Genomic DNA, 288,358 nt, shown 5'->3' with positions numbered 1-288,358 from the left:
AAACCATCAAGGACTGGAACTGGCTGAAATGGAAGAATAGATCTATTGCAAATATGAAGGGTGCCTCCCAATGGGGAGGGGATGAATATTGCGAATTGGTTATTGAGTTATTGCAAATGGGCTTTTGGCAACAGGTTTTGGTTTAGTTTATAATTACCGGATTCTGCCCTTGGAAAGGAAAAATCCAGATTAAGCAGAGAGAAAATACAGGTTGCCATTTTGAGCCCACATCATCTGAGAGTACAGTGGTACCTCGGGTTAAGTACTTAATTCGTTCCGGAGGTCCGTACTTAACCTGAAACTGTTCTTAACCTGAAGCACCACTTTAGCTAATGGGGCCTCCTGCTGCTGCTGCCGCGCCACCAGAGCACGATTTCTGTTCTCATCCTGAAGCAAAGTTCTTAACCTGAAGCACTATTTCTGGGTTAGCGGAGTCTGTAACCTGAAGCGTATGTAACCTGAAGCGTATGTAACCTGAGGTACCACTGTACATTGAAACAGCTGCTGAGGAAGCAATGTTCAGCTATGGGAATACACTCACCGTTAATACATATAGAACTTAGAGTGCATTCAGATGGGGGGCCATTGTGTTGGTTTTCATTATTATAATGCTAGTGCTTCTGTCCCACTGCCTAATGTTCTTTCCACACTGCAGTACCTGTTCGGTTATGGAACTGTGGCTTTCTGACATATATACCAGCAGGTCACACTCAATTTCATTCACGCCAATGAACGTAGTGTAACAGAACAACAAATGTCATTGAAAAATGCCACTACTCCTCCACCCTTTCCACAAAGGCATGTTTCTGTTCCCCCATGAAAACAGCAGGATAGAACTGTCCCCAAATTCCATCACTTCTACTTCACTCCCACAATTTTCCATGTAAGGGGGCTGCAAAGAGATTTTTTCCTGGAATCAAAGAACACAGAAATGAGTGGTAAACATGCCCTGTATTCCAGTAGTGGGTTTTACAATGGGTGAATGCTGAACTATAATGTGGAAGTTAACAATTAGAGAAATGTTGGGAAATGGAATAAACTGCTGTGTGGATGCAGCCATGCTGTTCCAACTGTTTCACATAATAATATATAATTCTGCCTACAAGTAAAGTGGACAGACTGGAGGAACAAATGGATCAAGAGAGAAGGCCAAAGCGTGTCCCTGCAGCCTGAGAGGAACTCAAGACTCAACTCTGTGAGGTAGTTTAGGCTAAAAGACAGTGACTGGCCCAAGGTCACACAGTGAGTTTCACAGCTAGTCTCCCAAGTCCTAATCCACTTAATATCCCTCTACCTTATTCCACATTCTGGAAAAAAGATGTAGAAATGATTAAGCTGGAGGAGGGAAAATAATCCTTTCCCACAGGTGTAGAAATTTGTGAGTTCTCTTGTTAACAGTCCTGGGTGACACCTTTAACCAATTTAGGCTGCAGTCCTGTACATACTTAGGGAGCAATCCCCATGGAATTCTGTGGGGCTTACTTCTGAGTAACGTACAGCTTCTTGGGCATTAACCCACACAAACAATTGTGACAAGAGGGCTTTGAAAGGGGGGATGGGGAGAAAACCAAAGCAACGTGGCCACGCCCCTTTCACCTTTCATTGGCCACGCCCTCGTGACCTCCGAGCTGTCCAGCCAGGTCTGGTGGACACGAGTCACCACCGGTGCCATCTTCTTTTTCAATTGCATTTTCTCCTTATGTCCTACTTCCCCATTCCGGGCACAGTTTGCGTTTCACATAGCCTTTGGGTATTCATCAAACTTATTTCTCTCTCTCCCTGTCTTTTGAACTACAAACTGTTCCCATCAACGTATCTGCTGGTGTCAATGTAATTTGTGTTAAATTAACATCAGGTATTTCTGAAATTCAAATGAAGCTCTTTCAGCCAGGCTTAAAAATTCAATAAGAAATGCATCACGTGCCGACTGAAGCAGAAATCACGGGTCACCAAGAAGGGAAAGCGAGACTTGTCTCCCCTGCATCTGAAAATTCATTACACATGCTAGAACAGGAAGAGGTCAAGGAATTAAAACTTTCTAATTTGCTTTAATAGTTAGACGTGGCAGTATGCTTTTTTATATATATGGGGGGAGGGAGTTTCTCCTTCAACAGTTTAATCATCATAGCTCTGAAAACCTGAGAGGTTTATTAATACATCAGGCAGCTTCTGATGTTCTAGTGCTTTATAGGTACAAATCAAATGGGAACAACTGCGATCAATTCAAAAGTTTGGTGAAATATTATTTGAAAATGGGCCTCTGTATCTTTGACACGCTGTCCTTTTAGGCAGCTGCTACCAGTTCAAAATTACCTTTATTTCTGATGCTCTTGCCACAGGAGGCTTTATGCAGTAGGCTGACTCCTAAAGGAAGGCTAACAGTTGTGGTATGAAGCCGGATGCTTGTGCAGTCAAGCGTTTGAGGGAACTCTTCCCTCTCCTTCAACCCACTGACTGAGACTTGTGGACCAGAAAGCCCTTGATTCAGTTCCTGGTCTCCCCACCTGGAGAAATAAGCATGAGTCCTGGGGAGGCCTACTGAGATAATGTGAACTGGCTTTGAGCATTCCAAAATGGAGACTTGGGCCCAGGCTACCTAAAGGACCATTGCCTCCTATGTCACCATGTCCACTCCCTAAGATCTGTGTGTTTTGACTATGGCAGAAGCTCAATTGGTTGGGACATATGAGATAAGCTTCTTGGCAACATGACCCATACTGGAGAACTTCCTTCCAGAGGAGGCCCATTTAACTCCCTCATTACTTATCCTTCACTGCTAAATTTATTATTAGTTTATTCATCACCATCATCATTATCATCATCATCATCATCATCATCTAGTTAAGTTTCAGATTGCATAGTTTGGTTTTAATGATAGGCCCTGATAGTTTAGTTCAGGGGTAGCCAATGTGGTGCCTTCTAGATGTTTTTGGGCTCCCATCATCCCTGACCAAGGGCCATCCTGGCTGAGGCTGAATAGTCATCCAGCATCTGAAGACATTGTCCACATTGACTAGCCATGATTTAGCTGGCTTTAATCTTCTGCTATTGTTTATTACTTGGGTGGTTGTGTGTGTGTGTGTGTGTGTGTGTGTGTGTGTTTGACGTTTTTAAATAATGCAAGCTACTCTGAGCACCATCGTTAGAAAATTCCAGGGTAGTAGGGTTTTATTTTTACATACTACTTTGAACTAATCTTTGACTACATATTCTTACTAAATATTTATGGTACAGCAGTAAAGAATTAGCACCTGGGTCACTCTGCTTCAACTTTCTTTGCAGGAAAGAAAAAGTAGCATCAATACATTTCTAACTGCTGCAATAAGCAGGTATGAGTCAAAGAAAACACAGAGCAACAGATCTCATGAATACTTAACAACATTTTACTATCATGACATTGTGCAGCAGTAATTTCCTTTAAGGAAGTACCATCTCCCTGTTAAACTAAATGTTCGGCTTCCCAACAGAGCACACAACTGGGGCATTGGCACTAAATGTGGAAATTAATTGACGCCAGAGCGAGCTTTAAAATATTTAAAACCAGCATGCAACTGTAGGACAAAATAGAATTCAGGAGTTCAAATGTGGAGGGTTGCTGTTACGGTTATCGTTTTTTTAGCCTTTCAAATTATATAGTCTACTTACTGCACTGGTGAAGCACAGTAAATACTACATCAAGGCACTAGTCATGAGCAAGTGTAGTCTTTTAACAGTTGTTTCTCCATCACTTGTCTCTGTCGTCTCCAAAATGCTCCCTGCCTTACACAGCTGTGTTACGTAGACGAGGTGGGGAAGTCCCGGGAGAGCATTGCCAATAGCTGCTATTACAAAAATAGTTGGGGCTTGGGTTGCATCCATGCACTGGAGTGGGAAGGGGGACGCCCTCCTCCTTTCCACCAGTGTTACAGCTTCTTGTGCACCTGATCCTTTGCAGAGCTCTATGTATTTTGCAAGTTGATCCTATACAGCCAGGGAAGTCAACAGACCTTTCTCCTAGGAAACTACTACGCATAGGATGATAAGTCATGCCGATCTTAATAAACTGGATATTACGATTATATAGAGTAAGCGCTGGGCTTTGGGAAGAAGAAGGGAGGGCTCTGAAAGGATCCTAGAGTCCTCCTCCTTCCCAAAACCTTGTTAGCACTTGCTCAACTTTGGGAAGGAGATGGAAGGAGCCTGGGACCCTGCCAGAGTCTCATGCTTTCTTCCCAACACCCAGCATAATTTTTATTATTATTATTATTATTATTATTATTATTTATTTATTTATTTATTTACCCTCCCCATCCGGCTGGGCTTCCCCAGCCACTCTGAGCTGCTTCCAACAAAATATTAAATTACATTAAATTAAATTGCATCAAACATTAAAAGCTTCCCTAAACAGGGCTGCCTTCAGATGTCTTCTAAAAGTCTGGTACAATGGTACCTCGGGTTACATACGCTTCAGGTTACAGACACTTCAGGTTACAGACTCCGCTAACCCAGAAATAGCGGCGGCAGCGGGAGGCCCCATTAGCTAAAGTGGTCTTCAGGTTAAGAACAGTTTCAGGTTAAGAACGGACCTCCGGAATGAATTAACCTGAGGTACCACTGTAGTTGTTGTTCTCTTTGACATCTAGTGGGAGGGTGTTCCAAAGGGCGGGTGCCACTACCAAGAAGGCCCTCTGCCTGGTTCCTGTAACTTGGCTTCTCGTAGTGAGGGAACCGCCAGAAGGCCCTCAGCGCTGGACCTCAGTGTCCAGGCAGAACGATGGGGATGGAGACGCTCCTTCAAGTATACAGGACCGAGGCCGTTTAGGACTTTAAAGGTCAGCACCAACACTTTTGAATTGTGCTCATATCATACTGCAATCATGCTACAGAAATAGATTTCAAAGCTAACTAAAGGGCTCCTGTGTGCACAAAGTGGTAGGTGGGTCTGAGACTTTTGTACATTAGATGAGGTACCAGATTAAAACCTCATTGTCTCATAACTAGGTAACAGGAACAGGAAAGACCATGGATATCTGCAACCAATCAAAACAGGCAGTACTGGATTGGAAGGATCAGTGATCTGAGTCCATATAAGGCAGATTCATTTGTACATCTCCGACCTCATTTTGTATGATCATACTACTGTTGAGGCAAAGTGTTCACGTAACTACCCAGTGCCAAACAATTACTCAGCATTATTTGCAGAAACCCAAGTAGCAGTGGACCCAGAGAAGCTAGTTCAAAAACAAAACTCTTGGGGGTATAAGAGAGTGGAGTGTGTCCAATTTTAATCCAGAAGACAGGTGCGCTTCACTCAGTCATAAATTTGTGTTTGTTATGTTCAAAGTAGTTCACTGGTTTTGTACTACTGCTGAAACAAAAAACAACAGTAAATCTTATTCCATATTACCCATAAAACAGACACATCAGATAGAAGTGCAGCATTTGTACTGCTGTATTTATTCCAAGGTTAAAACAAATAGAATTTTATTTTAGAGAGATGGGGGAGTGGGAGGGTGGAACCATGGTGGAGTCAAGTGTTTCTACACAGAACCTGTCTTTGAACGCAACACTCCGCTTCCAAGAGATGGCTCACAGAAATGGAATGAAGTTTGCAGATCATCAGAACAACATGTCAGGAGCTAATCAAAACAACATAGCCCTGCTGAAACAACTCCACAGAAATCACAGTCAGGCTCGTAACATAATTTGAGAAGGGGCCTAAATGGTAGATTCTAGTGAGAATTATCAAGCCAAATCATTTCAGGTTGCCATTTTGAATCAGCCTAGTAGTTCAGTCCATAATCTTTTCTTCAGCAAGTCAAATGCACTTTCAACAAGATTTCCAAATGCCCTTGTCCCTAAAACGAGGTCATCAATCAACGTAACAACTTCATTTCTAGTTTGCACTGTCAACTTAGCCTGCCCTACTGTCAGGAATGCCTGCTGCATGACCCCTCTTCTTTTCAAGTCAAGGGTGTGAAGACTAATTTGCAAAACTACACAGGAGATAATGGCTTTCTTCTCAACTTCTGGTATTAATTTTGCTCTTCTTCTCCTAAACGTTAGGTCACCATTTTCCGAACTTTTCTTAAACCCCAAATTGAATCTCTAGAATTTGCAACATACAATCACATGATTGAAGTGTAACGGCAGAAGGTTAAGTGCAAGTCTTCCTTCCAGTGGATAGTCATTAGTCTCTATTAATCAGGGATCATTCATTTCATCTTTTTTGGGTTGGCCGCCATGTAGAGCGCTACGAGACAGTAGATGGTCCCTCCTATTGTTAGTGCCATCGTGGTCCGGTAAAGAAGCTGATCAGGAAGGCCCCGTTTCAGGTGCACTGGCAAACCATCGGGCTTCTGTTATCAATAAAATAAATACATAAGAATTAATAAAAGCATGTACATTACCATCCCCCAAGCTAAAGTCTATTTGTACAAAATGTGAATGAAAGCTAAACCAAGATAGCAACTAGCAGCAAGCACAGACTATGGCTTCGGTGACCTGCGTACGTTCCTGACCTTTCTCATGACAGCAATGAGAGATTACTCAAAGCAAATATGCACATTTGTATTATTTATACAAGTTCTCGATAATTAAGTGTAGCCCACCCAACTCCATCCAGTTTAAGGGCAGAACACACCCACACACAGCCCAGCAAATGTGTTCCATGATAACTTCTAAAGCCCTGGGAACCTTTAGCGGAGGTCCATGCACGTTAACTACGTATATTAGCCTGTGTCACAGGGCAGGTACATGCAGCTCAGTGGTGGCATGAATGGCAGGTGGAGGGAAACAGATCTGACTTCTATGGGCTGTGCTCAATATTTAAGCAGCTGCATATGCAGGTCCTTCCTCTCCTTTCTTAACACTTGGTCCTTCTGTCTTGACATCAGAGAGGGACCACAGCTCAGCCACAGAGCAAACAGCTGCAGGCAGGAAACTCCGGGTTCAGTAACTGGCATCTCTAGCCAAAAGGATCAAGTAACGGATGATGGGAAAGACCTCTGCCTGAAACTCTGGAAAGCCTCTGCCCACTGCAGAAGGTGATGCTGGAACAGATGGACGCAGAGTCTGAGTTGTTAAATGGCAACTTCTTAGGTTTCTGACACTGTGACATTTCATGTTTCCTGTCATTGGTAGCCTATCAGGGAGCACAGCGTTGTGAAATCACAAGGAAGTTCACCACATCCAGACTTTATGGGAGAGGAAAGGGAAACTAAGGGAGGAACTCAATGTCACGCTACTACAAACATTCCATCTGAGCAGACATATCAGATTGCCAGATGGAACGACCCCCCTCTCCCGGAGGATTGTTCTAGGGATTCTCCCAACCTCCACCTAGAGCCAATTTTGGGGGCGCACAGAGGGAGGAGATGGGGAAAAGAAAAGCCACATGGCACAAACAGAAGCCCGCACATAGGGCTTGCACTGATGAGGATCGTTACATGACTCCCACATCACATCTGCACTATTCACTTACACGCAGTATAAAAGAATACGACAGAATATTCCTTTAAGTGGCTAATCACACCAGATGCTTCCTGGCAAAGCATCGCTAACTTGTGAGTCGTGAGGTTTCAAGGGAAAAGGAAATAACACCAATTAAGAGCAGGAGTGTTTTCCGAATAAAAACAGAATGCGAGAAAAAGTGAGCTTCTTAAAGATCTGTTATTCCATCAGAACAAGGGAGTTTTGCATATTCCATGCAAGGTGCTCCAGTGGTTTACTCTGATCTCAACTGCTAAACCCACTGCATTTATTAGTAGTTGCATAACGTTAATAGCAATGTTTAACTGTTGGGTTTTAACCTGACTATGCAACTGCCCATGGGCAAGACTGACCTGAATATGGCAAGCATCTGCAATGGACTGGAGAAGCAAAAAAAGGATTAGTGCTGAGTTTATTTGTATCAGCAAATGTTGTCCAAAATGCTGCTGTTATAGACGTGGAACACGTAACTTGCAAGCAGAACTCTGCATGTACAGTGCTCTTTCTTAAAAGTAGAAACCGGAATCTGGTCCAGAATTTTGAGAACTGCCACCATAGATGCATGAATAGTGCTGAGAGAAATATATTGTGCAGCAACATACTGACATTGCCAAGAGAGGACTCAAAAGCAAAAAATGGGCTGCCAAGTTTTGGAGGGTGATTCTTAAATGTTCTGAACAGCTCCTTTTCTCCATAATCTCCACAGTTATCACTACTTGTGTACAATCCTGTGTGCCCCTTTCAGATCTTCATGTCTTTTCCCAGGTTCCACTCTTTGCCCTCTCAGAGAGTAATTCAACGTTGCACCAAGGTGGCTGTTCTGTCACAGCAAGCATTTTGGCCTGCCAGACAGAACAATTCCCACTCTCCTCCTCCCATATGCTGTTCTGGGGTCTCTCCCAAGCCAGTTTTTTGGGGGAGGCATGCAAAGGAGAAGAGAAGGAACCAAAGCCCCGATACATAAGCGGAAGCCCTCACTCAGGGCTTCCACGGACAGAAATCATTAGTTGAATCCCATACTTGGTCTTCGTCCCTGCCAAAGACCTTCCATTTCATTGAAAGCTTCAACCTTGTAAGAATAATCAAGCAAAGGACAAACAGAATAATTTTCAGATACGGCATGGTTGAAGATTGGGCAGGGGGAAAGAGAACAGGAGAGGGAGAGAGAGAGGTGAGGAGGCAAAAATCATGCAAAGTGCACCTAGCGCTGAACTTACATTTAGCCTGCTGTAAAATTTGTTTCAAGTTCTTTTTAAAATACTGTTGACCTCTAATGAAAACACAGAAACATAGATATGAGCAGCACTTTATCTACACTTCTGCAAGCCTCAAGCATTCAGCATCTCCAGCAATCAGACATAAATTCAACTAAGATTATTGACTGAATATTGTTTCTTCCCACCTGAAAAAACTTCTGCAGCTCCGGTACCCGGTTTTTACCAAGATACTCGACGGTGGGCGGTCCTTCTGAGGCAATTTTAGTTGGCGTTGCAAATATTAGAGTTGGCGACTCTGTAGATACAACTGGCTTGAATCCCTGCATAAAATGAGACGATTAAAACTTTGTTTGCAGAGAGCACAGTTACCAGATACATTATCATCTATATAAACAAGTGACCAGGCAGTAAGAGACTACAAAGCAAGAGCGTCTCTGGCTTAACCTTGAACACTGTACTCCACAGGACCATCCAGAAGAGACACTTACGAGAATTACGGTCAAGAGCATATTTACAGTCTGGAAGTTTGCCTGCAAATGGCAAGTCATGTGCCTGTTATAAAGGGAAAGAGGAGAAAACAAAATCTCCATCAGCTCAGTTGGGTTCAAGTACCACTGACTTCTCTACCCTCAGAATTAAATGGTGAGAACCTGAATTTGCTTGTTCCATCCCTCCCTCCCTTGATACTTCTTTTGAATTGCATTAACTGTAGGCTGTTGCAGCATGGACCTGTGTATTTCAGAAATATACAGTGGTACCTCGGGTTACATTCGCTTCAGGTTACATACGTTTCAGGTTACAGACTCTGCTAACCCAGAAATACTGCTTCAGGTTAAGAAAATTGCTTCAGGATGAGAACAGAAATCGTGCTCCGGCGGCGCGGCAGCAGCAGGAAGCCCCATTAGCTAAAGTGGTGCTTCAGGTTAAGAACAGTTTCAGGTTAAGTACGGACCTCCGGAACGAATTAAGTACTTAACCCGAGGTACCACTGTATTCCATTTTGCAACCGTTTTACAATGGTGGCCAATTCATTTCTTGGACCAAGTGCTGGATTTTACCTTTAAGCATTTCTTCCAAGGTCTGGTAGGAACCCATAAACTCAGAGACAGCCTTTCCCACACAAGCTCCCCTGTTTATATTCTGCAGAGTGGGGGTAGTTCACTGTGTGCCCAATATCACATGAGGGGAGGACACGTGGGATAGGAGACTGCCCCGCAGTTGTGGAAGAATTGTCACAAAATAGTCTGCAGCTCTAATGTTTTGCCGCAATCCAGGGAGGAGGCAAAACCTTCCTCTGCTGCAAGACGTTTAAGTGGGCATTTCCGCTTGTAAAATACTACCGCCATAGGATGCACAGTTTAGTGACTTTATGGGACTTTGGTTTTATTGCTATTGCATTAGTGGACGCTTTGTTAGAAGCATCTTCGCACATAGAAAAGGCAAGTTATAAATGTTTTAAATCAATAAATTGCCCTTTCTGCTTCACAATACAAGCTGAATCAAGTCTTTTTTCTTCAAATTTTCCATACGAAGTCACCAGCACATATTGAAAAGAATCTGTCAAGAAGCCAACCCAAAGCAGCGAGAAAACAAAATTAGACTGGCAAAGTCTGCCTCTTCCAGATGCAGAAGCAAATGTTTCTCGACCCAGGGTAGCCAATGAGGTGCTCTCCATATGTCGCTACTAGCCATGGGGGGCTATGTTCTCCCTCCGCTGTCAGGAGGCAATGTGCCTCTGAATACCAGTTACTGGAATCACAAGTAAGGGAGAGTGCTATTGCAGTCAGGTCCTGCTTGCAGGCTTCCCCTGGGCATCTGGCAGGCCACTGCAAGAACAGCATGCTGGAGTAGATGGGACTTTGGCTTGATCCAACAAGGCTCTTACATTCCAACTCTCATCAGCCCCAGACAGCATGTGATCCTGGCTCAAATCTCCAGCAAACCATGAAGCTTAGCGAGTGACTTTGGGACAGCCACACTCTCCTGCCATAACCTAGCTCAGAGGTAATCCCTACCAGAGAGAAAGGACAAATCAAGCTGTTATCGACTATGCTGAAATGGCAAAACTCAGAGACCAAGAATACAAGAAATTCAAAAAAGAATGGGGAAAGTTTACAATTTATTTAGGAGACCACTGTGAGCAGATGAAAACATTAGCAGGATTTTAATCTTACTTGTGATGTAACAAATACTACGGACAATATGGATAGACACAAAACATAATTATGAAATGATATGCAGTCGGAAATGTTGACAATAGGACCCATGGGGGAAGTCTCGGGGTTCAGAGTTATCTCATTCTATGGATATGTATTTGGTGTTGTAACTAATTTACATTTGTAAAACCAAATTAAAAATAAATAAATAACCTAGCTCAGAGGGCTGTTGTCAGATGGAGCTGGGTGAACTGCCCGGAGCTTTTTCCAGAAAGAGTAGTGTATAAATGAAATAAAATTTGGTAAATGACCCAAATCATCTTCTTTTAGGAATGGGCTCTGGAAATTCATAACTATTTTAATTCACTTAAAAAAAACAACTACTCTCAAATTAATGGCAAAAAATATATGCTATTGGAAATGTATTGCTTTCTCAAAACAACAACATTCCAACACCATGACCTCAGGCCAGCCTTCCTCAGGGTGTCTACCAATGTCCATGAATAGGGGAGGGCAAACAGCCATTGCTTACTGCTTCTGTACACATTTTCTGGGTTCTTACAACAAGAAGAAATGAGGCAGCAACAAGTGAGCAAAAGTTGGGTAGCTTCACAGTGGGGCACACTGCAAAGCTGGAGGGTGGCTGGATGCTACTCTTGTCCCACTGTCCTTCCCTGGTCTTTCCAGTATAACCCCTGGATCAGGCAAGTGGCTGACCTAGTCTAGCATCCTGTTCCCAAGGGGAGCCAACTAGATACCAACCGGGAAGCCCACAAACAAGACCTGAGTGCAGCAGTATTGTCCCCTCTTGTGATTCCTTGCAACTGGTATTTAGAGGCATACCGCCTCTAACAATGGAGCCATCATGGATAAGAGCCATTGTTCAATCAGGCTTAGTTTCAGGATGTGAGTGTACAGGATTGCAGCCTCAGTCTAGTCAGCTGAACAGATGTGGGAGCTGACCCCTCAATACCAACAGGAATAGGGGTTACATTCATAACAAGTCATTCGTTTAGTCTTTCTTCCCCTTGAGTTTTGAATGCATTCGTGAACATCCATTTAAAAAGAAAGTCAATTAAGAGATGAGCATGCCACCTTCACATTGCAGTTTGTGTTCATTTAGGCATTCAAGCATTGCTGATGAAGAACCAAAATGCAACTAATTCTGGAATGCTTTACTTCTTACATGCAGGCATTTAACAGAGCTACACTCAAGTAAAAAAGGCTGTGCAGCACAGCCAACAATTACCTACATACAGATTCCCTACTTTATTATTCCAGACGGTGAGTGTGAACACAATATGCTTGACATTAAATTTGCATTTTAACAAGGCTAATAAGTACATGATTGAAATGAATGTCTACTAATTAGTTTTTGTTTGTTCATCTATCAAGCTGTCTGCCAATCACATACATTTTCGGAAAATAATGTTCACTTGTCAGGTTAACTTTATGTAAAACTATTTATATTTGCTTTTAAAAAAACATGCAGTAGGGAACTCACTCAGCTCTATGGAATGCATCAGCAATCTATCCAAAGACAGACCCCACTGCTATTCTGCATACTGTATCTGTGAATGTACAGTGGTGCCTCGCAAGACGAAATTAATTCGTTCCGCAAGTTTTTTTTTCTTGCGAGTTTTTCGTCTTGCGAAGCACGGTTTCCCATAGGAATGCATTGAAAATCAATTAATGCGTTCCTAGGGAAACCGCTTGCCAGGCTGGCGGTGCGGAGAAGGGCTTTTCTCCCCACCGCAAGCCTTCAGGACAGGTACGGGAACAGAGGGGAAGGCGCGCAGCGTCCCCGCCCCGCCGCCCGGCTTCGGAGCTTCGTTCTGATGCCGGGCGGCGGGAGAAGGCGTCCCCGCCCGCCGCCCGGCTTCGGAGCATCGTTCCGAAGCCGGGCGGCGGGAGGAGGTCCGAGGACAGTGGGGAAGACGCGCTGCGCTTCCCCGCTGTCCCGGAGATTTCCCTATCTGGCCATTTTGAAATATGACATGGTATCAAGGAATGACCATAAATATTCTGTTTGGTGAGGAAGAACAGAACATTGATGAACAATGGTTTTTCTACAAGGGAAGTTAGCAGCCATTTTGGATGGGAGAAAACCCATGGCTTAGCAAAAGGGATGTGCTGTGTTGGCAGCAACAGGTAGGGAGAGTGCAGAGGATATAGGGCAAGAAAGAGGACAAGTAGGAAGTGAGTCCAGGAGATAAGAGTAACTAGAAGGCTGGGATACCCGAGAAACAAGATATTTAAAATAAGAGGAGCACAATCGCTGTCGGTGGAAAGGAAAGAAAGGAGAAAGGGTAACAGAGGCATGTGGACTGCTAGCAAGGAGACGAGAGAAAGGGGTTAGAGGTTAGTGTACTGTAGTATAGAGGTTAGTGTACTGTAGTCTAGGAAATCAAGGGGGGTGAATGTCACTTTGTAATATGAACTATTCGTCTAAAATATTTCAGGCTGCATTAATTAATTGATGGGTTAAAGTATTTACAGGCCTCCCCCCTACAAAAGAATGAATAAATCGTGCTGTCAACACATAAAACATCATAAAAGGAACACCAAAAAAAAATCATAAAAACGACTGGCTCATCTAATAAGTTTGAGCAGCGGAACAGGCCTGTCGGCATAAAAAAGACCCAGGAGATGCCTGAAATGCCAACATTAAATGCCATACTTCTAGTTGAAGCTACTCAGGCTTCTGAGACACAGGCATTAAATAATAGCGCTCCACAACATGTTTTCTAAATGTATGAAGTAGTGAGCCCCATTTTATTTTAAAAGATAAAGTTGTAAAACAAAAAGCAAGTTAAACCAATTATTAGAAAAGTGGACAAAAGACAAATAAAAATGCCTGCTGAATCGACTAGTGCAGCAGCCTTTAGGGGGAAACAGCGGAGGTAAGTGGCTTCTCACATCTAAAGACAGGTTGTTCCAAAGCAGAGGAACCACCCAAGAAAGAGCCACATGTCCCCCTATCATTCTTCCAGCCTCTCCCTGTGAGGGTAGGCAGAGAAGAGCCTGATTGTGTGACTGCAGCAAGTTCACTGTCTGATTTCTGGTCGAGCAGGTTCCTTAGGAATCCAGGACCCAGGCCATAAAAGGCTGTATAGGTCAAAAACAGCCCAGACAAACATCAGTGGACACTGCAATTTAAATCGAGGCTATAAATTGCTTGATGCATTCCCCAACCTCCCTGCCCCTTGCATTTAAAGTTCTGTACTGTACTTGACTTCCTCCCAAGAATCCTGGGAAATACTACAGAATCATAGAACAGTAGAGTTGGAAGAGACCCCAAGGTCATATAATCCAACTTCCTGTAATGCATGAATCTCAACAACAGCACCCACGACAGGCGGCCATCCAACCTCTGCTTAAAAGCCTCCCGTAGTTCACTAAAGGGCGCTGGGAACTGCAGCTCTGTGGAGAGTAAACTACAGCTTCTACAATTATTTAGAGCTGTCCAGGTGGTGCAAACGTGCTTCCAAAGGTGTGGTGTGGATGCAACCTCTGCTTTTGTTGCAATAGGTCATGCCCCACCCCCAACTAATTTCTCCTGATTTTTATTGCTCACTGTTCGTTTCATTTACCATATACTACATTCTCTGTACAGGGAAGCCTTTGAATGTGTAATGTTTTATTATGATTTTATGTATCTTGGAAGCCACGCAGAACCTAGTCACATGGGTACAAAGAACAACAACAACTATTATATTTCAAATACTCTGCAACAACGCTTATTGACAACAGCTTTTATACATATTTCAAATACTCTGCTGTGACGCTTATTGACGACAACTATATTTCAAATACTCTCTGCCACAACGCTTATTGACAACAACTCTTGTATTTCAAATATTCTGCTGCAACGCTTATTGACAACTACTATTATATTTCAAATACTCTGCTGCAACGCTTATTGGCAACTACTATTATATTTCAAATATTCTGCTGCAACGCTTATTGACAACTACTATTATATTTCAAATACTCTGCTGCAACGCTTATTGACAACTACTATTATATTTCAAATACTCTGCTGCAACGCTTATTGACAACTACTATTATATTTCAAATATTCTGCTGCAACGCTTATTGGCAACTACTATTATATTTCAAATACTCTGCTGCAACGCTTATTGACAGCAACTATTATAAATACTCTGCTACGCTTATTGCCAACAACTATTATATTTCAAATACTCTCCCCAGGGAAGTTTGCCTGGCACCTTCATTATGTACCTGTAGGCGCCAGGCAAAAATGTTCCTCTTTAACCAGGCATTTGGTTGATCCGATATACAACCTATGCCCTTTTAAAATGTGTGTGGGTTTTTTTTTGGGGGGGGTAATTGAGTTGCTGTTTTTATTTTTATTAGGTATTTTGTGGTTTTATATCTTGATTTTATTCTATGAACCACCCTGAGACCCCCAGGTATAGGGCAGTATAGAAATTCAATAAATTATCTTTCAAATCAGAACCAGTGAAGGCGGTGAAGGTCCTGTGTGAGTGTCTGGAGGCGGTTGGAGGATGGATGGCAGCTAGTAGATTGAGGCTGAATCCTGACAAGACAGAAGTACTGTTTTGGGGGGACAGGAGGCGGGCAGGTGTGGAGGACACCCTGGTCCTGAATGGGGTAACTGTGCCCCTGAAGGACCAGGTGCACAGCCTGGGAGTCATTCTGGACTCACAGCTGTCCATGGAGGTGCAGGTCAATTCTGTGTCCAGGGCAGCTGTTTACCAGCTCCATCTGGTATGCAGGCTGAGACCCTATCTGCCTGCAGACTGTCTCGCCAGAGTGGTGCATGCTCTAGTTATCTCTCGCTTGGACTACTGCAATGCGCTCTATGTGAGGCTACCTTTGAAGGTGACCCGGAAAGTACAACTAATCCAGAATGCGGCAGCTAGACTAGTGACTGGAAGCAGCCGCCGAGACCAGCCTTGAAAGATCTACACTGGCTCCCAGTACATTTCCGAGCACAAGTCAAAGAGTTGGTGCAGACCTTTAAAGCCCTAAACGGCCTCGGCCCAGTATACCTGACTGAGTGTATCCACCCCCATTGTTCTGCCCAGACACTGAGGTCCAGCGCCGAGGGCCTTCTGGCAGTTCCCTCACTGCAAGAAGCAAGGTTACAGGGAACCAGGCAGAGGGCCTTCTCAGTACTGGCACCCGCCCTGTGGAACTCCCTCCCACCAGGTGTCAAAGAGAAAAACAACTACCAGACTTTTAGAAGACATCTGAAGGCAGCCCTGTTTAGGGAAGCTTTTAATGTTTAACTGACTATTGTATTTTAATATTATATTGGAAGCCACCAGACTGGCTGGGGAGACCCAGCCAATGGGCAGGGTATAAATAAATTATTATCTATTTATTTATTTATTTATTTTTGACACCAACCCTATTATATTTCAAATATTCTCTGCTGCAAGGCTTCCTTGCAAGCCGCCCCAGGGAACACCTAATGGGCAGCCACAGAAGCGCGTGGAATACATGAAGCCCGCTTCTCCATTCCGCTTCTCAATGAATAATAATAATAATAGTAATAATAATAATAATAATAATTTATTATTTATACCCCGCCCATCTGGCTGGGCTTCCCCACTGTGGAGGGTTAGAGAGAGTTCTCTCTTTAGGTCATTGAGAGAACTGGACTTCATGGGGCCCCGTAGGGAAGTCTCTCCTCTACGTGAAGCGCAGCTGTGAAGGTCAAGCTCCCGGCGGCCCGAGAGCGCGGCTGCCTCCGTTACCTGCGGGGCGTAGGCGGCGGAAGCGCCGGCCCCCACCAGCCTCTGCGTGAAGCCGCTGAACTTGTAATACATCCCGGCGCCCTGGGACGGCTGCCTCGCTCCGCCACGCGCGCAGCTCCGCTTCCCCAGCCTTACGAGCCGGCAGCTGCCCGCAGTGCTGCCCGCCAAGAGGAAGGGGTGGGCGAGAAAGGACCTCCTGTGCGACCGGGTCGTTCTTGGACCTCTTCCCCGAGAGGGGTGTCCTGCGCAAGTGCCTGAGGAAATCGGTCCGAACGACGAAAGCGCAAGCGCCATTTAAGCGCCACTGAAGACCCTAAGGCGACCCCGCCCTGGAGTAGGTATTTTACTATTGTCGCGCTCTGGTTTCGTTTGGCCGGCTTCGGAAGAAAGTCGATTTCTAATCGGGCAGTAAGATAGACAACCTCAAAGGCTACCTCGGTGTACTTCTTGGTCTTCACTGCCAAAGAGATGGGAAAGGGGTAGAGCCGCACTGCAGTTATCCGGAGGCGAAACTTCCTGGTTCCTTTCTGTAGTTTCCCCATCCACGCACCTTTTCCTCCCCTGGGACAAGTGTGAGAGTGGAAGAAACCCGCCATCTGAGCAGCAAAACTCGAAAGGTAGAGTTTAAGTATTCTAGACGGAAATATTCTGCACAATTTCCTGGAAGCGAGCCCCATTGGCAGGCAGTTCTGAGTCAATAAAATAAATCCGTAATAAATTCAGATGTCATCTCAAAGCAGTAAATGCTGGTTTGTGTTTTTCTTTTTAAGTTTTCACCTTAAGACCTGGTGTAAAAATAGCAAAATTCCTGTATTTAGTGGAGTAATAGGGGAACTGTGGCCTTCCAGATGTTACTGGACTCCAAATCCCATCATCCCAGACCACTGGCCATGCTGACTGCAGCAGATGGGAGCTGGAGTCCCCGTTCTTTCTCCTTTTGCTTTAGTGTGGATGTGCTGATGCCCAATTTTGTGCATCTATGCTAAAATGCTGGTCTCTTCCATTGCTTCCTAGGAGCATAAGAATATACTTAAGACTCTACCAAAAAATACATAGCAATCATGCAGTCTTCTTCATATTTCTCTATATCATGATGGGATCCACATCCCTCCTAAGAACATAAAACGAAACTGCTGAATCAAGGCAACAGGTTACTGTATACATAACACAAGAGCCCTGTGGGATCATTCTAGCTCAGCTTCTAGCCGTGCCTGCCTTTTGGAGAGTACCAAAAATTGCAGCTAAAATCAACCCGGAAGCTGAAGTCGAAGTGTGTGTCTAACCTTAAAAAAAAGGAAGTCTGTATGTTTATAGGTTGTTGGTTTTTTAAAAAAGAAAGCCAAGAGCCCGAAATCGACCAATCTGCGGTAGGGAGGAGCATCACGTGTAGGACAGTCGCCGAGCAACTGTTGTTAGGGAGAGAAGCCTTTTGATGCTCCTCTGCATCCAAGAGAAAGACGGTCAATAGCTGGAGGAAGGTGATGTGCGAGAGGATGGCATGCTGAAGAGGAGAGAGGCGGAGCAACAACAAAATAAACAAAAATAGCCAGTGCTTGGAAACTTAGCCTTCAAAAAAGTAATTAGTTCCAGTTCATAATTTAAAAACTCACACTTAATAGTTTTGCTTTGTTTAATTTGTTTCATAAAAAATATACACGTCTTGATTGAAGCCTCAAAGCAGTTTACAAAAGAAGAAGATGAAGCAATAAAAATCCAACAAAATTCACAGCCATTCTTTAAAACATACAAAATATATATCCCCTCCTAGCATCTATACACTGGGCTCTGGGAAAACTCTCAAATGGAGCAATTTGGTTTGGGACACTGGGAGCTTTGGATCTGGAGGTGCTGCAGCCAAAAAGGAAAGAAAAACAACAACTGCCACATGCAGCTTCCACCTTGGCTGGCATCAGGAGCGATGCTTGGGATGTGCTCATTGCTTTGTTCCTCTGGATTATTCTGGCTGTTTGGAAAGTGCCATAAGACTCTCTTGCCCTCCCAAGCCTGACATTTTAGGTAACACCTTATGGCATAAGTGTTAAACAGTCACACCACTGTACTTTTAATCAGCCTGCAAAGTTTTAATCAGCCTGCAAAGACAAAAATGTGTGGTAAAGGGCACACTTTGTACTGACAGATTAGATTAGCCCTCAAATGGCTTGAGGAAACAAACATCGCAAACGGTGATGCTATGTCATTAACATAACCGTGATTTTGAAAACTCTACAAGTTGAAATGAAACCATATGTTTAAAACAGCAGTTCATATGGTGGAGAGGAAATTAGCAATAGTTATTTAAAGCAGGAACCGGAAGGACTCTGCTTGCAAAGTGGCATCTTGATAAATCACCAGCTCGAGTGGGTGATGACAGAATTAACGCCTCATTCCTAAACATTTAGCATTCACCACATCAGTCTGATGTATTCTTGCTATGTTATACTACAATATGCCAGAATACCAGAGGTTGTTAACATTGCATTGACACAATTGTATAGGCAGCGAATCCTAACTTTTTATTTGTTGCTCAATGGGCTGTTGGGGATGGGGATAAATGTAAGAATGCGACAGAATCGTATTCAGTCTAGATAATAGAATTCTAGACATAGAAGCATAGCCCTATGTATAGATACTCCAACTACTTTCAAGGGGCTTTACTCCCTACGAAGTGTCCAGACGGTTCCACTAGTTAGCTATAACCCATCTCCAGTTCTCCCATGGCAGGGTATCTATCCAGATGTCCTTTTTATTGCACATTCATGATGATTTGTGCTCATGATGCTATTGGGGCAGTCACACACAATCCTGCTATCAAGGCTTGTTTGTACCTACAAAAGATTTGGAGTGTTCACATTGCCTCATTTCTGATCTGTACATATTGTTGCATGTCATTCCAGTCTCCAAGCAGTGCGAGGTTCTAGGCGCTTACCCAGAGCTTGTGTTTCCTTTTGGAAATGAGGCACAATGGAGACTGCGGTGTCTTTATGATACATGGTTTGTGTGTGTGTGTGTGTGTGTGTGTGTGTGTGTGTGTGTGTGTGTGTACACACACACACACACACACACACACACACACACACAAACTGAGCCCACAATGGGGGGCTTCACAGCACTGAAGAGGGTCTCTTGCTTCTCCCATAGGCACAGCCTTGGGTTACAGCATAAATCAGCCATAAAACACACACACACACACACACACACACACACACACACACACACACACACAGGCTTTCTAGCCTACAGCTTTTCTTCCAACTTCTAGCTCATATAACTCCTAAACCCTGACTTTTGTTCTTCTCACTATCTGTGAGTTGAGGGAGAGGCCTCACCCATTTTTAATCTGGCACAGAGCCCCCTTTCCTTTGTTCTCTTAATGGTCCATCACTCAGGTGATCAACTGAACACAGGAAGCTAGTCTGGCTTGATTTTAAACACTTGCTGGATGCAGGGATTAAAGTGACTGGCACCCAGTTTAATACTCCAAGCCTTGATTAAATTTGAACCCGTACTGGATCCTGCTGTCTGACACCCCCAAACTCATAACAATATAATGTTGAAATCAAGGGTTAGGGAGACATCAGGGAAACGGAATAAACTGCCACGTGAATGCAGCCTTTGTTTATTTTGCGATGCTCCCCCAGTGCCACTACATGATTGCTACAGTGCAACAAAAGCGAGACAAAAATAAGCCAGATCACCTGTGACATTAAAAGTTGCAGGCTTTCAGCATGAAGAAAGTTGGTCCGCATCCCCTTTCTAACCCAGCAATTCCAAAGCCGTCACTCTCTCTAGGTTGGTTGATGTTAATTGCAGGTAAGTCACAAGAAAACATGCCATTCAACCCTTTGCTCTGGCTTCCGGGGATCTGCAAAGCCTCATTAGAGCCAAGGAAAGTAGCAAATGGGCTTGAGAGAGTGATGAAAAGTTCAAGGAGCAAGCAGCATGATGTGAGGAGCAGACTGGTGGTGCTTCCCCCGGAGGGTACAGAGAAATGCAAACTGGAGCCCTGGATTTGCATCCACCAATAACCTTGCCTCATAAATATATGAATAAGTAAACACACAAGAGACATTTCCCGGGGCCCATCTAAATGCAAACTACTCTTTGTTCTTTTGGGTGTACCATTGAGGCATGTTCAGGAGGAATAGGTGAGAGATGGTTCTATGTTCGCGCTCATTAGGCAAAAATGACATTGAAACATCAGCAGTAGCAGCCTTCCAGGGCTCTGTGGCTTGTTCTTTCAGAAGAGCTTCATGTTCAGATTGTTTTTAATGAAAGAAAAAGTACAGAATTCCTCTCCTCACACACACACACACACACACAGTCTGCACAGCTGACAGCTCAAACGCCTTTGTATTTTCTTGAGGGGAATAATTTCTCAGTGCACCAAAACTTGCCTCGCAGGATCTTTTGTGCAGGACAGATGTCTGCTCCTCGAGCCCTGCGAATGTACCCAAGATGCAGTTCCATTCCCTCAGTCACAGAGAACAAGTGAGTGGGTGGATTTTGAATATGAAAATTGCTGTGTGTGTTCGTGGCTTGTTTATGCAGCAATCATTGGTAAAGAGCTTGAAATTGAAAGATGGGGTAGGAGGACGGGAGGGAACCCACATACCTGTGTTTGCTATTAATACGCGCAGCAAACCAATGGGGAGACACTGCTAACCTCGCTTCTGAAGCCTAAAGGAAGACTTTAGCAGCAAGGTGACACAATAAGTACAGTGGTACCTCGGGTTAAGTACTTAATTTGTTCCGGAGGTCCGTTCTTATCCTGAAACTGTTCTTAACCTGAAGCACCACTTTAGCTAATGGGGCCTCCTGCTGCTGCCGCGCTGCCTGAGTACGATTTCTGTTTTCATCCTGAAGCAAAGTTCTTAACCTGGGTACTATTTCTGGGTTAGCGGAGTCTGTAATCTGAAGCGTATGTAACCTGGAACGTATGTAACCCAAGGTACCACTGTAGTTTGAAACCTTGTGGAAATTCCTTTAAAAGTGAGTTTTGTTGTTGGCATGCATCTGTCTCAACTGACAATGGAGTGCGACTCCGGGAGTGTAGTCAAACCGCCGCATTAGCAGCACTGAAGTGATCTCCCCAGGGCGCAAGCCTGGGCAGTGTGTATGAAGCTCCCAGGCTACTCAGACGGCAAGACACACACACACACACTGCCTCACTGATGTGGTCCAAAGGAAAGCAGAGCAATGTGTTTGGCATCAGCTTCGCTGCAGGAGTTGCCAGAAGGAAGCGTACAACTGTCTTAGGGACTCCAGTCGGGATTTGTGTAGGGTTTACTCCTTAGCCTTTTCTTCCCCCAAATATATCCCGCAAGGCAGCCAAGGTTTAGTACAGTGGTACCTCTGGTTGCGAACGGGATCCGTTCCAGAGCCCTGTTCGCAACATGAGCAGAATGCAAACCCACGTCTGCGCGGGTCGTGATTCGCTGCTTCTGCGCATGTGCGTGACGTCATTTTGCATGTCTGCGCATGCGTGAGTGCCAAAACCCAGAAGTAACCCTTTCCGGTACTTCCGGGTCGCCACGGGACGTATCCTGAAAGAACGTAACATGAAGCGGACGTAACAAGAGGTATGACTGTACCAGAGTTTTCCTTCTCCTAGATCAAGCATCCCTAAACTCAGCCCCCCAGATGTTTTGGGACTACAATTCCCATCATCCCTGACCACTGGTCCTGTGAGCTAGGGATGATGGGAGTTGTAGTCCCAAAACATCTGGAGGGCCGGGTTTGGGGATGCCTGTCCTAGATGGACTACCTTCCCAGGTTCATAAGCTCCATATGCCCCTCGCTTCCCTCTACAGCACGTGCAGAAACCACCTCCTTGACTATTGGACCCACTATTGGTCTCACCCAGAACCTGTCTTCACATGCAGAGGAAGTCCCTAACTCACCAAAGGTTTGAGACCCATCAGCTACCCTCACCTGGATTAGCCTGCCAATCTTAGCCGTTTTCCGGTGCGTGGCCGCTGTCACATGCTGACAGCTTCTAGGAACCACAGATGAGAGCTGAGTACAGGACAGGGACCAAACATGGACAAAATAGCCCAGAAGGAGCATGACATGTCTCCCACCAGAGGTATTGTTCCATCCTTAACAACTCATACCTCCTCTTCCCAAATGAGTGTTTTTCTGGCATTTTAGGGCAAATTTGGTTTGTAGGTTGTTTGGCACCAGTTGTGATGGAAAAGCAAACTGAGCAGAGGTGATCTTCCTTGGGTTCGTGGGTTCAAGTCCCACGTTGGGCAAAAGATTTCTGCACTGCAGGAGGTGGAAAAGATGGCCCTTGTGGCCCTTTATGATTCTACAATTCACTGTCCTACATACTCCATTTCCCAATATTCAGTTCTTTCCATCTCAGGCTTCACCAATAGGATTTTGTGTAGGAATCACCTTAACTGACTGGCAGAAGCATGTACAGTGTTCCATTGTTTTCCTTCACGACAGAGTAACCAGAAGCTTAGCTTTTGTGTTAATTGTTTCTGGACAGGCTTGAACCTAGCACCTCTCATTTTCAAATAAATCACTGGTTGAAATAAATCCATTTGTGTTTATTTTTAATCAGATTTGTGCTCCTCTAAGCAGTGCAAACCAGCACACAGGGAGCCCTCTCACGTTTACCATCGTAAAAATCCCAAGAGGTAGGTTAAGCTGGGAATTAGTGACTAGCTCAAGGCCAGCCTGGGAAATTCATCCTCAACTGAGGAAATGAAATGCACACATTCAGAGGAAATAACACACTGTGCTCCCACAAATATTTTCTTACCCAGGGATTGTTGTTAATCATTTCCTACAAATGATTGTTGTTAATCATTTCCTACAGATTTCAATAGTAAAGAATTATGCAAAGAGGAAATATAATTTTATATTCACAATAAAGTTACACAAGGTTAAATGCACGCATCTCTGTAATCAACTGCCCACCTGATGTTTACTTTAGAGAGAAACTAGCAGGGAATGTGTTTGGCAGGCTTTGCACTCCAACACAGACAAATGAAAAGAAACCCTAGAATATGGGTGAGACCCTTTTTGTTGGTTATGGGGAAATAAAAGGGACAGGAGAGCCATAGCTCAGCAGTAGCGCACATGCAAAAGACATGTTGTTGTTGTTGTTGTTTAGTCATTTAGTCGTGTCCGACTCTTTGTGACCCCATGGACCAGAGCACGCCAGGCACTCCTGTCTTCCACTGCCTCCCGCAGTTTGGTCAAACTCATGCTGGTAGCTTCGAGAACACTGTCCAACCATCTCGTCCTCTGTCGTCCCTTTCTCCTTGTGCCCTCCATCTTTCCCAACATCAGGGTCTTTTCCAGGGAGTCTTCTCTTCTCATGAGGTGGCCAAAGTATTGGAGCCTCAGCTTCAGGATCTATTGTTTATTTATTATATAAATTCGTATGTCACCATCCCATATACGGTAGATGTGCTTAAAGCAGCTCACAACAGCACAATCAAAATGCAAAGGTAAAGGTAAAGGTACCCCTGCCCGTACGGGCTAGTCTTGACAGACTCTAGGGTTGTGCGCCCATCTCACTTAAGAGGCCGGGGGCCAGCGCTGTCCGGAGACACTTCCGGGTCACGTGGCCAGCGTGACATCGCTGTTCTGGCAAGCCAGAGCAGCACACGGAAACGCCGTTTACCTTCCCGCTAGTAAGCGGTCCCTATTTATCTACTTGCACCCGGGGGTGCTTTCGAACTGCTAGGTTGGCAGGCGCTGGGACCGAGCAGCGGGAGCGCACCCCGCCGCGGGGATTCGAACCGCCGACCTTTCGATCGGCAAGCCCTAGGCGCTGAGGCTTTAACCCACAGCGCCACCCGGGTCCCGTAGTAAATGCAAACTGATACATAATTCCAGTAACAATCAGATACTAAATCACTTCAAAATATAACATGACAATCCAGTTTGATTATATGAACATTGTAACATTTTAAAGTCACAGCCTTCTGAATAGCTCAGTTGGTTAGAGCGTGGTGCTGATAATGCCAAGGTTGCAGGTTCGACCCTGTATGGTGGCAGCTGCATATTCCTGCATTGCAGGGGGTTGGACTAGATGATCCTCAGGGTCCCTTCCAACTCCTCAATTCAGTGATAAAAAACACACTATTAAATACCTAGGTCATGTGCGCAACAACAGAATCGCTAGGCGTGCTTTTTTATAATAAGAATACAAAGCTGAAAATGAATGAACTGCAGCTAAAATATTATGTTCATTTTTCACATGGTCTAGTTCTTCCCCTGCCCACGTCCCTAATATTCTTAAGAGGGTCTCTTCTCCAGTCTTTGGAGAGTAGCTGGAAATGGGGAGGCAGAAAAAGGTCCTCCTTCCACTCTGCAGTTTTTTTAAAATAATAATAATTTTTTTTATTAATTTATTTACAGCATTAATCCACAACAACTCATACATACAAACAAACCTACCACCATTGACAATTAACATAAATATCAAAATTAAACTCTTATCCACTTACACAAAGAAAACATAACATAAAAATAAAAGACTTCCTTTATCCTGTAATTGGCCTCCTTATTTACTTCTTGTATGCTGTTTCTTTTATATGTGATTATTACAATTTTTCCTAATTGTGACTTATAAAACCGCAAAATCTCCTGTAGAAATTAATTGAAACAAGTCCAGGTGTATATTTTGGAGCACTGTTTGATAAAGTATTATCTGCATTTTTCCCATTCTTTTTGAAATTCTTCTCTAGGTTGTCCCCTAATTGTCTCTGTTAATCTGGCCAATTCAGTATAATCTAATAATTTATCCTGCCACTCCTTTTTTGTTGGCACTAATTCTTTTTTCCAATTTCTGGCAATTAAGGTCCTGTGGCATAAAGGAATATTTTCCGATCCTCTTTTGCTATACCTGTGTCTGCTATTCCTAATAGGAAAGCTTCTGTATTCCACTCTGCAGTTTTAATCTGAAATCTTAGGCGCAGTAGTGCTCCCAGAGCTCAGAAACTGCTTGCGCTAACAAAATTCCCTGTAGCAAAATGCACCTAGAACACTGGGAGTTTTGAAAACTGGCATGTGCCAGTTGAATGCTGAATCTTGCCTGGCCACCTGTAAGGGAGCTAGATCATTCTAGCTCTCAGGCAGGGTCAGGAGAGCAGAATGGCCCTGAATGTATGGTGGTGGCCTATTCTTGTTGTAGATTATCTTGTCACAACCCAATCAAGTTAGTCGTCACCTGCGAGTCGCTCACCTATCTAGTGCTTGCCTATGAAATTACCGTAGTCTCCAAGGAAGCATGACTGTGACTGCCTCCTGATTGTACCAACAATATTTGCTTACCTACTTGAAGCATTTTTACCCTGCTCTATAGCTGAAATAGCTCTCGGGGCTGCTTTAAGAAGTCTGTGGTCTGACAATCCCTACCCTTAGGCTTTAGAATCCACAAGGTAGGACACACAAGGAAATGGGTCTAGGGAGGGCGGAGGAAAAGGAAAGCTCACTCACCAGTTCTTAAAATGGCAATGGGAGGAATTTCTGGCCTCAGGGCCAAACATTTTGGGGGAAGACATACTCACCTGCTCTACAACTAGCATCATACAGGGCATCAGGTGTGGGACAGGAAAGGGCTTCAAGCAAGCTCCATGTTGTTCCCTCACTGGTGTGGGGCATGCTCCCAACCACCCATCAGCTCAAGGGCCACAGGAGCACACCTTGCTCAAGGTGGGGGAAGACGTTTTCATGTGTGAGTGAGGCTGAGAGGGGAGTGAGGCTGAGAGACTTCAGAGAAGTGTGACTAGCCCAAGGTCACCCAGCAGCTGCATGTGGAGGAGCAGGGAAGCGAACCCAGTTCACCAGACTATGAGTCCACCGCTCTTAACCACTAAACCACACTGGCATCCCAGCAAATATTGTTGGTATTTCAGGAGGCAGTCACAGTCACCTCCAACATCATTATAATATTTGGCTGAGACATGGGTAGCCCTGCTTGCCTGTCTAAGTGGACCTATGAGATGGAGCCAGATAAAGATCTGGTCACTAGAGCCAGGAAGCTTCCCCCTCCTGTCTTAAAGTAGCAGTGCTCAACTTTGGTGACCAGCTGGGATGGAAATGGTCCAGGCAGCTGGTGTCTCAGTAGACCTGATAGAATAAGCCTGCTTCTCTTCCCTGTTCTGCAACCTGAAGATATGACTGCTGCTAAGTGACAGTTTGGGGGGAAGCCCAAGTCTTTTTCTGCTGCAGTCTTGTGTTTTATTTTTATTTTATTTTTTTTGCTCCAAGCTGCCTGAAGAGCTATGATTTCTTTTCTAGGCACTCGCCAAACATTTGTGTCTGGTATGAAAGCCTGAAAAGGGCGGCTGGGGGTGGATAGGTGGGAGGAATGGGAATATAAATCCCCTTCATATCCACTTGTACATTCAGAACCTTTTCTTCTGTTTGTCTTTTATTCAAGGTACTTTTTCAAATTGTAGGTGCTCATTCCTCCCCATTTGCTTATGCCCATAGCAACACCCCCGTTAGACATAATGCAGAAGCATTATCATTCTTCTCAAGAACGGCAAAGTGCTGAGAAGCAAGAGAGAGCCAGGGATCCAACATGTTTTAAGGGAGGAAATATTGTGCCAGCGTTTTGCTTTGGGGGAATCCAGAACTTTTTCAAATTAGCTAAGATGAATCTAGGGAGGAAAATTAATGAAAGAAGGTGATCTTTTCATTTCATTAGTCTGTGTTCTAACAATCCAATAAAAGTCTGTTGAATAATAAAGAATACGCTTTCAGAAATTTCATTTTTCCGTAATTACATTGGCAAGGAATAAATAGTCTGTAATTGCACTGGATGAGTTATAAATTATAGCAAGTTTGCAGCAGAAAGTACTTTTGAAGTTCCACTTGTCTTTCTATACAGTGGCTTCCATGTGAGTTCAAGGAAGTGCCTACTGGTTCAATTAAAATTACCTCGTGCAAAAATGGAAGGGAAAGAGAACATGACCATGAATGCACACACTGACCATCCATCCCAACACCAAAACCTCCTTGAGGAGGGAGACATTGATCCAACAGAAAACTGGGAAACACAGGCACACAAGTAATCTATATTTCTTCCTATATACATAAAAATGTAAGGTGTCATCATGCTGCAGTTCATATGGCCATCAGTATATGGCGACAACAACTCCAGTGTGACTAGAAAATGGCAGGCAGGCAAGCAAATAGTGTGGATGGCAGGAGTCCCAGACAAGCTGGTTAACCAAGAGGGGGAGACACTTCAGAGAGCAGTTTGGCAAACAATATTGTAGACATTATTGTACATAATAATATCCACATCATATTGTGATGAAGAGCAGGCTTAAAATGAATAAAATTAAACAGAAATGGCATGGAATCCACATACCCTCAGAAAACTCCTATGCATGATTACAAATTACTTGTGCCCACCAGCAGAACCCCAGTGGTTCAATTTAGGGTTCGAAACACTTTTAGGCAGGGCAAATTTGGAATTTTGAGGAAGTATCACAAAACAGCTGCTGTAGAGGGGATTGCATTAACATAAAATGGTTGCTGTTATGTACTGAGTTGAATAGGATCCAAAAGGCAGCAATCTGATTGGTCCTAGAACAATAGGATTCAGAATGCAGCAGTCTGATTGGTCCTAGAACAATAGGGTCCAGAATGCAGCAGTCTGATTGGTCCACAGGAGCCACCCAATCCAGCTCCAGGTGGAAGTGACTCCGCAACCTGATTGGCCTACAGGTGAATTAGCCAATCACGTGGGGCCCATTGTGTAAATAATGTATATAAAGCAGACATTCTGGGGGAACTTCCATTCCTCCTCACCACTATGAGCTGAATAAAGAGCATGAAATCCACTCTTGACTCCGAGTATATTTCAATTGCCACATCTGAAAGAAGAGGAAAACAGAAAGGACCACAAAACAGCCCAAGCATTCACTCACCCACCCTCAATCAATGCTGGGAAAGACCCTGCCAAGCTAACTCACAGAGAGATCTTTGCACATTTCCATTTGCAGAAAGGAACTGGGGGTGGGGGTGCAGTCGTGGCATCCAATGAAATGTGGCCATGTTGAAGGGGAGACATTCAATGAAGAAGCAACTGAACCAGTGCAATGAGGAACAGAGCAGGAAAGCAAACAGTCTTTCTCATGCATTCTGGTTTCTTGAGGGGATTTTGCCAGCATCGTAGGACGGACTGGTGGTCACCATGTTGGTGACCCCTGCTGTAAGGTCCAGAAGTCCACTGTAAGTATCCTCATACCACATAGAATACTACAACTGTGTGAAAAGCAAAGGTGTATATTTTTCAACTAGAAAATGCTTTGCAGGCAAGGGAAGCAAGCCAGAGGAAATTGCCTCCAAGCAAATTAAGGCTCCCAAACATTGCAGATGACCTTTGTGTTTAGAAGTCACGCACAAGTGTGCTTTCAGTATAACATCCTTTCACAGTCATGTTCAAAGTACCTTAGAATAGAATATAGAAATAAAAGAGTGTTTAGAGAAGGCAACACTTGAAACTGCATAGAGAAGATTTGAAAATGCTACTCGTCAGAAAGCTGGATAAATCCAACCTGTTCAAGCAGGGATTGTCAAGAGAAGGAGAAGAAAGTCTCAAATGCTACAGAGATGGAAGCGTTCTGCCTGAGCGCCTCAATAGTTCAGAAGGAAGAACAAAATTAATCCATTGCTGCCACATGCATTTATACCTCAGAACTCATAAATTACCCACAACCTCAAGCTTGTATTTCCTCCTCCAGATGGAAATTACATTTCTTGAATATAGATTTCCACATCAACTCTGGGCACTCATTAGAGCTCGAAGGCTGCAGTGCCCTTCTCGCGTTGATACATGCGCACAGTTGCACACACTTTCGGCCTGACAAATCCCTGATTCGTCTAGCTAAGCCTTTTGAACCACTGATTGATGAAGTCCATTCGGGTAAATTGAGTGAGCCATTACTTGTGTCAGGGAACTTTTGAGACCCGATTGATTCTGATGCCTTGATGGAATGCAGATGATGCGAAAGCAGGACTTCCTAGGAAAGTCATACCTGCTCAGGCCTGAGACGAGGAAAAATGAGGTTGATTCCAGGTGTGAGAAATTATTGAGATGGATGAAGACTTATGGACATGGCAGGAATGTTCTGAGGAGCAGCACTGTGCATTAGGGGAAGGGTTGTAGCTTTGCATGTAGAAATCCCATGCTTAGGAACAGGCATGCCTGTCTGTTGTACAGGAGGAGAGAGCTAGGTTGGCAGGCAGCATGGACCAGGACCCAAGGAGGCAGAAGTGGGATGAGGAAAACCCTTACACAGGACTTAGAGCAGCAATAAAACTGGCTATATGCTGTTAGCTGGATGGAGTTTACCATGAAAGGCTGAATGTGTCATATTGATCCAAAGCAACCAGCCATAATATCATAGCCTGAAGGTCTCTAATTAGAGCAGAACTCAAGAAATAATAACACCAGAATGTTCTCCATTGTTTATGGGTGATGCAAGACTATTAGGAAACTTGAAAGAATGTCTCAGCAATGTTAGGAACAGCTCCCCACACATACAGACCCTCCCTGCGAATGAGACCAGGGCTTTCCTGCGAGCGAAGCTTGCTGGCCTTTTTCCTAATTTACTTCTGCCTGAAGCTCTAGCAGCTTTATTCTATAATTTAGCATCTCTCAGAAAGGCACAGAGGAAAGAAATACATTAAAAGACTTGAACTTCCATCGCGTAGTGTAACTTTTGTGCCGCCGGGCAAATGCCACAGTAGGATGTATCGACAGAAGTATTAAGGTGCAAGATAAAATTGTTTTGCTCCGTCTAAGGCTCGGCAAGACTGTTCCGTCCTGTTCTGTAGCATTCATACGTCCACTAAAGCAGAGATGAACTAGGAAGGATTGAGGGGGCAGGTATAAATATGACAAAAAGCCTCCATCTTGTGAGGCTGTGTTTGTGTGAGAGAGGGCAAGAGGGAGAGAGAGAGAGAGAGAGAGAGAGAGAGAGAGAGAGAGAGAGAGAGAGAGAAGGGGGGGTACAGTCGATTATGTAAAGGCAGCACTAACCTGAGTGTAGCAGGCTCCTCTTATTTTACTATGTCCAATCCTGGCATCCTATGAAATGTGGCCATACTTAAAGGAGGTTATTCAATGCAGGGGAGGAACTGAGCAGAAAGAACAAGTAGTCTCTCACCTATTGTGGATTTTTGAAGGGATAATTATTGAAGTGTTGCTTAGCATACTGGCACCCATGAGTAATTGTGCATGAGCAGGATTCAACATAGTCTTCAGCAGATCACTCCCTCTCCTCTCCCATGAGTTCCCTAAATCGGTTACATGGGTTCTGTCAACCCTCAGGAACAGACTTGGGGATGGTGTGGGGCACGTGCAGGAGGATGGGGTAAGGGGTCACATTGTGCTGGTGCTAATCCTTACGCCACCATAATTATTTGCTTGAAAGCCGCCCTTTTTCAACATAAGAACTGCCGCAGGATCAAATCCATGAATGAGTTCAGATGGGATTCAAGTAGATGGCTGGGCACTTTGGGAGTAAACCCAAAGTCCATGTAATGTCAGTCTTCAGTTATCTGAGGGATGTTTGTCTTGCATTACAATATAATGTCTCCCTATAGGTTTGCTTATAAATGTCATGTGCCATTTCCCTGGTTCAAAGTGATGTACTGATAACATCCAGATGATCCTAGCCATTAATTTTTAAAGAAAAAAAGATGGGTTATTTTCTCCAAAACTCCTGAATTCATTGTACGATGTACAAAATTGCTCAAAACAATATACAAATCCTCTATCAACATTTGGAGGGGGAAGCAGGGGGCACACTTCTGTACATGCTCTTTACCAAATGTGTTATATCCCACATTTAAGAACATAAGATGGATGGATGGATCTGATGGATTCAATATAATTATTATTTTTGAAAAAATTGTCCAGTAGCACCTTAGAGACCAACTAAGTTTGTTCTGCATATAAGCTTTCTGAAGTATGTTATCTGAAGAAGTGTGCATGCACATGAAAGCTTATACCCAGAACAAACTTAGTTGGTCTCTAAGGTGCTACTGGACAGTGTGTGTGTGTGTGTGTGTATACTGCATCAGACCAACACGAGTACCTACCTGTATCTGATGGATGTGATATCTGATGGATGTGAGGGCGATCTGGCTGCAACATCTGCCACTCCATTGGTCCCCAGGGTTGATTCGGCTTCCTCGCTCACTGCTCCATGTGCATCCCTTCCGAAGTTGCGCATTCGATGGAAGAGGATGAGCATCCCAGATAGAAGGAATGTACCGTACTTCGGCCAAGGATAATGATCAATAATACATTTTATGGTGTCCAAAAATCACATTAAGGAAACATTACCCAGAGCTGCAGAAGAAAGTTAGAATAGAACTCAAAGCTTGGGCAGCAGAAGCAGCAAAAATTTGGGCAGTCCCTACTTGAAGAAGAAGAAGAGGAGGAGGAGGAGGAGGAGTTTGGACTTGATATCCCTCTTTATCACTCCCCTTAAGGAGTCTCAAAGTGGCTCACAATCTCCTTTCCCTTCCTCCCCCACAACAAACACTCTGTGAGGTGAGTGGGGCTGAGAGACTTTAAAGAAGTGTGACTAGCCCAAGGTCACCCAGCAGCTGCATGTGGAGGAGCAGGGAAGCGAACTCGGTTCACCAGATTACGAGTCCACCGCTCTTAACCACTACACCACGCTGAATACTTGAAGTATTCAATCTGTCCTCTGCTCTGTTTCTTTCACTTAAGCGTTGGGTGCTGCTTTCTTACTGAAGGCAAACATCTAGAGGGGCTATAAATGTAAACAGGAGTTACAGGGAGGCTCATAGTGGAGAAATCTTCTGTGATGACTGTGCCCTTAAAACTGAAGGACCCCTAAAAACTGACAGAAGAACTTATGAAGAACCTGCAGGTCAACAGTCCAGCTGGTCCAGCATCCTGTTCTCACATTGGCCAACCAGATGCCTGTGGGAACCTCGCAAGCAGGACCCCAAGGACAAGAACCTTCTCCTCTCCTGTGGCCTCCACAACTGGTAGAGTTCCCAGCATTTGGTGGCCCATCGAGCCAAGTACAGTCATGCTGGCCCATCAAAGGTTAACAAAACGCACCCAAAAACCTCCAGCTGGTTCTACCTGTCTGGAACGGCAAAACCAGGTGGGTCCTCAAGCACCTGGCAGGCAACAATACATGGCTGGTGGGCTGTGAATGGCTGCTTGATTGCTCACAAGCTGTACAAGCCTGATGCAGGCAGATTACACTGTCCTAATCATGTCTCATTTAGTATTTCTAGTTAATCATTCAAGGATTTTATTATTATTATTTAACTGCTGAATAAAATATTGAGGGGTTTGGGATTTCAACCCACTTCTTTTCCGAGCTCCAGAGTTGGTCTGTGCGCCATTATGCAGCTGACATCATTCACTTGCAATTCTTTTTATTATTATTATTTGATAGCCTATCAAACATAGCATGAAAGTTTAAAGAGATAACATTGCGATGCATCCATTATGCCTGCTTTGAAAATTGTTGCTGAAGTGCTGGTGCGCGATCATAGGGAATGCGAACTCTCCATCACTAGCAATAATTGGCAGAGTCGAGATGTGTTTCTGTGGTCTAGAACAGCCTTTGTCAACCTGGTACCTTCTGGAGGTTAGGACCGCAGCCAGTTTTTCCAGTGCTCAGAGATGATGGCAGCTGGACTTCAACAATAGCTGGAGGGCAACAGGCTGCGAGAGGCTGTTTCAGGGCAACCTATATAAGCAAGAGACCCAGATACAAACGGAAACTGCACAACCAAGCACCATGCACACAGTCACATTCATATTTTCATTTCAGGTCTGTATGTATTGCTCTCCGACAACTCCATTCTTCCCCAGTTGTAAAATATGTCTGATTCTAGCTGTGAAAACGTCTGTGTAAAAATAGCTGTGCGGAGTTCATGAGTTATTACTTCAGTGGCTTCCAGATCAAATTCCCTTGCAACATTTCATTTTGGCAATTCGGGTCGGCAAGCTCACCGTGGGACACAAAGCCGCAAGCAGCATCTAAAGATAATGACTTTTTTTCCTTCCTCCCCTTGGCTTTATTTTCACTGAGATTGTAAACCTCTGTCCACACTGGACCGTTTCAGACAAGGTGTAGGACTCAGTTACATTAGTAAAGAAGCAGTGATTTGAATGTGCTGTGAACATGCAGCACCAGATGGCGCCAGAGAGCAGGAAATTTTAAAAAGTGGTTTTCCATAAAGATTTTTTTCTTCTGTTAAAACAAACTAATTTCTGACATTTATAGCGTTTTTTCCTGTGTTTAGATCCACCCATAGTCTATAATAAGACAGTTTCTCTGTATGCAAAGTCCCCTCTGTATAGAGCCAGCGGTCAGGGAGAAGGATTCTAACTTAAATGTCTATCTTAAGCTACTTTTCCACCTGCAGGATTTTTGGGCTCTGCTTTTCTCTTGCATTTTAATTTGGAGAAAAGGTGAGTAAGAGGAAACACGATAGATGTGTATAAAACAAAGTGTGTCATTGGAAAAATGGGTAGAGAAAAGTTTTTTTCGCTCACAGCACTAGAATGCTAGAGGAAAGGATGAGGCATTTGGGACTTCTGAGTTTAAAGGTAAGAAGTGACTTGGCGGAAGTTTATAAAACTAGGCATGGCATAGAGGAAAGGGATAGAGAGTTTTTCAGTCTCTCTCAAGGTCCTAGAACTCGTGGACATCCAATGAATTAAATGAAGACTAGGCAAATTCATGAAGGAGAGGGCTCTTGGTGGCTTCTAGCCATGATGACTATGCTCTGCCTCCACAGTTGGAGGCTGCAATGATTCTGAATACCAGTTGCTGGAAACCACAGGAAGGGAGAGTGCTCTTGTGCAAATAGTAATAATAATAATAATAATAATAATAATAATAATAAAATTATTACTTATACCCCGCCCATCTAGCTGGGCCTCCCCAGCCACTCTGGGCAGCTTCCAACAGAATATTAAAAACACAATCAAACACAATAAAAACTTCCCTAAACAGAGCTGCCTTCAGATGTCTTCTAAAAGTCAGATAGTTGTTTATTTCCTTGCACTGGCGGAGGAAGAGGAGTGCGGGGGGGAGTGCAATGCCCCCGGCAGCGCAATCCTGGTGGGGTGCCATAGCAGCTGCTCCCCTGCTCGTGCTGGGTGCCACACCCCTCAGGCAGCACGCCATGCCCCTGGGACATGTGGGTGGTGTGCCACGCCCCCAGGACGCGCATCAGCCTCACCCCCACCTGCTCTCCACCCCCCGGGTGCCAGAGCATGAAGCTCCACCACTGTTTCCTTGACATCTGATGGGAGGGCATTCCACAGGGCAGGCGTCACTACCGAGAAGGCCCTCTGCCTGGTTCCCTGTAGCTTCACTTCTTGCAGTGTGGGAACAGCCAAAAGGCCCTTGGCGCTGGACATCAGTCTCTGGGCTGGACAATGGGGGTGGAGATGCTCCTTCAGGTATACTGGGCCAAGGCTGTTTAGGGTGATAAAGATCAGCACCAACACTCATATGCTGCTCCCAGGCAAAGACTGTTTTTGGTATTGTGCAAGTGGCCATCCTTGGAGCACTCTGTCTATCCTGCAAGCCCCCACCTGAAATCCAGACAGACAACTCAGGGGTGGAATTGGGTGATCTTTCATAATATGGCGCCCTGTGAGATTCCAAAATTTGGCGCCCCAAAATAGATAGTCTCAATTATGGCCCTTCTCAGTTTTGTGCCCCCTCAGCTCAGCACCCTGTGCAGAAGAACCACCTGCACCGCCCTAAAACCATCCCCTCAGCAAGAAGCAGGCCTGCTGTTTAAAGCCTGGCTGCCTTACAGATTAACATGGATCAATTGAGGACACAGCCTTTGACCTTTGCAGCCATGCTGCTAGGCCAAAATAAAATCCAGCTCATTCCTAGCCTGGTTGGGGCTTTTGGAGGTTAAAAGAATTAAATATTTGTTTCCCAGTAAAGGGGATGCCTAACAAATATCAGCAGAGAATACATCTGTTACATAAAGAGGATTAGGATCAGTGCAAGAGTTTACATTCAGAACAGGAGTGGCCTTTGAAATGTAGTATGAAGACGCATTTAGGAAAGTGCTATCTGTTTTGACTGACACAGCCTCTCTGGGCTCTTGAGTAGACTTACTTCCATGTACATGAGGCCCTTTGAGATGTTGGGGACTGGACCTGAGCTCTAAACTATTGCCCCTTCACAAGCAATGGCAGTGTTTGGTCTGGTAAAGACACCACATCATCAAATTTTACCTGAGTAATTTTACCTCGGAATCCTATTTCTCTTCAAAGCTCTGCTCCTTAAATCTAACTCTGTGTGAGCTGGATGAGTAGTGAGGTTATATTTTGCATCTGTCTTGAGAGACAATACAGTGCGTCTCCGCAGGTGAAATCAAACCGCTGCATTAGTAGTGCCAAAGTGACCTTCCTGGAGCGTAAGCCTGGGCAGTGTGTATGGCTGCCCAGATGACAAGTCCACCCCCTCGGCCTCATTCATGTGGTCCAAAGGAGAGCAGCGCAATATGTTGGGCACCAGTTTGGCTGCAGGAGTTGCCAGGAGGAGGCATACAAGACGCCATCCAGCCGTCTTAGGGACTCCACTCCAGATTTGTGTAGCCTTAGCCTTTTCTTCTCCTGAAGATATCCCATAAGGCAGCGGGAGCTGAAGATCAGTTTCTTCCTTCTCAATGGGCTGCCTTCCCATGTTGATGAGCCCCATCTGCCACTCACTTCCCTCTACAGCACATGCAGAAACTGCCTTACTGACCCTTGGACCCACTATTGGCCTCGTCCGCTCCATCAGCCCATCTTTGCATGCAGGGCAAGTCCCTAATTCATGGAGAGTTTGAGACCCATCAGCTATCCTCATCTGGTTTAATGCCGGCCAGGCAAACCCTTTCCTGGGGTGTGGCTACTGTCGCATGTTGACAGCTTCTAGGAGAGCCGAGTGCAAGCTGAGCACCAAAAGTGGAGCTCAGCTCCCAGAAGGAGCACATGTCTCTCATTATAGGTAGTATTCCTCCCCTAACACTCCATATACCCCAGGGGGATATGTATCTAAAGCAGTGAAGGGAACTCTTTACTTGCTCACAGGTTGTCTCTGGTGAAATTCCCCTGAAGGTTTTTGGGTTGTATACAGCTGTTTTATCGACCGGCTTCATAAGCAAAATTAAATCAAACTGATTGCTGAAGAATTGATGCTTTTGAATTATGGTGCTGGAGGAGACTCTTGAGAGTCCCATGGACTGCAAGATGATCAAACCTAGCCATTCTTAAGGAAATCAACCCTGAGTGCTCACTGGAAGGACAGATCGTGAAGCTGAGACTCTAATATTTTGACCACCTCATGAGAAGAGAAGACTCCCTGGAAAAGACCCTGATGTTGGGAAAGATCCCAAGGAGAAGGGGACGACAGAGGACGAGATGGTTGGACAGTGTTCTTGAAGCTACCAGCATGAGTTTGACCAAACTGCGGGAGGCAGTGGAAGACAGGAGTGCCTGGCGTGCTCTGGTCCATGGGGTCACGAAGAGTTGGACACGACTAAACGACTAAACAACAACAACATGGTTTAGTGCAAATGATCAAACATGCTGGCTTCAGGAGAGAAGACCAGCTGCTTTGCTTAGCGTTACTTGCAAAATGGACCAATGTTTTGTTGCATTGGCTTTTAATTGTTGAACAGCTGCTGTTGGTATAACTGTTTTAATGCTTTAGTAATTAATATTTTAAGTTAAATTATGGTTTTGTTGTCAGTCTGCTTGGGCTTTATAAAAGAAAGATGGCATATAATTATCTTGAATCGTCATTCTCATCAGCAATACAGCTGAACTCGTAACGCCATCCTCAAAAGAAGAGTCCTACCGGATCAGGTGAATGCAGAGGCATACCTAGGCTCCCTTGGCAAGATGTATTGGCGTGGGCAGGCATGATTTTTGCACCCTCCTAGGCCTGCACCCTTTGCAGGGGCCAACGTGGCCAATCCCCAAGTACGCCCCTGGGTGGATGATCCTCCTAGTTCAGCACTCTGGCCGACCAGATGCCTGTGGGAAACCTGAAAGCAGGACATGAGTGCAACAGCACTCTGCCCACCTAATTGCAAGTAACCAGTATTGAGAGACATACTGCTGCTGAGAGTATAGCAAGGTTATTGTTATTATTCTCCTCCTTGAATTTGTCTAACCCTCTTCGAAAGCCATTCAAGTTGGTGGCCATCACTTTCTTCAGTGGGAGCAAGTTCATATAGTCTCCCAACTCCCATCAGCCTCACCCACATGGGTAATAATTGGGGTCATAACTGGTTAGATTCCTGGTCTCTGTTATAAGGCATCGTGCTACCTCTAATATACAGCTCAGTTAAGTTTTTGTTTCCAGGTAAAAGAACCATGATTCCCGACAGAGATATAACCATGTTACACTGGCATCTGTAGCTGGCTTGTGTGTGGATGAGCATACTTTGGCTGAAAACCTCTGAATAGCCACTGAAAAGCATCCTCCGTATCCTATTCAAAATAATAATTTATTGTAATACAAAAATGAAATATACATAAATAAGCAATTTTACATTCTGCAATGCAACTAAAGCTGTAAAACATTTTTTTTTAAATGTAACTTAATATATACCGGTGTTTCATAAACATTCCCTTGAGTAAATAGGTAACGATGCTCTTTTGGATTTGTAGAAATGGTGATGCGTAATGATTGCTGCGCTGCTCTAATAGAAAAGGCGGGGCTTGTGCCAAAGGTACTCTTGTATGGATGCCGTTAATCTCAGTGGAGATTCCATTGTGTTCTCTGTTTCAAGTGTCCTTCTGGAGAAAGACAGACTTTCTCTGGCTCAAGCCCCCTTGCAATGATGGGGAGGGAAATCTGCTCCTTCGACCCTTTTCAGAGGACAAGAAAATCATGTCATTATTACCAGATTTTGTCAACCTGCTCTTAAGGTATAGTATTCCTATTTCAGAATAACAGAATCATAGAACTGTAGAGTTGGTCATCCAGTCCATTCCCCTGCAATGAAGGATTCTGCATGATCAATCTGTAAGCCTGCACAAGGACTTCTGTTAGTGCAATACAGCTTCCCCTTCTCCTGCCTCACCACCCAAAATTGGCTGGGGAGTAGGGCAGGAGAACCCTCAGGGTGGAGAAGAGAGGGATTGTGCCATCTGGCAAGCTGACGGAATGATTGTCAAATGCTGAATTCTTCCCAGATTGATCTAGGCTGGAATTCTAACATCAGCTACCTGGATGTAGGTCCCACTGAATTCACTGAATGTTTGATGTTTTATCCTGTTTTTACTATTCTGCTGGGAGCCGCCCAGAGTGGCTGGGAAAACCCAGCCAGATGGGTGGGGTATAAATAATAAAATAAATATTAATATTTATTACCAGGACTTACTTCCGAGCATGCATGGTTAGAATTATGTTATTACTTCTGAACTGGATCAACCAGTTGTGTGTTCTTGCACAATTTACTTTGGGGGGTGGTTCATACAAGAAAAATTTCCAATGGGTTATGAGCAACGTGTTCCATAAGATACATTTAGGACCCATCTTTTGAAGCTGAGTCAAGCTCATTCATTATAGAGTTTCCCTCATCAAATGATGTCCCAGTGCAAATCAGTACATATAGGCCATATTGTGTATCAGGCAACACCCAATTTTTCCTTTGATGCGCTAGATGTGAAATACATCAGTAATGCTACAATTATCATCAGATATCCCCTCCCAAATGCCAAGAATCAATACTATACTGAATGAGTTGTATTAAAAAAAAACGTGGGAGTAGATACACTGAAATTACTGGCCTTAAGTTAGCCATGTCTATTAATTTTTGTGGGTCTGCTCCAATTACAACTTATATCAGATGCAATCCAATTTTTATGTATGCATTTATAATGGTTGACAATGCACTTTTTATTTATTCTATTATTTTATGCATTCCATTTGCATTATAAACACATGGCATGAATTAGTAGACCCAAGGCACAATATTCCCTAAACTTCACATGGAACTAAGACTCCAAACATGTACGTAGTGTAAAAAATGCGAGATAGTGCGGGAGGGCAGTCGTTAGAATCAAACTACTGGTCACATCTTTGGCCAATTTATCCATTAACATGGCATGTTTCTGTATTATAAATGTCCCATTGTGCCTACGTCCATGGGGCTAGGTCACGTCAAGAAGGCTCTCATTATCAGGTGACCAACAATTTTGGGTTGGACTTGCTAGGCAAAGCACCATCTGTGGTCATTAGGACTCTTTCCATCCACTGGGCACTGACCTTGTGACTCTTGAGGTTCACAGGGCCCCAAAATAGTGACGATAGCTTGTCTTTCCGAACGGCTGGAGATATTCCTGTCAGTGTCATGAGTTGGCATGTGCTCTTCCTTTTTAAAAATGGCGGCAGTTTAGACGAAATTGTTGGCAGGGGGATACAAGCATATGACTACTCTAGCAGCCACTAGGCAGGCAAAAGGACCCCTGCCCTGAGATCATAGGAACAGAGGAAGCTGCTTTATACTGAGTCATTCATTCATCCATCTCAGCATTCTCTACAGCAAGGTTTCCCAAACTTGGGTCTCCAGCTGTTTTTGGACTACTCTCCCATTATCCATGACCACTGGTCCTGCCAGCTAGGGATGATGGGAGTTGTAGTCCAAAAACAGCTGGAAATCCAAGTTTGGGAAACTCTGCTCTACAGTGACTGGCAAAGGCTTTCCAACCTGCAGATGCCATGAATTAAACCTGGTACCGTCTGCATGCAAAACCAGTGCCCTCTCACTGAGTTATGGTCCTTCCCTTAGATCAGTTTCCTTGGTGCTTGCAAACTGCTCACCTCCTCCATGGGGAGGAAAGCAACTACCAGCTTGCTTACACACACACACACACACACACACACACACACACACACCTTCTCCTGGAGTTAATAGCATGGAGTATGCTGCTATGCTGAGGCTGGCACTATATCAAGATCGAAATTAAACAATAATTTGAAACTGGTTTTCTGTCAAATTCCTAACGCTGTTAAATGGGAACACATGGCAACAGCAAGAGATGTTCCAAAAACACACTCACAATAAGCATTTCACAATGGCGTTGTTTTTAGGTGAACACACCAATTCAGATAAAAGACAGATTCTGAGACTCTGAACGAAACAAAGAAGTTCCATGTTGACGTTTCTCAGCAAACAGTCCTGGCTTGACTGTGCCTATATTTAATGTTCAAACAGCGTAGGTCTATTATGGCAGCTTTCCTAAGTCGTATTAATAGCGCCATTAAGCAGCACTACAAAAGAACAAGAATTCCTTTATTTTGGTTCTACATTTACAAGAGAGTACATACTGCTTTTTACATAGCACAACTTATATTTAGCTCGAAAGCTTCTTTTCCGTATCAGCGGAGCTGCGTTTTATTTTTGACCTTTCAATCAATAAACCATATTGAAGTATATCAGGTCTGAATGGCTTCCTTCTGTAAGGATCGTTATCAAAGACGGGGATAACAAATTCCCATTTGACTGCAATATATTTATATATAAATGAAGTCTGCAAACCTGCCAATGAGGCACAGCTGATGCCATGGTTCAACATGATCCAAAGAATCTCTCCCTTAAAAGAAAATCGTTTTATTAGCCATGGTTGGCAAAGAAAACAAAGGAGGCATGGACGGTTTTGGACAAAGGATTACAAACTGGTGGGGGTGGTCTGAGGAGGTTTTTCCAGAGACTGGACTAGACCATGGACTAGGGATGGGGAACCTGTAAGCCTCCCAGGTGTTCTTGGACTCCAGCTCCCATCAGCCCCCGCCAGCACGGACAATGGTTGGGGATGATGGGAACTGAAGTCCAACCACATCTGGAAGCTCGTAGGTAAGAAGTTCCTGGGCCAGAACTCAGTATGTTGCATATCTGATTTCCCTTTGCCCTATTTCCCTGCCATTATAGTGTGGAGAAGTAGTCCTTATCTCGGGTATGAAACTTCCAATTATTTTCCTGGGAGATCTGTGTGTCTTACTTTATTGCCACATTTGTTTTCTATACTTCTTCCAAGGAACTCACAAATGGCTAGAGATGGGAAGGCCAGGGGAAAAACAGAAAAATTGGGGGGAAACCAGGGTTTTTTCCGGTTTTTTAAAAAGCCATTTTCCCCCAGAAAATTGAAAAAAGAGAGTTTGATATACCACACACTTTGTTTCATTTTTTCTGGGGAAAAATGGCATTGGGGGAAAACAGGGGGGAACCTGCCCCCCCCCATTTTTCCAGTTTTTTCCCCAGGCCTTCCTATCTATCTCTACATATGGCATTATTTTATTCTCCCGTCAACCTATGAATGACTTACCTGGAAGCAAGTCTAGGCTGAGAGACAGAAACGGTCCCAGAGCCACCAACTTACTTTCAGGGCTAGGCAGGGACTTTTACTACTTTGCCCTCTCTCTTTATCTCCTCCACCACTCTGGCTATTGTACTGCAATCATTAATAAAAAGAGGAGGGAGGGGAAGAACAACAAATTGAAGGCTTTCAAACAAAGGCTTTCATACTGATGGAACAGAGTTGGCAACATAACTCAGGCTCAGCAATATCTCACAGACGAGTCCCCTCTAAATACATCTATCACATTGTCAGCAACTGAATTTTTATAAAGTCCAATAGCAGCACTCTCCCGTTAATCACATTTGTCGCTGAACCCTAAAGACACTTACTTGCAATGAAGTGCTTTGTTTCTGAGCAGAGTTATTTAGGACTGGAATGCCAGAAAATCTTGCTTCACCAGAAAACATGTGGCACAACAGGGAGAAAAAAGGCCAGATTCTCATCTCAGTTTGTAAATCTGGAATCTGGTAATTTTGCCGACTCCACTTTCGCTAATACAGATTTGCTCGGCTTTAGTGGATATCGGATTATTTCCTCAACTGTATGGGGTGTGTGTGAGGCAAGGAGGTGGTGTACAACAGACAACAGACCTTCAATGTTCAAGGAATAATAGGGCTCCAAATAAATGATCTTTCTGTATAGGATTCCCTTTTCTTACCATGCAAATTGATGATTATTTTAGGTGATGATTCAAGCATTTGGAACACAATGGTTTCCAAACTTTTCATATTATGCAAACCCTTTCTACGTTGACTCATCTGCAGAGGAAGCCCTGTGTGAGAGACAAACATGTGTTCACTGACCCTTCTAAGGTGCTTTCTCACATCTGGGACTGACTAGGCCTGCTGAGCTTTGCCATCAACTCAGTTGAAACCTCAAAACGCACCAAAATAACATCTGTATGCATTGCAGCGGGAGACTATTAGTAATGTCCTGGCTTATCTTACCATTACGGAGCTCATCACTGGGGAAACCCTTGATAAGCTCTTAAGAGAACCCAAAGGTTCTTCTTAACACCGCCAGACAACCACTGTTCTAAGCAGAGCCAATGTTAAGAGGAGATTATCACTTAAGTTTTACAACTGGTTAACCAAGTCAAAACAAACACCTTTCCAGGGGAGAAGACGAGTTTGGATTTGATATCCCACTTTATCACTACCCTAAGGAGTCTCAAAGTGGCTAACATTCTCCTTTCCCTTCTTCCCCCACAACAAACACTCTGTGAGGTGAGAGAGGCTGAGAGACTTCAGAGAAGTGTGACTGCCCCAAGGTCACCCAGCAGCTGCATGTGGAGGAGTAGAGACACGAAACCGGTTCACCAGATTACAAGAGTACCGCTCTTAACCACTACACCACACTGGCTCCCACAGCAGGAAGCAGTAGGGCAGAGAAATAATTTCTCATATCAGCCTTCTTCAACCATTTGCCTTCCAGATGTCGTTGCATTACAATTCCCACCATCCTTCATTATTGCCCAAGCTAGCAAGAATTGCTGGGAATTAAGAGACTGACAGAATTTGGAAGGCACCAGATTGACATTCTCCATTTCTTTATCCACTATTGTCTCTGGTCAAAGAGGCTGCTGGAAAAACCTCCAATAAAGGGAGATGATGGCAGGATCCCAGTCATCACAACTTACAGCACAACATGGAAAGCTTCACTGAGATGCCCAGTGCGTTGTTCAGGAGAAACAAGACTGCTAACCTGCTCCCCCTGCAAAGAACCTTCTCACCCCAAACCGAATCACAAATGGCTTTTGCAGCACCCACAGCCAAGTTCAACAGCGGCTAGCCATATGATGCAAAAGGCTGTTTTTTTTAAAAAAATAAAGAAATACCACCCACCCACTCTGGGTGCACCGAGCTTGATCACTTGAGTCTCTGGACTGTGTGTGCTCCTGAAAACAGACCTTGAAATGAATGAGAACATCAAAATCAAAGACATATTTTAAATGCATGTGCTTCACTCTAAATAGTGCATACCGCCTGCAATGTCCAACAAGCTGGAGACACTCGTGTGCGATGAGACTAAGGAAATGAGTGCTTTGCTTTCATCCCTGCATTGAGAAAGTGGTCAACCTGCAGGTGGAGAGAGGGAAAGCATTCCTTTAAGGGCATAGGGCATTGCCCCTCCTGTCAGTCACCAGGAACAGGGAAGAAACAAGGAGGGTCCGGTCGATTCCTTCACCATAATAAGTGCTGCTACGAAATGCAGTTGTGCTATCCATTAATTTAGGAATTCGGCAGAGAGGCTCCTGCTGTACCTAGCAGACCGGAACTTGAGCTCATGGTAACACTGCACAAAGCTGTGGTAGATGAAAGTGATAGGCAGGGCCAGCAACACAATCCCGCTGACCACACAAATCCCTCCAAGAATCCTTCCGGGTACGGTGACGGGGCATACGTCGCCATAACCAACCGTGGTCATAGAGATGATCACCCACCAACAAGCAGCCGGGATGCTGGCATAGCCTTCGTTGGGCTTTCCTAATTTCAGCCCGTGTTCAAGGAGCTGGGCGAGTGCGCTGAAAATCGCCATAGCAACGCAGACGAAGACGAGCAGCATCACCATCTCCCTATAGCATCGCTTGAGGGTCAGGCCAAGAGTCTGAAGGCCAATGAAGTGGCGGGCGAGCTTAATCACCCAAAAAATCCTCATCATTCTCAGGACCCTCAAGGTGACTCCAGCCCTCTGGAGCTGAGAATTCTCCCCTGTAAAAACAGTCATCAGCACAGAGATGTAGTAGGGAGTTATTGCCAGCAAGTCGATGATGTTCAGGGGTCTCTTGACAAACTCACACTTGTTTTTGGAGACGATGAACCTCACAATGCACTCTGCAGTGAACCAGCCTATGCAGACTGCTTCAATTATCCTGTTGAAAGAAACACAAGCAAAACAATTCAATTCCTGTGAGTAACTTTGGTTGGTCGGTCAGTTGAACTTGGACGCTATTACACTGACACGGACTCAGACTTTTAGCAGACAAGCATGCCAAGTAAGAGTTTTTTACTGGATTTTGATTCAGCTCACAAATAACAGGTTTCTAGCGGCTATTAGTAAGATACTAATGGATTAGAGGCTGCCAGAAACACCTCTCACTTGAACTTTTTTCTCTTAAAGCCTGGTTTTTTACATACTGATGGCTTTTTTGGGGGGAGAATAATAGAAACATATTTTTCTTAGTAAATGCACTATGCCTGATTTTATGTTTTCTGATTCTATGAATTTATTTAAAATCTTAAGACATGTCAAAAAGGAACCTCTAATATCTAAGAAATTGAGGAACTGATGACATTAGGTCAAGTATTGGCAAACAGCTTGGGACCCAAGTACCTTAAGGGGCACCTCTTCCAGTATCAGCAAACTTAGGCCCTACTTTCAACAAGAGAGGCTCTGTTGGTGCTGCCTGGTTGGCACTGACCCACCACAGGGCCTTTGAGGTGGTGGCTCCCCATTTGTGGAATGCCCTCTCTGGTGAGGTATTTCTCCCTCTCTCATTCATTAACATTCAGGAGGCATTGGAACACATTCCTGTTCACATAGGCATTTGATAGCTGAAAGATACAGTTTCCGGCAACCTTGAAATTATTAGCCATGGGGCTGTTAGATACGTGGCTGTTTCTAAATGATTTTAGATGCCCTTAATGTTTGTTTTCCATTTTTTCCATTTTGTTTCTAATTGTTTAATTTAGCAGCTTTGTTGTTTGCTGTCCTGGGCTCCTTTGGGAGGAAGGGAAGGATGGAAAGCAAACCAATAATACTACCAAAAACTAATAGGTACCAGTAGTGCGCCATGCTGCAGTGGAGAAAAAGCTGACGAAATGTGCGCATGTGTGCACACGGGATCAGCACTCCTGCATTTAGATCAAATTAGTCAGCACTTTTATTCCCCTCCAGGACTCTATTCTAGGCCCTTTTAAAATGATTTCCCAGATGAATAATTACCAGTCAACTGTAAAACAGCCTAAGCATTTCTCCAAGGTGGTTGAAGTCACTGAACTGAACTGAACGCTGTGTTACCAACATCCTTAAATCAGAGCACCAGATACAGTTATTACCAGGTGACGGGAAAGCTGGAAAGGGGCCTTTAAAACAGCATAGACAGTTCTGATTGAAACTGAATGCCCTGTTCAAACACGGCGGAAACTTTCTAATAGTACGCAGTCAGCATTGCACAGGCAGTAAAGCCAATTCGGGGGCTGATGGCTTAAGTCGTTTTTAATGATGCTGCTAACGACATGGGCTTTTTTTTGTGTAGCTTCTGAAAATCATTTTAAGGTTTTGCTTCATGGGCTTTATATTGCTTTTCGTAATATAAATTACAAAAGCAATACAGAACAGATAACTTACAAAATAAACATATCACGCCACGAGAGCTTCAAAGCCTGCCGAACACTGGCTTGTGCACACAATTCTGTCTAACTTGTGGCAGTGCGGACTGTGAAGGTTGCTCATTCTGCAGTTTGTGTTGCAACCTCTGTTAGCTGAACCGGTGGATGTTCCAGAGATCGCTCACTCCCACTTTGGAGGAGGGGCCGCTGGAACATCCAAGGAGCAGTTGTGACCAACTGGCTGTCCACTCTGAGGATAAAGTCGCTCTGCTTTAGACTGACCTTGACTCTGCAGTTGCCGCAGTTACAGAAGAAGTACCCAATGCAATAGTCGCTGATGTGCTGCGGGACACGTTTCGGCTTCTGCAGTCAGCTGGTGTGGACAAAGTTGCTGGTGGCTATGCCCCTGACAATGCACGCTCTTGACTTCCTCTCAGCTTATGAAATCTAGCAGAGAGGGTTCGCCTGGCTGGGGTCCAGAGCATGGTTAACACTTCGTTGTGTGAGGATGCGGTCCCTGCTGCCTTGAAAGAGACTGTGGTACCACTCCTAAAGAAACCAGCCCCAGACTCCTTGGATTGAAATAATTGCTAGCGGAATCAGAGGCAGAGAGCATTGTGCTGGGGCATCTGCAAACATTTTTGGATGTCGAAGGTTATTTAAGGTAAAGGTAAAGGGACCCCTGACCATTAGGTCCAGCCGTGGCCGACTCTGGGGTTGTGGCGCTCATCTCGCTTTATTGGCCGAGGGAGCCGGTGTACAGCTTCTGGGTCATGTGGCCAGCATGACTAAGCCGCTTCTGGCAAACCAGAGTAGCACACCGTTTACCTTCCTGCCAGAGCGGTACCTATTTATCTACTTGCACTTTGACCTGCTTTTGAACTGCTAGGTTGGCAGGAGCAGGGACTGAGCAATGGGAGCTCACCCCATTGCGGGGATTCGAACCGCCAAGCTTCTGATCGGCAAGTCCTAGGCTCTGTGGTTTAACCCACAGCGCCACCCCCGTCCCGTCGAAGGTTATTTAGATCCATTCTACTCTGGGTTCAGGCCTGTCCTTGGCTACCCAGATGGATGACCTTTTCAGAGAGTGGGTCGGGGGGTTGCAACCTTGCTCCTTCTTCCTGATCTATGGGTTTCAATACCATTGCTCATGGCATTCCAGGACAGGCTTCAAGGAATGGAAATTTGGTGCATTCTGCTACAGTGGATCTGATCCTACCTACAGGACCAAGTCCTGAGAGCAGCACTGGAAGAGTGCTTTTTGCCCCCATGGCAATTGTGCTCTGCCCCAGAGCACTACTTTATCTATGTGAAGCTGCTAGGAGTTTGAGAGCAAGATGTCATCAGTATACTGGTGATACTCAGCTCTGTTTCTCCATAACATTTGAATTGGGAATGGCTGTGCGGGAGTTGGACTGGGACTGGGACGTGGTGGTGGGATGCAGGAGGGCAATAAGCTGAGCTTGAATCCTGGCAAGACAGAGGCAGTGTGTGAGAGTGGTCCAAAAAATAGTCAACTGTCTGTCCTGGATGGGGTTGCACTCCCCCTGAGGGAGCAGCTACACAGCCTGGCAGAATACAGCGTGAACTAGAGAGCTTGACAACAGGAATTCAGGCACTGGTGACTGACTGGATTACTGCGATGCACTCTGTGTGAGGCTTCCCTTGCACTTGATCCAGAAACTACAGTTAGTGCAGAATGCTGCAGCACAGTTGCTGGCAAGAGTGAGACCCTGCCAGCATGTAACTCAGCTCAGAGATCTATACCGGTTGCCAATTTGTTACTGGACTAAGTTCAAGGTGTTGCTATAAGAGCCCTCAACATCTTGAGACCAGTTTATCTGTGAGATATCTCCTTACTCAACCTATGTGCCCAATCAAGTGCTTCGGTGTTCAGCAAGGCCACATGCTGCATAGTATCTGTCCCAGAGTTTTAAGAAATCAATCTCTGAGTGCGGCAGCACCTGCATTTCGGCGTTCTGACTATTGACATCAGACGGGCACTTTCGCTATACTCTTTTCGCCATAAAATGTTTCTGTTCAGGCAAGCTTATCCAGACACAGAGATGTTTATGTGATTTAATCTTTTGCTGTTCTTTTTAATTATCTTTGTAATGTTTTTAATTACTTGGTTTTTAAAAACTTTTTGCATCAAGATATATCTATATCTATAAAATTCCTTGCAGAGAGATTTTATTACGATCAAACGGTGTTTAAATCTTGTTCAGTAACTAAACTATGAGCAGGCTTTGCTCAAAGGATGACCACTTACCTTAACAGCAACTCCTCTGCATCACCACCACATCCACTAGGCTATCATCACCCCGTTTTCACCAGGTAACAAGATTCAGAAATAGAAGCAGAACCCACTGCCTATAGAGAAGCTTGGTTGCACCAGTGGAAGTGCTGTTGCACGGTAAGAGAGATCTCCACTACAAGTTTGCAAAATGTTCATAGGCAGGATGTGGATGTGGGGCAACGAAAGAAGCAGCTCCTGAAGAGGAGGACCATGGGTGGGGTGTGCTGAAATCCTGAGGAGCTCTGGCCTGTGGCCAAGGTGGTTACTCCACCATCATGGATATAACATACAGTTGCCTGGGGATAAGCCTGCAGCCTTTGTTTTTGTCATCTTCCAGGCTAGCAAAAGCAACATTAGGAAACACAGCGTGCTCCTATTTCCGCACAATTTAGAGGCAAATATAGCCCCGTAGTTTCACTTTGATCACAGCAGTGTTCAGCAACCAGACTGGCCTGCAAGCCATTCGGAGACATAGCACAAGTGGGATGAGAGGTCAAATCTCTTCCCAATGCCACTTGTTCACTTTTTGTCATCCATGTCACATCTACTCTCACCTCAGGGGACTCAAAGGGAAATGTTTATATCATGTTATAGCATTTCCCAAGTGTTTTGCACAACTGGAATGCTTGCAAAAAGGAACCACATATTTTGTATTTTTAAAGGGAAAACAATTTTTTTACCACTTTTTTCTGGGTTCAGTAAAATATGTTGGCTTTGTAGCCTCCACAGACAAGAGTGCCTCGTGTGCTATTTTGCAACCTCACTCCGCCCACTCTCATTCCTCTTTTGCCTTAAGGATTCCAACGCTCTTCAAAAGCTCATGTTTCCCATTGTTGACTTGTATGAATCACTGGGAGAATATAGCAAGTGCTCGTGAATATATGAAGCAGAGAGCACCAAACTGGTGGTGTTGTGGGGAAGAGAGGCAATTGGCAACCGTGGCTCCATCAGGACTCTCTGCGGGACTGCAAAGAGAATCCATAGCTCTGAATCCAGAGGCAGAGATGCAACTGTGCTGAACAGTGTGATTGATACTGCTATGGTAATAAATGCCTTCAGATGGCAGGTGATTCCTACTCCTCCATGGCTGGTGCATCAGTGTAACCTGGACTTTGTGAACCTGCTGCCCTCCACCTGTTTTAGGCTACAAATCCGTCAGGCCAAGTTAGCATGACCAAAGGTCAAAGGTGATGGGAAGTGCAGTCCAAAACTTCAGGAAGGTCCAAGTTGGTTGAAGATGGCAGCATGAACATTTTACAGTGACGCAAGCACTACATGCACATTATCCTTCCCCCGCCCCCTCAAGAAACTCTGCAGTTTCCCCAAGGCCAATGTAGGATTGTGCTAATCTGCAAGCGGCTTGCAAAAAAATCAGAAGGAAGCCATGTGAAAAGGAGCTCTCGCCAGTTCTACCTTTCTCTGCCGCACACAATTCCGCTGCACTTAAAGCATTTTTTATTTCCCCAGGCATTCGGCGGTTAATTGCACACTGCTGGCGAGAGAATGTACCGTTTGCTGCTCCTGCTTTAAAAGTTGTTGCGGATTTGCTGTAGCCTTAATTGCTGTTTTGTGCTTCTGTACATTGGTGTGGTTTTGCTTTCAGCTGCCCTGGGCTCTGATTAGGAAGAGGGGCGGGGCATTAGAACAATTAATGGATGATAAATAAATAAGCTGCTATGGCCAAGCACCGTCCAGGTTCTGGTCCAAAACTACCAGTCGGTGCAGTGCTGTGCCTGGCTAATGAAGCAGGGCAAGAGGAGAAGCAAGCCTCACCCAGTTCTCAGTGCACCATTGTGACAACTGGCATTAACAGCACCTAATTTAAATTGAATATCATCCATTTTTTATGACAGCTTGCCCTGCCCAAATATGCGCTCCTTTAAAAATCCCGAATTCTCCTAAGCAAGTGGCAGGATGGTAGTTTCAAAATGCAGCTACATCATAAAATTAATCAGTAGTTCCTAAACTTTCTTCCTCGTGGACCACTTGCAAATTGCAAAGGGCCTCAGCAGATCGCTTAATGCTTTTTGTGCCCGTTGTTGTAACAGCGCTAGATGCTGTGAGATTTTCAATTGTGTTTTTATGGACATGCTGCAGAACTACCTAGGTGAAGCTAATGGACCTCAGGTTCTGGGAACTCCTGAAATAGATGAATGGTGCCAGAGAAAAATGCATTTTTTAAAAAAGGCATCCCTGTTGTTTTGATACCGGCTCAGCTATGTGTAATGATGAAAACTGTGAGTGTGTGATTTTGTTCTGATATTGGAAATATCGGTATTGTGTGGTGCTCTCCTATAGTCAGAAACAAATCCTATTGAGTTCAGTAGGGCTTATTCCCAGATAAGTGGGTACAGGAGCAAGGCCACACTGAATTCTGTAAATCCCATACCCAATTACCTGGGAGTAAACCCCACTGAGTCCGGTGAGGTTTCCTTCTGAATAGACATGATTGTGCTATAAGGCTACAATCCTGCACACTTTCCTAGAACTATGCTCCATTGGATGCTACTTATTTCTGAGTAGATGTGTGTAGGATTGTACTGTTAGTATCCTTAATTCCAGTGAATTTGTCTTTAAACAAAAAACTGTAATTCAGCATTTGTGAATGCTGTCATAGTTAAATTAAGAAAACCTGAGAAACTACATATTCCCAACATCTACATATTCCAACGCATATGGCCATTCAATTTTCTTTTGTATTGATTGCACTTGAGTTGAATGTTAATTTAGTCCTTGTCTAAAACTCTCTAATTTGGAGTATTTATCAGCCTTTTAATGAAAGTTATTTTAATGCAATTCTTTGTCTGTTGATTCGAAATCTAGGGTTCTTGCAGCTTTCTTCTTCGTCTTTACTATAAACCAATCATTTTGTTTAATTTTCTGCTCTGACTGATAAGACCCAAACAGAATAGCCTATTTTACATATAGACTGGTTCAGACAGCCTGAGAATTCTTTTAAAAATCACTAATAAGGCTAGTTTGTTGTACTCAAAAGTAATTACATTCCGAGCTGTCAAAGCATCTTTCAGTTGCAAATTGCACATTTTTCCCTTTGGAGGTTGTCTAAAATTCTCCAGTAAATTTGTTGAGCATTAAAACAGGGGGAAACAGAGGTTTGGCCTCATCGTCCACTAAATGTCTGAATAAAACACAGTATATGCAGGACAAGAAACACGAAGGGGGAAAAACAGAAGACAAGACAGCGCATGATTGAACTAGTCTACATCATTATTATTTTTTTGCAAGAACATGCTTGTATTCCAGAATCAAGGAAACCTTAGAAAACACCAGTAAATTCCCCTCCAGCCTCCAGTTGTTACCTAGGCAAAATCTCATGGAAGTTAGTAAATGGCATTTTTCCAGCTGCTTACAAGTTAATGTGAATTTGAGCTTCAGTCCATTTGTTTGGAAGGAAGATCCAATTAGCACTTAACTTCCGAAAAAGTATGCCTAAGATGCTCATACTATCTAGCACAGCGATGCATCTATAAAGAGGGGTCACTATCTCCCACAATCCATGACTGTTCCTCCTGCAATGAAGCTTGGGTAAGGATTCTTATGCAATATTAGGCCACTGGTTCATCTGCCTTAGTATCGTCCACTCTGCCTCCCAAGGCATCATCAGGAGATGTTTATTTTTCTCGTACCCCTACTATCTCAAATTATTTAGCTGGAGACGCAACCTGGAACCTTCTGCATGTGTTTTTGTGCTGAGCTATGGCCCCTTAACCCTACAAGAAACATAGTATTTAGGTTGCATGGTAACACTACAGAGAGGAGGGAGAATAACAGATCCACATAGCTATTCCCCCCTCCTGCATGGGACATTAGCCTGAAGGCCATCCGGACTCTGATCACAGTTAATCAGGCGAGTGGCTAACTGCAAATCCATGAATTGCTTTAATATCGGACTCCAATCCTGCCCACAAGCAGTGGATTGTTTGGGGCTCACAAACCAGAATATAAAGCCACAGCTTGAAGCTGGTTTGCAAACAGCAGTTTGTGCTAACTGTGGTTTGCAGTTATGGCTGAATTCACAGACCATTAACAAACCACAAGCGGAAATGGGAGCGATCTTACAAATTAAGCAGATGGGAAACAAAAGCATACAAAAAGAAGTTCCCAAGGCTCAAACCATTGTATAGGTTCCTAACTATGATTGGCACAAACCATGGTTTTGCACTGTGTCTGAATCCAGCTGTAGAATCAAAACTGGAATGAACTAAATGGTACTCACAATGCTCCACCGCTCATTCACTAGGTCTATCTCCAAAGCTGACAAGTCTGTACTGGGGTGGGTAATCTTTCTTGACCTGAGGGCTGCACTTGCTATTGGCCAGGCCTCTGAGGGCCACTTGCCAGCAGTGCGCATGACCAAAGTGAGAGAGGGTGTTGCCAATGGGAGCAATGGCACCCCATACTTACTCTCACACACAGCACACCCATACTTGCCACATACACAGCACACATGCAGACAAACACAGCAAACACCACAAAAAACTCTGTCTCGGCTCTTTGGAGAACTTTATTTTTATTATTCTAGCTTTCTTTGTGTGTCATCTTACACCCAAAAGTGTCTTAAATAGGAAACAGATAAATATTATTTTAAAAAGTAAATTAAAAGTGATCTCACTGGGCTGGGAGGAGAGGTTCCTCTCTTCCCAGCACAATACTGTGATTGTACTTACAGTCCAAAACATCTAGAAGACACTATGTTGGCCAAGGCTGTGTTAGAGGGACAGAAGACCCAAAGCCCCATGATTCCCTAGTTGCTGATCTCTAATATAAGTGCAAGGATGTTCTACTGGAGTCAGATAAAACAATGAGTAATATGGATTAAATTATGAACACAATTCGACCAAAACTGAAGCCCCAATCTGGTCAGTCTCTCGTTCGAACAGGCCTTGATAGTTCTTCACTTTCGCCGGATTGTTCTGGGACTTAATCACATAACTTACCACTTAAAACACACCAATTTGAATGTGGTGCAAGCCCAGTCTGCCTTTTTCTGGTCAGTATGCAGTGTAAATATAGGGGTAAATTACTCCGAGGAGCTTCTTCTAAAATACACAGAGCGTTGCAGAAGATAAGCTACAGTATAGCCATATGTTTAAAGTTATGCCTATAGTTTTCATTAGCCACCCACAATCCTCTATTTAAAGAAGTTTAGAATGGAAGCCAGAAATAAAAGGGAGCTATAGAATAGGACTTGCCAAACTGGATATACGCCTAGAACAGTTTTATCTCTTTTTAAATTCACGTTTAAATGTTCTGCAGTCCTACCGCCTTCTGACATATTTTACTGGTGCTCATAGGAATTCAATACCTTTGCAGAGATCAATTTTATAATGGGGGATAAATGTTCTCCACAAATGATAATGTGTTGTGTTTCCAGAAGCAGCTCTTTGGGCTTTAGTTGAGATTAAGAACCCAGGGGTTTTATGGTTAGTAAACTGTGCCTTCGGTAAAACACACACCCTTAAAAAATCACAATCCCAGCATACAGAGTGAGGTGTTGGGTGAGACAGTCTGTTCTTGCTGCACATGCACATCCTTGGGGAAAGTTTCCAAAAAAAACATGTACAAGACAGTTTTATTGGCATCACAGGACCAGTGTGTGTGTTTAAAGATGGCTTCATCGTGTTGAATTGCTCCAAATGACCTGTTATGGAAAAGCACTGGAAAAAGCTACCCTAAGATAGATTTTCCACAACATGCATTTCAGTAAGTCATGCCCTGGGTTAATTTATGGGAGAGAGCATAGATCAGAAAGGCTAAGGCACCCTCGTGAGCCATCTGCTATGTGGGAGCAAGAGGAATATGAACAGTGAATGTTAAATTTGCAAAAGCTAAAAGAAGGGAGAGGGCTCAAGTGAAACCAGTTGAGTACTACTCTTCAGAAAAGTTCTTCCTTGTGTTTGGTTGCAATCTCTTTTATTGCAAGGTTTGGCAAATGTTTGGTGTTCATCTGCTTGTTGTAGAGGGCAGTTTGCCCTATTAAATTATTTTACAGCAGAGGCTCCAGGAAATCACACAGGGATTATGGAGCAGTAAAGCTAGATATATGATAGAGATAGAGATAGAGATAGAGATAGAGATAGAGATAGAGATAGAGATAGAGATAGAGATAGATAGATAGATGATAGATAGATATAGATGATAGATAGATAGATAGATAGATAGATAGATAGATAGATAGATAGATGATAGATAGATGATAGATAGATAGATAGATAGATAGATAGATGATAGATAGATAGATGATAGATAGATAGATGATAGATCGATGAGAGAGAGAGAGAGAGAGAGAGAGAGAGAGAGAGAGAAATGATATAGATGATAGATAGATAAAGATAGATCATTTCACACTCGGGTAATGTATCAGAGCAAACCCACTGTAATTAATGGATTTGTTAGTTATGTCCATTCATTTCATTGAGTCTACTCTGAGTAGGACTATTATTGGCAATTGCCCACAGTCCCCCACTCCCTGCCCATTTATCCTACGCTGTGCTTCCCTCCTAACCTGGCACCATACCTTTTCCACTTTAAGTTCTCTGGGCACCTTGAACTCTCCACTTAACCCTTCCATTCTCTTACATGGGCACACAAGAGAGCAGAGTATGGTGACTGCCTTGGGAGGCGGGGATTGTACTGGTTCTAGCAAAGAGCTCAAGATGGGTACCCATTATAGCTGTTTCCATGCTCTCGCTCTCTATCTCTCTCTTACAGGGAGAGAGAAACTGCAGCTACTTCTTTTGAGAAGCCTGTCAGCTTTCCAGCTGGAAAGAACATCAGGTGGCTTTGGACTGGATACTGCCAGGTCTGCTTTACCAGCGACCTCTGAAAAGTGTGAAATGATCGGCTATTCTTATCTGTTCCTGCTGTAACCAAGTACTTATGGATATGCTTTGGTTGTGCTGGTGACATTGAGCTCTCTGGAGAAGGAGAAGGGGGACAGTTCATGGAAAGGGGCTGGTGTCTTCTGAATTCTGAATACATACAGTATAGTTTTATACTGTATATTTTTGGTGTTTGTTCTGAAACTCAATAATTTATTTATTTTACAAAGTTATCTACTCTTGTATTTGGTCCTATGTGGTTTTATGTTCTGCTCCATTTCTTGCCAAATATATGGCTTAACCATTCTGTTAACCTTCCAGTACCAAGAGTAATAAGCGAAATTTGGTAATAATTTCATTCAGTATCTCCACTTAAAAAAATAAAACAAAACTTCATACACATGCACACAGACTCTCCCACTCCCACAATTTTCTGTCTTCACCCTGCAAATGGAAACGTTTCAAAATCTCCCAAAGCCTGCCTGGAAGATTTATTTGTATGCATCAAAAACATATTTGCATGCATCACCGACAGAGAAGCTATGAGCATGGGAACCTGCCACATACAGAGTCAGACACCACTGGTCCATGAAGTTCAGTATTATCTACACTGACAAGCAGTGTCTCCAGAATTTCAGAAAAGGTTGTCCCCCAGCCCTACATGGAGATGCCGGGGACTGAACAAAAAACCTCAGGGTGGATATTTGTAGTCCAGTGCTAGGGGGTATGAGGACGGGGTTGTGCAAAGAACTTGATAAAACTAAACCTCAAGCAACAAAAGAAGGAAGACCAATGCTTGCTGGTTCATTATTATTTTTTAAAAAATGACTGAATAAGTAGTACTTGGGGAGGGTGTCACCTGGCCTCTGATGGAGTAAAACACTGATTTAATTACTCTGGCATCGACTCTTTAAAGGCCAGAAAATGGTGCAGAGGTCAAAACCAGTAGTGATGTCATGGAGACTAGCCAATAAGGGCCTGCGAGTATCTGGATAGGCAGCTGTTGTCGAGGTGCCCCAAGATGCCCACCCTGTGTCCTCTGAGCTTGGTGCAAATGTCTGACCCCAAAGGGGATGCAAGTCCTCACCTGGGGCCACTAGTCACCCACAAATCCAGCACGGCTGAAGTTGAATCAGCACCATGTTTTATGGGAGACAGGAATGACTGTGCAAAAATGGCCTCTTGTTAATTATCTGTCTGCATTCGTTTGACTCCTAGGAATTGGTTGAAATAAACTGATAATTCAGAAATGCCCTGTGTTAGAATCGAGTCACATTAGTAATCATTGTTAACTGACTTGTGGAAAGGCTGTTAACACCTTATAAATGAAATTTGCAGAACTGTATGAACAGATGAGCAGAGATATGTGTGATTTTGAAAAACTGACCTTGGCACTAAGCAAATTAAAAACAAATTATTAGTGAGAGAAAATTAGGTCTGAACAGGAAAAAAGGGTAATTAAAAGGTGGCCAAGTTTCACCCCCAGTTCCTTTTAAGCGTGACAACCTTCAATCAGCAAAGATTTGCTCAAGGTGAAGGCAAAGGACAGAAGAATATTAGTGGTTGTTGTTTTTAAAAACCCTTTGCTTTCTGGATGGTAGTCACGTAGGTGTTACCCAGAATAGACCCACTGAAATTAATGCACCTTAGTCTCCTGTATTGCAGGAGGTTAAACTAGAGGACTCTGGGGGTCCCATTCAACTCCATGGTTCTATGCACATTAATTTCAATGGGTCTATTCTGAGTAAAATATAGTTGAATGCTACCTTTTGTTTTGAAGTTCACTCTTAAAGATACCCATACACCTGTAGTCTCACTCAGCTAACAGTCACTTCACACCAGGCATATGTCCAAAATTGGCTGTGTCGCCGTCTATTTCTGCCCTGTCATCTCTGTGGCACCCACCATGTGGGTTGTTTTCAATTGAATGATTATAGTGGACGTGTCCCATATGTGGCTCTCTACAGCACGTTTCTGTGGTGCGCACACTCCATTAATAAAGAGACAGTTAGTTGCCCCATATTTCATGCTTGTAGAAGAAGCTATCGACAATTTAATGTGTACCCCACTCCTATGGGACTTGGCCCTAGTTAATAATTTTCAGCTGAAGTCAAAAGTTCCCAGTGTTCGGTTTTAAAGCTGCTTTCATTAATTCATGGCCAGAGTAAACCCATGGGATTTTTGAAGGTACAGCAAAAATGGGCTGCTTCACAAGTTCAGCCGAAATTAAGAGATATAGCTGAGGACACAGAGTCCGATAATGAGAACAGATATTAAGAAGATGCCAGCTCAGGATCTGAAGTGGAAAATCCTGCCTTTGAATAAAGGCCAAGTGTAAAGGATATCATTTGATCTCTCTCAGCCCAATTATTTCACCCCTAGTTTATCTTACTACCGCATATTATAATCATAATTCATTCTGATACGTTGTTTGTTGCATCTTTGTTATAAAAGACACCTGAAAATCATTCTCCCCTAAATCTGTCAATAGCACTGGTTTATATATCTATTTCAATTTCTACTAAGATTCTTCCAATCCGTGGGAAGGCCATATTATTTTTCCTCCTACAAAATATCTGGTTCAAATATAGAAATAAACTAAAAATGTGTAGTAACCAGGACTTTTTGTGATAGTACTCACTAGCATAGAGTACTGGCACTTCTTATTTTGCTGCTGTCAGCAGCCATTTTGTGCTGGCACCCACGACACTTTTATCAATATATGAGTACCACCAGAAGCTCTATTTTTTAAAAAAAAAACCAAAATCCCCTAGGATCCGATTGATATTAAATACTAAAGAGGCTGCCCAGGTCTAAGGATATGAAGTTGTGCTCAGTTTGAAGTACTGTACTTGGGTTTTTTTTGCAGCAGTTTCATTTGACTGTAGATTCATTCCAGTAATTCATACACCTTTAAAAATGACTACTTATCAAACCAGGACTATTTCTTGGAGGGGAAGCAACAAGTTCTAAAGAAAGAGTAACGTGTACATAAAGCACTGGAACAAAGTCAGATAGTGGCAGTTTTCTCAGAAATGTGACATCATGGACAGTTTTCTTCCAAACCCACATCGAAAACAAGTGTTCTCCCCACCCACCCAAACTGGCTTGCCAAAGTTTTGTTGTGAGAAAGTCATGCCTCTGTGAAGTTTTATCTAAAATGCCTAACTTCCCAGCTTACTAATTAGAGTGTATCTTTAGATGTGGGAGGATTATTTAAAATGAAAGACAGTTCTTTTATAAAGGTGCTTCGATGGCTCCCCGACTGTGAAGGAGGGAAGCAGCAGGAGACAAGTGAAATTAGCAATAAAGTCCCCATAAACTTCAAAGGGAGCAGATATCATCCATATGGCAATGAGACCAAACGTGCCACAATCCCTATTCAGTCTTGCTAGCGCCCAGCTTTTAAAACAGGACCTCAATGATGAGTGCAGCCGTGGTTGGAGCGCTGCGAGATCAAAAGCTCAAAAGTTAAGAGATGCTTCAGGGCTAGGTCATTATTTTCTATACAACAGCAACTTCCTGCAGCAGATGATAATTTGAAACAAGCAAACCTCGCATGCTTTCCTCTCTTATCTGGAACCAAAAATAATAATAATTTCAATAAGATTGTTATTGGATTAATGTAGGAGGAATGAAATTTCACAGAATTCTCCGTTTTATCAGCCAAACGAAGAATTCTGCATCACTCTAAAGAATGCATATTCTTCTACTGACAGAAACTGGTCTAATACTTTACTTGCTTGGTATAACATTACTTGGTACAAGCCCAGAAAAAAGTTTCTATATGCTAAATGAGAGGAAGAGGTTGTTGTCTAATAAGAGCTGGCACTGCTACAGGTGCCACATATACTTGCTCTGCATTTGTAAGGAATTGGTATTTCAGTTTGGCAGCACCCCTACTTTGGAACCCTCTCTGTATTGATGTCAAACAGGTGCCTTCCCTGTACTCTTTTCAGTGCCTGCTAAAAACTTCCTTTGTTTAGGCAAACCTACTCAGATACGTAGAATGCTGACATGCGTTTTGATCTGGTTCTTTAGTTTATCTTTGATTTTAATTATTCTTTCAATGTTTTAATAGCTGTTTTTAACTACTTTTGTTGATAATTTTACTGGGTTTTCTCCTCGTTGAAAACTGCTTTGAGGGTTTTTTTCCTTACACTCAAGTAGTATATAAATTTTACGAAATAAATAAATAAATGAAAGGAACATAATGCATTCTGTGGGTCAGGGGCGTTGGGAGAATCATTCCCCATTCCTGCAGAATTATTTATTTTTTTGTCATTCTTGGAGAACCTTTACATATAGGTCATCCTGTTTCATGTCCAAAGCATTTGCCCAGGGGCATGGATTAAGGCAGGGAGACATCTTCTAGCTACATCAGAATCACATAGTTTAACCTTTGAAGTATGGTTTTCAGGCTGCAACTTTAAATTCCCGTGGTGCAATGAGAAATCAGGTATCCATGGTATTTCCTGCCCATTCCTTCCCTGCTATTCTTCTGATAGCTGCCACAAGCAGGACTCCAGGTAGACAGGATGGATGAAAAGACAGGTGGAAGAATGGGCTAGAAAAGCTGTGGCTACGTGAGGCACCAGCAAAGTACCATACAGATCTCTGGGTTGCCACCAGGGAAAGCTTGTTAAGAGTTGATGAACTCATTCTAAACCCTGGAGAGCTACTGCCAACCAGTGTAGAGAATACTGAGCTTGATTGACCAATGGTCTGACTCAGGGCAAAGCAGTTTCCTACATATATTCCAAATCAAGACCCCCACTGTGAGGGAGAAAGGGATAGGCTCTAGGCTTGAGGAGACACTAGCCAAAGTGCCCTCTGGTGGGTGGAGCCGTCATTTTAATCTCCCACAAGCTGTCACTCCAGGGCATCGCGGGAAATTAAGATGGTAGCTCACAGGTTCGGTTAGCTAGCGGGAGGTGCGGAGGCAAGATGGGAGTCAGTGCTGGTGGGCTTTGCAAGGGGACAGGGGCCTGAGAATGTGCAAACAACCAAGGTTAAAATAATCCTTAACAGATTTCAAGCACTGTGTGTGTATGTGTTAGTTTTTTTAAATTTGCTCAGTGCATATATTTCAATGAAGAGGTTTATCCTCATGTGGGCAGTGATAAATTAAAAGTCAAAGCCTGTGGATGAGCTGGAATTTTATGCTTCCTCGCCCTATTTGTTTCTGTTTCCTTCATTAGTGCCAATATTTAATTGTTTGCCTTTATTATTTGCAATAAGCTTTCAAGTCCACTGAGGAAGATGAGTCTGAAAGACAGGTCTGACCTTTTTGTAATGTGTCTATGCTTAAAATTTTCTGATTCATTTACTTATTTGCAATAAATTTCTGTTGCATGTTTTACTTTAACCCCCTTTTCAGCTGCCTGTCTTAAGACACCAAGTGCCTGGAGGGAGAGTTCCTCAAGCACCGTTTTTCAAACTTTCCCCCTCAGTGAAAGTCCCCCACCCCCAAAAAAAGCTTTTTATTTGCTGCTAAGGACCCTTGCACTTCCTCTGCCATGGGACCTCAGCTGCATCTACAGAGGATTACAGAGTATGTTCTGGGCTAGAGCACACACGCAGTTCGTCCATTGCAATGGCCAGGCATTGGGTATCGGCATCGCCTCATATAAACTGAACCAGGAACACACCCCTATAACTGCACATGGCAGAGAAATATTAGCAGTGATGGGCAAGTTTATCTTTCAGGAAGCCTTGCCTGCCATTCCTGATTTTCACCCTGAATAATCCCTGATAAACTCTGAAGGAAATCACAGGTTCCTCAAGACACAGTTTGAAAGCAAGTGAACTGAAACATCCTGCAAGAGATGCTTATCTAGCCATTTTATGGGGAGGAGGAAAAACACCTTCCGTGGAAAGACAGAGCATATTTCTCCCTCTGTGACACTGAAGCGCTGCTTCTTACTTCAGAAGCTGCCTCTCAGGTCTATAAAACCCAGCCAGTTTAGTTTTCCAAAACTACTGATATACCATTTTCCCGATGTCTTGAGGAAGGGCCGTGCAAGACTCTTAATGAAGGCTTTGGGGTAGGAACTATGCTGCCCTGCCATATTTCCTGTGAAAGTGCAATTTATAAATATTTTAATGTTATTATTGTTATGATTAATAATAATAAATATAAATCCCAGATCACCCATTGGCACCCAGAAAGTTTGCTGCTGTAGTCTTGGAATGTTGACTCCCCCTTATCCAAAATGTTACGGTGAGGTCCTAAATCTAAAGGCGCATGAGAGCACCCTCTTGCTGAAGCTAAGCAGATCTGAGGAGGCAATACCATGGCAAGATCTGCCATGGCTCAGCCCAAAATATATGAGTGTAATGTGCTCATCCTGAATCAGCTGGCTGAGTTGAATCCACAGTAAGTCCCCCCCCCCAAAAAAAAGTGTGTGTGAAGGCTGGACCAGAATGGAGGGGAATTAGGCTGAATCCTAAGCCCGTTCAGTTCGGTCACATGACCAGGAAACCTATTTTAAAGGCTTGTTTCCCCTCTGCCAGCCCTGCTGCTGACCAGGGTTTGGTTCTGGCATAACTTTACATTCTCTGAACTTGCACCAGCTGGCATTATGCCAGTTTCTTGTGCATGGGATTGCTCCCTGGGTCTGGTTAGTGCTAGGATGGGGTAATCCTCCCCACAAGCAACGTTGCTGTCCCACGCAGCCTTGGGAACCCCACACACCTTGCCTTGGGACTTCCTGGCAGACGAAAAGGCAACACAGAACTGCAAGAAAGTAACTGAGCGGAGCAATCATTTCTACTCCGTAGGAGTTTCTGAGAAATAGCTACCCTTGGTTCAAAGGAGGTGCGCCCCTTTTCCTGCCCCATCCCCACCTTTTTCTTTCTTTCTTTCTTTTTGCAAAGGGGAAAGGTGAGGTGGACTTTGACCGATGGTTGTTTCCAGCGTGACACCAGCACTTGGCAGAAACTGGTGGCAAGGCAACCATCGCGGTGATGAAGATGGCGAGGAGGAAGAAGACAGGGAGCATTGCAGAGAGGAGGACAGAGACGGGACACACTCGGACGGGACACCGTCGAAGAAGGGGGGGGGTTAAGAATAAGATTTCCTCCTACCCTGAAGGCTCCCTGAGTGAGTCTGCTGTGTACCTGCTTTGCTCCTCCATGCTTCGGTTCTCGGCCGCCCGCCACTCGGGCATGGTGCTGGCGCAGAGCACCACCATGGAGACGATGACGAAGAGGATGGAGACGGTGGCCAGGATCTGCGCGGCCAAGGAAGAGGTGGGCTCCTCGAAAGTCCTCCTCATCCTCTCCAGCCACTTCTTCTCGGCGCCGGGCGGGGGCGCTGCGCGGTCGCTGCCCTCCTCGGCTTCGGCGCCGGCGCCGCCTCGGCTGCTGCTGGCGGTGGTGCTGCCGCTGCTGCCCCAGGCCGCCCCGGCGGCGGGCTCGGCGGCCTGCAGGTCGTCGGCCGAGTAGGAGGTGTAGGTGTCGGACATGCGGTCGTCGAGGCGGCGCTGGCAGCAGTAGTCGAGGTGCGACGCCTCGAGGCCCCAGTAGATCATCTCGTTGTAGAAGGAGAGCTCGCACATGTGGGGCACGAAGCGCAGGTGGCCGTAGCGCACGTAGAGCATGATGAAGCCGAAGGCTTCCGAGTGGCGGTCGAAGAAGTACTCGTTGCGCTCGCGGTCGTAGTCGTCGCAGACCTCCAGCACGTCCTGCTCCGACAGGCAGCCGTGCAGGCGGCTCAGGCGGCGCAGGGGGAAGTCCTTCAGCACCTCCCGGGAGAACGAGTAGCGGGTGCCCCCCACGTTCAACACCACCACCGACGGGCCCCCCCGGCCAAAGTTCATGGCTCGGGGGGCGGGCGCGGGGGAGGGCGGAGACGGCGAGCGGGGGAGGACGGGCGGCTCGCGCGGCACCTCAGCAGCCCCGAGGTGCGCGCCGGGGAAGGGCGGGGTCCTCCTCCTCCTCGCTCAGCCTCGAAGCGGCGCCGTCTAGAGCGCGCGCTTCAATGCCTCTGCCCTCCGGCTCTTTCTTTTCGCGCCTAGGCGTCGTCCTTTCGGAGGGGCGGCGTCCCGTTCCCAAGCGGAGCGCGCGCAGCCCGGCCCCCCTCGGAGGGGAAAGCGAGCGCGCGAGGTCCCTCGGAAGGGAAAGAGAGCGGGGCGCCCGAAGGAAGAGCGCAGCGGCAAGTGAGAGGGGGGCTTCACCGAGGGGCGGCGGGCGACTCTGTGCGCCCCCGTCGCGCGTCGCCCGGCGCTGGCTGTGGCGAGGCGCCGCTGCGCCGCGAGAGAGCCCAGGCGGGCTTCGCGAAGGGCATGGCAGGCAGGCGAGGCAAAGTCCCGCGAAGTTTGGACAGCTCCGGGCTGCGCCGCGCAGCCTTCGAGGCGCCGCTCCCTGCTTGTGTGGCGCGCGGCTCGCGAGGCTGAGAGACACGGCGGCGCGTCTCCTCGGAGTGAGGGCAGAGGCGGCGGGGAAGGGACACGCCTCCTCCCTCCCGCCTCCCCTCCCGGGCGGAGAGCGAGCCGAGCTGCCTCTCTTTCCCGCTCGGCGCCGCGCGGAGAGGAAGACCGAGGCATCTGAGCAGAGGCTGCTCTTTTACTTTCCTCGAGGAATCAAGGACCTGGAGCGCGAGAGGAGGGCAGGTTTCACCGCCCGCCTTAACCGTGTTCTAGAAGATACTTATTCCATACAATATTTACATTCGCATTCCCCCTGTCTGCTATTCCCAGATGGCTTTTATAGGAACTGCAACTTAAGAAACAAAACAACTGGTCCTCGAGTTCGCAGTTCTCCTTACCTGTCCCCCTTCCTTTCCCCTTTTGAGTCATGTCCGAAGGCAGTCACTCTTTATTGACCTGTTGTCGGCTGCTGTCTGTGGGCGCCCTTTGGGAGTGGGGCAACAGGACTTTCCATAAACATCTATTTCAAGTTCTTTTTCGGCAGCCCCCCCCCCCCCACCAATTATCTCCCTTAAGTGGCTTCACTATAATTGACTTAAAAGTTTCTCTTCTTCCCAGGCCGAGCTTGTTACAAAAGGCAAAGCAGGGCTGAGTGCCTGTAAGAATCGAGGGAACACTTAAGCTGGCATAGCAGCAGGGTGGTGGTTGTTGTTGTTGTTTTAGCACAATATGCCCGCTATAAGTGGTGATTACAGGGCTGAATACAATTTCCTCCTATTCCTGTCCATGATCATGGGACTGAGTGGAGAAGTGGAATTGCAAGTAGTCAAGAGAAGGCAGCCAATGATTCTTGCAAAAAGATGAAGCAGTCAGGTCCTTCCCACCGCTCCTGGCTGGAAAGGGAGGGGGAAAGCATCATAAACAAAACCGTTGTTTTCTCCTAGAGTGAGAGGATGTCAATGGGGAGGGGTGAAAAGCACACATTCATCTATCAAGGGCATGCTTGAAAAGTCCTGAAGCAGAAACATTTGATCACTACCTTTCCTGCTGCTTGTTTAAAGCACCTGGAAATCAAATGGGTTTGGATACACACACAGTTTTTCCATATTTGTATTAGATCTGCAGTGCATACAACCAAGTGAAAACAGAGACACTCTGCCCTTTCTCTCTGCTGCATGTAATCCCTTTGGTGTTTTATTATTTTCTAAGAGTCCCCCCCCCCCCATTTTAGGGCAACCCATGTCTACTCAGAAGTAAGCCCTATTGAATTCAGTGGGGCTTACTCCCAGGGGGGGGGTTAGGATTGCAGCCTTAGAAGACAGTATCTCCAGTATCTTTTAAAAGTGCACACAGTGGAGAAAGAATGGAGTTCAAAAGGCTTCTTTCTATCTCTGCTTTATATTTATAGCCCTTGCAGCATCATATCTCTGTGCTTTTTTGTCCTTGCTTTTTCTCGGCACCTACAGTGTTAGTTCTTGCCTGTCTTGTCTTCACAGCCCTTTTATAGCATTGCTTGTTGTAAATTATAACAGTACTTCTTTTGATGAAATTGGGGTTCCCTGTTGGCTAGAAAGAAAATCATCTTCTACTGAATATGAGCTGCTGTTTGAGGACCAGTATGGTAATAGGACAGCAATAGCATATTGGATAGGAGACCTGTGCTTAGATTTGACAGTCACTTAACTTTCAGCCTGACATGCCTGACAGAGTTGTTGCAGGAGAAAAAGAAGGGACCCTGGGCAGCTTGGAGGAAGGATTGGATAAAGATGGAATAAACTCTCCCCTGGTGTGATAACTGCCTCTTTAACAAGAAGGATGCCTCCTACAAACTGATGCCAGGCTTTTGTGGATGATTTCCTTGTAAGCTTTGCACCAACAGAAAACGAGGGGGAGAAATCTATGAACTGATTTATAAGATTTCTAAGTAGCTGTTTTTATATACGTGATGTGATCGTTTTGCCTCTGTTCTCTTTTGAGAAGCACATCATGCATGTGTAGGAGGAACAAATGAGGGGTGCAATGTTTTTATTTATTCATTTATGTATTTATTATTTGTTTATTAAGAAACAACACTGAAGAAAGCCAGCTGTCTGAGGAAAGAATAGGGTGCTAGAACCTGCCCTGTCCCTCCTGGCCTGGACATTGTCTCCTGCTCTGTTTCTGGATCTCATCTGGGGGGGGGGGGAGGGTAGTGATGGGAGAGAGCTTCCGGGGCAGGGGCTGCTGTATATCAAGGGTGAAACAGCAAGAATCTAGATGACTACATTCTAAGAACAGTTAACTTGGGCAAATTGTGCTTCAGCTTGCTTTTCCTTCGTCCTTCCATTCCATTTTCCTTGTGTGTCTTTGGTTTTCTTTAGATTTTGATCCTGAACGCAGGGACTGTCTTAGCAATGATTTTTTTTCTCAATGTGAGAGCCTTTTGTGAGAGCTGTATACATGCCATAAATAGATAATAAACTTGTATCCTGCCTTTCCACTCCAAGACACAGTAGCTAATAGCAATAATACAAATATAATTTGAAATGTATTGAAATACAATAAAGTGGCATTGCAATACAAAGTAACGCAGGGAGAGAGAACCAAAGGTAAAACATCAATAAAACCAATCAAAACCAGTTAAAAGAGCAATGGAAGATATTTGGAAGTCAAGCTTACAGGCTAAAGACCTGTCCAAATAAAAGCTGTTTTTGTCTGTTGGCGAAAGGTTACCAGAGATGGGGCTGGCCAGGCCTCCCTTGGCAATAGTACCTGAGAGAAGGCACCAACGCCTTCAGAATCAAAGCAATTGAAGAAGAAAGCAGCCTATTGAGACTGACTCAGAGTGAGATTCAGAGTTCTAATCAGGGATGGGAAATCTGCAGCCCTGCACTTGTTGCTGCACTCCAACTCCTATCATCCCTAGCTAGAGCCAGTGGGAGATGGGAGTCTAACAACACCTAGAAGACCACAACTCCATCCCTCTACTCAACAATTAAAGAGAGTACATGGAATTACAAGTTCAAAAGGAACAAAAAATCTAGCTTGGTCTGGAGAAAGGCATTCATATTTATCAAAGCAATGAAGGCATGATTCCTGCTCCAGGTGGGTACACTTAGCCTATTAATGGCTCTGGTCAAACAGTTTCCTCAAGTTTTTGTATTGTTTCAGAAACCTGTCATGGACTTATTCTGGGTCAGATCTTTGGTCCATGTAGTTCACCACTGGCTACAATGACTGGTTGCTTTCCAGCAGCCTTTCTCAACCTGTGGGTCCCCAGATGTTGTTGAACTACAACTCCCATCACCTCTAGCTAGCAAGGCTCAGGGATGATGGGAGTTGTAGTCCAACAACATCTGGGGACCCAGAGGTTGAGAACCACTGTGTGAGTTTCCAAGATTTCAGGCAGGAGTCTCAGCCTTACCTGGAGAAACTGGGGATTGATCCTGGGACCGCAGCTCACTCCCAAAGGAGAATCCAGAGTTGCTTTGCCAAAGGAGATAGTGAAAGAACAACAACAAACAAAAAGTTTCTATCATAGACAACTCTCTGAAACAACTTTATTCATTCATACCCCACCTTTCTCAATAGAACTCAGGGCAGTATGCATAGTGTTCCTGGAAAACACCCCATCCTGGAAGTAAGAAGACCCTGACCCAGCTTCCAGGGCTGGACCACGGGGTTTTCTTGCCTAAGGAAAATAGCAAGGTGATGCCCCCTTTCCAGTCCACAGGCAGAAGTTGGTTTGACTGATAGCAGAAGCTCATGTTGACACTGTGATGAGACACCACCCATCACCATCAGGTTGCAGGCTAATTTAGGGGGCACAGAGCAGGCTGCATGGTGCACACGTTTCTGTCTTCCAGCAGAGGGGGATGGCTGCTACGGCCAACCCTCAGCGTCTGTTGCCAGAGGTAGCCACTTCACCCTGACTAATGACAGAGCCAGTCTTGTTAGCTTCATCAGGGTTGCTGCAGCTTTTGTCTTCATACCACAGACCTGATCCCTTAAAAGCAGGTCTGTCTCCTGCTTTGATGAAGTAAGGCACTAGGCGGAGTCCAAAGGGTGCCTTTGCACTTGTAGAAGGGCATCCACTTATGGGAGAGGAGGGGGGGGGGCTTTTTTGCCAATCTACCCACCCCACTACAGTCCACAGTGATATCTTCCACACCCTGCTTGGGAACATCACCCAACTCTGCTGCAAGGAGGGGAAACTCAGGTTTGAGGGGGAAATGTGGCTCTCCATGGTTTCCTTTCTGGTCCTTGGGACCCTCTCCAAGTCATGTCCTTCACCAGCCCTGCTTTGCATTCTCCTTGAGTGTTTTTCTTGGGCTGGATTGTGCCCTTGAATGATGGTATTGCTTCATCCTTGTCCGGATGGAGGATAGAAATTGTGTGGGTGTGCAGAAAGTAGCCTACCGCTAGCTGAGCACCACTGACATGTGGCTCCAGAAGGGAAGGTGATCCTCAGGCTGTAAAAGGTTCCCATCCCTTACCCTTGTGGTGGCCACTGCTGGATCAAAAGCCATTCTTTGAGCCTAAGGACTCCAGTTGGAGCCCACACATGATCTGTTAATTCACAATGCACAATATGCCCCTCCCTGCTCCAAGAGTAGCCCATCTAATCCAGACCACAGCAAACATGGTGCAGTGTGCCAGATGATGTGACAGCCTTCTGGCAAAACTTGAGTACTCTCTTTCATGCCTCATTATGTTATGTCCACTAGAGGTCACAGTTAGAGCCATTTTCATCTGTTCATTTAAGAGTGGTGTGTGGTTTGTGTGTGTACTTTTGTGTGTGTGTGTGCCAATGGGACGGGGAACCCTGTGCTCAAGGTTTCCAATTTAATTTTATTTCCTGATCCAGATTCTGAGCAGATAGCAAGTCTTGCCCGCTGCATTCAGGAGATTGAAAAGCACATTTTAATGTTGTTGGTAGTTTAGCTCTGTGCATTATGGGGTGTTGATGCTTTCTTTCGTTCAAGGTTACGGCCGGCACAAGACATTTTGCTGCATTAATGCCTCAGGGTTCTGTAATCAGGCTGAAGAATGACAGATGGACAGTCACTGTGGAGTCGAACAAGCGTAACAGTATTATTATTTTTATCTCGTAAGATTCAAAACTGTTAAAACAGCCAGTTAATGAACAATTTCAAAAATTGACGAATGATTAAAACACCCCCTAATGACCCAATTCAGTTTTTTTTAGAAATATTTTTTATTTGATTTTACTTATACAAAGTTATAACAATACAACCATACAAATCAATAGCTAAGAGATTCCTCTGACTCTCTGGACTTCCCACCTCCCCCTCTGCATGGGTCTCATTATCAAACTTTTCCTGCTGCATCTTTTTCAATAATCCATGTTTTATATAACTCAATTGTCTCCATAGTTCTTGCTATGTTACAAGTGTTATTGCAATCCTGCTAGTGTTTTCATCTGCTTACAATGGTCTCCAAGATAAATTACAAATTCTTTGTTGAATTTTTGGTCTCCTTGGTTCCTGAGCTTTGCAGTCAGTTTTGCCATTTCAGCATAATCCAACAGTTTAACTTGCCATTCCTCTCTGGTAGGGGCTTTGTCTTCTTTCCATCTCTGGGCTAATAGCATCCTTGTGGTTGTCGTTGCATACATAAAAAGTCCTTTCTGCTCCCTTGGAATATCTGCACCTACAATTCCTAGTAAAAAAAGCCTCTGTTTTTTTTTTAAAAATAAAGGTTAATTTAAACATTTTTTTCCATTCATTATATATCATTTCCCAGAATGCTTTTATTACCTTACAAGACCACCACATGTGATAAAAGGTGCCTTCTTTTTCTTTGCATTTCCAGCAGGTAATTGAACCCATCTTATACATTTTCACTAACTTACTGGGAGTCAGATACACAATGACCAAATTCAAATCAGATCCAGCATGGTCTACTGACCAGCAATGATTTGAACTGGGTTGCCATGGGTTGTTTTAATTGTTCCTCAATTATTGTAAGTGCCTATTAATTAGTTGTGCTAACTGCTTTTTAAATCTTGAGATATATTGTTTGTTAGGCTCCAGAGTGATTGCCAATATACCCCTCATCCTGAGCCCAGAATATTGAGGCAAGGCCATAGCTTAGAGGTAGAACACATGCTTTCCATACAGAAGGTCCCAGGGCACCTATAATCTGTGTTCTGCTCTATGCATCACCCTGCGTGGCCTTGGAGACAAGGGGGAAGGGGAGCTTGTTGCAGTAGGAGAGACAGACTCTTGGGATTCTTCTGTAGTCTCTTGCCCTCCCCTCCTCTGCTTCAGCCTCTGAGTCTGACTACTCTCTGTCACAGGCTCTCCTTGCTCACTGAATCCCGTTGCCTCTTCAGCATCCAACAACTCCCACTACTCTTCTCACTCTGACCTCTCTTTGGTATCCCACCACCAATCCCCTGGCTCTGAGCCTTCCTCCCCTGGGGTGTCCCTCAGGGGTTCTCCAGCTGCTGCCTCCCATCCACTCCTTGTCATCCAACAAAGGGGAATTGGTGGGGGGGGGACACTCAGGAGGAACACCCAGAGCAGGGCTGCTGATCCTCTTACATGCCTTAGCTTCTGCCATCCAATTCTGCCAAAGGGTAGGGCCGGCCCTGTTCAAGGTAAATAGGTATGTGTACTTCACACATTCAGCAACAAACACCATGTGGGTTGAAGCTCATTTTCAAAAAGCTATAAATCGCACCTGCTGTCACTCATGACAGTTGATCATCCAGCTATCTCTAACTTGATGTTCGGCTATTTATCTTGATTTTTCCATTTGCTCCATCTCTACTGATTCATAAATCTCATAGATAGCACAGCAATCTTCCCATTCGGCTGCCTGTGCAGGGGGCCCTTGAGGAGAGCCTTGGCAGGACTTTTTGCACAGTCATTGCACTCACCGACCCTGTATGTTGTATATTTCAGGTACACGCTGTCTGGAGCTGCAGGTCTTAAAAATGTGATTCTGGCAATACCTTCATCAGTTTAGCCAAAATATCACAAAACAGCTTTTGAGGTCTCCAGAACTCCCCATGAGACAAGAAGGTAAACACTGTAATGCGGAGTAGGAAGGAAAAATGCTGGCTGACAATGATCCTTCCACTTCTGGGAACAGAACAATGATGAGAGGAAATGCTTAACACAGAGCTGAGGAGTCTCAGACCCAGGAGCCATATGCAGTTCTCCAGCCTTCTCCATATGGCCCTCGGAACCCTCTCTAGGCCACACCTCCTCCCTGTAGGCCACACCCACCACAAGCCCTACTTTGTGTTTTTGCCTGTCTGGAATGCATATTTGAACTCTGATAATGCCTATTACTTTTCTGCATGGAGGACACAGGGGTGTGCAGATGTGTGTAGAAGCCAGCCTACTGCATGAAGGTAAGATTTACATTAATTACAATAGCTCAGTTGGTAGGAGCATGGTGCTGATTACACCAAGGTTGCGGGTTCGATCCCCGGATGGGGCAGCTGCATATTCCTGCATTGCAGGGAATTGGACTAGATGATCCTCAGGGTCTCTTCCAATTCTGTTATTTTATTATTCTGCCCAATTTTGCCTCTTGCCCCCACGCAACTCTGGCTTGTGGCCCCTAGCCAGAAGAGAATGTGGCCATTGGGGTGGAAAAGGTTTCCGTGCTCCTGGCCTAATGGATATAGTGCTAATGGTGGATGGCATTTAGCATATGCTTTGATTTTCAGTGAATAAACCAAACAGTGGTTAATGACTCCCCTCCCATACTTCTAGGAAGGAAAGTACTGTATTAGAATGTGTGAATGAGAAGCACATTGCTTGCCAGGTAAATCAAGGGATGTGCTCGGGTCCCCTAAAATGGGGATCTTAAGATAGAACTGCAGCCCTTTTAGATTGCTCATTATTGTGCTGTTTAGCCTACACAAACAGTGGACGCTTGGGTTGCGAACATGATCCGTGTAGGAAGCACGTTCGCAACCCGCAGCATTCACAACCTGTGTCAGCGCTTCTGCGCATGCGTGACTGCCAAAACACGGAAGAAACTTCCGTGTTTCAGCGGTCCACAACCTGAAAAAATGCAACTGAAGCGGCTGTAACCCCAAAATAGGTGTCAGTATGCTGGGGGAACCCCAAAGTTTGCAGATGGACAAAAAAAATACATTAAAAGGGAACAAAGAACAGCCTAATGATGAATGAGCATGTTTGAACCACAGGATATAAGCTAAGGAAGAAAACCAGAGGTTGGAGGATGGAATGGAGTCTCCTGGAAAATGGAATGGTTGCCTGACTGACTGGAACCGTGAACTGGACGCTTCTGATAAGAAGCAAGGATACATTACATGTTGTTGTCCGTCTACTTCCAATATTTTTATATATTTCTCATTTAACAAGATTTATTTAATTTAAAAAGCAGAGAGAACTCCAAGCTGCTTATGTGAAACAATATAAAGTATTCACAAGAAAATAATGATAAAATGAGCAGACTTTAAAAATAAGGCATTAAAAATTATTTTAAAAATATTGTTAAAATCTAAAGTTTAAAAAAAAGCACACAATGAAATTACTGATCTTGGAAGGCTTGCCTGGACAAATAAGTTTTTAGCAAGCATCAAAATCAATAAAATGAAGATTCCTGCCTAATAGTGAGAGGCTTGCTGCCTAACAAGAGAAGTGCTAGAATGTTTGAGACTTTCAGAAAAATCTTTGCCTCTTGAGAAAATAAAAGTTTGGTTCAGTTTGTTCAGACAGGGATACATGCAATCATGTTATATGTTTGAGCACTCATAACCCACCCCCCCGAATCAGTAAAAGTTAGAACTAATAAAGGTTTGACTAAAACTGTGCCACATACTTCTGGATTAAGTTTAGGACAGGGGTCAGCAAACATTTTTCAGCAGGAGGCCAGTCCATTGTCCTTCAGACCTTGGGGGGGGGGGGTGGACTGTATTTTTTTGGGGGGGAGGAAATGAACGAATTCCCATGCCCCACAAATAACCCAGAGATGCATTTTAAATAAAAGCACACATTCTACTCATGTAAAAACATGCTGATTCCCAGACCATCCATGGGCCGGATTTAAAAGGCGATTGGGCCAGATCCGGTCCCCGGGCCTTAGTTTGCCTACCTATGGTTTAGGATAACAAGTCATTCCAGTTTGACATAGGTAGTCGGGGATAAGCCAGTTAACAGACAAAGGCTGAAATGGCCAGTCATTAACCCAACAGTGGAAGCCATCAGCCAGGCAGAAGACACAGAGGGGGGAAATTGCCAGGATTACAGTTGGTGAGGTTGTAACCAGAACGGGGAGTTGCATTTGGCAAAGGTTTGGGGGAAGGAGGAGGAGGAAGTAGTAGGGATTCTGTGAGGGCTGGTGAGGAGAATGGCTGGTTTCTGCCTTTCTCTTCTTGTTGTTATTATTCTTAACTGATATTATCTTTATGCCTTAAACTTATGAGTAAGTAAAATAATGGTCCGGGGTGACGCCCAGGTCCTCACTGCTAATGTGAGAGGAATTTTTGAACGGGTACAGGTCGTCCCTATGGTGACCCGCCTACTTAACGGGATGCCTGGGTGTTCTGATCTGCCCAACCCTTCCCTACTGAAATGGTTGAAAAAAAGTTGCTTTCTTTTAATATTTTAGTTGGGTTTCATAGAAGTTAACTCATATACACCCCATACAAAACACAAATTATGTTGTATTCTGTGCTGCTTTCATTGGAAGCAATAAGTTTAGGATATAGCTGCTGCATTTTGTATCAATGGATGTTGGGTTGAGGTGCCCACAGGTACAAATAGCTTCTGAAGACATCATGCATGTTGTTCAAACACACTCTTAGTGCCTTTAGAACTGTTTAAGAGGTACCAAATTTAAAAAACACACAAAAAACCCCTGATATTATATCTACTGTATCTCTTTTGTAACCTCATTGTACACTGCTTAGAAACAATGCTGTTAAGTGGTATAGGAACTGATTGAACTGATTAATTAATTAATAAGTCTAGTGGCTCCTTAAAGACTTAACAAATTTCTAATGGCATAAATTTTTGTGCATAAATTAACTGGCACAGTTCAAAGGACAAATGGCTATCGAGCAGTTGTTAGAAACCTTTGGGCCCATTGATGTTGCTCAACTCCCATCATCCCTAGCCATTATTCATGTTTACTGGGCCTGATGGGAGTTGTAGTTCGGCAACTTCTGGCGGGCCAAAGGTTCCCAAAATCTGCTTTAAAAGGTTAATCTCCAATTTTTCATAAACTCGGCAACTCTGTTTCATCTGTTGGAATCAGAATTTGGATTTAGTATGATTAGACCAACTGGCATTGATATGAATGGCTGGTTTATGTAGTTATTTTTGCCTCTTTTGTAAACAAACAAATAAATAATCCCAAATCCACCCCCCAAAAAAACCCCAAGAAGCACTTTTGGGGCATAGTGTTCTGCACCCCCTAAATCGAAGGATTTGTGTTGTAAACGTGTCAATAAACCATTTTTCATAAAGACACTATAGCCTCCGTTGTGTCTTAATTTTCCGAAGGGAACCCTTGTAAGTGCCAAAACCCCTGGAATCTCTCACACAGCTCTGCAGAGATTGAGGTGGCCCAGTAATGATATTTTAACAGGTATCTTTGTGCTCTTTTGGAGTATAATAAATAATGATATAAGTATAAGAAAAATGTATAAGTATAAGAAAAATGAAGTTTTGGGGCCAGCATGGCATCCATAACATTTTGTTCCACATTTGGCTGTTTCTCACGCCACTCCCTTAATGGATGTGGAAATCACAGCATCGCTGAGTGGAATAAATCCACCTGAAGGAAAGGTATTCATTATATCTGGTTCTGAGATCAGCCTTAGCCAAATTCCAAATGGTATTTCCAAGACTTTCTAATTCCAGCAAACGCCTCAAGGCTGGTACTAGGTGAAGTCAGCAGCTGAGGGTAGGTGGGAACCTACTGCTTTTATTACAGCAAACTGAGACCCTGCAGCTTACGTTATGCTGTCATAAAAAAAGAAGCTGTCGCAATAAAATGGGTTGTTGAATCTTTCTGCTGGCTCACAATCCACACCAACAGAGGGGAAGGGAGAATAAAGCAATACAATAAAAAAATCTAGATTGCTTTCTACCCTGAGGAGATTTATTTTACTTTTACCCTGTACTCATTCCAAGAAACATGTGTTTGTAGCCCCCCCCCCCATTATTTTGATTGTAAAATTGTAAACTGAATTTTGTACCTTATGGTGATAGGGGAAGAGGAGAGGGAATCAAATACTGTACAAATAATAATAACTTTATCGTCACAACAAGACTTTGAGGTAGTTTCAGCTGGAAGGTGGGGAGTACCCTAAAGTTATCTATCAAACTGAGAATTTGAACCTGGATCTCCTCAGGCCCTTGCCCTGCAGTTCCCAACATGTCACCCAAAACAAGGATTTATGAGCTGTCTTCCACAGAGTCTCTGAGATTTCTGTAGGAATATTATTACTGACATCCTGCACCCATTTTTTTATCATATAATCTCTAACATGTTCAGATTTGCAACCATATTTCAGTAACAGATGATAAATTCTAGATAATCTGCGCTTTGCTTTTTTTTAAAAAAAAGAAAATAATCTTAATTAAGGTTCAATTTCTTGCTGTCTCTCCTTGCTTCTTCCCCTCCTTTCCATTTTCTTCCACTTACTTCCCCACTCACACATTCTTGCCTTCCTTTCCTTTGTTTATTTTCACCAGCCTCCCACTGGTCCTGACCCGGCTGAGTTGTGCACGCAGCTGCCTCTTTATTCTCTGTCTACGTGTGACTTGAGGCTTCTTCAGCTTCACCTCTCCATTTCCAGGGCGTCAGGCTCAACTTCCGGTCAGGCCACAGTAAAAAGAAAATGCAGAGGGGTATGGAAAACGCCACCTCTGCCTCCCACTGTTTCCATGTTTATTGGCATATGCAGTCCATGGGATCCCAGGGCAGGTTATAGACAGCTCCATACTATTCAACCATGCAATACATAAACATTGAACTGGAGGGGTATTCTGATCTCAGCTTCCACCCCTCCCCAAAGACATGTTCAGAAAGGTGTGTTGACCTGATGTAGAAATGTATGCAATGATGAAACCAAGTGCATCTCAGAGGGGATGCGTTCCACAATCTGGGAACCAACACAGAAAAGGTCCTCTCATATACTGCCACCCCACAAAATTCACAGGGCAGCGGAACTGCCAGCAGTTCCCTTCCCCAGAGGACTCGATGGACACCCAGGCAGGACAGTATGGAAGGAGATGCTCCTTCAGATATTTGGAGCACAAGTAATTTAGGGCTTTGCATATCAATGTAAGAGCCTTGAACTGGGCTAGGAGGCACACTGACCACCACTGCAGGTCTTTGGTGTAATATATGCCTGGACACTAGTGCCTGCCAGCACCTTGGCTGCCGCATTCTGCACCAATTGCAGCCTCCAAACCGTCTTCAAGGGCAGCCCCACATGGAGCATACTACAGTAGCTCAGTCTTGAAGTTACCAGAGCATGGATCACTGCATTCAGGCTATCTCTATCCTGGATTGTGGCCATTACTACCATCATAAACAAAACAAATACATTGTCAAGAGATAAGTAGCATGATAGGAAGGATCTCTAAAATATATATACAGTAACTAAGATCAACTTGCTTTCCCTCAAATTTTAAAAACAGAGCTATAAAGGAAAGAGCTGTAAACTAAACATAATATCATTAATCTTCACCAGGTTTATCTCTGCAAATTTTTCCTTTAGCGTTTGGGCAGTCATTGCAAACCTGGTTAGGCTGTTGCAAATGAGACATTTGAAACATGATTCTGGCCTGATCGTTGGCATCAGGCATATTCCTTACCTTGAGTAAAATAAATGTGTTTCTCGTTTCAGAATATAAAGGACAATGCAATCAATAAAGACTCAAGTCTTCTACTATGAGGGTAGAAGAGTTGCTGTTCTGCTGGGATTTTAACAGTAACGCACCTCCAAATACAGCATAGTTTGAAATCTCAGTGCCATAAATTCCTTGAAAAGAACACGCTGCTAACTCATATATAGTTGTCTGAAGCACGTGATACCTTTAGAAGGCACAAACATGGCACACACACACACAAAAAATACATGTTCAGAATTGTCTCAAGTCAATATCTCATTAAGGATACAGATCCCACAATGTAACAGCATATTTACAAGCCTGATCAGGAATCTGCACCTTAAGGACTTGAGGGTATTAAACCCAATACTAACACTTTTTCTTTCTTCTTTTTGTGCAGTGGTGGAAATGTGAGCATGAGCATCCGAATCCAGATTTCTGGAAGGGCAGATATGATCCACTGCCTTAACATTCACATGAAGAAATGGCGCTGTGCTGAAGTTTTTTGGTTCTTACTTGACCCACTGTCTCATTATTGATTCTGTAGAGTTTTAAGTGCATTAAGGAGTTTAGTTTAAGAACATAAGAGCCTACTGGGTCACGCCAAAGGCCCAGCTAGTCCAGCATCTTGTTCTGACAGTGGTCAAACAGATACATGCGGGAAGCACTCAAGGATGCCAAGGTCCCTGAGTGAGTTCTGTGACGGAGCAGGGACCTGAACCCTGCTCTCCCAGGTCATAGTCCATCACTCTAACCATTACACCACTCTGGCTCCCTTGAGAGAAGCTTAAAATATGCTAATTCTAGAAATAAGATAAAAATCAATTAATGTGACATAGTTGTCTGAATGAATATAGCCTGACAGCTTCCCTCCACCCTTTCTTCTTTAATGCACATTGAGCTTGTAAAACATCTGGGCGGCTGGATAGGTTTCAACAGAGCCAAGCAACATCGTTACATCTTTAGTGCAATGTGTTCCTGCCAAAATCAATTCACTATATTGCATTTCTGGCTTCCTTTGATCTTCCTTTGATGTAACATTTTTTTCCCGTCAGCTCTACTCTCATTCCAGAAGAACGAATCTTCCGATTAACAACAATAACAGGAGAATGGCTATTAATTAATTAATTAATTAATTAATTAATTAATTAATTTAAAACCTGCTTTTGGCAAAACCCTCCTTGTAGAAAGCATCCGAGCGTCTTCTTCCTCCTGGACACCAACCTTCATACTATTCAGCACTTCAAGTTATGCAGCAGGTGGAAACTGCTGCAGGCAATATGTGTGACATCCACCTCCTTCAAATGTCTCATCTGCATCAATAAGCAAAGGCAAATAGCTCAAGAGACCAGTCTATTTACACAGTCGGCCTGTACCTGTGGATGAAAGTTTCATACAATACAAACCTGTAGGTGCAGTGGTGCCCTTCAGATCTTTCCCTGACCCTGCCCTTTCTGTATGAGGAGGCAAGGATGGTCACCCCTTGAACTCTTGAAAAGTTCATAGAGTTGAAGGAGGAAGTTGGAAGAGTGACAATCTCTCCCACTTCCTCTTAATGTGCTTCTCAAGGCAGCTGGATCTGACTTCCACCCAAATTGTCTGGAAAAGTGAAGTGTGGATGTACACCCTGTCAGTATGCCTTTCAGCTGATGTACAGCGACTGGGCTGAATAACTGGTTCTGCCCCAACTGGGCTAGACGACTGGAGCATTTTCAGAGACCTTCCAATCCTGGAAAACAGGAAAACTGGACCCACAACTGTGCATTGTGAGCACCAGACTCATGCAGAGTATAAATAACGCGGAAGCTACCTGTGAAGCATAACTCCTTTTATTTCTAATAGCTACTACAAACTAAAGAACTACTGGCTTGCATAAGTGTTACAGCTCCCACTCTGCCATCTAGTCACTACATAGATAAGACTCTCTTCACACACAGAGACAGGTGGTCAGTCAGGAGCGGAAGAGTAGAAGAGCAGTTTCTGCCCCCTCCTTTCTCAAAACATCAGATCAGGAGTGTTGTGTATTGAGTCAAAGGATTTTATATCTGTATTATTATTGTCTGTATTTGCATTAGGGTAAAGTAACTGCCTTTTGGTTCCAGAGGGTACAGCTACTATTGGTTCATTTAAGCTGCTGTATTTGGATCCTCTGTCTTATTGGTTCCCTCCAAAAGGCAGGACTGTGATTGCCTGATATTGTTCCCTCCAAAATGTATCCTTTCTAGCTAGTTCCCTGTCCCTATAAATGTAGCTCTCCCCTCCTCAAGTCTCAGTCTTGTTTGCTTTAATAAAGAAGTGTTACTAGAGAACTGACTCCAGCATATTATGTCAAGAGAGCTGAAATCACAAACCCCACGTCACAACAAGGAGATTCTTGCAATGGGTGGGGGTGAAAATATCAACACACCTTTTTTTTCTCCCTGTCTCTTGGTAGGGGTGGGGAAGGAGCTGATCCAGGGGAATTTGTGGGCAGAGGGAGCCAACTCTTTGGCTGCTGGCTTCTGAATACAGTGGTACCTCGGGTTACGAACTTAATTAGTTCCAGAGGTCTGTTCTTAACCCGAAACCATTCTTAACCTGAGGTGCGCTTTTGCTAATGGGGCCTCCCGCTGCTGCCATGCCGACGCCGCACGATTTCCATTCTCATCCTTGGGCAAAGTTTGTAATCCGAGGTACTACTTCCGGGTTAGAGGAGTTTGTAACCTGAAGCCTTCGTAACCCGAGGTACCACTGTGCAGCTTTAGAAGTTGCTTGGGATTACTCTTTTCAAACACTCCCCAGTGCCACTGAAGTAAAAAACCCATGGTCCTGATGAGAGAGTAAATTCCTTCCTCTTGGTTCAAACATACCCTCCAACATTTCTCCAAAGTGCGAGTAGATAAATAGGTACCGCTTTCTAGTGGGAAGGTAAACGGCGTTTCCGTGTGCTGCGCTGGTGCCGGCTCGCCAGAGCAGCTTTGTCATGCTGGCCACGTGACCCGGAAGTGTCTCCGGACAGCGCTGGCTCCCGGCCTCTTAGGTGAGATGGGCGCACAACCCTAGAGTCGGACACAACTGGCCCGTACAGGCAGGGGTACCTTTACCTTTTTATTGAGGAAAAGTGGGACATTCCAGGATCAAATCAGAAACTGGGATGGCTTCTGTTCTTAATATTTAGTCAGAATCTCCTTTCTTGTCATTTGAATCCACTAGTTTGGGTTCTAGCCTCTGGAGCAGCAGAAAACAAGCTTGCTCCATCATCCATGTGACAGCCGTTCAGATATTTGAAGATGGTATTATCTCTCCTTTCAGTCTTCTCCAGGCTAAGCATATTTTTCACCACTCTTGGTTTTCCCCAATCAGCTGAGCAGCACAAGGGTGGGGTTTATAAGGAGATGAAAGTTTTAACCCCGTTGGAGAATATGCAAGGCATGCTGAGGATTATGCAAAATGTCTGGACAGTGTACAAAATTCAGCATGCATATCTATCTATCTATCTACAGTGGTACCTCAGGTTAAGTACTTATTTCGTACTGGAGGTCCATTCTTAACCTGAAACTGTTCTTAACCTGAAGCACCACTTTAGCTAATGGGGCCTCCCACTGCTGCCGCACCGCCGGAGCACGATTTCTGTTCTCATCCTGAAGCAAAGTTCTTAACCCGAGGTAATATTTCTGGGTTAGTGGAGTCTGTAACCTGAAGCGTATGTAACCTGAGGTACCACTGTATCACCTATCTATCTATCTATCTATCTATCTATCTATCTATCTATCTATCTCTATATCTATCTATCATCTATCTATCATCTATCTATCTATCTATCTATCTATCTATCTATCTATCTATCTATCTATCATCTATCTAAGCTGATTGGAGAATCTGTATATTGCCTGGGAAATATGCACAATTCCCACTTCATGGAAGGATTATGTGCACATTCTCTATGAAGCACAATGGCTGGTTAGGCACAATGGCTGGTTATTATGTACATTAACTACTCAATTTTCATACCCCTGAATGTGAGAATGCATTGCTCCTCATTTATATCCTTGCCTGCACATCCATCCCAAGTATGATATTCATGAATGTGAATATACTCTTTCCAGGTAAGCTTTGATATGGATGCAAAGTGGTCCAATTGGTAATCAGGAAACTACCTTTACTGTGTTGATGAACTATGCAAGATTTTCAGAAATAGGATCTCTTTGATAATTAATTCTGTAGCAAATGTTTCTTCCTGATCTTCTTTCTTAGTATTTTTTTTAATACACCAAATTTAAAGGTTAATGAGAAATCTGTTCATTAATCTGATTTCTTTTACAAAAGAGTAACTGGAATGGTAGCTAAATATTTTGTTAATTTTCCCTTTCACAGTTTGGTTTGAAATGCCATGTGGGGGAGAACATTATCACATGATAATAAATATATTCTTTGCAATGGTGAATACCAAACAGATGTCATTGTGGAGCGCCACTCACTAAAGGGAAATTTAAGTAATCTTACATCATCTTAAAGTATTTCTCCTTCAAGGCCTGAGCTTCCCTAAGATTGAACTGCAGTTAGAATTCATTTGAGCCACTTTTTATTTTATTGATTTAAAAAGGGATGGGAAACCTATGGCCCTCCAGACACTGGTGCTGCTGAATTATTTTTTGTTTGTTTGTACCCTGCCCATCTGACTGGGTTGCCCCAGCCACCATTGGTCATACTGGCTAGAGCTAGAAATCATCCAATTGGTAAATTGATTAGTGTCACCTTGTTTAAAAGAAGATTGCCTTGGAAAACATCGTCTTACAAAGAATCACTTCACAGACCTACAGTTCCCAGAGTTCCTCAGGAAAAGGGACTCATAGTTCAATCACTCTGGGAACTGCAGCTGAGGGCAGGGAGTAGGGGTCTCCTAAAAACTCTCAATGCCCCTAACAAACTACAGCTCCCAGAATTCTTTGGAGGAAGCCATGACAGTTTAAAGTGTTATGATACTGCTTTAAATGTGTGTTTTGAAAGTGCCCTTGTATTGGAGAGACCCAATTTCAAAGGCCAACTCATTGGCCGATTTTGGGGCAGGCCCTTGGTCTAACCCACATGACAGGATTGTTGTGGTGATAAAATGCGGGAGTGTGGGAGAAGCTATGTGCACTGCCTTGAACTCAGTAGAATGTTGAGATATAAATGTAAGAAATAGTTAGATCATGTGCTTCCCTTTAGTGCAGGTATGGAGAACATTTGGCCCTCCAGATGTTGCTGACCCACAACTCCCATCATCCTTGGCCATTGGCTATGCTTGTTGGGGCTGGTGATAATTGTAGTTCTGCAACATCTGGAGGGTCAAAGGCTCCTCATGGTCGCTTTAGGACAGGCTTCCTCAACCTCGGCCCTCCAGATGTTTTTGGCCTACAACTCCTATGATCCCTAGCTAGCAGGACCAGTGGTCAGGGATGATGGGAATTGTAGTCTCAAAACATCTGGAGGGCTGAGTTTGAGGAAGCCTGCTTTAGGACTTAGCCACAAAGAGAGACAGAAAGAGAGAAAGCAAGAGAGAGGCTTGAATGCAGTGCCATTTTGAGGGGCGACTCACAATTTACCACCTTCTCCCCCTACACAGGCTTGGTTTTCTAGGCACCATGCCCGAAAATGTGAAATTGCAGCACGACAATAGATTGTGGCTCTGAAGAAAAAAGTTTTCTTCAGGGGGGGGAATTGTGCTGCAAGATTGCGTGAGATCATGGCAACCAAAATGGCCGCCGCTCTCTCACGATAAAAAACAGGATGTCCCGGTTTTTCTGGGACACTTGCGGGGTATGGGTTAAGCTCTTCTCTCACTGACCACAAGCTTTCTGGAAAGAGCTTAGCTCAGAGTGTGTAAGCTGCCGCCACAGCAAAAATAAACAAGAAGCAGCAAAGTGGTTGCAAATTTCTCTTCAAAAGCCTGCGTACTCCTGTGGTCATAAGTCATAGTGTGGTTTAGTGTGGAATGCGGACCCCCCTATCTATCTAGGGGGAACATTTAACAAAATAGCAGGCAGGTGAGATTAATATGTGCGTCGCTCACATATTTTCAGCATTCATTGATGCTGGTTTGTAGATAGAAAAGGCAAACATTTGCTGTAGACATAATACCATTGATTATGACAGGGTGATACCTGTTTATGACAGTGATAAATGAGGCTTCAAAAGCCACCCAACCTTGTCTGGCTAAAAGGTCTCCTATAATGAAGGGATAATTTGCTGTTGTCATGACACCAAACGGGCTTTGAAAATTACCAGCGGCATAATTAAGCAAACTTTTACTTGTAGGTCGATTTTTTTAATTAAATAAAAATAAAAATCGCCCTACAGATAAAAGTGCTTTAAAGTTATTCTTTCTTCTTTTGAGGACAGGGGAGATAAACTCTGCAGCTGAGATAATAATCAGCATTTATCGTCGGCAGGCCGGGAGATGTACTGTTTGACAGATGTGGCAAGTCTCCTGGTATATAACCCAGCAGCTGCACGCTTGATCAACAAAATACACATTAATTTTGCACTTGTGGAACTGGAAAAAGTAAACTAAACAGGTTCGTAATTTTTCTTGCATCAGCGCAGTGTACTTAGATGTGTGTTCAAAAGCACCTTTTTTTGCAGATGTTGGACAGGAAAAAAGGAAAGTTTAACTAATTCTCCCAAAATTAAAAAATAAAATAAGCAAAGCTTCTCCACTTATCATTCTTTGTACAGTCAGATACACTAGAGGACAGGGTTCATATACATGCTAGTATCAGCATACTGCATCCTGTACGAAATGCAGAGTACTTTGCTGTAACAATGCCTTCAGACACACACACACACACACACACACACACACACACACACACACACAGCAGGAGCATCGAGCTGCCAGTTAATTTTCCCACAAGGATGGTGTGTGTAAAGTTAAAAAGGTAAAGGACCCCTGGATGGTTAAGTCCAGTCAAAGGTGACTATGGGGTGTGGCACTCATCTCGATCCAGGCTGAGGGAGCTGGCATTTGTCCACAGACAGCTTTCCGGGTCATGTGGCCAGTACCGTGACACGTGCCAGAGTGCATGGAAACGCTGTTTACATTCCTGCCACCGCCACACCTGTTTATCTACTTGCACTGGTGTGCTTTCAAACTGCTAGGTTCTATAGCAGTTTGCATTTTAAAAAACAATCTAAGCAACTAAGTGAATTATTTTAAATCTCTTATAGATAAGATTATTCAATTTATAGAATATATATTATTATATTAAGCCCAAGAACCACATATATATGTGTCTCTATCTCTTTAGGCTTGCATACCTATTTTAAAGCATCAGCTAGAACATTTATATTATATATAATGAAAATAAATACAAAATAGAACCAAAATCCACATTTAAAGCAGCAAAATTAACAGAATAACTCTCACTCTTATTCTCTTGAGCATTCTCTTAAATATTAGAAAGACATTTCAAATGCAAATTGACACATCTAAAGTATCATTAGCTTAACTGAGATGGCTGCACCCATGTTCTCTCCCCCACAGAAACATCTCCCAAACACATCCTTAGCAATCTTTCATGTACACATTTTTTTTCTGCCTATAACACAGCTCATCGCCAACCATTTGTCTCTAATTAATTAATACCCGTGGGACTGGTAAGTAGACCCAGCAGTTGGGCATTTGCAAACCATGCCCCCCTCCTCACTCTCCACAGTTACTCTTGGGATCCATGCCCAAAATTCAGCCCATGGGAATTGTGTAGGAAAGGCGGTTACTCAGATAGCAAGCACAAGCCTGCAGTATCTAGAACAGGCTTGACCAGAAAAAAATATTACAAGACTAATTCACAATTTAGGCTAGGTAGGAGCTTCGTCAAAGGAGTCTGGCGATGACAGGCCAAAGAACAAGTTGTGAAAGGGTGTGGCAGGAATTGGAAGCTGTGCTTGGAAGGGCTGGATCCGGCGTTTTCTTTGTAGCTTCCGCCTTCTCACTCAACATGTGGGCTCCCAATTTTCCCAGGTTCAGAAGGAATAACACTGGCTGGCTGCTTTTTTGCCAGCTTAGAATACTATGCTACCTGAGGTAAAACACAGGAAGGTGCCTCACTCAGACGGTTGGTCTATCTAGCTCAATGTTGTCTATACAAACTGGAAGCAGATCTCTACCCTTTCACAACAGGGGTTTGTCCCAGCCACACCTGGAGGTTGAATGTGGGAGTATTGCATGCAGAACATGTTCTCTGCCACCGAAGTGTGTCCCCAATGGCGCTACTATTCAAGGCAAACAGCAGCACCCAGGGCTGGTCAGCTGCCTGAGAGGGCCACTTCATTCTGCCCAATGGTAGGGTTGGCCTGATCTCTCCATATGGTCTACTAGTTTCAGGAATTTAGTAGTGTCTAGCACCCGCAAACTCATAACACTGCTTTTTCTTGCCTGTCCTGAAACTTCCAGCACCCAGCTTCTTTGCATGACCTAGAGCAGTAGGAGAGGGGGAGAAAAACCACTCCCTATCCACTTTCTCCACACCTTGCCTAAGATTATATAGCTCTATCATACATCCCCCCCATCTTGAACACACATACAGATAGAGTGCATTGGGGACTTAATAATACCCTAGCAATATTATTTGACCAGTGTTGAAGCAATGATTCTTCAACATCAACTTCGGTAGACTGGTCATGCTGATCGGATGCCTGATATCATCTGCCAAAGCAACTACAGTGGTACCTCGGGTTACATACGCTTCAGGTTACGGACTCCACTAACCCAGAAATAGTACCTTGGGTTAAGAACTTTGCTTCAGGATGAGAACAGAAATCAGTGCGGCGGCAGGAGGAGGCCCCATTAGCTAAAGTGGTGCTTCAGGTTAAGAACAATTTCAGGTTAAGAACGGACCTCTGGAACAAATTAAGTACTTAACCCGAGGTACCACTGTACTCTATTCCCAACTTAAGAATGGAAAGTGTAATGCTGATGGACAACAAGAGGTTTAAAGACGTTCTCAAGGCAAATCTTTTTTTAAAAAATGCAGTATAAGCATGGATAATTGGGAAACACTGGGCTGTGAGTGCTCCAGTGGAGAACAGCCTTTACCAAAAGCGTCATGGACTTTGAAAAAGCACGAACTCGGGACAAAAGGGAGAAATGAGCTAAGGAAGGCACGTTTGGCAAATCTTCACCCTGATAAAATCCCGCCCAGAAACCTATGTCCCCAGAGTGAAAGGATCTGCGAATCTAGAATTGGCCTCCACAGTCAGTTACAGACACACCATTGATACCATATTCATGGAAGACAATCTTACTTGCAGAAGAAGAAAGTAATATTTCCTTTGTTTGTAAAATAACAATCTGAGTTTAAGAGGATGCGAGGCAGCAGATCCACCAAATGCTCAGAGGAACCAAAGCACTGCTTTCAGTCTGTCTTTCTCTTCCCATTACAGCCTGCTTAAACTGCCATTTGTTACAAGCTCACGTCCCCTGACCTCATCTCTGCAGGTGAATGGCCCATTCAGGAAGCATCAGTACCCATTAAGGAACATTAAGGCTCTTTTGTGTCCTAGCCCTGACTCCCATCTGGAATCACTTAAGGTAAAACCATAGTAATACAGAGCTATTCACTGTAATTAGATAGCAAACTTGCAACAATACCTAGAGGAGGAGAGGAGGGGAGAAGGTGGCTTGTTCTGCAAGTATATTATCATGGATTCAAAAACATTGCTCCCCTGGAACATGTCCAAAGTGCACTTACTAAAAATAGGGATTCAGGAGATTTCCCCAGTGCCGTCACATTATGTTACCCAAAGCAGACACCTCAGAGCTCTTGGTATTTTTGCTGTCATGTTCTTTAACGCTGCAATGTACAGAGGTTGGTATACCACTACTTTTGGTATAAATGGCTCCTGGAGTGGAGATGTGAGAATGTGTAATTTTACAAGTACTGTATGCTGGTTTCTTTCTTTCTTTTTCATGGATGTTGCTATTATTATAATATTAGCTAGTTATTTAAAGCCTAGACATAATTCAACATATATTTGTAAACTGTGCAATTATAGTTTACTTGTTTCCATTTTCAATATATTAATGTGTGTGTAAATTTTTGACTGAAGTATGTTATTGAACCTTGTTACTGAACTCTTTCAACAGAAGGAATCTATTGATTTAATGTATGTGAAAATTGTATTATGTGTGTTGTAAGAAAAAAAACTGCTCCTTTTCCCTTATGGGGTACCCAAGAGCCCGTATAGAGTCCTCTTTTTAGGTTCTCTATCGGTAGGAGAAAATAACAGAGGCCAACCAGAGAATATTGAGAAGCAAGGCAGCTAGTAAGCCTGATCTTTATTAAAGCTGTTGCAACAGGGTGCTCCCTCACACGCAGGAGAGAGGAGGAGGACGCAGAGCCATGCATGCAAGCCCTTATATAGGCATTTTAAATTGCCCGCCCTGGTGTCCAAGACCACCCCCAGAAACATCATACATACATCAAAGAAGGGGTGTAGCCCAAGACCACCCCCCAGATATATCATACAGTACCTATATCACAGAAAAGGCGGTCTACAACAGAAATCTAAGTGTGTTGTTTATCTCCTGTCTGGCAAGTTACCTGATTGCATTATCTGGGTTTTGGCCACTCTTTTGTTATTATAACTACTTAATTCCTGAATTTAGGTCACAGGCTCACACCCTGTTCCTATCTTGAATGTGCCCCTAAGACAGGATTGGTGAGGAAACAGACAATAGGGAGGTTTCCAACTTTGACCTTGCAGAAAAATATCTGAGGTCATTTGTTCAGGACTTTTTCTATGGTGTTTCAGACATGTGGTTTATATACAGTTATGAACATTTTAAATATATATATATGACCTTAAAATTCTTATAACATGTACATTAATTCCACATCCTGGTTTTGACCGATAAAGCTTTATGCAGCTTTGGACCCGAATACCTCAAAGACTGTTTCTCTCCATGCAAACTTACCTGGATGTTGTATTTGTCATCAGAGGTCTATCTCTGTGTGCCTTCTCTGAAGGATGTGCAAAGTGTAGCAACATGAGGTATAAAACTTAAATGAGATGCACAGTTGGGGTGTATGTGTGTGTGTGTATGTGTGTGTGTGTGTGTATAATATTTTTATTAAATATTTCTTACTTTACAAAAATACATGAATTGTCTCTTTTTTCAAGTTGCGTTTTCTACAGATCAGTTTCATTTGTTGTGAAAATGAACAATTTTAACATAGGAAGCTGCTAGTATTCCATTTAGCTTGGTATTCTCTCTGCTAGCGATGCTGTACTTACCACCCTCTAGACATGCTTCCACCCCAGTTCCCATCTGCCTAGCCAGCATGGCCAATGATCAGGGATGAGAGGATCTGGAGTCTAACAACTGATCATTGACCAGCTCCCTGTCCCTTCTCTATGCTCACTGGCCAATTGGAACTTCAGAATTCCAGACATAGGTCTTGTCCAGCTCTGCCAGGAGGTGCCAGGGTAGAACCTAGATCTTCTACATGCAAGGCATGTGCACCACTTCCCCTATTTTATCAAATAGTCACTGCAGGTAAACAAAAACAGCAGAGCCTACAGACTCATTGTGGTTCTTTAAAAAGTGTTATCTACAACAGCACTTAGAAAGAAAAACAGTGCTGGAGTGGTAGAGACGACCGTCAGCAAAAACCACACTTGAGGTTGGGTCCCTATCTGCTTTTTTGGTGTCCGAATTTCTAAGCATATAAATTTGAGCAATGGACAGGCTCTAGCCATTGCAGTGCCCTTTTATTTCCTAGTCACACTGCAGGGAGACAGAAGGGGTGGGCTCAACATGCTCCTGCCATTGTTTAAACTTAACCCTATTAACAGTGAAATATGTTTGGAGGACAACATCTAATCCCAAGTTCCAGCATACCTAATTAAAATTAATCTTCCACCACTTACTGCACTGATTTTTATTACCATCATTTGGAACTTCCAAATTAAATAAGGTGAGCAATGTCTGTGCCATTCATTCTCCAAATTAGTATTTATGGTTTAACTGTGAAACATTATTTTGCAAATGACCGTTTTACAGTATCTGCTGTTATTGCAATGGACAGCGATCATATTTATCTTGTGTCTGTTCCCCAGAAGGTCTCTATTTGCAAGCTTATATTTGGGATAATAAAGCTACAATTATTCCTTTCGAAGCCGCCCGGCTGTTTCTTTAATGCTAGATTTGTTCTCCTCCTGCTTCCAATCAATAATTGCTCTCCTGCTTCCATTTAGCCTTGCGATTAGGGGAAAACCACACTCATGGCAAGAACAAAACAAATGCATAAACAAGCAAACGCCTCGTATACTTGTAGTTTGCTTCTAGTTTAATTAGCATAGGTGGTAGAACACATTTTTCATCCGGTGTTCTATAAAATCAACACAGATTATACTCTTCTTTCAGTGTCAAGGCTGAGAGCGCAATCTGCCAGGAAGTTTTCGTACACAAGGCGCACGGAAATGAACAGGAGTTGTGCAAAAACTACTACTGTAATATTGTGCAATACCTTTGCATTTCTGTGGGAAGAAGAAGAGTTTGGATTTGATATCCCGCTTTATCACTACCCGAAGGAGTCTCAAAGCGGCTAACATTCTCCTTTCCCTTCCTCCCCCACAACAAGGACTCTGTGAGGTGAGTGGGGCTGAGAGACTTCAGAGAAGTGTGACTAGCCCAAGGTCACCCAGCAGCTGCAGGTGGAGGAGCAGAGACGCGAACCCGGTTCCCCAGATTACGAGTCTACTACTCTTAACCACTACACCACACTGGCTGGGAGCTGTGCAGGAGGCTTTTTCAATGGATGGAGGTCTTTGCATTGCTTGCCCACAGGGTACATCCTTTTAAAGGCACAAGCTAGATCAGAGGCAATCAGTGGGGAAACTCAGAATTCTTAGGAAATATAACGGAGGCCCTTTAACCAGTAAAGGTGGATGGCCTTCTCTGTATGCCCTCCACGTCATGGGGATTATGGAGGGTAGCCAAAACACAAGAACAGGCCTTTTCAGTGGTGGCTCCACATTTGTTTTCTGCTCACCTCAGGGACGCTCGCCTGGTGCCATCATTACTTATCTTTAAGCACCACGCAAAAACATGTTTTCCTTCGGTTTTTAATTATCTGTGGGTTTTAGCCCTGGCTTTGAAAAATATCAATTTTTGATTGTCCTCTGTTTTGTTTTATGCTGGTTTTAATGTGTGTGTTATTTATTGTCCCAAATTGCTTTGAGCTACTTTTTTTTTTTGCGGGGTGGGGGAAAGGCAATGAACAAGTTAAATGAATAATACATAAAGAGTAAGATTTTCATGAAAAACAGCTTGCCCACCATTACTAATGATTTTCTGAAGTGCACAATCAGAGGGACATGTTAGGTGCTCCAGATACTGTGTGTTAAGTTCATGGAGGACAGTGAAGACATCTGAAGACAGCCCTGTTTAGGGAAGTTTTTAATGTTTGAAGTTTTATTTTGTTCTTAGTGTTCTGTTGGGAGCTGCCCAGAATGGCTGGGGAAACCCAGCCAGGTGGGTTGGGTATCATCATCATCTTGAGTCCAAGAAACCCAATCTGTGTCCTCCAGCATGAGCTCAGTAGGTGAGTTCCTTGAACAGATCTCAGAAGCGTCTAGAACACAACAGGGTCACCAAGGAGAGGGCACACTGGTTTTCCCGTGTTTTCATTGATGCTGGAAAATTTGAAAACAATTGTGCTAAAGGGCTATTTCCTCTATAACCAGCAGTATTTACTCTGCTGTTGGATGGTGGCTAATGGGTTTGGTTTTAAAATTTTCATGGTAAGTTTTATTTCTTGCACTATGTAGAATGAGTTGCTTTTGGCGTTGTTTTATTCTTCCTAGCTAGTTCTTTCTGTCAAGACTCCAGCCCTGATGCAGGTTTTCTGTCTCATTGAGAACCAGGCCTTCCTATTCTTAGTTACGGTAGTTCTTTATTGTCTCCATTTTACAGATAACGAACTGAGGTTGAGAGAAAGTGATATGCTCAAGGACACGGAAGACAATAGGAAAAGGAGACCACAGAATATAAAAGATCTTCTGATTGCCCTTTATCGGCAAGCTTTCCTTTCAGCCGATAAAGGTTTCAGGCTGTGAAATCTTTTTAAAAAGGACAGAAATTGGACTTTTTGTTAAAAGCAGGAAAGGAGAAATATGTGGCATTTGCGATTTCACACATTCATTCATTTTAGTGCTGGGACCAGCATGCTCATTTCCCATTAAGACAGGAAATGAAAAAGGCAGTGCTGAATGGCTTATAAGAAATATTAACCTAATAGTAATCTGCTCATTTAAAGCAAGGGAGGTAGACATGAGACGAGATGAAATGTACACTGTAGAAAAGTAACATTGCAATAGTTGTCATAACTTTTAAGCACTATGCAAGTTCCTAACTCTGCAGTACCTTTAGCTACAGAAGATGAACTGAAAAATCAGTCAAATATATTCAGAGGAGACGTTTTCTGAAAATGAAATTAATGGGTTGTCATCATCTATGAGCCAGAAAAGCAGAAGGCATCCCGTGAGGAAATGCTCCAACTCAAAGTAGCATCATTAAAATGATAGATTTTTCATTAATCAGACTCATACACAGAAGTTTTTCACATAATCGTGTCTTAGGAGCAATCTCCAATCATTTCATCTGCAAATAATTGAGATTTGATATTTATTGATGCTGGAACTTGAAGCTAATTTCATCTTTAAAACAAATTTCAGACACAAGAACCCATTTTTCTCTGATTCAGTTTTGAAAAGTATTTGCGGTTTATAAACTCAACACTACATCAGTTCTGGCTGCAACTGTCAAATACAATTATATTGTCCTACAGCTTGACTCTTGGTGGGAACTAATTTTATATTGTGAATGAAATATAAACAGTAGCTTCAGGATGGATTTTGACAACTGGGAATGAATCATTACCTGAGGCATACTTAACACTACAGACTTACAGTTCATGCACATTTACTTGGAAGTAAGGCCCAAACTGGTTTAATAAGCATTTCTTTTCTCCAGGGAGCTGCAGTTCTTTGACTTATGGATGGCTAAGAGAATTCTCAGCACTCTTAACAAACTCTGCTTCCCATGATTCTTTGGGAGAATACCAGACACTTAAACTGCCATAGAACCATGTTATTTTGACGTGCTCTTAAAAGCAAACCACATGGAGTTTTTCATATTGCATATGACTGTGAGATTAAACATAAATCTATCAGCTTTCCACACCCACTTGGAAATCTGGGGAAGCACAGCAGTTGCAGTGTTTTGTTTAGTCATGTGAACAGAGACTATTGCTTTCCCAAGAGTAGCATTCTGAATGTGGAAAGCTTTTAACATATTTTTTGCAGACCCAATCTCTGAGCAGTGTGAGATTCCAGAAGTTCCAGGTGTGCTTACCCAGGGTCTGTGTTTACTTTTGGAAATGAGGCATAGCGGAGTCTGTAGTGTCTTTATGACATATGGTTTATTTACATTTATATACAACCTGAGCCTAGGAAGGAGACTTTTTGTCTTAATGGCCCAACAACCAGGCTATCACTGCAACACAGGAGACTTAGCCTAGCTTAATTAGCTTTTGACATTTGCTAACTCCCGGGGATTAGAAGTGTCTAGTACCCAACTTAATACACAGAGGTCCAGCATCCAGCTTTAACACTCCCCGTCTTTCTAACACACCCAAATAGAATATGTCAAATTAGCAAGTATGAAGGCCAAAATAAGAACTATAGATGGAAAGATAGTAACAAACGAGTAGGAACAATTTGAAGGGTATTTAAAACAAAGTGGCATTAAGATAAATCTACGAGCAGGGATAAAGCTGTGATCAGCAGCAGACAAAAGAAAGGATCGTGAATACAAGGAAAAAAAGAACAGAAAACCAATGGAGATGTAGCAAACTAAAGAATTTGTAATAGGATGTTAACGAAAGATAGGTTAGGAAGTCTACATTAGATTTGATAGGATGGGAAAATCTAGTATTTTAATCTAGTATTTTAAAAAAATACTAACACCCACTGGTTTATAGAGGTCTAGCACTCACAAACTCATAATAGTAAGGTGTGGACCTGCTCTATGGCAAACAACAGCTTAACACCAATGTGGGCTTGGTAAACACAATCGCATGTATTGAGCGAGGTATGATGGCCAACATGAAAATCTGAAGCAGGAACTCCCACCCCACGCTCTCCTAAACACTGCACCCCAATGTCAGCGCCCTGCGCCCCATTTTGCAGAATGCACCTGCGTCTCCCCCCACCCCGCGCAGGCAAAACATCCACCTGTCCCTGCTAGGCGCGCGCGCGCAAAAGGACCACGTACCCAAAAGGGGACCTACTCCTGAGCCACCCCCAACTGGATCCCTTCCTCCCCCAGCCCCGGAGAGAGATCCACCCGAGGGAACTTTTTAACCCTTCCTCTCCCGGGCCTTGGGCGCACACGCACGTCGGCGTGGGCTGTGCGCTCTCGGCGTCGCCGGCGCCGCCCGCTCGCAGCCAACTGCGCTCTCCGCCCTGCCCAGCGAGGCGGGCCCGGATGCTCGGCCTTAACCCTTCAGCTTCCCGCGGCTTCCTCCCTCCGCTCCCTTCCCCCACCGCCGAGCGAGAGGGCCGAGGAAGCGGCGGAGCCGCCTGGCACCCTGTTGTGGTGCCCGGCGTAGGTGGCGTCAAGGGCAGCGGCAGCAGCGCCGGCGGCAGCAGCAGCGGAGAGGGCTGGGCGCTCCTCCCCTTCCCCAGCCCGGCGTCGGCGGCAGCAGAGGAGGTGGAGGAGGGCGCAGAGAGAGCGCAGACATGGCGGCCAACATGTACCGAGTGGGAGGTATGTGGGGCTGGCGCGGGGGGTCCTCAGCGCAGCGCGCCCCCTCGGCTCCCGGGTTTGTCCTTGGACGCCGAGGAGGAGCAGGAGGGAGGGCTTGGCGCCGGGGTCCCGTGGGGCGAAGGAGTGCGGCCTCGCGGGGAGAAGGAGTGCGGGCCGGCTCTCGGCCGGGCCGGAGCGAAGGGGCGTGTTGAGCGGAGCCGAGCCTGGCGCAGCACCCGCCCCCCGCGGGGAACCCAGCCTCCTCCTCCGGATGCCTTCCCACGAGGGGGGCTACGGCCCACCTGGCCAGGGAGGTGGAATTTGGGGGAGAAGCCCCCCGCGCCGCGGCCTCTCTTCCGCGGGAAAGCGGCGGGACAACCGCGCTCCCCGGGAATGGCAGTCTCTGCGCTTCCCCGAGGGGAGCCGGCCCAACTCTCCCTCCCTTCCCCATTAATGGAAGGGGGGGGGAGCTTCCGAGGCCTCCCCGACCCCCTCTGGCTAGAAGAAAGCTCTCCTGGTGTGTGGGGACTCTTTCAGGGGCGAGGGAGACGCAGGACGCACCCCCTAGTCTGACATCACGTGTTCTGGGGTTCACCCCCCCAGCCAGTTCAGCGTGGTCCTCAGCGTGCCCCCCCCCCATGTTTGCTCTCATGTGAAAATTGGCACAAGGTCGCAGGCCTCTCCTTTGTCCCATGGGATCCAGTGGGGTTGCTCCAAAGCAAGTGGAGTGGATAGGAAAGAAAGGATAACTGGTGTGTAAAAGGATGGAGACTGGATAGGGAGAGAATTCTCCTTTTCGTTATAACTGAAACTGGGGAGACAGTGGCCCTGTCCCCAGTTAAATTAGATGGCAGTAGCAATTGCTTTTTCCGCACAGAGCATAGTTAACTTCTGGGATTTGCTGCCGCAGGAGGTGGTGAAGGCCAGGGCTGGTGTGAGGGGTTGGCATTACACCAGTTTGGGAGTGGGCAGGTGAATGGGCAGTACTGGCAGTGGTGAGAGCATGAGTTGAGCCCCCAGAGAGGCACTCCCTCCCTAGGGTATCCCCAAACCTGAAGCTGGCCTGACACTGGTGATGGTTTAGAAAGGGTTCAGTATAAATGGTCATTGATCCATAATACCTCAGTGGAAAATCCTGTGTACAGAAGTTGCATATGAGTAACAGTGTATTTGTGGGTTTCCTAGGAGCATCTAGGTGGCCTTTTTTCTGGAAGTGGGGTGCTGGACTTGATGCACTTTTGATATGATTTTGAACCCCAAAGGGTAATACTAGAGGAACCTGCTTCTTAAGTGCCAATTCATTCAAAATGGCGGCACTCATTTTCTCTGTGTGATTGGGCAACTTGGGTGTGGAGAAACTCTAATCTGAAATGACCATTTAAATGGGAGGGCCACTTTCCTCTACACACACAGCTGTGTGAGAGAGAATAATGTCTGCTTGGGTGAACCAACTTTTAAGGCCTGGTTCTCAGAATTTGCTCATTGAGGAGCATTTTGTTGCTGTGAGGAAGTGCAGATTTGGGCACAAGTGATGGGAATAGAACACCAGAGTGTCCCCCCACACAGAAAGCTAACATGTCAGGGAGATAACATGCCAGACTGTCACCATTTTGTAAGTACAGTACTGGCAAGTCTAGATACCAATAAGTAAGTACTGGCAAATTTAGGCTGTGCAATTAAAGTGGATTTGGTGCGTATGGCCAAGAAAATACAAATAATAATAATAATTGCAAGTATTTTTATGGAAAGAATAGTGTTGGGGAAAATGCACCGGAAATAGTGGCATTGTATCATAGGGATGCCATTCGTCCAGAATTTCCCAGACATAATCTGGAATACTACAGTCGGAAGCAGTGTCTGGGCGGAAATCACTAAAAGTGTTTGGGAAAATCCAAACGTATGTTGTCGGCAGTGTCATTTTTGGTGATTTCCCTTAAAAAAAGTTCAACAACTTTGCTAAAAAAGAGCTCAACAGTGATGTATAACCTCCACATGGATTTTGTGCAAACAAATCTGGATGAATGCTCTATAAACACGTTGTCTGGAAGACCCCCTAGAACCTTTCTCCCTAACACTATTTATTTAAAACAGAAGTGAGGAACCTGTGGCCATAAGTGATGCCAACTCCCATCAGCATCAGTGGTCAGAGATGATGGGAGTTGTAGTCAAGAAATACCTGGCAGGCCACAGGTTTCCTCTTTGTAATTTAAGGTATCAGCATAAAGATTATTCCAATAATAAAGGTTAATAACATGGATAAGATGACTGTTTGTTTGGAAGAAGGTGCATAGCAGTTGAGTGGAAACTTTGGCCCTTTAGATCAGGGTTTCCCAGACTTGAGTTGCTGGGAATTCTGCATAAAAAAAGAACTATGCTGAGAGAGAACAGAAATGGAGGAGGACAGGGCAGTCTGTGCTTGAAGGTTGGAGTGCTGAAGTCCAGCAGAGAACAAAGAGACAAGACTTTCCCTTCTTCTGAGGAAGAAAAATAAGGGAGTGGAGGGCTATGAGGAAGTTTAGGGTCAGGTTGAAGGGAACTACATCCTCATAGCACTGCAACAAACACTGAAACACTTGACCCTCTGCTTCTTCTTCCAGAAGGGAAAATCCATGGATACTTTTGACCCCATTGTTGGCCTTTCTAGCATTCAGTCATTGGAGTCCCACCTGCAGCCTGAAGTGCTACATCCTGGACTCTGATTTAGTACATCATCAGTGCTTTGTGAAGACTAGGCATGTCCCCCAGAATAATAATAATAATAATAAGAAGAAGAAGAAGAAGAAGAAGAAGAAGAAGAAGAAGTAAATAATTCAGAGAAGCCTGGCACACATGATTCCAAGGATGAGCTGAAACATACATAGCTTGAGTGGTGTGCCTTTGCACTCCTCTTTTTGTGTTAGATGTGCAGTCTTCCTAGGAAAACTACACTGAGGAACAACGAGTTTTTCCTGTTTCCTGTGGAAGCTGGCAGTGCCGGTTGGCAGGCTCTTGTGACACTATGGAGTCACCCTGCCCACTCCACCCACTCTGTTTTATGTTTTTCTTTAAGAAGGCAAAAAGACTCTGGATAAGTGCACCAGGTTCCTGAACCCTGCCGAAAATCAAAGAAACAGACAAAAAAATACCTGGAGCTCAATAGGGGGATGGAAGGGCAAAACTAGGAATTAGGTATAGGCGTTTTAGCCTTGAGATTCCACCAGCTAAGAAATTAACTGTTGGCTTGAGTTGCACAGATATTTTATATTTTTGTACAAATGCCCCTTATTCATGAATCTCAGAAAAACTACACTGTCTTTACAGCATCATTGCTCTTTAAAGATTCAGTTTGACCCAGTGACCTCTTACCATATGAGGTAGGTTAGGCTGAGAAAGACAGCGAATGGTCCAAGGTCACTCAGTAAGCTTCATGGCTTAAGTCAGGATTTGAACCCTGGTCTCCCAGGTCCTAGTCAAATACTCTAACCACTACACCACATTAGCTCTCCTTAGCCACAGGTGCCTTAGATAATGTTAGGAATGCCCTGCCTCTTAATTCTCAGTCTGAGGGGTCGAGTGAGGTAAGGGAAGATGCTACCTGTTCACATGTATTATTTTAGTTGCTTTTGACTTGGCAAAGCATATCCTGTCTTTCCTGGCCCTTTCACGTCAGGAGAAATTGGATGGGTGGTTGCAGTAGTTCTGTGAGGCTCTTTCCAATAGAGGGAATATAATAATCTGGATGTCCTTTCTCCCGTGTTGTAAGAAAACTTGCAATACTATTGCAGCTGCATTTTTCATGTTTTCTAGTGCCAGGAGACCTGCAATCATGCTACAATCTTCTTTACGGTGTGGGAAAGTGAAATCTTAGGAGAAAGGCGGAGGCATGGCCACTTACCAGCTCACCTGTGGGGTAATTTTATCTTGCTGTGGGCAATTGCTTAATTGCACCTTTGCATTCCTCGCCAGCAGGAGCAAGGAACTGGAGTTGTTACCCTGACCTAATTGTGAGCATCTCAGCCGTTCTCTTAACGATTAATTAATGAACTTCCTCAGCAAGCAAACTTGTTTTCTTACTTTCATTCTTGCAGAAGTGTGTTGTCTTCTCTGTCCCATAAGGCTGAAATGGCAAATGTTCCTTAACTTTCTAAGGGGAGCATTTATTCAGCGAAATGAGTCAGATACTGCAGTTTTCTACACAAGGGCTAGGTAATCTGTGGCCCTCCAGATGTTGCATGTTGACTCTTCATCATCCCTAAGCATTGGCCATGCTGTTTGGAGCTGATGGGAGTTTGAGCCTGGCAACATCTGGAGAATTGCCCTATTCCCTACCTGTGCTCTACACGCTTCACCTGAAAACAAGTGGGACTTAACACACATACAATAAACACATTGTCAGTCTAGGAAGTAGATGGATTTTTAGGGGATGCACAATTATACTTCCTTGTAAATACTAGTATGTGTGAAGAAACGGGTCAAGTTTGAAAACGTCTGCAAGTAGGATGGTGTGCAATTGTTTCAGTATTTCAAGACAGATATGGAAGGGTTTGTAGGTAGTGCAGTGTAGGGGTTAGAGGTTGAACTAGACACTTGGGAACCAGGTTTCAAGTCTTCACTCAGTCACTGGATAGCTTTGGGCCAGCCACTGGCTCTTAGCTTAACCTACTGGCATGGTTGTTGAGATGCAGGGGCAAACCATGTATGCCCCTTTGAGCTTTTTGGTGGAAAGGTGTAATAATAAGAATGATAAGGCTGCCTTTCAATTTAGAGATGGATCTGTTGAACATATATTTCTATCTTATACAGATAGAAAGATACGGAGATATATATCTTTTAAATGAAAAACTTCAGATAGTCAGTACTGTCTTCAAAGAAGCAGTCTCCCTTTTCTCTTATGAAGGAGGGAATGCCTCTCTTAAGTTAATACACCCGCAACAGCAAATGCATGCATCATCTTGAAACAAAGAAAGTTGTCTTGTTTCAGAACCATTGTTTTTACGTGCAAGCATATGAAACCAATGCATTCATTTAACAAAAACTTGTACTTTTAATCAGCTAAGATTTCTTTAGTTTAGTCCTATATTTTGAATCTCATCAGTCCTGTTTTCTTCATCTCATCGTTGAGCTGCCATAGCATAGTACAGGGTTAGCCAATGTGGTTCCCTCTGTTGTTGGACTCCAATTCCTATCATTCCTGGCCAGTGGCCATGCTGGCTGAGACTGATGAGAGCTGTTATCTGAACAACACCTGCAGAGCAAAATGTTGGTTACCCCGGCAATGGTCTTTGAAAACATCTGCGCTTAGCCACGAACTCACTAGATGGCCTTGAGCATGAACTCTCTTTAATCTCAGCCCTTCTACCCTTGTCTTTTCTAACCGTAATATGGGACTGATGATGTTCACGCTGGCTTTGTTTAAATAATATTCCTCCGTTACTCATCCTCTCTTGTGCCTTGTATCAGTCCTCTCTCTTGTAGGAAGAAAGTGTAAAACGTTTCATGTGTTTCAAGCTACGGTTGTGATTTTTTTTAAAAGTGAAAGTATTACTGTTTTTTCTCTTTTTTGTGAACCGCTTTGAGGTTTTTATCTACAATCAAATGGCACATAAATCTTAAGAAAGAAATAAAATGGAAAGGAGATGTAGACTGCTGCTCAGCCTTGTAGGTCTATGACTGATCGCCCTGTGATCCTTGGATAAAGGGTGGTATATAAACATAATAAACAAATAAAATAAATAAATAGGAGGACGGTGATGGGGAACCTTTTTCTACAAAGGATATTTGACTCATAAGGGAAGTCGTTTTGGTGCTGCAGCCACTGGCGGGTGAAGCTGGAACAAAGGGAGGGTGGAGGTCGCAATTTTTAGGGTTGCGTAGTGCACTTTCTGTCTTTCTCTGCCACAGTAATAGAGGTTTTCTGGGAAATTTTCTCATGCACATTAGGCTTATTTTTATAGTGTAATTTCCATCAGCAAATTTTCATTCTGCCTTGAAAATAGTTTCTATGCATGTTAGGCTGATCTGCACCAGGATAAACTTCCAGTTTGTGTTAGAAAACTCCCTAGAGAGTGATCTAATTTGTCTTGAAACTGAACATTTTACAGGGAAAAATGAAGCATTTTGGCAGGCTGGGGCGTGGGGTGGAATCGCTCAACACCACTGCTCTGCTACCATGTATTTGCATTAAATGAGGGCTGCGTGTGGCCTATGAGCTGCAGCTTCTTGTTTTCGGTATGAGAAGTCCCGAGAGCAAGGGACACTCCTCAGAAGTAGGACCAAAGCTCACAGGTAGAATGAATCTATTTATTTCGCTCACTGAGCCAGTGTGATGTAGTGGTTAAGAGCGGTAGTCTCGTAATCTGGGGAACCGGGTTTGCGTCTCCGCTCCTCCACATGCAGCTGCTGGGTGACCTTGGGCTAGTCACACTTCTTTGAAGTCTCTTGTTGTGGGGGAGGAAGGGAAAGGAGAATGTTAGCCGCTTTGAGACTCCTGAAGGGGAGTGAAAGGCGGGATATCAAATCCAAACTCTTCTTCCTCTTCTTCTTTTCTACTGACCAGAGTTCTGACAGGTAGAGCACTCACTATGCATATAGAAAGTCTCCAGATGGAGCAGCTTGGTGGCATGAAAAAGTTCTGTCTGAGACTTTGGAGAGCTGCCGCCTGTCAGTTCTGGGATGGATGGACAAAATTGTCTGAGGCTGTTTTCTTAAGGTGTTGCATGTTCCACCAAATCACAGAGACAAAGTGAAAAAGGCAAAGTGACTAACTTGAAATGGAAGCAGGTCTTCCATTTCCTCAATGGCTACTGCATTAGGTGATTGGGTGTATCAACAAGCTCTCTTCTCTAATTTATTTAGGTCCTGCATTCCTATAAGTGCAGTGCTGTGTACGCTTAACTCAGGAATAAGTTTTACTGGATATAATTGGATATACTTCTGAATGAACATTCATAGAATCAGTAGTTTAGTGGGGCCAAGCCACACCCCCAACATCAGTGCTGCTATAGCTTACCTAGATGGCATTTGGCAAGGCTACACAAATGCACCAGTGGAGCCAGCCCTCTTCTGGTCTACCTGCACAGCTCCCTATCCAGGCCAATGCCATCCAGATAAGCTGCAGTGGCACTGCTCCATCACACAGCTTGGGGTGTGTCCCCACTGCCTACATCAGGCATAGGCAAACTCCGGCCCCCCCAGATGTTTGGGACTACAATTCCCATCATCCCTAGCTAACAGGACCACTGGTCAGTGATGATGGGAATTGTAGTCCCAGACATCTGAAGGGCCAGAGTTTGCCTATGGCTGGCCTACATTCCTGCTGAAGTCTAGTTAAAGTCTTGCACAACCTGATTACAGTGGTACCTCAGGTTACATACGCTTCAGGTTACAGACTCCGCTAATCCAGAAATAGTACCTTGGGTTAAGAACTTTGCTTCAGGATGAGTACAGAAATTGTGCAGTGGCAGCAGGAGGCCCCATTAGCTAAAGTGGTGCTTCAGGTTAAGAACAGTTTCAGGTTAAGAACAGACCTCCAGAACAAATTAAGTTCTTAACCCGAGGTACCACTGTATTATTATTCAGATTATGAGTTGTCCAATCAGTGTGATGTTCCTCCTAGGGGGTCATGACCATTTCTTAAATTTTCAGACCTAAGTGCAATGGTTTGGAAAAATGCAGGAAGTCGCTTGCAACAGCCGTGGCTAAACCTACTTCCTTCAGACATCTTGCATGAGTCACGATGGATAAGGAAATTGTTTCGGTTCTCAACTCTCCCTTGCTGTCCTGCACACTCCTTTGTTGACACTGATAGCATTGCATTTGCTTTCCACTCTTTGGGGTTCAATCTCTTGAGTATTACTTTTTATTGTCTGTGTTGGTCCTACAGAAACAATGTTCATTTTCCCACTGTCTAACTACTTAAAGATTGTTTAGAGACACATGGGGTGTGACCAGAAATTGAGAAATTGTTCTTCTTGTGTGAACTGTCATTTCCTAATTCCAGCAGAGCACAAGATGTTTGATTTTTAGCTTGTTTCTCCCTTTTCAGTCTGGCAACCTTGAATTATACATTACGTGCAGCGTGTATAATCTAGAAGTAAAACTTTGCATAGGATTGAAGCTTTAAATGTAGTAAGCTTTGGCTCATGACTCTTCGGACATCTCGGTGCATCTAGTCATGCATGGATGCTTCTTGCGTGAATTTTAGTATTTGGATTGTTTTTAATCAGCTCTGTTGGTGGTTTTCTGCAATGTTCCTAGTTCACCAGAGCACCAGATGTTGTGCATAGGAACGCCGGAAGCTGTCTTATTATGCTGAGTCAGACCATTTGGTCCATCAAGCTCAGTACTCTTTACAGTGGCTGACAGTGGCTCTTCTGGGCTTCTGGCAGGGAGCCTTTCCAGCTCTAGCTGGAGATACTGGGGATTGAACCTGAGACCTTCTGCATGCAAAGCAGATGCTCTACCACTGAGCTATGGTCCTTCCCTCTAAACCTGGCCATGCCTCATGCTGGGAAATTACGGGACAGGTGCCGCAGTGAGATAAAGGCTGTGGTTGGGATCAACACAGTCCCTTGTTCTGGAGCTCTACAGAATTCTCTCAGTTGGTAGAACACGAGGCTCTTAATCTCAGGGCTGTGGGTTTGAGCCCTACTTTGGGCAAAAGATCCCTGCATTGCAGGGCGTTGGACTAGATGACCCTTGTGGTCCCTTCCAGCTCTACAATGCTGTGATTTTAGACACAAGTGGAGTCTCATTTGACTTGGGATGGGTGTGCAAGAAGCAGAAGGATATTGGTATATGGATGCATTATGTGAATATTTCAGACAACAGTGCTGACTAAAAGAAGCTGTGTTATGGAAGGATAGTATTGCAGAAATGTTAACTCTTTAAATGATGGCTTTAAGCATTACACAGATGAATTGAGGATAAGGCTATTAGTGGTTCCTTATCCTTATGGTTGTTTTCTATCTCCACTGTCAAGAGGCAACATACCTTTGAATGACAGCTGCTGGGAATCACAGGTGGGGAGAGGGCTGTTGCACTCAGGTCTTGATTAGATTCTAGTTCGCAATCCCCCCCCCCAAACAACAACAGAGCAAGCAAGAGAGAGAGAACACGAGAATGAACCATTAGACTGTTGTTTTTGCTTCCACAGACCAGCATGGCTGCTATCCCTCTAGTAATAAGTTCATGCTGCCTTAACTTTAATTTTTTGGGTTGCTAACTTTCCGGGGTGGGCTGGTTAGGAAAAGGGTCCCATCTGGTGGAAAGTTTCATACGTCATCTTAACTTTGTAGCTGTGATTCACAAATGGTTTTGCTAGCACCAGATTAATTCATTTCAATTGCACAAAAGAAATTCTTTTAGTACTGGTGTTGTATATGAATCTCCCACTGTGTAAAATATAAGCCATTGTATAAATCTTTGCAGGGCTGAATCGTTAGTGAGGTTCCACTTGGTTCATCCTAGGAGAGGCAGAAGAGAATTTATTCATGAGCTATAAGCATCTAAAACATAATAAGCTCACATATTTTGTTAGCCTTGATTTAAGGCTCTGTGAACATAGACATAACGGCAATGTATGCTTGGATTTTAAGCATGAAGCTCTCGGGTTTATTTTTCAGATTTATTCTCGTACTGTTTTCTGCAGAACTTTAAATATATTTTCACCTTTTCATTGCAGATTATGTTTATTTTGAAAACTCTTCAAGCAATCCATATCTGATCAGGCGAATAGAAGAACTTAATAAGGTACATTAATATGTAATCTTTTGTGCCACTTGACAAAGAGTTGAAGCCCTCCACAGTAGAACGCAGAGGTGTAATTCTTTTATAAAATATGGAAGTTATTCTCCCCCCCCCCCCAGCTCTTGAGTGAAGTTTGTCAAGAAATGCTTTTCTTTCAGGGCTGCATTTTAGAAAATGAAATATACTTCAATCTGTGCCACAGCTGAAAAAAAATAAGCCCATGCCACTTAATAGATCATTTGGCTTTGTTTAGATGAACTGTGATTTAGTACTTGTATTTCTCCTCTCCTGGCTGCTGGAATCCTGTGGGGGGGGGGGGCAGGATGCAACCTGCTGGAGACAATCTGGAGGTGTGTAGAGAGTATAGCACACAATGGAAATCCACAGCTAGGTGATTATAGGGGGAGCCTGCAAAGGACAGATGTCAAGAGAACGAATGTCAGAGTGGAGCAGGACAAGGATTAGCTAAGCACACAGGTCACAGATAGAGCAGGTGACTGCCTTGCACCTAGTAACTGCCTGAGCTGAGCCTTGAATATTGATTGGCACATGCCCAGGGGTTTGAACCAAGCCACTTTTGCTTTGGTGAGGAGTGACTCTTTGATGGGGTTGCATTCTGACTTGGAGCCCAGCAAACATTAGGAACCAAGGAAGCTTCCTAACAACAACAACAACAACAACAACAACAACAACAACAACAACAACAAGTAGTAATTTATATGCCGCCCATCTGAGTGGGTTGCCCCAACCACTCTGGGTGGCTTCCACAAATTAAACACATTAAGAATAGTAAAAACATCAAACATTTAAAAGCTTCCCTATTCAGGGCTACCTTCAGATGTCTTCTGAATGTCAGATTGTTGTTTTATTTCCTTGACAACTGACTCAGGCTATTGACATGCACTGGAATGTGCATCTTACTGTAGATGCTGTTTATCCGTGCTGCATTGCTTTTGATGGGATGCACATTCTGAAGTTTAGTATTGTCTCCTCTTACTGGTAACGACCAGAGTGGATTTGATTTAAATAAAATTGATTTAAATCACAATTTAAATCACTAGTCAGTAAGACTTGATTTAAATAATTCGTTTTTACAGAAAGACTCATTGTTGCTGGTATAATCTTAATATTTACAACCAAAGGAAGGTTTCATTTTTGGAATAATAAATTTTTGGAGTAGTTTTTACAGTTATATAAAAAAAATTACTGATTTGGTTATACCAGGGGTCTGCAACCCGCAGCTCCGGAGCCGCATGTGGCTCTTTTACACCTTTGCTGTGGCTCCATGGCAGATACTAGCGAGGGGAGGAGGCGCACTGTGCGCCCCGACACTCCCCACTGTGGCGGGCGCTGTACTGGCTGTGACGTCGCATGGGGGCGGTGCGTGCGTTAGTCACGCACCGTCCCGACGTCACCTTCCCGCCCGCCCGCTAACATTGTAAGGGGCATGTACGCTGGCCACTGCATTGAAAGGGGGCATGTACGCTGGTTACTGTTTTGAAGGGAGTGAAGAACACACACACAAAAAAAGGTAACTTGTTAATTTAACGTTTATTTCTATGAGGAGGAGTAATTCTGAGGGGTCGAACAAAGAAATAATTAAAAAAAAGTGACAAAAAAGTTATTTTTATAATGACGAGTATTGCGGCTCCCAGCTTTTTTTTCTTCGGAAACGGGTCCAAGTGGCTCTTTTTGTCTTAAAGGTTGCCGACCCCTGGGTTATACCATTAGAAATACAGAGACAGATAATTATGAAATTATTGTGAAGCTTAATAAGTTAACTGTTTATATTTGGACAACTTTTCTGCTGTACTTTATTGGAAGGAGAAAAATAATCATTTCCTTAATAATAATTTAAAAAAATTATTTAACTAAAGCGATAACATTCTAGCATATGTATCCATGTTTGTTAACCGATGTGGTTAAACGTTGTTGTTTTTTTAAGAAAACTTAGACTGAGTTTTAGCACACATGAAAAACTTAAAACAAATCCTTATTTCCTGATGAATATCTTTTGGACTATAATGTAACTTAAATAGAAAACTGTCTTTAATTTTTTTTCCCTCACAAAAGCACTTTATTTTAAAAAACCAATTTAAATAAAAAAAATCTGAGTTTTTAATTTTTCTTTAAAAAAATCATTGATTTTTCTTCACCCTTGTAGCGACTCTCCAGGGTTTCAGGCAGGGGTCTCTTCTAACCCAAGGGTGGAAAAAGTGCCGCACTGTTGATTCCCCAACAGGAGCAGCCAGCTTGGAAGAGCAGTAGCGTGGCATCTCCTTCCCACACTGGCTGTTCCCGCTCCCCAGTCAGAGAAGGCAGCAATTTGGGAGGCAGGGAAATGTTCAGCTCTTCAGATGTTGTGGGATTACAACCCCCTTATTCCTAGCCAGGATGGCCAGTGGTCAGGGATGGTGGGAGTTGTAGTCTTAACAGCATCTAGAGCAGCGGTTCTCAACCTGTGGGTCCCCAGATGTTGTTGGGCTACAACTCACATCATCTCTGAGCTCTGGCCTTGCTAGCTAGGGGTGATAGGAGATGTAGTCCAACAACATCTGGGGACCCACAGGTTGAGAAAGGCTGATCTAGAGCAGTGTTTCCCAACCTTGGGCCTCCAGCTGTTTTTGAACTACAATTCCCATCATCCCTGACCACTGGTCTTGCTAGCTAGGGATGATGGGAGTTGTAGTCCAAAAACAGCTGGAGGCCCAAGGTTGGGAAACACTGATCTAGAGGGTGCCAGGATTCCGCTCCCAGGATTAAAGGATGGGAATGGTTGGCCTGATAATCTGCCACATGCTCAACCATAAAAAAGATGGATATAAACTTTGGCCGGGGGACGGACGTGGAGGTTTATTAAATAATTTTTCCCATAGCTTTCCCATAGCCAAGTTTTGCTGGCCATGTGTTCCACAATTGTGATACATTGATTTGTTAATGGGTTGTGTTGTTTTTGCAGACCGCCAATGGCAACGTCGAAGCAAAAGTGGTGTGCTTTTACAGACGCCGTGACATCTCAAATAGCCTCATCATGCTTGCAGACAAGCATGCAAGTAAGTAGATTGTTTCCTTCAGAAACAAACTGCATGGATTCTACAGTTTTCTGTGTGCGTATACAGGAATGTGCATCTTCATGTAGATGCAGTTTATCCACAGTCTGTTGCATTTCAAGTGCACACCCGCCTGCATTCCCGCACAGCTTCACTCACACCCCTAGGGTGGAATTCAGCTTTCACCCTTTGCTTTGTTGCTTCTGGAAAGAAGGCTGCTGATAGCGATTTCTGCCAATACTCCTATACTCCGCAGCCCTCAGCAAAATCTGCTCTGAAGTGTTGGGGGACCCTGTAGAATGGATTTCTTAGGATGAAATGCTGGTTGCTGAGAGCTGTGTAGGGTCAGAGAAAAATTCCCCCTTTTGTTAGTGAACTGCTATGCTGAATCGATAGCCCTTCCATTTGAAAAGTATTATTTCCTCCTTTTTATCGGTGAAATAGTTGACGGCTGAATATCTGTGTGGCTTTGCTCAGCAATATTGTATGTTTCTTTTGTATTTATCTACGCAGTGACATAATTCACGATTTGGTAAGCAGCCCTCGCCGTGTCTACGCCTGGAAGGTTAATACCTTTAGCCGTAGTTTCTTGTTGCCCGTGTGAAGTCTGTTTTTGTATATGCCATTGAAGCGATTGTTTTCGCTCAGTTCTAATTGGTAACGATAGGAGCAAGATATTTAGCTGAGGCAGAACTGAAAGTTTAGAACTTGACACTCTGCCAAAAAATAAATAAAAAATAATTATATCTTGATATTCTGCCAAAGAGGGATAGCTTTAATGTAGTTTGCGGTTTCTTTATCTTTTGCAACAAGGCTTCATTATTTCATGCATAAATAATGCTGAGTTTTTGGAAATCATCATGGCAAAATGCCATATTGATTTCCGCCCTTTCCTTATTCTTCCTTTCTTATTCTTCCTTTTCCAATGCTTTGTAACACCCACCCAAGCATATCAAGCTATTTCCCAGTTTTTATATTATTTAGTTAGTTTATATTATATTTATATTTAATATAAATACCGTATTTTTCGCCCTATAGGACGCACTTTCCCCCCTCCAAAAATGATGGGGAAATCTGTGTGCGTCCTATGGGGCGAATGCAGGCTTCCGCTGAAGCTTGGAGAGCGAGAAGGGTCAGTGCGCACTGACCCCTCTCGCTCTCCAGGCTTCAGGAAGCTATCAGCAAGCCTGGGGAGCCCGCGGAAGTTCCCGCAGGGCTCCCTAGGCTGCGGATAGCAGCCTGCTGCCCGGAGCGCGGGGCGCGCTGAAGCCGCGGCTGGGGGGGGTCAATTTTTTCCCCGTTATTCCCCCCCCCAAAAAACTAGGTGCGTCCTATGGGCCGGTGCGTCCTATAGGGCGAAAAATACGGTATAATATAATATTTAGTTTATATTTCTTTATTTATATTATTTATTAAATTTCTATACCACCCTTCATCCAAGGCTGACAGGGCGGTTTACAATATTAAAAAGATAGAAATACATGCCATAGTAACAAACACAAATAATACACCCCCCCCACACACAGTTTAAAAGGCCATAGATTATTTAATGAGATCATGGGTGAAAAGACAGTTAACACAGTGTATTCATTGTAGAGTAGAGACCAACAGACTTCCATCTTGTAGGATCCATTTAGTTTTTTATTACAACCTTTAGATCTTCCAACTTGACCTGGTGCAAAAGGAATACGCTTAGAATTCTGAGCCAAGGAGCCAATCAAAAGAATTGAATGGAGTTCACTGGTCTTGCACATAAATATCCTTTCTTGGTTCACCCCAGATTGCTTCATTTTGGCAGTATAATTTAGAGCAAGAGCTTAGTTATTTTGTTGCTATTACTAAACAACTGAGAGTAAGAAATAATATCAGATCTACCAGCAGATATTTTGCCCATCCCTTGTGTAGAGACCTAACACAGATTGTTCTTTCTATGGTTATAGATTATTTTGATGCTGCCTTTCGGCCAAAAAGGCTTCAAACATGGCTCACAAAGGTTTTTGTTTAAAGTGCAATTTACAGCAATTTAATACAACAAAATCCAAGCTTTAAGCAACAACTAAAAGCCCAATGGATACATGTACCATTGTACATACATACATGTACCAGGGGTGAGATTGTTAGAATTCCTGCTCCATGGTTGCAGTCAATGGGATTGTTCTCTATCACATGACGGTGTATGTTTTGACTCCACAAAGTGGGAAGTAACAGAGACAGGATGTTTGTGTTACTGTGTTCCGTGTAGTGGGACTATTGTCCTTTATTCATTTTCTCTTTGCTGTCTGATGCTAGAGAGAGAAGGAACTATGTTGCAGTGCTCCGTGTGTGTTTATATGTAAATAAAGTAGATTAGCCAAAATGCTGAGTTGCTGAGGTCTGTTACGCAAGCTGATAAGACTCTGCGGATCCCTAATCCCTAAGTGTGCCTCCAGATGTTTTGGGACTACAATTCCCATCATCCCTGACCACTGGTCCTGTTAGCTAGGGATCATGGGAGTTGTAGTCCCAAAACATCTGGAGGGCCGAGTTTGCCTATGCCTGGCCTAGGCAGTGCGACTACAGGCACACAGGATAGCAGGGATGCCAAAGCACCACATGTCAAAAGACACCTGGATGAGAGAGACTATATACAGGTGTTAGATTGTTGCTATTGTTAAACAACTGGAAATCAGATCTACTGCTCATCTACTTCAAATAACCCAGAGAGCTACCACTAGAGTCTGATCTACCTTCTGCTCACCTTGGTGTAAAGCAGACAAGTCTCTTAAAAATAGGGGTATTCACATTGTGCATTCAACAAGTGTACAGTAGCACCTTGGCTTACGTTACACTTGGGCAATGTAAACTTCAGGTTGCGAAAACTGGAGAAGTAAACAAATAATGGAATGGAATGTCATAAGTTCCTTGTGATTCAGCCCCTGAGCTGCTTAAAAGTGTTGGACGTTTCGTTAAGCTCTGAATAACAAGGAATTAACAGCACAGAGTACCTGAACACAAGACGAGGCTAAAATTCCATTGAGTTCAGCATCTTCTTTTTGACTTTGGCCATGGCCTTGCAGATGCCTCTAGGAAGCTGAAGAGCAGAGCATAAATGCAACAGCTGTTTGTCATAGTTATGTCCTATCATCTGTTATTCAGAGATAGAGTGGAGCGAAGCCTGCCTAGCAGTTTAATGTGAGCTTCTCTGAACTTCTTGAAACAAATAAGCAGAAGATTGAACAAACAAACCTTCTGTTGTCTTTCTTTAACGGTGGTCATCTAATAATTCTGCTTTATTTGGTTTTATTTTGAGGAAGACATGCTGTGCCTCTCCCACCCTGGGGGCGAGGACATAAAGGAACACTAATAATGAGTTCCTTTCCTTGACATAATAGCCATTTCTCCCTTTTGTGAATGACAGTGTATAATTAGTAGTTGACTCCTGTTCACGAGCGTCTCATTAACCAGATTAGTGTCAACTCTTTAAGTACAGAGCAAAAGTTTTATATTGTCATAAGCACACAATAGGCTTATTTTAGTGAATGGCTTGTTAATATATTAATGAGATTTGGGAAAGCAAAGCTCTTGTAAAGGGGATTTTATTCTGCAGACCTCCACCCTGTGTAAATACATCTGTTTACCAGCTTTGTGTCATTTTGTACCTAGAGTTTTGCATGCTCCAGTAGAAGTGCTTTGTATTTATGTATCATGTCTTGCATTCAGATTTATAAGGCATGGGAGAACTCTTAGTATCTTCCTACAAAATGCATACAGGAAACTAGGGATATTACAGGTAAGTCAGTGCCTTTCAGCTGAATTCATCTCATGGGGTTGGAGATCCTGTGTTCCTCCAGAGGTCCTGGCAGTCCAGCTAGAATCCCTGATGGTCAGGGGTGATGAGAACTGTAATCTATCAGTGTCTCATGCATGTTGCCCTCAGCTCCTTGGAGGAAGGGAATGACACTAATAAGGTAGATAAAGAGATTGAAAGCTTTTCTAAACCAACTTGGGAATCCTTTAATATTTTGTTGGCATTCTGTGTGTCTTTGGGGGTGAAGTCAAACTGTTAGAGAGGTACGGCACCTGCTGTAGCTGTAGAGACTGATACAGGAGAGACCTGTTGTGTTGCAGCTGAGGCAGACAAAGGCGTCCAGTTGTGCTGCTGCAGATGCACCATTGTGTGTCTTCTCTATTCTTCCTAGCAGCCATTCTTCCTGTGAAGAATGGATCTTCCTATGGATACATGACCTGACCCTGTCTCTAGGCACTCAGGTGGTCCGCAAGGGATTCCCACATGGCGAGGTTAATGTTGGCAGCCTTCATGTCTTATTTGCATGTCTCATTCTTTGTAGCAAAGAGTTGGTCTGCCGATGGGCCTGGTGCCTGAAGCCCGCTCCCCATAGAGCACATCCTTGGGGATTTCCATTTCCATGACATTGAGCCAACTTTCTGGAGGAGGAAAGAGGACAATCTTAAAAATAAACTCATACTTTCAACAGTAAGGCTTTTAGGGGAGTGACCAGTAAAAATAGTAATAACAATGATTCAAATAAGGAAGCAATGTAAGGGGAGGGGGACAGTGAAAAGCAAGCTTATACAAGCAGCCGAAGCAGGAAACACACCAAGGGCATAAAACAGGGGCAGGGAACAGAATGCAGCTGGTACAGGATCCTGACCTCCCCTATCCTAAGCCGGCCTGTCTGGCAGATGAGTGGGACCAGTGGTAACCAGGTGTCAAGATGTAAACCACCCCTTGTGCCCAACCAGTCATATCTTGCTCGCAAGAGAGGCACATAGTTGAGTGTGTCACTTCAAGCACTTTGTATCACCATGCCACGTCAGCTGAAATTGATCCCACTAATAGTGTTGGACACCTCATTAGAAGCTGCTGTAACTATCCCATCAATATGGTGCTGAAGGAGAGTTACTTCATCCTCAAAGAGTTGTGGAAACATGTCACAATGGGCCTCTAAGGGGTGTAGCAAAGTGTTCTCCAAGCGCAACAGCCCTGATTTTTATGTGAAAATCAAGAGACCATGTAGCTGCTTCCTACCAAATATCTTCAGTCCCTGGTAGAACTGAATAGAGGGAATGAGGTTCAGGGAATCACGTGTGGCATGGCTGCATCCAGGATACAGTTTCTTGCTGCATAGAGTGTTGCATAGGACCAGGTACAATATGTAGTTGGCTGGTTTTGGCTTTTCTCCCTCTGATAGATACCACTGGCTCCCAGCAATGATAACTGTAGCTGGGAGGAGGAGAACTATTGATCTGGAGAAGGTCTAGGAATGATGGGCACCTGCTTGGTGGCCTCCTTGGCTTTTGGTGGATTAGATACATAATTGTTTCGTTGTTTTATGATGAACAGGAGGGGACAGAAGTTGGTAAGTGGGGAGTCGCTGTAGAGCTAATTAACAGTGGATGAGAGCTGAAAGCTGGGAAGCGGGAGCAGGTTCAAGCATGCCACAGTAATGAAGTTCAGGTTTATAGGCTGCAGATAATGCCCAGTCCGTGGCTGACCTTACCTAGGCAATTTAGATACAATTCTCACAGGAAGCTAATGAGGTCATGAAGAAGTAAGGGAAGGTGGCAGCATTTTAAGAACACACAGGCGTTTTGTGCTTGCTGAATGGTTGCAGTTTTCAACCTAATGGAATTCAGCTGCTTTTGAAGCTGAAAATTAGAAATTTGCCTCTGTTTAACTGGGAGGAATGGCTAAGATTCGCCAGCTGAACTAGGTGAGGATAGCCGATGGATTTCAAACTCTTGGTGAGTTAGAGACTTCCCCTGCATGTGAAGAAAGACTCTGATGGATTGCACAAACAAGACCAATAGTGGGTCCAACAGTCAAGAAGGTGGTTTCTGCATGTCCTATAGAGGGGCAGATGGGGTTCATCAACCTGGGACGATAGCCTATTAAGGAGAAGAAAACTTCGATCCTAAACCTTCACTGCTTTGTGGGATATCTTTGGGAGAAGAAAAGGCTAAGGTGTGAACCCTACACAAGTCCAGAGTGGAGTCCTAAGGACTTATACGCCGCCTCCTGGCAACTCCTGCAGCTAAGCTGGTGCCAGACATATTACTCTGCTTTCCTTTGGACGACATCAGTGAGGCCGAGATGGAGTCTTGTCTTCTGTGCAGCTGAGGACCTCCATACACGCTGCTCAAGCTTGTGCCTGGGGAGGTCACTTCAGTGCTGCTAACGCAGTGGCTTGACTCCACCCCCAGAGGTGCACTCCATTCTCTCTTGAGACAGACGGTTGCCAACAATAGCACTGAAACGTTTTCAAAGATTTTTACAATAAAAGCCTCCCCACCCCCTGCCACTCCCAAGTGTGTCACAGTTGTTGAGACATGTAGTTTTAAAGGTGGTATCCAACTAACATGGCCCATGAGTGCAAGGATTTACACTTGTGCCATGGAATGCCCACCCTCTCCTCTGCCCATACATATCTCTTTTAAAAAGGGGGAGAGACAAAATATGATTGTGCAAAGGAAAAATGCTAAGAGGGGATAATTTGCCTTCTATCCAGTCTACATAAGCTTCTAAGAAATTCTACCGAATAATTTTGAAATGTACTGTTTTCATTATCACTTATGTACTTCCATCTAAGTCTTATGACAAAGACAAGCATATGCTTCCAAGTATGAAGGCTCTATAAACTGGTGGAAATGGTTGTAATACATATTCACAGAAAACTGGGATGCTTTAAGGGAAGGGAACATTCTTTGAATGCAAAGGGTTGTCGTTTTCATACCTAGCATCTCCAGATAGGCCTGGCAAGGGAAAAAAAAAAACACTGTCTGAAACCTCAGAGTATTATTTTTGATTTGTTTATTTAAGCTACTTAGCAGACTTAAGCAATTTTAAGCTTGACTTAACTCCCAAGGTGTTCAGTAATTCAGGTTGATCCAGCTTAGTATTTTTCTTTGGTTTCTCATAAAAGCAAATGCAGCCTGCTATCAATCCACCCCAGAGAATGTCTGAACAGAGTAGGCTATATGTTTCCCCCCTGCATTTATACACTTGTTTGGCAGTTAGGAAAAAAAGTAGAAAGTTTATGATAACATTCTAGCCGCATTCAAAGGCTTGTTAACCGTTTTCAGCATAAAAGAAAGCATACGCACAGCAGTTCCTTTTTCCTTTATCTTTACTGGCTGACTCTTCACCTGGAACTTTCATCCCTTTATAGATTTCGTATTGGCTGTTGTGTTGGTATTGGAGAGTGAGGGCTGAGTCAGATGTTCTTGCCATGCAGAAGTATCTGGTCCAGATGGGTTGGCGATCCAGACTGCTCTCCCAGACAATGCCCAGGCAAAGTCTGTGCAACAAAAAGTTTTGTGGCACTTTGAGGGACTGCCCTGAATTTCATATATATGTGTGTGTGTGTGTGTGTGTGTGTGTGTGTGTGTAGTAAATAGATTAGACCATGGGTAGGCAAACTAAGGCCCGGAGACCGGATCCGGCCCAATCGCCTTCTAAATCTGGCCCGCAGACGGTCCAGGAATCAGCATGTTTTACATGAGTAGAATGTGTCCTTTGATTTAAAATGCATCTCTGGGTTATTTGTGGGGCATAGGAATTCGTTCATCCCCCCCGCCCAAAAAAATATAGTCTGGCCCCCCAAAAGGTCTGAGGGACAGTGGACCGGCCCCCTGCTGAAAAAGTTTGCTGACCACTGGATTAGAGGGAAATTAAATGCGGAAAGTTCAGAGGCGGTGATAAAATTGCATAGTTGCCAGTGGTAATTCACAGAACAGCTGTTTGATAATACAGGCATCCTGGCATCGGTATGGCAATTCATACATGTAGTTAAACCCCCACCCGCCCCAAAACTTTGTTCCAATTGTCTACGATTAATAGCATTAAACCTCTTAATGAATTGTAATATATTGCTGTAGCGTTGTTTTCCTTTTGGAGTTAAACAGAGGAGCTTTGAAAGGAAAACCACTTTAAGGGCAATTATAAAATATCCCGGGTGCTGAAATTTAAAGTGCATTTGAAGCACATGGCACCCCGCAAAGCATCATGGGAACTGTAGTTTGCAAAGGGTGCTGGGAATAGCAACCCTGTGAGGGGTAAGCTATAGTCCCCAGGATTCCTTGAGGGGGGAGCTGTGTATTTTAAAGGTGCTTAAAATATATGTGTGGATTGGACCACACACTTATCATACAAGTAGTGTCTAAAACAAAATGTTTGCAATGTATCCTTATCTCCTAAATGCTGTCATCTAGGATACTATAATCTATAGGTATTCAACCAGGTGTTCTACTCCCCACTCCCACCCTCTATTCCCATTTTCCTTTTCCAATTGATACTCAATATTCCACCGCCACTGAGCATTTCTCACTTTTCATTGAGCTGTTTTTGGGGAAGGGGGTGGGGTTGTTACCGCTTTAGATGTTTTAAAATATATTTTTTTGCTACTTCTGCCAATCTCAAGAGTTTCCCCAACCATAGCAGTTCCTTTCCTTCATTGACCTTATTTCGGCACCATTTCTGTTGGCACTTGTCACCTGAGTTTTGCATTAGAGGGAGCTGCTTTCTTGTTTTTTTATTATTAGTTTTACTTTGTCTTTTATTGTTTATACCACCCTGATTATATTTATGTTGATGGTAGAAGCATTTTAAAACTGCAGGAGCCGTGCCATTCCTTGGCATCTCAGTATTCCTCCCTTCTCACTCCCATTCTATGGCTGCTGCTGTTGTGCAACCTACCTTCTCGTTTGCTCCCCTGCCACACCCCGACTGATGCAAATCTGGTATTGTGACGAGGCACGGCACATCCTCCAGTTTTCAGGATTTATGGTCTACACCTAATTAGTTGCAGCATTACTGCAACCTTTCTCCTCTTCAGCAGTTACTCCTGCTGTATTTTTTAGGGCGCTTGGCAGGTTCTCGCTGTATCTCTTTGTAGAAATTGCCACTTTCCCACTAACAGCCACACAGAAAAATTCGAAGCCTCTCCCAGTTGTAATTTGTAAGGAACCTTGTATATGCTCCACTGCCAGGAGTTGATGTATATATTGAGGGATACAGTGGATGCTCTGTGCGGGATGCACGTTCGCAGCCCGCAGCATTCACAACATGCGCAAAGCGCGATCTAGCGCTTCTGCGCATGAGTGACCCCCAAAACCCGGAAGTAACCCGTTCCAGTACTTCTGGGTTTTGCCGGTCCATAACCCAAAAAAAACCCAACCTGAAGTATGACTGTACTAGAAAATTAATAACTTCGACATAGTTCAGTATAGAACTCTGATAACTGATTTGTTAAACGGTGAGACGGCTGTCTCATAATGCTTGTGTGATTTATTATTTCTTTATCTTCCTGTGATCCTGCATGTAACTTGCAGAATACGATTGTGTATTTCTGTTTTCTTTTTTTTTAAAAAAAGTATACGTTCAACTTAACTTTCAGCTTGCTGCTTTTGAGTTCCTGTTCTTTAAGGTTCCCCTTTTCTTCTGTTTACCAGTTGGAAATCTATCAAATGTAAAAGAGAAAGCAAGGTGGCTTGATTTTAAATAACTTTGATCTATATATCTGATTAAAACAAACAAGCACAAGCCGTTGATTAAAATCAGAAAGCGAAGCAGAAATCCTTGATTAAAATTGTTGCCTGTTTGCCAGGGTGTTAAGATTGTGACTTCGAGTTTCATGGTGAGTTACAATTAAAGCAGGAAGCCTCTTAATTAACCAGAGTTTCGCATTATGATCAAACTGGGAAGCCATGGTTACCAGAGATGGAACCAGACAAGGTATTAAGATGTAATTTGAGGTTGTCTTAATACGGGCTTGTTCTAGTCAGGTAATGGTGTGAAAGGGCGGTGCTATCCCATACCTTCTGATGGTGGCATTTCTGTTGTTTACTGGGGTAGGGGCAGAGTGAATCTGCAGTGTGCCCACATAGGCCTGACCTGGTCATCGCCTTGTCGCAGTGAGTAGGTGAGACCCAGTAAAAGCTACTTGACAGTGGAACAGACTCCCTAGGGAGGTGGTGGACTCTCCTTGGAGGTTTTAAAGCAGAGGTTGGATGGTCACCTGTCATGGAAGCTTTAATTGAGATTTCTGCATCGCAAGGGGGTTGAACTTAGATGATCCTCAGGATTCCTTCCAACCCTGTGAATCCTATGATTCTACGCTGTTGCTCCTGAAGGTGGACTCATACAAAGAGATGCAGATGCCCTGACTATTCCTGCAGGAAACAGTGGTTAGTCATAAGCAATCTGATTTACTTGCAGCTCCCACAAATGGTGAAGCAAAGGGACTCATCGTGAACAAAAAGCTTTTGCATGTTTTGGCTTAGAATTTAAGAAGATACAGTCACCTGTTTGGGGTTTTTATGTATAAACGGGCTTCTAAGAAGTTGTTGACATGTTCATGGATGACAGGTTTATCAATGGAATAAGCTAGGATAGTTTGGAGCTATGTACATCAAGGGGATGTGTGTGAATGGCCTCTGGTCCCTAACAATTCTGAGACTCGCCTTAAAATGCCAGGTAGAATTGCCCCCTTCAAAATATAACTGATTTCCTTTATAATATGATAAATTTATTTATACCCCACCCCCCCAGCCAAGACCGGGCTCAGGGCGGCTAACACCAAATATGAAACAAATTGATTGAAATACAACTTAAAAACAAGATTAAAACACGACATTAAAATGCAGCCTCTTTTCAGCAGAAACTTTTTTTGGGTGAAAATGTCAAGTCTTCACCAAGGCTAACTATCCAGACTGGTGCTGGGCCAGAAAAGAGCCAGGGAAGTCCCTAAGTAGGAGTTCCGTCACAGAAGGAAAAAGGAAAAAAGAAGAAAGAGGGGGAGGGGATCAAGTTAATTCCAGGCCCAAAGCCAGGCGGAACAACTCTGTCTTCACAGGCCCTGTTATAAGAAATCAGATCCTGCAGGGCCCTGGTCTCATGAGAGAGAGTGTTCCACCAGGCCAGAGCCAGTGTTGAAAAGGCCCTGGCTCTGGTTGAGGCTAATCTGACCTCCTTAGGGCCCGGGACCACTAGGGTGTTGCTAATTATGAACCTTAAGGTCCTCTGTGGGGCATGCCGGGAGAGGCGGCCCTGTAGGTACGAGGGTCCTAGGCCATGATGCACAACTGGTCAGAACTAATTATAGCCTTCTACACGGACAGATTTCTGTGGCACTCATTCACTCAGCAGCATGAATTTAAATTCCCGGTGAATATCCATCTTGCTGCTTTCATTTTTTTTCATAGCTCCAGCTTTATGTTCCTTGATGACAGCGCACCGATTTTGGATTCCTAAAACGATTAAATATTTATCACATGCTGCTGCATTTTCCTGGTATGAATGTGAGGCAGATTCTTTGGCGGAGACTTTTCTTAAAGTCCTCCTCGCTGCCGGGAGCTGCCCTGCCACCCAGACGCTGTGGGTGGATTTAATGTTTGTTCCTTGTTTGAGCAAAAGGGGCGCAGCAAGTCTTTCATTCTTCATTAGAGTTTAATAGGCGGTCTAATTAAACGAGCGGGGAGACTAATGAAAAGAAAATCTATGCGTCTTGTTAAATGTGAAATATAAAATAACCAAGGAACTTGTGATCTCGGGAAAAAGTGTGCTTGGGTTCACTTGAAAAGCCAGTAAATGAGCTAGGGAAACGGTTTTGAGCAATTATATAAATTTGTAAGGTAGTATTTCTGAATTGGAAGCATGGTTGGTTAGAAGCACTAGAAAGTAAAGGATAGTGTGCATTTAAAAGTCACTGCAAGGAATGAAAAACTTGAGGCAAAAGTGTGGGTTTTTGTGTGTGTGTGTGTGTGCGCGCGCGCGCGTGTAGAGATCTGAAGGCAGCCCTATTTAGGGAAGTTTTTAATGTTTGAAATTTTATTCTGTTTTTAGTGTTCTGTTGGGAGCCACCCAGAGTGGCTGGGGAAACCCAGCTACATGGGTGGGGTATAAATAATAAAAGTGTGTGTGTGTGTGTGTGTGTGTGTATGTATATATATATATATATATGTATATGTATAAAATAAAATAAAAGTTGGATGAAAAAGTCACCTTCCACACACGGGAAGGTGTCTTCCACTTACTGAGGGCCATGTTGCACCTTGTGCTACAATATTGCATGGGGAAAGTGGATCTAAATCCAAAGTTACTCTCCCATTTGTGCAGGAATTTATCAGTGCTCTTGTAGAGCCATGTGTCTGCTTTTTATTTTAGTAAGCGGTTTGTCAGTTCTTTTTGCGCTTGCCTGTTTCTTAAGATACCGTGACCTGATTTTGCATGTTAGTTCCAGAGATCAAAGAGCAGGTTTTGTTCTTATGTTTGGATACAGCTGAATGCCATTTTGAATCAAGATGGCGGCATGAACCTGCATTGATTTTTTTTGGTTTGTTGGAATTCCCAGGCAACATTGGGTATATGAGATGGCTGGTTTTTCTATAATACGACTGCGTTGAGTATTCTGATAGTAGAATCTGATTTGTTGAAGGGCAGGCTGTAAATATACAAACCAAATACAGTGGTACCTCGGGTTAAGTACTTAATTCGTTCTGGAGGTCTCTTCTTAACCTGAAACTGTTCTTAACCTGAAGCACCACTTTAGCTAATGGGGCCTCCTCCTGCCGCCGCGCCGCCGGAGCACGATTTCTGTTCTCATCCTGAAGCAAAGTTCTTAACCTGAAGTAATATTTCTGGGTTAGCGGAGTCTGTAACCTGAAACGTATGTAACCTGAAGCGTATGTAACCCGAGGTACCACTGTAAACATGTGAACTCTTCCAATAGCGCTTGCAGAATAACACAAGTGATAATTTAAGTTTTGCTCATGGTACTTTGATCAATCCATCATATATAGTTCTAATGGTGTGAGTGAAAGTTCTGAATCTTGCCTGTCAGTTACAAACTTTCTTTCTCTACTTCATGTATATGAAGCTATTATCCATTTAGGCCAGGGGTTGGCAAGGTATATCATGCCTGGGCCGGATTGGTCCTGTGTGATTTCTGGTGCGTGCGTAGACGCGATTCCCGGCACTGCGGAAGTGAGTCCCCACGCCATGCTATGCGGTTTAGTGCAGCGCGCAAGCGGGCAACTCATTTCGGGGGCGGCTTGTGGGCCGGTCAAACGAGTGTGGGCCCTAGGTTGGTGACACATTGCTGGTCCATTGTTCTAAGGATAGCCAACACGGCGCCTCTAGATGTTGTTAGACATTATCTCCCATCAGCTTCAGCCAGCATGGCCAGTAGTCCGGGATGGTGAGAATTGGAGTCCAGCAACAAGTTCCCTACCTCTGCCCCAACATATTAGTTTTCTACGTACAGCGGGGGTTTTTTGTATTAAGAAACAAACCATTCACCTTTAGCTTGAAGGGACACAGCCCTGAAGCAGATTAATCAACTTGGATGACAAGGTTGTAGGGTTAGTTGCTGCTTCTTCATTCTCCTCTTTACAGGATTTCTCTGTTTATTCATTGGTCACATTCAAATGATTATACTTTGGCAAAGTGTATCAGTTTGAAGATTCATTTAATATCCTGGTTTGTTCCTGGGCTATGATTAATTAGATGTTCCTTGGTTTAACTGAGGCTCACGCAAAGTGTGTAGAGCAAAGGGGCTCTCTGCTCAAGCAAATGGTTTGTGAGTATCTCAGTTTAATCAGTTGTGAAATGATTGTACAAACTGGCTCATAAACTTCTTTTCATGATGAGGAAGTAGAAGAAGCAGATCATGAGACTGAAATCATACTCTGGATCTTGGCAAAAGTATCATTTTTTGGAATCAAGGGTGATATTCAATGTAGGTACTACTCAAATTATATCTATTGAAGTTAATGGACCTGACTAATTAGACTTACTAATTTTAATTGATCTACTCCGAGTTGGACTTAGTTGAATACCACCCCATTCAATATTTGAACAGAGGCCCTAAGGGACCGCAGGTAGGCTGTGGATAGGAAAACTGAACATGCTTAGAGTTTTAAATTTCATGCATAGTATGGTGGCAAATTTAAAACTGAGTGTATATGGTTACAGATTCAGAAAATGTACAGAAAAGGATAGGCTATTTTTATAATAATCAAGGTCACTGCCAAAGACAATTGCCGGTTATGTTTTAATGCAAGTTACCTTGAGTAACTTGGCAGAAAGATGATATATATCTACCAAGGTATTGAAAACTACTTGCAGTAAATCTGTGTACATCAATATACTGGAAACCTGATTTTAATAAAAGACTTATCTTTCAGAGTGAGGTATAGATGAGGTCCTTCTTTTGCCGTCTTCAAGAAGCAAGGCATGCCTTTAAATTGATTATCTCTCCCCCCCCAGCCCTGAAAAGTTACTTTCTATGCAGAGCACATTTGGTTGCTTCCATGTTGTTCTGCAGAAATGAAAGGAGCAAGGTGTATGGGTTGAAAAAATCTGCCTGAAAGTGTGGAACTGAAGGTAACACCAGTCTTCCCTTTTCCTCCTTTGTGTAGAAGAAGTTGAAGAAGAATGTGAAATTCCCAAAGAAGTAGATTTGACTGATAAACAGAAACATCAACTGAAACACAGAGAGCTTTTTCTGTCTCGCCAATATGAGTCTCTTCCTGCAACACACATCAGGTAAGAAGCTGCTGGGGAAAGCAATTAGAGTCATGAACACTCTACCTCCTAGCCATAGCTCCTGCTGCTAACTCAGTGGGCAGAAATGAAAGGCTCTTGTCTCCATCACTACATCTGCCCAGCAGGTTTTCAGCCGCTGTTTCCCTCGTTTCTTTTCCATCTCTATACAATTGTTGAATTGCATTTTGGGTTGCATTCAGTGTTTTCTTTTGCCAGTAGCTGAGCACAATAGCTCAGCAAAAACATTCCTAGAAAAATTAGTATGATTGCATGGAGGATTCTGATGAGCGATTTTAAAATATGTGTATGCAAAGTATATTAATTGACTGGTAGGTATTGTTTTTTGCTGAACAGTACATAAAAATGTTGGCTTTGGGCCTGATGCAGTATTCTGCTTTATGCATTTTTGTGGGTTTGTGTGCCCATGAGCTTTTCACAGTACCTTTGAACAGCAGCTCCTCTGTACTGTTGCGACTTCCAGAATGTTGAAAAAAACCTTTTTGTGTGGCTCGGGGGAGTGTGGTGTTTGGAAAACAAAGTTGGAAGTCCTGCTGTATGGGATGCCCAAGATTTTTTTTTTTTAAAAAAAATTATGCCTAGTATTGGGACATTGAATGGCTAATTAAAAATTCTGTATCATTGATGCTTGGGGCTCTTTGGCTTATGGCATGGGGAGAAGCTGATTGAAAGAAAGCTTGCAGAAAGGCATTAATTGTTACTTGTAGTTCCTGGCATGGTATTAGGGAATTCTAGTTAGACAGATCCATTCTGGGTATGGCTGTGCCCATTGGATGTTGAGAGATTGTGATGCTATCCTAGCCTATCTAGGCTAATTGTGTATCTGAAGAAGTGTGCATGCACACAAATGCTTATACCCAGAACAAACTTAGTTGGTCTCTAAGGGACGCGGGTGGCGCTGTGGGTTAAACCACAGAGCCTAGGACTTGCCGATCAGAAGGTCGGCGGTTCGAATCCCCGCGACTGGGTGAGCTCCCGTTGCTCGGTCCCTGCTCCTGCCAACCTAGCAGTTCGAAAGCACATCAAAGTGCAAGTAGATAAATAGGTACCGCTCTGGCGGGAAGGTAAACAGCGTTTCCATGTGCAGCTCTGGTTCGCCAGAAGTGGCTTAGCCATGCTGGCCACATGACCCGGAAGCTGTGCGCCGGCTCCCTCGGCCAGTTGAGCGAGATGAGCGCTGCAACCCCAGAGTCGGTCACGACTGGACCTAATGGTCAGGGGTCCCTTTACCTTTACTAAGGTGCTACTGGACAATTTTTTTATATATTTCGAGTGCGTCAGACCAACAGAGCTACCTACCTGAATCTAGGCTAATTGTGTGTGTGTGTGTGTGTGTGTGTGTGTGTGTGTGTGTGTGTGTAAAAGTTCTTTTGTGGTTTGGAATGGGACATGAGGTGAAGTCTTTATGAATTCTTCTTAGTACTGGTGTGGGCTCATGAAACTTTACTAAGAAAACAAATAAACAAATAGGTGGTCATTTATTAAGGATACACACACATATATTTAATAGGAATACAAAACATTAGTTTTCATTGCCACTCGATTGGGGCTTGGAATATAGCAGCCTCTCTCTTTTTTCTTCCCCAAGACTGAGAATAAAAATTAGTTCCCATTCCAAAATCCAACGCAATAAGTAAAGGGTGGGTGGGTGGAGTATTTTGCCACTTTAAAAGCATGCTCGGCCCCGGCTACTCTTCCCCAGGAGGATAACTGTACTTTCTCACTGTCTGTTTCAGCATCCTAAGTGGGAGAGCCAGCTGCATCTGCCACCAGTAATTCTAGCTGATCCAACTGTGAATCCTATTGTGGCAGAAGCGCATGAGAGCTAAACTGACAGTGTGAATTCAATTAAATAGGAAAGGGGCGCTGTAACTTTTAAACAGAAAAAGATGAAAGATCCTGAAAGATGGAAATACTGAAAGGTGCCAAGTGGAAATCTTATTTATTTATCTGTTGCGTTTGAAGTGTAATTTGTTTTAGTTAGTTATTGCAGGGGCTTATCTATTATGAAGTGGATTTCTTACTGTGATTGCTTACTTTCCATGAGTTTTAATTATATTGTACCCCACCCTGGGATTGGTTATGATAGGAGCGGGATAGGAATATTCTAAATAATAATTAAAAATAACCAATTGTAGAGTTGGAAGGGACCATGAGGGTCATCTAGTGCAACGCCCCCTGCAAGACAGGAATCGTCTGCACAGTATGGAAGAGGAAGTTCTGCCAATATTTTTTGCATCCCAGCCTGGCGGAATATGTCGTAGCAAATGGCTGTGGAGAGGTTGCTTGCACTTACGTGAGCTTGCAAGCAATCAGAGTACACTGCAATTTAAAGGCCAGGCTAAGTGCTACTTTGTTCAGAGGAACTAGTAAGGAGGGAGAATAGAACCCTTTTCCACCTGCATTTGGCCATCTGAGATCTCTCTCTTTCTTTCTTTCTTTCTTTCTTTCTTTCTTTCTTTCTTTCTTTCTTTCTTTCTTTCTTTCTCTCTCTCTCTCTCTCTCTCGCGCACACACACACACACACACAGCACACCCTGATCTAGGAAATAGCTATAGATTTTAACTGGGAAAATAACATGGGGACAAATGACATGTTTGCATTATTTTATATATAACTGAAATATATTTCTATGCGTTTTGTAAAGTTTCATTTCCAATAATGTGGAAGTAAAAGCACACAAGATTCTTCTGGAGAAAGGTATAAATTGCAGTCCATCCAGGACACGGGATGTATTTTTCAGACAATATGCGTTATAGTGATTTGCCATGCTGCAGTTAAACACTACAGGGAGAAAATGCTGTACCACTTGGAAAGACATACAAGTGAGAGTAAGCTTGCCAGTCATGAAATAAGGTCCTCCTATGGATCAGAAACTGATTGAGGAGCAGGAAGAAGAGAGTAAGAATTAAGTGGACAGGGATGCAGAAAGTGGATTTCCGCAAGGATCACTGCTGGAACTGTGCTTTTTAAGTTGCTCATTAAGGATCTATAGTTAGGGGTAACAAGATGTGCTGATCGTACCAAATGGTTCAAGGCAGCTAAAACAAAAACGGATTGCAAGGAGCTCTAAAAGGATCTCTCCAAAGTAGGAGAGGGGGCAGTAAAGTAGCAGATTCACTTTAAGCAAGTACCAAGTGATGCACATTGGGGCTTATAAATAACTAAATCCTAATATTACGTGTATGCTCCTGGGGAGCCTGACCAGTCAGTGGCGATGACTAACCGGGAGTAATGCTGTACTCAGCCAGATGAAGATGCTCAGCCAGTGTGTGGCAGCTGTGAAAAAGGCGAATTCTCTGTGTTAGGGATCATTAGGAAAGGAATTGAAAATAAAACTGCCCATTGTCATAAGATCAGTATAGAAATCATACTTGAAATACTGTGCATGATTCTGCTTGCTTCCTCAAAAAGAATATTGTAGAGCTGGAAATTTTTAGAAAAGGGCAACCGAAATCACCCAGGGAACGGAGCAGCTCCCCAGTGACAAATGTCACAACATTTGGGACATTTTTTACAAAGAAGTAAAGTAAGGAGGTGGGACAAAGTAGAAGTTTATGCGTGGTGTGGAGAAAGGGGTGGGGTGGGGATACTAGAACCCAAAACCATCTAGCGAAGCTGAATGTTGGACGTTTCAGAACAGAAAAAAAATGAAGTACTTCTTCACGCAGCACAGAGTTAAACTGTGGAACTCACTGTCACAAGGTGTAGTGATGGTCACCAGAGGATTCAGCATCCATAGAAGATGAGGCCCTCAGTGGCTATGTTCTGCTGCTGCTACCAGAGGGAGAATGTCTCTAAATATCAGTTCCTGGGAGTCAGAAGCGGAGAAAATGTTGTTACACCTCAGGTCTTGCTTGCAAACTTCCCATAAGCGCCTAGTTGGCCACTGTGAGAGCAGGATGTCGAACTGGGTGGGGCACTGGCCTGATCCAGCAGGACTCTTCTTACATTTGCATGCATCTTCTAATGTTAAAAAGGTAAAGGTAAAGGGACCCCTGACCATTAGGTCCAGTCGTGACCGACTCTGGGGTTGCGGCACTCATCTCGCTTTATTGGTCGAGGGAGCCGGCGTTTGTCCGCAGACAGCTTCCGGGTCATGTGGCCAGCATGACTAAGCCACTTCTGGCGAAACCAGAGCAGCACACGGAAACGCCGTTTACCTTCCCGCCAGAGCGGTACCTATTTATTTACTTGCACTTTGACGTGCTTTCGAACTATTAGGTTGGCAGAAGCTGGGATCGGACAATGAGAGCTCACCCCGTCGCGGGGATTCGAACCGCCAACCTTCTGATCGGCAAGTCCTAGGCTCTGTGGTTTAACCCACAGCGCCTCCCGTGTCCCTCTTCTAATGTTAGGTTAAAATAAAAAAGTTTATATAAATCAGTTCAATTACCTTCGGTAGCTGTAGGGAAAGTTGTGGGCAACCTCTGGCCGTCATCTGCAGCTATTTATCGTTGCAGTATAAATTCTGGAGTTTGGGTGTGACCCTCTGTATCTCTCCTTGCTTTCTCGAAACCAGAACCTTAGCAACCACCGGGAGTACAGAAGTTAGTCTAGTATTTGATTGATCTCTTTAATCTGTCCACTTTTTTTAAATCCAGGGCGTTAACAAGGAAGTTGAAATCCCTTTCATTTTAAGGCAGTATTATTGATTTAAAACATCAAAGTTCTCTTGCTTTCTCAGCCTAAAATGCCCAGTGCAAAGTACACTCCTGAAGTGCTTCTAAGCCCCATTAATTTTTCCGTAGGAAAGTCAGACGCGTTCTAGGTACTTCTCCTTTGATTCAAATGGCCCACTAACTTGCACTATTCTGCATGCGCAGCCTTCTGTTTGACTAATGTTTCTATTGCCATTACTTTAAGGCCAATATCCCTTGGTATAATGGGTGTTTGCTTTTCTGTTCCATTTATCCTCAAACATCCTGGTTTAAAATAAGATTTGAATCTCTCAGGTGGTCGTGTTAACGAAAAAGAAGAATAAGGAAGTTAAGCGCTGCAGGAACGAGCAAATATTGCCTTTATGTAATCTTGAGGATGGAACTGGTTTTTAAAAAGCAAACAGGTTTTCAAATTAACAAGCTTATTGAGCTAAATTTAAATAATGTTAAATGCATTTATTGCGAAACGTCAATAATCCAAAAATCTGGACCATTTAATTGTTTTGATTTACAAAAATCAATCCTGATGACCAATGATATTTTTAATTGCAACTGTGTGAGACAGAATATCAGATGGCGATCTAGCAATTAGCTTAATGATCAGTACAGTATCCTTCTAAGTCAATTCGGTGGGGGAGGTTAGAATGCAGCCTTGATGGTTAAGATTTTACCAGCCAAGCCCACATACAGAATAACAAATGCTCTACTCCCCACCCCCTTGGCTCAATATCATTGATTTTTAAGACCACAGGGGACTCTTGTGATTATTTTTGTCTTAGTTGCTGCTTGCTTTTAGGCACAGAACACATGTACCTAGGCCAATAACTAAACTAACTGAAACACAGTTTTCAGATGGAAGTGGTTTATTTAAAACAACCATGCCCCCCGCAGTAATTCATTTCTGGAGGCTTCATAGGTAAGTACAATATTACCTGTGCTGTGGAGAATTTTCTGACTTTGAAACTGGTATGTGATGCTTTGAAAGCTCCTTTTAATTGTTAAAAAAATACCACAGCAGACCAATGCCTTTATTAGGACTAACTACAGTATTTTTCTGTCTATAAGTTGCCCCAATGTTTAAGACAAACCCTATTTTTGGGGACATGGTTTAAGAAAATGGGGGGAGATGCCCCCCGTGTATAAGATGCCCCAAAAATTTGGACATTATTTTTTAGGGAAAAACCCATGTCTTATACACTGAAAAATACGGTAAATGTCACAAGGTAACGAGCCAGTTTTTGAGAATTCTCCAGAATTCTTTTTCTTTTCTTTTGCGGGATGCAAAATAGATTTCAGGTCGCAAAGTGAAAACCATGGTTGCCCCTACATTTTGTGGGGTGGGGGGGGTGGGGGTTCAGGAATACAAAATCCAGCAGGTACTAAGATCTGTCTGTGTCCCAAGCCAAAAAGAGCAGAGGAAAAGAAAATGTGATAATATGGAGATTAATCTTAGACAGGCAATGGGCAAATGCCTTGTTCACATATGGGTACAGTGCAGCATGCGGGTACAGTGGCTGCTTCACTCCTCCCCTGGTCCTGGTGCCGGTGTGAACCTGCACTTGTGATTTGTCCTCCCAAACAGTATCTGAAATTACTATAGTGAAGTTTTTACCTTTTTTTTATATTCAGGGGGAAATCGCCAAAAAAAACCCCACACTTCCAATATGGGCTGCCATACGCCTGGACGCCATTTGCGTCCCGATGAATCCCGGCTATGTCCGGAAAATACTGGACGTATCGCAGCCCTATTGTAATTCCTAAATAATTTAATTTAATATTAGCAGTTAAAGCCCCAAACGGCCCAGCTGGTTTTTCTGTCCCCACCCCAAGACCCAACCAAGTTGGGCAGCAGTGGCATTGTTTGTTTGTTTGTTTAAAGTACGAAGTACAGCACCCTGATGGGTACACAAACCATCTCATTCCCCAGTCAGCAGATTAATTGTTTTATGAGCAGAGCAATGGCAGCAACTAATTTGTGCCGCATTTATGGAATGCTCTCCCCAGGGAGGTTCAGTTGGTGGCAGGCGAAAATGTTCCTATTTAACCAGGCCTTTGGCTGATTGACATCCGATGATCTTTAAAATACGTTGTGGAAGGGAGGGGGGAGGGATTCTTGGCTTGTTTCTGTTCTTATTTTTATCATGTGTTTTGCGATTCTTATATTGCAATTTTATGTTGTGAACTGCCCTGATATCTATAGGTATAGGGCGCTATACAAATTTAATAAATAAATAATAAATAATAATTACATGGGTCAGATCAGTTGAGGAGGAGAATCTCTCTCTCTCTCTCTCTCTCTCTCTCTCTCTCTCTCTGTGTGTGTGTGTGTGTGTGTGTGTGTTTGCGTGTGCATATGAGAGAGTATGGGGTGAGACTTATCCAGTTTGGTCACACCCACTATTGGCACGTGGCACCTGGGAGATAGTGAAGGGTGAATGAAGCCCTCGGGTCAAAAAAGGTAGCTACCCAAGCTTGTACAACAGGGTTTTGTTTGCTTGTTTAAAGTTGCTGCTAATATTAATACTTCCAGGGCCTTTTCGATGGTGACCCCCCCCCCCCCCCATAGTTGTGTGATTCCCTTTTCTACAGTATGAACTTTGTAATCTTGCATTTGCTTTATAAATCTGTTGTGAGCTGCCTTGGAAAAAAATGGTGTGATATAAATATATGAAAGTTATTCTGAAAATAATAATTGAGTGGTATATATTTTGCTGTACATCTCCAGTGAACATTATTTCTGATGTCTTCTAATTATCAAGACACCTGATGAATGGGAGAAATTTGTCAATATTCCAGTGTTTTTAATAGATTTATTTAATGTTTGCAATAGGCGATCTCCTCTTCCCAGCCACCTTTAATCATTTGAATATAGTCTTATTGAAATTTTCCAAGAGTAAGAGTACAACCCTGGATTTATATTTTAAATAGATTATCAATGCATCACTTGGCATTGAAATTAGATCTGAAACAGCAGTGTTTTGTTGAACAAAATCCACTTACAAATGGGCATTCACTTTTAGATTGCTAGTGAAGTTTCATAACAGTAACAATAACTGAATCAAAAGAAGACACTGAAAGAATTTTTGGAGCGGCTAAGCACTGCAGATGTTATTCCCTTGAATAATAATAAAGACATTCTAAAAATCCCGTAGGCCAGACGACAACATCTGGTCAGCAACAAGCCCGAAAAACTAGTAGGGAGTCACTTATTTGGAATGATAATGATGTAAGCAGAGAGACAGGAAATCTAAAAATCTCAGCGCTGTAGTTTTGTAAGTCCGTTTGAGAGCTCTTCTTTTGACTTCTCCTCTTTCAAGTGCTGTAAGCCATACTCCCAAGAAGCTGTTTTTCACATTTACATAAGAATAGCCTGTTGGATCAGGCCAATGGCCCATCTGGTCTAGCATCCTGTTCTCACAGTGGCCCACCAGATGTCTGTGGGAAACCAGCGAGCAGAACATGAGCACAAGATCTCTCTTTCCTCCTGTAGTTCCCAGCAGCTGGCATTTGGAAGCCTTGCTTGCCTCCAACTGTGGAGGTAGAGAGCATAACCATCATGGTTGGTAGCTTTCTCCTCCTTGAAACTGTGCAATCTTCTTTTAATGCCATCCAAGTTGGTGGCCATAACTGCCTCCTGGGGGGAGCAAGTTCCATACTTGTGACTCTGCTTTGTGTGAAGAAGTGCTTTCTTTCATCTGTCCCAAATCGTCTAACAGTTAGTTTCATTGGCCGTCCACAAGTTTTGGGTCATGAGAGAGGGATAAAAACTTTTCTCTATCCACGTCATGCATACATTTGCAAACTTCTGTCATGATGCCTCTTACTTGCTTTTTCTGCAAACTAACAAGTCCCCAACACTGCAGCGCTCCTTCGCAGAGGAACGTTCCTCCATCCCATCAATCATTTTTGGCTTCCCTTTTCTGAACCCTTTCCAACTCAACAATATCCTTTTTGAGGTGAGGCAACCAGAATTGTACACAGTACTCCCAAATTATAGATTTGTATACAGTGGTACCTTGGGTTAAGTACTTAATTCGTTCCAGAGGTCCGTTCTTAACCTGAAACAGTTCTTAACCTGAAGCACCACTTTAGCTAATGGGGCCGGAGCATGATTTCTGTTCTCATCCTGAAGCAAAGTTCTTAACCCGAGGTACTATTTCTGAGTTAACGGAGTCTGTAACCTGAAGTATATGTAACCTGAAGTGTATGTAACCCGAGGTACCACTGTAATGCCATTATGATATTGGGGAGTTTTGTTTTCAATTCCTTTCCTAATGATCCCTAGCATAGAATTGTCCTCTTTCATGACCACAACACACTGGGCTAACACCATCATCAGGCTATCTGCTATGACCCCAGGGTCTTGCTCCTGGCTTGCCACCTCCAGTTCAGACCCCATGAGTATATATGTGAAATTAATATTTTTTTGCTCCTTACATGCAACACTTTACAGTTGCTTGCATTGAATCACATTTGCCATTTTACTGTCCATTCCTTCAATTTGCAGAGGACCTTTTGGAGTTTTTGCAGTCTCTTGTTTTAACCATACTGGTGCCACATGGCCACCCTGTTACCCACCTAATAGTTCTTTTTACTGCTTCTTGCAGTGGTGGCCAGGGAAAAAAATGACTCAGCACTTTGACAATGTGAATTCTTCGCTTGTTTCGGCTTTGAACATGCACACACATGCTTCAGCCATGATCCACTAGACCTGGCGGCGTTTTGTGCTCATTTCCCCGCAGACATCTTTATTGAAACTTAAAAAGTACATAATTATATGTGCACTAAACATGAGGAGATGTAAATAAAAGAGAGATATAAAAAGAAACAGCACCCATGTAGAAGGGAAAGTAAAGGGGGGAGGGGAATAAAATCCCAAACTGTATACTTTACAAAGCTGTTATTGTACTTCACCAGATCTTAACCCATTACAGTCATACCTCAGGTTACAGCCGCTTCAGGTTGCATTTTTTCAGGTTATGCACCCGCCGAAACCTGGAAGTACTGGAATGGGTTACTTCTGGGTTTTGGTGGCCGCGCATGTGCAGAAGCGCCGAATTGAAAGCCACGTGTGTGCAGACGCACCACTGCGGGTTGCGAACGTGCATCCCGCATGGATCACATTCGCAACTCGAGCATCCACTGTACAGTACAGTGGTACCCTAGTTCTCTAATTTAATCTGTTCTGGGAGTCTGTTTGACTCCTGAAATGGTTCAAAAACCAAGGCGCAGCTTTTGATTGACTGCAGGAGCTTCCTGCACTCAATCGGAAGCTGCATCTGATGTTCAGCTTTTGAAAAACGTTCGCAAACTGGAACACTCATTTCCAGGTTTGCGGTGTTCAGGAGCCAAGCCGTTCAACTACCAAGGTACCACTGTATTTGTAAGAATGGATTCCAAATATGTGCACATTTAATGGATGGAAATTTCTGTGGAGGCTTGTTTCCCTTTCCCAGAAGCTCTGTAACTATCTGGGCCATTTTCTGGCCAATCTGCAGTCTTTATTCAATTAAAATGGTTTGTGTCTCGGTGATGTTCAGCTCAAGGGGCTGGGCTCCCAGGCCTCAGTTCAGAAATGAATAGAGGCTACGTTGCCTTTGCTCCATGGCCCAGAGAAACACACATTATCTGGGGTTTTCAATGGCCTACTGCCCTTGGAGACAACCCACATTTTGTTTCTACTCTGTTGGATGGAAAACTGTTATCCTCATCCTTTCCAGCAAAGCTTTCTGATCTCCTCCTAGGGTCGAAAGGGATGGATCTTAGTGGTACAGCGTCTGCTTTCCATGCAGAAGAACGTCCCAGGTGCAATGCCCAGTATGGCTGGGAGAGACCTTCTGCCTTAAACCATGGAGAGCTATTGCTACTTAGCATGGACAATACTGAGCAAGGTGGAATGATGATCTCACTCAGTAGAAGGCAGCTTCCTATTCAGAATGCTGTTGTCTAGCTTGCAGGCTTCCCTCAGGCATCTGATCAGCCACTGTGAAGACAGGATGCTGAACTAGATGGACTATTGGCCTGATCCAGTAGGCTCTTCTTATGTCCCCCCACTTTTGTAATCTTTCAGGCAGTGATGCTACATATGGCAGAGAGAGCTATGCAGCCAGGATCCCAAGGGGGCTTTACATGAGCCTGTTATTTGAACAATATTAAGATAACCTTAGTTTTGAATAAACTTCACTACAGCCAGTGTTGAAAACATGCATTTAAGTGGGGTGTACCTCAAATGAAGATGGTACCGTTTTAAAGGCCTCTGTCCTTTTCCTTAAATGTTTAATCTACATTGAGTTTTATGCAGAAATAATTAATGTGTTTAGTTCATTTGTATTTGCGATGATACTGAACTTCCTTACTTTCTTCACACGTATACCCTTTCCTGAATCCTGTTTACTCATGGTGCATTCATGGCCATTTCCTGTTTAAAAATCATTGATTTAACTGAAATTTGTAAATTTTGAACTTGGTTGACTAATCTGTTGTCATTTGCTGCTTGAAAAAAATGGCATTATAAATCATTAATATGTTGTTGATTTTTGTGTGTGTTTATATAGGGGGAAATGCAGTGTTGCACTTCTGAATGAGACAGAGTCTGTATTGTCGTATCTCATTAAAGAGGTAATGCTACATTTTTCATAACTTTCAGCATCCTTTTTATATGTGGTTTCCTTTAGTATTGTGATTTTTCCTGCGGATTGTTAGGAAAACCAAATAATCCTTTTGCTAAGTAGCATAATATGAATAGCTAAAGTTGAAAATGATTTGTGTCTGTGTTTATTGTTTGGAATGTTTAGTTTCTTGAATTATTGATGCTTTATTATAACAATACTGAAACAGTTCATTTTGACTTTCAGCCAGAATTTTGCAAATGAAAATGGGCTGTCTCTTTCTGCCTGCCTAATTATTTTCGCAGTGATATAGGATTAAATTTTAATATGATTAACTCAGGATTTGGGAGGGAAGGGAAATTTGATCCATCCACAAACAGATACATATTTTTTTTTATGCAACAACGGCAGCACGAATATTAAACGCAAAGAAGAATGACAGCTGAAATTGATAGACTATGTAGAATTGACGTGTAAAATTAGAGATAAGAATGAGTCTGATTTTAAAGAAGATGGGAAAATGTTTGCAGAATACTTAAAAACTCAGTGTAAATATGTTAAAACTCAAACAGGAGTTGATTAAGGACAGCAGGAAGGGTGAACTTTCTTTTGTGATAAGTTGAAGGTATAGAGTAATTGTAATATGCAGCATAAATTGAAATTTTATGGGGGAGTCATGGAGGGAGAGAGGGAGGGGAAGTCGTAGGTGGAATGATTGATTGCTAAATTTGAAATGTTGATTTTTTTATTTATTAAAAATATATAAATAAAATCATTTAAAAAAGAGAAATTTGTTCCATCCACATTTCATAGCAACCAGCCTGATCTGCCCAGGATTTATTCACAGATTGGAATGCTGTCAGCATTTGGATTACCCCATTCTTTAAATTTACATTGAATTGTGTGTGTTTAGGTACATTATAATGAATGTTCCATGGTAAAAATGCATTGAAAAGTATATGAAATGTGTATTTTAGGGGAAGAAATGCTTACTTTAGGGGAAAGTGCCCAAAATATAAATGCATTTTTTCCATGCTTAAAAAAAAAAAAATCTTCCGAAAATAGGATGTAACTGACCTATGCAAAACTTGCCAGGGAACATAAATGGGCTGATCTGTCCAAGCATTTTTTTGGTGCATGTGTGTTAAAATGCAGAAATATGTACTGTTGTTTTATTTATCATGAACTAATAGTACTTTGGAAAATACATGTCTTTTTTTTTTTTAGGATACTTTCTTCTATTCACTGGTATATGATCCATCGTTGAAAACACTTCTAGCAGACAAAGGAGAAATCAGAGTAGGTCCCAGATATCAAGCAGATGTTCCAGATATGCTCGCAGAAGGTAAAACACATTATAGTTTTGACTTGGTGTACCTATTTCTTTTTAAGTCTGATGTGGTTTGATGCAGCTTTGAATGTGCAGGCTATTTTTATTATTATTTATAAAAGTAGATGTATACCGTTTTCTTGCAAAACTTCAGCAAGAAGCAATGAAAGCCATTAAAACAGAACCAATAATTAAAATGGCTGGCTACTCAAGAAGAAATGCAGAGAATTGCACAGGCCTGCTAACATTACAAAGTCTTCAAGACACCTGAATTAATGGAAGACTTCCTGGTTTGTTTACTTGGTCACACAAGGGGAGGAGTGCCGAGGCTGCATGCACAACCAAAAGACCCATTCATATGTTGCTTATTAAGCTGAGATTCAGTTGTCCAAGCTTGGTCCATGCCCATGAATGTTGAGGCCAATCCAGGAGAAGTAGAATTACCTCTATCCCTTGCTGTCACAAAATGGTGGCAGTGGCTTGGATAAAGGGTTGTGGATGTTGGGTGCCTCATTAGGAAAGATGGAGACAGCCATTCCCTATTTGTCAGAATATGATGATGATGATGATGATGACATTTCAGTCTTTGTGGATATTATGAATTATAAAAAGTGGCCATAACAAACATACGTCAAATAAGCTGTTTCCTGTTGTTGCGATTTAATCTTCAAAATACAGCCAGTAGCAGGCAGATCCGAGGTGTGAATCTTGTCTGGAAGTGGCAGTCTTGGGGATGTGGCTATAGGAGCCTGGCTCATTCACACCCTTGCTTTTGCACCCCTTCATCCCAAACTACAGCTACCATTGGAAACATGTCAGTGCACTTTCCATGGATCGTAGTGAGGACTACAGTGTAATTCACCAACTGAGGAGTTTCCCTACCTTGACTTAGTAGCTGCTGTTAGGTCTCCATTCAGAATTGCCTTCACCCAGGAGAAATGAAATCAGTGTGAATTGACACAACTTCTGTGGAATGCATGTCAGTGTATCAAGAAGTAATGTGACAGCTTTATGAACAAACAAGACTTCCATGTCTTTTTTTAAAGGTTTTTTGCAAACTGTGTAACTGACCTGCTCTTTATAAATAACCTTAAGCATCAAAGGGAAAAAATGTTTTATTTATAGCACCTAGTCCATTTGATGGAGTTCTTGCTATAAAACAGTTCCTGGTCATGAGACATGGTGAAAACAACTGCTTGCTTATCTCTCAGATGCAATTGACTTTTAAATAAATTCAGTAAGACCTTTATTACATAGTAACATCCTCTGTGATTTATGGCACAAGACCCTTTCATTTCTTCTTTTAACATATATTTGAAGAACGAATACACTGTTTTTCTTATGAGAGAGGTGGCCTAGGGCACATGTGGTTGGCAATATGCTCAAGTAGACCCGTTGAAGTCAATGGCCATGAGCAATATATTCTACCCCCTTTTTTTTTAGTGGGTCTTCTCTGAGTAAGAGTCATGTTGGGTACAGCCCATTGCTCCATACAAGCTTGTAAATCAGTGGCACATAAGAATACTTTTCAGCGACCAAGAAGAGAAGTTATGCCAACATTAATACTGTAGTTTGCTTTTAAGCCAGGCAGTCTGCAATCCTAAATCTGCCTACCTGGGAGCAGGGCTGGGCGATATCTGGTTTTCAACATCACAGTATATAACCAGCTAAATATCACAACATATATCTGCGGTGGGGGAGCGCCTTGCTGTGCCCCCCCCCCAAAGCATTAGAGGATCCCACCGTACCTCCCTGCAATGGTGGAGGGCCTTAAAATATAAGGAAGTGGTAGATGTAATAAAGTACAGTGGTACCTCGGGTCACATACGCTTCAGGTTACAAACTCCGCTAACCCAGAAATAGTACCTCGGGTTAAGAACTTTGCTCCAGGATGAGAACAGAAATCGTGCAGCGGCGGCATGGCGGTAGCAGGAGACCCCATTAGCTAAAGTGGTGCTTCGGGTTAAGAACAGTTTCAGGTTAAGAACAGACCTCCAGAACGAATTAAGTTCTTTACCCGAGGTACCACTGTATTAAATAAACTTCCATATATTATATTTAATATATTTTCAACTAATTTATGAGTAGTCTAAGTGATTTACTTGTCAAGGTGCATCTGCTTTCCCACTCAGAGGCCTGTGGAATCTGTGCGTGCATAAGCCCCACTGAGTCCAACTAAACTTACTTCTACTTTCCTGGGAAAGTACCCAACCTCCCATTTCAGCATAAGTCAGCCAGCTAAATCTTCTCCCCTCCACCCCCACCCCTACAGAAGGGGCCCTCATCCCACCAATCTCTCCTTTTTCATCAAAGGGAGGGAGGGAGTGCAAGCAAACAAAAAGATAGTCTTTAAATTAAAAACAAAACAAAACACCCTTTTTAATATGGAGGAAAGTTCTGTTGAAATTAACAGGACTTAGTTCTGAGTGGACAAGAATAGGATTGCATTGTGAGAGTTTATGTATGCAGGGAGGCTATTAAAAATGTGCATGAGCTGTTACATTTGCAAGATTGTGAATTAAGGAAGACTGCTGTTCCTCACGATAAGTGGAAACTTCTGGTCTAATGAAGAGGTTTTTGCTGTCCTGACTAATTGGGACCAGAGACTAGGGCTGTGTGATACCTGGGTTTCAACATTTCGATAGATTACCAGCTAAACATCATGTTATTCCGTTATATCACCACAAGGCTTTTTTCAAGGGGAACTCACAGGAACTCAGTTCTGACATCTTAGGATGGTGCCATTGTGTGTGTGTGTGCGCGCGCACACACACACACACACACATCATGATTTGTGATATATTGCCAGGTCAAAAATTATGAAACTGATATCACAACATGGACTTCAAGCTGGTTTTAGATGATATATTGATATATCAGCCAGCCCTACCAGAGACTGTTGCATCTCTGTGATCCATACCTTCCTGCTCTAGTCTTCACTAAGTTCCTCCATGCTTTTTTCATCCATTGCCACACTCCACCCTCTTAAGACTTCCTGTGCATGCTTACTTAGAAGTAAGTCTAACCGAGTTCGGTGTAGCTTACTCCCAAGCACACGTGCGCAGGAACACATAGGATTCCTGACAAATAACAGATGCAACGCTCACTTCTGCTCTGTTTCTCCACTTGCGGCTGCGTCACTCTGCTCCCTCCCGCCTTTGCTTCTTCTCTTTTCTTGACTATATATAGAAAACACATTAGTCGATGCATCATAGTCCTGGATCATTGGGAGATGCAAGTTTATACTTTTAGACACATTTCAAATGTGCAGGGCGATGTTGCTGTCATCCCGGAAACCAAGACTTTCACATTTAAAAAGTCAATAAATCCTTGAGCATGGAAAGTTAGTGTGTCAGGGTGAAGGATTTCAGCCTGCATTTCTTCTTGCTTCATGAAGAAGGAATGTCTCAAGTATATATGACAGCCCTTCCACCTGTGGTTTAAAATACACGCAGGTCCTGCTATCTGAACATAATACGTTCCCTGGAAATAGTTCTTTAGTTCCCTCCCGCCATGGTTTCTGCCTGAAATGGTTGCTGCCAACCAGAAAAATGCAGAGAACTGCTCAGATATCTGAATCAGTCATTCGTGTAGTGAGGTTTGGGTATAATTATTTATGTTTGGATAACTGAGATTTTGGATAATGAGCATTCCCATAGTGAGGTATATTTCAAGGAGGAATACACTTTGGGCTCTCTCTCTCTTTTGGCACACTTCAATCTATTGTTCAGATTATATAACTGAATATAATATGGGAGGGGAAAGCCCTGTTTGTATGTATTGTATACAAAATCCACAAAAATGTTAAAACATATGCATTTCTTAACACTTCCAAAATATGGGGTGGTATTCAGTGCTAGTGCTACTCAGAGTAGACCCACTGAAGTTAATGGGCATGGCTAACTTAGTTTACTAATTTTAATTGTTCTGCTCTGAATAGGACTTCATTGAAGGCAACCCATAATTTTCTTTCCCCAGAAGTTGTTAGTATGGCGACTACATAATGGTCCCAAAGCCCATCTTGATTTATTTTGCTTATTGCAATGTGCAATGTGTTTCTGTGTTTTATATTGTTATGAGTATGTGCCCAAATCTGTGCAGCTGAACTATAATAATAGCAGCCTGACAATTAGTTGTGAGGTGGGTGGTGTGAAATGAATAGGGATGTTGGATACAAGATCAAACATCACTGTTCTTTGGTCCAACATGCAAGACCTACTCAGAGAAGAAGGGCCCCACAATGGGGGAGTGTGGGTATTAAGATTGGTCCAACCCTGTGGCAGCATGTGATCTGGAAGGCAGCTATTATAGACTGATGTATAATTGGCCGGGATCTGGCACCTGGAACTCCTGGAATCTCACACTGCTCAGAAATTGAGGTGGCTTGCAACAGTATATTAACACCTTCCACAAGATGGAAATCTGAACACATGCAGACATGCTTAGGAAAGATGGTGTGATTTACCTTGAAAGTTATTATGAAATACTGTTATGTCGGAAAAGGCTCATTTTAAGGCAAAGTTAGAAACTCTGTGAATTATTCATCAGTTCAGCTTGGATAAGTGAAGGTTAGAGTATGAGACCTTGCATATCATGTCCCATTTCTAGCTGCAGAATTGGGAGACACGGACAATTAATGCTGCTTCATGGTTTTTTTACTGCAAAAGAAATTAGTGGAAATAAAGAGGGGAGACGGGCAGTCTAGCCACAATCTAGCTACAGAGATGAAGATATGGATTCATGAACTGCACAAATAAAGGGGCTAATTGCTTTTTGTTCGAAGGGCAGATGACAATGCATTTAGGGAAAGGTATTTAAGAGTCTGTTGAAAGCAATTTGTGTGTTGAGTCGGTGATTATGAAGCAGGCATCTGTAAGCAATTAAGTTGGAGTCTATCTGAGAAGTGTATTTTTAAGGACTGTTCTGACTGGTGCTGAAACACAAACAAATTGATTGTAGCTGCATGGTCACAGACTTGACGGTGGCATCGTAGATGCTGCTCAAATTTCACCACCATTGTGGCTTTGCTGCCAGGACCAGCTTCAGGTTTGCAAGCCTTCCTTCTTTCCTGTACGCCACTTTCCTCCATCATTTCATAGAATCATAGAGTTGGAATAGACCACAAGGGCCATCGAGTCCAACCCCCTGCCATGCAGGAAACACCATCAGAGCACTCCTGACATATGGTTGTCAAGCCTCTGCTTAAAGACCTCCAAAGAAGGAGACTCCACCACACTCCTTGGCAGCAAATTCCACTGTCGAACAGCTCTTACTGTCAGGAAGTTCTTCCTAATGTTTAGGTGGAATCTTCTTTCTTGTAGTTTGGATCCATTGCTCCGTGTCCGCTTCTCTGGAGCAGCAGAAAACAACCTTTCTCCCTCCTCTATATGACATCCTTTTATATATTTGAACATGGCTATCATATCACCCCTTAACCTCCTCTTCTCCAGGCTAAACATTTGCTGGCTTACAATAAGAGATCTTGAGTGGGGTAAACTGTGCTTACTGCAAAGCATAACTGGCTTCCAAATTAGAACTGGAAAATCATTTCAAACTGCATATTTAAATTTTTTTGATCCAGAGGCAAACTGTAGCCCTTTTTTGGCGTTCTGTCTGGATATGTGAAGGCAACGGTTTGTAGAGAGACTGGGAGTGTGTCTTGGCCATGCCCCAATGTCTCCAGGTATACCCACACCACCCCCAGTCCTTCACATGATCATTTTTAATGATTACTTTGCATTGTTTTTATGGTTTTGTATGTTTTGTTGTATATATTGTTGTACACCACCTTGATATTTTATATGCATTTATAAAACATATTATGCAATTATTTTAACACGAGAAGCTCTTTGATATTCAGCAGCTGATTTCCATACTTTTTAATTTCTTACCGCATTGCAAAATTCAGTGCGGCATTTGAACTGTGCTGAACTGACCATTGTGTATAACTGTTGGATACATGTTCAATTTAAGCATGATACAAGACAAGTCGAAAGAAAAATTATTTTTATATGCGCTACTTTTTTTTTTTTTTGCCAGGAGAAACAGATGACCGGGAGCAGGCAAAGCTTGAAGTAAAAGTATGGGATCCAGACAGCCATCTCACTGACCATCAGATCGACCAGTTTTTAGTAGTAGCCCGGTAAGATGAACACCTTCATTCTCTCCCCCTCTTAATAATAAAGGGCATGATCCGAACCAGGGGTGGAGAAGCCATGCCCCCCCCCCAATGCATAATCTTTCCTCCATGGAACAAATGTTATAAGGAGTCTATTCTGTTTTCCCTGGAGAAGAGAAGAATGAAGGTAGACTCGCTGGCACCCTTTAAATATATGAAGAATTGTCATGCAGAAGATGAAACAAAGCGGTAACTGGCAGAAGGCATGGGGAGGGTGCCAGAGGCTTTGAACCCAAAGCTGCCTAGGTCCCCCTAAGGTGCTTGTTTCCCTGCCTTCTGACCTTGGGAGGGGAGTTTCTGCATCTCCCAGCCTATCCAGCAGAGCTACAGATGTTGCAGCAAGTATACCACTCAGTGCCTCCCCAGACCCTGTTGTTGTTGTTAAAATTTATTACCTGCCCTTCATGCTGAGATCCCATGGCAGGATTACAACAATGAAAGCACAACATTAATGATGTAACATAGCATCGCACAATACTAAAACAGATTAAAGAACTTACAATTACAGAAGTTGCTTTTCCTGAAAGAGAAGCGAATTCTCTGTTTTCTCTCTTTTATTTCATTTCTCTGCTTACCTACAATCTTAAGTTTTCCACAATCAGTATGGGGTTAAGAGGTAGTCGTGTGTGTGTGTGTATTCAGTGGCGGAGCTTCATGCTCCGGCATGGGGGTGGGGTGGGGCGGAGAGCAGGTGGGGGCGGGGCTGGTGTGTGTCCTGAGGGTGGGGCATGCCATCTGCAGGGGTGTGGCGCCCAGCGCTGTTGGGGGGACAGCCGCGATGGCACTCCACTGGGATCGCACTGCCGGGGGCGGTGCACTCCCCCCCGCACTCCTCTTCCTCCACCAGTGTGTATATTTTACGAAGAAGAAAAATCTTATCATTTACTCTGACTTGACTCTTATATGAGCTTTTAAGCCCTGATTGTCTCAGTAGACCTTTCTGTTCTATCTGCCCTCATTGGAAAATCTCAAGTTGAATGTTTCGACTAGTGCAAATAAAGCCCCTCTCCCTTTATTCATTTCTGTTTTTTTTTAAAAAAAATACATTTATTTCCAACATGCTACATGGAAGAGTCTTCAGCGTGAGAAGTTCTGGTTCTTATAATTTCTTTCTTTTTTCTTTTGGCCTCAGCATTGCCACAAAATATTCTTTAGCAAGTTATTTGAAAGAGATTCTCCCCTGCCAACAGTTTTCTCTTGCTGTTTCCTGAGATTGAATTGGAAGTAGATATACTGTTGTATTTGTAGTGTAGGAGAACTTAATTTCCAATAAATAATTGTCTTTTTTTGTAACTTTGTGGTTGCACTCCCACTGTGCTGAAAAATGTGGAAGAAACCAATATGGCTCCATCAGTTTTAGTAATTTTCCTTTGTGCAGTGAATCAGAAGAAAAGTAAACAATGCACTCAGTATATTAAGTATTATTTGTGTTTGTTTTGCTTGCCTAAGGCCACCTTGTGATTTAATGACAGAGGTGAGATTCCAGTTGGACACTTCCTGATTTGTAGCTCAGTCAGCACAATTTTGATTTCTTTTTCCAAAAAGAAAATTAGTCAGTCTTTAAAAATGCAGCTATTGATCTGCCCCAGCCACTGAATTCTTGCTCACCAAAGACTGTGTTTCTCCTGGGCTTTGTCAAAGCTCCTGCACAGAGAATGACTTTCTGAGGACTTGCCATTGTGAATTATTTCCACATACTGTACTGTTACCATAATAGTGGTCTCATGCTTAGGAGGCCCGTGTGTGTCCTGCTTTAGACAGGTAAAAAAGTAAAGGTAAAGAACCAAGCGGCACAGTGGTTTAGACCACAGCGCCACCCGCGTCCCTGCCCTAACCATTACATCCCTGCAATTGATGCAAAAAACCCCTTGAAAGATACCACCATGCATCTTCCACTCTTGTGCATGATTTGACCAGGGAATAATGCCATTCCACAAGAGGAGTGCCTTGAAGTGGCTTTGTCTTTAGGCTGATGAGCTGGATAGGATAGGACACCTCAGCATGGTCAAGCCAAGACTATATAGGCAGTCTCGTCTCCTGTCTAGGAGAACTCCATTGCCTGTGCCACGTGTGACCTCCATGTTGGAGGCTAGACACTGGGGAGAGAAATCCCGAGGACCGCATTCCTCCTGGACAACCTCAAGCAGGCCACATGCAAGTAATTGATGGAACTAGAGATAAAAAATGGCTGAAGCAATGAATGTGAATATGACATTTATACAATGGGCTAGTTTCTACACACACCCTCACATCTCGCTCTATCCTTCTGGTCATGCAAGAAGCATTATCAGATGCAAGAGGGGAGACTCTTCAGGGTCAGACAAAGAGACAACCCCTGCTTTATCAACCGCAGCTTTGTATGGCAGCACAATATTGGCTGCTCAGTATTTTCTAACAGTAGGAAGCCATCGCCTTTTCCAGCGCTTGACTTGGTATTAAAGCTGTGCCCCATTCCACCAAGGATCCTGCTTAGGGGTGGAGCAGTCTGTCTCTTCAATACCGCTGACAAAAACATTCTATGGGCCAATTAAGATTTTCTTTAACTAAAAACACCAAGCCGCAGACCCTCCGTGTCAACAGCTCACAGATAATTACAGCTGGGAATTGACCCAAGGGACTTGCAGCCATCAGACAGTGAGAATGTGACATATTGGATATATTATCAACTCTAGTCGGCAGCATTATTTCAGAGAAGAAATGTTCTTCGGATCAGGAACTCATCCTTTGGAGCAAGCAGTGCTTATTATTACCGATGTTGGTGTTTTCTCTACCTTAAAGAAAACAGAACCAAAAAACCTCAGTGTGGGGAAATGCGATAATGAAACACAAACAAGTTAGAATCTGGCCTCTTGCTTTTATTCTTCTTTTTTTAAAGGCGCAAGTGTGGTAGATGTGGGACAAAGAACAACAAATATCTCAGGCTGCATTTGCACTGACAATTTGCTGCCTATGCTCCAACTGTCTCTCTTTTTTATTATTTGGGCTTCCCAAATTACTGCCTCTATTTTTGTTCTTGACTTTTCTTTCCAGAAGTTGTACAGCCCTGAGTAAGGAGAGTCTACGCAAAGCTTTGTTCAGATGAGCAAGTTCTAGTATTGCAACACAACAAGAAACTGCTGTAGAAAAGCTCTAGATAACATGTGGCTAAGTCCTGCCAGATGATTTTGTGCTGGTGAAAGCATCAGAGCTGGCTCTGAACAAGCTTATCTGCCTGCAATATATTTCTTGTGCAGCCAGTGGCGTAGCGTGGGGGGTGCCAGGGGGGCCGGCCGCACCGGGTGCAACATGGGCGGGGGGCGCGCTCGCACTAGCAGCTCTCTGCCCCTACTAAAATCCACGGGTTAGGGAGCCCGCGCTCGCTCGGCTTGGCGAGGAGGTCGCGGAAGGGGGAGAGCGAAGCCTTCTGCCGCGGGCAAAAAAAGGAGAGGAAGCCGGGCGGGCGGGCTGGCTGGCGGGGGTCTGGCTGCGCCTGCTGCTGCCGTTGCCGCTGCTGCCGGGCTTTGACAGCTTGGCGAAGCGGAGGGAGAGGAGCTTTATGGTAATTGCGGCTCTCTCTCCACTGGCCGCCTGGGTAGTGAGCCAAGCCGAGCAGGGAGTCTGGCGAGGGGGCGGGAAGAGACTTTCCCCCCTTTTTTCCACCTCGCCTGGTCAAAAAGGAGAGCGGAGTCTCCTCAGGGCGCCCTCCGGCAGGGCAGGGCAAGGCAAGCAGAGCGAGGAGGAGAGAGAGGGGAAGGGGGGGGGGGGAAGCAGCCAGGAAACGCCACGGTGTGGAGGAAGAATCAATTAAGGAGAGAAAGCGAAAAGCCTTGGAGAAAGGGAAAAAAGGAAAGAAAAGAGGCAGCTCCAGGAGAGCGCGGGGGAAAGAGAAGCCTCGCTGCTGCTGCTTGGGAGAGTAAATTACTGTACTTGCCTTGCCCCGGGTTAGGGGGCGCAAATTACTTGCCTTGCCCCGGGTTAGGGGGCGCAAATTACTTGCCTTGCCCCGGGTGCTGATAACCCACGCTACGCCGCTGTGTGCAGCTCAATGGGGAGCAGATGTGGGGCATTAGTGGAAAGTGCAGATACAAGTGAAGATACTGACTCTGAGAGCCAGTGTGGTGTAGTGGTTAAGAGCGGTAGACTCGCAATCTGGGGAACCGGGTTCGCGTCTCCGCTCCTCCACATGCAGCTGCTGGGTGACCTTGGGCTAGTCACACTTCTCTGAAGTCTCTCAGCCCCACTCACCTCACAGAGCGTTTGTTGTGGGGGAGGAAGGGAAAGGAGAATGTTAGCCGCTTTGAGACTCCTTCGGGTAGTGATAAAGCGGGATATCAAACCCAAACTCCTCCTCTTCTTCTTCCTTTGGGCAAGACTGGAGAAACAGAAAATGTTTGTGTGTATTGTGTGTATTGTTTGTATTAGCAAAAAATGATAGCCTCCAAGCCCCTGCTAGTTTGGCCACTGTGACCAAGGCATTCCAGATGCCTTGGCTGCACAAAAACTAAATATTCACCCTACAACCTCAGAAACACTGCTTAGCTAAGTTGTTTTGAATACCTTGGTCACATGGCAGATATACAACCCCATGTCTTCTCCCAACCTTGGACTTGGGGAGGGAATTGGGATCACTGTGCAACAGTCAGACCGATCCCTTTCTAATGGTGCAGCTTCAGAGTTCAGAATTAGGCTGGGACTTGTCATGGTCGCCAGAGGAGGTTGTCACACTCGCCACAGGGGAGTGAAAATATGGAAGACTGTACTTTGGGGATTGGATACCCTTCGGGATCATTTCTGAGCCTTGGAGGGGAAGCACCGTGCACATTTGCAAGCACATTTCTTTCTTAGGAGTCCTTGAGCATATTTCCTGCTCTGCACTTATGTATTATGTTGGAATAGTTACAGTTTGTAGCAACGTTGTAAGGACTGGCCTCATGCAATCTTTTAACACCCCCTCATCTTTAATTTTGTTGTTTCTCAGTTTCTGATGACCCACCACTATTGAGGAAAAATAAGCTGAAATGTAAATGTCGAACTAAAAAAACCTCTCTTAACAGCTTGAATAACACAGCAGTCCTCTCTCAGTCAGGCTAAGGTGGAGGTGGTCATCCAATTTAAAGCCAAAAAAAATCCTTTTAAAATAATGATGGTTGAGGAAAATAAATAGCTGATTGCCTCATTTACTTGTGTAAATTGCTAAAAAACATGGAATATTAATGGCCTTGGTGATGTTGTTTTTTCACAGTTCACTTTAAAGTAGAACCAGCAGCTGTAAAGTCCTGTAGTAGTCCAACTGTTGAGAGATTTTTATTGTGATTTTTATGAAAGGAAATGTAATTTGAAATTTCAAGTTTTCTTCAATTATGCCTTCAAGTTAAAAGGAAAATTGACATATTGGAACAGGAGTCACAGTGGGTTGATTCATAAGTGTACTTAATATGCCCTGTTCTTTCGGTTGCTGTTGTGTCCAATTGGTAGAATGTTTAAATAACCCAAGTATGGAGGTGGGTCTGGGCCATTTAAATGTTCTCTGGTTCTCAGAGGAGCTGCTCATAGATAAATGGTTGGGAGAGCATTTTAAGGGTACTGAAAACACTGTTTTTTTCTGGGTGTTTGGGTGGTGTGTGAGATACTGAGCCTCAACACAGGGTGTGTTTTTAAAAAATGTGTTTCAGTAACACTAATAACTCCTGGAAATCAACTTAATTTGTCTTTGTAGGTTAGCATTACTCTGGGTGAGTTTGTGTCAAGGCATGGTTGAGGCCAGAAGTATCTCTCCAAAAGACATGCCCTCAGCCCCTGGCATAGAAATGCAGCTTACTAACCATTTAGCAAGCTTACAGTAGAGGAAAAAAAGCCTTCCACAAAGGGGTTGACAGCTCCACCCCTCCTATACAAGCTTGCTTACTCACCTGTGTACAATTCCTGGTCACCTATGGCTACCATGTGCATATAGTTTAAGACAAAGTTGCAGTCATTTGCCTAGAGGTACTTTCAGCTTTCTCTCTATGTGTAATAGACCTCTCTGCTTGTCTCACAGTGTCTTCCTGAATTTATTCGCTCCACTCATGCCCCCACTTGCACAGAAGTTTTATTGGCACACCAAATCTGAAAGCTATAGATATAGATATAGTCTATGGTGGACATTTGCCCCTGTTAATACAGATTCACCTTCGGTTTTCACGCTAAACATTGTGAGTTTGCTTTGAAGTCTTTCCATTCACAGGTGAATCCTAACATGCCTGCTGATAAACTATGGAGCGCATGTGAAAGAGCGGGCATGCATATGATGCCTTTAATGTATATCTGGTTTACATGGGTATTTTTAATTTTTGCAATTCTTTTGTATGTTTTTCAGTGCGGTCGGTACGTTTGCCCGAGCTCTGGACTGCAGTAGTTCTGTAAGACAACCTAGTTTACACATGAGCGCTGCTGCTGCTTCCCGTGACATCACTCTGGTGAGATGCTTCCTTGAAATCCTCTTTTTGCGCATTAATGCATACTGGGCGGGATTTAAGAGGTGGACTCCCTCCTGGTCCTCTGTGCTGCTGATCAGGATGTGAAGGATTTTGAATACCTGCATGTGAATGTTCTGAGTACTCCCTTCAGCTGCCTCTTGTTCAAGCCAAACTGCTGGGAACCTTCTTATAGAATCACAGAACTGTAGTGTTGGAAGGGACTTTGAGGGTCATCTGGCCCACCCCCCTGCAATGCAGGAATCGCAGCTAAAGCATCCATGACAGATGGCCACCCAACCTCTGCTTAAAAACTCCCATGAATGAGGTTTTCTTTCTCGGAGGTAGGGGCTGGAGGAGGAAGAAATACACCACATGGAAGGTGTTTTAGGTAGCATTCAGGGGTAGGGTGGGGATTGCAAATTGTCTCCCTTTAGGTTAGCAGATACTTCTACAGGACCCAAAGCTGTTCTGTAAATGGAACAGCAACACTGGATTTCACCCACAGAACTTAGAGCTAAGGCTACGATCCTATTCCATAAGTGATATTCAACTAAGTTTTACTCGGAGTCGACTCACTTAAAATAATGAACATAACTAAGTTAGGCCTATTAATTTCAGTGGGTGTACTCTGAGTAGATGAATACCACCTTGCAGTAAGCCCAGTTGAACACAAGAGAACTTTTAAGTGGGCATGTTTAAGACTGTGCTGCAAAAGACGCAGGTGTTTCAGGGTACAGTAGGTTCATGTCATCCATCCCTTGACACCTGACAGGCCTGTGCAAACACTATTTTAGGGCTGTATTTTGGCATCTCTCAGTGTTTGGAATTGGTTGCTCTTTGTTCCTGAAACTAATAATAAAATGCATTTTTTGAAAGTGGAAGAATGATACCATTTAATCATAATATGAGAGCATCTTTTAGATAACCATGCGCTGTCATAAGAGAATAAGCACAAAAACATATGAAAATATGATACTCATCTTTCAGTGTCTCTGAGAGTGATAAAGCTTGACTGAAAATGACTTGATACTGTTACATATGGAAATCTGAAACACGAATCTTTACAATCCAGGCCAGTGGTTCCCAATTGGTGGTCCATAGACCCCCTGAGGTCTGCCCAATGCACCCGGGGGTCTGTGGCACATACCCGTCAACTGTCTGGGACATCCCGTTTTTGGTCACTGTGTGGGTCATGTGACTCACACGGGAGCACGTCCCAGTTTTGTCCTGGGACATGTTGGCGCTATTCACATAATGAGAACTACCACAGAGAGAGCAACATTTTCAAAAGTAGGGGGTCCATGTCTTGGCTTCTGAAAAACGGGAGTTATGCAGAATTTGGCTAATTGGGAACTGCTCAGCAAGTTCACAATAGTCATCTTCAGGAGTTACTTAAAAGACTTAAGTTATCACGGGGGAAGGAAGCGGAGTGGGCGAACACGCAAGCTGGGTCCCCATCACCAATCTCATTGCCCTTCAACTCACGGTCAGTGTGAGGTGGGCAGCCTCTTGTACCTGGCGGAGGAGCCCTGTATGCTTTAAAGCCCTGTAAAATTAGTGGAAGATGAATGGGGAGCTTCCATGATGAGGATAATGAAGACAGTGGTGAGGCGCAGCTCATCCCCAGTGCTCCCCTCGTATGATAACTTACCCTTCTTCAGTCACACCTAAAATGGCTAAACCTGTTCCTCTTTTGCTGTTGCAAATTCAAGAAGAAGCCAGGAGCTTCTCGGGAGGAGGGCCAGGCTGGCACTGAGGCAGCTCTTAACAGCGTTTGGACTAGTAGCTATGTGGAACTACATTGAGAGGCAATAGTTTAATGGCAAGAGGATTAGACCAGACACAGAGGATATCCAGGCTCAAGTCCCTACTTCATTGTGAAGCTCACTGGGCAGTCTTGATCTAGTGTCTCTCTCTCTCTCTCTCTACCTCTACCTCTACCTCTACCTCTCTACCTCAGAGGGTTATTGCAAAGCTATAATGGAAGGAGGGACCATAGAGGAACAGCGGGAAGTTATATAAATATGCATGGCCTTTGGGTATCTGGCATTGTATTTCCCCTCCTTCACACTGTTCCGAGGCTGTTCTGTCCTCAAAAGTACACACTGGGTACACTGACTGACTGATACATTTAGTTTTTGGACAGTTGTATGAAAGTTTTATCCTTGCTAATGATTAACTTCGTTAACCAGAAGAGCCAGGCCAGATTTAATTACCATTCTGTGCTCTTGTTCATTATCTCGACCACTTCTTGCCTGCTTTCTTGGCATTATTAAAACTTCTGTTCTCTTTTTCATTCTCAAGCTAAGGAGGAGGTTTCCCCCCTTCAAATAGCACTTTTACTCTTAATTGGTGATCATATTTGGAGCCGACGTGCTCTCTGAGGGTTTTGATATATTTCATTACCATCCTGAAAGTACTTGGTTGTTAAAATACAGTATTCTAACCCTCTTTTTTTAAGCAGCTAGCCCTTGCTTTCTGTTCTATTCTTTTACTGAATTGAAAGTCCTTTGTTGCTGTGTCTCTTAAAGGCTGTATGTTTAGCGGTAGAGTGCATGCATTTTATTCAAAAGGTCTCAGCTTTGATCCCCAGCATCTCCAGTGGGAATCTTAGAGCCAATGCTAGTCAGTGTCAGCAGTACAGACCTATATGGACCAATATTCTGACTTGGTATAAGGCAGCTTCATACAATTCTGTGTTCCTCCCTCGTTCCTAATGCCCTTTTCAAATTATTTCTAAAATGCGTTGCATGCTTCGGGCATCCTCCCTTAAGATGGGACTAAGTCGTAGGTTTAAGGAACTCTCCTGGAGGTTTCTACAGCATTGTACAGACAATAAAAATTCAGGATTAATCAACACACGAAGGGGTAAATAGGATCACACTGACTTGTCCTAAACCCACACAGATTAGGTGCTCTGTGCAGACTCTGCAGGCATATGTGCCCACAAAAGGCTGTAAACAAGACCCAATTGATGCATGGGTGTTTGGGATGTGCGAACGTGATCCCATTCCCCTCCACCATGTCTCATTGTATTGCTCTACCTTTGATGCTTTTTTCTCTACCTTGGATGGTCTTCTGAACAGGTCTTACAAGACTCAGGTTTGCTCACTTAACTGCACTGTTTCTTGCCTATTTTCATAGTCAAGAAAGGGAAGCATGAGGGTAACAGAAAGCAGAAACTGCAGTTGAATTAAAATCTGTATCATGGGAAGAGCGCAACAGAAGAGAGAGGGTTCTCAGCTCTTGTTTACTGCAATTAGCATGTAGAGAATTGTGGAGCCCATTGAATTTAGTGGGTTGCTTTTGTGTTTTTTGTCCAGTTTCATGCCATGGATACATTGCATAAGCATAACTATGACCTGAGCAGTGCTATTAGTGTCCTGGTTCCACTTGGAGGGCCTGTCCTTTGCAGAGATGAAATGGAAGAATGGTCCGCTTCAGAGGCTAGTTTGTTTGAAGAAGCCCTAGAGAAATACGGCAAAGACTTCAACGACATACGACAAGACTTTGTAAGTAGAAGTATACCCCCTTTCTATCCCTCATTGAGTTGTTTTCCACAGACAGCTCGATTTTGGTGTTAGAAACTCAGTTGTATAAGCTAGGCACCAAATGGCTCCTTAAACCAAGGTGGCAGTTGCCAAAACAGACTGTCTAGTTGCCATTCTTGGGCAAGATGGCTTTAGAGCCCTATTTTTCAAATGATGGAGTGACAGGTTTGATTATCCAGTTAAACATCCAGCTAGTTCAGATGACAACCTTGAACTAAGTTAAGAAGTTTGAGAACTTAAAGAAGAAAAGTCACTTGATCCAGGGATAGTACACACATATATTGGACTAGTCCTACCTCTTTTTCTTAAGGGTGACATGGACCATTCATAACGTAAGACTATCCTTCACAACTGTGAGCAGGGCAGTGGGGTGGGCTAAGTGAAGACAAGCAACAACTATGACGTTGTTCCCTGCTCCTGCTCAGGCTGCACAGAAAAAGCATTTTGGTTCCTGCATTATCTGATTATGCAGATAAAATATAGCCGATAGAATTCTACAGGATGAGGTATTAGCGTGTGAAAACAGTCCAGATCTAGTGATCCCCAGGCATGCAGCTCCAGATGGTGGAGATGTCAGGCACCATTCTGGCACCCAGGCATCTTCCCTTGGTTACAAGTAGTCCATACGTGTGCATGTAAATATCAGAGGAAGGCCCATACTTCAGTAGTAGAGCATGCAAATGGTCCCAGCTCAAAGCCTGTTAAGTCTGCATTAAAAAGGTGGCAGTGCTGGTGAGGTCCTCTGCCTGGAGACCTTGGAGAGCTGCTATCAGGCAGAATAAACAATACTGGGCAAGTGGACTGGCCTTTTATAAGGCATCTTTATATGTGGAGTGTAAATAATATGCCTGATGTAGACAGTTCACTGAGCGAAAAGCACCTGAGTGCTCTTTCCCCCCCTTCGTGGCATCATTTAACAATAATGGCTGTTCTTAAAAAAATAATTGGCACCTGTTTGCCTAATCGTAGCTGCTAGGATTGCCATTAAATCAGAGGTTTTGTATCATAGCTTGCAAGCTGCATTTAAACTGCAGTATCCTAATTTAAGATGCTGTAATTTAGCCAGTCAGGCCAACACTAGGAGCACAAGGAGGGGGAGAAGGAGACGCCCCTGAGGGTGTGCAGGGCTCATTCTCAGCCTGATAGAAGGAGTCAAATTATTCTCTAATACTATCACAAATTGGAGGTAAACAAAATTTTAGCAGTTTGCAAAAGAAAAGAAGTTTAGATTTGAAAGTGTTTGCAGTTTTTTTCCGTTTGAAAAGGTACATAAATGGCACGAGAGCTTGAAGTCCAATGAACCGTGTTTACATATTAATGAAGTTCATTCTGTGTTCCCAATTTTAAACACTGATGGATGTTGTTAACACGGTTGAAATAGAACAAAGGTGGAAAGAATCCAAAGTATAGGGTAAAGCATGCTGGTGTAACTTACTCTATTCCAAACTCTGTTCCGGAACAGAGCTGCTTCCTGCTGAGCCAGCCCAAGCCTTCAAAACTAGAGTTTTTCTTACATTGCCCTTTTTGACAGTGTAACTTCTGCTGGATTGTTAGGTCCAAACAGAGTTTGGAATAGGGGTATGTCTCCTCCTTCACTATTCCACCCCTGTTTTAGGCGTTGACTCAGCTTAGCCATCACCAGCTGAGTCAGGTTGGTGTATTTATGCCCTTGTATTTCCAACTGCTGTGGGTTAAACCACAGAGCCTAGGACTTGCTGATCAGAAGGTCAGCGGTTCAAATCCCCACGACAGGGTGAGCTCCCGTTGCTCGGTCCCTGCTCCTGCCAACCTAGCAGTTCGAAAGCACATCAAAGTGAAAGTAGATAAATAGGTACCGCTCTGGCGGGAAGGTAAACGCCATTTCCATGTGCAGCTCTGGTTTGCCAGAAGTGGCTTAGCCATGCTGGCCACATGACCCGGAAGCTGTGCGCCGGCTCCCTCGGCCAGTTGAGCGAGATGAGCGCTGCAACCCCAGAGTCGGTCACGACTGGACCTAATGGTCAGGGGTCCCTTTACCTTTACTAAGGTGCTACTGGACAATTTTTTAATATATTTTGAGTGCGTCAGACAAACAGAGCTACCTACCTGAATCTAGGCTAATTGTGTGTGTGTGTGTGTGTGTGTGTGTGTGTGTGTGTGTGAAAGTTCTTTTGTGGTTTGGAATGGGACATGAGGTGAAGTCTTTCTGAATTCTTCTTAATACTGGTGTGGGCTCATGAAACTTTACTAAGAAAACAAATAAACAAATAGGTAAACGGTGTTTCTGTGCGCTGCTCTGGTTCTCCAGAAGCGGCTTAGTCATGCTGGCCGCATGACCCGGAAGCTGTACGCCGGCTCCCTCGGCCAATAAAGCGAGATGAGCGCCGCAACCCCAGAGTCGTCCGCAACTGGACCTAATGGCCAGGGGTCCCTTTACCTTTACCTGTTTCCTACTGAACTGGGCTGAGGGTCCTCAGTTGGCTTAGACAGAGATCCTCTTATTCCAGACTTTGCTCATCCCTGCAGATCTTGAGTTTGGGTTGTTCCCAAAGTCAGCTTCAAGAACATAGTTTGCAACCTTGGAAAGGTCAGAGATCTCCACAAAGTTCTCTAAACATGGAATAAAGAAGTCCGCCACTTAAAAAAAAAAATTGTACTCTGTTTCATCTTATGTATCATTTTTATAGTTTAAGTGATTTAATCCCTGCCGGATTAAAATAAAGGTTTGGAATATACACATCTTATCTTCAAGGCACCAAGATAAAAAAAAGCATGCTGTTTTATCCGAGGTTGACCCTACTGAGCAGTTGAAAGAACTCTGGAAGTACAAAGACCTGCTGCTAATGTGGCACAAGTAAATACTAGCTATCTGCTAAGATGCAGTGTTACCGGTAGGGACCAAAAACTAGAATAATTAAAGTAATGATATATCAGTTCATGAAAACTATGTGCTGTTTTTGAGGATATGCTGTCTTGCTCGGTATGTCATCTGCAGTTGCCATCGCTGCCCCTCTGGCTTCTCTGATCTTGCGAATTAATTCTGTTGTGACATTAAGTAATCATTTGATAACAGAATGCCTGCTTCTTAGGGAAGAGGGTTGATCCACAGTGGCATACAGCTGATTCATTTTGGCACACTCTTCCTACTAACTGTGTGTCGATGTGTGAAAAGCTCAGTGCAGAAGGGTTCCATCACTTTTGTAACACTTAGGGCTTGGAGTAGAACAAACGGGATGGAGGTAAGGTTTGTAATACCTCTCTCCTGGAGGCGTGCGAACTTGAAAACAACTTGTGCCAAGATTTCTTCATAATATAGGAAGCTGACATGTAGAAAGCTAACAGTATTTTTACTGGCTAGCCCTCACTTTTTAAAAAACAAAACACTTAATGAAAGCACTGTGTTGCTTTGTCTCAAAGGTTCACGGTGCAGTGGTAGAGTCCATAGCATGCATGCAAAAGGTCTGAGTTTCAATCCGTAGCATCACCAGATAAGACAGCCAAAAACCTGGAGAGTCAGCCTTGAAAATACTGAGTTCAAAGGAACAATGGTTTGACTTGATATAAGGCAGCTTCATAGAAACATAGAGTTGTAGGGCTAGAACGGACTCTGAGGGTCTTTGAGTCCCTTGTTCCTAGTCCTCTTCTCCTACCCATGGAGACTAAAAAACCCCAACCCCAGACAGTACAATTTATAAACAGTGGCAACACAAACAAACTTAAAAGTATCAAACTGATGCCAGCATTTGAAAAGGTCCTTAATAGAAGAATCCATGTCTTCTTAAGATTTTAATTATTTCTTAAATAGATTTTAATGGAATATTTAAGGCCTTTCTCAACCTGTGGGTCCCCAGATGTTGTTGAACTACAACTCCCATCACCCCTAGCTAGCAAGGCCAGAGCTCAGGGATGATGGGAGTTGTAGTCCAACAACATCTGGGGACCCACAGGTTGAGAACCGCTACTCTAAGGCATGGGTAGGCAAACTAAGGCCCACATTTTACATGAATGAATTTTACATAAAGTGAATCTCTGGGTTATTTGTGGGACATAGGAATTCGTTCATTCCCCCCCCCCAAAAAAAAAATAATAGTCCGGCCCCCCACAAGGTCTGAGGGACAGTGGAACGGCCCCCTGCTGAAAAAGTTTGCTGACCCCTGCTCTAAGGACTAGTACAAAAGCCCAGTGACTTTCCCAGATCCTAAGCCACCAGAATTTGTCTAACCAAACTCTTGAGTGTGTTTCCTTACCCATTTCCCAGAGAGAAGCAGGTAATTTTATTACGGGTGGCAAACCTCTGGGCCTCCAAATGTTGTTAGACTTCAGCTCCTATCAGCCCCCAACCAGCAAGACCGGTGGTCAGGGATTATGGAAGTTGTAGTCAAAAAACAACAACAACATATTGCGAGCCCACCCCTCTTATTACCTTTGCTAACGTAGACTATGCTTCCTTGACCTCTAAATTGCAGTGAGATTTATAAAAAGTCTTTTTTCCTGGGTCTAAATTACATCGTGCTGAGTTTGCTGCAACATTGCAGTTAAAATGTGAAGTTTACCAGACATTGTAATTAAGTATTTTTGTTTTCGTTTCGTTTTTCAGCTTCCTTGGAAGTCTCTGACTAGCATCATTGAATATTATTATATGTGGAAAACTACAGACAGATACATCCAGCAGGTAATTTTTTTATACTTTGCCCTGGGTTGGCCAAGTAAATGAACGTGAAGTTCTGTAGCACCTGGGTTGCTTTTGGACCTCTCTCTGAGAGTGGTCTGCTCTGGGAGAAGGAGATCTGACCTCACAGGGCCCCTTCTCACTGAAGCTCTTGCCTTTCTCTGGTTGGCAAGGGGTGTGTGTGGCAGGAGTGGCTTCCATTCACCTTGAGGATCTCTTATGCCATATTCCTTCAATTGTTTCCAATGGAAGCAATACAAGAAACAGGTTGGGTCGGGGGGTAATGACCCAGAACCCCCCCCCCCCTGCCTGCCCCATTGTGGTCTCAAAAGGGCTTTGGATTTTGCAGTGTGATTACGTTTGGTTCTCTCTGCCCCAACCCAGGAGGATTGCCCAGTAAACAGATATTGTATAGATTCCAGAAAATGGGATTTAGAAAGCTAAATCTCAGTGGTAATCTAATTTAGGGAGGCTTTAAACATGTCAAAATACCCACATGGAAGACACATCTGAGTGAGGATTGGCACGTAGCCATAGATCAGATTATCATGTGTGATGATCTCACACACAACTCGACAGTGACACACACACACACACACACACAGAGAGAGAGAGAGAGAGAGAGAGAGAGAGAGAGAGAGCGCTAATTCCTGGAATTTCTCTGTGTAGGAAGTTAACAGCATTTGAAGTGACCTTTCATTTCTTTGAAGGATATAATTAAACATGATGAAGAAATCCAGGAATTACGTATATTTAGATACTTTGGCTTGGATCCAGCGCAGCCATTTCCTGAACAGGAGAGCTATTTGTGCTCAAACTTGAACAGAAGCAGATACTTGAAGAAAGAGAAGGGAAGAGGCAGTTGATTTGTCTGATTTTTTAAAAAAGCTAATTAATACAGTATGATTCCACAATGGTTGTTGTAAATAAAGACTCAACAGCGTCATTGCCCCTCCAGTAACAATTCTTTTTTCTAACTCAATACTTGGTCTTAACTTTATACCTTATTTTCCTCAATTGGTTCCCATTATTTGGGAATACGTCCATCGCTTGCTGTTTCAACTCGGGGCTGTGTGTGTTTCAGCAGAGCCCAGGGCAGAGTTGTTGTAACAAATCAGTGTCACCCTATTGATGACAGTCATTTTGGTGTTAATTTATCCAAGTAGTAAGTAATTTAGGAGAAGGTTGGTCCATATTGTTGTCATATACATAGTCATTGGCATTGTGGGAAAAGCATGTGAGCGCTAGAAACAGGCGCTTGTGCACAGCTTAGCTTTGCAGCATGTGTGTGTGTGTGTGTGTGTGTGTGTGTGTGTGATCACACCTTCCAGCAAGCTGCCCATTTGATTTAGCTATTACAAAGTGTCATGAATTACTCTCCTTTATTTTAGGATATATATATAGATATATGTTTAACAAATCAGTTTTTGAGGATGACATTGTAACACTTAGAAACAAGTATTTAAAAATCAACCAGCATTGTAACAACTGCCGAGTTAAGGTCATCCTGAAGTTGAACAACCTTCAGGGGAATCCTGTGTTTAAATAAATGTGAGATCAACGTTGAGTCTTTACTTATCCCTGTATTGAGAGGGCAGGTTTAACTTGATGCCACATGAATATCCCTGGCAAGGGCATTCCATAAGGCAGCCTTCACCAACATGGTACCTTCCAGATGTTTTTGACCACAATACCCATCAGCCCCAGTGATGGGTTTTGTAGTACAAAACTCCTGGAGGGCACCAGGTTAGCGAAGCCTGCCGCAAGTTGTAAAGCCCTTACCTGTCACCACCCATCCAACCACCAGAAGTAGGGGAACCTGGATCTGGGGCCTCTGGGCTGGATCGTAAAGACCGAGAAAGTCCATCTGGTCGCCTGACAGGAACTGAAATGTTGTAGTTCTGTGAGATACTAAATTTCTTCCATCTTTTCTAATAGAAACGCCTAAAAGCTGCTGAAGCAGAAAGCAAATTGAAACAAGTTTACATACCAACCTAGTAAGTATCACAAATATTAATGCTTCCTTTGAAAGAATAATAATATAATAATAATGTGAAATGTGTAGAGAACAAATCCTTGTTTTTATTGGACAAGCGAAGAAGCAGCATCCATAAAACCTATATTGCTTTGAAGATTTTTCATAGCCTAGTAAGGTCCAGTTATGCCCATGCAGGCTTTTAAAAAAACAGTTTTCAAATTATTTCCTTACGTAGCAGTGCTAATGCAAAAATCACAGACCTCTTCAGCAGCAATCCTATCCACGCTTACCTGGGATTACGCCTGACTGAACACTGAATACAAAATATGTGTAGGGCTCCATGTTAATGGTACTCATGCCTGAGAAATAAGGTGTATGTTTACAATCTGAGACTATTTCCTCAGTATGAACAGGTGACTTACATTAGGCAATATTGTTAAGTGTACCTGCAACAACTTTAAGAGGCGCTTTTGTATTGGACAAAATTTTACATCCTTGTGTTTGGTAGGCTATAAAAGTGATTTTTGCAAATGTTCCTTCTGATGCTGATGTCATAGTTTTGGGGGAGCGCCCCACTACCAGATGCATTTATCAAGTGAGGCACAGAGTCTCTGCCTCGCCGCCCCCCCCCCCAATTTCTGTACAAATACTCACCCAGCTGGATCTTTGCAGACCTTCTGGACGGATCTTCCATGCCATAGATTTATTTGTTTGTTTTCAGCAGTTCCATCTCACCTTCCTAAAAAAAATAACGAAGATGGCTAATGAACTGATAAAAAAAAATCTGAAACAGGACTCAAAATCTAATCAAAGTCTAAGTAGAACTGTGATTATGTCTCAGAGACTTTCACATGCTCAAAAGCTTCAGGCATTGGAAGCAGAAGCAGCCACCCTGTTTTTGCATTTTTACCTTGCTACAATGATTGTTAGAATGCTGTGCATATATTGCTTGCAGGGACGCAGTCGGGGGTATGATTAACTCCAATATATTGGTAGACTCTGAATCCGGGCTAGCTGCAAGAGTATGCACCATAAGAAAGCAGAATTCTCTAAAGCAGGGACAGGGAACCTCTGGCCCGCCATTCAGACGCATTTCTGAGAATGATTTGGTAGCTGCTATGTGTTGATGCTGCATAAGAGATTGTGTTATCAGTCTTTCAGCATTTGTATTCATATCTTTGTTAAGATTTTGCATTAAAGGGAAAAGTGCATAAGTAAGATTCCAGGAGTTTATTTGACCCGAGAGGAATAAATACGGGAAGCGAGCAGCATTAAGAATCCCAGATGTAATCTTTTGCTAATTGAACACTAAGTGTAACAATAATTCCTAATAATATTCTATAGCGAAAACGTTCTGGTTAGCTTAACACACACACACACACACACACACACACACACACACACACACCGTATTTTCCCGTGCATAAGACTATATTTTTTCCTAAATTTTTGAAGGGGTCGTCTTATACACGGATAGTGCATAGCACATTTTATTAATTTTGAGTCCCAAAAAATAGGGGGTGTCTTATACACGGGGGCATCTTATACCCCCCAAAATACGGTATATATCTTAACACAGTATATTATATTTATTATATTATATTATAATTATATTATATTATATTATATTATATTATATTATATTATATTAATATTATTAATTGGAATTGTTTCTTAGAGAATCATGACTAAAACAGAGATCTGTTTGACCCCCAGTATTTGATTAGTCATATGTGCTTTTTGCACAAAGTTTTAACGCCAAGCACAGGAATTCTCATTTAGTGACCCTGGACCGAAGAATGGATTGCTAGGTGCTGCAGGCTGCCTTTGGTTCTCATTACTGCTAGCTGCTGCTTTGAGGAAGACAGTTAGCTTCCTAGTGGCGCGTGCAGCATTTATATGCAAGTACACACAGGACCTGGATGTAATAAACTGAGTTCAGTAGTGGCACATGTGGCGGATTTCAAGCCTTTGAGAACATTGTGAGCTCTCAAAATATTTTTTGCTTTCATTTCCGCATAAAGTATTTGAGAAGTTAGTAGCGTTCTCGCTAATGATGTGGGTAACCACAGAGGATTCTGTCATTTAACTTATGTTGTTAATGTGCTTGTGTGTGTGTGTGTTTGTGATCACTTTAAAGCAACAAACCAAATCCCAGTCAGATATCCAGCAGTAACGGGAAACCAAGTGCCGTGAACGGAGCGGTTGGAGCACCTCACCAGGCCCAGAATGCACTAATAGGCCGTGCTTGTGAAAGCTGCTATGGTAAGTAGAATGGTCACTTTGTGTGTGTGTGTGTGTGTGTGTGTGTGTGTGTGTGTCTCATGCCATGATGTTAAGCAATTAAATAGCTCCGTGTGTACTCACATGAGAGCATCATGCATGTAGGGCTCTGGAGTAGTGCTTACATAAATTCTATACTAACATCAGTGCTTTTCTTTTAGCAAGCCTGCATGATTGCATACCACCAACCTAAACAGCTGAATATTGAGGTTTACCAGGTGTTTACAACACCCCCCGTTTTTGCACAGACTGGCAAGCAATAGAAATGGGTGGTTTATGGTGTCCCTGGTGGGCCCCCTTAGCTAAGTTTATCTTAGTGAATAAGCAGTTGTGTCGCTCTGAGAATTCGGTGAATGCCCTGAATTTTCAAACTGTTAAAATGAATAAAATATATAAAGCTTCTTATTCAAATGTGTGGCATTTGTTGTTGCAGTATACATCTATAATAAATAGATGTGTGTGTGTGTGTGTTTACGTGTGCAGATAAGTATTTTATGCTGAATGGATCAACATAATTTTATTTTCTTCTTTTAGTCACACAGTCTCATCAGTGGTATTCTTGGGGTCCACCCAACATGCAGTGCAGGTTATGTGCACCGTGTTGGATTTATTGGAAGAAATATGGTGGCCTGAAAATGCCAACACTAACAAATGAAGACAGATTTTCTCCTACTCAAACCACAGAGGTAGGATTTCATTATACTGTAGTGATGATGATGATGATGATGATGATGATGATGATTAATAATAATAATAATAAATATGTGCAACCCAGTCCTTTTAACGTTTACTTGGAGTAAGTCCCATCATGTTCAGTGGGGTCTGCTCCCTGTTGCATGTGCTTCTGTAGTGCTGATTTTTAAAATTTCATTATATGATTAGGAATAATTTCATAATTATAATTCACAATTAATTGTTACATTATCCACTGTGTTTTATTGTGGAAATTTAACTCCTTTCCATATTTCCTGTTTAATTGGAAAGTTGTGTTGGACTACCTTGGGTTACCCTGGTCAGAGAAACCATTGTATGAATTACACACCTTTATACAATGCATTTTGAAAAGGTGTTTGTGCTTCGAAGACTGGAAAGGAGTTCTTTGTAGAGTGTGTGTTCGGGTGTTTTCCCACTATGGGAACTTAATCCGTTCTCAAATGGGCAAGTTTTCCCTTGTTCATCTCAGATTAAATTGAAAAGAAGCATGGATCATTTTTTTGACCTGATCCTGTGCTAAGGAAAATGACCCTTGTCTCATCACTCCTCACTGCCCAAACACTGCCCAGCCAACTCTAACCCCCCACTTTCCCTTTCCTTCCTTGCCAAGTGGTGATAATTTGGGAGAAACAGTGATGGTGAGAGGGAAGAGGAGCCAGGAGGCTGATGGGAAATGTAGGATTCCCAAGGTTTACTGTGTTGCAATTCAGTAGGTGAGGAGCACTTGTGGGGACGGAGGGAGAGGAGATTGGAATTCTTCCCTAGCTTGGATTTTGTAAAGTTAGGGGAAGGACATAACTCAGTGTAAGAGCATTGCTTTCCATGCAGCAAGTTCTGGCCTCAGCATCTCCAATGGGGGCAAAAATGCCCCATGTCTGAAATCCTGGAGAGCCATTGCCAGTCAATGTGCTACCCCCTGGATGGACCAATGGCCTGACTCAGAATAAGCCATGTTTCTGTGTTCCAAAGTTGGTTATTGGGTAAGGGGAGAGGGCAAGAGTGAATTCGGGCACTGGGTTTTGATTTTTATATTATAGCCACATATAAGAAAACAGTACATTAATGAAAGGGAAGATCTCAGAAGTAAGACTTTTAGTTTGCATTTTGATTCTCCCCCCCCCCCCCTTACAGGAAGCATGTGTTAGAACACACATGTCTCGACAAGCAACGCAGGGAATACCAGTCCGGAACACAGGCAGTCCAAAATCTGCCGTGAAGACACGCCAGTCGTTCTTCCTCCATACGACATACTTGACTAAACTTGCCCGCCAGGTCTGCAGAAACACTCTACAGTTGAAGCGAGCTGCAAGAAGACCGTTTGTCCTTATTAACTGTGCTGCCATTAGGGCAGAATGTAAGATGTTTCTAAATTCTTAGTTCAATGTGCCATTATTCCAACCACTTTCTGTCGTCTTTTTTTCGTTTGTTTGTTTCTTTTGCAATAAACACATTTCTGTCTATAGCCCCTTTGTGTTATTTTATTTAAAGAAAACTTTATTTTCATTTGTCTTACTTGTCACCAAAGAACAAAGAAAATACTGTAAGTTTATAGAAAGCTTAGTACCTACTGAATAATAAAGGAGGTGTCAAACGCAGACATTGACCCAATTATAGCTTTGTGTGCTATCATACATGCTTCCTTTAACCTCTCCACATTTAATGTATCTGGTGGAAAACAGGCGCCCAGTCTCATAAAACATGAACCATATTTTTGCCATAACGTGAACCAATATGGTGCATAGATAGTGAAATAATGAAGGGGTCACAGGTTTGAAAGCAAAGGCTTGTTTAAAGGTGCAGCATCCCAGTTCATGGCAGCATTGCACTGGGGCAGCATAGCGGTCATGCACAAAAAAACTTTTATAGGGAGACTTCAGTGTAAATGAGGTTTCTGTTGGGACTAACTTAAGGAGGACTCAATTATAAGCTGTCCTAAATGCATATTAGCCATGACAAAGCCAGTGATATCAGTGCAACCATAGGCAATTGACTTATGCAAGGATGGAGCTGAAAGAGACATAGGGCTGCAGCCAACAATGGCATCCCAATGTTGGATCCATCCTTGTTTCCCTTGTAATGTGTAGGACCACTGTTTTGACATCTGCTTTGTCTCCCCATTCCCGAAGTCCAAATCATTGGCTGGGGTAAAATGATGTCAAGATGTGATAAAGTTGAGAGCACACACTACTGCGTAAGAGAGACCAAGGGGTGCTGTTTTCAGCAGCAAATGCCTAGTCTGTAATTTTGCCCTAACCAGATGTGATTCACCACCAGGCAGAGCTGTAGGTCTACGGTCCTCAATTTATCTCACCAGATAAACATGATTCAGAACTTATTTTTCACAACCAAAGAGGAAGGTTTCTGCTTCTTGCAGAGTTGAGAAGGAGACTTCATTCAAGCGAAGTAAATTAACAATGTTGTTTTGCTTATTGAACATTTCCTTGGAAAGGAAACATTTTTATTGCTGTTTTCTGCATTGTTTTACCACTTCTCCCTTGTTTTCATCTGAATTGAGCTTTTGTTTTCACAATGCATTCCTTCCACACTTTCACCTGTTTGCATATTCATCTTATGTCAAAATGAGAAGTTTTTCTATAGGGGGGAAAAATACATCTCATCAATGTTGGATTTTACTATTGCTCTGAAATGAAAGAGGTATATTTTAGAATAGGAAAGTGTCTTCCAGCACACAGATACAGCTCCCAGCTAAGCTTCCCTGTTGATTGGCTTTGGTGGAAGGGGATGCTGTGATCAGCTGGGTTAAGCACTGCAGCCCAGTGGCTCCTTGAGCATACAAAACACAAGACTCATTCATTTTAAGGGAGCTCCACATTGTGAATGTGAGTATGGAGCTCCCTCCTCCTTTGCTATGAATAGGGTTCACTTTTTGTATACAGCAGTCTCCCCCCCCCCTTTTTCCCCCTTCTGCATGTTCAAATATCCCCTGGACCTGAATGCTCGACACAGCAGAAGTTGTTTCAGTATATGTTAGTGGACAGAGATCCACAGTAAAAAGATTCAGACCACAAACGCTGCTAACAATACAGCCTGCGTTCATCTCAGGGGAGCTGGCACAGTGGTGGGGCACCTCTGGCCTGCAAGCCTCATTAGACCTGCCAGCAGCCCAAATTTGGCCCATGAAGTCATTTCCCCACCAGCAACACACCTGGTGCCATATGCAACCTCGGGTATGTCACAGGAAAGACGTGGCTTAATAGTGTGCTCCCATTTCTTCCTTGGCAAGTGGGGCTCACAGACAGCCCCACCAGGATCAGCTGCACTAGGAAGTTCCCCATTGGGGTTGCTCTCAGCATCAATTACTGATTGGCGTTTGGTGCACACCCCTTTGCAGGTGTTCGGTAAGCGCCGGTCAGCTGGCTGATACTATCCGTACGTCCCTTTGCTTAGCTGCTTGGCACTTCACTTTTGCAATCTGTTTGCTTGCATGATTTGCATTCCGAGTACCTGCAAAGGGGAATTTTTCCTCTGCCAGTCCATAGCTGCGAGCGCATTAACCCTGCATAAGCTATATTGAAATCAAATGATTGCTTGATGGACTGTACTCTAAGCGTAATCCGGAGCCGGTCAGTGCTTGGATCTGGAGACTGTTAATGTAATAGAAAATCGTATCACCTTTGAGAATAGCCTTTTTATATATTTAAATATAAGAAGAGCCCTTCTGGATTTGATCCAAGAGCAATATCTGGTCCAGCATCCTGTTTCACATAGTGGCCTCTGGTATGTTTCCAGGAGGGACAGAAGGACCCCCAGGCCTCTCCTGCTGTTGTTCCCCAGCTTCTGGTAATGCACAGACACATTGCCACTGAAGCTGGTGGTAGAATATTGCAATCATGACTTGGCCGGAACATTAGAACAGTACTGCTAGGTACCACCTAATAAATGCCACCTAATATTATTAGATAAATTGCTACCAACAGTAGTGTGTCTAAAAACAAAATGTGTACTGTGTACATCTGTGACTCACAGTTTTTGCTAGCTAATTCCACAAGGGAAAAATGTGTATTTTAGCAGAATTGTAATAGTATCCATTTCTCCGCAGGCTTGACGTAGTGGCACCTAACAAGCTCATGCCCTAATTTTTCATACAATGGATGCACAAATGAATGTGTGTTGAAACAGCACTTTGAAATCACTGTCAAGCATTGAGAGGCTTGATGACGCATGCTAGGCTGTTGTGTTTTATTATACAATATTAATTCATCCTGTTACAACTTGATTTTGTTTTAGACCTCAAATCTCCAGTTGGAGATAAAAGATGAACATCATTTCCCTTTCGTTTTTATTATGCTTCCTTGTACACAAAATAGATAACATGTAATATAGTTTCATGAACGTTTCAGTCAGATTCGTATGATTAAAAAACACAGATTACATTACGAGAAGCAAACTTAACGCCAAGATACTGGATTCTGAGAAAGTGAACTGTGTGCTTGTTTTGCATACATGAGTTCAATTTGCATGCTTTGTTATTGTACCAACTTAATGGGCAGCTCCCATCATTGCATTGAGGTTTGTATGCAGAGATGCTCAGTGGACTCTGCCCAGCAGTGGTGATGGTAATAATGTTCATTTATCTATTATTTGCAGGATTTTGAATTTTTAGGAACAAAGTAGTGTGCTGTTAGGGTAGGCATAAAAACCTATATTATATGCAAACCTAGTTTGCTGCCATGTGACTCAACTTTTAGCATGAGACCAGTGAAATAAGTGGTCTAACTTCAGGCTAATGCTCCATGTAGCCTAGTAATGTCTCTGTTATCAATGTTTCCTGCAGATGTCTTTCACATCACCTGCCTTTTTCTGAAATTCCCAATACTTGAGCCTGAGAAGCTTTGTAGTTGAGGTACTTGTGGTACCACTGAGCTGAGATTCCTGGATTGCAGGGGGTTGTACTAGATAACCCTTGTGGTCCCAAATATAATTATTTGATTCTATTATCTTCTGTAGATCTTGGAGGAATCACGGTGCTCTCTTAAGAAATGGATGATGAGCATGATCTCTCAGGCCTGGGGGCAGAAAGAAACTTTTCAAGCCCACAAGTAATGGCATCACCTTTATTTACACACCGGTGTCCCTTCAATTCACTAGGGAGCTTCCCCGAGACTCTTAATAGACGTGTCACGCTGAGGAATGAACTTCAGAGTGATGCTAAAGAACAGTAATCTTCTTAGCAGAATAAGTTGGAAAGCACAGGGAGATAAATAAAAGGAATGTGAACAAATTAAAGGGCTGGGACTAGCGAGGGAAGAAGCTCCCAGTGGAAATAATTACACATACACACAAGAGCTGGATGTAAAACTGTTATACAGTGTAACATGTTGCTGCAGCTTTTTTAAAAGGGTGTAGAAGAAGGATTGTCATTTTGAGGCCTGAGGAATGGAGGTGAATGGAAATGGGACAGTGATGCCACCTCCGAAAACTGCTGCTCACGCCGGCCAGGGTGGAAGGTGTGTGTGTGTGTGTGCGCGCGCCATAATTTTTGCCACTCCAGCTCCAGGCCAGTGCAATGAAGAGACCCATTGCTGATAGCTGGACTGCCGTAGTGCATTCCTAACTAGCCTAGCTGCATCTTCTCCTTGCTTATGTTGGCTTTGAGACCCCTCAACCAGTGCAGCCCAGCAGAGTCCAGTGGAGGGAGACCTCTTCCACTTGTTCTTCCAAATTGCACAGCAATTTCCACCCACTCCCATCCTCAGCTAGGGGAAGAAAAGGTATGTTGGGACCGAGCATTGTGGACAGAGTTTCCAGCGGGGCCCCTTTTCTCTAAAAATCATTGCATGTGTCTTCATCCTACATTGAAACTGAAGGCAAGTGTTATTAGGACCAGGGCTTAGTTAGATTTAAGGAAAGTTTCATAAATCTGAACATGGCTCTAGGGAGTTCTTTCTGCCATGTTTGTTTTCTGTTGCAGGGCTCTAACTGTAATCGCTGGTAGAAATGAACAATGGCATTTCAAAAGAAAATAATGGAGGGAAAACGCATGTGGCTAGATTAGAATTGCCAGAGCAAGCTCGCCATTGTTCTGCTGGAGAAAGTTCATTTTAGTATTCAACGATTAGGGGTTAGAACTTTTAAAATTAGTTATACATTTCCAGGGAAACTACAGTCATGCTGGGCTATTTCATTTCTGACTCAACAATAACTCTCAATGATTTGCCACACCCACATCTTGCATGCTCCAAGTAGTTACAAGAGCAATTCCCTCTCCATAAAAAATAATCCTAATGGAACATAACCCCACTTAGTGAGAGACTGGAAATGGAACAGAATGGAAAAAAGTGCAGGAGTTAGGTAAAAGGAAGAACATGTGAAAGACGTCGTAAGCTTTATAATAAAACGTACTGAGGGTTGGCACCTGCTCATAGTTTTTATGGGTTGAATGCATTTCAGGAGCTCCAGCCATTATAAGCTGAGAATTTAAGAGCAGAGTTTGTGGTTTTTGGTGAAGGTTTTGTGAATTTGAACTAACTTCAGTCAGTCCTGAATTTGGGCTGAAGTGTCAGTCTGGGATTACTTCTAAAAGAATGGGAAGAAAAAGAGCAGAGACTGCAAGCATACAGCTAGCCAGGTATCCCCCGCTCATTTGGGATTAATTTGTCTCACATTCTGTGTGTGCATGCACACACACCCTGGATTGCACATTCCCCATATTTATTTTATTATGTATATTTTATTTCAAAACATGTATAAAATTCTAAGTGCTATACCATAGCTTTAATACAAAAATACAACCTAAAACCAACCAACAGCGTATATTAACAAGGAGTAGCATATCAGACCTAATGGTCAGGGGTCCCTTTACCTTTACCTTTAGCATATCAGAGAAAAACAAAGCAAAAAAATTATTAAGGGATTCAAGCATAGAAAACAGGGTCTTAAGGATCAGAGGGAGCTGGGCAAAAAGGCTTTCCATTTTTACAATATGTCTGAAGCAACTGATGGCTGCTGCTTCATGTACAGCAGAGGGGGAAATAGTCCATTGTATAACAGTTTTTCTCTAATTTGGGTCTCCAGCTGTTGCTGGACTACAAATACCATCATCCCTAGCTACCAGGGATGATGGAAATTATAGTCCAACCACAACTGGAGGCCCAAGTTACAGAAACACTGCTTCAGGGGCAAAAACAGAAAATGCCCATTTTTGGGTCACTGCCCTGTGAAATTCTGTGGTGCCATCCATAGAATTTCCCCAGGTGATCGAAATGGGTTAGGCGATATTTCATGTGACATTGCAGTCCTTGGCAAAAATTAAAAACTCAATATTCATACCAGTTTTATTTGTGTGTCAGTACGTTTTAGTATAAAAACTCACCCATAATAACCATATGAATGCATGCAAGCATTCTTTTTGTAATAGGCGTCCTGAAACTTTTATTTCTCATATTGACTTGCACCATGCCCTATAAAATTACACCTTTGGAAGTTGTGCAGGTTCAGATAAGCCATTATTTCTTCCAGCATATTTTTGGCCTCTGCTATTGTTTTCCATGCTGGATTAATGAAATAGGGAATTTATATCTTGCACTTCGGCTTTTACATTTCTGCTGAGGCAAAGCCAGATGAATTTTTGGTCTTTGTGATGCTATGGCATTAAGTTGTATTTTAAAAGGGTTAGTGGATTTGTGTGGGAAGTGTGTGGAGATAGGATTACATAAAATAAAATATGTGAGCAAAGTTTTAAATGCCTAGTTGGTTTTGAATTCTTCTGTTCACTGAAAGCATAATAAAAGGGGCTGTTCTTGAAAATTAAACTAATAAATCTTGCAATATACACATTCCTTATACAGCAACATCCTCCATTGTTTCATTGCATAGTTATTTGAATTAGAAATGTTCTCAGGTTCAATTTTTGAACCTTTTGAAAGAACTCAGTATTTTGCAATTTTATTCAAGCTCTTCTGCTGTAGTCTGACCTGTTGAGGTGTTGATTCTGCAATCCTATAAAGTATTATCTTCTGTTTAACATACACTTCTAACGGGGGGGGGGGAGAATGAAGGTTCTACAGTACTTTCATACTTATAATTTGGACTGAGCAAAGGGGAAAGGATTGGATTTTGTAACTCTTCTAGGATGGCTTCTGGGATCTTAAAGGGCCAAATGATCTTTGCTCAAGTTTAGAAAGACAGAGGGTTATCCCGTTCCATTGAAGCCATATAGTTGATCTTGAAAGTTCAGACCTGATGAACTTTCACATCTGATCTAATCTGAATACACTCTATTATACATGCAGTACCTAAAATGCTCTGTCAGCACAAAGATTTCTCTTTGCACAATGGAACATTATATCCCTCTCATTCCCCCTGTTCCACCCTAAATCTGTCTGAGGTTCCCCTCAACCCTCAGAAAAAATTAGGGCGATGGAGTTGGGGAAAGGGAAGGAAATCCCATTGTACAAGGGGAGATATTTGCAGGAATGGGCTCCTGTGCAGAGATTATGCATGAGAGGCATAAAAAACAGGCATGCCTTCTTTACTAATCCCTATCCAATGCCGTTCAAACAAATGCAGCCTTTATTTCGGCCTTTCAACCTGAGGTAACTTGGTTTGTGTGGAATTTAGGGCAATGCGAGGCTGGTGCCTTTTTCTAAACAGACAGCAGAATAACCAGGTCAGGAAAGGCTGCAATCCTATGCACACTCACTTGAGAGTAGAATTTGATTGGATTTTCTGCTGAGTCAACATGCACAGTAAGCCAGTGTGGTCCAATGGCTAGAAAGTGTCAGATGAGGAGTCAGGAGACCCCAGTTTCTGATTTTCACTCAGACATGAAGTGGCTTGGGGCAGTCACCATTTCCCAGTCTAGCCTACCTCACACGTTTGTTGTGAGACTAAAACGGCGGGGGTCTGAACCATCCATGCCATATTTAGCTAACCTGGAGGAAAGGTGGGATATAAGTGTATCAAATAAATAAAAGTGACTTGTAAAAATAGCACCATTATGAATTCTTCCTGTTTTGGTTCCATGACAGATCCTCATTAATGAGAGTATGATGAGATTCAAAGACCATTGTTTTTCAATTCAGGTGACAGCTAATTATGGAGCACTGGAGATAATTGCCTGCCTTTTTGCTTTGTTTTCTTTTATTCCACCTGAACCTTTTCTCAGGAGGCTGTGAATCAGCTGATGAGCACTTTTATGAGGTACACTTCTGGTTGATCACCTCAAAACAAATAACGTAGAGCTGGGAAACCTTCAGAAAAGCACAACCGAAATAATCAAGGGATGCAGCAACTCCCCTGTGGCGAAAGATTGCAGACGTTTGGTACTTTTTAGTGTAGAAGTCATGTGTTAAGAGTGTAGAACATTACAAGTGGTGTGGATAAAGTGAACAGGGAGAAGTCCCCCCCCCCCCTCACAGCACTAGAAAACGTGGACTTCCATTGAAGCTGAATGTTGGACGATTCAGGACAGTCAAAAGACAGTACTTCACACAGCCTGGCAACCAATACAGTTGCCACAGCTTTCACTTTCAGTAGATAGCAGTGCACACATACATAGACACACACTTTGGAGGTGGGGGAGGTGTGCTATTGCAATGAGCCCTACCTCTGAGAAGTTGTTGCAGAATTTCCCCTCATTGGGAGAAAAATTCAGTGAAATGGTCCACCATTTTCTCTGTCCGCAAACGGAGGACAACAACTATTCATGTGCCTGGGTTTGGGTAGTTACTCCCTTACTTTAACCCAGGGGTGAGGAATCCTTGAATGTCAACTCTCATCATCCATTGCCATTGGCCATGCTTGCTGGGGCTGATGGGAGTTATAGTTCAGCAACATCTGGCAGGCCAAAGGTTCCCTACCCCTGCTATAGCCAACACACCATGACTGCTCTTATGAGAGAACTGTAGGCAAGTAAAATGGTAACTTACTGCAGAGGAAAATCAGGTCACATTTGTGCAACTGTCTGAGTAAGGGCTTGTGAACAGGCCTGACCCATTCTACAAAGACTCTTGAATGGTGCAGCTTTTCCACATAGGCTGGGCTTGGATTCCAGTGCTGCTGAGCCAGAGGCAGAGAGGAAGGCACCCCTTTGCTGTTGGACTTCAATGGATGTATCTGCTCCTTCACTCCATTGCCCCAGTCTTGCACCCAACAGACTTCCAGTTTTTTGGTACATATGCTGTGCTTTATGCTTGCTACAACATTATACGTTTTATTTTTATTTCCAAATTGTCTTTACAGTTTGTCTTTGTTATGCAGTCATTGTCCTACAAGGTGTTTTTAAGTTTTGTTTTCAAGTGGTACAATGTGACAGGTTTAATTTTAAAAATAGCAACTACTAGAGCCTGATTCTCACATGGATCACGGAAGGGCGTAAGTTTGTAGACTGAGGAGTGGCGCTGTTTCTTTTTCTTTCACTAACCAGTTGGTAAGAGCACTAGACTCTTAATTTCAGGGTCGTGGGTTCGAGCCCCACATTGGGCGAATGATTCCTTCATTGCAGAGTATTGGACTAAAGGACCCTTGTGGACCTTTCCAACTCTACAATTCTGTGAATCTGTGAAAGCCCCAAATGTGAACTCCTGCTCATGAGTAGGTCTGGGTGCTCTGGATGTCCTGACCACACTGAACCCCTGATTGCTGACATGTCTGCTGAGATACCCATGAACCTCTGCTACTGAACTGCAGGATTCTAAATTATGGTCCAGAGCCATGTTCTCTAATCTTGGATGTCCATATGTTCTTGGACTATCCCCCCATCTTCCCCAAAGAGTTTAGCCAATGGTTGCAGATGATGGGAGTTGTAGTCCACCAACACCTGGGGATCTAAGGTCAAAGAACACTGGTCTAGAGCAGAATGGGCAGTTTTGTCTGCTGAGGGACACATTCTCTCAGAGCCAACAATGGGTAGAGCCGCAGGCAAGAGTGTTCTGAATTAACTAATCCTGGAATAAAGATCACCTTACTTCAATTTTCACCATAGCTACCTCAGTCCTATGTACCGGTATGTCTTCTCAAAAACAAGCTCTACTGGGTTTGATGGCCTTATTCTCAGAGAATTTTAAAAGACATAACAAACCAATACAGCTACAGTTCTGGAGAGCAAGTGAAATTAATTCCTTTCTGGTTTAGTGTGCTACAAACACATAGCAGAAGCCTTCCAATTTCCTGTTCGTTCTCCATGTTCTCTCAGTGTCTCTCTCAACAATGGTGTCCTTCTGGATCACCCATCTGGGCCCGGCTCCGGAGGTACATTTATTCAGAGGTTCCAGACCACCTTGCATGGGTGTCTTCAGAAGGTGGTGCTGGGGACACACAATTATGAACCCTAACCAGAGTTCCCTGGAAAAGAGGATTGATTGATTGATAAACCACTCTGAGTATTGTAGCTTTGTGAGGAGGAGAATAAGGGTCTCCTAACAACTCTCAGCACCCTCAACAAATGATAGCTCCCAGCTTTCTTTGAGGGAATCTGTGACATGGTATCATAGTGCTCTAGATGTATAGTGCAGATGCACATAGGAGAGTGAAATCCTTTCAATGGCACCAGTGCTGTCTTCTTCCAGAAAACCTGCCAGCCGTTATTGATCTTCTCATCAACAGAACCCTTGACAAGCTTCGGAAAGCTGTGGCTGTCACTGGTTCTTCATCCTACCCTACTCCGTCTTAAAATAACATTCTGTTTTCGATCCCTAGATGCTGACAGACATTGTGAATTTGTTGGAAATCCTTTGAAGATTAAAAGCACTCGGAAGTCATTATCATGTATCATTGGATACTTGGGTGAGTTCTTGTTTAGCGAAATGAGTCGTAAGTCATAAAATGAGTGTTTAAATGTCCTATCCAGGGCCAGCCCACCCATAAGGCAGACTGAAGCAGCCACCTTGGGTGGTAGAATGCCAAAGCATCGTGCTTCCGTGGGCACCCCCTCCTGCCACAGCCAGAGAAGTGGCAGTAGTTTCCAGGGAGATCTCTTGAGATCTTGTGGCGCTCACCTGAAAACTTATACCTGCCACTGCTTCTCCTCACTTACCCCAGAGCCAGGGGTGTCCTTCCCACCACCACCAGAGAAGCAAGGGGAAGTGGATGTGGGTTCTGAGTTCTGGTGCGATCTTGCAGATTCCTGGCACGATCTTGCTGGAACCTGTAATTTGTAGCTGCACACTCCTGGTAAGGCAACACCTCCATTTCACCTCAGGCAGGCAACAAAATGGGACGGGCTGCCCCATGTCCTATCAAAAGTCCTGGCAAAGGTCTTTCAAACATAATAGGCATGTTTCAGTGTGCAGTTGAGATTAGTTGAATAGCTGTATATTAGGTTTCTGGCGGCATGTTGATAGCAAGGACATAAGGAAGAATTTTTTCATGGAACCTTTCTTCTCAGGGCCAGTTTACAGACATGATAGTTCATTGTGTGTTGTTTGTTACTGAATCATTGGTATTTCAAAAATAAATAACTGGCTGACTGTGGCATAGGGGATGAGGGCTTTAACACCCCCCCCCCCCAATCTTGAATAGAATTGCCCTTTTCTGTATCTGCTATGTGCAATAACAGAAAAACATTCATTTGCCACAGGTGTGGGGAGTGGGATGATGATTATATTTCTTACCTGCCTTCCACCAGCAGGTCTCAGGGCAGGTTCCAACAATTTAAAATTTAATATTAAAAACGGTTTAAAGCAAATGGCCATCACGGGAATAGGGTGGGTGAAGAAAACATATCTCATGTGTCAAAGGCTAGAGAAAAGTGCTTCTTCTTCAGCACACATTTAAGGAAGCTGCCAGATACAACACTGTGATTGGAATAGTGAAAGAGGCAAAGGACTAAACAATGTACCCTGTGCTGTATACACATACACATATACATATACATATACATATATATGTGTTACACACATATAAACACATGCTCTGTTGCTTATCTGGCTTATCTCATCCCAGCTATACCCATCCCCACCCCTCGGTTAAGTTAAGCACACTAGGCCAAATTATGTGACAAATATCACATCCATTTTTTTGCCCCAAATGTGCTTATTTCCTACATGCATACCTGTGTTCAACGTAACAGGTAAGCAAGCCTTGTGCTGTTGAGCAATGAGATGATCAACGCAGAGTTAATTCTACCATCTGTGTGCCGGGCTGATAAAGGGAAATCCTGTAAACATCTATTTAAAGCTGGTGCACATTTTCCAAAATATCTGTGTAGCCTTTTTAGCCTCGGGTGAGAAGAGCTTTGCGCCCGGGACGGGGAAATGGGAGTCAACAGACACTCAAGGAATAGTTTCAGAGAGAAAGCTTTATTCTGCCATCCGGGGTGGCAGAAGGAGCAAGTGTGATAGATTCACAAAACAAGCACGAGTTCACAGCCATTTGCACAGAGCATATATTCCCCTTCAGTTCCCTCCCCTGTCTCCTCCTCCTCAAGAGTCCTGCCCCATGAGTTCCGCTGAGCATGAACAGAAAGCTCCTGTCTTGGGACTCTTTTGGACTCTTGGCGCCCTTCCCAGGAAAGGGGGTGAGAAGCCAAGGGGGTCGAGGAGCCTTGCGGTTCACTGTGTCCAAGATGTGTTGCAACTAGAGTGAGATAAGAGTCAGTTCTCAGGCTTGCTTAGACAGACAGAGCCTATTCATTAGCTTTTTGAAGCCTTCTCGTACTGATAAAAGAATACCATTTTGCCTTTGCAACAGCATCTTGTGAGGAAAACTTTAGCTGTGGATTTTTAGCAGAGAGAAAAGGAATTTTGGACAGTTTTGAGGCCTGGTTGGGGGGGGGTGACTTCTGGCCTAGGTGGGGTCACCTGTCCTCACCTCCTTCATTTGCATGCTGGGAAGCAATATGCTTTTAAAAAAAGCTTTTAAACAAGCAACTGCTGGAAGAGCAGCAACCCCAGGTTGTCAATGGTGTGCCATTTCAACTAGATTTTACACAGCTTAAATCACTTTTCTCTTCTGCTCTCTTCACAGCAACAGTTAAGGTCAAGTAACTGAAGGAGCATTTTCCTGTTCTTTTTTATGTGGGGTAGTGTGATAACATCTCTAAGGTTTTAGATCCTGAAGTAGGAAATTCGGAAGCATACCGTTGAGATGATGATGATTTGAAATAATTTCAGCAATATATTTTTTGTCGTCCCCCCCCCCCCGCCAAATCACAGAGATTCATCCTGCCATGAAGCCTAATATCATCAAGTCAACACCAAGCCTTCAGAGTTCAATGGCAAAGAGGTTGCTCGCTCCCCCTGGCCACTCATCGTTAAGTATTTTGGGGAAGAGAAACTACAGCCACCATCACAACGGCCTGGATGGTATGTGTAAATAAACTGACATTTGAAATAACTATTCTTTTTTGCAATGTGTTTATAATCTAAAGGCAGCATCTTTGCTTCTTTCAATCTGGGCATTGGTATCTTCTACAACAGGCTCCCTCAACCTCGGCCCTCCAGATGTTTTGAGACTACAATTCCCATCATCCCTGACCACTGGTCCTGCTAGCTAGGGATCATGGGAGTTGTAGGCCAAAAACATCTGGAGGGCCATGGTTGAGGAAGCCTGTTCTACAATAATAGTCAGCTTAGTCCCTCTTTGATGATAGGATTGGAGTTAACATAGGACCATTGGAAAACAAAGCCCAGTTGCTAGGTTGCAGATGAGGCCAGTGGTTCTAGGGGAGAAGAAAGCAGGCAGCCATGGGCCCTGATGTGCAGGTAGGCCTTGGCAGTTGCTATGGCAACAGAGCCTTGGGACCAGGATACAAGGCAGCCTGGCAGTGAGGTGTTTAGGGAGGGGCAGCTGGTCTGGTGGGGAAGACATTTGTGAAGGAATTCCCTGCAGCCGCCACTCGCCGCATTCAATCTTCCTGTTCTTTGTCAGGTGGAGGAGAGGAGATGCTATCGTGCTGGAAGCCATGGATAAAATGTGGCCAACACTTTTTAATTAATTACTAGAATGTGCCCGGGAGAGATGGGTTGTGTCGCTGTCCCTTTTCTCCTGTCCATCATCCTATTTCAGGGAAGACCAGTGGCTGTACTTGCTGGAAAAATCAATTTAGCAGCAACTGTCAGTGGAAAAGCATTTGGCTGCTGAGTGGCTGAGCTACTAATCAGGCAGCATCCAGTTCAAATATTAGTGACATTGTCTTGGCTCCAGATCCCTATACACAATATGCCAAGGGAAGGAGGGTAGTAATAATTACTGACTTTACAGGGATGGCAACAAGGTAATGTGTGTGATGTATTTTCAGCATTCTATGTAGGTGGTCAATAATCCTGAATATTAACCATGTTAGCATTGGAAATGGCAAGCCAGTTTGTGTGCACGCAAAATGCACCGTGCTTGAATTTATTTATTTTTTGGCTTGAATTAATGCAAAGTATCCCAAGGGAAAGAGCCATTAGGCAATTTTTGCTTCTGCGTTACACTGCTGTGAGATAAGTGGGCTTTTTAAAAATTTTGTTAGCTTTGCTTAATTTTGGGTTGTGAAGCCTAGACGTAAGCAATGGATTACCACTTTCCAAGCAGTGTATTTGATTTGGTAATCTGCTACAGAGATATGCTTTTTATATTGATCCTCTGTGAACTCGCTATTTAATCTAGTAATAGTTTAAAACTGTTTTGGGAAGATCAGTACATGATTTTCATTCATAGCTCTATTTTGATTTCACTTGTTAACTTGTGCTGAATATGTGCACAATATGTTTGTTTTGTCAGCCGAGGGGTAATGTGTCGAAACTGGCTAGAGTGTAAAATCTCTCTCAAGGGATTGTTCAGATTTTGCAGCCCTAAACTGATACAACCCCACTTCCCATTAATCTGTGGTGTTTGCATGACTGATCACATAAAAAATGCATCATATTCCACCCCTCTTTCAAAACCCTGGATTAGGTTTCTGGTTGAAAAGATTACTGAAGCATTGCCATTTTGAGCACTCAAAGCACTGTATAAATGACAACGCTTACAATGACAATATTTGTAATCGAACCACCTATATAAGGCCCAAAGTGGGTATTAGGAGACATTTGTTTGGTTCACATTAACCAGATGTTCACTTCCTGAACCAATACCAAAGCTGAAACAGCTAACATTTGAATTTTGCACTTCTCTGAATTTTGCATATGTGTACATATTAAAATGCACATACAGTGGTACCTCAGGTTACAAACACCTTGGGTTACAAACACTTCAGGTTACAGATTTCTATACAGACTTGAGCTTTGCCTGCATTGGACAGCCTCTTGCCCATTGAGGTGTAAGCTGCTTAGAGCCAGTGTGGTGTAGTGGTTAAGAGCGGTAGTCTCGTAATCTGGGGAACCGGGTTCGCGTCTCCGCTCCTCCACATGCAGCTGCTGGGTGACCTTGGGCCAGTCACACTTCTTTGAAGTCTCTCAGCCCCACTCACCTCACAGAGTGTTTGATGTGGGGGAGGAAGGGAAAGCAGAATGTTAGCCGCTTTGAGACTCCTGAAGGGGAGTGAAAGGCGGGATATCAAATACAAGCTCTTCTTCTTCTTCTTATGCATTGGGTGTTAATGGTTTTTTTTTAAAAAAAAGCCTGATTAATCATGTGCAGATAATATACAATTATTTGTATACAGTGGTACCTTGGGTTAAGAACTTAATTGGTTCCAGAGGTCTGTTCTTAACCTGAAACTGTTCTTAACCTGAGACACCACTTTAGCTAATGGGGCCTCCCACTGCCGCCGCACAATTTCTGTTCTCATCCTGAAGCAAAGTTCTTAACCTGAGGTACTATTTCTGGGTTAGCGGAGTCTGTAACCTGAAGCGTATGTAACCCGAGGTACCACTGTATTGTTTATAAAAGAACAGTACTCCATGTGGGTATAGTTCTGCAGGCTCATTTTGTATATATTAATATGTAAGTATTTTTATAAAGTCATGTGCACTGTTGAATATATGTGATTATTTCAGGAAACCTGGAGTATATACGTATATAATATTTATGCAATATTATACATATAATACCAATTATAATAATGTAAATTTCATGTGACAATTGTTTTTAGTTTTAGTGGGACCATTAAAAAAACCCAAACCTCTTCTCATCAATTTCACTTGGCAAGACAGGAATTTAAAAAATCCATACAGATAAACTCAACAATGAGATTTTTTTTAGAAAATACCATATCTAATTCAGTTATGCATCTGGATCAGTTGTGTGCATGGTAGCCTGTTTCTGCGTATGGGCCCTCTTTACTGGACTGAAGCACCCATCTTTTGTGGAGAAAATAGGCTCTGAGACTGGAAAATATTTAGGTGTTGGCATTTTCCTCCACCATCACTCTTAGTTTGCTTCAGTGAATGGTAAAGGTAATCAGCAATACAGGTTCTCAGCAAACATGTCAGGATGCATAGTTTTTTCAATAACTCTTGCTGGACGGTGAAAGTTCTCAAGTTAGCAGACTGAACACCTCCATCTCCGTGTGCTAAGAAAAACTCAATGAATCATTATTATTTTTTGTCTCAAGTTACAAAATCATGGGAAGCAAAAAATGTCATTGCTGCCTTCACTTTCACTTTCTGGCCAACACTTTGCTTTTGAACAGGAAAGATTCACACAATGACATGAGAATGGAAACTTCACTTCTCTCCACATCTGGAAGTAATTGAATTATATAACTTTGCGGTGACAGATTTCATAGAATGCCAAAGTAAGCTAGCTCAGTGCAACTGACAAAGTGCTTGTTTGCAGTATTACCTGAATATAGCTTGTTTTATTTTATGTTATTTAGATTTATTGCCAAATCAGGGCAGATAGATAAAAGTAAAAGCCCTCCAGCAAAATAAAATGCAATCAAATCAACAAGATTACCCTGCCATTTCTCAAATGAGCCCTAAAAGCTTCTGAAAAGTGCTCAGTCTTAGACTTTGATGCCTCTGTACATATAGAAGGGCATTCCATAATTCCAAATCAGTAGCAGTGATGGGGTTTTCAGTGGGCAGGTGTAGGGGATTCTCTGGGGTAACTGTGCGCCTGAAGGACCAGGTGCGCAGCCTGGGAGTCATTTTGGTCAACATGGAGGTGCAGGTTAATGCTGTGTCCAGGGCAGTTGCCTACCAGCTCCATTTGGTATGCAGGCTGAGAACTTGCCTGCCTGTGTACAGTTTCATCAGAGTGGTACATGCCCTGGTTATCTCCCGCTTGGACTACGGCAATGCATTCTATGTGGGGCTACCTTTGAAGGTGACTTGGAAACTACAGCTAATCCAGAATGCAGCAGCTAGACTGGTGACTGGGAACGGCCGCCGGGACCATATAGCACCAGTCCTAAAGGATCTACACTGGCTCCCAATATGTTTCTGAGCACAATTCAAAGTATTGGTGCTGACCTTTAAAGGCCTAAATGGTGTCGGCCCAGTATACCTGAAGGAGCATCTCCACCCCCATTTTTCAGTTCACTAAGAGTGAACTGTGTGTTAGTGAACTATAACACACACACACACACACGCACGCGCACGCGCGCACACACACACACACCAGTGCTACATTAGCGTTTCTCCTTGTGAAAGAATAAAAGTAAGATATAAATATGAAAAAATTAATAATACAATACAGACTGTAGAAAACAGTCTGAGAACCTTCTGGCAATCCTCTCAATTTAGAAGTGCTGGGGCATATTTTTGGAGACAGGAAGGAAATGAATTTAAACAATCTTTAAAAGCAGTATTTGATTTGTTCTCTCTTTACCCCTTCTCTTCTTTTTTTCTTCATTGACATACGGAAAAACACCTGACATTTCTGTCTGAAATCTGTATTCAGTTCCTAGCTCATCTCCTTGGAAAACAAAATTCCAATATGCAACCCTGAGTCACCTTAATGTTTTAGCAATGACATAAACACTTATTCCAAGAGTTGCTGGAAGAAGCCTCACTTGTTATTACATTTTATAACTTTGGGGGCTCTCAAATTATATTTCTGTGTAACATCAATTTTACATGGAAGCATATGCAATCTTAATTTAGTAAGCTTGCTGGTTCCTAGTATACTTACTATAACACACACCCCAGTGCTACATTAGAGTTTCTCCTTGTGAAAAAATAAAAGTAAGATATAAATATGAAAAAAGAATAAATAATACAATGCAGACTGTAGAAAACAGTAATGTGGAGCAAAGCCCCTATTTCTCAGGTGTGGGGCTCTAGAAATAAATGTTGTTGTTTAGTCGTTTAGTCGTGTCCGACTCTTCGTGACCCCATGGACCAGAGCACGCCAGGCACTCCTGTCTTCCACTGCCTCCCACAGTTTGGTCAGACTCATGTTTGTAGCTTCGAGAACACTGTCCAACCATCTCATCCTCTGTCGTCCCCTTCTCCTTGTGCCCTTCAAATCCTTGTGCCCTCGAAATCTGAGTTATTCAAGCCCCTTCGCCACGGCAAGGCAGTGATCCATGAAGGGGTCAAATAAATACCTAAACTTAATTCTCTTTGTCTAGCCAGTGTGAAAGCCAGTGGTGTAATGGTTAGAGTGTTAGAGTAGGACATAGCAGACTCTGGCTTCAAATCTCCCCTAAGCTGTGAAACCCACTCGACTGCCCCAGCATCAGTAGACTAAAGTCCATCTACAAATCCATTAGGTTACAGTTTTCAGTATGACATGCACTCCATTCTGTTTTAGACCACTTTCTCTGAATGCTAGTGATTTATTGGTTCCTCCAAAACGTTATTCTCTGACTGTACCGCAATTATTTTTTCTTGTTTACATCTAGGAACTTTGTCTTAATTGTCTAGCTGAAATTGTCAGACTTGTTTCCTCAAGTGATTGTTCTGCTTTTAGCAACATTGATTAGCTAAGCTCAGATTTTCACTTGACGCAGCAGTGCCAAAGTAGCTTCACCTGTGGGTAGGAAAGGAAATTGCATCCAGGTTAGTTTGACTTCAGCAACTTCAAAGCCCTTAGAAAGCATAATAAAAACAAATCATGTGTAAACATCTTGGGGAGCGGGGACTGATTGCTGGCAACCAATCTAGATCTGTTCACAACTAATTGTGGTAGGACAACCTGGTTTTCCCTAGTGACGAGGAAGTGATTTAGTAGGCCAAGGGGGACCTTTCTGGTGAGCTTGGTTATGGCCAGAGGCCAAGAGACTGTTCTCATGGGTATGTGATACAATTTTTACTCCTGAATGTATTAATTTTGAATCTGTGTGGTGCTTGGATGGGACGCTTATCGGGGAACCATATATAACAGGTCTGGGAAAATGTTTTCAAGTCTGAGGGTCGCAAGCCAGTTGTGGAACGGGCCAGAGACAAAAATGTGTGAGATTTTTGTCAAAGGACAAGAGTGTGGGCCAAAGGATGCAAATCTTACCCTCTAACAAAATGGCTGTCCAGCCTCTACTTAACTAATCTCCAGTGAAGGACAGTCCACTGCCTCTCAGAGCAATTTGTTCCACTGTAAAATAGCTGTTAGGAAGTTTCTTTAAACATATAGCAGAAAATGGTTTCTTTGCATTTTCCACCTATTACTTCTTGTCCTGCCATCTAGAGCAACAGCAAATAAATCTGCTCCATTTTCTATGTGCCAGGCATTTATATATTTGAAGATTGTTATCTGTGCCATCTGCTGTGGTGGGCCCTGTAATTGCAAGGTTGCCTCTGTAGTTGGAGCTCTCTGTTTGGCATTTTGTATCTTTCAGTATTACGGTTGCTCTTGAGGAAGCTGCAATGAAAATAATTTGTTGTAAAGGGATGTGTGTAAGCTAATCTAGGTCTAATCTGTGTTATTGTGTGTGGTTTTGTTTTAGGACTCTCCAGTCATACACATGGGACTAAAATGGTAAGTTCTAACATTTTTCTATCTGATTTTACTGGATTTGGACTTAAAGAATGTGCAAATCCTATGCATGGTTACTCAGAAACTAATGTGTCTGTTAGGATTTGCTCTCAAGTAAATGTGCATAGGAAGGATTGCAGCTTTAGTACCAGAAGTGGCTCATAGGACAGGGAGGGGCGACAATGCTTGCTCCCTGGCAGCTGGGTTGCTGATGTTTACTGGGAGAGATGGGGGAAATGGAGTGGTGAGGAGGTTGTTGTGGTGCCAACACACCAGCAGGAGCACCAGATAGGTTCTACACTGATGCCTTTGCACTGGACCAACCTCTCTGTTGCCTTTTCCCTCTCCCTCCTGGTAAACAACAGCAACATGCCTGCCGGGATGCTCCTTCCTACCAGATGAGACACCTGGTGGCATCTTCTGAAATCTATTGTGCTTGGGGAGCCAATGTGAAACAGTGGCAAACAAGTGTTGGATTTGGAGGCACAGAGGGCCAAGTCCCCATCCCCAATTTTCCACAAAGTTTGTCTATACCATGTGGTCCTGGTCAAATGAATCTAAGCAATATTGTTATTGCTTCTGTGCAATAATATTTCATGTATTGTGAGATGGCTATTCTCATGATGTGTGTTCATCTTCAAGAGAGATACTGTTATTTTGATTTAAAAATTATGTTACAAATCGGGAAAACCCCAATAAATTCCTAAAGCAAATACTTAACAGTTGTCTGATTTTCTCCCTGTTTTCATTTAAAGAAATGAAAAGATGATTAGCTGCTGAAGCTCTGTTAGCAAACATTGGAATGGCAGCCATAGTTCCAGTTCTTTTCTGCTGTTAAAAACATATAAAGAAATAGTAAGACCCCCCACAATGACTTGAAAATTGGGAGGATTAGTGGGCTGAATTATTAAGATCATAAATATACCTTAGAGAAAACTCATACATGAAATCTACATTTCATATCAGCCAAGGAACTCATAGGAATATTTTAGGTTGGAATGAAAGGTTCAAATACCAAAGCATTCTGTCCTGGGCCATATGCCAGGGATGGGTGGGAATGATCCCAACAAGTGCCCCCATCTCCCTTCTCTTCCATTTCTTTCTCCCTCTTCTACTCACCCCCACCCATCCCTCAATGAGAGGAGAGAGACATCACAATTGCAAGACGTCTGAAATGATTGCTTGAAGGTTTTCCCCTTCCTTCTATCCTTCTACCCATGGTTTGGTCCACTTACCTGGTAGATTATATCTCCCTCCCTGGGTGATAAGATTCTTGGGTGAGCACCTTCCTTCGGTCGCATCAACATCAGAGGCACAGATGGTGGTGACACAAGAGAGAGCCTTTCATATGTCTGCGGCAAGATTATGGAATTCCTTCCCAAAAGAGATTAGACTGGCTCCCTCCTTGTTATCTTTCAACTGGCAGGTTTCTTATTTAAACAGGCCTTTGAAAACTAAGGAGCAGACAATGTTGGCAGCTATCAGGTCAATCAAGAGTTCAGTACTGGTTCTAAATGTCCTTTATTGTATGTTAACAATTGTTTTTAGTTTGTTTTTCAATTACTTTGTATTTTAAAGTGCTGGTTCTAAAATGTTGTAAGCTGTCTGGAATCCCAGCTTGGGAGAAAGGCAGGCCATAAATACATTCAATATACATTAATAACAACAATAACAAATAATATACCTTAAAGACCAACTAAGTTGGTCGCATGCACACGAAAGCTCATACCAAGAACTAACTTAGTTGGTCTTTAAGGTGCTACTGGGGGGGGGGGGAATTGTTTTGACTATGGCAGACCAACACGGCTACCTATCTGTAAATAATATACCATCCATTTTGACTTTGTCCCACCACATTTTTCTTGGTCTGCTAGCCATATCCTTCTTTTCTTATGGGCATCCCCCTCGCACCATGAATTTAACCTGATGGCTACATGAAATTAGTCGCAAAGGCCACAGGTTATCCACTCTTGCGTGACAGTAGCACCATGCCTTTCTCACCAACTTGCACCCACCTTCTCATACAGAATTTGAGTCATTTAGTGACTCATAGCTCCAATCAAATCTCTTGTTGTGAGTCTGGTCTTCACTGTACCCTGAGTACAAATCCGAATGTTTGATGCTAAATGACAGAATAACTTGGTGACATAAACAGTCCAGAGCAGAATACCAGATGCTAACATTGTGATTCAATCAAGATCGCTGCTCATATCCATGTTTCCTGATTAATCAGGAGGTCTGCTCACATTAGTGTCATCATAGTATCATTGCAATATCTTCCCTCAGTTTTCTAAAGAGAACTCACTGGATTTCCAAAATCTGTCATTCACAACTGGTGCTTATATTAAATTCAAATTTGTTATTATTAATTGTTTTATGCCAGAGGTTACTTTTGTTCTCAATAGACTTTGAAACAGTGTATTTTGGCTGTATGTTTTGTCTTTCAGACACTGCTTCCTTGAATGGTTCCCAGCTCTGTTCTTAAGTTACAAATTCAAAATATTATGTTACATAGAATATTTTTACTTTCAAAAGCTGTTTAATAAAACGTTGCAATGCAACTTCTTTAAAAATCAGTTAAACAAAACATTTCTATCAACTAAAAAGGAGCCCTGATTACAGATTTTAGAACAATTATTTTGCAGATGGCAAGAAACTTTGAAGAAGTAGTTTGGGAAATTCTTTGTATGTAGAAAAAATCAGGAGTATATTAAAAGATGACCTAATAAAATGTTCTAGACAGATTGAAGAGGAGACAGGCAGAACAGAAACTCATTTATTCCTATATTTAAAAATTGGACACATTATAAATAATTTGAGCACAAAGTATGTATGGCCCACTAAGGGATTGTACTAATTCAGTCATTAGGTATGACTTATTGTACTAATTTTGGCAAAGTAATCTCAAATAATTATTTTAAAGAAACTTTAAAACAGATTAATAAAATTATGGTAAATCAAATTAACTGGGGGAAAGGATCTTAATATAAGCATCCCACAGAAAATGTGAAGGTGGTTGTGGCAGAATATTCTACAGTCCACTTTCTGTATGAACCACAAGGAAAACTTTTATAAATTTGTATTTGGTGGTATTTGACATCATATAAGCTAAATCAAATATACATACTGGCTGTTACATATTTTTTGAACCTGCCATATGATTATAACATACTGGGCCTCTGAATTAGAGATAAGAAATGTGACAAGTTGTGTGTGGTCAATGGACTCATTGGTTAGTTACTCTTTTGGGAAATGCGTAAGTCATAATACTCCAGAATGATACAGAAATGATAATGCCATTTATTGAAGGCAGCATGACTGACCATTAAATGAAAAAAGATCAACTCACTGCTTATCAATCGATGGCTTTCAAGAATATGGGAAGATTGCAAATATAAACAGAAAGATAAGACAGCAAAATAATCAGAAATGGAGTCTGTTTATCCACTACTACTATTTCTTAATTTATATGAAATATTCAGTTGCATATAATTCACAATAGGTATTTTTATGACCAAGGGTGTTGGCTCCTGGGGGCCAAGGCACTATGGCCCACACTATGTTTTTCCCCCTCTAGAGGGCAGGGCCCCCTCAATATTCAGAGGGCCCTACGTCAGAATATTGTGTTGGGACCCCTTAATTGTCCAGAGAAGCTGGCACCTCTGTTTATGATGAATTTGAAATGATAGTGGTTTCCTTCAGTGTCTACTAAACCATTTTTTGTTACTATAATGCATAAGGTGCTGGCGGTATATCTGTTATTGAATAGTTTAATGTAAGCATGCTTGAGTAATGGCAAAGTATAAATGCAATGAATCCATAAGATGACTTTGTGTATCAAATATGGGCAGGAGCAATTATGTAAAGGCAAGATGAAGTGCTGCCATGTTCTTTCATAATTTTCCTTCCCTTTCCTGGAGCGTACTGGATGTTCAGAATTTGAGACAAGATGGCGTTTCTGTTGGTGTTCTGCTGTTAGGAGCCTGAGATAGGATAGAGTTTCTGTTGGTGTACTACCCACCCGATGGAGGCAGTCTCAGATGTGGCACTCGAACCCTAAACTTTTTATTCTTAAACTGTGGGCTGGGACTCATTACTGGGATGGCCATGCTAATTCATGCTCTTGTAGTCTCCGGACAAGATTACTGCAACATGCTGCCCTTTGAAAAGGGACAAGAAACTTCAACTGATGCAAAATGCTGTTTCAGCGGCTGGTTGATTCGCAGTGTTTCCCAACCTTGTGCCTCCAGCTGTTTTTGGACTACAATTCCCATCATCCCTTGCCACTGGTCTTGCTAGTCAGGGATTAGAGCACAGTATTCTAGCATTGTTCAATCTATACTAGATTGGCTATACTATTGCCAGTTCATTACAGCATAATGGAAAGAGTTGGTTCTTGCCTTGAAAGTTCAAAATAACTTAGGATCTGAGTACCTTAAGGAATACCTTTCCCCCTTACACATTTCCACATGTACTCTATTCAGCATGTGAGGTCCTGCTCTGTGTCCTCCTACCAACAGAAGTTCTGTGAGTCTACTAAGAGCAGGGCCTTCTCAATAATGGCACCAATTTTATTGAATGCCCTCCCAAAGGAAGCCCACTAGGCTCCAACAAAATAAAAATTCCAAATCTTTGAGAAGGACTTGAACATTGGTTAATTTTACTGGTCGTCTGTGCGGGTATAGATGTACCATTTTGCTGAGTTTGTTGGGGATTTTTAAAATTATTGTTGAATTTGTTTATATTGTTATATTTGTTTCTGGTCTGCTGCAGTTTCCTTTTTGCTTTGGGGTTATTTAATGTTGATGGCTTGTAATGTTTTTATAGTAAAATGATATCTAATTATAAAAAATAAATAATGCATAGGATTCTATCCTAAAGTATACCTTATTTTTATACAAGGAAATATAAAGTGAGTCACAGCCCTGAGGATCCCCAAGAGCTTGATTTTAGGTTAGTCAAGTGAAGACATGAGCATTAGAAGAAATAAATAAATACTTTGCTCGTGTCACTTGTACTGCCATGAGGGAGAGAGATTCGGGTTGCATTCTTGAATGTTTTCTGACATTCTGTTAGTAGTGCTTAGAATATTTCAGTTCTTGCATTGATGTGTTTGGCCAGTTCTTGAGGGGACATATGAATATACCCAATGCTGAATCAAGATTTCAGGAGTCCTAGCAAAAAACACCCCATGTGTTGTACCCCTAAAATTTTGAGAGAATGTGGAGAGGCCTGCTATTATTGAGCTCACCCAGTCCCTCTCAGAGTCTTAGGATGAGATTAGAGATCCTTACTTATCTGGGTTCTTTGCAAGGCTCAGAAAAGCTTGGGGCAGTGGGTGAGCAGCGGAATATTTACCCTTCATGGCGTCCAATACAATGTGAGAAACAACCACACCCACTATGTGTTCTACAAAGAAGTCTAGAATGGGAGGAGGTCTCTTATTTACAGAGGGATGAGATCTTTTGCTTTGTGTAGGGCATTCAGGAAGGTCAGAAGCTATACCTTTGACTGCTTCATAAACTTCCAGGCCACCATTTGCAAAGACAGTCAAATGAAACTAATCGTGGAGTTGGCCTGGTCTCTGTGCCCTGGCCTTTTCCTGACCCTGATTGTTTTCCATAGTATCTCTCATATTGCCTTTCAGTAGGCAATAGGACATTTAGGAGCAGAGGAAGTGCCTTATACCAAGTCTGTGTGGGAGGAATTAAAATATATGAATCCCTATAGACCCGTTTGTGGAGGTGAACAACAAAAAGAAATGGCTAGGTGCCTGGATTCAAATTGTGGGGCTTGCACGCAGAGAACCCCAGTAGCGGAGTATTAATCTCACAAAAATAAGTAGCACAGTAAAGTGTTAAGAATATAGGTTGTTCAACCTTTCTTATCCCATTCAGCTGCACACAACAGCTGACCTTTTCCTACCCCTCTTGCAATGAGCAGACCACACACTGTTAAGTAAGTTTAAAATGCATTACTTACAGATTCAAAGTCTCAAGTCATGCATTGTTCCATGCAGCAGCAAGGATAACACAGGCAAAATACTCTTAGGTAGAAAGTACAGAATACAGTTCCAAACATGTGCTGTAAGCCTGGGAGCAAGCTAACTCATGTCTGTCTCATCACATGATGCAGAGAGAGAGAGAGAGAGAGAGAGAGAGGGAGAGGGAGAGAGAGAGAGAGAGAGAGAGAGAGAAGAAGAAGAAGTAGAAGAAGTAGAAAGGCTTCCAGAGAAGAAAGGGCATGACCTAGTTGAGTCTATCTAGCAATACAACTCCTTTAGCTCTTCATCCACTAACTAGCCCTTTGCTTCTTAGTTGTATTTGACCACAACCTCCTGCAGTCCTTCTAGCTCACTATTGCCCACGCTGACTATCAGGTCTGTCCAGGGTTTCAGGCAGGTGACATTCCCTATGCTACCTGGAGGTGCCAAGGACTGAACCAGGAATCTTCTGCATGCAAAACAGATGCTCTGAGCTGAACAGCACTTCTGCACAGCTGAAGCAAGCATGCCTTAAATGCAATGCCAGTTGGAAAGTAAACAGGTGGCAAAACTCACTTTGGATTTGCCCCTACTGATTTCAACCCTGTTTATATTTGGTTTTGGTTTCGGCGAAATGTTTGTGACACACATGCTGGACTTGCTTAGGATTGGCCAGGTTAAAATTGTAGTGACACATGAATATGTCAGCTGTTTTCTGTAAATAAATTAGCAAACTTGCTTCAGGGAAACATTGCGATGGCTCATCTTTTCAGGCTGAGGTTGCAGTGATACAGAACTGCTCCTAATGGGCTCAGGAATTGAGAGGGCAGGGGCGGTTCCTAGGCTTTCAGGGCAAAAGCAGTGTGGTGAATCTTTCCGTGGTTTGGCATCAATAAGGCAGAAGTGCTGCTAAAGTAGTAAATGGGAGCACTATATCTGACATCATCTTCAAAGAGTTTGTGCCTGAAAGTTTATCGATCATGTTCTTCTGCAGCGGTGGATGCGCTTTCCAATGGCTTTAGAGGGAACATTAAGTCTTTGAGTAATGCCCAGGTTAAAAAGCAAATAGCTCTATTCCTTCTGACTTCCTATGCCATGCATTCTTCACTGCTTTGTCCACAGGACTGCATACTGAGATATATCAGGCCACCCTGGACTGAGCTTGAATTTAAAACCCAGATTAGGTTAAACTTCAGCAAATGCATTCAGCACCCCAGTCTGCCTTTTGGTGGGTAGCCTAATATTTCTTGAAATAGTACTACAGGCAAAACAGGAACCTTATATCCCATCGGTACTTATTAAAGGCTAATCTATGCTAGGACTAGGAAGATAATTTAATGGCTAATATAAGGAGGAGGAGCAACAGCCACAGGAGTTGCTCTTAGTAGAAGGAGCAACAGTAAATGAGCACATTTCTCACTGTAATGGGTTCTACTGGGACTTTATCATTCCCATTCAGTGTCTACAGCCGAGTGTAGCAGAGAATCAGCAGTGCCTACGGCAACAATATCCAATGTCAGAAACCTTCAGCATGCTATTGGGCACCAGATTGCTAGAGGGGCCACTGGGGATATTGCGGCCCAAGGAATTGCAGGCCTGAGGCAGCAAAAATGAGAAAAAAAATATCTTGGTCTCCTTGGTGTTCAACCAAGGTAGCTCTACAAGGTTCTTGTGACACATGCCTGCCATGTGGCAGACACAGCTAATTACTGGCTCCCAACTTGGAACATTACTTTTAGTTTGAGATAAGGGCATGAATATGGAGAGCCTACTCTCATTATGGATTAATCTCAGAGGACCTGGTCTTTCAAAAGTGGGCTGTGATTAGGGATGTTCATTCTGTGTGAATTTATGTGAATGAACTTAATCATGGCCACCTCATAGGCTAATTTCATGGATCGGAATGCAGCTATCCTTTGGACTACACACTTCTGATTTTACGATGCAGGTTGTGGGTCGAAGATGCATACAAATTGCATATTTCAGGGAGAAATCCATTCAAAAATGAACACTTTGGAGGGAAAGTGTATTTTAGAGCAGAAATGTGTGCAATTTTAAAAATTGATGCATTAAAAATGGGGCAGAACGAATTTATGATTAAACACATGTGAAACTGACACCGGAAAGACTAACCCAGGCATAGGCAAACCTCAGCCCTCCAGATGTTTTGAGACTACAGTTCCCATCATCCCTGACCATTGGTCCCGTTAGCTAGGGATGATGGGAGTTGTAGGCCAAAAACATCTGGAGGGCCAAGTTTGCCTATGCAAACTAACCTGTCTATCCTTTATTGTGTTGTGATGTGGTGGGGAGCTTATAAACAAGGACAAAATAACACTCTCCATTGGATTGTAGTCCATGTATCTAAAATATTTCCTGATTTTTTTATTTTTTTATTTTTTTGGCAATGATTTCAGCAAGCGGCACATGATTTCTATACAACTAATGGTAAAACTTTACAAGTCGGCACAAGTGACCTTATGCCAAGTGTTACGCCGTTGCTCAAGAGGCAGAGACAAAACTGGCTCAATGCTCCTGATGATGGTTTCTTTATTGCTACAGAAGAGACCAGGTAAGAGAAAGTGGGGAGATAAGAGCCTGCAAGAATCAAGAGTGTAGAGAGCTCGCTCGCCCTCTCATTGCTAGGTAACATTCTGAGAATGCCGAAATGTATTCTTATGCATATGATGGATCCAGCTAGTCAATTCCCACAGGTGTCAAACACACTGAAACAGTCTCCATCATGTGCTACGGTAATATTTATAGGCACATTTAAATCTGTAGAAAGGCTGTAATCGGTGATCCAATATCAGTATCTCAAACAGGCAAAAGATCCTTTATGCATTTATTCTGTGCTAGAAAGAGAGGCTATTGTAAATATCCGTTCCTCACTTTCCATCATATGACCGAAGAATAAACATTTCCCCACAATTTAGCACTTAGGAAATGGTTTTTTGTACTCCGGCTGAGAGGTAGATATAAAAGCCGTGGGTTTTTCAGAGGGTGAACATGGTTTGTTCATAGATTATTGTGTGGGGTTTTTATTCTTCCCGATATCTTTTCTTCATCATCTGACCATTATTTATCTCTGTATAAAGAGCCAAAGGCAGCCTGTTCCTGCAGCGCTACCCTTGCTTAATCCTTTTATTAAAACATCTTTCCATTCTTATTTACAAGCACAAAGATTTCTGAGTGCCAATGCTTCCAGTGCACTGATTGCCATGGAAATCCCTCAATTACAGCTTATTCAGTGATGGTTTGATGATGCAATGCAATCCCTTTAAAACGCAGGGGAAACTGGCAAATTTATTTTAGATTGAGATGCATCTCTCTCTGTGTGTGTGTGTGATTATACATAGGTACATGGATGAATATTTACAGAACAGCTTCATTTATCCAAATAGCTTGAAAGCAGTTGGAAAATAAGGAAAAACTTCTTGAATATTTCCATATGCCGTTGCTTGGAAGAATAGAGAGCTTCAAACATACTGATTGCTCCAGGAGAAACTTGTTATGCTGGTGTTTCCAGCAGCAAGCTACTAAACATGGATGTAGAACACATGACTTTATAAATAACTGTGTGGAAATGTTGGGGACACCTATGGCAATCAACCTATGCATATATTTTATTAACCTGTTGCACGTTTGCTATGAGAAACACCAGTATGCCCTGAAGTTACTGTAATCCAGAGCTTTCCAAACTGTGTGTCGCGACGCGTTAGTGTGTTGGCTGCCATGTGCAGGTGTGTTGCGCAAACGCTCCCGCGCTCCTCGCTGGGCTGGAAAGGGGTTAGTTTAACCTCTGGTTTGCTAGTAAAATTGAATTACTGTGTTGTGAAATGATGCATGTCTAAAAAGTATGTTGCCAGTATGAAAAGTTACCAAGGGTTTAATTTACTTAGCTTTGCATGGACATGAACTGGAAAATATTCACAGTACATTGGGATGCTTCAGAATTTGAATAATGGCAGCTCAGCTTGAACCTCTCTTCCACATGAACTTGATCATAGGTTACTACCAATGATGTGATGTGTTTTATGAAGCAGAGTGTTTTTTTTACAAAGTTTTCCTAAATCCTGGCGGTGCTCAAATCAGCAACATGCAAAAGGATGGCTTAGGGAACTGACACTGGTATATATAGGTTACTTTTGCTGATCAAGTTGAGTTTAGCAGCCCTTGAAAATCACTGTCTTTTGAAGACAGTTCCCTGCACAAATAGTTCTGCACCTAGCCTTGGCATGGAAAATATCTCCACCATAAAATTCCATATTCAGTTGGCTGATGTGTTTGGGCTGACATCCCCAGCCACATATTTAAGGGCATTTTTGGAACAGTTGCCCCAGCCCCACTGGTGAAACGTCAACTGTTGCACTGTTGGAAATTACTAAGCTGGAAAAGGAGCCTTATCTAATGCTGGGACTATATTGTTAGTAATTCACAGTTATTTATTTGTTTTCAGTGTCTGCATCTTGCAAACAAAAACATGATAAACTGTCTATCGTGTACTTCCAGAAGTGTGGTCCGATCAGAGATGCTCACTTGGGGAGGGTGGGTACTTTACATCAGAATACAGTGGTACCTCAGGTTACAGACGCTTCAGGTTACAGACTCCGCTAACCCAGAAATAGTACTTCGGGTTAAGAACTTTGCTTCAGGATGAGAACAGAAATTGTGGGCGCGGCGGCAGCCGAAGGCCCCATTAGCTAAAGTGGTGCTTCAGGTTAAGAACAGTTTCAGGTTAAGAACGGACCTCCGGAACAAATTAAGTACTTAACCCGAGGTACCACTGTATAGGTTTCCAATATTGTTACCATTGTCCATCATGAGTTCTCTACATCCAAGAAAAATGAAAATATTTTGTGTGTGGAAACATTACATAAAAATAGCAATGTTACAACATTCTCTTGATAACACTAAACTCCTATGGACAATTTTTCTAGGCACTTTACTTTTGTACTGCAGAAACCATTATTTATCAGCATATTGGTACATTTTTCAGGCTGGCTTGCTCCAGCCTCCCTGTTATAATATTGCACCCAGGTATCTAGGGTGGAATTATTCTAGAAATTCTGACTTTTTTCGTTGCTAAAGAGAAGCAAGGAAGGACTGTGGAAAAAAGGTAGATCATTTACTCTACTGCTGGTTTCCCACAACCCTGCCCTTAATGAAAAGAAAACCAGGATGTTCTGAATCAATATTAAGTTCTCTCCAAACTAAATTATTTCCTCAGTCTCTTCAATCTTCATTTCACATGGCTCGTGTGTGTGTGTGTGTGTGTGTGTGTGTGTGTGTGTGTGTCTGTTTGATTGCTGCATTTGTACATGACAAAAGGCCAGAGTGAATGCACACACATAGATTTTAACGCACGTTCTCATCACCTGATGAACTGCAACACTGAGTGATGATTGAGCAATTGCAGCTCTTGCAGCCCATATTTAGGAAACACTGGCTCTTCACAGATTATCTACATCTGTGTGCAATCACTATGTGCAGGAGAAGAGGTATTGCAGCAGCAAAACTCATCCACAGCTTCCATGCACTGGTCTGGTGAGAAGCTACAATCGACAAATGTGGCTGCTAGTGGAGCCATTCCTTCTTCCATGCATTGACTGAACACACAGTGTCTTCGCAGTGAAAATGCAATATTTTTTTTTTTTCTGGATTCAGTTTACACATTTAGCTGCTAGATCTGTAGTATTGTGTAATATTGCGATGAGAAATTATGTCTGAATAATCTCTTGGAATCCTGGACCCTACAAGGGAATGGAGCGGGTGGAGGTGTAATAACTTGTGAATATTTTTCAATAGTTAGCCTGTGATTCATCTCCCCAATAAACTGCTCATGCAGAGAAACTTTGCAGTTGCTTGTTAATCTCTCTATATTTTCAAGAACTTCAAGGTGCTATGAGCCTATATAATACGTCTTAATTTAGCTGTGTTTTGCTAACCCAGGCTCATGTTAGGCTTTCTTGTCCTCAAACGAAATAGCTGTAATATAGGTTCTTTTGTAAATGTCTTTTTTTAGCTTAATGCAGGGAATGACTATGTTTTTAAAATTGGCTTCATTGTGCTAAATTGCCACTCTTGCTTTTTATATAACCAAAGAATATAGAAAAAATCATATTGCATTAGCCAGAACTTCAGGAGCAATGTGACTCTGAGTGACAGCTTGGATTTGTTTAAATTTCATAATGCAAGGACCATTACCATGAAAATGAATGATGAAGCCGGTTGCATGATTGAACCATATTATGCCTTTTAAAAAAATGCCATAAATTTGTAATTTGTATGTATAAAATAAATATCATACATACAGAATAAACTTAGTAAATTTAGACTAGCAGAATTGGTAGGGATTGAAGAGTTATAGCTCAGTAACTTCGTAATATGTAGTAGGGCATCTACTTTCATGCAAAAGATCCAGGTTCAATCCTTGGCATGTTCAGGTAGGGTTGAGAATGTTTCCTTCTATCAGTCGGTCTGTGTAGATAATATTGAGGTAGATGGACCAAGGGCAGCTTCCTCTCTTCCTCTGTTAAGGTCATCTGCTGGCAACACCATATGTATGATGTACTCTTTGCATGAAGGATGGTGGCCAAAACACTGAAATTCTGGAATTCAACACTGGAATTCAACATTGTACTATGGCAAACATCCAATCAGGGAAAGCATTGCAGCTTGCCAGGTAGAACAGCCCCCCTCCAGAACCACCTCCATCACTGCTCTGAGGGTTCTCCTGAACCCTCCATGACCCCATTTTGGGGACACTGTTTGGGGCATGGGAGGAAGCCCTGTCATGGAGGCTGCAGCTCTTGTGCATGGCTTGTGTTGATGGGATTTGTTAGGTGACTCTTGCCTTACGTTTAGAACAAATTCAAATCAACATTATGCACGAGGAAGCCCGCCATAAATCGGTATCCTTCAGCTGCTTTTGGGTCTAGTCTCTGGAGCTTTGTGTAAGACCTAGACTGGAAAATTGCTCCAGATCCTGGTGATTTGAAACATATGTAAAATATGGACTGGACTTCCCAACATTACACCATTATTTTAAGACAGTTATGAGCCATCATCATAGTCCTTCACAGAGCTACCCACTTAAAGCAGACTTTAGTGTACCATGAGGTTAAATCAAAGAGTATTACATTTAGGCTGCAATGGTCCTATACCATAATTTGTTTGGCAACTGTTCAAAACATATTTGTTTAGGCAAGTCAATCCAGACATGTTGACATGTGTTTTAATCTGGTTTTTAGCTTATTGATGATCTAAAACATTTTAAAAAAATGTTTTAAATAGTTTTTCAAATGTATTTTTCTGATAATTTTGTTCTTTTATATTTTTGGAAGCTCTGTTGAGCTTTTATTACAGTCGAGCAGAATATAAATCTTGTGAAATAAATAAATATACCCACTTACCTGTTAAGGCCATTAAACTCAATGTGACTAACTTCTAAGTAGACGTGTATAGGAAATGACAGAACTGAACCCTCAAATATCATTATAGATGATCCTAAAAGCTTTGATTGGTCTTGCCTCTTGGACCTAGGACATGCACCTTACGTGTTTGCTTTCAGAAACAATGACGTCCCTTTGGCAGGGATGGCCCAAGACATTTTAGCACCTGAGGTGAACCACAAAATGCCCCGCTCCCTCTAGGGAAGAAGGAGTGAGTGAAGATCTACTTCAAGAACATGGGCCAAAAAAAAAAAAAAATCTACATTGGAGGAGACCAGCAGTATCCTCTTTTTCACCAGGAGACCACTGTAGAGGCAGCACTGGGGATAGGGGGGCTGCCAAGGAAGTAGCAGATCTGGCCTCCAAGGAGCGGTGCCAACAAAGGCCATGGACTCTGCATTCCTTGAAGGCTGGATCTGCTGCCCCTGTGGATTCTGCTGCCTGAGGCAGTTGCCTCATCTTGCCTCATGGATTGGCCAGCCCTGACCATTGGTGTGCTCCCAGAAATGTGCTTGCCCTGTGAACCATACAGCCAGTCTAAGTATTGCACTACTTCTGATTACTAGCAATGGAATCCCATATGTGTCTACTTGTACGTCCTATTAACGTCAAGGGAATTTACTCTTCCGGAAATGGGTATAGGATTACAGCCTAAATCCCACATTTTTTCAGTTATGATTGAGACAGGCTTATTATGTTGGACATGGGCTATTATTAATGCCAAGGTCTCATTGGTAGTTACCACCTGAGTCAATTTGTTGACTCAGGTGATAACTACCCATCATTCCAGAAAATATCTTATTATATCTTAACATAAAAAGCAACCAAAGGATTTAAGTAGTTGTTTTTAAAATAAATAAATAAATTAAATAGTGTTGCTGGGAATTGCTTTGGGCAGGTGAGAGGAATCTGGGTGGCTGGGGAGAGAAGACACACACACATGAGGCAGAATAGTTACCCACCTTTCAGAGCTTTAGGGAAAAGGTGATAAGAGCATTGCTACAGAGCAGTGAAATGCAGTCATTTAAAGGGCATATTTACATATATTTTGGTGAAATTTTGAGTGCTCTGGAGCAGGGAGAATGGACTTATGTGTACAGGAAGCAAACAAGGACAAACAAATAAAAGTTAGTCATTTGCCTCTTGTCCAGATGAACAGTTTGACCCCAGCTCTGCTGAAGATTCCTCTCATGGTCTACAAAACCATAGCTGGTGTTCATAAGTTGTTGAGACCATGCGGAATATTTCATTGATCATTGTTAAAAAGCATTGAACAGCTCATGTGCTGGAAAAAGTGGGATTCAGATATATCTATATCATCTATATCTATCTATCATCTATCTATCTATCATCTATCTATCTATCTATCTATCTATCTATCTATCTATCATCTATCATCTATCTATCTATCTATCTATCTATCTATCTATCTATCTATCTATCTATATCTATCATCTATCTATCTATCTATCATCTATCTATCTATCTATCTATCTATCTATCTATCTATCTATCATCTATCTATATCTATCTATCTATCTATCTATCTATCTATCTATCTATCTATCTAATCTATCATCTATCTATCTATATCCCTGCTTTGGTAACCTTCAGTACAATACTGTTCAAGTTTGCTCTGAAGTAAGTCCCACTGTGTGGGGTTTGGCTCCCTAGCAAATGAGTTTAGGATTGAAACATTTACCATTCTTCTATGTTAATTATACTACTACTAGATTCATCATTCTTAACATTTTTCTGTTTTGAGCAACATGTGAAAATGATTGGCTGCGCAGTGTATAAATCAGCCAGTTGTTTCTGTAGACCAAGGATGGGGAATCTGTATTCCTACAGATGCTGTTGGACTCCAACTCCCATCAGGTTCATTCAGCATGACCAGTAGCCAACAAATATGGAAACTATGGCCCTTTAGTTGTTGAAATGTACTTCCCATTATTCCTGACCATTGGCCATGCTGGCTGGGGCTAATGAGATGGGAGTCCAATAGCACCTCGAAGGTTACAAGTTCCCCATTCCTGCTGAAGACTTTCCTTCAGTGGGCCAATAAGCATATTTGTGTCTAGAACGACTCTTGAATGACTCAATGCTTGTTTCATTTCAGTGCGGAAGCAGTTAGAAACCTTCTCACGGTAAGTGCCTACTCCACTGGGAGCATATTCACTAAAACAGCAACATGACCTTCCATTTTATAAGTCTGCACAGCTTTACCTTTTGATGCTAGTAATTCACTTAAGAGGGCTCACAGTAGTCTCACCACACTGCAGAAACCATTTGTAATTCTCAAGGTACCTTTTATCCCCAAACAATTGGCTTCCTGGGTCTGTAATACTGCTTTGTGCTAATAATTTTCCTGCTTTTATTTGAGATATCTGGAACCCTCTAGAAGGTGGGGGCGTGGAAATAGGTCTTAAGTACCACTTCATCCTCTTCTGCTTCTCTTTAATTGACCCAGTGGAAAAAGGGAGGATATTGCAAGTGTTTTAGCAATTATCCCAAGAAATAAGAGATTCAGTGGGTTTGCGTTTATGAAGTTTAAACAGCAGCTTTGACACCTTTTCCTATTGCTCCAGATCAGGATCTTAATGATTCAATCCTGTACCCACTTGCATGGGAGTAGGCCCCTTTGAACTCAGTGGGGCTTACTTCCGAGTAGACATATATAGACGATTGCATTGTTCCAAACTGGAACTGGATCCAGACCGGGCTGGGTTCCTTTCTTTGGGTTGCAAAGCCTCCTGACTGTTAGGCAATGAAATGTTCACAGGGCTGGTTCCCCAGCTAAGTAATTCAGTAGCATACCCTCCAACATTCCTCAGATAAAAATAGGGACATTCTATTCTACATCATCATCACGGCTGCCCCCTTCCTTTTGCACATTAATTTTTTTATTAAAGTTTTGGATGATACAGACAACCCTCTGAAGCCCATCTAGCTCCAGCACCCACCCCAACCCCCATAACTTCCTTGCCCCCACAACCCTCAGCCAGCTATACCTTTCCCCATCACCCCCAGGGCCTGTTCTTGCCCATCCAGCTGCCACCTTCTCTTCAAGCCTGACCTCCTTCCAGTTTTTTATCTGGCATAACTGGCTGGAGCAGAAATATCAAAAGCAACACGATGGCCAGAAACAATAACAATGTGAACAACTTTATGGAATAATTCAAAACATCTAAACTAACAAACTAAAGTCTCTGAAAGTCCTTAAATGAATCACGGTGCCAGACTTTACCCGGCGCAGAGCAAGATGTGAAGCTTTGTATAATCAGCAAATGTCCAATTCTGAACTCTGCTGAACAGTCTTTCTGGATAACAACTACTGTTTCGTTGAATTCTTCATCAGCCAATTAGTTCAACACTTGTAAGCAGAAAAGAGACTTTAGTTTGTTAGTTTTGATGTTTTGAATTATTCCATAAAGTTGTTCACATTGTTATTGTTTCTGGCCATCGTGTTGCTTTTGATATTGCTGACTCATATTTTGCAACACAGGGGTTGGTTTGTTTACTCATTATGACCGGCTGGATGGCTGGCTGGGCTCCCCTACAGGCCAGAGAGTTGCAGCCTCCCATGGTGGGAACTGCAACATTGGCGGGGTCCCTGTCGCCTTCCTCCCCCTTCCTCCTCCTGCTGTTTCTGCTACTGCTGCTGCTACACCAGCCAGCTGGCCTGTCTGCCTCCCTCTTCCCCCAACCCCACCTTCTCAGACTCCCAGGAGCAGCAGCAATGGAGGTGGCGGTGGAGGAGGAGGAGAAGGCAGTCTCAGTCACCAACTCTCTTCCTCCCGCTTCTCCCAAAGTGGAGCCATTTCTGGTTAGCGTACTTTAATGGGAATTCGAGGCTCTACGTGACAAACTGAGAAGCCATGATGGCTTAAGGGTTTTCATGACAATTCCAGCGTTTGGGGGGCATTCGGAGACTGTGCAGTAGCAAGCTGATGTTGGTGAGAATTTCTTGGGATTGATTATGAGGGCATGTTTGGGATTTGGGGCTATATCAGAGTTTAGGCAGCCAACAGCAGAGAAGGGATTCCAACCAGGAAAGAGGATTGTGGGGCAAAGAGGAGGAAACAAATACTACAGAAACCATTTTTACTCTAACAGGGTTAGAGAGCCTCCAGAACTTATGGTGAGCCAGCAACACAGGGAAATGAGCACCGGGTCAGTGGTGCAGTTTGATATTAGAACCTGGACAATGAACCTTTAGGTGGGAGCTTTTTAGATGATAACATGTATTTCTTTTCTCCACTTACTTCAAAATGTGGCAAGCCAGCCCAGCTGCATTTGTGGGTTCTCCTGCTCATTCTGCTGAATGGAGCCCTGAACATCTCCCTCTAAGTCTTTTCCTGATGGTAACCTGCTCAATTGGCAGCAAGCCAGGAAAACAGTATATTGGTAGAAGGGGAATAAGGGTAGGGCTGCAGGGAATAAGGTTGTAGCTCCATGGTAGAGCATCTTTTTTGCATGCACAAGGTCCCAGGTTCAATCCAGGAGGGCTTTTGTGGTATTGTCTCATAATCTATACCAATATCTATATAGTTGCTTAGTCACAGAGGTTCAGCTACTTAGCCTGGTGTGGAAAACAGCAGATGACTTAACTTAGTGCTTGAAACACTGCAAAATATTTTGGAAAAAAGTTTCCAAGCTGTGTCTGTAATTTTGTGCAACTTGAGGGGATTAGAATTACTCTGCAGCCAGGCAAACTTCACTGTACAAGAAATCAGGAAGGGGAAACCCTTCAGACGTATACACTAAGGTATAATAAAGAACCAAGAGGCTAGATAATAAACAGTGTCACAGTGAACCAAGAGAAAGTCCAGTAGCTTTGAACACTGCCGTGTTTAAATTCAAGATTAAAATATGGCACAAATGTAATGATTTTAATTTAAAAGTACCTGCTCCCTTATTGGATTTTTCTGTTAGAAATTGAAGCTGCAAATCTTAATTCTAGGCTGCCTCTTTGACTTCAGTATATGAACTTGCTTTTGCTTTTTTCCTTCCTCCATTGTTTTTATAATTCTAGGTGCTTTCTCTGTGCAGAAGGCAATGGTGATAACGAAAACTGGGTCTAAAATAGCTAATAGACCCATGCATCCATTTTTCTAAATGCCTAAGCAATGGGATACACAAGATGAACTGCCTCCTCAAAGTCGGCTTCTCTGTTGACGCTGCCAACTTTTAATCAAGGTCCGCTGAAAAGCTTACCCATGGCTTCACATTGTGAAAAGTAGTCACTGATAGCCTTCTTCACCTTGTCTAATTCTCTTTTAATAAAACTATCTAAATCGGTGGGCATCCCCCCATCTTTTGGTGGGAAATAACATAGTTTAAACATGTGCTGTGTTGTGTACCTTTATACTCCCAATAAATGGCTATAGTCCAGGGCTAAATCACAAGCTTTGAATGCAAAAGGTTCCAGGTTCAGTCCCTGGCATCATCTCCAGAGCTGTTGCCCATCAGTGTTGATGGTGCTGAACGAGATAGACCAATAGTCTGTCTTAGCTTGTGTGTGTAATACACACACACACACAGTAGTACCGTTACAGACTCTGCTAACTCAGAAATAGTACCTCAGGTTAAGAACTTTATTTCAGGATAAGAACACAAATTGCACAGTGGCAGCGGGAGGCCCCATTAGCTAAAGTGGTACCTCAGGTTAAGAACAGTTTCAGGTTAAGAACAGACCTCCAGAACGAATTAAGTTCTTAACCCGAGGCATCACACTCTATCTATCTATCATCTATCTATCTATCTATCTATCTATCTATCTATCTATCTATCATCTATCTATCTATCTATCTATCTATCTATCTATGGGGCAGAGAATAAAATAGCCGAACTCTACAATTTTTAACTTTTAAATAATAAAATCAAAGTAAATTCCCCCCCCCCCCATGAAATCAACTTTGCATTGTTTTCAAATACTTCATTAAGGACCTCCAGCAGCGATAACCACAAGCTCTGATGCTGTATTTTGCAGTTTCCGGACAGTCCCAAGCAAAATCTCAGTCGGTAAATTAGTCACGATGCATTACAGTAATCTAATCAGGAGGTTGCTTTATAAAATTCTTACGTTTGATATCCACTGAGCTTAAAGCTGATTGCGTGGTTCTTCCTTCCGTGTTATCACAGCAAGAACCTGTGAGGTAGGTTATTCTGAGAATTGGTGGCTGGCCTGCAGGAGATTTGACAATCTAACCATTACACCTCATTGATTACCAGAATTATCATGTGCAGGTGCTCTGTGCCACAGATGCCACAAGTAATAACAGCACTCCAGTATTTTAAAATGAAGCTGGTTTGAAGTTCCCAGAAATACTTGATAGTTTACAGAGAGTAGTTTCCTTGCATAAATATTGATGCTGGGTCTGCAGAATATTATTGGGAAGGAAAATGAGCTCCCCTGATGCTGGCAAAGCAGCACCTCATTTATGCAACATCCTCTTGCCATGATGCTCTGGCCTTCCTGCAGCACCTTGGGGCATTTGCATTAGAATATCATAAATTGTAAGCCACTCAGACTGTCATCCGCAGAGCCTTTGCAGTGAGACCAATCATGCCTCATAGGACATTTCCTTGCCGTTTCCACTTCCCCACTCCCTGACCCCCTTCGTGTGAAATCTCTGCTTATGGCACTCCATAAGGCTCCGAACAAAGAGACACTGGGGAAAGGGTTTCTTGAGTAGATGTTGATGGGATTTGCTCCAGATTGTGGGCTGCTTTCCAGACTTAATGGTACTACAGCCATCATCAGAGCATGTCACGCTGGTGTTAAATAGACGGTTCTGAGACCAATCTCAATAAAACTTAAATTTTATAGAATTGTACACGTTCTAGAGTTGGACAGGGTTCTAGCTCAGTGGTAGGATGCATGGTTTCGTGCAAAATGCCCCTGGCATCTCCAAGAAGAGTTGGACTAGACCCTTGTCTGGAACCCCGAAGAGCTGCTATCAGTCAGTGTAGGCAATACTGAGCTTTATAGACCAATAGCCTGATTGAGTGTAAGAACCATCTTTTTCAAGCACTACCATAAGGATTTTCAACAATCCTAATGCAGAGCTGTCAGTTCAATTACTCCCAGTTTCTACATTTCCCAGCCTTAAATTCAGTTTGCCATATTTCTGCAACAATTCTCAGAATTTTTAGCAAATCCTTATTATAATTCATCCATGTTGCAGGGCAGACTTCTCACAGACTTCTCACACATTTTAGTGTGCAGCTTTGATTAAGATGCAGATTTGTGGAAATATCCTTGTCTAATATAATGCATTTTGTATGTTATTTTTTACTGATGTTTGCATTTTTGTGCATGTTGTTTGGCTGGAGAACTGCACCACAAAATTCAGAGCAATGCACCTTCCAAAGGATAATTTTGTTTTGGTCTGCATATTGTTTTGAGAAGTGCAAATTTAGGTAGTTTCTCATTAAAATGCAAGTGAAATTATCCCTGGTTCCCTCTGATACTAAGGAATGCAAATGTCATGAATATTTCCCCCCCCAAAAGTAATTTCAAATACAAGTATTTAATTATTTGCACTTAAGCCCTGTCTCAAACAGATCTCAAACATTTTAAAACAAATGTTCCCAAATTGAGCAAGCATTGGCCATTTTGTTTGAAATTATTAAAACTCATTAAGCCAAACAAACACATTATTGACCTGCTTCTGATATGCATGTGATGACTTGTGAACATCAAGATGAGTTCTTCAGCTGTCTCTTGTGCAACCTTTCTTTAGCGGCCAAGGTATTCAGCTCACAAGGGAATGTGGTTCTGATTAGAGAGTCTATTTAGGAAAGTGTGTGGTGAAAATGCAGAATGGCAATTCAGTACAGGAAAATGATAATTAACATAATCAACATAGTCTCTTACAAGTTATTCCCAATTCATTATTATGTTTATTTCATAATAGGAAAGCTAATCCTCCTATAAATATTCAGAAGCCAGTCTTCTGCTTACTAACAGCAGCAAGATTGATGTTTGCTAAACATTGCAAAAGGCAGCAGAAAGCTAAGAAAGGGAATTGGTTGAGTGGGCTGTGGGAGGTGATTAATTTGGTGAAAGTTTCCAAAAACTTAGTATTACATGCAAAAATGTATGGGAGAGTTGGAGACTGGTTGTTTCACTAATGCAGTTATAGCTCTTGGGTTGTTCCCAATGAAAGTCATACACAGAGTTGAGCCCACTGAAATTAGGCATTTATTTCAGTGGGTCAACTCTTGAGTATAGCTTCAATTACATAGAGCTGTCAATTTCAAATGTCAAATATCTGAAGCTGATTTAAAAGTGTGTGGGTGGGTGCTTAGAAATGATTTCTTTTATATACAGCAATTGTACCCATGCTTTTTCTGTATGTATCGTTCCTTCATGCAGTGTGTGTGTGTGTGTGTGTGTGTGTGTGTGTGTGTGTGTGTGTGTTTAATAATTTACAGTGCATTCCTAGCCATGCCTACTCAGAAATGTCCTATGGAATTCAATGGGACTTACTCCCAGGTTAGTGGGGTTAAGATTGCAGCCTTCATGATCATTTGATGATAGATGCATATTTGCAATGTTCTGAATACAGAAATTTTAATTGTGGGTTTCTTTCATATGCAATCAAACTGTTCAAAAATGACCAAATATCCCCTCATAGATTTGCTTACACATGTGGGAAGGTGCATATTCTACTCCATCAGGTTTTCTGTTCCAGCTGCGACTGCAGGCACAAATACTTCTCCACCTTACCATTCAAAACATGCTTGCTCAGATTGTGTTTATAGCACACTCATCCTCTGCATGTCTGTTCAGAAGTAATTCCCACTTGTTCAGTGGAGCTTATTCCTAGGTAAGTGCACAGAGGACTGGAGTCTTAGAGCCCTTAGTGAGTTGATATTCCTATCATCTATCATCTATCTATCTATCATCTATCTATCTATCTATCTATCTATCTATCTATCTATCTATCATCTATCTATCTATCTATCTATCTATCATCTATCTATCTATCATCTATCTATCTATCTATCATCTATCTATCTATCTATCATCTATCTATCTATTATCTATCTATCTATCTATCTATCTATCTATCTATCATCTATCTATCTATCTATCATCTATCTATCTATCTATCATCATCATCATCATCTCTATCATCTATCATCTATCTAGCTATCATCTATCTAGCTATCATCTATCTAGCTATCATCTCTATCTATCATCTATCTATCTATCTATCTATCTATCTATCTATCTATCATCTATCATCTATCTAATCTATCTATCATCTATCTCTATCTATCTATCTATCTATCTATCTATCTATCTATCTATCTATATCTATCTATCTATCTATCTATCTATCTATCTATCTATCTATCATCTATCATCTATCTAATCTATCTAGCATCTATCTCTATCTATCTATCTATCATCTATCTATCTATCTATCTATATCTATCTATCTATCTATCTATCTATCTATCTATCTATCTATCTATCATCTATCATCTATCTATCTATCTAGCTATCTATCTATCATCTATCTATCATCTATCTATCTATCTATCTATCTATCATCTATCATCTATCATCTATCTATCATCTATCTATCTATCTATCTATCTATCTATCTATCTATCTATCTATCTATCTATCTCTATCTATCTATCTATCATCTATCTATCTGTCTATCTATCTATCTATCTATCTATTATCTATCTATCTATCTATCTATCTATCTATCTATCTATCTATCATCTATCTATCTATCTATCATCTATCTATCTATCTATCTATCTATCTATCTATCTATCTATCAATCATCTATCTATCTTACATATGCATCATACTGTGATTCTCACAGTACTCTTTGTCATGTCAAATATGAGTCAGAAATGGTCCTGAATAACACTTTATTAACTTCTGTGTCTCTATAGAAAAAAGTATCATTTTCTTTATCTTAAAGATCTTCTTTATGAAGATCTTCCCATAAGTAGTGTAATATGAATATTCCTTAGCAGGTCTCTTTCATTAAGAGGTTGGTTTTTTTTTTTACTGTTATAACTAACTTCTCACAGAAGAGATACAAGCCTTCCCCCACTCATTGTCACTGCTCATAGTTGTAATTTGGATGAACTATTCACAATTGCTTTTACACCCCACCATTATTCTGTCCCCTTCCACACTATCAAAACACTGTCCTTTTTCACATTAGAAAAACCCAGTTATGTGTAGTAACCACCCTGAAAGACTCTCCCCTCCTCCGGTCTGTTACATCTGCTATATCTCACTTTCCTCTCACATGATACAGCTCAACACAGTATGCATAGGGGTGGGAAGCAAAATGTTGAGGCTTGCAATTGAAATGTACTAGAGTAAAAATAGATTTACATTTCTGGAGATAACACTGTGCTGCATTTGCATCGAAACAGAGAGCTGTAAAGGTTGCACCAGCCATTCTTGGGCTCAATTTTGGCATTTTTAGGCTGCAGTCCTATGCACACTGGGAATAAACTCCATTGGATACAGCCCGTCTTACTTCAGAGTAAACATGTTAACTGTCGATGACTAGCGGTGCAATTTGGGTTGGAAGGATCAACTTATTTCTGGTCTGTGTCAATGTCCCATGAGTTCTTTCAGAAGTCCATTCCATCCCATTACTGCCTTACTTTTATTTTAAAAATCCACATGAAAATTCATAAATGTATTCCAATGCCCATTTAATTATGTGCTTTATCTTAGTGTTTGCATTTCTAAATTTAATATAAGCACATTTTAGTCTTTTTTGAACTGTGTTTCAAAATTCAGGCAAATGCACAGGAACTTGCACTACACAAGGGGAATGAAGAACTCCTGTCTGTAGGGCAGGTATATAGGTGTGTGTTTCTGCAGTCACAACTGCAGAAGGTTGTGAGATGTGGCTCACTGAGCCAAAGAGATGTGGCACAAATAGCTTGTCTGTTTTTGCAGATTAGCTTTCTGCATCTTAAAGCAGGGACATCTGTGTGACCACATCTTCACACACAGGCAAATGCACCTCTGCACCAAAATGCAACGTGGTTGCGATGAATCACATCCACGGAGCATTTCATTAGAATGTCAAAGGCAGTTCCTTTGCTCCTCACTCCTCAGGCACGTTTTCAAGAGAACCAAGGGGGCAAACCACAGTTAGAATAGGTGGTCTCTCATAACAATGCGAGATGGTATCTCTTTTTAGGCATATTGAATTCATTTAGCAAACATAAAGAATTCTTGCTTTAGAAAAAGACACACTGTGACAAAACCACAGGAAATTGAATTTTAAAGATGGCTGCCTCCCTCCTCATCCTTTGTGTTTAGAAATTATATGTATATATTTAGAGAGAAAGAGAGAGAGAATGGGATACATCTTTATCTTTCCTCTCCCTTACCATTAAAGGCTACAACCGGGTTCTCATAAGCTTTTTAAAAATAAAAAATAAAAAAATGAACAAATAATGTGTTGAGTGTAAGGGAAGGCTATGCAATTCCCATTTTCCATGTTTACAGCTGTTTCCTGTGAACACATTTGTTGTATTCTGTTCATTATATGTTTGTATTTAAGAAGTTTGTCCTGAGCAGGACCCAGTAGTTGAGGGAGGTGTTGAGAGTCTCAGAGCAGAAGAGGCAGGGGAAAAATCAGGCAGAGAATGCATGTGCCTTTATGTGATTAATGAAGATCTCTTTAAGAATCACTAAGATCTAAGATGCCTTATGAGGAACGGCTAAGGGAGCTCTCGGGCATGTTTAGCCTGGAGAAGAGGTTAAGGGGTGATATGATAGCCATGTTCAAATATATAAAAGGATGTCATATAGAGGAGGGAGAAAGGTTGTTTTCTGCTGCTCCAGAGAAGCGGACATGGAGCAATGGATCCAAACTACAAGAAAGAAGATTCCACCTAAACATTAGGAAGAACTTCCTGACAGTAAGAGCTGTTCGACAGTGGAATTTGCTGCCAAGGAGTGTGGTGGAGTCTCCTTCTTTGGAGGTCTTTAAGCAGAGGCTTGACAACCATATGTCAGGAGTGCTCTGATGGTGTTTCCTGCTTGGCAGGGGGTTGGACTCGATGGCCCTTGTGGTCTATTCCAACTCTATGATTCTATGATTCTTTTCTATGATCTATTTCTCATGGATATAGGGATAATTACCAGAACCTTATAGTGAGAAAAGGCCTGAAGGAGCATGATAATACCCAGGGCTTTTCTTCAGCGGCTACTCAATGGAACTCAGTTCCGGCACCTCTCAGGTGGGCGCCGTTGCCATTATATAGTAAGAGAACAAGGGAGATCTTCATGATTAGTTTCGGCACCATTTTTTAAAATAAAAACAGTACTGATGAGGCCAGTGCAGTAGATCATGGTCTACTCAGTGCTTTGTTTGTTTTATTTTCTTTGTTTTATTGTTTAGTGGTGATGGTGTTTTATATGTTTGGTGATTTCTCTTTGTTAAAAAATTGCAATAAAATATTTTATAAAAAAAAACCAAAAAAACCACAAATCTGTTCTAGGTTTCCCCCCAATATTCTGGACCAGATTTTGGTGTGTGTGGAGGATGCACGCAGAGAGGGAGTAGAAGTCCATGCAACCTTTAACTCACAGTGCATTGATCTGCACTCCACCTTAATAATGAATGCCTTTTTTCCTGGGCTCGTAAAGAATCTTACAAACTGGATCACATTTGGGGTGCAAAACATTAAAGATTGCAATTCAGAGTTGCTACTGTAATGTGGAAACAGGTAACACTGTGTTGCATTTATACATATTAAATAATTATTTACAAAAGAACACCAGAGAATATCAGCTCAGAATGTGCAATCCTTTAAGAAATAAAATAATGCAAAAGGGCCCCATTTGTATTTAATTTGGACTGAATAGTATAAATTAAAAATTCAATGAAAATTATTCAATCCAAATTAAATAATTATGAAGTGAAAAAATCGTGGTTCTTTCTTTCTTTGACAAGGTGTTGTCTTTTATTCTTTTTTAATATCTTTGATCCTCCCTTCCTTCAAATAACAGGAATTTAATTTGTAGTGTTATTAATTCCAGAAAAGCATAATATTTCAAGTGAGATGCTTAAGGAGATGTAAGGGAAGGAGGGCGGAAAGGACCTGGAGATTAAGATAATGTTTCATAAATATTAAGATAATGTTTCATAAATAAAAGAGGATTTTTCATCTGTTCATGTAGCCTATTTCTTCACATAATTCCCCACTTATGTGCTATTAAAATTTGCGTGAGAAAAACTGTTCTGCTTGAAGGCAGAAGGGAATGAAATTTTAAACATTTGGTTCTCTCTCTCTCTCTGGTATAGATAGGCTATTTCTCCTTAAATACTGAACATCTCAAACTACTAGTCCTGAAAATAATAACAAATTTGCAGCCTTGTAACATATACTATATTGACTGATTTATAATCAGAATTTTGTGTGTAGAACTTTTCTTTTATACTCCCTTCATTAAAGTGAAAATGTTTTCCTTTCAAACTACATTTTATTCTGCCACTAGAAAACTTGTTGCTTTCTGTAGACAGTGTAGACAGGCTTACATATTATTTACTGTTAGAATTTTGTACCAATTTCAGATATTCCCATTTATGCCATTTATTCCCATTTATGTACCAATATTCCCAGCGGGTGGGGCTGTGGGTAAAACCTCAGTGCCTAGGACTTGCCGATCGTATGGTCGGCGGTTCGAATCCCCGCAGCGGGGTGAGCTCCCATCGTTCGGTCCCAGCTCCTGCCCACCTAGCAGTTCGAAAGCACCCCTAAGTGCAAGTAGATAAATAGGTACCGCTTTATAGCGGGAAGGTAAACGGCGTTTCCGTGTGCTGCGCTGGTGCAGGCTCGCCAGAGCAGCTTCGTCACGCTGGCCATGTGACCCGGAAGTGTCTTCGGACAGCGCTGGCCCCCGGCCTCTTAAGCGAGCTGGGCGCGCAACCCCAGAGTCGGTCACGACTGGCCCGTACGGGCAGGGGTACCTTTACCTTTACCTTTATTCCCATTTATGCAGAGGGAAGCCTAACTGAACTCTGCGATACTTTTGCAGACATTTATAAGTGTGTACAGGATTGTAGGCGAACAGTGCAATATATATAAGATTGCACTGTTAGCCCACAATCCTGTACACACTTACTTTGGGAGTAAGTCTCACATCCCTAGCTGCTTCATCCAGACACAGAAATCCAGCTAATATGTTAAAGACTAAAATGCTCATTTTTTAAAAAGCACCCTTAGAAGCAAAGGTGTTTATATGCAACTTAATACAGCTATGTGTGGATAGCGTGCACATGTGAATCTGCACTCAGATGTGCATTCCACTGAAAGCAATGCACAGAGACTATAGATGACATCTGCATTCAGATGAACATTTAAATGTGCATCAGATTCAACACCTAGGGTTCCTCACCCAGCAACTGCAAAGCATGCAAAACCTTGCCCAAGTGGATTTCCTTAGCTGGATTGGAGTGATAACTTCTATGGCAAATGATCCTCTGGCTCAGGTTTCCATTCCTGGTAGCTGCTGACAACTATTGTCAGTTTGTTTCTGGTACCCAGCTAGGAATGTCAAGAGCAGTGCTTGAGATACGGCGGGGACAGAGGAGGCCTGACCCCTTATCTTCTGTGATGCCCCCCTTAAGATTGTTGTGAGGAGCAGGACTTGGCTAAAACTACAGTGGTACCTCGGGTTACAGACGCTTCAGGTTATGCGATTTCAGGTTGCACACCGTGCCGAACCCGAAAGTACTGGAACGGGTTACTTCCGGGTTTTGGCACTCATGCATGCGCAGAAGCACTAAATTGTGCTTTGCACATGTGCAGACGCACCAAATTGCAACCCACGCGAGCACAGACACGGCGCTGCGGGTTGCGAACACTGCAGGTTGTGAACGTGCCTCCTGCACAGATCGCATTCGCAACCCGAGGTTCCACTGTGTAGGGCAGGCTTCCTCAATCTTGGTCCTCCAGATGTTTTGAGACTACAATTCCCATCATCTCTGACCATTGGTCCTGCTCCTGCTAGCTAGGGATCATCGGAGTTGTATGCCAAAAACATCTGGAGGGCTGAGGTTGAGGAAGCCTGCTATAGGGAGTCAGCAGTTGAGGCTAACAGATTTCACTAAGGATTGCCACATTTTGAGCACAGATAATTTATAATCAAAACAAATCTGTGGTGGTGCTCCTGTTCTGGATTTTGTGTTCCATATCTCCTTCAAGAGGTGCAAACCACTTTGCAATATTGATCACACCCTAGGACAGAGGCAGAGAAGTTGCGGCCCCTCAGATGTTGTTGAACTTCACCTCTCCCCAGCCCCAGCAAGCGTGGCCAGTAATTAGAAATGATAGGGGTTATAATCCAACAACACCAGGATGATCTCAGTTTCCTTGTTCTTCTTTCTCTGCCACTATAGCCTTTCTGTTGAGTTAAAATGGAGTTGGAAGCTCTTCATCTGGCGTAACAGTTTAATCTTGAAAGTAAGAGTGGGAAGACAGTTCAATCCTTCTATATCTTCAGTTACATCTAAGACCTCTATTTTGTCTCAATAGTTACCTTCTGTTCCCCCTTAACGTTTCACCTCTTTAAGTCCTCAAAAGTAGTTACTTTTAAACTTTTAACTTAGTTTCAAACAGTTTCTAATAGTTAGGGAGAAACGGAAACAATAGCCGCTAGCGGCAACTCACTTTCGCTTTCTGGCTCTGCTTACGGTGCTGCGTCTGTGCTGATTTCAGATGACAGCTGAACTCGAAATCTTCTCCTTTTTTAATTCGGAGCTTCCCTTAATACTTTTCAATCCAATTTTAGATGTTTCAAGTCCGAATTTCTTAGTTTCAAGAGCGGAGCGCTGTTCTTTGCAAGCTCGGGGCTTCGCTATTCAGCCGTAGCAATGGCTTCCCGATAGCCTGCTATCCCGTTCCGCCGCACTCTTCACCTCTTTTTCGGAGGCTACCTGACGGCCTGGACGGGCAGCTTTTAGGCACTGCCGAGAACCTGAACCTCTGGATACCCACCAGAGGCTTGACAGGGGGTTTTTTTCGCCCTAAAATCCCCCTTTTATGGCCGAAATAGCCAGGGTTTCTCTCCCGGAGAGATCCCTCGCTTGTGTCGGGCTCGCGCTCCACCCGAAGCTCCAGCTCTCAGTTTCCTTGTACCAGCCTAGTGGAACATGCAAGTGGAGATGGTCCATTCCACTTAGACCTTTAGTCAATTACCAGTGTTTCTCATCCATGGGTCCCCAGCTGTTATTGGCCTTCAACTCCCATCATCCCCAACCACTGCTTCTGCTAGCTAGGGATGATGAGAGCTGTACTCCAACAATAGCTGGGGACCCAAGGTTGAAAAACACTGAATTAGATCATCCATATTAGTCACGTGGATGCATCCCACTCTGCTCTGGTAATGGATAGAATTGTGAAATTCTGTGGGAAGGTTAAGTCACTTGGGAAGTTTTCACAGCAACTTTCCACCTGAGTTGCCCTTCCTGTGCAGTTTTGTCATTTCAAATACTGCTGAAGCAACCATGAAGTGGCAACTACTCTGTTCCAATAACATTCTCAGGGATAGCTGAGTTGGTAGAGCATGAGACTCTTAATCTCAAGGTTGTGGGTTTGAGCCCCATGTTGGGCGAAAGATTCCTGCATTGCAGGGGGTTGGACTAGATGATCCTCATGGTCCCTTCCAACTCTATGATTCTATGATCAGGCTAAATATATAGGATTGCATTGTCAGTCAATTTGTAACCAGGTGAATTTCTTTTGTTTCCCAAACCCGGGGTGGTATTCAACTAAGTTTTACACAGAGCAGATCTATTGGAATGAATGGACTAAATGTAGTCGTGTATATTATTTTCCAGGGGTCTACTCTGAGTAAATCTTAGTTGACTTCCATCCTTTTCTCCATTAATTATCCTCAGTTCTCTGATTGTCTTAATAACTAGTTTGTATTTATAATAAAAATAATATATAAATCCCTGTTGAGAAATTGCTTACCTCTCCATCTCTCTGCTTTTTCCCCCATACAGAAAACGCCGTAAGCAGTTTACTCGATCACAGCTGAAAAGAGCTTGTAGGACCCCATGCACTTTAATTCTGAGGAAGGTGAAGACCCTTCTGACTCACAAAGAGACTCAAGAGAATTTGAGCAATCATTCACAGCTGAAGATGCAACAGTGAAAAATCTGTTTTGTTGCTATTTTGAAAGCATCACCCTATAAAGAAGAATTTTCAGAAATTGGACAGGAGAAGGTTCTTTCTGTGTCTTTATACAATGAGGACAGTTAAAGGCTGCATCTTATTTTATTAAAGAGTAAAACACAGTTTTGAACTTTTCCATGCCTTGAAGTTAGGCAACCGGGATATAAGGAGAATATGTCAAAAAAGTCAGAAGATGGATAATATTCAGAACAGAACCAGACAACCCGTTAACCCACCATCAATGAACTTTCCGTTGCTGCTTCCCCTGGCACATCATATAAACTTCCATCAATAACATGAACTCTCTGAATGCAACTGTATGCATTCATACTATAGCATACTTCTGGCTCTGCCCTTTGAGGCTCCAGATATATTGCACTATCCCACCCCAAGCATGGAGATATATCTGCTGAAGCACAAATGCCAAGTTACATTGTCTTAACTTGATTTTGGGGTGCCCTGATTGAGGCATGTTGGTTTTCAGAAGTACTGAGAATCTTAGTTAAAGAAAGAACACATGTACACAGAAGAGTCTGAATGCAGACTGACGTTGGCTGAATTAGGTATCCAGCAATCCTCAGTAACCATCTCTGAAAGTGATTTTCTATCAAATCTTGGAAAGAAGCAGTACTTCTTACACGGTGGTTTTTATGAGTAGCAACCGCTGGGCTGACAGTTATTTCTTTAATGTAACATTAAATCTCTGTCTCTCATTATTTATTGATATTGTTACAGAACCTTGAGTAGCTCAGACAGGCAGGCCCTTTCTTGATGGATGACGGTGTCCAAGTTTTGATAAACAGAAGAAATAATTATTGTCAAACAGGGACAAAGGCATGCAACAATCACTCAACACTCAGGCTGTGGCACGTCAAACATTTATATCACACACACACACACACACACACACACACACACACACACCCCTATCCTGCAAAGAATCATGGGAACTGTAGTTTAGCTACCACTAAGCTACCGCAGGTGGTGCTGTGGGTTAAACCACAGAGCCTAGGACTTGCCAATCAGAAGGTTGGTGGTTCGAATCCCCACGATGGGGTGAGCTCCCGTTGCTCGGTCCCTGCTCCTGCCAACCTAGCAGTTCGAAAGCACGTCAAAGTGCAAGTAGATAAATAGGCACTGCTCTGGCAGGAAGGTAAACGCCGTTTCCATGCACTGCTCTGGTTCGCCAGAAGCGGCTTAGTCATGCTGGCCACATGACCCGGAAGCTGTATGCCGGCTCCCTCGGCCAATAAAGCAAGATGAGCGCCGCAACCCCAGAGTCAGTCACGACTGTACCTAATGGTCAGGGGTCCCTTTACCTTTACCTTTAAGCTACCATCTCCAACTCCACAAAAAAACTAGTGTTCCCGGGATTTGGAGTGTGTGTGTGTTGTATCTGATTTAAATGTATTTTGTGTGTGCAGCCTTATAACTGCACAACAGATGCTGACTTATTACAGTTGACCATCCCAGAAACATTTTCAGTACCATACAATAACTCCATAGGAATAGCCAAGCACCATCACCCCCTCTGATGTCAAACACAGGACAAGACCTCTGAGAAAGAGGAGGGAGATGCCAGCATGCTTGGATGAATCTGAGATTTGCAGAAGTAGAGAAAAAAAATCCACCTTTTAAAAAACTACTAAGGGGCAAAACAGCAACAAGCAGTCAATTGAGCATGCTCTTTGACAGCTAGGAAAAAAGAGGATAACTTGGGGTTGGTGGAACAGGGAGTGAAATGTCCTGATTGAGCCCTTGGTGGTGGGCATGAAACCCTGAACAATTGTCCTGCGGGATGCTTCATTGTGAGTCCTACCTATAGTCTATAAACCCATTCCACCAGAGGAGGAAACAGTCTTTAACTTGATATAATTTTGGATGCAGCTGAGACTCTCATTACTCATTCCAGATCCTCTGTACTAACTGTGCACCCTGATCTGACTTGGATCTGTGCCCCAAACTCATTTGGGGACCTTACCCAATCTCCTCCCCCATTCCTTGCTGCCAGACCACCAGCTCTTTTGAAAGACCTAGATTGCTCCAGGTTAGACCTGATCTGACCTGGGTTGATCCAGGGCTGCATGAACCCTATCTGGCCAAACTGAATCAACCTGATTCAGTTCTGGATCTGATGTACAGTCCTAGTATTAACCACACACTTTAAATATATCCCAGTGTCTATACTTTTTGTATTCTATGATATGAGTTCCTACTGTGGTGGAACTTGATCACAGTTCCTCCCAAAAAGATGTTTAAAAAGGCTGGCTAGAGCACAACAGCTCCAACAATTGTCATTATGTTCCAATCTATAAAATGATAAGTATAATTGGTATTGGGTTGTTTTTATTTTTAAAAACATCAATTGTGGCAGATAATTATTACATAAGGAAATGTGTTGCAAATTCTCAGTTACCCAAACTGCTTTGTTGGGTCCCCCACTGCCTGTTTTTATGCCTACAAATGTGAATGTATATTTTTCAATAAAATAGAAAGGCCATGGAGTGTATTGTACCCATTTGGAAAATGCAGAAAGGTTTGGGGGGGGGGCAAATATCTTCTTCAAAAAACCTTGGTTGTACTTTTGAGTGCACCTGATGATAGGATTCCAAAACCATTAGAGCAATGACTCTGGATTTACACATTTTGCTTTGTAGCCTGATTGTTTGGGATTGGGTAACAATTTATATACAGGTATCGACTTCTGATTTAGCCCCATGTACAGAAGGCACTGCAAAATGAAATGTACAAGACTGTTGTGTAGTAGTGGAAAGTGAGAGATGAGAGTTTGGAAAGTTTGGTAATGTGTGTATCTGCATACAACTGTTGGGCACTCGTGTAAATATATCTCTGTACAATAAAGCTTCATTGTTACACAAATGTTTGATTCCCTCTGCACTCTGCAAGAAGAACCCCGAATCAACTGAATGCTTGAAAAGAAGATGCCGTGTGAACCCCCTTTCTCCATATGAGCCAACCCGGATGCATCATCATCTGATCATGATCTGAGGCCATTATATGTGTCCCTCCTCCACGAGATGTCTGGAGGATAGCCACACAAGAATGGCTTTCTGCAGTGGCTCTCTCCTTGTGCAATGCTCTCCCCAGGGGGGCTCGCCTGGCACCTTCATTACATATTCTTAGTCACAAAGCAAAAGCACTCCTCTTTTCCCAGGCTTTTGGTTAATTAAATAATCTGTGGCCTTTAAAATGGTTGGGGAAGAAACAGTTTCTGTTTGTTACTATGTTACCTATTTTTGTGTTTTTATTGTGTAAACTGCCCTGTGAAGTGTGGTATAGATCATGGGTAGGCAAACTAAGGCCCGGGGCTGGATCTGGCCCAATCGCCTTCTCAATCCGGCCCACGGACAGTCCGGGAATCAGCATGTTTTTACATGAGTAGAATGTGTCCATTTATTTAAAATGCATCTCTGGGTTATTTGTGGGGCATAGGAATTTGTTCATATTTCCCCCCCAAAATATAGTCTGGCTCCCCACAAGGTCTGAGGGACAGTGGGCTGGACCCCTGCTGAAAACGTTTGCTGACCCCTGATATAGATATTTTATAAATTTTATAAATAAATGTGGAATATTTTCAAGGCCACAGAAAGGCCAGCTATACATAAGTGGAAACCTACTGTATGCATTAGCATTTAGATGGAAATATAGTATACATGAAGCCCTAAGGTTAATGCCTTTCCCCAAATCCTTGAGGATCTAAATGGGAACTTCAGGCAGAAACTCTTTATGAGAATAATCGAATGTTGGCCTTGTCAACAATTGTTCAGTCAAAAGGCATCACATTCTTTTTCTAGCCACAGACAAGGGAGTTCAGAAGAGTTGATCACATGAACTGGATTGCTGGCTTCTAAACTTGTCTTTCCAAAGGTTCTATGTGCTCATTCTGACTCTTACTTCTGCCAAGTTTATTTGGACAGAACTCATTTTGAAACACAGCCTTCCTTCAAAATCTGCACTTCTTTGAATTTTGTAGTGTGTTTCACTAGCCAAGCAGCGCATATACCCTGTGCATATACTGGGGTAAAGTGTGCATCAAATTGCTTATATTAGTGAAAATCGTGGACAAAAATGCATTATACAAGGGAAGTTTGCTTTGCAAAAACATGTTTATTAGGCAAAATTGCATACGAAAACATGTATATTAGAGGAAATTTGCACTAGAATATGCCTGAATTTTCATAAAGAATTGCTTTTGGTTTGAAATCACAAATTGACGTGGAAATGGGCAGAACCGAACATAATTCTGGAAAAGTGAGAAACTGGGCAAAAGCAAAACTGAAGGAGAATAATTCGGGAAAACTTCTGAGAATTTTAAAGAAACTGGAAGACATATTCTAGTACAGAATATGTCTGTGGGGAATACAACATGTCACAATTGCATCAGCAATTAGGTCTTCCTCTCCACATTCAGCAAACTGTTTGGGGGCCTCCCACTTCATCTTTAGGCATCTGAATACCATCTTCCTCGAACATCCTGGCTCTGCTTTGCTAATTGTTATTATTAATTAATTAATTTACGTATCACATTTCACATTCAAGGCACTTTACAAACACACAAAGAGAACAGCTACAGTTTTAAGTACAAAACACACACATAAAGCTGACTTAGAAACAGTACCAAATGAACATCTAAGTCAGAGATCTTGGTTATAGTTCTTAGTTATGGCTGTCCTCATGAAGGAACAGTGCCATGAGCCAGGTCTGCAGGGTGAAAATGCGATCAGTGAGGATGACTAAATGCACAAGAACATTTCTGACCAGTATTGAGGGTCTTGAGAAGAAGGTAATTGCCACCAGTTGGTTGGCCATGGGACACATCCAGAAGACATCTGTGTCATGGCTTTTGCCTAGACACAACAGCATATTTATCTATGAACATGAGTCCCATCCACACCGTGCATTTAAAACATTCTTAAACCACTTTAACAGTTATGGCTTCCCTCAAAGAATTATGGGAACTTGGGTTTGTTAAGGGTGCTGGAAATGGCAATTCTCTGAGGGGCTCTTCTATCAACTCTTAGCACCCGGAACAAACTACAGTTCCCAGGATACTTTACAGAAAACCATGACCCTTAAATATATTGTGTGAATGTGACCTTACCCTTGGCATCTATGACTGCTTGGAGTACCATGCTGTATAAACATTTTCAATTTAGTTTATGCAATTCAGGATCCCCAGTACAGAACTGAGAATAATCCAGAGGCCCCTTTCCCCAGCCAGAGGAACTCATACATACATAGAAAATTTTATGTGCATGTTGCCTTTCCATAGTTTGAACCATGCTCAAGGTGGCTTATAACATTGGGGGGGGGGACCATAATTTCAACATAACTAAAGTCATCCTAGACAATAAAGAAAACATCAAAAATACACAGCTACACTGAACAATTTCCACATTAATAATAATGAGATCTAAAATAATGATACAAAAATTAATGTCCATAACAGCAACAACCCCCCCCCCAACAAATCCCCCTAAACAATACCCCAGCCCAACTCCAGTTTCTGAAATCTAGGATCGCTTGTCTTTCATCCCCAACTTTTGTAATATTCTCCAAATGCAGCTTCCTATCAACCATATCTTTGAAGATTTCTCAGGACACTAATTGTCCAACTCAAATGTACTCATTATTTTACACTAGGCATTGAACAGTTTTTTTTGTTTTGTTAATCTCCAACTATGCTTTCTTGAGCTGGCAACTCTTTCTATACACTTGAGTACCATCTAGTGTGCGTTGCAGGAATTATATGGTTTGTATAAAGAAGATTCCTTATTACAGCACTTCTATACTGGAAGAAAAATGTCCACCTTGAAAAAAACAGCCACAACACCCCACATTTCTGCTTAATATTCTAGCCTTCACTAACTAGTTTAATCTGAATTGCTTGCGAGCGGGGAATATAAAAATTATGGAAGGGAAATGCAAGAATGAATAATTTCCCCCCTAGTTTGTACCAAGAACTCCTCTGACTTCCCAATGTTGAGGTAATTTTAATCTGTTTCAGTTTTTTATCTTTTGCATGTTTTTAAAATAGGTTTGTAATTTTTTCCTTTTCCTATTCTATCTTTTGTAAATCACTGTGAGGGTTTTTTTAAACAATCAAGCAGTGTTCAAAGTTTATGAAATAAACAAATTAATGCTTTCTAATTACTTGGGAAGGGCAAGGCTGGAGATAGGGGAAACCAGATGTACAACCAAAATGAAGGAGAGAGGATCAAATATTTTTGCTGCAAACAATTTCCTTATTAGTAAAAAGGATGCAAACTTCTAGCCCTCCAGATGTTGTTGGACTCATCAGCCCCAGCAAGGCTGGCCAAGTGTTATAATCCAGCAACATCTGGCAGGTTCCCCAACCTCGCCCTATAAGGTGATTTCTCCCCCCCACCCAAGACAATATAAGTTTGTTAGCATTGAATCATTCATAATGCATGCCATTGTTCTTTTTAAAAAAGACTTCTGGAGAACAGATGTTCCTGCTGGATTGAGTTATCCCAAGAAAAGTGAATTATACCTGCATAACAGAGGAGTGACATCCCCGAGGCATGCTTATAAAAAACCTCCCAGTTGTCCACTTTGTACTCCTTTCCAGTCCAGAAAGTTGTGAAAGTTATTTTGTTTTTAAATGCTGTATGTTAACACAAATGGTCAACACAGATCTTAGCCATTGCTAGTTCAGCACTACAAGATACCCTGTCAGGCTGAGACCATTGTTCTGGGTGGAAATGGACCTTTCAAGGGTAAAAAAATGCAGTTGAATCTGAGCAGAGAAACTGAAACAGTGCTCTGTGAGCATGGTGAAATTTCCTGTCCTGTGACTGCCATTAATGTTTGAAAAATATTATCGTTTACAGTGGTACCTTGGTTCTCGAACTTCATCCGTTCTGGGAGTCCGACTCCCAAAACCATTCAAAAACCAAGGCACAGCTTCCAATTGGCTGCAGGAACTTCCTGCACTTAAGCGGAAGCCCCATCGGATCCCATCGGAGAGCCAGTGTGGTGTACTGGTTAAGAGCGGTAGTCTCGTAATCTGGGGAACCGGGTTCGCGTCTCCGCTCCTCCACATGCAGCTGCTGGGTGACCTTGGGCTAGTCACACTTCTTTGAAGTCTCTCAGCCCCACTCACCTCACAGAGTGTTTGTTGTGGGGGAGGAAGGGAAAGGAGAATGTTAGCCGCTTTGAGACTCCTGAAGGGGAGTGAAAGGCGGGATATCAAATCCAAACTCCTCCTCCTCCTCTTCTTCTTCTTCTTCTTCTTCTTCTTCTTCTTCTTCTTCTTCTTCTTCTTTTCGGATGTTCAGCTTCTGAAAAACATTCGCAAACTGGAGCACTTAACTTCCGGGTTTGAGACGTTCGGGTGCCGATTTGTTTGACAACTTCGAGAACCAAGGTACCACTGTACTAATTGTTTATATTTATTAAATGTCCTCCCTCAGTCTCAGCTTTATAAACCCAGGTTCAGGTATCTGCACTTCTTTCATTTTCCATCACCACCAATTCACTTTCGAAACCTCTGAGCAGCTGGTATATTTGGCTGGTGTTTGAGGCCAGAGTAAAAGTGCATGGTAGCAACCAAGGTGACTTTACCATTGTATGTTAGTTTCTCCAGGCATCTCTACCCTCCCTCCAGCCAAGCAGAAGTCATTATCAGAATCCCAGGACACAGTTCAGTGAGGCAATAGCATTTGAGGAGGGGTGTGGCTTGAGGAAGAAGAAGAAGAAGAGTTTGGATTTGATATCACTACCCTAAGGAGTCTCAAATGGCTAACAATCTCCTTTCCCTTCCTCCCCCACAATAAACACTCTGAAGGCTGAGAGACTTCAGAGAAGTGTGACTAGCCCAAGGTCACCCAGCAGCTGCATGTGGAGGAGCGGGGAAGCGAACCCGGTTCACCAGATTACGAGTCCACTGCTCTTAACCACTACACCACACTGGCTCCCAGTGTGTAGCTGAGAATGGTGTAGCTGAGAAGGGGGTGTTGCATGGGGAAATTCCTGGGGCCCAGATAAAGAGACTTGATGGGAAGCATTTGTCCCCCAATAATGATGAAATTTGCATCCATGCAAGTGCACTTTGGACCAGACGTTTAAGATGAAAATAGACTTGGAAACTTTGTTGATAAGCCAGTAAATGGCAGCATTTTAAGAACCATCCCCTCCATGCATTCTAGCACCGTTTTTCATGAAACAGATCTTGAACAGACCACACAAAACTGAAGCTAATATGCATGTTGCTTGTCTCCATGGAAGAATCTGTTTTGCCATGTCCTGCAGTTGCATCTGTGACGTACCAACAGGTTTAGCAATAATTAACACTTCCTTCCTTGATGCTCCTCACAAACACCTACTAATAAGTTATTTGTGCTGGGAAAGCAATGAATCACTTGTCTAAAGGCGTCAGGTGCATATCTCTCTGGAGCTTCAGTTCTGTTACCTGCAATGCACAGTTTGCAGATCTTTATGGATTTTTCTGCTTAGAATTGGAAAATTGGGGTGCCTTGCCTAACCTGCCTTCTTAAACAGAGGTGGTTATTATGGGCCGGGGTTGCTGTATCAGGGCTGGCCCAAGACATTTTGGCACCTGAGGCAAACCACAAAATGATGCCTCCCACCAGGGAAGAAGGGGCAAGTGAAGATCTACACCAGGAACAAGGGTGTAAGTGAAGATTTATATCGGGAACAGGGGTGAGGGAATCAAAAACCATCATGGAGGGGAAAATAACAAACAAACAAACAAACAAACAAACACAAACAAATGATGAAGGCCTACCAGGCTTGCACCAGGAGCAACGCCTCAATGCTTTCCACATGCACTGCATCAGAAAGATTTTGGGTATCACATGGCAGGACAGAGTCTCAAACAAAAGATGCTCACCCAGCATGTTCACACTCCTGTCTCAGTGACATCTACACTGGCTTGGTCCCCAGTGAAGAGCTCTTCCAGCACCAGGCCTGTTGGCAGACCAACTTTGTGTTGCAATGATGTCTGCAAACATAACATGAAGTCTGGCAACATCAACTTTGCCATGTGGGTATCCCTTGCAGATGACCATAGTGCATGGAGACAAAAAGTCAGGTCATGCATCCATAACAGTGACCAGAGGAGGAATAACCTCTGGGAGGAGCACACAGAGAAGAAACTCCATTTTTTCAGGTTCTCTTTTGGATACTGATCAGCACACAAGTGTGCAGGCTCAGAAGGTGATTGGCAGGGTGAAAGCTCAGTGGAGCAGGCAAGCATGCAGAACTGAATGCACTTGCATTGTATTTGCAGTCATTCATAGAAGGCAAATCCCTCCCAGTTGTAATTTATGACAAGCTAGAATTGAAATTGCTGTCAGAAGCTGTTAGGTTGCTCCACTATACAAAAATGCAAAAGCTAAATGTGTATCCCTTTGAGAGATATTTGTATTCTTCAGCATGGCTAAAGGGAATTGTCTTGGAACTCTAGCTATTATTCATAGAGACCTCTGTCTTCTATCTCAAATACAATGGTACCTCAGGTTACATACGCTTCAGGTTACATACACTTCAGACTTGGCTAACCCAGAAATAGTGCTTCAGGTTAAGAACTTTGCTTCAGGATGAGAACAGAAATCGTGCTCCGGCGGCACAGCAGCAGCAGGAGGCCCCATTAGCTAAAGTGGTGCTTCAGGTTAAGAACAATTTCAGGTTAAGAATGGACCTCCGGAATGAATTAAGTACTTAACCCAAGGTACCACAGTACAGTCAATGTCTTAGAGAATTAACTCTAAGAAGTTTTCATAAGTGTAATGGGGGGAATCTCTGCAGTAGTGACTGTTCTTCTCCTGCTGCCTATGTCACTTCCTGGTTTCTAATAACCAGAATTGACAATAGTGAACTGAGAAAACCACAGTTACTGCTCAAATTCTGCTTGTGGGCTTCCATGGGTGTCTGGTTGGCCAATGTGAGAACAGATTGCTGGACTAGATGGGCTTTTAATCTGATCCTGAGGTCTTCCAGAAGATGTTGGAGTGCACAAGCCTTAGCTGAAATGGAAAATCACCAGGGATGGTGCAGACATCTGGAAGACCACAGGTTCTCCAAGTCTGCAATAGTCTCGCCTTACATTCCAGAGAAATGTCATTACAGTGGTACCTCGGGTTACAGATGCTTCAGGTTACAGACGCTTCAGGTTACAGATTCTGCTAACCCAGAAATATTACCTCGGGTTAAGAACTTTGCTTCAGGATGAGAACAGAAATCGTGTGGCTGCGATGCGGCGGCAGCGGGACGCCCCATTAGCTAAAGTGGTACCTCAGGTTAACAGTTTCAGGTTAAGAATGGACCTCCAGAACAAATTAAGTTCTTAACCCAAAGTACCACTGTATCTGGGTTCAAATCCCCACTTAGCCATTAAGCTACTGGGTTAGTTGATATCTCACAACCCTTCCTACCTCATAAAGTTATGATAAGGATCAAATGGGAGATAAAAATAATCCACACTTTTTTTGCAGCTATCTATCTGTGGGACGCGGGTGGCGCTGTGGGTTAAACCACAGAGCCTAGGACTTGCCGATCGAAAGGTCGGCGGTTCGAATCCCCGCGGCAGGGTGAGCTCCCGTTGCTCGGTCCCAGCTCCTGCCAACCTAGCAATTCGAAAGCACGTCAAAGTGCAAGTAGATAAATAGGGACCACTCTCCAGCGGGAAGGTGTGCTGCGCTGGTTCACCAGAAGCGGCTTAGTCACGCTGGCCATGTGACCCGGAAGCTGTCTGCGGACAAGCGCCAGCTCCCGGCCTCTTGAGCGAGATTAGCGTGCAACACTAGAGTCGGTCACGACTGGACCTGATGGTCAGGGGTACCTCTATCATCTATCTATCTATCTATCTATCTATCTATCTATCTATCTATCTATCTATCTCTATCTATCATCTATCTATCTATCATCTATCTATCTACCATCTATCTATCATCTATCTATCATCTATCTATCTATCTATCTATCTATCATCTATCTATCTATCTATCTATCTATCTATCTATCTATCTATCTATCATCTATCTATCATCTATCTATCTATCATCTATCTATCTATCTATCTATCTATCTATCTATCTATCTATCTATCTATATCTATCATCTATCATCTATCTATCTATCTATCTATCATCTATCTATCTATCTATCATCTATCATCTATCATCTATCTATCTATCTTCTATCATCTATCTATCATCTATCTATCTATCTATCTATCATCTATCTATCATCTATCTATCATCTATCTCTATCTATCTATCTATCTATCATCTATCTATCTATCTATCATCTATCTATCATCTATCTATCTATCTATCTATCTATCTATCTATCTATCTATCTATCTATCATCTATCTATCATCTATCTATCTAATCATCTCAACAGTTGAAACTGTTATGGCATTGTTATAAGAACCACCTGGAGGTACACCCAAAGATTAATTTGCTATTACATTCAGAAGAGCAGGCATTGGTACCAAATCTGACAATTCTACATGTCAAGTAGGAAAGATTTGTGCTCATAACTTTTGGCACATACTTCCCTAAAACATTTGGAAGTATGGCAGAATCCTTGCTTGCTTGCTTGCTACTCCAAAATGTTTTAAAGGCACAACAGCCCAATCTTAAACAGCCTTCAGACTTGGTGGGAAAACTTTATTGACCTTCCCTGGGATTCTATTAATCCATAAGCTTTTGGCGGATGTTTGTGCCAGAGTGTTTACAACCAAGAGTGCTTTAAAACTTGCTTGCTTCCTGGGCTTCCTGTTAAAACTACAGTTAAAAAAAAAAGATTAGGCACTCTGTTATGTTTTAAAACATCGAGATATTTCCCGTAGATACAAAATAGCACAAAGTTGCTAGTCTTTCTTGTAAATATAAAAAGCAAACACAATGTAGTCAGTGTATGATATAAGGTTTCTGTCCCCCGTCTCAATATTCTGACCAGGAAGTGGTTTTTAAAAGCTTTCCCTTAATAAAATAAAATGTGTTAGAGTAGATTTATTTTGCTATATATTTCTGAGTCTCACAGCACAAACATGGTTATTCAAAAGAATCACTGTATCCAAGGAAGACATGTTGAAACTTGTGGATTCAATATTTTGTCTCACATTTCAAGTCTCTTTCGATGCATTAAATAAATAAAAGGAATTTGACCCTTGGAGCTTTGAAAAGAGTGTTGGCTTGACATGGTGCTGACAAGATCACTCTGTCCAGCTCTGGGGAACCCATGCTCCCCCAGATGTTGCTGGACTCCAGCTCCCATCATCCTTGACCACTGGCCATGCTAGTTGGGGAAAACATCTGGAGGTTACAGGTTCTCCACCTCCTTTCAAGATATATCACACTCAGAAAACTTTCTGTTTTATAATTTGCATAGTGTCAATACAGTTTTGTTGTTGTTTAGTTGTTTAGTTGTGTCCGACTCTTCATGATCCCATGGACCAGAGCACGCCAGGCACTCCTGTCTTCCACTGCCTCCCGCAGTTTGGTCAAACTCATGCTGGTAGCTTCGAGAACACTATCCAACCATCTCGTCCTCTGTCGCCCCCTTCTCCTTGTACCCTCAATCTTTCCCAACATCAGGGTCTTTTCCAGGGAGTCTTCTCTTCTCATGAGGTGGCCAAAGTATTGGAGCCTCAGCTTCACGATCTGTCCTTCCAGTGAGCACTCAGGGCTGATTTCCTTCAGAATGGATAGGTTTTATCTTCTTTCAGTCCATGGGACTCTCAAGAGTCTCCTCCAGCACCATAATTCAATACAGCTTGGGTATATATAAATAACAGTAGTTCTCCTCCTGGTTTTGGAAGAATTCCAAGATCCAGATAGAGAAGTCCTTAAGAAAACACATTTGTCAAATTGAAGAGAATGGCAGTGAGAATTGTGTGGCCTGTGAGGTGTCTGGTACTCAGCTCCCAGAGATAGAGAGAGTTTATGGGGCTCACTGCAGGGAAATGGAGGGGGAAGAGTATGCCACAATATAGCGGATGCAGTTAATATGTCATCTTCAGACCTGGCCATTCACTGCAATAGAGGCCCTTCTCCAGGTGTCCCTGCCTTCTGAAGGCAGGAAGGCTGCAATCCATGAGAAGATCTTCTCTGTTGTATATTCCCTTCCTAACAGGAAGGTGCTTTCTTCCAAGTAAAACCATTGGTCCATCTAGCTCATTACCACTGACGATGACTGGCAAATGCTCTCCAGGGTTTCAGGTGCAAGTCTTCTGGAAATTCCAGAATTTGAACATGTGATCTTTTCCATGCAAAGTGTGCTCTCTGGAGGTGCAGCTGTTATCCCTGACTGAATCCTAGACAGACTCTTTTGATGCCTGGGCATTTTAGCACAAATGTAATACTTTAAAAAAGAATAATAAATCCACTTCTTTTTAAATATTATTTTAAAAAATTATTCCTGGTATCTAGCATCAGTGTTGCTATTATTAATTTCATGGTCTCGTCCTGATTTTTATAATGCTGTTTCTATCCTCGAGCCTTTTATTGCCATTCTCTTCCTGTCTTCTACTGTTGCTATTAGTTGCCCTGAAAGCTGTGCTGAGAGAGGAGGGTATCATTCACTAAACTAACAAACCTTTTCACTTCCGATAAGGCAACCCAGATCTCTCTCTCTTTTTCTGGGAACAATACCTTCCCAGGATGAAATGTGCATGTCTAAAAAAGTGCACCCCCCTAAAGCACACACAACATGTGTCTAGGTCTTATCTGAAATGTGATTAACAAACCCAGCAGATATTATTTCCAGATTAAGGAGTGAAAGTTATGGTGTGGTTGGCTTTTTTATGGTTTTTTATTGCAGTGTCAGGATGATCAATGAGTTGTTTTTACACTCTTGTCAGCTGGGCTCTTTTTCAATATGTTCCAGTCTTGAATCAACGTGTTCCAGTCCTTGAGAACTACGACTGATGAGGAGGAAGGTTGTTTGCACTGCAGTAACATCTAATACCATTTCCTGACTGATGGAAATTTAATTATTATTACATTCAAGCATAGCTGTCAACTTTCCCCTTTTCTTGCGAGGAATCCTATTCGGAATAAGGGAATTTCCCTTAAAAAAGGGAAACATTGGCAGCTATGCATTCAAGTCCCTGGGTTTTTGTGGTCATGGGACACTTTGTGTATGGCAGCTGCCTTTTGTCCATTTCTTGTGAAGAAACACATAATGAAGACAGCCATTCAACTTTATCCTTTACCTCTATACCTGTTGCCTGTAGCCTATGGCAAAGTATAGTGAGGTATTAGATGCAGAGTGGGCCGAGTTATATTGGGATCTGCTGGAGGTTCTCTGAGTGATAGGAAATAGGATGGCTAGGATCTTCAGCTCCCAATTGTTTAACAATGTCAACAACAAAATGACTGCACCCCTTGGGTTCTGAATTAATTCCTTGTGGGATGTAAAATTGCAGTCAAGTACAACATTCCTACAGTGACATGTTAGGGGATGTTTTGTACCACTCAGAAGAAGACTTCCTGTTTCCTCCTGAGCTGGGACAGACTTCCACTACATGTGACTTGAAGAGGGTGTAGTCTGTTGTACTAGCATGGAGAAGCACACGGCCTCCATGTTTTGATCAGTGTGTGTTCTCCATTTTGTATGTTGCTGTGTGTTTGGAGAAGTGACTGCTTAGTCGCAGTCACTTGGGACTAACTTCTTTATGGAATAGTTCTAGTTGTTATGTAACCTAAGACTGCCTCTAGGGATATGTCTGAATGAATCTGTGAGTAATCTACTTTTAAATTAATGTCAATCAGAGTCTTGTGTTTATTCTTTTTAAGAGGGATTGGAAGGGATTTTACCAGGAAGGAATCTTTAATAGTAAGACTCAGATGAGTCAGCAACAAGCTGGTTGCAGCGTAATTTAAAAAGAGGAATGTTTGGAACTCTGCCAGAATATGGAACTTGCTAGCGCAAGTTAGGAAAGATATCATTAAATAATATATCCTCTCCTGCCTCCCTAATCACTTCCACATTCCTAGGTGCAGAATTCTTGAAGTGTGTGCCTTTTGCAATAGGCCCTTTGCAAAACATGCAGATCCCACCATTCTGAGGTCTACCTATCCCTGTATTGGGCAGTTTAGAATATCTAAAAAAGAGCTTATGGTATAAATTATGTCAGGGAATGGTCTGAAGATGAGGACTGGGGAATGCATTCTATGGCAGACCAGCTTCCCTCCGATGGAGATCTGGAGGGGGAAGAGTTGCCCCCTTGTCCACAGCATGTTCAGAAACAGAGAGAGAGAGACAGAAGCTGAACAGCTTAGGGGGGAGTTACCCAGTTACGAGATAATGACAGCAGAACCAGAAGGGAGGGGGCAGCTAGTTGAGATGTCACTTGAGAGCGTTGGGGACCCCCCCTCACCATGGAATCAGAGGTCTGGACATATCAGAGAGCAGAGGAGTCAGAGGGAGGGAGGAACTTCCCGTTGGCACCCAAAATGCTGTGGAAGCCGGAAGGAGAATTAGACTAGCCAACTGCCCTCCTTGCAGAGAGCTGTGTGTTTGTGCTTGCAACATGATGCTGTAATAAAAGGACTACAAATCTATCAACTGCTTGTTAATTGTTATCTGTGAAGTCACTGAAGGGAGGGGAGGACTCTCCGCACCTGACACTATGTAATCTTTATGGAAGGAATTATGACAATTGTTGTGATTCCCACAAACAACAAGCAACCATCCCTGAAAAGTCACCTGTGGTTTTGCTCAGGGCTTCCATAGCACCCTGGAGCCTTTAAAAACCAACACTTCTAGACTTTTGCAGTGTCACTTAAGCTGTGGTTGGTGTCTAACATTTGGACAGAGTGCAGTGAAAATCCTGAGGGAATGTTTCAAAGCAATGCGGGAAATGTCATCTATGGCCCATGTGTGTGTGTGTCTAAAAATGGGGTTGTACACCTGTCCAACAGGTGATGTAATGGCAAAAGTGTCATGTACAATGATGAAATTAGAGACCGTGACAGTTATATCTTCTGTAAATTTCAAGCTTAATACTAGACATTGTCATTGTACCATGGTAAAACTTTCCATTTACATTCTCATCTTTTCCAGTTCATTAGACTTTGAAACTCTCGAGCAAAAAACCTGTCACTACAAAGCCAGGATGGGAAAGTATCTGGGTTTAAGGCCAAAGTGCCATCTGTAGACACAGCTGCTTATGCATAATCTGGAGCGGGTGTCAAAAACTACAAGTCCCGGGTGGTAGATTAGGGAAACCATATGGGAGAAAATGAAACAACTTGACGGGCAAGCATTGCAAATTCTCTAATATAAATGTCAGGGAGACAGTTGGGCACAAAATTCAAAGCCTGCAGCCTGCCAGGAGGAAAGCCGCTGAAATCTCTTCTGGAAATGTGTGTTTGGAAACAAGCCGTTTGGGGAGAACAGAAAGTTTACACAGTGTAATCAAAGCCCTTTCAAAAGGGCAGAGGGAAATGAAGAGAAGAAGGATCCCTCAATAATTCTCTGTTCTGAAAGGACAAGAACTTTTTGATCATATGATCCCTCCCATAATACATTGGATAGTCCTAGGAGCTCAGTGTACGCCAGTTTTTGCCATTACCGGTACTTGAGGAACTTTGTAACATTACTAATGGCCTATGCATTTACCCTTAATATTCTTTTACACCTCAGTTGTTGGGTGAATGAGCCATGGAAAGCTGAGTCAAGCGATTAAACTTACCATAGAAAACAGCCATTTAGCAGAGTTTGTCTTTACTTGGACAACACCGACATATGCCACTATACACACACACACCATTTACAGATGTTAGAAGTAGTCTTTTCTTTCTGAGTCCAGAGAGAGTTATTCGCCTCAAAGTCCTTGCTGTGTTAAACTCCGTAGTCAAGTCCTTGGTTCAGTTGCTTGCAAAGTCCTGCACCTGATAGAGTTCTCTGAGTTCTGAAGTCTGACAATTTCCTACTTTCTTCCTTAGGCAATCTCTTCAAAAAGTCTTCACGCAAGCCCACAGTTGAAACAGATAGTCTTCAACACCTTCTGCAATCTACCACCACAATCTCACACAGTATGCTGTAACACGACCCCCTTTATACACAAAGTTACTTGCCAAATCTGCCCAGTAAAACAGATCAGAGAGTCACAAGATGCCTGCAGGTGCATTGTGGGGAATTAGACCTGTCTGTGGACTCATGGAGTAACCACATTTTCCTTCTCCTTCTCTCATCATGCTAGAATACCATCCAATGAAGCTGAATCTTGGAAGATATGGACAAAAGAGCAGGCAGCACATGGGAATATAATGCTTCAAGATGTAGTGATGGCCAACCACCTTAATGGCTTTAAAATAGTCATGATGACTAAATTCTGTCTACACTGTTGGGTGTAACATGCCTTTGGATATCCGTTGCTGAGCATCACAAGTGGGGAGAGCACTGTTGCACTCAGGTCCTGTTCATACACTTCCCATAGTTGACCATTGTGAGAACCTTTGTCCTGACCCACCAGGACTCCCATGTTCTTATGTTCCCATCTGAAGGGCACCAAGTACATGTGCACACATTGAAACTTCACGAATGCCCATGTTAATTGGGCAAAAAATCTATAACTTCAAAAAAGAGAAAGTACTTGAACAGAAAGAATCAAACTCTTGCACATCATTTAGAGATGGATAGCCTGTGAATCTAATTTTGTCAATGCTACCGTTACCACAAGGCATGGCATTTTTTTAAAGGGAAGAATGAAGAATGAGGTCATGCTCTAATTAATTGGAGTTAGGAATAAACAGTTCAATATGTGTGTGTGTTTCAGTGTGAGGCTAATCATCTTCTCAAAACTCTCCCATTTGAATTCCCCTTGTAATGTTAGAAGAATGAGTCCTTCCTAACCCAGGAAATTGTTATTTAATGAGAGGGCAGGCATATGTACTAAAATGCCCATACACTGGTACCTCTGGTTACATATTTAATTCGTTCTGGAGGTCCGTTCTTAACCTGAAACTGTTTTTAACCTGAAGCACCACTTTAGCTAATGGGGCCTCCTGCTGCCACCGCACGATTTCTGTTCTCATCCTGAAGCAAAGTTCTTAACCCGAGGTACTATTTCTGGGTTAGCGGAGTCTGAAGCGTATGTAACCCGAGGTACCACTGTACTATGGTAAAGTGTGCATCAAATGCATGCATTATTGAAAACAATGCATTATATCAGGGGCAATCACACACAATGTTTCCTCTTAGGAAAAACCTACACTAAAATACTGGTAAATTTTCATGAGGTCTTCAAAGAAAACAATCAACAACTGATGTGGAGACCAGGAGAACTGAAGTTAAGATGGGAAAAATGAGGAGCTGAGAAAATGGATTGCTTCCCCAACCCTAAGGGCAAACAAACAAACAAGGCAACAAATTGCAAAGCTGTGATTGCTTTGCTTATAAATACCAGGGCCGGCCCATACATGAGGCAAGGTGAGGTAACTGCCTTGGGTGGCAAGATCTATAAATGCAGCAGGTCCAGTCTCCAAGGAATGCATCCCCTACTGCCATGGCAGTATGTGCAAAGAACTTGTAAAAACGGTTCTGTCCATCATACCTGCCAGACACTTTCCTTCTAAGCAGTCAAGGATACTTGAATTGAATCTTAAACTCAACAAAAATTTAACTGTTTGTATCCCATTTAACTTTGTAATGGGATGCTCAGCCAAACACAGACCTTGTACTAATTGCACGAAATGCCCAAGGTTGCAGTCAGTGCAAAAGGGGTTATTGGTGCAGGGGATAAATATAACAACAACAACAACAACAACAATAACAATAATAGCAACAACAACAAAACAACAAAACAACAACAACAATTTAATAATAATAATAATAATAATAATAATAATAATAATAATAATAATAATAATAAATTACTTATACCCCGCCCATCTGGCTGGGTTTCCCCAGCCACTCTGGGCAGCTCCCAACAGAATATTAAAAAAAATACAGCATTAAACATTAAAAACTTCCCTAAACCGGCCTGCCTTTTAAAAGGAAGATAGTTGCTTATTGCCTTGACAACTGATGGGAGGGTGTTCCACAGGACAGGCACTACTACTGAGAAGGCCCTCTGTCTGGTTCCCTATAACCTCACTTCTCAGAGTGTGGGAAACATCAGAAAGCCCTTGGCGCTGGACCTCAGTGTCTGGGCTGAATGATGGGGGTGGAGAGACTCCTTCAGGTATACAGGACTGAGGCTGTTTGGGCTTTAAAGGTCAGCACCAGCACCAAGCCATGCATATAGCTCACTCAAAGGGCATATTTCACAATGAAAGCAAGTGGGGGGGGGATCTCAGAAGAAGCTGTGTTAAGAATGGCACATTTCCATTTCCCACCAATGATCTGAAATTAGGAGGACGCTAAATGCACATTGTACATAGTGTGAAGATAACTAAAAGGTACAGTGTATGCACAGTTCAGCCTGTCCCAAGTAACTGAAATAATGTTCCTACTCCTGCTCATAATAATGCACTTTCATATATAATTAATTTTGATGAACTCCAGGAAGTGCACTATATGAATGCATAAGTTTCCAAGACTCTCTCTCCCTCATTCACATTGTAATCTCATGTTTATGTAGCCAGTTCATGACTTCTCCTCCTTACAAGGGCAGAGTGTCCTTGAAGGGGCTTGTGCATGCATGTCATCAAGAGAGGAGAAGGAACTGGTCTACCCTATCAGTGGGGATACCCTATCAGTGGGGATAGGGTAGACCAGTTGCTTTTCCTCCCTTGATGACATGCACCAGTGTTTCTTCCTCTGTCAGGGCTTTGCTTTGATGGAATACAAGAATCCACCACACGAGGCTGCTGGAGAAAAGAAGACTGTGATGGTGAAGAAGGCCTGCATGGTCGCCATCTCATTGTTCAATGCTGCAGTGACAGAGACTTATGCAATGAATATATATAGAAAGGACTTAGGGCCACCTGACTTAAGGCATGCATGTGCCCTTACTCTTTGGGCTGGCTCTCACTTTTTCTTCTTAACTAGGATCAGTTCTGGATAAGATTCAGTTAATTTCTAATTAATTAATTAATTAAATAAATAATTAATTCATGAGTCAATCAATACTATGTATGGTTAATAATTATAATTGTAGGGTTGTATTCAACATGCTGCTTATTTGGTCTGTAAGTGGGCCAATTATGATTTCTTGGCTCACCCAAGATGCTCTCTTGGGTTCTTGTTGAGATGCATCATCATGGAGAAGAAAAGAAAGCACCTGCTCCAGTTGGCTGAAGGCCAATGCTCTTGTTCCTTTTTGTGCATGAGTGGGCCAGTTATGATTTCTTGGTCCATTCCCTTTCCTCTTTGATCCCTGTAATAGGAACTGATGGTCTTGTTCAGATGTGTCACAATATTGTTGTTTTTTTAATGAAAAATGGGCATTATTTACAAATGTTACTAGGATCAGTTCTGGATTAGATATCAACTGTTATAATTTATTCAGATAAATTTACAATAGCACTCAAAAATTAATGGATATTATGATAGGGTTAATGACTGTGATTGTATTTCATTGGCCTAGCCCCTTTCTCTTTGATCCTCTTAAGGGGACATGGTATTCTCTTGGGTTCTTTTTGAAACGTGTCATCATGGAGATAAAAGGAAACTCTTGCTGCAGAGTGCTGAAGACCAGTGTGACTTGGGTTTTGCTTTGTCCCATTAACCTCCAGATTCCAAGATGACCTCAAAGGAACGGCTTCTGCTTCTTGCAATTATGAAATAATGTGTTCTCTAACTCATATGACAATTTCACAAGAAGCATGAAGAATGAACAAGAGCCATGTGATTCTATAACTGTTTTCTTAAATAAGCAATTATAACCATCCCACGGACCCTCTTAAAACTTCTGAGAAGCTAAATCCTTGCTCATGCTTGCAGCTCTCTCTGTGCTGGTTCAGAGCTCAGCAGTTCTTCACAGGATACCCATGGAACTATGGCTTAGAAAAATGGAACATCAATTTGAGCTAATCTGTAAGATGGGTATAATAGTAGAGCCACTTCCGACATAAGGAGGAGGTGGTGTTGCGGGCTTCATGCCCCCAGCACGCGCACAGAGGCTGGTTTTCAGCCTCGCACGATTAGGGGAATTCTCGGGGCTGCATCATCCCATGAGCCAGCCAATCGGCTGGCTTGGGGTGTGTGGCTTGCCTCATTTAAGGCAAGCGCGGCCCCTGGGATCTCCCTCTTTGGTCCACACAGTTTCTATCTGTTTTCTATTTCCCAATCTTAAATTTACTTCTGCACATTTCCAAATCAGTTTGTGACTTTTATCTTTTATTACAGAAAGAAGTCCTCATAAAAAATCATCAGCATTTTTGTGTGATTTTTCTATCTATCTTGAGTCTTCATTATATGCATACTTTACCCAAGCAAGTTTTGAAGAAATAATTGTGTTTCTGTTCATGTATTATTTCCAAGGCACTGGCTCTGAGGGGCAAGCCCTGGGCAGGAAAAGGGGGGAAGTGGAGTAGAGGGCAAAGAGTCTTGATTTTTTTTTTAATGCCTTGTGCGTCCACATCTAATCTTACCCTTTTCTAAAATTTATTTACTGGTGTGTGTTTCTCTTTTTGTAAGTCTACCAAAGACTTTTGAACCACCCTGAGACCTCCGGGTATAGGGTGATATATAAATTCAATAAATAAAAATAAAAATAAAATCAGGATTTCTCAGGAGGGTGTGTGTGTTGTGCCCCGTTGGTGTAGAGATGGTGGCACTTGCCTTTTTTGGATTGGAAGTGCTCTGTGGTGGGTGGGAACAAAAAAATAGAGAGTCAAGGAGGGTCAGTTGGGGGGAGCGAGAAATGTGCCTATTTTCATCTGAGGAATGTTGGAGGGTGTGGGGAATGTAGCTTATCCAAGGGGTAATATTTCACAATGAAAGGAAGCAGCGTCTCTCAGAAGAATCTGTGTTAAGATTGGCACATTTCTCCTTTCCATCAATTACCGTATTTTTCGCTCTATAAGAATCACCAGACCACAAGACGCACCTAGTTTTTGGAGGAGGAAAACAAGAAAAAAAATATTCTGAATCTCAGAAGGCAGAACAGCAAGAGGGATCACTACGCAGTGAAAGCAGCAATCCCTCTTGCTGTTCTGGCTTCTGGGATAGCAGCGCAGCCCGCATTCACTCCATAAGACGCACATACATTTCCCCTTACTTTTTAGGAGGGAAAAAGTGAGTCTTATAGAGCAAAAAATACGGTATCTGTGATTAGGAGGACACTTACATGCACATTGTACGTAGGGTGAATGCTCAGTTGATGCACAGCTCAGCCTGTCCCAAGAAACTGAAATATCACTGATCATAATGATCCAACTCCTGTCCATAAACATTTACTTGCACTATTATGTATAGTTGATTTCAATGAATTCCATGAAGTGTAACTTATGAGTGCACCCAGAAGCCATCAAAGAACATTTAGAGAACAAAAGAACAAACAATAAAGCTTTCAAAGCTCTCTCTCTCTCTCCTGCTTTCATATCTCATATTTCATATTTCATATTCATGTGGCCAGGTTATGGTCCACTGCCCTTTCATTTCCCCATCTTATAAAGACAGGGTATCTTCTAGTGGGTTGTGCATGCATGTTATCAGAGAGGTTAAAGGGAACTGCCTACTCCACAGGGCAGGGAGCGGAGATCACTTTTTTTACCTCTATGAGCTAGGGCTTTGCTTTGACCCAGAACCCTTCTGATTCCAAGATGAGCGTAAAGGATCAGATCCTGCTCCTTGCAATCTGTGCTCTCCTCACACCTGGAGGTAAGTTCCATTGGCAAGGCACAGGATAAAGACTTTTCAGCAAGTGTGTAATACATAAACAGCGACTCCTCTTTTTGAAATAGAACCAAATTTTTCATAGCCTGGAGAGAAATTGGATTCCCCTCATATGATTTATTTAATCTCATCAACAATAAAGAAAGAGATATACAGTCGTACCTTGGCTGATGAATGCCTTGAGACTCAAATGTTTTGGCTCCTGAACACCACAAGCCCGGAAGTGGGTGTTCTGGTTTGCGAACGTTCTTTGGAACCTGAACATCCGACGTGGTTTCTGTGGCTTCTTGCAGCCAATCGGAAGCCGTGCCTTGGTTTCCAAACATTTTGGAAGTCGAACGGACTTCTGGAATGAATTCCGTTTGAGTTCTGAGGTACCACTGTATATGAATTATGTGCAGGTACAATATATATATCTAGAGAGAGAGAGAGAGAAGGTAGAGAACAAGGAGGAAATCATAACATGTAAGGTCATAACAATAAGTATACAATAATCAAATCAAATAAATATATTGTACAGAGTTTGAATCAATAAGCTCTTCAAACCAACAAAGAATTCCAAAGTTTTACTGCAACCTGCCTTTAAATTTGTTACAAAAATGTTGAAAATACAAATCAACTCATTGCTCTTAAACAACTAGCAATGTAGTCCAGTTTTAAGTTCTTACTTCTTAATATCATCCAATAACTATTCTCTCTCTGGTCCCATAGAAAGAGTCAGATAGGAAAATTGCTTCTTCAATATGCTAGCCACTTCAGAGAGAGATCCAAACTTTAAGCGATGAGTTACTGATTAACATAAACACTGAAAGTCTTTGGGAGTAAGCCCCAAGAAAAGAAAAATTAGTACCTGCCACCTTGCAGGACATATTTGAGAGAAGAAAAGGCTAAGGGGTAAACCCCGCAAAAATCCAGACTGGAGACCCTAAGATGGTTGGATCTGATATCCTTCCGGCAACTCCTGCAGCCAAGCTGGTGCCAAATATATATTGTTTTGCTTTCCTTTGGACCACATCAGCGAGGCTGAAAGGGGGTGTCTTGTCATCTGGGCAGCGCAGGACCTCTATACACAATACACACAAACATAGCATTTTATGCACATTAAACTTTTACATGCTTTGCCTGTTAATATAGCTGCCCATTTGTGCTCTTGTTCTAACTCTATGGATATTTATTGAGAAGCTTTATTTGGAAGATCAGTTAAAGAATTTCATTTCTGCTCTTTGTAGGGAAAACTGCAATAAATGTGGTTGTGTGGCATGTGTATTTCATTTTCAGCTGAAGCTTTGTTTTGGAAAAGCTATTATTATAAACACGTGTCTTTTAGATACTCTGCTGTGTCGACAATGCCAGTCTGTGACACCAGATCTAACGTGTCAAAAATACGATGGCTTTGAAACCTGCAAAGCTGACCCTGACACCAAAAACTGCAATGTAGCCAGAATCTACAAAGGTAGGTTATCCTAAGCCCACTGATATCACCTTCAACAGAGAGGCCTCATTCCAACAAGATGGGGTACACCTGTCCGATGAGGGAACTAATGTGTAGTTGGCTGACCTGGTGGGAGGTTTAACGTCTTGGCTTCCGACGTGAGCAATTTAGTGGTAAGCATTTGCTCAAGTGGCAGTTTAGGCATTGTAGTCTTGGATGGAGGGGAGGTTGTAGCCTCTGCCTGTCAGGAGCTTGTCCTACACTCAAGTAGGACCCTGGTATGTTCTCTCCCTCCTGGTCGATCATTCAGGAACTTCAAAAGCTTTCTTCAGCCCGAACATCACAGTGACCGATGCCAACTGACACCGACACACTCAGGGATCTGCAAAGTTTACGCAACATGCGTGACAGACATCAGCAACTCAGCATTTTGGCCAATCTACTTTATTTACATATAAACACACATGGAGCACTGCAACATGGCTCCCTCTCTCTCAAGCATCAGACAGCAAAGAGAAAGAACAAAGGACAATAGTCCCACTTCACAGAACAACTCCCGGCTGGTTGCCCAGGAATGTACAAAGACAGGGGAATACTTCTTACCATCCTCTTTTTATTCAGTATTTACAGAGAGAGCCTATAGAATCCAGCCTCTTGGATAATGCCGTTGTCCTGAGTGAATCTCCACCCCTCGTCTCTTCCTCATTTGTCAATTTCATTGTCTCTGTCCTCTTTGCTCTCCTACTTTCAAGGCTTGCTGGGTTCAGGGGGGATCTGGAATGCTTTCTAAAGACACAGTGTCCATCAGCTGTTGCCCCCTGATGCTTCATCCTCCTCCTCTCCCATTATTTCCCAACCTTCCCCCTCATCTGCCTCTGAGCTGTGACCACCCTCAAACCCTTGTTGTAATTCTGAACTGTCTTCTTCCTCCTCCCTGGAAGAGTCAAGCTGGGGAGGCAGTCTCCACCATTCCTCCTCTGCCCAGTCCCTGACAATTAGTAGCCCAGTGCAGGTGTATATGGCGACTAGACATATAATAGGAATAATTAATTATTATGGTAAAAATAGCACGGCTCACTCTTTTCCCATGCCCCCTCCTTAGGTGGAAACCTATATTCCATTGTACGTGGATGCTGGAGAAATGAAGACTGCAATGCTGAAGGAAGCCTTGATGACACCAAAGTCATCCTAAAATGTTGCAGTGACAGTGACTTGTGCAATAAAGATATATAGAAAAGTCTTAAAGTCACCTGAAGTACTTCAACATAGACCAGCATATATATATTCTTACGTCCTTGGCTGCCCTTCACCATTTCCTTTCTCAAGAAGATCAAGTCGAAGTTGTGGCTATCTCTGTAATTCCGTGAACTGATAAGAATGAAAGCTACTATGTTATTCTGGTGTCTTGGTTTTATTTTTATTCCCCCCCCCCCATAATGTTGCAGAAGAAAACCTGGAAAATAAGTGGCAAAATCAGTAATGGCTGACTCTGCCGATTTTGATTTCTCTCAGTTTCTCATTTTCCTTATCCATTCTTCACATCTTCAAATTAGTTAACACTTTTTTGTTGTTGAAAAAGAAAGTCCTCATGAAAATTCATCGACATCGTAATATGATTTTTCTCCTAATATAAACATATTTGTAAAACATACTATACCTAAGCATATTCCACAAGCAGGGCATCCCTTTCTTTGCATGAGAGCATGCTAGCTATTTTGGGCACCTCGATTTCACACCAAGATCTTGCCTCCAAAAAACCCACTTTTTCCATTGTCATGATCTTGTGTGGTCGCATGACTCACATGGGAGCACAGCTGGGAAGATGTGTGTCCTAATTTTAGGACTCAGCATGTTGGAGAGCATGCCTATGTTGATACATTTTTGTGCACTTTACTTGTATTGCAAAATTCAGAGATGAGTGAATTTTGAAGGAGGACTCTGAATCTGGTTGCGTATTATTTCCCAAAGTGTAAATTTGGCATATTCACCTTTAAATGCAAACTGAATCAAGTTTCTCCCCCACCGCTAGGCACAAACCTCACAGGTGTTACAGATATACTTAAGAAGACTTCTGTGTGTTTATTTTTAGTTAATTTCATACAACGTATATGCCACTTTATTATAAAAACCCCTCAAAGCAGTCTATAAAACTTCTTTGTAACATTAATCTAACTGTGCAAACAAGCAAACCAACAAACCACCATTCCCCAAACCTAAAATTGTGCTGAATGAAGGAGCGAGGGAATGTGAAGATAGGCTCTACTTGCTTTTATGTGTTGAACTTAAAGGCTAGGACCATATAATCTTTTATATGGGCAGGGCCAGACCAGGGGGTCTAGTCTACACGAGGCTTTATTTCTCATTCCTCTGTCCTGGGAGGAAGAAGCATGACCAGAGCTGTAGGACACATTCCAAATGGTAAAATGGACTGAGAGAGGATGCAGAGCAAAGACAGGTGAGATGGTGGCATGTCCTGGTGAGAAGGACTGGCCAAGAAGAATCTGGGAGGCCATATAGAGAGGACCACATTCAGCACCCAGCCTCCTGCTACAAGCTGGCTATAAGCAGCGATAGATGAAGGCTTAGAATCCAGAAATTGGCTTGGCAATCTCTCAGTTCTGTGGAGATGTGCTTTTTAATTCAGTGTATAACCAATCCTCGCTTCCTCGCTTCACTGACCATCTGCACATCAGTCTAAATGTTTTCCCTGACATGTCTCCATCATTCTTCACCAGGATGTTCAGAATTCTTTGAAAAGGTTCATGCCCACCTCACAGTTCTATTGCTCTTTGGGGGCTCAGAATGCGCAGGTGGCAGCCTTCAGGGAGGAGAAGTGTTTACCTGACTTTCCAGCAGTGGAAATGCTGCAAATTACTCAGGGGATGAGTCGGAGCTAGGAGGCCAGTGCTATGTAAATGCTCTGGTGGAGTCAAATACAGCACACTCTGCCATGCTTACTCTCTCACTGACCCTCCAGGGAAACTGTGGGATAACCAGCCTCACATAACCAACATACTTATGTCTAATTAATGCATGAAGGGCATCATCATCATCATCATTTATTTATACCCCGCCCACCTGGCTGAGTTTCCCCAGGCACTCTGGGCTGCTCCCAACAGAATATTAAAAACACAATAAGACATCAATCCTTAAAAACTTCCCTAATCAGGGCTGCCTTCAGATGTCTTCTAAAAGTCAGATAGTTGTTTATTTCCTTGACATTGGAAGGGAGGGCGTTCCAAAGGGCAGGCACCACTACTAAGAAGGCCCTCTGTCTGGTTCCCTGTAACCTCACTTTTTGCAGTGAAAGAAGCAGCAGAAGGCCCTTGGAGCTGAACCTCAATGTCTGGGCAGAACAATGGGGATGGAGACACTCTTTCAGGTCAAGGCCGTTTAGTGCTTTAAAGGTCAGCACCAACACTTTGAATTGTGCTCGGAAACATACTGGGAGCCAATGTAGGTCTTTCAGGACCATACAGTAAGCTGTTCTCCCAGGTTTAGCTTACTTTGGGAGGGAATGTTAATCAAGCCTACTGTTCCCCTTCAGTCTACCTGAGAATCACAGCGTGTGGAGAGGTTTCACCAGCCATTCTTGAGTTCATATACCAATAATTTAGGAGCTTTCACCACTTGGTAACAAAACCAAGTTTTACTGCCAGTGCAACTTTCTGCATCACATACATCTGACCTTGTGCTACCTGTTGCTTCTCTGGTTACCAGAACATGCACAAAGTTCTCTGCATGCTGTAAGCTAGGGAGATCTGGCCTTTATGAAAACAGGTCTGGGCATGCTCAGAACAGACAGATGATTCTATCAGGGTTGTTGGGGCATCTCGTTGGAATTTCCTCTTGACAACAGGAGAGAGAGTGGGAAACTGCTCAAGTGGGGCTGGCAGTCCTTTTATAGAAATATGGGAGGGATATTATTATTATTATTATTATTATTATTATTATTATTATTATTTACAATTACTTCTAGATTAGATATTAATTACTATAATTCATTTTAAACTAAAGTATCTCCCTTCAAAAATGCTTGAGCCTTGGCAAAGTTTACAAATTGAATGACCAGGTGACTACATTGTTCAAGAAACTGAAGGTTTCACTCCATCTTCAGATGCAGTCTCACAAAGAGTGTGTTTCACAAGTTCTACCTGTGGGATCTTTATGAAATCTGATTGGGAGAAAGAAAAAGCGGTCGAAAGGAAAGGGTCCATACATGTTTAGGTTTATTGCCCATCTCCAATTATATTACAATAGTCATGGTCGTCACAGCAGTTAATTTTGATGGCCCTGTCCTTTTCTGGAAATTCGTCTTCGATATCACAAAATGTACTAGTTACAGGTGGCTTACAGTTCCAACAGCAGTCTTGGTGTATTACAGCCAGCGCTCCGCCTAGAACGAGATCCAGAGAGAAAATAAGGAAAGAAAGGGTTTGACAAATTGCCCTTCTTGAATAGGTATATCATAAACTAAAGTATCTTAAAGGCACAGCTCAAATGACTTTTTTCATATATTTCATACATTTTATTTCCTATACATTACTTGTACTGATTCACATGATCACTTTGTGTCATCAGTATATGCAAATGGTTGGCTCATTAAAGGCTATATTGAACTTTTATTCTCAATAATAATGGAACTCACAGATGGCGAATACTCTTTATTATTTGTAAAAGGAATCTTTATATGAGTTCGAGTTCATATTTTATTGTCCCTTTGGAGGCACACTGTATCTTTGTATTTTGGTCTTTCAGGCTGTGATGCTATATGGTTTAAAATTCTGATAATTTGTTTTGCTTGTTTGCACTTTTTGTTGTTGTCAAGAAATCAATTAAAAATAAATAAATAAATAAATAAATAAATAAATAAATAAATAAAGTGGATGGTGGGTTGTTTCCCCCCCCTTAAAACCAGCCAACCTAAGATGTCTAAAATTTGCATGTCCTCATGAGATACACCTTGAGTAAGCTACTCACATTCTCCTTCCTCCAGAGATGAGATAAGCAAAAAGGGTCCACTGCTCAGAGAGGACTTTAACCCTGGCCCAAGACAAACATGCTGTACTTTGGACCAAGGCGTGCACCTTGCAGGATCAATCTAGCTTGTCTTTATGTGGGAGGATCCTGTGCAGTTCTGCTGCTTTGCAAAAAGATTCCCTGCATGCAAGGAAGACATTCATGAAAGTGCAAAAACCAACCACCCAGGCTCAAATCCTCCAAAGTGGGAGGATCTGAGACTGTGCTGTGCAGCTTCAATAGGCAGGAAAAAGGAGAGGCCTAATAGTGGGCCTTTGGGACTGTATTCCCCCCTCACCATCTTTTGAGAGAAAACTAGTATTTTTGCAGCAAGAATTCCCTCTTTGTTTTATTAAAACAAAAGAAGAGAAAGTTTGGGGAGATGAGTTCCAACAGTTTGGGTATCTGCAGTTGGAGCTCCGGAATATAGCTTACCTCTAAACTCCTGCAGAGTATAGCAGGCATTTGGTCCAGACGGCACTTCACAGGCAGTTCGTTCACCAGCCTCACTAGTTAGAACATTGGTTTTGCCTTTCGTACATAACAAAGCATCTGCTTGGGAAGACAAAATGTACACGATCAAATCTCTTGCCAACCCAAATCTCAGCTAAGAAAGGACCAAACAACCTTAGCTGACAAATTTTGTAACAATACTTCATGTATACAGCAGAAAAGAAACCCTGAGGCTAGAGGTCATCCAGGTGAAATGTCACCCATTTTCATCATCCCTGGGCTTTCCCTTCTGGCTGAGTCACTGTCATGCCACTGCGTAAAGAATTTAGCTTTTGTGAGGAAGTAGAAACTCATTTTGACTGAAGTCTGTGGATCAAAGGAACAAGAGCATTGTTCTTCAACTATGATCCTTAAATGTTGTTGGAGTGCAGCTCCCATCATCTCTGGACCCTGACCCTTGGGTAAGCTGACTGGGGAAATTGAGGGGATGTTATCCACCCAACAACATCTGCTGATCCAAGTTTGAAGAACACTTGACTAGAGAAGGAAGGTCCTGTTCAGACATAACAGGGAAGTTTAAGCTGTGAGGTCGAGTGGGCTGAAAGAGAAGAAGATGAATGTTGTTAAGGAACACTAAGGAACAAAGAGGCTGAGTGACCAGAGGAAGTGATCAGAATGGAGAGAGGTCTTGGACCCTGGCCATGAGCACTGAGCAGTGTCAAGCAATAGGTTGCATCTGAGGAAGAAATCCTTGAACTAATGGGATGGCTTTGCTGGAACCTACCTTATGATTTAATGAACTCCTACCTTTTGCCTGTACTGTGCCAGCTTTCTGCATACATATATAGACACTGAATTCCAGCAGAATTTTTTTTACACAAAGCTGGATTGGATTGAATATTTGGCTAAATTTCCCTCATGTTTTTCTACCACAAACAAATATGATGCCTAAATTGGCCCTGCCATTTTTGCGTGTGGAACAACCAATCTTCTCCATTTTTTGAAATGAGATTCCTTTCTTTGCCAGGTCTTCCCTTAGGGATTGCTTTCTGTGTGAAAATCCTTCTCCGATCCCTTGTCAATGGACCTTACCTCCAGATGTGAGGAGGAGAAACGCAGAGATTGCAAGGAGCAGGATCTGATTCTTCGGGGCCATCTTGGAATCGAGAGGGTTCTGTGGTCACAGCACAGCTCAAGTCACACTGGCTTTCAGCAAACCTTTTATCCCCATGAAGAGACATCTCCAAAAGAATCCAAGAGAACATCATGTCCCCTGAAGAGGATCAAAGAGAATGCAGTGTGGTCCTATCAGCCCACTTGTGGACAAAATAAGAAGCTGTAATAGATACAACCCCACAATTATAAGTGCATTTACGTGTATATAATTAACTATGAATCCTATTTTTAAAATTAATTTGAATGAGTTACAGCATTTCACATTTGCTCCAGATCCTGATCCAGAACTGTTCCTACTAAAGTTTATAAATAATGCCCACACATAAAAACATTCCCCACTCCAATGCTATCTTGCGACTGAATGTAATTGCATGCCAAGACCCCGAGGCTTCCCCCTTATGTTGAATACTGACAGATGGACACCATATATGGGCAAAATTTAGGCCACAACTTTATTGGTTAGCCAATGTGAGCAGTATTGGCTTTGGGATTGGAATTGAACCGACTATATCTGACTCCTGCCTGCAGGAAGTCTCACGAGGGCTATCCACCAGCAGGGGGAGCCCTGCTGATGCACATCAACTAGGAGCTCCTCCAGGGTCACCGGAGGCTTCAGACAGGAACCACGACCCCTGGATTCCTTTAATGGAATACCTTTTAGAATGGGAGGGCAGGTGATGGCCACACCTCCCCTCCCCCAAACCAGGTTTACCAATGCCTAATGTCACTCAAGCTGGTAAGGCTCACCACCTATACCCTCACACCCTCAACCAACCTCTAATGCCCTCAAGGACTATGGCCAACCAAACATCATTTCCCCAATTGGAAAGATGTACACCATCAACATGGAACAAGGCCTCTTTGCTGAACATAATGGTGGGGTATGCAATCTCCCGACCCTTCAGCTCTTCCACCTTCCGTGTCATCACTCAGTTCACGAGTTTCCTGGCCTAGTTAGTGGCAGCTGGACAAAAACTGCAACGCCACAGGAGCATTTGTCCTAATTAGTGTTATGTTTGGAAATGCTGTTGTCAACTCATCAAAGTCCCTTTTATTGCTCCAAGTTAAGTCCAAGCCTTTCCTGAAGACCAAGTTATACTCTCCCAGCTGCACAATCAAAGCAATTGGGAGGGCCGAGTGAGCTATCCCGGCATTCACGACCAGCAGAAACTCTTCCCATCGCATTCCACGCCTTGATATCCAGGAAACTCGGATGTTATAAGGCAATTGCCAGACTGCACCCCAAGCCACTGTCAACAGCACACACTTGGGCCCAGTGGACAATGCTGTGACCCACCATACACATATGAGCACCAATAGCCCCTGAAAATAAAACAATGACAACGCAGGATTAGAAGTGATGAAGTCTGGTTACAAATTATGGCGAATATAGCCTTTGTAAGCATCCAATCTCCAACGACCCATGTCTTTGATTTTGTCAGTAGGCAGGCCTCAATGAGCAGCCATTGTGGAAGCTCCTATCCTGAAAGAATGAGCAGTATATTCTCTGACCGGGAGGCCACAGGATGCCATGGCCTTATACATCACCCGTGTGAACTGATGGTGGGCGAGGTGGGTACCATCTTGATGTATCAGGAATACACCCGAACCAGGGGGCCTAAGGTAAATGTATTTCCTGGTGTCTTTAACAGGACAGGGACCTTATGTTCTGATGCTGTGAACCGGATAAGGGCACCTTTCCCCATTTGGTTGGCTTTTGATTGACGGATGCAGACCACCAACTCTGAACTAGATAAATTTACGTCTTCCAAACGCAGCCCCCTAGAGGAGCATCCCGGATCACCCTCGTTAACAACTTCACTCACTCTTAGGGAGCCAAAGAGGGTAACAGAGAAAGCAGCAGAGAACAAGCGAGAGTCATATTTTGACCAATAAATTACTCTTACTTTTTTAAGTATTTGACAAAATAGGTTGAACGTGATAGGCCTTCGACCCTCACCGCTTGGTGGCTGCAACCTGCGCCATCCCTCAATCACCCTGTGGACTACAAATTCAGCACAGGGGTCTGTAAAAGAAATGGATTTACTGAAGAAGGAAATAACGGCTGACTGAATATTTAAAGTCTTAGCTGTGTGCCCCAAGTTATGCAGGTGTACAAAGTATTGAAACACTTGATCTATAGTGGGAGGCTGACTTTGCCCAACGTGAGGCTTAATATTAATTAACAAAGCCCTGAACAACTTAGGTCCAAGGTACCTTATGGACTGCCTGAACCCTTATATCCCAGCTTGATCACTGAGACTATCTACAGGATAGTCAGGAGGTCCTACACACGAGTAGGAGCCTGGCAGAGACACATGCTCAACTGGCATGTTCTCTCCCTCATGGTTCAGGAGATTCAAAAGCTTTCTTCAGCACGAACATCACAGTGACTGATACCTAAGAGGCATCAGCACACTTCAGGATCAGCAGAGCATAGGCAGTTAGCATACAGACACAGCAGCACAGCATTTTGGCTAAACTATGTTTATTTACATATACACACTCAGAGCATCGTAACTCAGCTCCTTCCTCTTCAGCATCAGACAGCAAAGAGAAAGAACAAAGGACAAGCGTCCTACATCATGGAAACACAGTAATACAAACATCCTGTCTCCGTCACTTCCCACAATGTGGAATGAAAACATACACCGTCATGTGATAAAAACAACCCCATGACTGCAATACAGGAAAAGAATCCTAACAAACTGATCATTCCTTGAGTTTGCAAGCTTCATTTGGCAGCAAGAAGAAACCTAGCCCTTATTGCCATCGGCTCAGTCTTGTGGAATACTTTGCAAATTGTCACTTGCTGATCCAGTGTGTTTTTGCAGTTAAACTAGGACAAGTAGTTTGAGAGACAGAGAGATTTATACATCTTCAGATGACATGCTCTCTGAAGAACTCTACTTCCAGAGTTCCTTGTGCAAGTGCAGAGATAAGAGGAAGAGGAAGGAGAAAGTACCATAACAATTAGGGACTGTGGATGCTGTTGAAATACAATTACAGTGGTATAGTAAAGGTAAGGTAAAGGGACCCCTGACCATTAGGTCCAGTCGTAGCCGACTCTGGGGTTGCGGTGCTCATCTCGCTTTATTGACCGAGGGAGCCGGCGTACAGCTTCTGGGTCATGAGGCCAGCATGACTAAGCCACTTCTGATGAAACCAGAGCAGCACACGGAAACGCCGTTTACCTTTCCGCCGGAGCGGTACCTATTTATCTGCTTGCACTTTGACGTGCTTTCGAACTGCTAGGTTGGCAGGAGCAGGGACCGAGCAATGGGAGCTCACCCCGTCGCGGGGATTCGAACCACCGACCTTCTGATCGGCAAGTCCTAATTGCCACGTCCCAATTACAGTGGTACCTCGGGTTAAGTACTTAATTCGTTCCGGAGGTCCGTTCTTAACCTGAAACTGTTCTTAACTTGAAGCACCACTTTAGCTAATGGGGCCTCCAGCTGCCACCGTGCCGCTGCTGCACAATTTCTGTTCTCATCCTGAAGCAAAGTTCTTAACCTGAGGTAATATTTCTGGGTTAGCGGAGTCTATAACCTGAAGCGTATGTAACCTGAAGCGTATGCAACCCGGGGTACCACTGTACTGCTAGCGCTGCTCTCCTCTACCCATGTGCCTCTAATGTCTTTCCCAAATCTGTTGTGGAGGGTTGGTGGGGGGGATGCAGAACACATTGGGCAGTAGCACAGAAAAAGGAGAAAAGTGTTGTTGCACAGGTGCAAATCCTTGCACTAGTGGGATGACTGCATTGGATCCTACTCAATGATTTACTGAATTGTGACCTCTTCACACATTATGCCTGTTTTGTGCACACAGCTGCATTGGATTAAAATAAATATTTGGATATGATATTTAAAAGCACCTTTTCATTTTTCTCGAACAACTATTCGTTGTTATCGGTCACATGATTCTTTTGCCAGCCCGGTTAAGTTCCTGTAAAATGAATCTCTTAGTAATTGCTTGTCACTCCTGAGTGCAAAATCTTCTTCCACCCCTCTTCCCCCGGTGTGAGGAGAAGGAAGGTACAGATTGCAAAGATCAGGATCTGTTCCTTCAGGGCTAGTTCAGAATCAGGAAGTTTCTGTGGGTTAATGTGGGTCACTCTGGCCTTCAGCAAACTGGAACAGATGCTTCCTCTTATCTCCACGATGACACGTCTCAAAAAGAACCAAACAGGATATCATGTTCCCTTAAGAGGATCAAACACAAAGCAGGGTGGGCCAAGAAACCACAACCAACCCACTAATGGACAAAATAAGCAGCACCATTGGATTTGTTGTTGTTGTTGGCATGCGTGTTTCTTGAGAGACAATGGAGTGCGCCCCTGGGGGTGAAGTCAAACCTCTGTGTTAGCACTGAAGTGACCTCTTTTGAGGCAAGCCTGGGCAGTATGTATGGAGATCCTGGGGTTCCCAGATGATAAGACCCCCCCTTTCAGTTTCACTGATGGGTCCAAAGAAAAGCAGTGCAAAACAATTGGCACCAGCATGGCTGCAGGAGTTGCTGGAAGGAGGCATACAAGACTCCATCCAACCATCTTAGGGACTGTACTCTGGATTAGTGTAAGGTTTACTCCCTAGCCTTTTCTTCTCCCCACAATATCTTACAAAGCAGCAGAGTTTAGGATAAGAGTTTTCCTTCTTTTTGATGGACTACTTTTCTAGGTTGATGAGCCCCATCTATCTCTCACTTCCCTCTACAGTAAGAGCAAAACCACCTTCTTGACTGTTGGATCATCTCTTGATCTCGTCTGTATGGTTAGAATTTTGCTTCTAAAACATAATTCCAACCAATACTTCCAAATAAAGCAATAGCTTGAATTCTTTTTGGTGCATGGAAGCATACAGATAAGTCCAGAATGACTTAATTTGACTGCAGTCCGTGCTTCCTTCACTTTTACAATCATCATTTCTCCAATTTTGTTGTTTAGTCATTTAGTCGTGTCTGACTCTTCATGACCCCATGGACCAGAGCACGCCAGGCACTCCTGTCTTCCACTGCCTTCCGCAGTTTGGTCAGACATTTCTCCAATACCCTCATGTAATGAAGACCTGCTTCCCATTGCAAGAAGGTGTAGAAGGGCTGAAAAAGGGTGAGTCCTTATTATCTCCCCCCTAGAACATATCTCTCTCTCTCTCTCTCTCTCTCTCTCTCTCTCTCTCTGTGTGTGTGTGTGTGTATGTATGTGTTACAAGGAAAATTTGGATCACAGTAGTCTAGATTATGCACTGAATTGATCCAGTTAAGGCTGATTGAGGCTTTGATCGGAGTGGGTTGAGGCAAAGCCTGGTCAGGCCCATCCGGAGTGAAGCAAGGTTGTCAGAGGGTGAAGGGCTGCATCTTGTCTCAGCCACCTCCTGGTCTTCTACAATGATGCATCTTCTGCAGGACAGTAAGGCTTACACCATTTGGGATGACAATGACAAGATGCCATCTCAGACTGGTCTCAGCACCACTCCTTTATGCTCATTGCTCCCAGCCTGTTCATCCTCGCTGCCACTCACATCAGCACATTTACTGCAGCTCTGACTCCTGTTGTAGAGTGTGGGAAGGAAGCCAGGCAAGGTGCTGGTGGCAGGAGTGCAGCCTGGCAGGGACCACAACCCTAGTATTTTCCTCCTTGGACACAAAGTCCACAGCCCACTGCAACTCCATCTTTCCCCCTGAACTGACCATATGTTTAAAACCCTGATTAACATTAGGGCTGCTCCCTGATTCATTTTGGGACATAAATCCAGGTCATGTTGGGTCAGCCATGGATTACCCCAGGTCAGATCAGGCCATGCACAGCCCTAGATAATGACTTTGTCTCCATTCTACCCAGTGCTTTCCCCCCAGGGGGTACTCAAGGGTACACAGTACCAGCACCTCTTTTGTTGTTGTTAAAAAGTGTGGCACTTACTGTAACAACATCATGGCGAGTACCAGCACCTATTTTTCTAGGAAAAGAGCACTGATCCCACCTATCCTGCAAAGAGTTGCAATGAATTACAATGACTGACATATGAAGGGGAACTTAATTGATTCCCTCTGTCCAGGGCCCCAAAGAACCAGTGATTCTGTATCCAATGAGTAGAGAGATTACAACAAAGAAGACAACCTGTAGTTTTTATCCTACAAGTCCCAATTCACAAAAATAATTGCAAAATGATTAAGTAGAAATAACCATTTATTATAGAGAGAGAGACTGTGTCCACTTTCTAAACAGAAAGAGCTTATTAAATTAGGAAACACTGTGCTACCAGTTGCTTCTCTCGCTACCAGAGCATGCACAAAGTTCTCCCTATGCTGAAAGCTAGGGAGATCTGGCCTTCATGAAAACAGGTCTGGGCATGCTCAGAACAGACAGATGATTCTATCAGGGTTGTTGGGGCATCTCCTTGGAATGTCCTCTTGACAACAAGAGAGAGTGAGTGAGAGAGAAACTGCTCAAATGGGGTTGAAAAGTTAGCAGTCCTCTTAGAGAAACATGGAAGGGATAATAATAATAATAATAATAATAATAATAATAATAATAATAATATTGCAATACTTTTGGATTAGGACTGGCAGCAGCATTTTCCTCCCTTCCTCTGCCATCAAGATATCTGGAGCTTAAATTATAGGAGCACAAACACACTTTCTCTGTTCTAGTGAAGGGTCTTGGCCAGTAACTGATTGTTGAGAATATTTTCAACATCTATCTAAACTTTAGCCTCAATTCCTCACCCCTTTTTGGTAATGGGGATGCAGCTTAGGCCCTGGTAAAGTGTAACACCCCACCTCACCGTGAAGTGCTTGGGCCCTGGCAAATTTTAGAGATAACATTGAATTATGGGTAAAAAGGAAATGTTTTTACAGTAATTGGGTGTAATTTAGACACTGCATAAGGATTACTCCTGAACGAGAAACTAATGACAAATACTATTGGCAAAGTTTAGTGACTGAATGACCAGGTGACCACATTGTTCAAGAGACTGAAGGTTTTACTCCAATTTCAGAGGCAGTCTCCTTTTATCTCGATAATGACACGTCTCAAAAAGAACCAAACAGGATATCATGTTCCCTTAAGAGGATCAAACACAAAGCAGGGTGGGCCAAGAAACCACAACCAACCCACTAATGGACAAAATAAGCAGCACCATTGGATTTGTTGTTGTTGTTGTTGTTGGCATCCGTGTTTCTCGAGAGACAATGGAGTGCGCCCCTGGGGGTGAAGTCACACCTTTGTGTTAGCACCGAAGTGACCTGTTTTGGGGGGCAAGCCTGGGCAGTGTGTATGGAGGTCCTGGAGGACAAGACCCCCCTCTCAGCTTCACTTATGAGGTCCAAATGAAAGCAGAACAATACATTTGGCATAAGTATGGCTGCAGGAGTTGCTGGAAGGAGGCATACGCCATCCAATCGTCTTAGGGACTGCACTCTGGATGTGTTTACGCCTTAGCCTTTTCTTCTTCCCACGATATCTCACAAGGCAGCAGAGTTTAGGATAAGAGTTTTCCTTCTCTTAGATGGGCTACCCTTCTAGGTTGATGTTCCCCATCAGCCCCTCACTTCCCTCTACTGTAAGTGCAGAAACCGCCTTCTTGACTGTTGGATCCTCTTTGATCTTGTCTGTATGGTTAGAATTTTGCTCTAAAAAATAATTACAACTGATATTTCCAAATAAATCAGTAGCTTTAATTCTTTTTGCCGCATGGAAGCATACAGATTTGTCCCAAATGACTTAATTTGGCTCCAATCGGTGCTTCCTTCACCTTTACAATCATCATTTCTCCAATAAACTCATGTAATGAAGACCTGCTTCCCATTGCAAAGAAGGTGTGGAAGGGCTGAAAAAGAAAGAGTGAGTCATTGTTATCTTCCCCCTAGAATCTCCCTCCCCCCTCTTTCTCTGCCTGTGTGTGTGTGTGTTACAAGGAACATAAAATTTGGATCACAGTAGTCCAGATTATGAACTGAATTGCTCATGAAAGGTAAAGGTAAAGGTACCTCTGCCCGTACGGGCCAGTCTTGACAGACTCTAGGGTTGTGCGCCCATCTCACTCAAGAGGCCGGGGGCCAGCGCTGTCCGGAGACACTTCCGGGTCACGTGGCCAGCGTGACATCACTGCTCTGGCAAGCCAGAGCCGCACACGGAAACACCGTTTACCTTCCCGCTAGTAAGCGGTCCCTATTTATCTACTTGCACCCGGGGGTGCTTTCGAACTGCTAGGTTGGCAGGCGCTGGGACCGAGCAGCGGGAGCGCACCCCGCCGCGGGGATTCGAACCGCCGACCTTTCGATCGGTAAGCCCTAGGCGCTGAGGCTTTTACCCACAGTGCCACCCGTGTCCCGAGGAATTGCTCATGTACAGGACAATAATTATGATTGGACCAAGAGATTGTAATGCTAATGACTCTGAAACTAAGAGAGTATCGGATCCGGCACTGAATTTTCCTGGATTGGATTCAACTTCCATATTTTAAGGTCATGTAGATGAATGCAATTAAGCAAGCATTGTCCTCATTCTAAACAGGAGCACACATTTTATCCTCCACAACTTCATTTCAGACATAAGGACTTTGTGGAGAGTGGAGGTGCTTGCTTCTCACTGCTGATCTGTGGGTCAAGGGTGGTATACAGATTATAATAACAGCAGCAGCATGAACCCAACCTGCATCTTGAAAAGAACGGAACCATTTGCACAGAGTCATTACACACAGTCAATTAAAATGCATGTATACCTTTAACCCTTATCCCCAATAAAGAACTTGTCACACCAGGAAGAAGGAAAAGGCTGGTTTATTACATGGAAAAGCAAAGAATGAATATGTTCTGCTTTAGACAGCCTGTTAAAAAACCTGCAGGCAGCAAAATGATCATGGTTACATTCACACACCTTATTTCTGTAGAGCAAAAGTGTCCCTAGGTACCTAAAAGCCCAGAGAGTGAGCGCAGGGACAGGACGCTAGCTGGTCTCTCCATAAAAGATAGGAAATGTATTGGAGTCACAGAGAGTTCATGAAACGTATTTGGAAAAGAGAGCCTTCTTTCATTGGCTGTTGCTGCTGGCAGGGTTGAGGAGAATGAAGGGTGTCATTTCCCCAGCTGGAAACATGAACTAGGAGGGAGGCTTGGTGAAGTGCAAAGAGAAGAGAGGGGGCTGGCAAGATACAAATGGGGAGAAGGGGGGGGTTGGTAGGGTGAGGGTTTGGTAGGTTGCAAAGGGAGGGCTTAATGCAATGGGTGATTTGTAGGTGGGATTGGTGAGTAAGTTGAGGAGGGCAGGCAGCCCCTAGTAATAGAATACAATGTAATAAAAAAAGAATAATAGAATCATAGAATCATAGAGTTGGAAGAGACCACAAGGGCCATCGAGTCCAACCCCCTGCCAAGCAGGAAACACCATCAGAGCACTCCTGACATATGGTTGTCAAGCCTCTGCTTAAAGACCTCCAAAGAAGGAGACTCCACCACACTCCTTGGCAGCAAATTCCACTGTCGAAGCAATATGTATAAACGTGAATATGTATAAACGTGAAAACTCTGCAACATCTAGCACAATTGCTACAACAGACAAATCATTAGGTTGCCCTCCAAGATCCTCAGCAATTTGCAGGTGGCCAGTGGATGTAACAGGAATCTATGGTCGTCTGCTATATACAATAGGAACTTTCCTCCATGAGGCTCCCTTGGAATGAAGTGAACAAAAGTTGATAACAGGTGTGCCTGTTTTAAAGAGCCAGGCCACATCCCAGACTGAAAAAGGAGACAACCGAAAGGAGCAGACCATATGCAGATGACCTTCATACCTGTCTACATGTCCCTGTTGCAGAAATCAAAATTATCGCAGCAGATATTATTCACCACGAACTTCTCATTTTCATTGCTAACAGATGTCACCTCATAGCCAATGCCACACATTTCATCATTTTCAGCGCAGGAGGTCAGTCTCCATACAGGTTTCTCTTTTTTAAAAAAATGATATTTATTGAAAGTTTAAGATTACATAAACAAGTAAGAAAAAGAGAGAGAGAGAAATTAAACAATACAAGTCAATACATATATAAAAAAGAACAAAGCACACAATACATCAAAACAAAAACAAAATCAAAAAAATTAAAAACAGATCCAATATTTCCATATCTTTATCTTGCATTAACTTGTTTCATCGACCTCCTCACACCTCCCTTTTTTGTATTCTAGTTATTAATTATTTCAGCAAATCCTTTCCATCTTTCACTATTTTCTGTCATTTAATTGTCTTAATTTATTTTAACCTTGTCTTACCACAAAAAACCCTAAAACTTAAAACTTATCTGTACATAACTCCTTATAACATTTCTACTAAAGTCATATAGTTTCATTCCAACATTTTTCTAACACTCATTAATTTTACAATATTTCTCTAAATAAATTTTTAAACTTTCTTCCAATCTTCATCCACCGTCTCTTCTCCCTGGTCTCGGGTTCTGTCAGTCCTTTCTATCCATTCCATATAGTCCATCAACCTGGTGATCTTCTGTCCGAGGCTCTTAACTCTTTTCCATGTCCCTTCTGCAGATCTTCTTCATATTTATACCTGCACTTTACTTTGTCTTCTGCTGATCTTGTTCTTAATTTCTTTCCTTTGTCACTGAGGAGTAGATCTCGGGGAGACTCCAACCTAGCAATGTCTTTATCCCTTCTCGACAGGTCAGCCTATTCTCCATAGTCAGAACTAAAATCCAAAGGTTATTTCAAAGCATGTTTCAAAATCCCTCCAAAGTTAAAGGCCCCCACCACTCCAATCTCCCCCTGGCCCAAAATCAGATCCTAAAAGCTAGAGCATCCCTGCATAAGGGGATCTATCCAACTTTCCTTCTCCAATCCAAGCGGGAGTCCATCTCTCCAAATCTGGCTTTCTCCAGATTCGGTCATCAAAAACAACAGCTTATGTTCATACAAGGCCAAGGCTCTCTCCACTTGTGTTACTTGAGGTTCAACAACAACCTCCTCCTTTGTCTTCTCCACAGCTTGCCATGTCAAAGCAGATTCCTGGGTCGGTTCCTGAGTAGTTTCTGTATAAGTATTCACCTTTTGTCCCAAATCAGTCAGTTTTTGTCCAAAATTGTCAATTTTAGTAATCATCACATCCGTCTTCTCATGAAGCTGTTCCAATAAAGCACTTGTCTTGCAAAAAGCAATCACCAAGGCTTCTTCTGTCCACATTCTTGTCCAAGGTCAATGTCTAATTCTCACAGTCTTTAATCTCTGCAGCTGGAGAATTCCCCAGCTCCACTCCTGCAACAGTTTCAAAAGCTCCCTCTAGGGGAAACAATTTCTATTTGTATCTGTCCTTTTAAAAGCAGATCCAGCAACAAAGTTAATTTCGATTTTCAGATATTTTACTCCTTTTAAGTGCAAAAGGAAACATTGGAATCAATATGTTTCTCTTATTTAACTATCTGTCAACATACGTTTTATTCACAGTCAATGAACTTTCCCAAAACGTCGGTCTTCCTGGCAGCCCGTTCCCAGGTTCAAAACGGTGGTAATTTTCCTGCAGGCTTAAACAATCTAAACTTTCCCCCCTTTTCTCCTGCTTCCAAGGGGGGTTTAGTAATTTTAGCCGATGGAGATTTAATCCTTTACAAAAGACTTTCCAGACTTTAGCTTGCAATGTCTTTGCTTCAATCTATTTACAAAAGCGGAAGGCGGACTTCCTGTTTGGAACCTTCCCGCTTCGGTGCCAAATTAAGATGTTTAGTAATCCAATTTTCCGTTCTACTCACAGGTAGTTGTTTAAAGTCCAATTGTCCACAGGAAAAAGTCAGCGCTCTCCGGCAACAGCAATGCGGCTTCACTCCGTGAAAAGAGCAGTCGATTCGAAGCACCGCGCCACTCACCCCATGTCGCTCCGGATCCCCGAAACCGGGTTTCCCCGCGAGTAGGGGAGGCACAAAAGGTGCCAGCCGAATCCCACGTCCACAGGCTTCTCCCGCCTGTGGTTTTTAATGGGTCTCCGCCTCGCCGTGGCGGTCCAGACCCTGATTTCCACGAAGCGGATTCCTCCCGATCAGAGGAAATCCGCCATTGCCGGAGGCGCTAACCCAGAAGTCCAGTCTCCATACAGGTTTCTCATCTATGAGGGTAGTGGGTAGAATCAATTGGAACAGAAAATGAGTACAAGCATTAATGTTTCTGTTCCCTGATTGCCATTTATACTTCATATAGTTACTTATGTTTCAAAACACATTCCATACAACCCTTTTTATCATCAAAACAGTAGGGGACACTTGCTTCCATTGTATAGATGTGATAAAGCAAGGAAAATTCAGCATTGCACAACTGAGAGTGCATTGATAACTCAGCTGTAGGTCACAAAAATGTTTTGTATGAAGCTTCAATCCGTAGCATATCCAAGTAAGAAGGATAAAGTGGCAAATGGGATGTTTTGCCCCATCAAATAAACCAAAGGGCATGGAACTGCTGTTTACTACTGTGCCAATTCATGTACCAATATCTGAAATCACTGAAATTTGCATGGGCAATATTTTACACCAATGTTTACCATGGCAGTGGTGGGAAGGTCTATGGCAGGGGTCCTCAAACTTTTTAAACAGGGGACCGGTTCACTGTCCCTCAGACACTGTTGGGGGCTGCTGAGATAAACCCGGTGGGCCTGTAGTTTTAGGACCCCTGCCTTAGAAGGTCACAACCTTGTCTTAAGGGATGATGGCCATTTCCTGTTTGTCTCTAGAAACACATGGTACGCACAGGTACACTGCCTCTAAAAATTCTAAAGTTCCATTTAGCTACCAGAAGCCTATGTAGTGTTCACATTACATCTGACTTAAGAGCCAGGCTCAAATCCACACATGAAGTTCACAGGGTGATCTCAAGCCAGTCTTTGAGCCTGAACTCTCTTACAGGGCTGTGGCAAGAATAAAACAGAATGGAGAGAAGAAAGAAGAAGAGCTATGTACCCTGAACTCCTTGAGAAAAGGATAGGATTAAAATGACAGACAACTAGAAAATCCCTCCAGGAATTTGTCTTCTTGTGATTTTTTTTTTTAACAAACCATCACCAACACCACCACTAAAAGAAGAGCACAACTGGGCTTGACTTAATGTCAGTCGCGGAAGAGTCATCCTCGCCCCTCCAGCTCCATCATTCTCATCATTCTCAGCCCTCTTATCCTGTTCCTCATAAGAACACCAGATGAGCCCTGCTGGATCAGGCCAATGGCCCATCTAATCCAGCATCCTGTCTTCCCAGTGGCCACCCAATGCCTGTGGGAAACCCCCGTGAGCAGGATTCGAGCACCTTCCGATTCCCATCAACCGGCATTCAGAAGTCCTGCTGCCTCCGACCCTCCCAGGATGCATGCAAATAAATCCCCCCCAACCTCACACTTTCCACGTAGCCTTGGGCACAATCTCCCTCCCTCCCCAACCAGGTGCCTCTTGCAAGTATGACTAGAATAAGCCCCTTCTGACCCCCACCCCTGCCTCAGCTTCCTTTCCCCCAGGCCTGGTTTCACAGCCTGTGAATGATGTCAGTAGAGAACATATTGGAATCAGGAGGATTGTGTTGCCGCAGCAGAACTCCAGGATGCAGAAGGAGGAGCACTGATCTACACTCACTCCCAGCACGATGGACAAGCTTCTTCCTTTTATTGCATTGACAACATGACTGCACAGGCACCTCGAGGATCATTTTGTCCTCCTTCTTTGCATGGGTGAAGAGAGTTGTGGGCTCTGAAATCACAAACTGGTCACTCACATAGAGTACATAGGTGAAGACTGGGCTGATGGGTTGCAATGTGCATGTGACTAAAACAGGGCTTGTACAGGGTGTATCCCTGTTCTAGAAAGAAATGCTTATCTTATCTCGAGCCACAATGTTCTTGGAGATACTGTATTACATTCTCATCCAGTAAGACAGACAAGCTGCTTCTTATTATCTCATTGAGGACATGGCTGCACCAGCAGCTCAAGGGTCATTTTGCCTCTACTCGTTGCATGGACAGTAAGTCTAATGGGCTATGAAATCACAAACTGTCTGTGTATGTACAGTGGGTTGAGACACAGCCTGATTAGGCTCATCCGGAGTGAACCTCAGTTGTCAGAGGATGGGGGGCTGGTCATGCAGTGGGAGTGGAAAGGAGACGTTGCATCTTGTCTGAGCCACCTCCTGCTCTTCTACCACGAGGTATCTTCTGCAGGACAGGAAGGCTTGCACCATTGGGGATGACAATGACAGGATGTCATCTCAGCCTGTTCTCCTCAGCATCGCTCACCGCTCACTTATGCTCATTGCTCCCAGTCTGTTCAGCCCTTCTGCCACTCACGGCTTCTGTCACTCACATTTACTCCAGCTCTGACTCCTGTTGCAGAGTGTGGGAAGGAAGCCAGGGAAGGTGGTGGCAGCAGGAGACAATAAACAGAGTACACAAAGCACATTGTACTTATTTAAATGGTACAGTTGGAAAGCAGAATAATCCAGCCTGACCAGTGACCAGTTTCTGTCTGTCCCCATAAAATGTACCTCCACTATCATTTCCATCTGCTGTAAGAAGTGTACTGTTGCAAAAGTGTACGCTTACCAATAGACCACATTAATTGGCAGCCCAAGAACTAGAAAGTTCATATCCGGTCAGTGGACGGCCAACCTGACTACTTGGTTGATTTATCAGGGTGCAAAAGCACCGTGCAAAAATTTTCTAAGAAAAAATTCAGCTGCCCCCCCCCCCCCCCCAGATTTTGGAGCTCTGGGTTACCAGATCTTGTTTCCAAGATGAAGCTACTTTAAAAGGCAGAGCAAAATGTGGCCCTCATTTCCTTACTACCCTGTTCAATAGAGGCTGCTACCCAGTTGGACTGGGAGGGCAGAAGGCAAGGAGACAAACAGCTAATGGAGCCAGAGGCAGCGACAGGCAGACTTGCACCCTGATTGGCTGGAAGAGATTGTTGGGGGCGTTCCCTATCCACCCAAATAGATCAGCCTCGGCTTATGTCATTTATAGGCTGTGAAACCAGGAAGGTTTTGGGTGATGGGGAGAAATAATAATTCAGGGCAGTAAAAGTCACCCCTGACCTAATGCTGTCACTATCACCCCACTCAAGGGCTGGTTGGTTCTCCTACAGGTGTGGGGAACCATTATTTGGACTATGGACTATACTGTAGTGTTTTGTTTTGTTTTTAAATCAGCCACTGAGACAACCATAACCAATAAAGCACACATGCTAATTCTCTCCCCCCCTCCCTACTTTTCTTGCTTAACACCTTCGTCTTTTTCACTGTTAGTTTTTTATTATGTCTAATTTATTTATTGAAAATCAAGTTATTTTATTTATGGCTTTTAACACCTGAGATGATTGACACCCGAGTGATCTGATTGAACTGTTTTTAATTCTGAATTTCAAGCTGTTGTAACTCACCCTGGGTCCTGCTGCTGAGGGGCAGAGATTAGGAAGGAGAGGGCGTCAGGAGGTAACCCATTTTGATAATTGCTTTCTTCCGTTTCATTTTTCATCTGTGAGTATTTGCTTTTCCTTAAGTAGCTAATGAAAACAGCTTTAAATTTCCTCAGTTTACTGTTTACAGTGGCCGCTTGTAATTGTTTCATAGTGTTCATTTTTATATAATGATACAGAATTTCCCTTCAGTGGCCTTACAGCACATCATCCTTGAGTGTTTTAGCCTCACCAGAAGGTGTCCTTAACCTATTGTGATTATTGAATAAACTAATTGGTAAGAACTTTTCTTTGTTTTTCTCGGCTTCTTTGCTGCCACCATGAAAGGGATCTGATTCCCCGAAGCCTAATAAAGGCTGAGTTTCCAGATCCTTTATCACATTGGTTGCCCTCCTCTACACATGTCTCAGCTTGTCAACAACCTTCAATTGTGGTGCCCAGAATTGGTGGCAGTATTCCAGGGGTGGTCAGACCAAGGCAGATGTCTATATCTATATAGTATTTTCATGGCCTGGGACAGATTAGCTCATGTTATCAGTTGCTAATGATCAACAGTGGGAGACAGCGACTGCCTCCATGTTATGCTCCCAGAGGCATCTGCTTGGCCACAATGGGAAACAGAATACTGAACTAGATATTCATTTTCTTTTTGATCCAGCAGGGATCTTCTGACATTAATAAGACCGGGGGCCACTAGGGGGCGCATCGGAAGATGGCCGACAATAACATCTCTCCGACCCACACGAGGTAATTTGGAGGCTATGATGGGGGTAATTAGCCTCCTTACCCCCCCCCCCCGGATGGTGGTGGGGGACTGCCCTTGCCTGCTGTGCCCTACACCACCCCTGAATTTGTGGGGGTGGGGGCACTAGGCACAAAGCCCTCCTGTGGGATTCCGGCACTCCTGGACGCCGTCTCTGATTCGCGCCACTAGCTGCAAGAACTTCAAAAGAAACAATTTGGATGAAACTAATTGCACATTTTTCAAGGAAGAAGGGGGAGTAAAGACTGCTAACAGAAGAGATCTCTGATAAAACAAGACAAGAATAAATCATGAGAAGATACGCTAAGATATGGTATGGCAAATGACTGATGGGGGAGGGGGAAAAAACCTTCCTTTCTTTCCTTATGTGATTAAATAAGAATCCCCTCCCCTCACGAGTCAGAAATGTCGTTTTAAGGACTTAAGCTGTGGATTTAAGACTGTGTGGAGATAAACTTTTGAACCAGAGCATGTTTTAAGAAGAGCGTGGAATGTATAAGAGCTCTGAAATGACGCAGTTAAAAATGCTGTCGCCATATTGGGAAGCTCTGTCAGAGGACTTAAGTCTGAGAGGAGAAACAGAGAAATAGAGCTGCTTTTATATCGTGGGTGAAACTCCTCAGAGGGATTTAAGAGCGACAGATCTGTAATTAATGATGGAAAGAGCGATGTTATCTATGAAGGCGATGATATATGGAAACCATCTCGATTTGAGGATTGGAAGAACGGAAAAATTCACACAGGATTATTATTATTGGTGTTTATCGGCTTAAGGAGACTATCAGAAGAGATGATAAAGAAAAAAGAGAAAATATATGAACAAGATGTGATGTGGAAACAGCAAGATAAGACTGGATAGAATTATGAACTCTGTTTGGACTGATTTGGTCTGATTTGGACATTAATGCAGTAGCAAGAAGATGATCAGAATCCCCCTTCGGATCTTGAAAAATGGGTCCCCCCAACAAAATTTAAAATTCGGCTTTGTAATTCGGAATTTATGTGATGTGATTTAATTTGATGTGATTGGCCGGTTAATAAAAAATATTTTTTAAAAAAAGACATTAATAAGACCAGCCTTCACTCTTCACAGCTTAGTCCAAAATAAAGATGTCAATGAAAAATTGGCTTTCTCTTGGGCTATTTTTATTTTGGAATGTGAATTCCAGGAGGTCTCTTACTAGTTGGGCTCCCTTTTATGGCACAGAATAATATTTTGTGACAAAAGAACATCATATTGACTTTAAAGAACATAAGAACATTAAATGCATACTTTATGAAACACGCGTTGATCCATGTAAATGACTATTGGAAACTCAATTCATCTGTATGCTATATCCTACAATTTTTCAACTTTAATTACATACATATATGGAAAGTGCTAACTGCTCCTCTGGGTCCTCTGTTGTGATGCCAAAATAAGAGGAGGTGGCTAACATGTTTAGCTATGTTGCAAATCTTCCATTGGCTAGTTTTACCTCATTTATAACCCGTCATTGCAGAAATTAATGCCTATTGAAGGCTTTGACTCTTCGCAACATTTGTACTCAACATGGATATGTTTGGTCACCTGCTGTTTGGTATCACATGCTTCTTTTGGCCCACAGCCAACCTTTGTCCAGATTAGTTTCCCCTCTAAAATGAGCCAGAAAAAGAAGAGGAAAAGATGCAGTGAGCCACTTTAGTCATATTAACTATCCAGAGTATAACACAGTCCAGTTTCTTTGTCCTCAACACAGATCAGGCATGAACACAGAGAACAGTGAATCTAAAGAATGAGGGTGAGGTTTCTTACCTTCATAGGCTTTGGCTATATTGCAACTTTCCAGTTCTGGGTCAGCTATGCAAATCCGGTCAGAGCCTTCAGCTCCAATACATCCTTTTTCAGTCACTGTGCAGTCCCGACATAGCAAAGGATATGCTCCAAAAGACAATTTTTCACAATTAAGCACATTCCAAACTACTGCTCAAACTCACACTGAATTGTGCACTCTGTGCAATAATTTTCTCACAGAACAACATTTTACTGCTTGGGCTATTTGGTGATGAATTTGAAGAACCATCAGCCTACAGATAGCTCAGTTGGTTCAAACGTGGTGCTGATAAGGTCAAGGTCACAGGTTCGATACCAAAATGAGACAGCTACATAGTCCTCCATTGCAGGGGATTGGACTAGATGACCCTCAGGGTCCCTCCCAATTCTATGATCCGATAATTTATTATGACTGCTTCCTCTGCCCCACATTTATGATTGAGTTCTGTAGCTTCACAATGATATATATGTTGTGTCATTCCTCCTATTTCCAGTGTTTCAGAATAAATGTTTTTAAGCATCCAAAACAGCACCATTGACAACGAGGCATCAGAAACTACCCAAAGTACAGGAGGGGGTCACATAATCATGTGAAGAGAGGGATAAATACAAGAGAAGTATGGGGAGAGATTGGGATACGGGTGGCACTGTGGGTTAAACCACAGAGCCTAGGACGTGCCGATCAGAAGGTCAGCGGTTCGAATCCCTGCAACAGGGTGAGCTCCCGTTGCTCGATCCCTGCTCCTGCCAACCTAGCAGCTTGAAAGCATGTCAAAGTCCAAGTAGATAAATAGGTACCGCTCCGGTGGGAAGGTAAACAGTGTTTCTGTGCGCTGCTCTGGTTCGCCAGAAGTGGCTTAGTCATGCTGGCCACATGACCCGGAAGCTGTACGCCGGCTCCCTCGGCCAGTAAAGCGAGATGAGCGCTGCAACCCCCGATTCGGTCACGACTGGACCTAATGGTCAGGGGCCCCTTTACCTTTTATAGGGAGAGATTCATTGTGGTGGAGTTCCAGCCCCATGAGGAACACGCGTGTTCAGTGCTTGCAGAATACTAACTAGGTGGGGAGTGGAGGCAGAGCGGCAAGGGAAGTATTTTGGAGGAGCATGTGGCTGGCTGTCAGAAGCATTGAGCAGGAGTGCTCTACACTGCAGCATTTCCTTAAAGACCCCACATGTTTATTCTGATTGATAATGTGCCCTAAGATCACCTTCGCTCTTCCTTATGTAGCCTGGTGTCTCCTTGTCTGATCTCCTGAAATCTACCACTGCAATATGAAATCCAGGCATCCAGAACCCTGAGCCGTGGAGGCTGGGGAGGCAGCCTGGCTTTTTTTAAAACCCTCATAAATGTAGTAAGAAGATATTTGGATTTTCTTTTTATGTTAGAACATATCGAAATTGCCCCTTCCTTTAAAAAGAAAGAAAGAAAGAAAAAGAACTGCTCTTATCTATTTTTTGACATGTAGATCCATTGCCAGCCAAGTCCAGCTGCCACTAAAGGTTGCTTTCTCCATGTTACACTCGGGTGAAAACCCTTCTCCGATCCCTTGTCAATGGACCTTACCTCCAGATGTGAGGAGGAGAAAAGCAGAGATTGCAAGGAGCAGGATCTGATTCTTTGGGGCCATCTTGGAATCGAGAGGGTTCTGTGGTCACAGCACAGCTCAAGTCACACTGGCTTTCAGCAAACTGGAGAAGAGGCTTCCTTTTATCCCCATGAAGAGACATCTCCAAAAGAATCCAAGAGAACATCACGTCCCCTGAAGAGGATCAAAGAGAATGCAGTGTGGTCCTATCAGCCCATTTGTGGACAAAATAAGAAGCTGTAATAGATACACCCCACAATTATAAGTATATTTCTGCGTATATAATTAACTATGAATCCTATTTTTAAAATTAATTTGAATGAGTTATAGCAGGGGTGAGCAAACTTTTTCAGCAGGGAGCCAGCTCACTGTCCCTCAGACCTTGTGGGGGCCCGGACTGTATTTTGGAAAAAAAATAATGAACAAATTCCTATGCCCCGCAAATAACCCAGAGATGCATTTTAAATAAAAATGCACATTCTACTCATGTAAAAACATGCTGATTCCTGGACCGTCCACAGGCCGGATTTAGAAGGTGATTGGGCCACTCTCATCTATTTTTTTGACATGTTGATCCATTGCCAGCCAAGCCAAGCCAAGGAATTGCACAAGGTTTGCTTTCTGCAGGTTACACTCGAGTGAAAATCCTTCCCTCTTCCTGGAATCAGGAGGGTTCTGGGTCAAAGCAAATCCAGAATCAGCAGACTGGATCAAGCGCCTTCTTTAATCCCACTGATGACACATCTCAACAATTTAGGATGATCAAAGGAAAAGGGGGAGTGGTGTGACAAGCAATCATTATCAGCCCACTTACGGAGAAAAGAATATATAATTGTGGGGATACAACACCACCATTATAATCATTAACCATATACAGTGGTACCTCGGATCAAGAACTTCATTCGTTCTGGAGGTCCATTCTTAACCTGAAACTGTTCTTAACCTGAGGTACCACTTTAGTTAATGGGGCCTCCTGCTGCTGCCGCCGCGTGATTTCTGTTCTCATCCTGAAGCAAAGTTCTTAACCCGGGGTACTACTTCTGGGTTAGCGGAGTCTGTAACCTGAAGCATATGTAACCTGAAGCGTCTGTAACCTGAAGCATCTTTAACCTGAGGTACCACTGTATAATAATTAATTCACGAATGCTCATTTTAAATGAATTTGAATGAAATATATCAGTTGATAGCTAATCCAGAACTGATTCTAATAGAGTTTACATATAATACCCCCATTTCATTAAAACACACACACACATTGTGACACACCTGAATGGGATCGGCTCACGTGGACAAAAGAAGCTGCGGCACGGGCCTTCACCAAAATGGAGTAGGTGTTTCCTTCTCGCCCCCATATAATGGCATACCTCAACCAAAATCCAAGAGAACATCACGTCCCCTTAGGAAGAGAGAAGATAAATGAGGGAGGGCCAATAAATCAGGCCTTTCATGGTTTTTTAAATTAATGAATTAGAGTCATTAATATCTAATCCAGAGTTGATAAATAACATGGTGCCCTTTGAATTCTCATAATGGGAGAAGCTAATCAGGTTCTTAGCCAGAGGCCTGTTGCCCACCCCACTTGCTCACTGATCCTTTTATATTCGGGGATGCCAGGGATTGAACATGTGACCTTCTGTATGCAACACACATAGTGGGGTGATCAGTCATAAACATTATGCCAGTATGCTGTGCAACTTCGAGAGAGTGGAAATAAATTCATTTTCAGTCATAGAATCCTAAACTCAAATCAGCCATGGGTTTTGCTTCCCTTATCCTTTCTGTACAATGCTGAACTGAAGATAAAACAGATTGGGTGGAAAGAGGTTTTGACATTTAATCTGAAGTGTATGTAACTATTGCTCCTTCTCTCTCTCTCTCTCTCTCTCTCTCTCTCTCTCTCTCTCCATTCATTTGCACTGACCATCCCAGATGGGAAGCAAATTAGGAAAACTGCAGGCAAAAGGAATCTGCCAAATGTGACATTACAGGGAAGTCTTAATGCAATTGTACATTGCCTTTTGAGCAGTGCTTTATCAGTGCGCTGTGTGCATGCCTGATCCAGAATTAATTTTATAAGCACTCTTAAATGTTCTTTAAGTACTCTGACTTCTTCCCTTATATGCCTTTATATTCCCTGCATTGATTCTGGCCTTTGAACCTCTCCCAAGTCCACATCCCCTCCAGATTGCACAACTCTCTGGATCTGCTGCACACTGCCAAGGACATGTTTATGAACTGTGCCCTTGAACTATATTAATGCCTCTTTGTGTGTGTGTGTAAATCTCTCTCTTTTGCATAGCTATAAAGCAGACTATTGTACAAAGATACATCTGTTACCTAGCTGTCACCGTCACTGGAACACGCCAGTCAGTAATCACACAATTCAAAGTTGGAGCTAACCTCTTATTAGCAAAAATATCATTTCCCCACCTGAGACATTTGGGGCTGGGTGGCAAAATTCTGTCCCACCCAAGGTCAATTTTGCTAGCGGCCACCCAACATTTTTGGGATTTAAATGCCCGTCCTTTCCGATCGAAAGGTCGGCGGTTCGAATCCCCGTGGCGGGGTGCGCTCCTGTCGCTCGGTCCCAGCGCCTGCCAACCTAGCAGTTCGAAAGCACCCCTGGGTGCAAGTAGATAAATAGGGACCGCTTACTAGCGGGAAGGTAAACAGCGTTCCATGTGCAGCGCTGGCTTGCCAGATGCAGCTTTGTCACGCTGGCCACGTGACCCGGAAGTGTCTCCGGACAGCGCTGGCCCCCGGCCTCTTGAGTGAGATGGGCGCACAACCCCAGAGTCTGTCAAGACTGGCCCGTACGGGCAGGGGTACCTTTACCTTTACCTTTACCTTACCTTTCTCCATTACCACACATCCACAGCCAGGGGTGCATTTTAACCAATGCATTTTGACATCTGAGGTTAACCACAAAATGGCACCCCCCTTTCAACCAGATAAGAAGGTATGAGTGAAGATCTGCATCAGAAAACTGCAGCAGTAACATCCGTTCCTCCTGTGCTGGATCCCCTTCTCTGCTGGTTTCAGTCCTAGTGGTGTTGCAATCTCCCAGTCCACTCTTGATCATTGCCCAGCTAGTTTGTGAGTTCATGGCACCTAAGAGTTCCGATCCATGCCAAGAAAACCACAAGACTCTCTGTCCTTACCAAAAATAGGTACAGAATGAGGTGGCTTGAGGGGCCTATGCAGTCATGCCATCAATGCAATGAAAGCAAAAAGTTTGTCCACCTAGCTGGAAGTGAGTGGAGATCAAGGCACCTCCTTCTGTATCCCGGAATTGCTACGTGGCAGACAGAATCCTCTTGATTCCAAGCTGTTCCCCATGGTTCAAATCCTGCTCCTTGCCTTCTGTGCTTTCTTCTATCTTCCTCGTGAAGGTAAGTTCCTTATTCCAGGGCTGGGAGAAGGAGTTTTGATCAAAGATGAGTTGTAGATGTCAACTTCCAAGCAGCTTTAATCTTTCGAGCTAGAGAGCCCTCTCAAGACTGCAGACAATGATAGAAAGACCAAATTATATAAAAGCATTATATTCTCTCTTTCTGCACCTGAGGTTTTCTGTTCACCTTCAGAGGTAGCCCTGCGTAGAGTGTGCAAATGCACATAATCCTTCTGCAAACAGAAAAACCCCCATTGTGAACACTTAACTTAGACAGATTCCTATGCAGTTCTTCTTTCTGTGCTAGTGGAAGTGGGTGCAGATCACTCTAGTGAAAAATCCTACTGTGGCAATGCATGCTTTTCTCCAGGTAGTACTTTCTGGAACTCAGTTCCGGCACCTCTCAGGTGACCACCATTGCCATTATAAGAGAACAAAGGAGGTGTTTTGTGAGTTTCGGCACCTGGAAAAATAGCATGGGATATGATCATGCACTAAAGATCCATAAGGTCAATGTAAGATACACAATTTTCGTGAATGTGGCTGTGTTTCAGGCCAGATGGGTGTTGAAAGGTATGTTGGTACTAAATTTGTTAGAAAGGAAAGAGTGGTGTTTCTCCACATAAGTGAGAAGCTTCTCAAGAGAAGCCTCTGCGATACATTTTGAGATGTGAACTGTGTAAGTCTGATACACCATTATGCTGCAGAATGGATTTCTCTGCCGTTTTAACTGTGATAACTCCATTATGGGATCAGATAATCAAAGGTATTAAAGGATAGTTTCGCTTCAGTTCATTTATGGGTCCAGGATGTGTGGAGTCGGTACGTTCACCTTTAAGTTTGAATCCAAAGATGTTATCCACCATCCCTCTTGGCTAGGGCCCGTTTTTGTCTTCTGGAATCTGCACTTGCTCTTTCTCTCTCTGGACATTGCATGCAAACATCACATAGGCAATGCTCCACTCATATTTGGAAAACGTGCAGTTGCAGGAATTAGGAGTGTCAAATATAAAATTATCACACAAAATTCTCCTTCTCACTGGGTTGTTGTCGCATGTTCCTGATACATCTGAACTTGCATGAATCAGCAAATTCACCCTTCACCCCTCACTCCTGAGCACAGCAGCTTAGATAATGGCGGGCACCTTAGCTTCATGAGCTGATTTCAATCAACTTTTCCCCAGTCACCAGCTTTTACACAGATGCCTAAACAGGGATACAATTTCCTTGAAAGCAACAATGGTGGTTCCAGTGGCACCCACAAACTGCGTACCAGCTCCTTCACTGAGAGGACATCCCCGTCCAGGGCAAACTCAATGGGTGTGCCTCCCAGAAATAACAAGGGTTTCTTTTTTCTAGCTGATGCCTTGGAATGTGCATTCTACAATCTGATGCAAGGTGTGAAACCGCTACCCTGCAAAGGCACAAAATGTGCTGCCTCAAAAGAGTATACAATGAGTGAGTACCCCCAGTTTCAATTTCTTTGGGTTTAATTGTAAATGGTGGGGAAATATACTACAGATGCACCTTCCTACTGCCACTGGAGATTGGGTTAGCCTCCTCACTGCTTGCATGGTAATGATGGAAGTGCCGTTGACCATGCACATGTCAAGGATGTGGCATGCTGGAGGAATTCTTTGTTTGTTGTTGTTTAGTTGTTTAGTCGTGTCCGACTCTTCATGACCCCATGGACCAGAGCACACCAGGCACTCCTGTCTTCCACTGCCTCCCGCAGTTTGGTCAAACTCATGCTGGTAGCTTCAAGAACGCTATCCAACCATCTCGTCCTCTGTTGTCCCCTTCTCCTTGTGCCCTCCATCTTTCCCAACATCAGGGTCTTTTCCAGGGAGTCTTCTCTTCTCATGAGGTGGCCAAAGTACTGGAGCCTCAGCTTCACGATCTGTCCTTCCAGTGAGCACTCAGGGCTGATTTCCTTAAGAATGGTTAGGTTTGATCTTCTTGCAGTCCATGGGACTCTCAAGAGTCTCCTCCAGCACCATAATTCATAATTCTCTGTTTACAACCCCCTTTTCCTTACCAGAATTTTGTTTCTTGTTTCTCTGTAGCAGGATGGGATGTCATGTATTCTGGAGGGACATCCATTTCCTAACACATTAGCTCACTCCTGACCTGTAATAGTCTTAGACTTCTCCTCCTGGGAGAAACTGCTCAGGATCTCAGACAGAGGTCTTTCACCTCACCTGCTACCTGATCCCCTGTGAATTCCTTTGAACCCCCTTTGATTCCCGCATTGCAGGTGGTTGGACTAGATGATTCCTTCCAACTCTACAATTCTATGATTTTATGAATTGCAGGTGCCAGGAACTGAACCTCAAACTTCCATAGATAATGTGCTGTCCACATGCTCTACAACAGAACTATCACTGTACTCTCAATCATTAGTGTCACCACATTGCACACCCTGCATCAAATGTAAATACGTTTCTTTTCCACCACAAAGAATCCTTAACAAAAATCATTTCTCAGACATCCCTTACAGATCCTCCAAGTGTCCCTATTTTCTAGGGGCGTCCCTGATTTAGAGAAGCCAGCCAGTTTCTGATTTGTTTTTGTTTTTTTAAATAATTTTTATTAAATTTCCAAACCAGTCATATCACATTAATTCCAAATTATACCAATACATAATAAACTCCAAATATTTAGCCGAATTTTAAATTTTTTGGGGGGGTACCCATGCTTCGAGTTCAGAAAGGGTCTAATCATCTCATATTTCTGCTGCTTTGATATTCACAAGTCCGATCTTTCCATCTCTTTGTTGTAATCCTTTTTCTTCTTAGTAACATCCGAGTATTTCCACAGGCAAGTTGAATCAAAGAATCTCACTTGAGGGCTTTCCGTCCAGTGCCCTCACCCCCTCCTTCTTTCGAACTCGGGGGTGATTTATTGGCAACTGCGGACGAGGCAGTGTCTCCCCACCCTCTGGGGAGACCCCGGGAGGCTGATTTAGTCCCATCGTCAGCCTCTTAATTACCTTGTGTGAGCCGGAGAGATGGTATTGTCGGCCATCTTCCAAGGTGCCCCCAGTGGCCCCCCTCCAGTTTCTGATTTGATCCCGGAATATCCCGCTTTTCCTTAGGATGTCCCTATTTTCACTGGAGAAATGTTGGAGGGTATGGAGTTATCCGAACCTCGAGCTGTCCGAAGGCAATCCTTTATAGGGAAGGGTTTCTTTTAATGTTCAATGTTTTATTGTGTTTTTATATATGTTGGAAGCTGCCCAAAGTGTTGGGTAACCCAGTAATATGTGTGGGGTATAAACAGTAAAAATATCATTATGGAATGGGATGTCCCAATTTTCACTGGAGAAATGTTTTGGGGTCATGTCCTTATCCTTTTTGCATAATGGGCAGAAGAATAGCTTAAGGTGTATCAACCTTTCAAAAGATGGGGGCGGGGGAGTGTTTTGACATCTAATGCGAAGTATATGTTATTATTAGTGGAAATAAAATGCTAATGCTTGTTCCCATCCTCTCTCTCAATTTATTGTTCCCACTACCGTCATAGATGGGGAACTGAAAGAAGTGGTTTTGTTTTGTGCGAAAGCTCTATCGGAGTGCAGCACTAGAAAGAACATCAGCCAAGGTGGTAAAGTTACTGGTTACATGGAAATCCTCTGTTGTGAAGATAGAGACTTCTGCAACGCTGGCTTATAGACAGGTCCTAAAGCTGACTGAAGATCCTCCACACACCAACATATGCCTTTGGACTTTTCATTATTATTTTTTTACAATAATATTTATTAATTTTCAATAGATATAACAAAAAAGAAAATATACAACAACACAATAAAGAAGTAAAAAAGAAGAAAAAAGAATAACAAACTTAACATACCTAAACAGGGGGAAAAAAGAAACTCAATTAATTAATTAAAATCCATTTTCATAAACATTTTAGTTGACTTCCTCTAATCTCCTCCATCTGAATTTCCGCTTAATTTGAATGTAGCAGTTTCCAATATCATTATTTCATAAAACAATATTACAGTTGTATTCCAATTTCTTTACCTATCTTATAATACATTTTCTTATTTATATATTTAAGTCTAATTTAGTCCTAGGCCTGATTGGTTCTTTCAAGTGGTTACATATCTTTAATATTAGAATATTTATTCAAATAGTCTTTAAATTTCTTCCAATCTTCTTGGTAGTCCTCTTCTTTCTGGTCACGTATTCTCCCGGTGAGATCAGCCAGCTCCATAAATTCCATCATCTTCACCTGCCATTCTTCTACCGTTGGTAATTCTTGTGTTTTCCATGCCTTTGGACTTTTCAGCTCCCTTTCCCCATGTGTATTTTTGGAAATCTGTGTGCCTCTGTGTGATTTGGCAATCAAGGTGTCTGAATTAAGAGTTTCCATTAAATGAAGCAAGCACTAAATGCCATGGCTACAAAGTTAGCAAATGGAAAATGCCTACACTGCAATGGAGCAAGGTGAGGTGAATGAGAGGCCTGCTGCATTTGTTTTCCTAGATGGGTAAGAAACAGTTGGCACAAAACTAGTCCTCCGAATGTTCTTCTTCTGCCTAACATGACCACCAGGGCTGTGCATGGGACGCTATTTTAAAAGAAAGCTGGAATATTCATCACTGATGAATTATTTCAGAGGAGGGGGGTGTGTGTGTGGTAAATTCACACACACTACCACCTTTCTGGCAAAAAGTCGATCAGAGAAACACAGCATAGATGGTATATTTATGCAAATATATGTATTGCTTTTTCATAGCCTCCCAGATCCACTCCATGGCCACAACTTGGGGGCACCCTACAACAGGACTATCCGTCTGCCTCAGATGCAGTCCTGAATTAGTTCTAGGTCTTGGGTTAAAGTTTATTTGGGGGCGGGGAGGGTTATACTGTTGGGGGTGGATCATGGGAAGGAGAATTTGCAGGAGGTTCAATTCTATTGGGTGCTCATTTCTAAGCAGCTTCTCTGCAGGAAGTCAATTGAAAAGCAGCAGCCTGCACCCTACAGGATCACTGCCTCTGCTCAACAGCTGTTGAGAGGAAGCATGAATTGGGCAGGGTTCACCTCAAGGGGTGGGGGTTTGAGGGAAAACTTGGGCAGGCATGGCTAATGCAAAGGGACAACTAAGGAGCTGTTTATGTCTGCTTCACTCCAACTCTCCCTTCATCTCCTTGCAGTGCTGAACCTCCCTCCCTCTACACTATGTTAATTTAGGAGAAACTTTTCCAGAATTTGAGTAGGATGGGGCAGGGGCAGTTCACAACCCTAGGAGCCATTGATAGCATTGCCTCCACAAATTTAGCTCCTCCTCCTTTAAATAGGTAAAGGACCCCTGACAGTTAAGTCCAGTCGCGAACGACTCTGGGGTTGCGGCGCTCATCTCGCTTTACTGGCCGAGGGAGCCGGCGTTTGTCCGCAGTTTTTCCAGGTCATGTGGCCAGCATGACTAAACCGCTTCTGGCGAAACCAGAGCAGAGCTTGGAAACGCCGTTTACCTTCCAACCGGAGCAGTACCTATTTATCTACTTGCATTGGTGTGCTTTCGAACTGCAAGGTTGGCAGGAGCTGGGACCGAGCAACGGGAGCTCACCCCGTCATGGGGATACGAACCGCCAACCTTCCAATTGGCAAGCCCTAGGCTCAGAGGTTTAGACCACAGCAGCACCTGCATCCCTATCCTCTTCTTTTAAAGCTACCCAAAAATAACATGAAGCAATAGCCACTAACACTGTGCAAGACAACCACCAACTGCATTTGGTTTGGAGTCTGATTCAGTTTCCATTTAAGAGAAAAGGACTGAAAAACAGTTATATGAAGAAGGCTGGGTTCTAAATAAGCAGACCAAATGCCACCAAACTCTAGCATCCAAAGAACTTACAAAAGAGTGAGTTAGTGAGACCGAGCTGCTAGTTTTCACTTCCCCTCCTCACCAAGTGAGTTTGGATCACAAAACTAGTGCTGTCATTCTGCAAAGTGCAGTTCCACTCCCACCCCACCCACTCTGGCATTCTCCTTATGTGGTGGTGCTGTTTTGCAATACTTTGGAGATACAATGTCTGGAGTGTTTTGCGTTCCAGATTGATCCACATTGCTACAAATGGTCCAAATTGCTACAAATCTCCCTCTCTGTCCAGGGACATCAATCAGGGTGACCCTGGCTGATTCTGTGCAAAAAGTGGACCCCCAAAAAATCCAGGAATGGGATAGATCAGGGCTGGGAAACATTATCAAGATCTCCCTCAGGGGCCAAATTTGACAGGTTAGCATGGCCTGTCAATTATGTGATGACATTATGCAGTTGACGGACAGGTGTCCCCACCCACCTGTCAAAATCCCTTGCAGGGTTCCCAAACACTTCCTGATGCTGTGGGAGGAGAGAAAAACAAGTTCTTCCTGGTGATTTGCCCAGCAGCAGTAGGAGCCTGGGAACCCTGCTGGCTTTCCTTCTCTCCCTTTCAGTGGTGGTGGCAGCAGCAGCAGAAAGGGTGGGACGAAGCTTATTTTTCTCCTTCAGGGTGAAAGCTTTGTCCCCCACCTCAACCAGCCAACAGCAATGGAAGGAAGGCAGTGGCTGCTGCTGTTGTGTGAAGCCTTTGGTGGCCAGTGGGCTTAATTTTCCTCTTGTCCCTTTTTAGTCAGATCCTGCTACAGTCTCAAAGAAGGAAGAAGAGACTGCCAAAGGCTTTCCCCAATCTTTGCTTGCCCCCCCGCCCCGTTTTGAGACCACAGTGAGATTGGCTTTAAAAGGGAAGGGGGAGAGAAGTGTTCTCCCTTCCCTTCTAAGACTGATCACACTGCAGTTGGCAGGATGGAGTGGAAAACTCCCAAATGCTCCCAAGCTCTTTTAAGACCCTGATCTGCTGTTTTAATTTCCACTCTTATTACAGTGGTGCCCCGCAAGACGAATGCCTCGCGAGACGAAAAACTCGCTAGACAAAAGGGTTTTCCGTTTTTTGAGTCGTTCCGCAAGACGAATTTCCCTATGGGCTTGCTTCGCAAGACGAAACGTCTTGCAAGTTCTTGCGAGTTTGTTTCCTTTTTCTTAAAGCCGCTAAGCCGTTAATAGCTGCTAAGCCGCTAAGCTGCTAAGCCGTTAATAGCCACTAAGCCGTTAATAGCCACTAAGCTGCTAATAGCCGTGCTTCGCAAGACGAAAAAAACCGCAAGACGAAGAGACTCGCGGAACGGATTAATTTCATCTTGCGAGGCACCACTGTAAATCCTTCTGCCTAGGCTGTGTGATCCTGTTCCCTCCTGGGAACAGTGCTGCACAGGAAACACAGGATTTAACCCTGTCCTCCTGCTCGTCAGCTGGCATCGGCCGTGACATCAGCTGATAGACAGTGGAACTCACCATGAATGTCTTCCTCGTTCTCTTATAATGGCAATGGTAACTACCTGAGAGGGGTCCAGCTGAAAAAAAAGTTCTGGACCAAAGCATAGAGAACACAATTCATTGTATCCATTTCAATCATAGATGGGAACCTGTTTGCTAAAGAAAAAAAATGCATGTTGACTCCTGAGATGGGGTGTGATAAACACGAGACAATAGGAAATAAATTTCTTGGACATACTTACATCGACTATAATACTGAACACCTGTTCTGTGTCGATTTTTGCAGTGATAAATTATAAACTGGTCAGAAAACTGATTGAATATCCACTGTATCCTGAGAAATGCAAATGGACTTTTCCTGTGGGATGTCTCCTTCCCAGCTTTATTTTCCTATGCACATTATTTAAATTTGACCTTTTGTCTGATTCTGTGGTCTGACAAGGAAGTGGTTACCTGGTATGGAATATAAAGCAAGACTAAAGGTGGATCTACACTCCTGGTTTTTACTTAAAGTCGTTTTGACACCCCCCCCCCAAAGCAGAGGTAAGAAAAGCTTTATTTACCATTATGCCCTGTGACATTTTAGAATGATATCTCTAATATCGTTCTAGTAACGTTAAACAGGTCTGTGTAGATCCATCCTAATTCTTGCTGAATGCCCTCTCCCTCTTTCCATCACTGTACAGTGGTACCTCAGGTTACACACACTTCAGGTTACCTACGCTTGAGGTTACAGACTCCGCTAACCCAGAAATAGTACCTCAGGTTAAGAACTTTGCTTCAGGATAAGAACAGAAATTGTGCTCTGGCGGCGCGGCGGCTGCAGGAAGCCCCATTAGCTAAAGTGGTGCTTCAGGTTAAGAACAGTTTCAGGTTAAGAACGGACCTCCAGAACGAATGAAGTTCTTAATCCGAGGTACCACTGTATCGTTTTGACACCATCAGAAGTGGGCAGTTTCTTGTGAGTCCCGCTCTGGGTATTCAACATTAGTTTCTCCTAAATTAACATGCTCTATAGTTCCAACTGCTAAGAAACAGCACCAGTAATTTGGAACTAGCTTGGGCAGGATAAAATTTGGGTGGGCCTAGAATGTGATACTTGAGTGGGTTTCAACCCTGGGGTGCCTTGAATGATGGTTAGGGGTGCCACTGATATCACTGGCTTCTGTCCCTCTTTCCCTCCCTCCCTCCTCTGATGCCCTCTTGCTTCTCTGCCTCCCAAAGGCTTGCACAACTGTTTGTTGCAGCAGCCCTGGCTACTAGCTCCCCAGGCAAATGGTGCCTCTGGGGATGGCCAGGGAGTACTTCCCAGGCCCCTGTGGAGCAGAGACACCTCTCTTTGCAGAAGGCGGCAGACAGCTAAGAGACCAGGGGTGGCAGCTGCGACTGCCCAGAGGACTCCCAAGGAGAGGGGAGAGGAGAGGAGGCTGAGGGAACACTCCACAAGAGAGGGTGAGAGGCTACCAGCTCTGCAGGCAAAGAGTGATATAACTGGGCTCCTGAGCCCCACAGAGGTGCAACCGAAAGAATGTAGTTGGTCAAGGGAGCCATGGACTCAAAAAGGTTTAAAACCTCTGCTTGAATGAAATAAAAAGCACTTCCTTTGCCAATCATTCAGTTTTATTCTATTTATTTAATCCATCATTCCTATCACAAATTATTGCTACTTTGTTTTTTTGGGCACATTGAACCATTCAGATTTTCAGTAGATTGATTGGCTTCTGAAGGATCTGTCTTTATACTTTTCTTCCTACTCTTATTTCTACAATGTTGTCTCTACTGAGCATTTTCTGTCAATAAACCATTCAGTTTAAGTTAAAGTAATGACTTTGTCTCTATTATTATTATTATTATTATTATTATTATTATTATTATTATTACAAAGAAAATGACTTTATCTATGGATTTATTTCATAAAGTTCATACACCTCTCCATCATATAAAGTCATCAAAGAGGTTTACAAAAAGGATAAAGCAATAAGAAAAATTGACAACAATAATTTAAGACTTTTGAAAAGTGAAAACAAAAGACTAAAAACAGATTGAAACCTCCATCCATTTTCCTAAACATTTGGGTAGGCCAGTCTAAACAAAAGTGTTTTCAGCAGGAGTCAAAAAGAGTACAGTGAAGGGATCTGCCTGACTGGAATACGTAGGGAGTTCCAAAGTATAAGGTGTTACCACACAAAAAGATCAAGTTCTTACAAATGCAGAATGGATATTATTAAGTGGTGCCTGTAACAGTTCCAGTTCTGCTGACTGAAGCAGTCTAGTCAATATTGTAGGTAAACTGATAATCCCAAGCTTATAGGACATTGCAAATAATGCCGTTTTCTGGGCTGCCACCCCTCAAATGTCTGAGGGTGATGGAAGTACCAAGAAGGCCCCATCTGATCTTAATCTTGGATGGTGTCAGGAGTTTCTGCACATGGTGTTGACGGAAGTGGGGGGCAGGTGGGTTCATTGACTTGGGAAGGTGGTCCATGTAAGAGAAAGAAACATCTGATCTGAAACCTCCACTGCCTTGTGGAAAAGAAAAGGCCTAGAGAGTAACCTCTATACAAATTTGGGGTCCCTAAGACTGTTGGATGGCACCTTGTACAGATCCTTCTGGCAACTCCTGCAGTCAAGCTGGTGCCAAACATATAGCTCTGCTTTCCTTTGGACCACACCAGTGAGGCCAAGAGGAGGGTCTTGTCATCTGGACAGCCCAGGACTTCCATATGCACTGCTTGCATCCCAGGGAGGTCACTTGACTGTTGCTAACACAGCAGTTTGACTTCAACCTCAGAGGCACACTCCATATGTTTTTCGAGGCAGATACAAACCATGTATTATCATCTCTGTAGTGGATTGACAATCCACTTGCAGCTCTTCAGCCAACAAAGCCTACTCATTATGCAGGTAATGATATACTCATCAAGATGCCAACAAACCACTGACAATCCATGGAGAGGAAAAGGGAAACATCCGATATGTAGGAGATTTCATAGCCCATTAGACTCACTCTTCATGAAACTAGTAGAGGAAAAATGACTCTTGAAGTGCCTGTGGAGTCATGCCCTCAATGGGATCAAAAGAAGCAGATTGTCTGTAAGTGTAATACCGTGAGTGTAATACGGAATCTCCAACTACACTGTGGGACAAGATAAGATAAGCATTTCTTTCTAGAACAGGGACACATCCTATACACTCCTTGTTTTAGTAGCTTGAAATGTTTGGTTTACTTCCCATGGAAGGATGGTGGTGCCTGCTATGGTGACACATGCTATAAGAGGAAGAAATTTGGGCCGGGTAAGTATCCTCAGTTTCCAAATATTTGGGTTTCGTTGTAAATGTTTGAGAACAGAAGTGCATTTAAACTGCCACCAGAAGTTAGATGTTAATAGTCACAGCACCCCTACAAACATGGTAAATATGGAAGGCAGTTGAAAGCGATATTTAAGCAGAATCAAAATCACTTGCTTTATCAATCATTCATTTATTTATTTAATCCACATTCTAATAATGAATTATTGTTACTTTGTTTCACTATGCACATTGAACCATTCAGATTTCCAGTACATTGATTTGCTTTTGAAGGATCTGTGTTTCTCTTCCCGGTCTTCCTAATATATTGTTTCTGTACTGAGCGTTATCAGTCAATAAACCTTTTAGTTTAGGTTGCAATGACAACTCTGTAGTTATTAACTCTATTTCTATTACTATTAATTCATTTTTGTCTCCCTTCACTCAGGTCCCAGGGTGGCTTACCACAATTTTAAAACACAAAATATAACATTAAATATAACATTAAAATAATCAAACCTTCCTCACAGAGTTGTGATGAGAAAGGGAAAGGAGGGATTGCTCATGCTTTCTTGAATTTATTGGAAGGATGAAAAGAGGGACAAATTATCCAAAACGTGTAATAGTCAGGCTAGATTGGTTGAACCCTTGGAGCTGTACCAGTTTGAGTGGGAAGGACAGAAAAACATGGCTCTTTATAAGACAAAGATGTGCCAGTCTGCTTAAAGGAACCAATATTCTTTTGTTTGCTACTATACAAAAACAAATTCTCAGAATAGGGACTTGTTCATCAGTTGAGGAGCAGGGATTAAATCCTGATGGTTTTGCAGCAGAAGTCTTGTTTCCTGCTGGGAACATGGTGCACAGCCAGTGCATGATTAAGCCCTGCCCTTCCTATCTCACCAATGATGTCAGCTGAAGGATGGATGGGCATGGTTTGGAGAGAATGGCCTCACAGGCTAAATTAGACCCTCTGGCAACCCAAGATTGATTGGCTTATGGGACTGAGGTCCTGGTGTATCATAAAAGGTAAAAGGTAAAGGTACCCCTGCCCGTACGGGCCAGTCTTGACAGACTCTAGGGTTGTGCGCTCATCTCACTCTATAGGCCAGGAGCCAGCGCTGTCCGCAGACACATCCGGGTCATGTGGCCAGCATGACAAGCTGCATCTGGCGAGCCAGCGCAGCACACGGAACGCCGTTTACCTTCCCGCTAGTAAGGGGTCCCTATTTATCTACTTGCACCTGAGGGTGCTTTCGAACTGCTAGGTTGGCAGATGCTGGGACCAAGCGACGGGAGCGCACCCTGCCGCGGGGATTCGAACCGCCGACCTTTCGATCGGCAAGTCCTAGGTGCTGAGGCTTTAACCCACAGCGCCACCCGCGTCCCTTTGGTGTATCATAGAATCCTAGAAATGTAGAGTTGGAAGGGAACCCATAGGGCATCTAGTCCAATGCCCTCCAATGAAGATATCATACACGACAGGTGGCCATCCAACCTCCAAGGAGGGAGAGTTCATCACCCCGCAAGGGAGTCTGCATTTTGAAGGTGTTAACTTGGTAGCCATGGGCGACACTTAAGATCTTACTTTTGAATATATGGAAACGCTTTAATGGAAACGCTTTAGCATTCCACACTCAGAGCCATAATCACACTCAGAGTCATGCCTTTAACCAATATGAGCACGGGACAAAGGAAAGCTAAAGGGCACAAACAATGCACCCACACGCTGATGTGTGGAGGATCTTCAAGCTGCTTCCAGTGCCGTGAGAAATTTGTCATTGCAGAAGTCACTGTCTTCGCAGCAGAAGAATTCGGTCCACTGGTCTGGGAACGGGGCGGGCTCTGAGGTGCCGCACTTTGCATCTTTCTTTGTCCTGCAGCTTAGTGTTTGTATTTGAAGATCACCATCTGTGATGGCAGAGAATAAAATGAATGGAAAGAGGGGGGAAATGAGTAAGCATTTCCATTTATATTTTCATAGGTATATATACCAGGTGCTGCTATCCCTGCTTGCATTGCTCATCAACCCTGCCTGGCTGGGTGCCCACTCCCTTCACGTGGCCTCTCTCTCATTCAGCCAGGCCACCCACTCATTTGGACCCCAGGCTTCCCTTCTCAACATCGTTTGCAGGTGCACTGCCTTGAGCCTGAAACATTGGGTGCCCAGGGTGTGCCACCACCACCGCGTCATGTGCACATGCGCACACGTCAGCACACCCCGTGGTGTGCTGATGGCACTTGCACATGCCACAGGGAGTGTGTGCACCACCAAAAAGAAACTGGGGGGGGGGGCTGATCATTTAAAATTTGTGGGTGCCCAGGCACCCGTTGTTGTTGTTGTTTTGTCGTTTTGTCGTGTCCGACTCTTCGTGACCCCATGGACCAGAGCACGCCAGGCACTCCTGTCTTCCACTGCCTCCTGCAGTTTGGTCAGACTCATGTTCGTAGCTTCGAGAACACTGTCTAACCATCTTGCCCTCTGTCGTCCCCTTCTCCTTGTGCCCTCCATCTTTCCCAACATCAGGGTCTTTCCCAGGGAGTCTTCTCTTCTCATGAGGTGGCCCAAAGTATTGGAGCCTCAGCTTCAGGATCTGTCCTTCCAGTGAGCACTCAGGGCTGATTTCCTTCAGAATGGATAGGTTTGATCTTCTTGCAGTCCATGGGACTCTCAAGAGTCTTCTCCAGCACCATAATTCAAAAGTATCAATTCTTCGGTGATCAGCCTTCTTTACGGCCCAGCTCTCACTCCTGGACCCCGCTTAGTTGGCTCCTATGTCCTCCTATGTCCTTTTGTGCACACATGCAAGTGGGAAAATGGGTGGCAGCAGGAATATGGAGAACATGTGAATGCCCACTTGGGGCTACCCAACTGCTTGGTCTGCCAACCTGTAACCTGGCCTGCCTGGTTTCCACACTCCACCTGCTGTTCTTTAGCCGCAATTCTTACCATATATATTTTTGCATGTCCAGCACCATTCCATTCAAGACAGGATTTTAGTCTAGCACTGTTCTGTGAGTGCACCACCATGCGGAGACAGAGGAACGATGCCTTATGAGGAACGGCTAAGGGAGCTGGGCATGTTTAGCCTGGAGAAGAGGAGGTTAAGGGATGATATGATAGCCATGTTCAAATATATAAAAGGATGTCATATAGAGGAGGGAGAAAGGTTGTTTTCTGCTGCTCCAGAGAAGCGGACACGGAGCAATGGATCCAAACTACAAGAAAGAAGATTCCACCTAAACATTAGGAAGAACTTCCTGACAGTAAGAGCTGTTCAACAGTGGAATTTGCTGCCAAGGAGTGTGGTGGAATCTCCTTCTTTGGAGGTCTTTAAGCAGAGGCTTGACAACCATATGTCAGGAGTGCTCTGATGGTGTTTCCTGCTTGGCAGGGGGTTGGACTCGATGGCCCTTGTGGTCTATTCCAACTCTATGATTCTATGATTCTATGAACAACCTGGTGTACCGCTATGACACTGGCAGTTGCACAACTCACATACAGGAAGTCCACATTTCATTCCCTTGCATCCCCACATTAAAAGAGAAAATCAAGTAGTGTGTCTTATAAAAGACCTCTGCTGAAACCCTGAAGAGCCAGTTCCAGAGTATGCAAAGGGCACAGTAACGAATCATTAATCATCAGTGTGCAAATGGCTGTCCTTCCTCGACTCAGATGTTTTGACAAACAGTCATACCTTGGAAGTCGAATGGAATCTGTTTTGGAAGTCTTTTTGACTTCCAAAACATTTGAAAACCAAAGTGTGGCTTCTGATTGGCTGCAGGAAGCTCCTGCAGCCAATCGGAAGCTGCGGAAGCCTTGTCGGACATTCAGCTTTCAGTCACTTCCAGGTTTCGATCGTTCGGGAGCCAACAAATTCGAGAACTAGGCTGTTCAAAAGCCAAGGTACATCTGTACTCTGCAACAAGATATGTACCAAACTGTGGGAAGCAGATGGAACTGTAAACATGGAATTTGATGTCAGTGAAATTTGCATTGGCATTATTGCTCCATAATTAAGCCCAAAGAAGAGGAAGATTAGATTACTTACTAAGGTACACCTTTAGGGCATGGCAGGTTTGCCTTTCAGGATCAGCTTCACAGGCACGAGGAGACAAAAATTCTTCCGATGGACTGGAGGAGCTTTCCCGACATTGCAGCGTATCAACTTTGAAAGACAAATCATCCTGATTATAATACCAAGCTTGACCTCAAGTGACAATATCTGAAGAAGTGTGCATGCACACGAAAGCTCATACCAAGAACTAACTTAGTTGGTCTTTAAGGTGCTACTGGAAGGAATTTTTTTTGTTTTGACTATTCTTTGAAGTCACTGAAGTTTTCCATATGAACATGCAGTGCAGAATCCTTAAATTAAGGATAATTCTGGCTGAATGGATGCAAAATATTAACTATTATATCATAGAATCATAGAATCATAGAGTTGGAATAGATCACAAGGGCCATCGAGTCCAACCCCCTGCCAAGCAGGAAACACCATCAGAGCACTCCTGACATATGGTTGTCAAGCCTCTGCTTAAAGACCTCCAAAGAAGGAGACTCCACCACACTCCTTGGCAGCAAATTCCACTGTCGAACAGCTCTTACTGTCAGGAAGTTCTTCCTAATGTTCCTAATGTTTAGGTGGAATCTTCTTTCTTGTAGTTTGGACCCATTGCTCCATGTCCGCTTCCCTGGAGCAGCAGAAAACAACCTTTCTCCCTCCTCTATATGACATCCTTTTATATATTTGAACATGGCTATCATATCACCCCTTAACCTCCTCTTCTCCAGGCTTGAGACTTCATATGCTTGTGAAGTCACTGAATGGGGCTTATGAGGAGCTTTTGAAGGACCTTGGTAGGTTTAGCTTGGAAAAGATGAGACTGAGATGAGATATGTTAGCCATCTTCAAATGTCTTAAGAGCTGTCACATGGAAATAGGAACAAACTTATTTTCTCCTGCTCTGGAGAGTAGGATTCGAACCAATGGCTTCAAGTTACAAGAAATGAGACTCTAACTAAACATCAGGAAGAACTTTCTGACTGTAAGAGCTGTTCAACAGTGGAATAGTCTTCCTCGGGTAGTTGTGGACTGTCTTTGCTTTGAGGTTTTTAAGCAGGAGTTGGATGGCCATCTGTCATGGATGCTTTAGCTGAGATGCCTGCATTGCAAGGGGTTGGACTAGATGATCCTTGGGTATCCTCCAACTCTATGATTCATTAGCAATGCAACTTCTACAACACAAGTTAAAGGTCTTTGGATCATGCATGTGGCACTCACTGGGACATGGTGGGTCAAGATTCCAGTGAGAGCTCATTTGCTGTTTGTTGTAGCTTGGAAGTGCATGACCACCCTCAGTAGTATAAACCCAAAGTAGTATAAGAGTGCTGTCAATGTATAGCATAGATCTGAACATAGGGAAAACCCATTCTACAACCACAGGTGTTTCAAAGTTGGCCTCGCTAGCTGTTTTTGATTCGCTCTGTGGAATTGCATAGGCCAGGGATGTCCAACCAGTAGATCGTGACCTACATGTAGATCCCCGGCTGATCCTGGTAGATCACGGGATCCTTATCATGTTCAAAAAGTTACAAGGGAAAAGCTAAAAAAACTCTGTGCAATCCTCCTCCCAAAAAGCTCAACAACTCTGGGCAACCCACCCACCCCACGCACACTCCTCCTCCCTCCAATGACAATGGGTAGATCACTGCCAGTTTTTTTATACTGGGAGTAGATCCCAGTCTTTTGGGAGTTGGACGAGCCTGGCATAGACTACTGAAGAAATTTGCTTGAATGCTTCCTAGCTTCCTGGTTTTGCAACTGGTGACTGCAATCTGAATCCCTGATCTGTACATATGTTGAGGGCTTCATGCCTCACTGGAATGTGATCATTACAATGTGCAATTATTATTTTGCAAGCCATTGCCCATGTGACCCTCTGTATCTGATAGGGATGGAGTGCACTTAAGCGTATCTGGGCAAGCACATCATCAAATGGATAAAAGGAAGCTGCTTGTCCGCCCCAGTAGAAGTGAGTGGAGATCACCATTGCCTCCTCTGTAACCAAGAGCTCTGCTGTGGTGACTGCAAGATGTCCCTCATGGTTCAAATGCTGCTCCTTGGTATCTGTGTTAGCCTCTTCCTTCCTCCTGGAGGTAAGTTCCTTTCCCCAGTGCTGGGAGAAGGTTTTTTCAGATGGAAGCAATAAACCTTTGATAACCAGTTGTTGGCAATCACAAGTGAAGAAAGTGTTGTGGAGCTCAGGTCCTACTTGTGGGCATCTGGTCAGGCACTGTGGGAAGAGGATGCTGAACTCAATGGGCCACTCTCCTGATCTTCTGAGGTTCTTCTATATAGATTACACTTGAGGTTCAAGGCTGGTATCTTAAGAGTCTGAAAGGGGCTCTATAGCATTTTTTACCTCCACTGTCAGAGGCAATATGTCTCCAAATACCAGGGGATTCACCAGTAGCTGAAGTGCTATTGAGCTCACATGCTACTTGTGAACTTCCCAAAGGGATCTGTTGGGGCTCTGTGAGATCAGGGTGCTGGACCAGCTGGGCCATTGGCTTGAACTAACAAGCTCTTCTTGTATTCTTATACATTGATTACCCATTTATTATCACCTGACTTTCAAGACTGGTATTCTGATAACCTTGAGGTTCTCCCTTTTGATGCAGATGCATTGACATGTCGACTTTGCATGTCCCCATCTGAAGGGAGTCCATGTCGCCCTCCAACAGCTACATGCTCAGCAAAACCTAAAACACAAGTGTGCCATGCCTACACAGTGACCAAAGGTAAGAGTTCTACATTTCCCCATTGCATATAATTATGAAGGGTGGTATAATATATCACAGAAATACCTTTATAAGGAAACCTATGTTGCTATACTAACATGGCAATCAGGGACACAATGCTGGGCATGAAAATTTCATCAATATTTCTTGCTGCAGAAATTCCATATTATTACAGTCCTTTCTCCTTTTGGAATTTTGTTTCCTGTGGTGGAAACCATAAGTATGTCTAACGTCCTGCATTCCGGAAGAGCCCCCATGGCCTAAAGCAAAGATGGAGAAAAGGTGAAGCTCCAGATTTCTTGTACTACAGTTCCTATTGGCCTTTGCAATTGACCAAGCTGGCTGGGGCTGGTGGGAGCTAGAGTCTACAACAAGTTGACCATGCCTAAACTCAAGGATAGGCACAAAACTGAGCAATGATCCATTATTAAGTGAGCAATGATCCATCCTGGTGCAACTGGACTTCTCTGCGACCCATCCCCTCTGCAGGGAGGTGGGACCAATTTGGATGGTCCGCCCCCGCCACTTAATGGATCCAAATGGTTTCCAGAGAGTGGTAGGGGATGCTTTATCCCATGTTGATGGCCTTTCAGCTGATTCCCTGGTGGCCCGCTGGAATGTGGAGTTAACCAGGGCTATTGACTGTTTGGCTCCGAAGCGCCCTCTCCGATTGCATGGAGCCCGGACAGCCCCCTGGTTTTCCACGGAGCTGAGGGCAATGAAACAATCGTTGAGACGGCTAGAGCGCCGGTGGCGGATAACTCATTCCGAATCTGACCGGACACAGGTTAGAGCTCAACGTCGAGCCTACCAAGTGGTGATAGCGACGGCGAAGAAGAATTTCTTCACCGCCTCTATTGCATCTGCAGAAAACAGCAGCAGGAGACTTTTTCAGGTGGTTCACAATTTAGCGGAACCACCTGCAACATCGGGGCCCAGTATGGGCCACATGTTCTCCTGCAATGATTTTGCAAAATTTTTTGCAGATAAAATCGCTCAGATTCGGGAAGAAGTAGACTCCACCGTGGGAGCAGGGCCGGGGCGGGAGAGTGCTAGAGTTCTGTCTAGTCAAGTTGAGTGGGATCAATTCCAATCTGTTACCTCCGAGGATGTGGACAGGCTGCTTGGATGAGTGAAACCAACCACCTGTCTCCTGGATCCTTGCCCATCCTGGCTTATAAAAGCTAGCCGGGAAGGACTGGGTGATGGGCTTCGTGGGGTGGTGAATGCTTCCCTCCGTGAGGGAGCCTTCCCAGACCCACTGAAAGAGGCGGTTATTAAACCGCTTCTTTAAAAACCATCTTTAGATGCGGCCACGATAGCCAACTATCGCCCAGTCTCAAATCTTCCATTCTTGGGCAAGGTGATTGAGCGAGCGGTTGCCGAACAACTCCAGGCACGCCTGGAAGAAGCGGACCATTTGGATCCCTTCCAGTCGGGATTCAGGCCTCATCATGGGACTGAAACTGCCTTGGTCGCACTGGTTGATGATCTCCGGCGGGCTAGGGACAAAGGTGAGAGCTGTTTCCTAGTTCTGCTGGATCTCTCAGCGGCGTTTGATACCATCGACCATAACATCCTTCTGGACCGTCTTCAGGGGCTGGGAGCTGGAGGCACTGTTATACAGTGGTTCCGCTCCTTCCTCCTGGGCCGGGTTCAGAAAGTGGTGGTGGGGGATGAGTGTTCAGACCCTTGGGCCCTCACTTGTGGGGTGCCTCAGGGTTCGGTCCTCTCCCCCATGCTTTTCAACATCTACATGAAGCCGCTGGGAGAGATCATCAGGGGATTTGGGCTGGGTGTTCATCAGTATGCGGATGGTACCCAGCTCTACCTCTCTTTTAAATCAGAACCAGTGAAGGCAGTGAAGGTCCTGTGTGAGTGCCTGGAGGCGGTTGGAGGTTGGATGGCGGCTAACAGATTGAGGTTGAATCCTGACAAGACAGAAGTACTGTTTTTGGGGGACAGGACACGGGCAGGTGTGGAGGATTCCCTGGTCCTGAATGGGGTAACTGTGCCCCTGAAGGACCAGGTGCGCAGCCTGGGAGTCATTCTGGACTCACAGCTGTCCATGAAGGCACAGGTCAAATCTGTGTCCAGGGCAGCTGTTTACCAGCTCCATCTGGTACGTAGGCTGAGACCCTATCTGCCTGCAGACTGTCTCACCAGAGTGGTACATGCTCTGGTTATCTCCCGCTTGGACTACTGTAATGCACTCTACGTGGGGCTACCTTTGAAGGTGACTCGGAAACTACAACTAATCCAGAATGCGGCAGCTAGACTGGTGACTGGGGGCGGCCGCCGAGACCATATAACACCGGTCTTGAAGGTCCTACATTGGCTCCCAGTACGTTTCCGAGCACAATTCAAAGTGTTGGTGCTGAACTTTAAAGCCCTAAACGGCCTCGGTCCAGTATACCTGAAGGAGCGTCTCCACCCCCATCATTCTGCCCGGACGCTGAGGTCCAGCGCCGAGGGCCTTCTGGCGGTTCCCTCATTGCGAGAAGCAAAGCGACAGGGAACCAGGCAGAGGGCCTTCTCGGCAATGGCGCCCGCCCTGTGGAACGCCCTTCCAGCAGATGTCAAAGCGATAAACAACTACCTGACATTCAGAAGACATCTTAAGGCAGCCCTGTTCAGGGAAGTTTTTAACGTGTGATATTTTACTGTATTTGTGGTTTTTATGGAAGCCGCCCAGAGTGGCTGGGGAGGCCCAGCCAGATGGGCGGGGTATAAATAATAAATTATATTATTATTATTATTATTATTATTATTATTATTATTATTATTATTATTATTAGGCACTAGCTAAGAGCAACTCCTGAGTGTCCTTCAGATCACCTTCTACCTGATCAATTTTAACTGGAGACCTTCCGTATGCAAACCATTTGCTCTGCATGCTTGTTCATCATACTGGTGTGCAGTGCAGCTTTTCCCACAAAAATAGTCCGGGAACGCAGCCCTGTCCCTCCTGCTTACATGTACGAGCTGGAGAGGCAGGGCTGTGAGGGGATGGGTAGAGCAGATGTGCAGGGAAGAAGCCTCCCTGCATGTCAGCTCTGCAAGCCGCAACTGTCCCTCCTGCATGCAGCCTTGCCTCTCTGGCTGGCGCATGCGAGCCACAGGTACAGAGTGGCTTGCAGAGTGACGCTCAGGGTGGCTTCTTCCTGCGCATCAGCTGTTAGCCAGGAAGCTGAAAAACCTCATCAAAGCCCCGCTGCACCTCCAGCTCATGAGAAAACCCTTTTCAGAGCCCACAGAGGATGTCCGCTTTGTGCTCCAAGGACAGTCTTCTCATGAGTCAGAGGTACTATGGCCCCAGAGGTGTTACTGCTGAAAAAAGCCCTGCCAGTGTGCCAACTGATTCACAATTGTGGCACAACCTGGATCCTGTAATTAGCATGGCTGATAGTTTCACCACACTCACAAGTGGGGAGAATGAAGACCCAGGAGAGGACTTCATTTGTTGTAAACTGTAGATGTGAGGTGTAGTAGCCTCGGTGTCCAGAGAGCATAAACATAAATGTCTTCTCATTTTCTCTCTCTACTTGCATTCTGCCTGTCACCGTAATAGATGGGAAAGTTCAGCAGAAAATTCTAGGCTGCAAGCCAAAGAAATCTGTAGTTTGCAACACCAGCAGCAATACTGATGGAGCTGAGGCTCGACATATCTGCTGTGATGACAGAGACTTCTGCAATGAGGATCTGTAGACAGGAACTAAAAACAACCTGAAAAATGACTGCAAATTGAAGCATGTATAGGATCTTCTGCTTATGGTCACCTTTTTCTATATTCTCTTCTTCCGTTTATTTGATACAGAGTTTTCAAGGTTTTTTTTTGAAAAAAATTAAAGGCACCTGCTACACACAAATACAGCTGCAGCAGAGCAAGATGATGATGATTATCTATCATCTCTCTCTCTCTCTCTCTCTCTCTCTCTCTCTCTCTCTCTCTCTCTCTAATCTATCTATCTATCATCTATCTATCATCTATATCTATCTATCTATCACCTATCATCTATATCTATCTCTATTACCTAGCGATGTAGCAATCTATCATCTATTTATCCTGCGTCCATGCCATAGTGGCTTTTAAATGCTTTATAATTATCAGATCAATGATGAGATCCAAATGTAATTAATATAAACAATAAAACAATTTCAACAAAGCATCAAAAACATTCATATTATTTTCAGATTTTGGAGATGTGCTTTCTGGAGTGAAACTGAGTCATCTATCAAGTATTGCCACATCTTTCACAACCTATACTTCATTTGCCACCTTGTCTGCCTGCTTCCCTTTGCTATAGATGCATATGAGGATATTGATAAAACACAAAAGGCCACGTTAATGTGATTGTATGTATGATGGGGTCAATACAAGTTTTCTCCAGTGTTTCACAAATGCACAAGGCCTGCAACTGTGGAGCAGAAAGGCACTGCAGAGGTAGATTTTGGCTGCACCTATACATATCTAGGTGTGCAATAATCTATTCTTTGAAGTCATTGCAATTCTCCACACGACCATGCACTGCAGAATCCTTAAATTAGGGATAATGCTGGCTGAATGGATGCAAAATATCAACTGTTTGGTCCCTTTAAGATTTGATTATCACTGAATGGGAACCCAAGCCTTACGAGGAGCGTTTGAAGGAGCTTGTTATGTTTAGACTGGAAAAGAGCAGACTGAGACGAGATGTGATAGCCATCTTCCAATGTCTTAAGAGATGTCACATGGAAATGGGGAAACAAACTGTTTTCTCCTGCTCTGGAGGGTAGGATTCAAACCAATGTCTTCAAGTTATAAGAAAGGAGACTCTGACTAAAGATCAGGGGGAAACGTCTGATGGTAAGAGCTGTTCGACAGTGGAATGGTGTCCCTCTCTCATTCTATAAGTAATGCAACTTTTACAACACAAGTGAAAGGTCTTTGGATCATGCATGTGGCACTCACTGGGACTGGGACATGGTGGGTCAAGGTTGCAGTGAGTGCTCAGTTACAGTTGCAGCCTGGAAGTGCACCACCACCCTCAGGCATCACCACCAGCTCCTTGACCTCCCTGCCTCCTTGCCCCAAACCATCTCCTCCCCAGCAGCTGCAGTCCTGCCACCACCTGCAGCATGCTTCCCTTATGTGCTACTGCTGGTGCAAGCATTGCCACTGCATGCATTTCTCTTTTTAAAATGCTTTTGTCTATGATACCCTGAGTGAACTGCTGTCTTTCAGCTCTGGGGGGAGGAACTTACCTTCATGTGGAAGGCAGAGAAAAGCACAGATAACAAGGAGCAGGATTGGAAGCATGGGGGACATATTGGAATCAGGAGGGTTCTGTGTGCCACAGTAAGGCTCAAGGTTCTTCAAAGGAGACACCATGATGTCCACTCCCTCCCAACAAGACAGGACAACCTGCTTCTTTTATCCCTTTACTGGCACGTGTACAGAAGCATTCTGTCCCCATTAACTGTGGACATAGGGAGTTCAGTGGGCATTGACTGGAAAGAAAACGAACACACATTGTAACACCGAAGGGAGGGGAGGACGACACTGTTTTGTACATTCTAAGACAAGATGTGAACCTTAAAAGAAGTATCCCTGGAAATTTACACTTATTTTAATTTTGTGATATGATTCTCCAACCAAATAAATATTTTTTCTTCCACCTTGGGGAGCATCATGCCAAATTCGGTGAATGCCTCTTCAGAGGTGTCCAAATTAGTGTAGTTTGGAACAGTCTAGTCTGCCATCTTGATCCAAAATGGCATTCAACGCTTTCCAAATGTAGACAAAAAACAGCTCCTACATTTCAGAAATCAATATGCCAGATATCTTCACAAAGTCTTCATGGAAGATAGCGGCACTTCCTCCCTTTATATATCTGACAAGTGCCTTCTCCATTGTCTTTTTAGCACCTACTCAAAACATTCCACTTTGAACTAGCCTTCTTAGTGGATATCTTCATCCAAGTTGATATCGGTATTTCATCTGGAGTGAATTTATTCATGTTATCTCTATCCCCCCTGCCTAAGAAACAGTATCTGACTTTTCTCCTTGATCTGGGCTGATCCAGGGAACTCTCAACCAGGATCTGGTCCCAAAAGTTAATTGCAAGCAGGGCTAACATTTAACAAGGGCTTTTTAAACCCTGTATGGTGGGGAGACACATTGCCATGGGGGCAATAACCCATGGTGAGAGACCTATTGACGCTGCTACCTCAGTTGGTAGAACATGGAATTCTTAATCTCAGGATCATGGATGTGAACTCCACATTGGGCAGGTGATTCCTGCACTGCAGGGGGTTGAACCAGATGATCCATGTGGTTCCCTCCAACGCTCACATTTTAAGATTCTTTGACCCCTGGCGCTATCCCAACATTAGTTTCGTATCAGATTGTTTTACAGTTTTGGAAGGTTCAGCTCACCATCTTGATTTAAAATGGAGTCCAATGGGGAGACTTCCGGGTTAGCGCCATCGCCGAATGGCGGATTCCCTCCGAGCTCCGGAGGAAATCTGCTCAGCAGGGATCGGGTCCTG

General features: G+C 43.2%; 3 protein-coding genes and 1 non-coding gene across 7 annotated transcripts; 2 read left to right on the top strand and 2 right to left on the bottom strand.

Annotated features, from left to right (window-relative positions):
- Window positions 1–5,407: 5,407 nt before the first annotated feature.
- Window positions 5,408–16,784, bottom strand: COX7A2L (cytochrome c oxidase subunit 7A2 like). 3 transcript variants are annotated; one of them, XM_028724788.2, is made up of 4 exons: window positions 16,594–16,784; window positions 10,573–10,698; window positions 8,873–9,007; window positions 5,408–6,338 (listed from the first exon to the last, which is right to left on the bottom strand). In XM_028724788.2, the coding sequence occupies exons 2-4, from the start codon at window positions 10,600–10,602 to the stop codon at window positions 6,195–6,197; spliced, it is 309 nt and encodes a 102-aa protein (XP_028580621.2). In that variant the 5' UTR covers window positions 10,603–10,698; window positions 16,594–16,784; the 3' UTR covers window positions 5,408–6,194. The 3 variants fall into 3 exon arrangements, with proteins under 3 accessions (XP_028580621.2, XP_077781667.1, XP_028580619.2); XM_077925541.1 differs by lacking the exon at window positions 16,594–16,784 and adding an exon at window positions 9,176–9,239 and having other exon boundaries at window positions 10,573–10,601; XM_028724786.2 differs by lacking the exon at window positions 10,573–10,698 and having other exon boundaries at window positions 16,594–16,782.
- A 23,987-nt stretch (window positions 16,785–40,771) lies between these two features.
- Window positions 40,772–63,893, bottom strand: KCNG3 (potassium voltage-gated channel modifier subfamily G member 3). 2 transcript variants are annotated; one of them, XM_028724789.2, is made up of 2 exons: window positions 62,533–63,893; window positions 40,772–44,843 (listed from the first exon to the last, which is right to left on the bottom strand). In XM_028724789.2, exons 1-2 carry the CDS (start codon window positions 63,264–63,266, stop codon window positions 44,198–44,200), a joined length of 1,380 nt encoding a protein of 459 aa, XP_028580622.1. In that variant the 5' UTR covers window positions 63,267–63,893; the 3' UTR covers window positions 40,772–44,197. The 2 variants fall into 2 exon arrangements, with proteins under 2 accessions (XP_028580622.1, XP_028580623.1); XM_028724790.2 differs by having other exon boundaries at window positions 62,566–63,893.
- Window positions 63,894–73,212: 9,319 nt separating this feature from the next.
- Window positions 73,213–73,362, top strand: LOC114595073 (U12 minor spliceosomal RNA). The gene has a single exon (XR_003706149.2). It is a non-coding gene; the product is annotated as a U12 minor spliceosomal RNA (small nuclear RNA).
- A 19,799-nt stretch (window positions 73,363–93,161) lies between these two features.
- MTA3 (metastasis associated 1 family member 3) lies at window positions 93,162–211,423 on the top strand. The gene is made up of 19 exons (XM_028724794.2): window positions 93,162–93,446; window positions 103,087–103,154; window positions 106,111–106,204; window positions 120,620–120,746; window positions 131,981–132,044; window positions 133,262–133,379; window positions 139,404–139,506; window positions 145,877–145,976; window positions 149,300–149,488; window positions 154,104–154,178; window positions 156,114–156,172; window positions 158,294–158,418; window positions 158,971–159,122; window positions 160,282–160,504; window positions 170,809–170,895; window positions 173,265–173,414; window positions 179,867–179,898; window positions 188,296–188,450; window positions 210,363–211,423. The coding sequence occupies exons 1-19, from the start codon at window positions 93,419–93,421 to the stop codon at window positions 210,511–210,513; spliced, it is 2,100 nt and encodes a 699-aa protein (XP_028580627.2). The 5' UTR covers window positions 93,162–93,418; the 3' UTR covers window positions 210,514–211,423.
- The last annotated feature ends 76,935 nt before the right edge of the window (window positions 211,424–288,358 follow it).

The sequence above is a fragment of the Podarcis muralis genome, chromosome 3 (assembly GCF_964188315.1).
Source record: "Podarcis muralis chromosome 3, rPodMur119.hap1.1, whole genome shotgun sequence".
NCBI lineage: Eukaryota > Metazoa > Chordata > Lepidosauria > Squamata > Lacertidae > Podarcis > Podarcis muralis.
Note: the sequence above shows the minus strand (reverse complement) of the source record. Positions and strands in the feature narration are given on the sequence as shown.

Bases quoted from the DNA above. Each gene is read 5' to 3' on its own strand.
- COX7A2L (XM_077925541.1), bottom strand. The intron at 9,008-9,175 runs GTAAGTGTCTCT...CATTTTATGCAG, and splicing joins TGCTCTTGACCGTAATTCTC to GGATTCAAGCCAGTTGTATC. The intron at 6,339-8,872 runs GTGGGAAGAAAC...TATTGATAACAG, and splicing joins AGCTGCAGAAGTTTTTTCAG to AAGCCCGATGGTTTGCCAGT.
- KCNG3 (XM_028724789.2), bottom strand. From the start codon at position 63,266: ATGAACTTTGGCCGGGGGGGCCCGTCGGTGGTGGTGTTGAACGTGGGG. The intron at 44,844-62,532 runs GTAGGAGGAAAT...TTCTTTCAACAG, and splicing joins TCACTCAGGGAGCCTTCAGG to GATAATTGAAGCAGTCTGCA.
- MTA3 (XM_028724794.2), top strand. From the start codon at position 93,419: ATGGCGGCCAACATGTACCGAGTGGGAG. The intron at 93,447-103,086 runs GTATGTGGGGCT...TTTTCATTGCAG, and splicing joins CAACATGTACCGAGTGGGAG to ATTATGTTTATTTTGAAAAC. The intron at 156,173-158,293 runs GTAAGTATCACA...ATCACTTTAAAG, and splicing joins CAAGTTTACATACCAACCTA to CAACAAACCAAATCCCAGTC.